Below are 230585 nucleotides of genomic sequence, written 5' to 3'. Positions count from 1 at the left end.
TATTATCTATCCAATTTAAGAATACTGGGTGTTTTTAAATCTTATCTTTGATAATTGAACCTTTTGGGCTTTTTTAAAAAAAAATAATTTAAGTTTGGCAGCTTTGTGTACAGAATTACACATGATGGCTGTAATGAGGGTGGAGTTGAGGAGAAATTAGCTGGGCGAGAAGGAATGGAGACGGGACAAGCATGGTGAATTAGGATGATGGCCTTTTACTGTTTAGACATGAGCTCAAATGTGTTTTGAACTGATGGGATGAAATTTTCCCCTCTATTGCTGAGAGCCACGTGATGTAAGTTTGGGACAGGTAGAACCAGCTCCTTATTGGGTATACATTCACTGTACCAAATGACTCCCCATTCTGCACTGATAGCTAGCCTTACGTAAAGACCGTGCAGAGAGAAGTATAGGGGAAAACAATCCGGTGCGGGGGATGCAGGGACAGGTAATGATCTTTTAGGTTTGGGATAAAGCGCAATTATTTTGGAGTACTGTAGAGAAAGCTGTAGTTTGCATGTTTAAAAACTCGCGCTATATGTGAACTAATGATACTTGAAGCTGACACTGGATGGAAAGTGTTAATTGCTCAGGACCAAGACGCTGGATAAACCAATATACAATTTTGAACCATAACGAAAAAGTAGAACACACGTACACCACCACTGTTTCCATTAAAACTCTAATGTACACCACCACTGTCCACGCCACATTGCTTCAAAGCCAAGTGTTTGCTTACCAAGCAGTAGTTAACATCCTCTGACCTAGTATGACTTGCCATAAGGCCTAAGTAGTAAAATTGCAAGTGAAGTGCAAGATATTCTTTATCACTTTGCAACCCCTCAACCCACCACTTTTCATAGGTGACAAATCATGCTGACGTACAACTCTTTGAACAAAACCCAGGTTGTTGTGTTCTGATGATTTGGGGAGGGGATGAATCCAGTTTATTTACCAAGTTTTCATTGAGAACAGTGGCCCATAGCTGAGAACTCTGGATGGTACCTGAAGCAACCGCAGCGTTTTGTGGAGGAGATGATTTTAAAACCTGAAAATGGAGTGGTCTGCCGTGTGGTACAAATTGTTGTCTCTTATTGACTACAGTACTAACACCCACTCCTATCAACAGAAGCCAAGCCACGGGGAGGGGGGAGTCGCTGTTGGAGAGCATTGTAACTATTAGGGAATTATCTATCTGTTTACAAAATAAATGCAGTAGGTTTGTGCCCCGCTCTGCAACCTCTGCCCGTGCCACTGTTGCACCAACCTCTAGGACTCCTTCCCTACTGACTCAGCTGGAGCTATGGAACTCTCTCACTATCGTCCTGTATGTCATCCAACATCTTCCATTTTAAACTCCTTTTTGAAAATTGCAATATTCATTATCCTCCCTTCTCTTTCTCCAACTCTTTTTCCCCCGCCCCCTCCCCTCAACCACGCACTCTCAATAACTCTCAATTATAGGAGGGAAGAAGTAGTTATTACAAAATATCCTCAAAATAGGAGATGAAATGTTAAAAGGTTCTCACAGCTTGTTGACCTGATACTGGGGGAGGGGCTGGGGAAGATGAGCTGCTGCTTTGATCTAAGATGAATGAAGCAGCCATGGCTATTGAAACAATCGTGAATCAAGCTGCTTGGGTTAAGAATGCAGGCTTTTTAATTTATGTTTTAAACTGGAGTTCTTTTAGCGTTTACACAGTGTGCTGCTGTGTCAACAGCCTGTTTGGGCGCCAATCCTAGCACGTTCCTGTGCTTCAGCTATCCAGTTAGGTTTTCCTGTTCCATGTCTATGAATCATTGTTGAACTGTTGTAGCACATTTATCATGTACTTGTGGAACTGGCCAACATATATATAAATATATATTAAAAGATGCTTATTCAGTCTGAATTGTAATGGAGAAATTTTACATTTTTTTTTCTTTTCCTCCTGCCTAAAATCCTGTTTAGTATGTGCTTTAACTGATGGGCTAGTATTCACAGACTGATGTGTACCAGGTTTCTTTCTTTTTTTTTACAGATTATTTCTGTAAATTTAACATACTGCAATGAACTGTGCTCATTTGTATTTTTAAATAAACACATTGTACACTATGAACGCGGCAGAGCCTAGTGTTAACACACGTCTGTTGGCATGGAAATGTTTTAGATTTTTGAGATGATCCTAATGTTTTACTGCCTTGTATTTCTCATTTTTCCTTTTTGGTTTCCCACCCCACCGCCATCCCATATACTTAATGTACCATTTTGGCACCTTTTGTCAATGCTCATGTGAAGAGAGGTGACTTGAATTGGTTACATGCTGCCACTTTTGGTCTCGTTGCCAATTGAGGTGAATTCAGTGGCATTGGATGACCTGAAATGAATGAGGTCCATCTCTCACCTGTTTGAGAGCCCAGTCTAAATCTGGCCATATTGAAGTTCAGTTATTAATGAAATGTCAGAGGAGAGGATATAGTTCATTGTGCTGAAGGCATCAAATACTGAGGAAACAACCTAAAAAAAAAATTTGAGAATAGGAGTAGAAGTTGAATGGATCTTTCCCCCCCCCCCCCCCCCCCCAACACTAAGAGCAACAGATGTGATGACTGCTAAATTGCCAAGAAGGCCTTTGAAACAGCCAGAATATTAGGTTCAAGAGATAACTAGGTATGTTTCTGAGCAGAATTAAGAACTGAGAAAACAAGGAGGGTGGGCTTGTGATCAATCAAAAAGGCACTTGCGTGTTGGACCAAATGGCCTTTCCATACAAAAAAATGTGCAGTATATTGAACTTGATTTTCTTCACGTAAAGAAGCTCGAAACGTTTCTTTTTAGTGCAGGTGCAGAACTGAGGCTTGGATACTGTTCTGCGGGTAATCTTCCCAAGATCAGCAGAACCTAGCTTATCTGAACCACACGGAAGTCCGAAAATTGTGTTAATCCTTTTGTGCACTGATGCAGCATATGGCTTATGCAGGGTTGGGTTTTTAGAGTACCAGTCGAACATCTAAATTTTGCATAATGAGAAGGAAAGGAAAGCTGACTGGCACATCAAAGAAAGGATTCAGTAAGATAGGAGCCAGTTTTTGTAATTTAAACTTTACTTTCTGGGACCACTCTATGATTAATAATTCAAATGCCATGTTCTCTCTATGTTGAGCTTGAAAGCCACATGAGGCAGATGACTGCTGCCTATATATTTTCCCTGTTCTACTGTTGTTCCACTTAGGCCAATTTATTGGTAATATTGACTTGGACTAGGCTCTTTTGTGAAAACTTGTGTTGTTACCACCTAGAGTAGAGAGTTCACTTGCCAGAGGTACACAGCTTATACCAAATGCTTAACCAGAGTTTGTGGTTTTAAGGTGATTTGACATCACTTAATACTTCATACAAGATAGGATCAAGGGGAAGAAAACGGATCAACTAGCCAGTTCCCATTCATAATAACAATATTGTGTCCTATCCTTTCTCTTTTTTTCTTTCCCAATTGCTGTACTATTCAAAGCTTCATCAGTGAGACTTAGAAACCCAATTCCTCCACATAACTGATGATGCGGCCAAAAAGAATGAGGTATCAGTGACCATGATTTGCGAGCGATCATCATCAAATCTTTGGCCAAGTTATATACTGTGCTGACTTGTCAAAAGATGGGAGGGTGAATGCCCTAACTTGACCTGCAATAACTTAAATAGCCCTTGCACCTGATCTGTGCCAGGTCTCATTGGGGTGAGCTTCAGATGTTGCTGATTGGAGCCAATTGTATTGTTTGATGTTCAGATAAAACTGTCCTAGGCCATGTGTGTCTACAAAAACAGTAGTTACTACACTTTTTTTTAAAAAATAAAGTCAATCAGTGTATGCGAATGAATAACCCTGAGGTTATGAAAAGTGCTAAATAAATGCTTGTCTGTATGTGTCTGCGAAATTTTTGCCCAAAATTTTATCCGAACTTAATTTCTCAAAGGAATTCTGTGCTAAAATACATGTGGTATTGATTGAGAAATGATGTTCCCCCCACCCCTCATCCAGTTGAAGCGGTGTGGGCACACTCCCCAAGCTTCCATGTTAATTTTCTCAGTTAATGAGCCATTGTACTCTTGCACATTCTTTTTCAGTAAACATTTCTTTGTCCTAGTCCCTGGGCAAAGGATGTATTTCCCAATTAGGCCATTGCGGGGAGCTCTTCCTCAAGCTTTATGGATGAATTACCACATTTAAAAAGCTTCAATCCTCCCTGTCTTTTACTTTGACAGTTGGAATGATTTACTTGTTGGCTTGATGCTTCTGATGCTGTCTTCTTTAGAAGTATGTAACTGGGATTCCAGATGAGCCATGTTTCCAGCAGAGACTGGTGGGGCTTGCATGCTCATTGGCCCCTGAAAATCTAGTCATTCTATTGTTCTTGATGTCAATGTATCCATTCGAGCACAGGAATAAACTATATTGAAGGTAGGTGAACTTCTTTATCTATTCTCTTTGAAGGTCTGTTTTGCCCCAAATTTCTTTTGAGTAACAGTCTCTTGAGGGGGTGGAAGGGATTTACCAGAATGTCACCAGAGGTTGAAGGGCTTTGATTGTGGGATAAGATTAGAGAAACTGGAGTTGTTTTGGAGTGGAGAAGTTTAAAGGAAGGTTAATAGAGATGTTCAAAATTGTGAATGGTCTCTGTAGAGTAAGTAGGGAGAAACTGCTCCCACTGCTAGGAGGATCAGTAAACTACTTTGGAAGCAGACTTAAGATAATTAGCAAAAGAACCAGAGGAGAGGTGTGGATTTTAAAAAATAATGTACACTTTATGGTCTGGAATTTACTGCTTAAAAAGGTGGTGAAAGTAGATTCAGTTATTTTCAATCAATTTATATTTTGACTTTATTTCAGCATCCTAGTATCTACCTTAAGTGCCTTTTACGGGGAAGATGGGCAAAAGAATGTCAAACAACCTAGATCATTTGGTTTGCAACTTCCTTATCGCTTAACCATGCCCATAACCTGCAAACTTAATATCATAAGAAATACAAGCAGGAGTGAGCCATTTGGTTCATGAAGCCTACCCCAGCCATTCAATAATGTAATGGCTGATCTGATCATTACCTCAACTTGCTGTCTGTTTTCCCCCTAACTCTTGATTCCTTTTGTAGATCAAAATCTGTCTTTAACTCTACCCTGAATATGTTCAATGATCATTCCTCCTCAGTTCCAACCTAAATGGGAGACCCCTTACTTTTAAACTGTGCCTCCCAGTTCTAGATTGCTCCACAAGAGGAAGCATACTCTCAGCATCTACCCTGTTCTTTCATTAAGGTCACCTCTCAACCCCAATGAGTATAGGCCTAACCTGCTCAACCTTTCCTGGGATGAAAGGGTTGTCTTATGAAGAATCTGTCTAGTGAACCTTTTCTGAACTGCATCCAATGCAGTAAGGAGGCCAAAACTACACACTATTCCAGTTGCAGGCTCATCAATGGCCTGTACTGTTATAGTAAGATTTCCCTACACTCCATCCTCGTAGACACTTACAGCACAGAAGGAGGCCATTTGGCCCATCGTGTCTGCACCAGTCAACAAAGATCTGACTACACTAATCCCATTTTCCAGCGCTTGGCCCACAGCCATGGAGTCTATGGCAATGCAAATGAATATCTAAATGCTTCTTAAATGTTACGTGAGTTTCTAACTCAACCACCCTTTCAGGCAGTGTTCCAGACTCCCACCACCCTCTGGGTGAAAAAAATTCTCCTCAACTCCCCTCTTAGCCTTCTATCTCTTATTTAAATCTATGGCCCCTAGTTATTGACCCCTCTACTAATAGAAAAAATATCCTTCTATCCACCCTACCTATGTCCCTCATAATCTTATACACCTCTATCAGGTCCCCTCTCAACCTTTGCTGCTCCAAGGAAAGCAACCCCAGCCTATCCAATCTTTCCTCATAGACCCTCTAGCCCAGACAGCATACTGGTAAATCTCTGCACCCGCTCTAGTGCAACCACATCCTTATCATAATATGGTGACCAGAACTGCACACAGTACTCCAGTTGTGGCCTAACCAGCATTTTATACAGTTCTAGCATAACCTCCCTGCTCTTGTATTCTATACCTCGGCTAATAAAGGCAAGTATCTCATATGCCTTAACCACCTTACCTACCTGCCCTGCTACCTTTAGGGATCTGTGGATATGCACACCAATGTCCCTCTGATCTTCAGTACTTTCCAGGGTCCTTCCATTCATAGTGTAATCGCTTGCCTTGTTAGCCCTCCCCAAGTGCATTGCCCCTCTTTTCCAGGTTGAATTCCATTTGCCACTGCTCTGCCCACCTCACCAGTCCATTGATATCATCCTGTAGTTTATGGCTATCCTCACTATTTACCACCTTACCAATTTTTCTGTCATCTGCAAACTTCTTGATCATACCTCCTGCATTTAAGTCCAAATCATTTATGTACACCACAAACAGCAAGGGCCCCAGCACAGAGCCCTGTGGAACCCCATTGGAAACAGACTTGCAGTCACACAAACATCCCTCTACCATCATCCTCTGCTTCCTGCCTCTCAGCCAATCTTGGATCCCATGGGCTCTTACTTTCTTGACCAGTCTGCCATGAGGCACCTTATCAAAAAGCTTTGCTAAAGTCCATTTAGACCTATCAAATGCATTGCCCTCATTAACACTCCTGGTTACCTCCTCAAAAATTCGATCAAATTTGTCAAACGTAACCCCTTAAATCCATGCTGACTATCCTCGATTAATCCATGTCTCTACAAGTGCGGATATATTCTGTCCCTCAGAATTCCTTCTAGTAGCTTCATAACCACCGAGGTTAGACTGACTGGCCTGTAATTCCCTGGTCTATCCCCTCCTTTTTTAATAATGGGACGTTAGCAGTCCTCTGGCATCTCACCTGTAGCCAGAGAGGATTTGAAAATTACTGCCAGGCCCCTGATATTTCTTCCCTTGCCTCCCTCAACAGCCTGGGATACATTTCATCTGGGCCTGTGGATTTATCCACTTTTAAGGCCGCTAAACCCGCTAGCACCACATCCCTCTCCCTGTTAATTTCCTCTAATAATTCACTGTCCTCCACCCTGATGTCTATATCTGCGTCATCCTTTTCCATTGTGAAGACCAACGCAAAGTACTCATTGAGGACCTTACCCACATCTTCTGGGTTCACATACAGATTACCGCTATGGCCCCTAACTTGCCCTAGTTATTCTCTTGCTCTTTATATATTTTTGACAACCCTTCAGGTTTTCCTTTATTCTACCAACCAATGCTTTCTCATGCGCACTCTTAGCTTTCCTGATTTATTTTTAAGTTCCCCACCCCTGCACTTTTTATACTCATCTAGGGACTCTGCCATATAGAGCCCTCGGTATCTGCCATAAGCTTTTCTTTTTTTTTCTTAATCCTAACCTTTTCCCCATGACATCCAGGGTTCTCCGGACTTGGCACCTCCCTTTGTCTTTACAGGAACATATTTGACCTGTACTCTCGCTGTTTCCTCCTTGAATGCGGCCCAATGCTCTGACACAGTTTTTTATCTGCAAGTGGCTGCTCCCAGTCCATTTGGAGCAAATCGTATCTCATCTTAGTAAAATTAGCCTTTCCCCAGTTTAGAACTTTTATTCCCGGCCCAACCTTATCCTTTTCCATAAATATCCTAAATCTAGCTGAGTTATGGGTCACTATCTCCAAAATGCTCTCCGACTGATCAGCCTTCCACCTGCCTGAGCTCATTTCTGAATATTAGGTCCAGAACTGCCCCCTCCCTTGGGCTTTCTATGTCCCGGCTAAAAAGGTTCTCCTGGATGCAACTTAAGAATTTTGCTCCCTCCCTCCCTTGCACACTAAAACTATCCTAGTTAATATTTGGGTAGTTAAAATCCCCTATTATTATAATAATAATAATAATCGTCTTCTCTGAAATTTGATTACATATTTGATCCTTTATCTCTCCCTGACTGGGGGCCGAAAGTACACACCCAACAGGGTGTTTTCCCCTTTTGTGTTTTTTACTTCTACCCATGAGGCCTCCATTTGATCATCTTTCCAAGATACCGTCCCTCCTCACTGCTATAATTGACTCCTTGATCAATATTGCGACCACCCCCCTCCTCCCACTCTTCTTCTATCCCCCTCTCTATTTGTCTGAATACCCTATAACCAGGAATGTTGAACTGCCAATCCTGCCCTTCTCTTAGCCAAGCCTTGGTCATAACTATGATATCATACTCCCACATGCCTGTCTGTGCCCTCAGCTCGTCTGTCTTATTCCTCAGGCGTCTTGCATTAAAATATATTCCATTTAGCCTCGATAAACTCACTTCTTTCTTATCTAGCCTGTTTTTTTTCTGCCTTCAGACTCACTAGCATTTTAATTTCTAATTCCATCTCAGCTTCTCTCCCCTCTGAACTACTTTTCAGGATCCTACTCCCCCTGCCAATTTAGTTTAAATCCACCCCAACAGCATTGGTAAACCTCCCCGCAAGGATGTTGGTCCCATTTCTGTTCAGATGTAACCCGTCCAACTTGTACTGGTCCCAATACCCCAGGAATCTAAAGCCCTCCCTCCTGCACCATCTCTCCAGCTACATATTCATCAGCTCTATCTGTCTGTTCCTATACTCACGACTGTGGCACCGGGAGTAATCTGGAGATTATACCTTTTGAAGTCCTGCTTTTCAATTTCCTACCTAACTCCCTAAAGTCTGCTTGCAGGACCTCATTTCTCCTTTTTGCTATGTCATTGGTCCCAACATGGACCATGATCTCTGATTGTTCACCCTCCCCCTTCAGAATGCCCTGCAGCCGTTCCTTGAACCTGGCACCTGGGAAGCAACATATCATCCTGGAGTCACCTCTACGGCGACAGAAGCGCCTGTCTACTTCCCTCACTAACGATTGCCCTTCTACACTTTCACACACACCCACCCTGAACAGCTGGACCACCCACAGTGCCATGGCCTTGGCTCTGGTTGGCCTCCACAGAGGAACTGTCACTCACTGCTTTCCAAGGCCAAAAAATGGTTTGCGAGCGAGATGCACTCTGGATTCCCTCACTCCCTGACTAGTCCCCCTCCTTCTGTCTGGCGGTCACCCATTCCCTCTCTGCTTGCACTTCCTTAAGCTGCCGGGTGACCACGCCCTGAAACGTGCTATCCATGAACCTCAGCTTCATGAATGCACCATAGTGCCCCCAGCTGCTGCTCAAGCTCCAAAACCTGGAGCTTGAGTTGCTCCAATCGGAGGTACTTCCTGCACACGTGGTCATCCAGACCGCCAGGGGCATCTAGGGTTTCCCACATAGTGCAGGATGTGCAAATCACAGGATTGAGCTCCCCAGACATAACTAAATAGCATATGGACCCTTGCTTTTATTTTACCTTTACTCCTACTTGAGTATAGACTAGATGCTAGATCCTCTAGGTGCTGCTGACTGCCTGTCCCAGGGTCCTCCTCTCACACTCTCCTCTGCAGTAAGGCCAACATTCCAGTTGCTTTCCTAATTACTTGCTGTACCTGCATGCTAACCTTTCATGATTCATGTACAAGGATACCCAGATCCTTCTGCACTGCAGTCTCTCCATTTAAAGGTTCTGATTTTCTGTTTCTCCTGCCAAAGTGGATAACCTCACATTTTTCCAATTATACTCCATCTGCCAAATTTTTGCCTACTCACTTTATTTATATCCCTTTGCAGACTCTTTGCTTTGACAACTTGCTTCCTTACCTATCTCTGTAGCTTCAGAAAATTTGGCTACAATACAGTTAGTCCCTTCACCCAATTCATTAATATAGATTGTAAATAGTTAAGGCCCCAGCACTGATCCCTGTGGCACTTCAATAGTTACGGCTTGCCAACCTGAAAATGACCCATTTATCCCGACACTGTTTCTGTTAGGCAGTCCTCTCTCTTAGTCTATCAGCACTCCCCCCACCTCCCAAACACTGATCTCTTGTGCAGTAACCTATTTGAGACCTTATCGAATGCCTTTTGGAAATCCAAGGACACCACAACCCTTGGTTTCCCCTTTTATCCACACTGCTTGTGATATCTTCAAAGAACTCTAATAAATTTGTCGAACACCGTTTCCCTTTCACAAAGCCATGATCGTGGCTTTCACAGCCATGATTGTGCCTGATAGTATTTTTTTAAATGTCCTGCTACTATCTATTTAATGGATGCTAGCATTTTCCTGTTGACCGATTTAAGATTAGCTGGCCTATAGTTTCCTGCTTCCTGTCTCCTTTCTTGAATGGTGATAGTAATTTAGTCACCTTTCTTTGCCAGTTGCTCCAAATTATTTATATCTGCATTTTGCCACATTGCTGAGTTAGTAGTGCACTCATCTGAGTCAAAAGGTTATGGAATCAAGCGCAAAATCTAGGATGGCACTTCAGTGAAGTACAGAGGGAATTCTGCGCTGTCAAGCGGTGTCTTCTAGGTGAGATGTTAAATTGAGGCCTTGTCTGCTCCCTCAGATGTATGTACAAGACCATATGTCCCTATTTCGAACAAGAGCAGGGGACTATCCCCGGTGTTCTGGGCAATGTTTATCCCTCAATCAACATCATGCAAACCATATATGGTCATTATCACATTGCTGTTTGGGAGTTTGCTGTGTGTAAATTGGCCGCTGTTTTTTGTACATTATAACGATTCAAAACCAAGTATTCATTGGCTGTAAGTGTTTTGGGACATCTGGAAAGGCACAATATAAATGCAAATCTCTCTTTTTCTCTCAAGTCCCGGCCAGAATGGGGAATATTAGTTACTTCCCGTGACAATCCCGTTTGGAGACCGCATTGCTGTAAGTGACTAGGATTAATTGTATGCATATAATTTGCATTATGGAACTATCATCCACACGTTGCATTTTTCTGGAAAAAATAATCTTGCTATAATTTCTGTCATGAGTTTGAAAACTTTGCTCTGCCTTACTCCCAGCTGATTTTGGCTGGCATAACAATGTCAATATTCACCCATTTAATTTATATGGTAAATGGAAAATGATCTTAAGATTGATCCCTGTGGCAACCTGCCAGTGACTCCTTGTCATGTCAATACAGCTTCATGTGCAACCTTGCTTTTCCTTGTCAGGTTTAGTTGATTTTTTTTTTGTTAAATCCATCTCCGAAACTTGCTTCTTATTTCATTGCTGCCTAATCCCACTCACAGCAAAAGAACCAGGAGATGTTAGAGCAGACAGTGGGCTGCAATATAGCAGAGCTCAATGTTGTGGAAAGAGAAGTATAGAATCTTACACCAAAGGAGATCATTTGGCCTATTGTGCCAGTGCCGATTCTTTGAATGGCATGTTATGATCTGGAATGCATTACCTGAATGGGTGGTAGAAGCTAATTCAATTGTAACTTTCAAAAGGGAATAGGATATCAAAGGAATACGTTGTAGGGTTATGGTGAAGGAGTGGGACTAATTGGAGAGTTCTTTCTAAGAATCGGCACAGGCACAATTGGCCAAATGATCTCCTTTGGTGTAACATTCTATGCTTCTCTTTCTGTCAGAAGTCTAATATTGAGCTCTGCCATATGGCAGCCCACTGTCTGCTCTATCATCTCCAGGTTGGGCAATGAACCAATGTTAGGTGACAATTGTTGCATATAGCAATGCCATATTTTGTCCAAGATCATGTTAAGTCCAGTTGCATGCTTTATAGACTTTCCAACTCCAAGGTATATTGAGGTATCAACAAGACATTTCGTTTAATTCCATGTAATAACTGCACCTATTCCTGTAGATGCTAACCTTATTTGATGACAAAATTCTTGATTCATCACAGTTCCTGGCTTGAGGGCTCACTTTTGTCTGTCTTCCTTTCTTCAAATGAAAACTTAATCTTCAACCATATTGTCCATCCCTTTCTATTTAAAAAAAAAAAAATCCTTTTGTGAACTCCTCTATTATAAAGCTCACTTGACGTGTCCATCTACATGAAGGTGGTATAGCCCATAGAATGAGTTCACAATCTTCAATGGACAAACAAGGCACTTCTCAGAGGTCAGGAGAGAGGTTAGGGGTAATTCTCCTTTTAATAATTCAATTCCTCACTTCCACACCATCTCACACACTCCGATTTCCACCTCCAGTATGCCACCTGACTCCACTCTGCGTCAGTGGAGCTGCTGCTGAAACCTTCCTCCATTTATTTGTTACCTCCTAGACTATTCCAATTCACTCCTTGCCAGCCCCCCTCTGTAAACTTGAGGTTATCTAAAACTCTGCAGGCTGCGTCCAAACTCATGCCAAGTTCTGTTCACCCATCACCCCCTATGTCCTGCACTAGATCTTGGTTAAGCAATATTTTCATTTTAAAATTCTCATCCTTGTTTTCAAAGCTATTCATAACCTTGCCCTCCCTATCTCTGATCTCCTCCAGTCCTATAACCCTCCAAGATACCTGTGTTCCTCCAATTCTGGACTCTTGTGCATCTCTGATTTTAGCCACCCCACTATGCCATCTGCTGCCTGGGCATTAAGCTTCTGGAATTACCTCTACACCTTTCCACCTTTTTTTTAAGATGCTCCTTAAAACCCACATTTTTAACTAAGCTTTCCATCATATCATCAATAATGAAGGGGCAGACAAATGAGAGTGACATATATTTTCACCCATAATGTATTTGCAACTTTAAGGTAGTGTGTTTTCCGACATTCAAACATTTGTGACAGGTAAGTGGCATTGTTTTTTTTTTGGTTTTACAAACCAAAAATGTTATAATGTATTGGATCACTTAAAAGAAATTAAAACTTTTTCATGTTACTAAGCTTGCTGTTTAACGGTTGGAGAACTGTATTTGGAGCTTTAAATAATACTTCTTAAAGGTTTTGTTCCAATCGAGATCTCACCTGGTCTCTGTACTGCAATGGTCAGTTCTTAGTTGTGCACTTGGCTGGATGCTTAGGGGAAGATGGTGGTGTAGTGGTAATGTTATTGGATTAGTAGTCTAGAGGCCCAGGTTAATGCTCTGAGGACAGGGTTCAAATCCCAACCCCCCCACCCCCACAACAGCTGGTGGAATTTAAATTCAATTAATAAATCTGGAATCATAAAGCTAGTATTGGTGCTATGAAACTGAGCTATTATAGATTGATGTAGAGACCCATCTGGTTTACTAATGTACTTTAGGGAAAGAAATGTGCTGTCCTTACCCGGTCTAACCTATTTGTGACTCCAGACCCACAGCGATGTGGCTGACTCTTAACTGCCTAGAAAGCTGCCTCAGTTGCACCAAACTGCCACAGATGGACTGCAACTATTCGAGAAGGGGGCTCACCGTCACCTTCTCAAGGGCAGTTCAGGATGGGCAACAAATGCTGGCCCTGCTAGTGATGCCCACATCCCATGAAAGAATTTTTTAAAAAAGCCCAGTTTAAAATATTTCTAACACTAAAGTAGCTCTTTCGCCACCAGCGCTTGGGCAACTACAGATAACGTGCATCTGTAGCAACCTTGTATCTTACAGGGTAACCGCTGTGTGTAAACAAGCGATTTTAAGGGAAATCTCAGTTGGAATTTACATTGTTGAAAACACCATCACCACCTACTGGGGGCGCTGTTGTCATTTGATCCAAAGCACATCTACAGCTCGTGGAACTTTGGCTGAGTTGATGAGCTGGAGTCCAAGGTTTGGATACTGCGGTGCATCAGAGGGGGAGAAAGTTATCTGGACACTTGTTCCGAGGAGGCAGTCACACCCCTTAGGTTAAGAGCTTCAGATTTGGTCTGTAGTCACTGATGGGACAGTATGACTAAGTGAGGCAGGCCACATACCTTGTACTTATCCAACAGGTATGAGGATCTTTCAGCTTGTGTGGATGAGAGCAGGGACTGCAGGGAGGACAAGCAAACTGACTACAGCACCGTGGTGCGGAGAGCCATTCAAGCTGGGGGAGTAAAAAGGAATTTGTTTGTAGTAGGGGACAGTATAGTTAGGGGGATAGACACTCTTCTCTGCAGCCAAGCGAGTACTGAAGTCTCGCCCGGTGCCAGGGTTAAGGACACCTCCCCAGGGTGAGAGTGCGAGTGGGAGGATCCAGTTGTTCTGGTCCACGTGAGTATCAAAGATATAGGTAGAATTGAGAAAGAGTTTCTGCTAAGGGAATATGAGCAGCCAGGGGCCAAATTAAAAAGCAGAACCACAAATCTCTAGATTACCATGAGCAAATTGACCTAGGGTAAATAAGATCACAGAGTTGAATGCATGGGTCAAAGACTGGTGTGGGAGAAATCATTTCAATTCATGGTGAATTGGCACAAGTACTGGGGAATGAAGGAGCTGTTCTGTTGGGACGGGCTTCACATGAACTGCACTGGATCGAGTAACTAGGGCTGTAGTTACTCGAGGGCTTTAAATAGGTGAGGAGGTGGGAGGGAAGGATTCGGGTGAGGTGGAATTTAGAAATTTAGAGAAGGGCAAAAGTGCAGTAGAAGATCAGTGACTATCCCATTGAATGGCAGAGTGGGCTCGAAGGACTGAATGGCCTCATATTTCTTACGTTCTTCTGCATGATAGTGTTATGGACAAGGCAAGAGTACAGGAATCTCGAACAAGTATTTTGTATCTATCTTCATGGCAGGGGACACTAAAAGCATCTGAAAAATAGTAGAAAATCAAGGGGCAAAAGGGAGGGATGAACTTATCTCTATAAGAAAAAGCACTAGGAAAACTCATGGGACTAAAGGCTGACAAGTCACCTGGGAATAATGGCCTGCATCCTAGGGTCTTAAAAGAAGTGGCTGTGGAGATAATGGATGCATTAGCTGTAATCTTCCAAAATTCCCTAGGTTCTGGAAAGGTCTTGGCAGATTGGAAAACCACAAATGTAACACCTCCATCAAGAAAGCAGGAAACTACAGGCCAGTTAGCCTAACATCTGTCATTGGGAAAATGCTGGAATCCATTATAAAGGAAGTATTAGCAGGACATTTAGAAAATTATAATACAACCAAGCAAAGTCAACACTTTCATGAAAGGAAATTGTGTTTGACAGATGTATTAGAGTTTTTTTGAGGATGTAACAAGCAGGGTGGATAAAGTAGAATAAAGTAGATCTCCATTTAGAACTCCAAAAGGCATTCATTTAAGGTGCTACATAAAAGTTAAGTGCACAAGCTAAGAGATCATGGTTCTGGGGTAATATTAGCAGAGATATAGGATTAGTTAACTAACAGGAAACTGATAGTCAAGATAAATGGTTAATTTTCAGGTTGACAAATTTATATTAATGACTTGGATGAAGGGACAGAGAGTATATTGTAGCCAAATTTGCTGATGATTCAAAGATATGTAGGAAAGCAAGTTGTGAGGAGGATACAGAGTCTGCAAAGGGATATAGAAGGGTTACGTGAGTGGGCAAAACATTGGGCAGAAGGCGTATAATTGGGGAAAATGTGAGGTTATCCATTTTGGTAGGAAGGATGAAAAAAGAGAATATTATTTAAATAGAGAGAAATTACAGAATTCTGTGGTACAAAGGGATCTGAGTGTCCTCGTACATGAATGACAAGAAGTTAGCCTACAGCAACAGCAATTGATTAAAGCAAGTAGAATGTTGTCCTTTATTGCCAAGGGGGATGGAGTATAAAAGGGAGGTTTGTTACAGCTGTACAGGCGTCGGTTAGACCACACCTAGAGTACTGCTTACAATTTAGTCTCCGGTATACTTGCACTGGTAGCAGTTCAAAGAAGGTTCACTAGAAAGGGTTGCCTTATGAGGAGAGGTTGAGCAGGTGGGCCTTTCCTCATTGGAGTTTAGAAGAATGAGAGGTGATCTTATTGAAACACAAGATTCTGAGGGGGGTGTTGACAGGGTAAATACTGAGAAGTTTTCCCTTCATGGGGTAATCCAGAGCTAGGGGGCACAGTTTCAAAATAAGAGGTCCCATGTAAGACTGAAACGAGAAAGAACTTATTCTCTGGGGGTTGTTAATCTTGGGAATTCTCTTCCCCAGAGAGCAGTGGAGGCTGGTTTGTTGAATGTATTCAAGGCAGAGTTCGACACATTTTTGAATTACAAAGGAGTGAAGGGTTATGGGGAATGTGGAGTTGAAGCCCAATCAGATCAGCTGTGATCTTATTGAACGGGGAACAGGCTTGAGGAGTTGAATGGTCTACTCCTCCTATTTCTTATGCTCTTATTCAGCACCAACCAATGTTTGCCTATCTGTACCGATGCTGCTTTGCCAAACAGTTCTTTTTTTTTAAAAACTGCTCAACCCCTCTCTAATATCCCATGTTGGGACAAAAACGGAAAATACTGGAAATACTCCGCACCTGTGGAGAGAGAAACTTCTGATGAAAGGTCAACAGCCTGAAACGTTAACTCTGTTTCTCCCTTTACAGATGCTGTCTGACCTGAGTGTTTTCCAGCATTTACTGTTTTTATTTCAGATTTCTGGCATCTGCATGTTGGGAATTTGGATAAAAGTGACCAAATGGAAAGGAGAATGAAATATTGACTTTTCCAATTTAATGGCATGGACACTGCATCCAGTTGATTGCTTGATTCAAGGTAATTTAAGTTGAGTTTCTCTTGTCTCAAGTTCTCCTGTAACTTATCCTTCTCCCCCGGTAGGGGAAGTGGATAGGCACCTACTGTCAGCTATCTGTCAACAATACTCTAACCGTAGAGTGGGAACATACCAAGGCTCATACATTTGCAGACACTCTAAATTGTTGAGTCCCACCTTTTGAGGAGGGAGGATAAAAAATGAACATGCTTCAAAAAAGCCTTTCCCTGCCTACCATACAGTAGTGGTCGCTGGGTCAAAATCCTGGAACCCCCTCCCGAACGGCACTGTAAGTCTATCTACACCACATGGACTGCAGCGGTTCAAGAAGGCAGCTCACCACTGCCTTCTCGAGGGCAATTAGGGATGGGCAATAAATGCTAGCCTAGCCAGCGACGCCCACATCTTGTAAATGAATTTAAAAAGAAAACAAACTACGCCCTTGTTCTTCTGTCCTTCTATGAAGTTATATAGTACCATGACCATGTAAAGGTACGGCATTTTGAAATGCTGCTGAAGTCATCTCTTCTTCCAATAAACATTCACCTGGAGCTATCGTTGAGGACAGAATTGGACTCTGCTGTAATACCAGTAATGGGTGAATAGCCTGTTGACACTCGTGGCCTTGGCCCATGCATGACGAATGATCAATTCATCGTGGATCGGAAGGGCTGTGGGTGCTCAACTATATCTGAGCAAAGGTGGTTTATGTTGAGAAGAAAACAAAGGAAAATTGGAGGTGAAAAATATCAATCCATAAATTTGTTGATAAATTCAACTATTTTGAAACAGTGCTGTGCTTTCTCCAATTATCTAACACCCCAAAGCTGATATTTGTGGGGCCCTGTACCATGTGCAGAAACTGAAAGCACAAAGGAAGATGGTTGTGGTTGTTGGAGGTCAATCATCTCCGTTCCGGGACATCACTGCAGGAGTTCCTCAGGGTAATGTCCTCGGCCCAGCCATCTTCAGCTGCTTCATCAATGACCTTCCCTCCATCATAAGGTTAGAAGTGGGGATATTCGCTGATGATTGCACAATGTTCACCATTCACGACTCCTCAGATACTGAAGTAGTCCATGTCCAAATGCAGCAAGACCTGGTCAATATCCAGGCTTGGGCTGACAAGTGGCAAGTAACATTCATGCCACACAAGTGCCAGGCAATGGCCATCTCCAACAAGAGAGAATCTAGCCATCGCCCCTTGACATTCAATGGCATTACCATCACTGTATCCCCCACCATCAACACCCTGGGAGTTACCATTGACTAGAAATTGAACTGGACTAATGTTATAAATACTGTGGCTACAAGAGAGAGTCAGAGGCTAGGAATCCTGCAGTGAGTAGCTCACTACCTGACTCCCCAAAGCCTGTCCACCATCTACAAGGCACAAGTTAGGAGAGTGATGGAATACTGTCCACTTGCCTGGATGAGTGCAGCTCCAACAACATCCAAGAAGCTTGACAATGTCCAGGACAAAGCAACCCGCTTGATTGGTACTCCCTGCACCACTGACAAATAGTGGCAGCAGTGTGTACCATCTACAAGATGTGCTACAGAAGCTCATCAAGGTTCTTTAGGCAGCACCTTCCAAACCCATGACCATCTAGAAGGACAAGGACAGCAGACACATGGGAACATCACCACCTGGATGTTCCACTCCAAGCCACTCACCATCCTGACTTGGAAATATATCGCCGTTCCTTTACTGTCACTGGGTCAAAATCCTGGAACTCCCTTCCTAACAGGGAAGGGAGTGTACCTGCACCACAGGGACTGCAGCAATTCAAGAAGGCAGCTCACCCCCACCTTCTCGAGGGCAATTAGTGATCAGCAATAAATGCTGGCCCAGCCATTAACGCCCACATCCTGTGAATGAAACTTTTTTAAAGTTGCTTTATGAAAACGACTCAAATTCAGAATGTTTCACCACAAAATATATATATTTTTCACCACTGTTGCTTATGGAAATTAACTTTAAATTGGTGAATAACAGAAGTGGTGCAAGTATCTGCTTGGGTTTGTATCTGCTAGGTTTCTACCGAGAGAGTAGAAATTATGAACACAAATGTTGTGAAGTTACTTTATTGTCCACAATTCCGTAATGACAATTAAAAGCTGTAATGGAAAGCTTGAATTTTTAAACAGTGTTTCATATACAATGAATTCCTTTGAAGTTCCTACGTAGGTGAACGTGGCTTTTTGTCCACAGCAAGGAGCCACTATGAGCAATGCTATGAATTACCAGTTAATCTGTATCTGCTGGTGTTAGTGGGAAATGTTGGTTGGAAATTAAATGAAAGTCACCATAGTCCCAGAGGGCGGCTGTTCTCATGAGAAAGAGAGACGACTGGTGGTGAGCTTAACCTGAGGGTCACCACGCCTCAGGCGAGGGGCAAGGTTGAGAAGGCAGGGCCCTTCATGAATGACCTTGGCCAGTACGGGAATTGAACCCGCACTATTGGCATCACTCGTGTCACAAACCAGCCGTCCACCCAACTGAGCTAACCAACCCCACCACTGATGGCTCAGAGAACCAACTTGAGGTGGTTTCCCATTGGCTGCATGTGGCATATGATCTGAGTTTAAGGTAAACTTGCTCCTGTGTATTGTATTACACGTGTCTGCAGAGTTTTGAGAGAATAAGTAGGGGGAAACTATTTCTGATAATTAGAGGACATTGCGACAAGCGGTTATTAATTTGAGAAAGGGAGAGAGATTAATAGAACTTCCTTTACAGAGAAGATTGTTGGAGCATGCAATGCTTTGTCACAAAGAAAAGTTAAGACTGCCAATTTTCCATTAAAAATAAACTAAGTATTTGAAGCAGAGGAAATAGAGGGCCATGGGGAGAGTATGAGACAATGGTATTAGTTTTGGATTGCTCTTGAAGAGTTGTAGAGACTTGACAGTAAACCGCTGTGATGTATTATTGACGTAAATTGTTTTGTTTTTTTTTTTGTTTCTATATCCTGATGTCTTATTTCCCATGTTTAAACCCCCAGAAAATGATTCTGAAGCAGACACAGAAATGATCATACATATGACCTTGTTATGATTGAGAGTCTCACTCATTTTCAATCATTTAACAGCAATGGTATCTTGGTGACAAATCCGATAGGTGTTTCCACAATGCTGTTAGGTAGGTGGTTCCAGGATTTTGATCCAACATACGTGAAGTGTTAGGCGCTATGTAATTGTGGAGTGGGGGCAAAATATTCTTTCTTCGCCTATGTCCACATGCATGCAGGATCTTAGAATAGCAGACAGGAGAGTGAAGCCTGGCTGATTTTGTTTGCTTTTTCCCCCTTCCATGCTTCCCCAAATTGTACTAATACCAATTTAGTGTCCTGTTTGAAACTGGGAATTGAACTTGGCACCTTTTTGGCTGTATTACTCTATAACACTTTTTGTGAGAAGACTGAGGGGTGACCATATAGAGATCTTTAAAGTTATGAAAGGGTCTGAAAAAGTAGGTGTAAAGGTGCTTTTGCCAATGGTTCTACTATCTACTACCCCCTGCCACCCCCACCCCTGGCAAGGTGAACCTATTCCCTTGAATTTATTACTAGCTTAGAATTTGAAGTGAAAGAAATTTCCAATCATGAAAGAAATACAAAGGAACTGAGACTGGGTCCTAAAATATAAGGTCCGCTTACCCCAGGAGTTTCTAACCTAACAAATTTATCTTAGGATAGTACATACGTCGAGCTACATTATAGCAGAATGAGCTATTTTGGAGTTTGCTAATGTCAGCATACTAGGTTATTGTTATTTGATGTGTGGGCTTTCAGGAGACATAGATTTGAGACTACACATGTATACTTATTTAACACTTTTTATTCATTCATGGGATGTGGGCTTGGCTGGTTGGGCCAGCATTTATTGCCCATCCCTAGTTGCCCTTGAGAAGGTGGTGGTGAGCTGCCTTCTTGAACTGCTGCAGACCATGTGATGTAAGTGCACCCACAGTGATGTTAGGGAGTTCCAGGACCTTGACCCAGTGACAATGAGGAACGATGATATATTTCCAAGTCAGGATGGCGAGTGACATGGAGGGGCGCTTCCAGGTGGCGGTGTTCCCATCTATTTGCTGCCTTGTCCTTCAAGATGGCAGAGGTCGTGGGTGTGGAAGGTGCTGTCTAAGGAGCCTTGGTGAATTCCTGCAGTACATCTTGTAGATAGTACACACTGCTGCTACTGTGCATCGGTGGTGGAGGGAGTGAATGTTTGTGGATGTGGTGCCAATAAAGCAGGTTGCTTTGTCCTGGACAGTAACAAGCTTCTTGAGTGTTGTGGCAGCTGCACTCATCCAGGCAAGTGGAGGGTATTCCATCTCCTGACTTATTGGTTGTAGATGGTGGGCAGGCTTTGGGGAGTCAGGAGGTGAGTTACTTATTGCACAATTCCTAGCCTCCGACCTGCTCTTGTAGCCATAGTATTTATATGGCTAGTCCAGTTCAGTTTCTGGTCAATGGTAACCCCCCCAGGATGTTGATAGTGGGGGATTCAGTAGTGATAATGCCATTGAACATCAAGGAGCGATGGTTGGATTCTTTCTTGTTGGAGATGGTCATTGCCTGACACTTGTGTGGTGCAAATGTTACTTGCCACTTGTAAGCCCAAGCCTGGATATTGTCCAGGTCTTACTGCATTTGGACATGGACAGCTTCAGTATCTATGGCGTTACGAATGCTGCTGAACATTGTGCAATCATCAGCGAACATCCCCACTTCTGACCTTATGATGGAAAGTCATTGAAGCAGCTGAAGATGGTTGGGCCTAGAACACTACCTTGAGGAACTCCTTCAGTGATGTCCTGGAGCTGACGTGATTGACCTCCAACAACCACACCCATATTCCTTTGTGCTAGGTATGACCCCAACCAGTGGAGAGTTTTCCCCGGATTCCCATTGGTTCCAGTTTTGCTAGGGCTCCTTGATGCCACACTTGGTCAAATGCTGCCTTGATGTCAAGGGCAGTCACTCTCACCTTGCTTCGGGAGTTCAGATCTTTTGTCCATGTTTGAACCAAGGCTGCATTGAGGTCAGAAGCTGTGTGGCCCTGGCAGAACCCAAACTGGGCATTAGTGAGCAGGTTATTGCTAAGCAAGTGCTGTTTGATAGCACTGTTGATGACCCCTTCCATTACTTTACCGATGATCAAGAGTAGACTGATGGGGCAGCAATTACCAGGTTGGATTTGTCCTGCTTTTTATGTACAGGACATACCTGGGCAATTTTCCACATAGTCAGGTAGATGCCAGTGTTGTAGCTGTGCAGGAACAGCTTGGCCAGGGGCGCAGCAAGTTCTGGAACACAAGTCTTCAGTGCTATTGCTGGAATATTGTCAGGGTCCATTGCCTTTGCAGTATCCAGTGCCTTCAGCCGTTTCTTGATATCATGTGGAGTGAATCGAATTGACTGAAGACTGGCATCTGTGATGCTGGGGACCTCTGGAGGAGGCCGGGATGGATCATCCACTTCGCACTTCTGGCTGAAGATTGTAGCAAATGCTTCAGCCTTGCCTTTCGCACTGATGTGCTGGGCTCCTCCAACATTGAGGATGGGGATATTTGTGGAGCCTCCTCCTCCGGTGAGTTGTTTAATTGCCCACCACCATTCACGACTGGATGTGGCAGGACTGCAGAGCTTAGATTTGATCCGTTGGTTGTGGGATCGCTTAGCTCTGTCTATCACTTGTTGCTTATGCTGTTTGGCACGCAAATAGCCCTGTGTTGTAGCTTCACCAGGTTGACACCTCATTTTTAGGTATGCCTGGTGCTGCTCCTGGCATGTCCTCCTAAACTCTTCATTGAACCAGGATTGATCCCCTGGCTTGATGGTAATGGTAGAGTGGAGGGTATGCTGGACCATGAGGTTACAGATTATGTTCGAGTACAATTCTGCTGCTGCTGATGGCTCACAGCGCCTCGAATTGCCAGATGTGTTTGAAACCTATCCTATTTAGCGCGGTGGTAGTGCCACAACACGATGGAGGGTAACCTCAATGTGAAGGCGGGACTTTGTCTCCACAAGGTGGTCACTCCTACTGATACTGTCGTGGACAGATGCATCTGTGGCAGGCAGGTTGGTGATGATGAGGTCAAGTATGTTTTTCCCTCTTGTTGGTTCTCTCACCATTTGCCACAGTACCAGTCTAGCAGCTATGTAATTTAGGACTCGGCCAGCTCGGTCAATAGTGGTGCTACCAAGCCATTGTTTGTGATAGACATTGAAGCTCCCCACCCAGAGTACATTCTGTGCCCTTGCCACCCTCAATGCTTCCTCCAAGTGATGTTCAACGTGGAGGAGCATTGATTCATCAGCTGATGGAGGGCAGTAATTGGTAATCAGCAGGAGGTTTCCTTACCATGTTTGACCTGATGCCATGAGACTTCATGGGGTCCAGAGTCAATTGTTGAGGACTCCCAGGGCAACTCCCTCCTGACTGTATACCACTGTGCCACCACTTCTGCTGGGTCTGTCCTGCCGTTGGGACAGGACATACCCAGGAATGGTGACGGTGGTGTCTGGGATATTATCTGTAAGGTATGATTCCATGAGGATGACTATGTCAGGCTGTTGCTTGACTAGTCTGTGAGACAGCTCCCCCAATTTTGGCACTAGCCCCCAGATGTTAGTAAGGAGGACTTTGCAGGGTTGACAGGGCTGAGATTGCCATTGTCTTTTCTGGCACCTAGGTCAATGCCAGGTGGTCCATCCGATTTCATTCCTTTTTTTTGTGACTTTTTGGAGTGGTTTGTTACAACTGAGTGGCTGGCTAGGCCATTTCAGAGGGCATTTAAGAGTCAACCACATTGCTGTGAGTCTGGAGTCACATGTAGGCCAGACCAGGTAAGGATGACCGATTTCCTTCCCTAAAGGACATGTAAAAACCCATCTGGTTCACTCAACAATCGATAATGGCTTCATGGTCATCATAGAGTCCAAGCACAAAGAAGTTGTGATGAATTCATAAAATCATTGCAAAAGCAAAAATACCTAGTAAAACTCAGCAGGTCTGACAGCATCTGCAGAGAGGAACACAGTTAACGTTTCGAGTCTGAATGACTAAGGAAAAATAGAAAAGAGGTGAAATATAAGCTGGTTTAAGGGGAGGAGGGGGTGGGACAGGTAGAGCTGGATAGAGGGCCAGTGATAGGTGGAGATTACCAAAAGATGTCATAGACAAAAGGACAAAGAGGTGTTGACGGTGGTGATATTAGCTAAGAAATGTGCTAATGGTGACATTAAGGGTGGAAAGCAGGTCGAGCAAGGTACAGATAAGCCCTAGTGGGGGTGGGGTGGGGGAAAGGGATTGAAATAGGCTAAAAGGTAAAGGTAAAACAATGGATGGAAATACATTTAAAAATAATGGAAATAGGTGGGAAAAGAAAAATATATATAAATTATTGGAAAAAGGGGGATCGGAAAGGTGGTGGGGATGGAGGAGAGAACCAGCTTATATTTCACCTCTTTTCTATTTTTCCTTAGTTCTGATGAAGAGTCATTCGGACTTGAAACGTCAACTGTATTCCTCTCCGCGGATGCTGTCAGACCTGCTGGGTTTTTTCCAGGTATTTTTGTTTTTGTTTTGGATTTCCAGCATATGCAGTTTTTTGCTTTTATCATAAAATCATTGGTTGGGCCACAGAATACCGTTAGCAGTTTTGGGAACCCAATTGTGGAATTAAATAGAATGTACAGAACACAAACCAACCATTCAGCACAAGTGATTCATACCAATGTTTATGCTCCACAGAAGCTTCCTCCGACCTGGGAGCTTGGGAGGAACTTCTTTACCCAGAGTGGTGAGAAACTGTGGAACCTGCTACCACCGAATAGCTGAGGTGAGTAATATCAATCCATTTAAAAGCAAAGCGATAAACACAAAGGGAAAAAGGAGTAGAAGGAAATGTTAATGAGGTTAGTTGAAGAGGGGTGGGAGGAGGCTTCTATGGAGCATAAAGACCAGCATGAGCTGAATGGCCTGTTCCTGTGCTATAAAAGCTGTGTAATACTTTATATTCATGTATTCATCCACTGGTACATTAGGGAGAACTAAAGTAACAGCTCTTTAAAAATAAAATGCAGTCACATCCTAACTATCAGTGTATCCTTCTATTTATTTCTCCCTTACGTTCATCTAGTTTTCCCCTTAAATGCATCTTTTATTATTTGTCAGCACTATTCCTTGTGGTAGTGGATTCCAACTACTCTGTTTGGGTAAAAGGATTTTCCTGAATTCCCTACTGGATTTAATAGTGACTATTTATATTCATAGCCCCTAATTTTGGTCTTCGCCCCAACCCCCAACCCCACAAGTGGGGAAATACCTTCCCTAAGTCTACCCTATTGAACCATTTCCCACTCTTAAAGAGCTCTAACAGCTCACCCCTCAGTCTTTCTCTGAGAGAAAAAAATCCCATCTATTCAATCGTTCCTCCTAGATATAACCCCTCAGATCTGGTATGGAAACATAGAAGCAGGAGTAGGTCGTTCGGCCCTTTGAGCCTGCTCCGCCATTCAATATGATCATGGCTGATCCTCTATCTCAACACCGTACTCCCGCTCTCTCCCCACACCCCTTGATGCCTTTAGTGTCCAGAAATGTGGCTATTTCCTTAAATATATTTAAAGTGACTTGGCCTCCATAGCCTTCTGTGGTAGAGAATTCCACAGGTTCACCCATCTGAACGAAGAAATTTCTCCTCACCTCAGTCCCGAATGGCCTATCCCCTATTCTGAGACCGTGACCCCTTATTCCAGACACCCCGGCCAGGACAAACATCCAGTTTGTCCAGCCCTGTCAGAATGTTATATGTTTCAACGAAATCCCCCCTCATTCTTCTAAACGCTAGTGAATACAGGCCTAGCCGGCCCAACCTCTCCTCATACGACAATCCTGCCATCTCAGGAATCAGTCTGGCGAACTTTTGCTGCACTCCCTCTATGGCAAGTACGTCTTTTCTGAAGTAAGGAGACCAAAATTGTATGAATACTCCAGATGTGGTTTAACCACGGATATCACCCGTGTAAATCATTTTTGCACCTTCATCAATGCTTCGTCTTTTTTGCATAAATATGGAGACCGGAACCGTGTGGTCTAACCATGGTTCAATACAAGTTTTTAATGTAACCTATTTGCTTTTTAGTTGTATTACTCTGGGGAAGTAACCCCAGTGCTTTGTTTGCATCTTTATGGTCCTATTAACTGCGACTTTTGTATCAGTATCTCTAGATGCCTTTGTAGTTCTGCCCCATTTCGACTTGATTTTCCTGGAGTATTGGGCCTCCATTGTTCCAACCTAAATGCACCACCTGATCCTTACACATATGGAAATTAATTTGTCAAATACACACTCATTCTGTAAATAAAGTCATCTTATATTTTGTCACAGTTTTCCTCAGTATTGAATGTTCGTTTGTCTCCTTTTGAAAGTGTACTTCTGACTCCTGCATACAGATTGTTTATATAAATTGCAAACAATGATCATTGGAGTCATGGAATCATTACAGCACAGTATAAGGCCATTCGACCCATTGAGGCCATGCCAGCTGTCTATAAGAGAAATCCAATCAGTCCAATTTCCTTTTGAAATCATTCATTGTCCTCACGTCCACCACCCTTGTAGGCAACAAGTTCCAGGTCATTACCACTTGTGTTTTTTTAAAATCCTCCTCACATCCCCCTGCACCTCTTGCCCAAAACCTGAAATCTTTTGTCTCTTAGTCCCCGTGCCAACAGTTTACAGGAATAATGTTTCCTTGTCTGCATTACCAAAACGTGTCATAATCTTGTACACCTCTAGCAAATCTCCCCTTAATGGCCTTTGCTCCAAGGAGAACAGCCCCAACTTCTCCAACCTAACCTTGCGCCTAAAATCTCTCATCCCTGGAACCATTCTGGCAAATCTCCTCTGCATCCTCCGAAGGACCCTCGCATCCATTCTAAAGTGTTGTGGCCTGAACTGGACATACCACTCCTGGTGATAGCCTAGCCAGAGTTTCAATCAAGTAAGTTCAGCATAATTTTCCTACTTTAGTACTCATATCTCTATTAATGAAGCCCAAGATCCCATATGCTTTGTTAATCTCACACTCTGTCCTTCCACCTTCAAAAATCTATGCACATGAATGCCATCTGTCCCTGAACTCTCTTCAGAACTGTGCCATGAAGTCTGTATTACCTCTCCCTATAACTTCTGACAAATTTCATCTTCTCACACTTCTCTGCAATGAAATTTCATCTGCCACTTCTCTGCACATTCTGCTGGCCTAGTCCTGTGGAAGTTGCAGGCATCATCCTCATTGTCTGTCCTCCCTCCAATTTTGGTATCATCATCAAATTTTGAAATCTTAGTCTGTATTCCAACAAAAATCAACCATTTACCACGACTTATTATTTTCTGTCTTAAGTCAATTTTTTAATCCAAGCCTCAGTCGATGTAATATATTTGGATTGCCAAAAGGCGTTCGATAAGGTACCACACATAAGGCTACTTAAGATAAGAGCCCATGGTGTTGGGGGTAGTATATTAACATGGATAGAGGATTGGTTAACTAATAGAAGACAAAGAGTTGGGATAAGGGGGGCATTTTTGGGATGGCAACCTGTAACTAGTGGAGTGCCACAGGGATCAGTGCTGGGGCCTCAATTATTTATAATATATAACAATGACTTAGATGACGGAAGTGAATGTACTATCACCAAGTTTGCGGATGACACAAATAGGTGGGATGGCAAGTGGTGAGGATGACACAAGGAACCTACAGAGGGATATAGACAGGTTAAGTGAGTGGGCAAAAACTTGGCAGATGGATTATAATGTGGGAAAATGTGAGGCAGGAAGAATAGAGATGCTGAATATTATTTAAATGGAGAAAGACTGCAACACAGAGATTTGGAAGCCCTTGTGCATGAATCCCAAAAAGCTAACAGAAGTTCAACAGGTAATAGGGAAGGCAAATGGAATGTTGGCCTTTATTTCAAAAGGAATGGAGTACAGAAATAGAGAAGTCCTGCTAAAACTATACAAGGCACTAGCTAGACAACACCTAGAATACTGTGAACAATTTTGGTCCCCTTATCTAAGGAAAGATATACTGGTATTGGAGGCAGTCCAGAGAAGGTTCACTAGGTTGATCCCAGGTATGGAGGGATTTTCTTATGAGGAGAGGTTGAGTAGGTTGGGCCTGTACTCATTGGAATTTAGAAGAATGAGAGGTGACCTTATTGAAACATATAAGATTCTTAGGGGGCTTAACAGGGTAGATGCTGAGAGGTTGTTTCCCCTTGTGGGAGAGTCTAGGACCAGAGGGCATAATCTCAGAGTAAGGGGGTACCCATTTAAAACATGAGGAGGAATTTCTTCTCTCAGAGGGTAGTCAATCTGTGGAATTCTTTACCACAGAGCTGCACAAGCTGGGTCGTTAAGTATATTCAAGGCTCAGATAGACAGATTTTTAATCAGTAAGGGAATCAAGGGTTATGGGGAAAAAGCAGGAAAGTGGAGTTGAGGGTTATCAGATCAGCCATGATCTCATTGAATGGTGGAGCAGACTTGATGGGTCGAATGGCCTACTTCTGCTCCCACGCCTTTTGGTCTTATGGTCAATTTTGTTAACCAGTCTTCTTTATATGGTGCTATGTCATACACTTTTTAGAAAATCCATGTAGACAACGTACATTGGTATCCCATCATTAACCTCTTATTTCATCAAAAAGTCCAATTGAATTAGTCAAGCAAGATCTGCCTTTTACAATCCATGTTTTAATTAACTTGAACCTCCCCAAGGCACTTTCTTCCCCTGTTTATTGTTTTGAAAGCCTTACCCACCACTGATATTAAACTGACCAGCCTGTAGTTACAAGGAATGTTCTTGCACTCTTTCTTAAATAAGGGTATCACATTTGCCACTCTACAATCCTGTGGCACCTCCTCCCCACCCCCACCCCCCTCCCCATCTAGAAGAGATTGGAAGATAATGGCAACTCCTTCTGCTGTTTCAGCTCCCACTTCCTTTAGTAACCTGGGATGCAAACATCCAGACCAGGCGACTTATCTGCTCATAGCCAGCCATTCCAGCTCATCCTTCCTATCACTTTTCACCCCGCCCATTACTGCTACCATCTCTACTTCTACCAATATTTTGTCAGCATCTTTTTCCATCGTAAGCACGAATACAAGGTACTCACTAAATATTCTAGCCTTGCCCTGTGCCTCTAAGCATATATCACCCTTTTTGTCCCTAATAGAACTGACCTACTTGTAGCCAGCTTACTATCCATTCAGCTACTTGTCCTCCAACCCCACGCTCTGAATTTTGTCATTAATCCAAAAGAAGGTACTTTGGACCATGCAGCACTTTCCTCAGTTCTGCCTTAGAGTGTCTGCTGAGACCTTGTGCTGAAGTCTCTGGGGTGGGACTCGAACCCTTAGCCGCCTGACTCGCAATGGCAAGAGTGCTACCCACGGAGCCCTGGTTCATGTTATCACTGCTGAATTTCCCACCGTCAGCTCGGCAGCAGTGAATGAATTCACTTCCTTGTTGCTGGTTCTGAGCTGGGTGGATCGCTTCAGTCACCGATCTCTCTCTCTCTGTGCCAAGTTCAACCTTGACTTTGTCTACCCAGTGTTTCTTTGGTCTCCAGCCACCTTGTTTCCTGTGTCCCTGTGTGCGTGGGCATGAAACGTCTTATAACTGGTTCCATTCTTGAAATTTGCCTAAAGCCATTGCAGAATCTTCTGTGTCAGGGTATTTTTGTTGTCGAAACCAAGCTCTTAATATATCATAAATTAAAAGCAGAAAGTGCTGGAAAAACTCAGCAGGCCTGGCAGCATCGGTGGAGAGAGAGAAACAGAGTTAACGTTTCGAGTCTGCACGACTCCTTGCTTTTATCTTAACATATCATTCTTGACTCTTCGCATCCTTTGTAGTCCTCTCGGCCAACTCACCTCTGCAGTTAGCATCTTTTGCTCTTCCACTTTTTTTTTAAAAAATGTGCATTTCCCAACCCTCGGATGTGTTGATGTTGGATTTGTTTGAGGGAGGCTTTTGCACTTTTCCCCTAGGGACAGGGCGCCTTTGTGTAAAGGTTTTTTTTTGAAAAATATATTTTATTCATAAAATATCTGGAAGAACATTCCCAACCATTTCAAAATCACCATCACAAAAGTACAATCAGGTTCAACTTTTACAACATGTATCACAAGGTGCATCAATACAATCAATGAATATTACAATCATTTGCAGACATTCATTTTGAGCTGTACAGTCCAAGAGGCTCTAAACAGTTCCTAGACCCTCGGTGCACTGTGGCAGAAAGGTCTTAGACAGCGACCCTTCCCCATTGCGCCTTTGCGGCGGCTGCCCCAAGCTTTAGTGCGTCCCTCAGCACGTAGTCCTGGACTTTGGAATGTGCCAGTCCGCAACACTCGGTCGGGGACAACTCTTTGCACTGGAAGACCAGCAAGTTTCGGGCAGACCAAAGAGCGTCTTTCACCGAGTTGATGATCCTCCAGCTGCAGTTGATGTTTGTCTTGGTGTGTCCCCCTGGGAACAGCCCGTAGAGCACAGAGTCCTGTGTCACAGAACTGCTCGGGATGAACCTCGACAGAAACCACTGCATCTCTCTCCAGACCTCCTTTGCAAAGGCACAATCTACAAGGAGGTGAACAACGGTCTCGTCCCTACCACAGCCACCTCGAGGGCAACGTGCAGAGGGGGAGGGTGAGGCTCCTGGTGTGTTGGAAGGATCTGACGGGGAGGGGGCCTTTCTCACCACCAGCCAAGCTACATCTTGGTGCTTGTTGAAAAGTTCTGGCGATGAGCCTTTGTGTAAAGGTGTATCACGAACTTCACTACATGCAGCCTGAAAAAGTTCTCCAGTGCAGCATGTGTCCTCTTGCATTTCATCTCCCTGCTGCTCTGCATGTACCATTTGAGGAGCAGGAGGAGGGGTCGGGCTGCTTTGGTGAGGGAGGGGGGGTGGGTGGGGGGTGTGCGTGTAGTGAGAAAGGGGAGGTGTTTTGTGATCGCTTTTGTCGAGCTGTATTTGCACTGAAATCCTGGTGATGCGGCGCTTACAGAAAGCAAGATCTTGAAAGTGCGGCATTCATTGTTTGGAGGTGGGGTTACAGGGGGGGGCGGGGAAAGGGTGAAAAGTATTGCATTTGACCAGATGGATTGTAAATGCAGTCTCTCTGACAGGATGCAAGGAGCAGCGGCGGCAGCAGCAGCAATCGGAGAGCAGTGAGAAGATCAAAACCTCGGGGGGGGGGGAAGGGGTTAGGGGGGGGAGGGAGGGAGGTGGGTTGGAGAAAAAAAAGGGGGCGGGGGGGAGCCGATTTCTTTTTCCACATGGAAGATATTGAGTCTGGTTGGTTATTGGAGGGCATGTGAAATTACCAAGAAGCTGCCATCAGCCATACTTCCGGAGCGTCGCCTGTTTAAAATATATATCCACACAAACATACAGAGTGTTGCACAGACACACAGAGAGAGAGAGAGACACACAGAGATCGTTTTTTCATAATCAATAACTACAGCGGAAGAAGCGAAACACTGATCGAGGAAGGGGGTAAAAAGCAGAGAGAGGGAGGGGGGTTTAAAGGGCACTCACACTCCATGCAGGGAGGGAGGGAAGTTTTCAGAGCCGCTTGTGTGCTTTGTGAAGCTTTCTCTGCCAGTCCCTCAATCGCGTGGACCTGGACAATAGGGGGGGGAGCTGCTGCTGGTGGTGGTGGGGGGGAGAGAAGAGAAGCAAGAAACGCTCCTTGATCAGAAACTGACCCTGAAATCGCACAGAGTCCAGTCGCTGCTGCTTTTTCGGCCTTTCGTTTCTCTCTCTCTCTCTCTCTCCCCACTTTTTTAAATCTCAGATTCTCTTGGCATTATTATTATTTCTCTCTCACTCTCTCTCACACACACACACACACACACAAAGCGGGAACATGGCTGTTGCAGGAGCGGGGAGTCTCTTCCACAACGGGTTGCTGCAGCCGAACCACGGGGCGAGCGAGCCCCAGATCGCCGAGCTGTGCAGGAGTTTGGAGGTGGGCACCGTCATGACTCTCTACTACCCCAAGAAGTCGCAGCGGCCCGAGAGGAGGACGCTGCAGGTAAAGCTGGAGACCCGCCAGATCATCTGGAGCCGGGGAGCGGAGAAGCTGGAAGGAGAGAGTAAGTTGACCGCTTGTTTGTTGATTTCAGCTGGGGGTAGGGGGAGATTGGGGTTGGAGGTTTGTGGGGTGTTGGGATTGGGGTTGGTGGGGGGGGGGGGGAGAAGGTGCTACATCATGTTTTGGGGGTAAATCATGGTCAAACTCTTTCTCCACCCCCCCCCTCTCTCCTCCTCCTCCCCCCCTCTGAAGTGTTGTTTTACTTGAAACCTCTCCCATTTTAAAAAGGGCAATGCCCGTGAGATGGGCAACGGCAGGAATTCGTCGCTTTTAAGTTTGTTGAAATAATTTATTTCACCCTCCCACGGCTCAGAGGCTGATGCCCCCTGTGTTGTTGTTGTTGTTGTTCAGGGTTCAGTCACTTGGTGGGACCCACCTGCAGCTCTTGGACGTTGGCCCCTTGCAACCTTTTCACCGCCTCCCCCGTGCAGTATTTTAATTGGAGCTGCAGTTAGTTCGAGTGTGCAGCTTCTTAGCACGTTTTTACTCCCATTTTGTGGGACCCCCCCCACCGTGGGACAGCCGCTCCATGGAGTTCTTAAGACTTCCCAGCCCTAGCACAGCCACCGATTTACCAATGTGTTCCCGCAGCTAAAAGGTTATGAGTATAGCTTTCATAAACTCGGGTTGTATCCCCCTTGAGTTTAGAAGGTTGGAAGGTGATCCATTTGCGGTGCTTTAAAATGCTACCTCAATACAGTAGGTACTGTAAACCTTTCCTCTGCTGGAGGAACCCAGAACAAAAGAGGCAATCTCCAAATTAGAGCTCAGCTATTTAGGAGTGAAATCGAGAAATTCTTTTTCTCTCTCTCCTCCCCCAAAGAATAGTGGGATTAGGGATTACTTCCCCCAAATGGCTGCACAAGTAGTCAATTAAAATTTTTGCAACTGAGGTTGATCGATTCTTCGTACGAATCAAAGGCGGGTAAATGGGGTTGAATTACAGATCTAACTGAATGGTGGAACAAGCTAGAGGGGCTGAATGGCTTGTGCCTGTTGCTATGTACAACACATTTTTCTCTCCACCCTCATTGTGTAGAATTCAATGGGTGAAACCATCACCTCTCATTTACAGCTTTTGTACAGAATTCTAAAGCTGTAGATCAAATTAATTCCAGGTTAGCTGATTATACTTGGACAGCAATCCTTTATGATATTAAATGTCAGTCCTGATGAAGAGTTACTCACTCGCAATGTTAAGCTAGCTTTCCTTTTTCCATGTACTCCCGGACTTGCTTTGTGTTTTGAGCACTTCTTGTTAATTATTTCAGTTCCGTAGTATTTGAGTATTTTATTTGAAACTTCCACATTACTCTGTATGTGCGTCTAAAATACTGAACTCACAAATGTAATTACTCGGTTGCCAATGCAGCACCTTATAAAAATCTGGGCATTTTTTTTTTGCTAGATGCAGTTTCCTACAGGGCTGTTCTGTTAAGAGTGAATTTCTTGAGCTCTGCTCATTGCTCAGTGAGTAAATTCATAGTTTGGTTTGTTACTAAGCCAGATAGATCCAGAGATCAGCTGTTATTGAGGGCGGACGGTAGTGATGAAACAGAGAAAGAAGGACAGAGGGGGAGAATCTGGCCAGTTACTTGCACCTCATCACTATCCAGGATGCCCTGCTAGAAAATGTGCACGTGGGGATGTTAGTTGGCATTATGACGAGACTCCGCTGTGAAGACAACTCCTCCTCTCTAGGGTCTGATGGTCTGTTGGCTTCTCTGTGCAGGTTCAAACCAGGAGATTTGCCGCTTGATGAGGGCTGCATGTGGAATCATAATGTAGTAAATGGCTAGGAACAGGGGAGGAAAGGAGGAACTTTGAAACAGAGGGAGGAGAGAAACCGAATTGTTGTGTCGACCCCTAATGCCATCATTTCTGCAAAGGAAAACAAGTTTTTAAATTCAGATATTATGTGGCCTATCTTGATGAACTCAGCATGTTCAGGCCCTGTGTGCTGTGGGCCCCAATGAGCTTCCGACCCACATCTCACCATGACTAAGACCGCCTATTTCCATCTTTGTAACATAGCCTGATTCTATTGCTGCTGATGCCCTCCCCCATGCCTCTAGACTCGACTATTCCCACTCTCACCTGGCCGGCCTCCCCACATTCTACCTTCTGTAAACTTAAGGCCATCCAAACTTCTGGCCGCTTTCTTAACACTCCCCGAGACCTGTTCACTCATCAGCCCTGTGCTCACTGATCTACGCTGACACTCAGTTAAGCACTACCTTGATTTTAAAATTCTCGTAGTTGTTTTCAAATCCTTCCGTGGCCAACCCATCCCTATCCCTGTAATGGACAACCCTCCAAGATATCTGCGTTCATCCAATTCTGGCCTCTTGAGCATCCCTGATTTCAATCATTCCACTTTTTGGCTGCCATGCCTTCAGCTACCAAGGCTCTAAGCTCTGGAATTCCCTTCCTAAACCTCTCTGGCTCTGTTTCTCCCTCGACCAAGCCTTTGCTCGTCTGGCCTGATATCTCCTTAGATGGCTCATTACCAGATTCCATTTAATTCTCCTGTGAAGTGCCTTGGGCTGTTTTACTATCTTAAACTCTCAAGTTTTTGTACTTTTAAATTGACCATGGGCAACATTTTCCTCAGTGCCGGGGGTGGGGTGGGGGGTGGATGTGTGGGAGCAGGCGCGGGTGGGCGGGTTCCTGATTTGCACCCCTCAGTCGGAGGCGCACCACCATCCGCCAGGAAGTGCTATGCACTCCCTGTGCGGGCAGGGGGGTGGACTCCCTGAGCCAGGAGAGCGGTCCTTCATGCATGTATGCAAAAGAGTACACAGATCTACCTGAGGCAAAGTGCTGCCTCAGGGAGACCAGCTCAGGTTTGAAACATTGAATAAGGATTAGAAAAAAAAATTACTGACATGTCCCCTCATGCGCCACTGTCACACGAGGTGGGACATGTCAATTTCTTTTATTTAGAGATTTTATAAATATTTTAATAACCTTATGAAACCTCATCCCGCCCATGGATGAGGTTTCACGTTTTTACAGAAGCCCGCTAGGGCTCCTGGCCTGTCCGCCAACCTTAAGGTTGGACGGGCAGGTCCATTAATCATGTTACGTTTTTAATGGCCTTAATAGGCCTTTGACAGTTTGGCGGGCACGCAGCCAAATCGAAAATCTAAATGATGCGGTGTGACATCATTTGCCAACCAGAAGATACAGCCCCATGTCTCATTACCTGTTGGACCTGTCACTCCAGACAATCTAAGAAATCAGAGGGCTTTTAAAAATTCACCTATGATATGTGGGCGTCACTGGCTAGGAGCTGCCTTCTTGAACAGCTGCAGTCCCATGTGGTGTAGGTACACCCGCAGTGCTGTTAGGGAGGGAGTTCCAGGATATTGACCCAGCGACAGTGAAGGAACAGCGATATATTTCCAAGTCAGGATGGTGAGTGGCTTGGAGGGGAACTTCCAAGTGGTGGTGCTCCCATGTATCTGCTGCCCTTATCCTTCTAGGTGGTAGTGATCATGGATTTTGGAGCTGCTGTCTAAGGAGTCTTGGTGAGTTTCTGCAATGCATCTTGTCAATGGTATGCACTGCTGCTACTTTGGGTTGCTGGTGAAGGGAGTGAATGTTTGTGGATGGGGTCCTAATCAAGTGGGCTGCTTTGTCCTTGATGGTATTTAGCTTCTTGAGTGTTGTTGGAGCTGCAGTCATCCAGGCCAGGGGAGAGTATTCCATCACGCTCCTGACTTGTGCCTTGTAGATGGTGGACAGGCTTTGGAGAGTCAGGAGGTGAGTTACTCGCCACAGGATTCCTAGCCTCTGACCCCTTGTAGTCACAGTGGGCAAGTGGTCCAAATGCTTATCATACCTGCTCTGTTTGCTTTGTCCTGTTTTTAGTCTTGTGTGAGAGTGACGACGAGGGAAAAGAAATTGATGGCTTGAGGGTGACAAGGTTGTACTTCATGCCTAAGAATCTGAAAGATGGATTTAATCAGTTTTCTCCCAGCCCCGTGAAAGCATAGAACACTGACACAGTGCAAGCTGTTGTAGGAAAATGGGAAAATCTCAGGCACCGAGTCTAAGCTTTGCATTTGTTAATATATTTTTAGCTTTCCCATGTAATCTGATTTTCAACTCCATTTGGTTTTGGCCTTAATTTCTTTTATTGAACAATCAATATGGATAAGCTTTGCCCTCTTTTTTTTGCTGAAGTACTTTACACTGGTCACATTTGGGATGACATTGCTTTGCAACTAGTTCTGTCAGAGAAAAGCGATGAGGAATCAGCATCACAAACACTTGGAACTGATTTCTGGTTCTAGATTATGACCCTTACACAGGATATATTTCAGCTATAGGTTGGAAAGCGAGGATGATTTATCTTGGAAAATTTCTTTGGAGAAGCACAAAAAAAAGGCAAAATTTTGTGCGTAGAATTCGAGTCGAAAACAATTTGCTGTTATGTAACTTTCATCTTTGCTGTACGTGAAGATGAACCAAAACTGCTTTCGGGTTGGCTGCCACATCTGGCATGGTGAATATCAATGACCTCACCGCCTTTATTTTTAAGTGTAGGAGTATTATAACAGCCTTGCCAGAATCCTCCTTTATACACATCCCATGCCACTCGTATAATGGTGCAATGCAAATCTTCGACTCTACAAGCCCTGTGTTTTTAAAGAAAGTCTCAATATTGGAATCCTTTGTAGACGCTGTTAAAATCAATGTTGATGTCCTTTTGGTTCTATTTTGTTGTTTTCTTTTTGAAAGCTCATTTTGGGCAACTCCTCTGATGATCTGAACAGATTTGAAGCAGTGAGGAGCTAAAGGCAAACCCCAGATTTGATCCCTGGCCCTTGCTGAGCTGGATAAGCTCAGTCGAGGTGGTGGTGGAGGTGTAATTGCCTCAGCTTCCCTGGGTAGGTTGCGGGTGGAAGAATTCCTCCTCCTCCGCCTGATACATAGAGACCCCTTGCTGCATGTGGATGTCTGGATATATGGTGAGAACAGGATCAGTCTCTGCGGCTGTATCCTCTTGGCTATCGAATATCCAGGTTCAGATGGGAATGAGAGAGTCCTGGGGAATTAGCAGGGGACATATGCTACCTGTGAGAATGGAAGCCAAAAGGAAGTTTATAATTTGTTAGTCAAAAAAGTAAAAGTCCTTGGCACCCAAGCAAGTGTGGCAAATTGGATCCAAAGTTAGTTCAATGGCCGGGAGCACAGGGTAATAGTTAACGGGTGATTCTGTGACTGGAAGGGTTCCCCAGGGCTCAGTACTCTGCCCCTTGCTTTTTGCAGTTTATATTCATGATTTAGCCTCAAATGTTAAGGGGGCATGATAAAGAAGATTGACAGTGAGGAGGAAAGCTGTAGAGTGCGGGTAGATAGAGATGGTGTGGTTAAGGGCAGAAAAGTGGAAAATGGAATTTAATCCAGAGAAGTGTGAGGTAATGCATTTTGGAGGTGCACTAAGGCAAGGGAATACACAATAAATGGGAGGATACTGAGTAGTGTGGAGAAATAGAAGAGTGACCTTGGACATCCTTACAGGTAGCAGGACAGGTCAATAAGGTGGCTAAGAAGGATATAGCATGCTTTCCTTTATTAACCGAGGCATTGAACATAAGAACAGAAGGTTTATGCTAGAACTGTATACAATACTAGTTAGAATGTTATGCGTGGTTCTGGTCGCCACATTTACAGGAAAGATGTGATTGCACTAGAGAGGATGCAGAGGAGACTTAAAAATGTTAGTAGGACTGGAAACTTTTAGCTATGAGGAAAGATTGGATAGGCTGGGGTTGCTTTCCTTGGAACACAGAGGGCTGAAAGAGGACATAATTGAGGAGTACAACATTATGAAAGGCCTAGATGGAGTAAATAGAGATGACCTATTTAACTTAGCACAGCCAAAAACCAGGGGTCATAGATTTAAAGTGATTGGTTGAAGGATTAGAGGGAGGAGGTTGCAAGGAAACATTTTTTTCATCCAGAGTGTGCTACGGACCTGAAACACTCTCTACCTGAAAGGCTGGTAGAGGCAGAGACACCATGTTTTAATAAGTACTTGGATGTGTCTACTTGAAGAGCCACGACCTGCAGGGCTACAGACCTAGTGCAGGAAGTTGAAATTAGACTGGGTAGTTCTTCATCGACCAGCATGGACACAATGGGCTGAATGGCCTCCTGTGTCATAAATTTTCTTTGATTTCTCTGATTTTTGTGGTAGAGAGAAAGGAATAAGAACGTGCATTTGTATAATGCCTTCACATAGAAAAACATTCCAAGCTGTTTCACAGAGGTGTAGTCGGACAAAAATTGACACAAACCACAGAAGGAGATGTTAGGATGGCTGGCTAAAATCTTTGTCAAAGAGAGAGTTCTTCAGAAGGGTCACAAGTGAAGAAAGGAAGAGTATAGGGAGAGAATTCCAGAGCTTAGGGCCGAGGTGGCTAAAGGCAGCCTACGGTGGGACAAAGGCAATGAGAGAGGCACAAGAGGCTAGTGTTGGAGGAAAGCAGAGATTTTTTTTTTTAATTCTTTCACGGGACGTGGGCCTTGAGCTTTGAGAAGGGCAATTGGAAGGTTGTAGAGCTAAAGGATGTTAGAGATGGGGAGGGGTAGAGGCCATGAAGAGATTTTTAAATTGGTGATGTTGGGAGGCGTTTGAGCACCTGGAGTCAAAATAGCTCAGCAGGCACTGGGGTGGTGGGCGAACAGACATAGTACAAGGTGCAGGCAACAGGCATTTGGATGTGTTGAAGTTTATGGAGTGTGAACAATGGGAGAGGCCAGCCAGGAGAGTATTGGAATAGCTGAGTATGGAGGTGACAAAAACATGGATGAAAATTTCACTAAAGCAAGGGGAGGGGTGCGGAAATGTATGTATTTTGTTTGAACAGTTGCATGCTAATGATATCACTGGCCTTGAAGGAGCTCTGAGTCAGGCTGTCAGAGAACAGAATTATAATCAGTGGAGCTACCATCACATATCTAAGAGGAATGATTCAGCATCTGCTCAGTATATGAATTCATTTTGTTTCTGAGAGGCTCAGTAACCTCTCCAAGCCTCTACCTCCAATTATGCCATCTATTTAAAGAAGAATATTAAATGGGAACGAGGACAAAAGCAAAGGATTTTCAATGTTTATTGTGAATTTGTTTCAACTGACTAGTAAGGACGCCTTGATGCTGAGCCTCCTCCTGGTAGGTTGACCAAGGGGGTGACATTGACTGTACCAGTCTGTGCATTGCTCGACAGTCTCGTTATTTAGAGTGTGGAAGGTATTGACGGAAAGAAGGCATTGTGATCATTTTCAGCATCATTCCCTGTTTAATGTTCTGATCTCTTCCAGTGTGCATGTATTCTTGTCATTTTCCTGTTCTCTTTTTTTTTCAAGATTTAATATTTATCTGTCTTGTTCATTCTCGGAGTGTGTGTATCCCTGGCAAGACCATTCCTGTCCCTAGTTGCACTGAGAAGGTGATTGTGGGCCTTTGTTTCAAATTCATTCATCATTTGTAAGACCACTGCTTATTGCCTGTCCCTAGTTGCCCTGAGAAGGTGGTGATACAACTGAGTGGCTTGGTATGCCACTTCAGAGGGCAGTTAAGGATCAACCATGTAATCATAGGCTAAACCGGGTAAGGATGGCAGTTCTCCTCCCCAAAGGATATTGGCTTTTTACAACAACCCAACTGCTCCAAAGCAACATTTAGAACTGGTGGTCGCTGCATTTGTTAAATTCACCACTGACCACCTAAGTTCACTGAGCTGATTTTCCTTTTTCTTATTGCTATTTTCCTTTTTTCTCTCTCGTTTTTTTCCTCTTAATGCTTTTCCCACTTGATCAGCTCTTTTTGGGCTGTGGTGGCCACTCGTCGTGTGGTGCTCTAGGGCGAGTGGTGGGCTATTTGCAATTTGCTTTTGGATTCAGCTTTGACGTCGCCTAATGTCCACACATTTCCAGTGGGAAGTTACTTGATAGCAATTGTGAGCAGTAACCTTTGCACTTTGGTAGTTCTGCAGCCTTTATATGTTAGCTGGATTATTGCTAAGTGGGTTAGTGCTTGGTTGGTAGAAGCCCTGGCTTTGCCATACACCCAAGGGATAAGAAAATTAAGCACTTCTAGGTCTTGTGCAGCAAAGCTAGTTGCAAAAGTAAAGCAACTTCAGCCCAGTCCTATTCCTGTGGCTTGGCGCTAACCTCAAAAGTCCCTTCACCTATGCCATGGAGAGTCCAGTTCCTGCATGAGATATCCTTATGGCCCCTGTGCAGAATTGTGCATTTTCTATATATCAATACGACTCCAGTTCATTATATGTAGGATCGTTGGAACCAGTTGAGAGCAGCTGTATTCATCCCATTGGAATATGGTGGAAGCCACCTCAGGCATCACACCTAGGCCACGCTGGCTCCATTTCATCATTTGGAATCGTTTGATCTTAACAAACAGCGAAACCTCAATTATTAATATTTTCCAGTTACCTGGGTGACCTCATGCCAGTGGCGCTCAGCCCACAAGTTACTTATTTCTTTAACTCCCTGAATGTGATCCTTTGCTGGCACTGCAATGGCCGATCAATCAGCTGACATGGCTCAGAGCTTCCTTGCTTATTGGTGCACCAGAGCCACTGGCCCAAGGGTGCAGTCGCAAGGTTCCGAGCTGCAGATAGGTGAATGCTAAAGTTGCCATGCGCTCTCACCCAGCAATGTAAATGGTGACCTTCACTTCACTGCTCTCAGGAGAATTGCTAACTCCTAAATCTGCTGCTCAACTACTTTATGTTGAGAAGTTCTGCCCTTGAGTTTGCAGAGGAGGAGTAGCAAAACAGTATCTAAAGCCACTGACTAGCTGTGTGAGATTGTTGCTGTCGGCGATATTTATTTACAAGGGACAGATGTATTGGAGGTGGGGAAGGAAATGCATCTTCAGTGCTTTCCTGTATGTTATAAAATAAAGCATTAGATTATTAGCTATGCTCTGGCAAATTTAACCTGGAGTCCCATTTTCTGAGTCAAGTGTACACAGCTTAAAATAGCAAGATCTGGCCTGTCCTCAGTTGGTGCAGTAGTTAGGAGTGTTCATTGGTCATTGGCTCCTGTGGATGCAGGGAGAGAGAAACACTAGTCTCATTCTGTCCAGTGTTCTGTGCTGGGTATACTGGGTTGTGTAGCCATTCACAGTGCAATAATCTGCCAACATTCACTGAATAGATTCACACATGAAGAAAGGCCAGTAAGACAAGGTATCATAGAGATCCTGGAGACTGCGAACCTGTCTGCCAACCATCTGTTGTGCATCCACAGCAAGAAGATTGCAAATTAAAGCACCCCCCCCATCAACCCCCCCACTTCCAAAAAAAACAGATAATTGTTGCATTCAGCAATTAAACTGAAGGGACTGTTTAGATTTGTCCAGGAGTAAGAAACTTTCATTGCCAAGACCACACGATAAGGGACATTTGAGCACCTGCAGGCTGAAGAAAGAGCTTGTCCTTGGCCAAGAGTCCAAACAGACTTAGTGCTATTTTGTTTTTCATATAAATGGAAAAGGGTGCACCTTCATCCTGGTGGAAGTGGGTTCTGTATTTTCTGCACTCCGCGCAAAGCTGTTCCTGTTCAAGAAGCTTGAAACTGAGCCGAATGTGGCCACAGACCCATGAAAATAAGCTCACTAGCTGCTTAAGGACAGCTTAGTTGCTACTGAATAAAGGAGTTGATTGAGTGGCTGAATGTACTGAAGCACACAGTGAGGTGGTGTTGGTGCCACTCTTCAATACATCCCACCACTGGGCAACAAGTGTTGGCCTTGCCAACAACGCCCACATCCCATGAAAGAATTATTTAAAAATCCTCTGCATATCCTCGCTTTGGACAAATGAGGTTCTTTGTTCAAATTGTTTTTTTCACTAGCGGGCGAATACAACCTTATCTCTAATGGTTGTGTCCTTTATGAAATATTGTAATATAATTTATTGCCAAAACCATAGTGTCCAGAATAGTCATATCCCTTGCAAAGTGAAGGTTATATTCAGAGGAAGATGCGGGTGTCCCACAAGACTGCCTGGTGCCATTTACTCTACAGTTTACTGCTGCATTTGCAAGTGGTGGTGCAGTGACATGAGATGGCAGAATTTGTCTACATATATAAACTTGGGACTTAATCTGTAAAGTATCATTGAATATTGAAAATGAAGAAGTTACCCACGTAACCGACTTAGAAAAATGAACACACACAGGATTTTAACAGGAATGGAGCCGAATGGATAAGCGTGTTGGGTGAGGGGGAGGATGGGAAGCAGCAACTAACGCTAAATTGATGTTTTTCAGATTGGCAGGATGTGGATAGTTTGAAATCTCCTTCACTTTCGTTATATAGATGACTTAAAGATAAACACACATGGGAATAATAATGATGTTTATCAGTGAAACAAAACTGTGAACTGAGGAAGTAGACAGATAAGTGGACTGGGTAGGTAGATTGCAGGTCAATACAGAGAAATGTAAGGCAAATATTTGAAGAAAAAAAACAGTAAAAGGCAGAATGTCCTAATTGTTAAGATTTGGAGAGGAGGAACAGAGGGTGTAGGTTGCTGGACCTTTTAAAGCTGGTTCAACCTATAAAGGCCATAGCAGGCAAATGATGCATTGGGACATTGAATATAAAGGCAAGGGAGTGATTTGACTTTGGAAATGAGATTGATTAGGTCATAGTTGGAGCACCACATAATAGGAAGGATTCTGATGATATGGAAAGAGTGAAGATCCACCAAAATGAATGCCATTCTTTACGACTGAGACTGAGAAGTGTTTTCTTCCTTCCTATTCCTCTTTAATGAATCTTGCAGTTCTGTAGAACTGCTCTTGCATGGTTCTGCTCCCATCTGTCCCAACGTAGCTAGACCATCCACGACATTGCCTTTTTCCAGTAGAGTCCCTGTCAGAATTCTACGCTTTTCACCTTAGCCCTCCTTTTCTTTGTGCTGCTCCTTGGTGAGATAGTGGCAGGCACTTGGTCAGTTTCCAGATTTGTGCTGACGATATCCAGATCTCGCACTCCTCTAGACCTCTCACCTTCAGGCATAAAGCAGAGGTGGGGGACTGGGCACAACTGCTCTGTCGAAAAACCTGCACAAGGCGCAGTGGGCTGAATGACTTCCTTCTGTTGTAAGTTTTTATGTCTCAAATCTCCAACTAAAATATGTGAAGGCCAAACCCAGGGCTTTTGGCCACTATTTTTTTTTAAAAAGTTCGCAACCACTTCCCCGGGTTTTGTGAAACCTTGGAATCCTGTTGAAACCAGAACTGAGCTTCAAACCTCATGTCAGAAAGGCTCCTTACTCCCACTTCCACAACAGCACCCACCTCTTTCCCTATTTCACTTCTCCATCCATTGAAACTCTTATCCACTCTCAGTTGCCATTGGGTCTGATTTCTGCCAAAAACCCTGCCCACCCCCCCACAACCTGCCCCCTGTCCTTCACCTACCATAATTTCACCCTTTGCCATACGCACCTCCTAGTATCCGATACCGTTTTAAGTCCTGCTCGATATTCATTCCTGCCCTGTTGATCTACAATGATTTATCTCCCAGTAAATTGAACTTCAAACCATTTGTTCTTATTAAATTGCCCATAGCTTCAGTCTCCTTTAGCTCACTGCTCCCCAACTTTGACCGTGTGATTCTGGAATTCAGCTGCCTCTGCTCTCTGCCTTGTACCTCTTCCCCCCCCCTTTCGGAATGCCCACCACTGCTCTACTTCTCTCTTCACCTTCCGAAAACCCATCTTTTCACCGATTTTAGGTCATTTTTCCCTAACTCTTCCACTGTGACTTAGGGTCTACACTTTCTATTTGCTTCTTTGTAAATTGCTTTGTGGCACCTTTTCTACATTAACGCTGCTTTCTAATTTGGTCCTTCTCCCTCTGCTGTGGTACCCCTGAGCCACTACCACCAGGAACTCACGTGTTTTAGCAATCAAAGCAATATTCTGTTGAAAATCCATCTTGCAATATGGATAATCTGATGGAGTGTTCCTGATTAACTATGTGCACTGCAGCACAAATCAATCCGTGGTTTTGTCTATATTGCAGAAGAGTGAAACCTGATCTGGAAGTGTGTTGCAGTATTAAACGGTGTAGTGTTGCCCGAAAGTTTTTACATTGTTGACGATCAATATGTGCCAAAACCCGCATACCTCCCAGTAAGTCTACAAGAAGAGTTCAGCTTACTGGGCATTGTGCAGTCACACTCAGCTGCAGAGCTGAGTAACTTTCCCTCATTCTGTTAGATGAGGGAACTTGCATAGAAACTTCACCAGAACAGAATCGCATACAAATTGATGTCTGCAGCTGGCAAGGGGTTGCAGCATGGCTGGTTTGTTGGCATTCTAACTGAGTGTAGGACATGGCGCCCGCCAGAATGTCTGCAAAGTTGGCACCTGCTCGCAGGTTCCAGACACGCGCAGTTTAGCTGTGGGTGCTGTACAAACCTCCTGTTGCCCTGCAAGAATCAGGGACATTGGATGTAGTTGAAGATTTGAGGAGTTTGTGAATATGGAATGGAATGGAACAGCAGAGTGAGGCTTTCTTTAACTCGGGAGGCTGAGCTTGGGTGCACCCTTGTTATGTGCTTATAGCCACTCCTCTCGCTAGTTCTTTCTTCGTTTTTTTCCCCCTTCTGAAGGTGCTGTTCCTGCTGTGTACATATTGCTCCCCGAATTTTCTTGCTGTTCTTGACCTTTCAGGAGACACGGAATTGCTGTAGCCTGATTTTTAAGGCCTGAAAATTGAATGGGGGAGTCATTGTGGTTGGCATTTCCCTGCCCCTCCACCCCTCAAACCAATGTGCCTGTATTGCCAGTCCTGGCCTGGGGTCTCCCTGTGATCAACCAGTGCTGAGATCCCATGAGGGCCAATGTGTTTTGGCACAAGGATACTCTGGAAGATGCATTGTCAATGCACCAAGAATGAGATCCATATGGTGCACTGAGACCATAAGCGAGGAATATTTAGGCCTGAAAAATGATAACTTAACAGTGGCTCAGCACAGTTCAGAACATTATCCCCTGCAACTTAGACCATGCTAGACTTGTCTCTGACTGTGGGATTGAGATCTGTTATGCCTTTTGGTTCCCATAAGTTAGAAATAATTGTGTTTTACACTCGATAAAGCATTTTGAGTTTATTTCTTGCTGCTTTCCATGTGGCTGATAAACTGATGTATTGTTTTTGGCATATGACTGCAGTACAACAGTGAATGTGGCACCTCAGGATATATATTCACATAACCATTAGTTCCTAGCTCTTTACGAATAATATAACAACATAACATGACCACTGATATTTTGCCACCACCAATAAATGAGTTGCTCCAAGGAGCAGGAATGGGATTGTTGATGGACAGTGATACCTTTGTTTGTCTTGCAAGGGGTGCACCACAGATTCACCAGAATGATGCCAGGGCATAGATGAGGGTTAAATTATGAAGATGGGTTGCACAAACGTGCCTTGCATTGCCTTGTTAACAAAGTTGTGAGGTGATCTAATTGAGGTGTTTAGAATGATAAATGGGTTCAATGGAGTGCAAAGAAGTAATTCCCTCCTGGGGGCGAATCCAGAACATGGGGGCATAATTTTACAATTCGAGCCAAGGCATTCAGGTGTGAAATCAGGAAGCACTTTTACACATACACAAAAGTAGCGAAATGAGGAATTATTTCCCCCCAAAGGGTTGTGGATGCTGAGCCAATTGCAATTCTCAAGATTGAGGTCAACATATTTTTGTTAGGTCAGGTTATAAAGGGATATGGATGAAAGGTGGGCGAGTGAAGTTGAGGGATAGGTCAGCTGTAATATATTGGAATCGTGGGACAAGTTCGATGGGCAGAATGGCCTATTCCTGTTCCTATGTACCTCCTTGTTTCTCTGAGAAAAGAAGTTACTTTCTTGAATCCACATCTGGCATGGAAATCAAATTAATGTCAGAAGCCACTTTTCCCATTTCATCTTGTCGTGAGATGAGCCATTCTGAATTACTGTAATTACTGCACTGTTCTGATGCTCTTTTTGCAAACTTGCCCCGTAATTCTTTCACTTTTCAAAGTGTGGAGAGGCTGAACCAACAAGAGATCAGCCATGTGTACACCATGAAAATAAGTCCCAGGTGTTGGATGCCAACATGCTCCCTTCATATTAAAGGATCCAGCCAGTCACCAGCTTTCAATTCTGTTTACAGGGAAATAGAGTAATACAACCTAAGATTCTCTCCCAGTATATATATAGCAATGGCCCATAGTCTCTGGCTGATTGGGGTTAAAAGTTTTGCATAAAATTACCCACTTAAAATTTTTCTATACTCTTTCCTCCCCCCACCCTTGCATTCTATGCCCCTATAATTTCTCAGGAATGGAGGTGGGTTCATCTTGCTTTTCAGCAGATTCAAGCGCATTGGGTCAGCTATGCTTGACTACCTTTTTTCTCCTGCAACCATCCCGCCCCTCTCTGTAAGGAGCAGATCTTTACAGTTGTATTCCAATTGCAAATGAGTCATGTCAGTTGTGTCCCAAATTGTCAAGTTGGCTAATTTGAGTTTAAACCACTTATTTCCTTCAGTGGATGGGGGGAATCTCTCTGAATTCTGTTCTTCTTAGGAATGTAGGAAGGGGAGTCGGCTAATCAGCCCCTCACCTGCCATTCAACGTGATTACGGATAATCGGTGACCTAACTCCATGTACCTGTCTTTGCCCCATATTCCTGTATACCTTTGGGCCAATAAAAATCTAACAATCTCAGTTTTAAATTTAACAATTGATCTAGAATCAGTTGCAATTTGCAGCGAGTAACTCACCTCCTGACTCCCCAAAGCCTGTCCACCATCTACAAGGCGTAAGTCAGGAGCGTGATAGAATATTTTCCACTTGGCTGGATGTGTGCAGCTCCAACAACACTCAAGAAGCTCAACAGCATCCAAGCAGCCCATTTGATTAGCACCCTATTCACGACCTTAAACTTTCTCTTCCACCACCAATGATGCACAGTGGCAGCAGTGTGTTCCGTCCACAAGATGCAGTGCAGCAACTCGCCAAGACTCCTTAGGCAACACCTTCCAAACTCGCGACTTCTGCTACCTAGAAGGACAAGGGCAGTAGATGCATGGGAACACTGCCACCTGCAAGTTCCCCTCCAAGCCACACATTATCCTGATTTAGAACTATATCGCAGCCCCTTCACTGTTGCTGGGTAAAGATCCCAGAACTCCTTTCCTAACAGCACTGGGTGTACCTGCACCACATGGACTGCAGGGGTTCAAAAAGGCAGCTCACCACCACCACCTCCAGGGCATTTAGGGATGGGCAATAAAGGCTGGCCCAGCCAGCAATGCCCACATCCCGTGAAAGAATTTTTTAAAAATCTATCATTCTTGCATAAAGAAATGTTTCCTAATTTCACCCTGAAAAGTCTGGCTTTAATCTTTTGACATTGTCCTCTAGTCCATGTGGAAAATGTGCTCAGGGTAGGGAATTGGGATGGTTCCTGCTTGCACCAGGTTTTCGCCCCTTACTGGCTGCCATGAGAACAAGGGAGGGCAGGCCTTTTACCTACTTCCAACACCCCCTCCCCATCTTGTTGCCACTTATGTTCAAAAAGCATGGTTGGCAGGATCCCAGTCTCTTTTGGAACTCCTGCCAGCTGGATTTCCTGTATGATACACGTGAGCGCTGTTGCCAAATAGGCCTACATGTGGGCTCCATATCAACATTGTGATTGATCCAAGAGAGATCAACTGCTGTTTGAATTTGGGGCCTACCAATAAGGAAGCAGTGGGGATAAAGCAGCCTCGGGCCTTGAGATCTTCGGCCAGACTGATCCATGCTCCCTCGTTCTTTCTCACGGACATGCCAGTGCTGGTGCTGGCCCCGAACATTTAAATGACCTCGTTCCCAGGGTTTGCAACATGGTCATGGTGAGGCCAGGAGGTTGCCTGAAAGCCCTTCCCAACTACAGCACCATAGCATGTCTAAAATTCTTAGGCTTACGGCTTTTTGAAAACTGTTTGTGTTAGAAAGGTTCAGCAGAGTACCTCAGGTAATTTGCTGAGTAAAGGCACTGTTCATTTTGTTACTGAGCCATACAATACAGCCTCTGGATTGAACCCTGATCTTTACTCCGTTGAATGATCTCAGCCATGGCTTATAGTCGGAGATGCTAAAATTGACATCCGCCAACTTGAGCACAGGAAATGGGAAAAGTCAGCTTTGGGTGTCCTCTTGAATGCTCCCCTATGACACAGGGAAGTGAGATGGGTTGTAACCGTAAAAGCTTGAAGCACTGAAGTAAGTCCATCATTTCAGAGCTTCGCTTGAATCGTTTATTGGGTCTCCTTTGAAAAGGTGAGATGTTGTCCATCTTACTCCCCGTCCATGCTCCCGCTGTGAAAGAATAAAGTAATTTCTGTTCAGTAATTGACTAGCCTGTGGGCTCTTTCTGCCCTGGCCCACAGCATTATAGAGTTGTACCCTGGCACTTCCAGGAGAGAAACGAGCTTTAGGGTCGGAAAGGCTACATGTGGCAAAGATCAGGTGGCCAAGCTTACAGGGCCTCATTCAGCACTAAATAGTCCCTCAGCGTTTACAGTTCACAGTGATGGTGTTAGTTGGCACCAGATAGTAACTTGCAATCACCTATGGGAAGCCCTTGTATTTACTTTTAATTAAAACTTATCTGAACCGATTGTTGTGGTTCAGCGTCTCTGGCTGAAGAATAGTCATTGCCATGACAACCTGTGCAGCAAGATGCTCTGTTACTGTGTTTGCGCCTGGAGGTGCACATAGTGGCATAGGATGTGCTATTATTTGGGTGTTGTTTTATGTACCAGTTTAAACTGAAAAAGGATGAGGGCTGCTGCACAACAACGCAAATCAGAAGGTCCCAAAGTCAGCCTCCTAATCATTCTGAGTTAAGCAAGTGGGGTTGCACTTGGGCTATGAAAAGGGGGAAAAGAGGAATCAGCTAAGGTTTCCAATCGTTGTGGTCTAGTCTAGTGGCTCCTTGCATGTATAAGGCAGACTCGAGCTCAGCTGTGATGCCTGCTGACACTTGCTGAAGACTGATAGCTGGGCCACGGCCTGTCCCTTTTAAGGCTCTTAGTAACTATTCTCAGTGGTATATGGCATTTTACTAAGCTGTTTTTCACTTGTGTTTTACCGTAATTAATCCTTGATAAATATTGCTGAGAAAAGAGACATGCTGTAAAGCTTATCATCTTGCGCTCTTCAGGACAGATGCAAGAATGGAGCAGCAATTTCAATTGCTTGAGGAAAGGGTGCTGAATGATTGGCAAACAGGTCTGGTCGAGGTGCTGCCATGGAGAATGCCCCAGGGAACTACTGTCCCTCATATATTTTGCTTAATTCAAAGAGGCACAATGTTTGGACATGTTCCTTTTCGCCTGCAGAGGACAGGTCCCTACGTATGAATATATGTAGCTTCTGGCAAGCATAAGTGAGCCACATTGTGAGCCTGACTGATTATTTTAAATTGGTGCTGAATAGTCCTGTGTGCACTAAGAATCACACTAACAACCAATTGCAAGATTATTAGTCAGGCTCGCAATGTGGCTCACTTTTATATTTAACCAATGTTAGCTTGTCAACCAAACCAGCACCCTTTTCTCATGCAGTCGCTCTCTTTGAAATTTGGCATTCTTGTGTCTGTCCTGGTGAGTGCAACACAGCTTTGACAGCATCTTTCTTTTTCAGCAATACTCAAGTTCCTTACTACCTAGATAAATAGTTCAGTTCATTCTCATGCACAAACAGGGCTGGACTCTTGACGGTCAGTTTCCATGCAGGAATTCGCATTACACATAAATCCCAGTCATCTGGGAGCAAGTCATCGACTGAAATTTATTGCGGGGATTTTGCTGCTTTCTGTACGGTGGTTGCAAGACTGGATCTATGTAAATGAGGAAGATCCATTCATTGAGAGCCTCTTAAGGCTTTCCCTCACCACTTAAATGAATAAACAATAATGCCACTGTTGCCAGTGAAGTGCTGGTGTCTTTTGTGTGCGCAGGTGGGTATATGATATTTTCATATCGTGCCAACTTGTACTGCGGAGGCACCCTCGCAACATAATTATAGGTTTTCTCTCCAAATCTTTTGGGTTGTAACATTGTGGGGAATCACAGGATCACAGATTGGCCACCAACCGGACAGCATTACAGGCAAACTTTTAACACAATATGAAGTGTGTATTAAATGTGAATCGCTTCCTGCTGTGGGTTGGTACCGACACTAACCCAAATGCTGCAAATTCTGCTCCCGCCCTCCCGCCTTTTGCGGGCTGGAATGTGTAGCCTGAAAGAGAAACTGTGGCTTCACTTTCCCACTCTCTCTTCCCCTGCGATCGCGCTCTCACACCGCCTCCAGCATGCACTCTGTCACCCACTCCTCCCCCATTGCATGCCCTCCTTTCCTCGCCACCCCCTGTCACCTGCTCTCCCTCCCTCTCATCTGTCACCCACTCCCTGTTCCTCTGTATCATACACTTTCTCCCTCCCTCTGTTGCCCACCCTCCCTTTCTCACTTTTAATCTAAAGCTACCATTTCTATAACATTCAGTTCTGCAAATGGAAGATAAGCTTTTTTTTTAAAAAAAAAGGCCCTTTTTTTACAAGCATCTAAAGCTACTTTGTGATTGAGGAGTTGGAGCTGACCTGAATCTGCCTGTTTTTTTCTCATTCATCCTGCTCAAATCTGTGGGTTGATGTTTGATATTTCTAATTTTTATGGTCATTGACAGGAAGTAGCTACTTAGCACTGTAGTTGAAGTTTTTAGATAAAATTGTTTTGTCCCTCAGAGAAGAACTGTGAGGGTGGCCAGGAGTTGCTGTGATTAGGCGGGCAATTATATGCCCATGTGCTCCAAACTGCATGCAAGATGGGCCTTGCACACATGGGGTTACTTTCTTTATTGGTAGCTGCATTAGCTAGCTTGTCAACTCTTGCTGCTCAAGCTAAGAATTGCATATCTTTTGGAATATGATTAACGGTTCAGCGATTTGCCCGGCTGGATCAGTTGGTAGCCCTCGTGCCCCTGTGCCAGGAGGTTATGGCTTTGATCCCTACTCCAGGATTCCAGCAGATTAAATGTGTGGGGGTGGGGTGGTGGGTGCCCTGTCTTCGTACCTGGGGTGGGAATGGCACACACCAAGAGCACGGAGTTTTCCGGATTCCTGGCTGAGATTTACTTTTCTTTGCTGCCAGCCAACTGCCTCATCGCTGTTTGTGGAATCATGCTGTGCACAATAAAGCCGCCACAGTTTACCTCCGTAACAGTTAATGCACTTCAAAGTAATATTTGTGTGACGTTTCCGACAAAAGTCTTGAATTTGTGTGTAAATCGGGACTTTCTTTCCTTTCTCGAGAAAGGAAACACTAGGATGACGGCGGGGGCTTCGTGGGGTGGGGAGGGGGAGGGGGAGGAGAGAGACAGATGTTTGCACAGCAGTTTGTGAATATGAACCTCATTATGATGCACAGGGATCTTTAAGCCTCTGAGAGCTCTTTCACTGGGGTTCTCTCAAAACCACTTTCTCCTCTCCTTTAACAGCTCAAACTTGCTGTGTTCTGGAAAAAAATCTCTCCAAATCTCTTAACGAGGCCTTATCAAGCTTTAAACTTTCCCTTCTGTGAGGTTCAAACTGTACGATACTGACTCCTTCATTCATATTCTCCATGATTGCCTCATTTCTGCCTTGGGCCTCGTCCCTATTAGATTTTGCCCAGTCTCTCTCAGCTGGTCTCGATCTTTGAATTTCAACTACCTTTAATTCTTTACAGGATTTGAGCATTGCTGGCAAGGCCAGCATTTGTTACCCATCCCTAATTGCCCCGAGACAACTTGTCCAATTTTGAGCCGTAGGTAAATCATAATTTCCTATACTTTAATGTAGCCATCCTTTTCGGCTCCCTGTGCTTCTAGCCCTTAACTCCATTTGCCTCTGGCTAGGTTGAATGATGTGGAGCCTCCCTGTGTTATTTGATCCTGAGCTGAGTTTCTTCCCCCACTTCTGCTCTTGTCAATGAGAATGTTGCCTTTGCAGATGCAGCATTGCCTGACTCCATCCCTAATTCTTCCTCTACAGCTAAGACTAATCCGTGCCATTGATATCAAGATGTCAATTCGGCCACTTCCCCATCTCTGATTTTTATTGCTTCATTGTTGGAGTCCATGTCTTCAGCTGCCTAGGCCTTAAACTCTGGAATTCCCTCCCTGAGCCTCTCCATCTCTCTAGCTCTCTCTTTCCTTAAGGGACTCCTTAAAAATCACCACCTATTTCCTGGTGTTAAAATATTGTGTGGTAATGTTCCTATGAAGCACCTTGGGGATGTTTAAAAGGCACTGTATTGTGTTTTGATTGCTTGACAATTATCAGTCACTTTTGTTCTTGAGCTAAAAGTTGGGAACATAGGAGCCAATATATGTAATTTTTGTTGTTTCAGTTAGATAATGGCTGATCTGTATCTCAGTTCTCTTTACTTGCTTTAGATCCATATCCTTTAAAAGCCTTACCTAACAAAAATCTATCAATCTCTCTCAGTTTTGAAATTTTCAGCTGACCTCACCTCAGCCACCTCTTTGGAGCAGCTAGGCGGGGGAAGAGAGTTCCAGACTCCCACTCCCCTTTTGCGTGAAGAAATGCTTCCCTGACATCGCCTCTGAATGCCCTGGCTCTCATTTTAAGCTCATACCCCATTGTTCGAGACTTTTCCCCAATTTCCCCAAAGTTACAGGTTTCAAAGGAAAATCAATTTGAGAAAGAAAGGTGATGCATTGGGGTGATCAATTCTCTCTCCCTCCCCAATCCCCTCTTCTCCTGGATAGGTTGAGCAGACATCCAAATAAATGGAAAGAGGAAGGGGCAATATTGCACTCGGCTGCCCCTTCATGCATTGTTTGCAAGACAGATGGAGGGGAAGAGGGTGTGCAGCCTCACAAGAGGGTACATAACTCTCAAATTAGAAAAGCTGATGCTGCCTGATTTGCCTCATTGGCCTTTCTCTCCCCACTATCCACCTTTTGGGCTGCACGGATGCCTCTTCCTCTGAACACAATTGTAAGCTGACAGGAAGCAAACCAGCCCACAGCCAGGTGCTGACAGCTAGCCCCCACAAGCCTCACTGGCACATTTCTCGTTCTGTGCTCGCTGTTGTTGACACCTTTTGCGTTGTTAAAGACCACACGGCAGCCTTGTTGCTGCTAGCTTCCTGTCAGTGCTGTTTGAACTGTGACTTGCAGAGTTTCATAACAGCACAATCTGCTGCCGTATGAGAAATCATCTTAAAACTGTTCTTAGAAACCCGTCAAAAATCCCATTTCCTGAGGAGAGAATGGATCATTGTGAATCTGCTAGGAACTGAAAAGAAGAGCACAAGTATTTGGAGGTGAGACGAGGCCGCTCAGCCCATCCTGCTTTGTTCTATTTTGATGCAGCAATTTCTCATTGTTTTTCCCCTACTGCACCCCCATAATCCCTCACATCCCAATTGATTTGAAAATTTTACAATCCCTTTTGAAAGCTTCCCTGATAAATTGGTCAAACACCTGGTATAAAGCTGATCAACAAACTCCTCAATTGGATCTCGAATTGATGCTGAGTTAGCTAATCTCAGATGGGACAGCAGCTGGTTGCAACCTTTGACCTCCGTGCTCCCAGCAAAGGAAGGAAGGGATAAAGTGATTCTCATTCCTGATCACTATTAAAAGGCCTCTTCCAGAGAAGCTGTCTGGCAAGGGTAGGAGGCAGGCTCAGCTGTGAAGCCCTTGAGTGAAAAGGCTTGTTGCTACTCACTTTCTGGAGAGCAGGCACTCAATGGCACCAGCTAAACAGTGTTTCTAGGGGAGAAATTCAGCTTTCTCTTGTGAAGCATATGGGCTTTTCCCAAACAGTGAACACTTACAAGCCATTTGCCCACATTGGGTTATTGCAGCCAAGCTTTGGCCTGTCCTCAAACATGGACATCTTGCCAGCAGTCCCTACCCTCCCAACTCCCTCCTCCTCCCCTTACCTCTTCTAAAGTCACTCCAAAACTTCCCCAAACCCCTCCCTACCCTTCCCCTTTCCATCCATCCAGTTGCAAAGACTCAGGTCAGATTAGGGAGACGTGTGCGTTTTTAACATCTGGCTACCTACAGTCCAGCTTGAAACATAGAAAAATCAATGCAGGAGTAGGTCATTCAGCCCTTCGAGCCTGCTCCACCATTCAGTATGATCATGACTGATCCTCTATCTCAATGCCACACTCCTGCACTCTCCCCATACCCCTTGGTGCCTTTGGAGTCTAGAAATCTATCTATTTCCTTTTTGAATTAACATCTGTTTCTCAGAATGTGACCAATTGGAAAGCGTTTATATAGAATTAAATAGAATATACAGCACAGAAACAGCCCATTTTGGCCAAATCAGCCCCTACCAGCGTTTGTGCTCCACTTGAGCTCATCTTTCCTTATCTAACTAACTCGATCAGCTTAACCCTCTATTTCCTTCTCCCTCATACATTTATCTTGCCTCTTAAATGCACCTATGCTATTAACCTCAACCACTAGCTGTGATAGCGAGTTCCATATTCTCACCATTCTCGGGTTAAAAAATTTTTGTCTGAATTTCCTGTTTGATTTCTCGTTGACTAATATTGATGACCTTTAATTTTGGTCTTGCCCACAAGAGGCAACATGATCTCTAGGCCTTTCATTACTCTTTTTTCATTTTTTTAAAGACCTCTATTAGGTCAACCTAATACAGAGATGAGGAGAAACTTCTTTAGCCAGAGAGTGGTGAATCTATGGAATTCATTGCCACAGAAGGCTGTGGAGGCCAGGTCATTGAGTGTACTTAAGACCGAGATAGATAGGTTCTTGATTGGTAAGGGAATCAAAGGTTATGGGGAGAAGGCGGGAGAATGGGGTTGAGAAACTTATCAGCCGCGATTGAATGGCAGAGCAGACTCGATGGGCCGAATGGCCTAATTTCTGCTCCTATGTCTTATGGTCTTATAACCTTTGGCCTACCCCTTTTCAAGGGAAAAGGGACCTAGCCTATTCATCCTTTCCCAATAGGTACAGTACATCATATCCCGCTACCTGAAAAACGGACTTTTTCAACAGCCCATGCAAGAATTTCAAGTCCTAAATGAGTGAAAAGACATACTGGTTTGTTCGGAGGGGTGTTGCGTTGGCGTGGTGGTGTGCTGAGTAGTTAGCCTTTTAGCACGCCTGTCGTTTCCTGAGCTCAGAGTGGTCAGAGCAACCCTTGACCCCACCCAACCCAGCTCGGCCTGATCTGCCTGGATGACACGGCTTTTTGGAAATCTTTCATGATGCGTGTGAGTCACATGAATTGCCAGCCCTCCCCCCTCCACCTCGACGGAGTCCAGATCTCCAGTCAAAAAAATAAGACATGAGTACATTATCCTGACTCAATGGGAACTCCGACCTACTACACCTGATCCTTTTGAGATCACACCTCCCACCCTGTGACCTAGGCTGCTGCTGATGAGGCATTGCTGCCCGTACCAAATTGGCTGTTTTCGCATTTATATATTAAGACTCATGAAATACAGGGCAAATGGAATTTAAAAGTTAGCCCATTGCTTCTGTAATCAAGGCGATGCACACAGCTGGCTGCACGCACACACACACACAAGACTGAGGGATAATTACAGACGAGGAAGGCTTTCCAGCTCATATAACTTCTTCCATGTAGCGGAACTTATTCTCTTGATTTCATGTGTCGCCTATTCATTGAGTTAAGGCTCTGATTGTTTTTCGGTCTGAAAACCGGCAAGAGCCAAAATCTGGCACGGACTCAGTCCTGAGGTTTGCCGGTTTTGAGACACTCTACATGTATGACTTCACAGTCTGGGCATCCTTGTAAATCTTATTAGTTTGTGGTGCTGTACTCGAGGTGCTTGAATCTGTAAAGATTAGAGTTGCGTTTTTTTCTTCCCCTCGCAGACCAGAGAAATGGCTGGAATTTGTTGGTTTTGAGTTTATAAACATGCTGAAGATCACTAATTATTGTATTTAAGTGGAAAGCATAAATATTATTTAATGCCCCCCCTCCCCACTCGAGTTGGGCCCATTGCATCTGTTTGGCCACTAAAGTTGGTAACGGGGCATGAGTGGGCCTCATGGAGGAGAGAAAATTTTTTAAAAACATGATGAATCTCATTTAGAATTGAGCTTTCAATTCTAGAGGAGAACTTCCGCTGCCCTACTTTGAATAGTGTACGGGGGAAGGGCAGACAAGGCCTTGGTTTAATGTCACATCAGAAAGAGCACCTTTGACAGCCTAGGGTGCCATTCCTAGACCAGGGGTCAGCAAGCTGTGACTCTTTAGGGCTCTTTAACATCTCTTTTCCAGTTCCCAGCTTTTTTTCAGGTGGATCGCATTATCATGATAAAAGCCTAAAAAATGAAGTCAAGGAACATACCCATGTTTTTATTGTGGGGATAAAAGACTAATCATTATGCTGCGCTATTTGGTTTCAAATAATAACCGTAACAAAATACATCAGTGTACTCGAAATAAATCTGTTCGAGTGGTATAACTACAACATGAATATAGACTAAAGCCTTTGGTTTAAGGAACAGGCTTTAAATGCTGCAGCCATTTTTGTTTCCATTATAGCTAAGATGGTAATTTATTCTGAATATGCCATTGGAAGCTTTTTTTAAAATCACAAGAATTCAAAAAAATTGACATGTAGAACGAAGTTAAAGTTGGTTTTAAAGGCAACTTTACTGAGTAAATTACGGTTTAAAAAAAATCCATTATTACAAGAGCTGTTTTAAAGACAAAAAGCATTCTTTGAGTTTTAATATGTAAATTTTGCATTATTTCTTTATTCAAAGTGGAAACATGCTGTTTCTCCATCAAATAGTCTGGTTCACCATTTTTACATTTTCTTTTCCAATATGCTTACCTATAATTCATGACCATTCACACACAAAATCTGAGCTGGAGGTATAAGGAACAAATCAAAAAAAGATGCAAAAAAAGTTGTTAGGTCTAATTTATATTTTTCTCTCTTGATGCATACATTCACTACATGTTTTATTATACATGCAAATTATGCATTCTACGAGAGATACTTGGCAATTTGCCATGTATTTGGTTGAAAATGCCAAATTTTTGTCTTGCGGTTCTGAGTAGGCTTGCTTTAGGCCATTTTTTTTTTAAAAGCCCATCAGATTTTTTTTTAAAAGTGTTGCCAACCTCTGTCTATCAAGTGCATTTGATGGCACTTGATCCTCGATCCTCCGGCAAGGGGGTTACCAACTGGGCCAGGGCCTATGCCATCGTTTACTTTGGGATGCAGAGCTTCTTCCCACAGCCATTTCCATTGGGTAATGGTATGCCTTTGGGATTAGAGAGACTAAATTGAGAGAACTCTATCACAACTGAGACCAATCTGAAGCAGTCCTGACCCCAAGTCGAGCATAAATTTTGGGCCAGTCTTTCGTCAAATGTGAATTCTAATCTAATCCTGACATTCATGTGAGGGGGGCGTTTGGTGATGCAGTGGTTAGTACGCAGGTCTTTCAGTTCTGGGACAGGCTTTGATTCCAGTCCAGGCCAATGAGATGAAAGATTTCTCTGCCTGTGGACTATTATAATGATCCTACGTGAAATGAGTTTGGCGAAACTAAACAGAGTCCACAGCATTTAAGGACCCTTAATTTAATAATACACTGGCAATCTCGTTCAGAAGTGACAGGGTGGCTGGTGTGGGGGAAATGGAAAATGTCACATCTAGGCAATAGGAAGTTTCTTTCTGAGATAAGAGCTCAGGCAGATTGTTCGGGTTGAGTAGATGGAATTTTATTGTTTGTACTTAACTTTATCATGACGTTGGCACTGAACACTAAAGGTGGTGGAGTGTACTATTCCCCTGTGCAAATATGTAGCTTATCTTGATGAGCACAGGGGAAAAATGCAAGTGTTGGTTTTCCTTTGTAAGGGCTGATTCTTTCCTCCTCATACCTTTTAGGCTGAATCTGTGCTTTGGGTTTCCGTGGTGGGTGAGACTGCCTTCATAGAACGTTTTTTTTAAAAACTCCTGTGTTTCAAATGATAGACATTCTTATAAGAACATTAAAAATATGAGCCAGAGTAGACCATTTGGCCCCTCGAGCCTGCTTTGTCATTCAACAAGACTGTGGCTGATCCACCCCTGCTTCACCTTTTCTGCACCACCATGGTATTTCTTAAGTACCTCCGTAACCAAAAATTTATCGACCTCTGTCTTGAATGTACTCAATGGCTGAGCATCTACAGCTTTCTGGGATAGACAATTCCAAAGATTCACAACTCTATGAGGGAAGATATTTCTCCTCACCTCAGCTCAAAATGGCCCACTCCTTATCCTGAGACTGTTGTTAGCTGCATCCACGCCAATTGAAGTTAAAACTAAGACGCAGCAGCTTTATTTGCTGGAGAGAGTTTATTGACTTAGTTCACAGGCAACACTACTCCAACACACCAGTGTCCCAGCTATCCCCATTTATAGGTGTATTAAGATCTATCACCTGTTTAACAATATAACTTCCATTAAACCGTAACGATGTAATTAATGAGACATTGACAACTGTGACCCCATGTTCTAGACTCCCCAAAGATGTTATATAAAAAAAAATATGCATTTGCTTACACCATCGATAACACATTTTACTCAGGCAGAAAATAGGAGTTAGTATTTTGCAGGCATTTGACGCACTCCATGAATGATTCTTTACAGCATATAGAAGCATATGGGATTCTGTCCCACATTACAATTTGTCCCTGGTGAAGCCTCCTATGTGTTGTCAATGTTAACAGCAACACTAATTTATATTTATATAGCGCAGTTAACATCATGAGGCGTCCTGAAGTGCCTCACAGGAGCATTATAAATCAAAGTGTGACACCTAGCCACAAAAGGAGATCTTAGAGCAAGTGGCTAAAAGCTTGGTCAGAGGTAGCTTTTAAGGAGTTTCTTAAATGAGGAAAGCGTGGTGGAGAGGTGTAGGGGGGGAATTCCAGAGCTTGCCTAGGCAACTGAAGGTATGGCCACCAATGGTTGAGCAATTCAAAATTGCTGAAGCTCAAGACCCCAGAAATATCTTGGAGAGTTGTAGGGAAGGAGGAGATTACAGACACCGGGAGAGACAAGGCTGTGGAGGGATTTGAAAGCAAATATGAGAATTTAAAAATCAAGATGTAATGTACAAAAGGGAGGGAGGGTTAGGGTACTGGATCCAGTAAAGTACTAATAACCTGTCAGATTAAAATAACAGAGAAAGCGTTGGGGACAAAAAGACAAAGGAGGTATAAGAAACTATGGATGACAGACAAGGGGAAGTCGTAGTTGAGAGAAAAGAGATGAAATTGAAGGATAAGAGCCAATGAGCTGGGAGTGGAATTGGAGACTGCATCTTTAAGAATACACTTTCATGCAGTGAACCTGACCTTTCACCTTGCACGCAAGTCATCATGAGGAGGCAAGCCCTCCTCTCTGACCCAAGTTGATCCCGTTTCCTTGGTAACGGGTTGTGAGGGCCAGGTGTTATACAAGTATGATGCTATCATATCGAGTCCTGGGTAAACATGGAGATTGTTTGCTTAAGGGCTCACCTTTCTAAGTTTTAATTTACCCTCTCTTCCAAATTAAGACGACTTGTAGGTAACATTAAGAAAAAGGCCAACTTGGGGAATGGCTCCTTTCAAAGCCTTTGGTAAGTAAACGTGCTCTGAACCTAACTTGTGGTATTAGTTTCCAATTTAGATTGTGGTTTTATCAGTTTTGGTCACTTGTAGAAACCACAGTCCTAATTATGTGTCTGTGGTGTTGTATTTTTGCATGTTGTAATGATTAAATGTATTAACCATTGATGTGACTGCTTCATGAGCAGTATGAACCTGTAAGTATGTGGAAACTGGAGAATTGCTGAACATCAAAAATCTGTGTGGATGTTTAGTGTATGGGGGTCCCACATTTCCTGGCAATAATCAGTGCAAAAAGGTGCCTTCACCCCTCCCTGCCTTCCCCTGGCCCCACTCCCACTCACTTCCCCACCCTCTTGTTGCATCTGACTCCCTTGGCTTATTCACTAGATATTCCCCTTCTCAACACATTCCCAGCACTAATGGCACCAATGGCTAATCATAGCCAGGAACCCTTGCGGGAACAAGTGTTCCTGTGTGTCGTATGCATGAGACATAATCTCGGGGCGGGTGGGGTGGGGGGGTGGTGGGTGGGTGGTTAGTGCCAAGAGGAGTGGGGGCTACCAGATTCGGGTAGCCGTAGATGGGGAGGGGCAAGTGGGAAGGGAGGGTTGGCAACAATGCAAGGCAACAAGTAGGAAAAAGAGCAGAATCCATGGCAAGAGGGGAAATAAAATGGAGGAAATACATGGCAGTGGGAAGAGGAAAAGATTAGCAAGGGAGTGGGGAAGATGTCAATGAAAATTGGGAGAGGTGTATAATGGACTGCTGATCTAATATTGCCAACGGCAAAATTTACCCCTAAATGAGTTTTGATGTCTCAGGCTGGTGTGAGAAGTTAAAATGCAGATGTAAAATAATTATGGAACACTTTTTTTTGATATACATAAAAATCTGGGCTATTGGAATACAGAGTAAAAGTTCAAATTTTGAGACCAAAGTTAAGGGGTGTGGTAAACAGAGATGGTGATACCAGGTGACTGCAACAGGACACGGGTAGTCTTGCAGAATGGGAAGTGGCAGCTAAAATTTAATGGAGAAGTGTGAGATAATGCATTTTGGCAGAAGGGATGGGAAAGGTAACAAAAACTTAATGGCACATTCCTGAAGAGGGTGTAGGAACAGAGGGTCTCGGAATTTTATGTTCACAGATCTTTGAAGGTTACAGGCCATCCTGAGAAAATAGTTAAATAGAAAATATGGGACCTTGGGCTTCATAACTAGAGGTATTGAGTACAAAAGCAGCGAGGTTATGCCTTAATTTTAGAAGACTGGTTAGGCCACAACTAGAATATTGTGTTCATTTCTGGTCATCACACTTTGGGAAGGATGTGAGGGTCCTTGAGAGTGTGTGGAGGAGATTTACCAGCTTGATTCCAGGTACGATGGATTTTAGCTATAGGGTTAGATTGGAGAAGCTGGGGTTGCTGTCCATGGATCAAAGGAATTTCAGGGGACATTTGTTAGAGATTATGTACCAGATTATGACAGGTTTAGATAGGAGAGACTAAGAAAACTGTCCCATTAGCTGATGGGACAAGGACTAAGGGACACAGATTTAGTTTTGGGCAAGGGATGCAGGGGTGTGTGAGGAAGAACTTTTTTGCGCAGTGGGTGGTAATAACCTGGAACTTGCTGCCCACGAGAGTGGTACAAGCAGAGACAACCAATAACTTCGAAAGGAAGTTGAATGGGCACTTGAGGGAAATAAACTTGCAGGACTACAGGTATAATCTGGGGGAATGGGACTGACAGAATTGCTCAACAGAGTGCTGGCATGGACTCGATGGGTCAAATGGCCTTCTTCGTGATGTAATGACTCTGGATGGATTTTATTTTTCGAGCCTTTTTCACATCTCCAATATTTTTGTAAGTAATAAGAGTTCAAAGAAAATGAACTAGCACCCTTATGATTTTTCTCCCTATTGTTACTTGCGGCAGTGCCCTGGAGATGCATTGGCAATCCTAGCTGTTTTATGCCTGCGACTTGTGCTGAGCTGAAACCCAGGTACTTTGTGCTGTTTCCTGAGGTCAAGTGAGATTTATTGAAAACGTCAAGTGACACAAAGCCCAAGCAAGTTAATACATCAACAAGGGGAGGGGGAAATGTCCGCTTAACCATTCTGCAAACTCCCAGACTCGGTATAAAGCACGTGGGAGAGGGAGGACAGTTCAGTCACACTACGATGTTCTCATCTTCCATTCGGTCATTGCCCACATATTAAATTCTGATCTTTTAAAATTTGTAGTTTATAACTTCCTTCCTTTTCTGCTTTTCTTCAATACAGTATTCAAGTATGAGTATTTTTACCACAGCCAGTGGTTAGAATCTGGAAATATCTGAAAGCGTGGTGCTGGTGGATTTGAAGGGAATTAAGTATATACTTGAAATGAAGGAGTTTGCAGAGCCATGTGGGATTTAGCAAAAAATCTTGTTCTTCATATGTATATTTATATTTGCTTGCTAGTCCTTTTTCCGTCAATGATATTCCTTCCATCACAAAGTCAGAAGTGGGAATGTTCGTTGATGATTGCACACAGTGTTCAGTACAATTCACGACTCCTCAGATACTGAAGCAGCCCCTGTCCATATGCAGCAACACTTGGACAACATTCAGGCCTCACCTGATTTAGAGCCAAGTAACATTTGCCCCACACAAGTACCAGGCAAGGGCCATCTCCAAACAGAATCTAACCATGTACCCTTGACATTCACTGGTCACTATCATTTAATCCTTCCCCATCAACATCCTGGGAGTTACCATTGAGCAGAAACTTAACTGGACCTGTCAAATAAGTACTGTGGCTACAAGAGCAGGACAGAGCCTGGGAATTCTGCAGCAAGTAACTCACCTGACTCCGGAAAGCCTGTCCAACATCTACAAGGCACGTTTAGACATTTGAAGGAATACTCTCCACTTGCCTGGTTGAGTCTTTTTAGGCAGTCCCTTGAGATTGAGGACAACTTGCTTCCACTCCGGTTCGATAAGTTCTGAGATGGCGGATAAATCCGATGCTTGATCTGTAGACTCTGCCACATGCGTGGCAGGTGGTGCTTTAAGGGGCGGGCAGATGAGGTGTTTGGAGGTTTGTGCACTCTCCGACGATTAACTTTGTCTCTATGTGCTCTGGACAGTCTCTTGACGTTGTCAGTGCCTTCCCGAACACACCTTTTCTAGTTTGATCAGTCACCAGCCAGGGCTCCCGTGAGTCAGCAGGGATATTTGACCTCTTCAGAGATTTGAGGACATCCCTAAAGTGTTTCTGCTATCCTCCTGGGAGTCTCTCCTCCCAACTCTGAGTTCCGAGTAGAATAGTTGCTTCGGGAGTCTAGTGACAGGCATTGGAATGACATCCTGCCCAGTGGAGCCTGGATGAGTGCAGCTCCAACAACATTCAAGAAGCTCGACCCTACCCTGGGCAAAGATTGACACCCTATCCACCACATTCATTCCCTCCACCGCTAGCGCATAGTGGCAGCAGTGCGTATTGTCTACAAGGTGCACTTAAGCAACTCAGCAAGGCTCCTTCAACAACACCTTCCAAATGCACAAGCTAGAAGGTCATGGGCAGCATGGGAACACTATCACCTGCAATTTTCTCCTCCAAGTCACACACCATCCTGACTCAGAACTGTATCGCCGCTCCTGTACTGTCACTAGGTCAAAGACCTGGAACTCCCTTCCTGACAGCACTGTGGACGTACCTACAGCACATGGACTGTGGCAGTTCAAGAAGGCAGCTCGCCAACTTCTCAAGGACAATTAGGAATGGGCAACAACTGTTAGCCTTGCCGGCGACATTCACATCCCATGAACAAATTTTAAGAAAAATGTCTTTATGGCAGAACCTCACAAAACTACAAATAATATATTTCCAGATATTAACTCAACCATGATAATGTGATTTGAGTCATAGACTGTGAAGGTGAATTTTATTACTATCTCGATAATTGAAAACAGCTGGAGGCAGATCTTCGTGGTAGGATTTTTTTGACTGACTTTAGAATAAAGTAACCCTTCTGGGGTCCAGTCACTTTGGATGTTGAAAGACTGTACTTGTAGTTACTTGTAACTGGTATAGTGTTTCTCAATCCCATTAATCACACTGTACCAGCAATTCTAAAGCATCCACAACAGAGTGCTGGTTCTAGGCTTTATTCTAGCTCAAATAAAGGCAAAATACTGTGGACACTGGAAATCTGAAATAAAACAGAAAATGCGGGAAAAACTCTGGGTCTGGCAGCACCTGTGGAGAGCGAAACAGCGTTAACTTTTCGAGTCCATATGCCTCTTCTTCAGAGCTAAAGAGAAGTAGAAATGTGATGGATGGGGTGGAGCTAAATAGAAGGTCAGGGATAGGTGGGAGTCGAGGAGAAATTTGACAAAGATGTCATGGACAAAGGGACTTTTAATGGCAGTGTTAAAGACTAAATAAGATGCTGACAGTGGCATAAAGGTAAGATAGCAGAATGTGTTACTAGCAGAACAAGGATTAGCACTCATAGCAAAACATGAAAACATGAAACAGATGGTCCTGTGGGAGGGAGGGGTGTGGGGTTAGAGAAAAGGATAAAAAAAAAATTGGATTAAAAAAGGGGTAAAGATGGAGGAGAGTTCATGGTCTGAAGTTGTTGAATTCGATGTTAAGTCCAGAAGGTTGTAAAGTGCCTAATTGAAAGATGAGGTGCTATTCCTCTAGTTTTGCTTTGGGCTTCACTGGAACATTGTGGCAGGCCAAGGACGGTCATGTGGGCATGAGAGCAAGATGGTATGTTGAAATGGCAAACGACAGGAAGATCTGGGTCATGCTTGTAGACTGAGCGAAGGTGTTCAGCAAAGCAGTCACCAAGTCTACATTTAGTCTCCCCAATGCAGAGGAGACCACATTGGGAGCAGTGAATACAGTAGACCAAATTGAAGGAGGTGCAAGTGAAGCACTGCTTCACCTCATATTTGGGGCCTTGTGTGGTCAGGAGGGAGGAGGTAAAGGGGCCTTCCAAAACAATGCTTCTGACATGTTCTCCTTTTTCCTTAATTGAGGGTTCCCTCCCACTGTGGTTGCCCTCACCCTTCCCCTCCTTCCCAGAACCATGATAGGGCCTCCCTTGTCCTCACTTTTCACCCCATCAGCCTCCACATTCAAACGATCATCCTCTGTCATTTCCATCAACTCCAGCATTACGCCACCACCAATCACATCTTCCCCTCGCCATTTTCTATCAGCATTCCATAGGGACTGTTCCCTCTCTGACACCCTGGCCCACTCCTCCATCACTCCCAACTCCTCCTCCCCTTTCCACAGCACCTTCCCATGCAGTCGCAGAAGGTGCAACACCTGCCCCTTCACTCATGTGACTTAGTGTCAAATGTTGTTTGCTAGTGCCTTGGGACGATTTACTATAATTAATGGCGCTATATTAATACAAGTTATTACTTCCTCCTCCCGGTCTGTCCCCCATTATCTAATAAAGTTGCTACTTCCTGCTGATGTGTGATCTCAGATGCAGCATTTTCCCTTCAGTACTTCACCCAACTAGCCATTTTTTACCACGTGACCCTTAACTGTGGTAAAAATTAGGCCATGGCCCAGTCCTTGTTTGATGTGCGCCCAAGTCTCGTTGCCTCGTGGGTTCCCTGGAAAATCTTTTGGAGGCCGACCTACCGTGGTTGTGTCCTTTTCTATTCCAGAAACTGGGATCAGCCGACTCGCCACTTGGGTTTTTAAATCCATTTTATCTGTAGCTTTCCAGAATCATGTTTAAACAGAGACTAAAACAAACATGGCAAAATCTGGGATACAAACATAAACAGCGTATCCAATAGTGTCAGTGGAACGTCAACCCACTGTTTCTTCTTTCCAGATGTTGACAGGCCAGCTGTTTATTTCCAGCAATTTCTCTTTCTCATGATAACAGGGGTTGGAGTAGCTTCAGGTCAGAAATCCAAACTAGCAGCAGCAGCAGCATCTTAAAATCTGCGAACCATTGAGGATCCAGGAGAAGATTCTAGAAAAACAAGCCTCTGTCTATTTAAAACAGGCCTCTGTCTATTTGCAGGCCCACTGCATTGAGCCTTTCCGATCAGAGTCAGAGAATCCTCTCAGAGCCCTTTTTATACAAATCAAACAATTATCATTACAATAATGTGTTATGTTTTTTTTGGTGATCGACAATGGAGTCGAGAGTTACGGGGGACAGGCAGGAAAGTAGCGTTGAAGCCGCATTAGGGTTGCCAACTCTTTTTAAATGTATTCCTGGAGGTTTCATCACATGACTTGCCTCCAGCTATTTGTTGGCCAACACAGCCATCCCTGTGATGCACTGCCGCCTTACACCAATTAAAAATCAAAAGGACTCGTTACCCATTTGGGTGATGCCTGACTGTCGGTCAAACAGCCTTTTTTCCCCCATTTTCAATATTTTTATATCTGGTAAAAGTGAAATGTCCGAAGAAATTATTTTTAAAGTCTATCTTTTTTTTAAGGTCCCTGTGATCTTTCTCCAAAATTGCACACAGCAGTGTCCTGAAGATTGATCTTCAATGCCTGGAGACTCCAGGCCAATCCTGGAGGTTGGCAATCCTAGGCCACATCAGATCAGCCATGATCTTATTGACTGGCGGAGCAGGCTTGAGGGGCTGAATGGCCTACTCCTCCTTCTATTTCTTATGTACTGAAGTGCTGACAACAATCTCACTCATCTCTGTACTCAGGTCTGGGCCTGAGAGGATGGGGGGGGGTTCTCTGCAACAGGAGACGACATGCTTGTACACTAAGCCTCACATATCAGCCAGGACTCTTATCCAAAGAGAAGAGCTTCCTGGTTGACACCCCATCTGTATCTAGAGTGCAGGAGTTTTTGGAAATGCTCTATTTTAATGAGCCTCTGTCTAATTTATTGGAACTATAAGCTGAATGAGACTTTTTTTTAATATATATATATACTGGCGGCCTACACCCATGCTGACAAACCTTGCAAAGCGACACTGGCTGGGTTTTAATAATTTGGACCCAATGGGAGCATGGGGCTAGAGAGATCCAAACAACTGTCTGGCAGCCTTTAAATAAAAGCTCATATTGTAACTTTGCTTGGCAAGTGTCCAAATTCAGTATACCTTGCGGTTACTCAGGGTAGGGGGAATGAGATTGTTTACTTCATTAAAATATTATACTGCACTTCCCCTCCTATCAGTTACCCTCTGGTTTGCTGCTGTATCCCTTTTGTGTACCACCCATACACCCCGAGTGTTCTGCACATGGTGGATTCCCCAGCCTTGCTGATATTCCTAGTATTATCTCTCAGGAAAGGTTTTGATGGCCTTGAATGTTCCATCCTTCTCATTGACACAGTTCAACTTGAGTCTGAGAGGGTGTCGCAGACCCTGCTTATCATGCCTCTTGTTTTAGTGGCGCATTGAAAAAACTTATACAGTCCCCACTGCATACACCACACTGGCTTATCACAGTCAGCCGTCTAAAACCAAGCAAACGGCACCATTTGTCGTCACAGATCTGTTTTTGTGATGCTTATGAGGGATAGATATTGGCCAGGAAGTTGGGGATAACTCCTCTTATTTGAAAGAGTACCCTGGGATCTTTTTTGCAACCACCTGAGAGGGCAGACGAGGCCTCAGTTTAACATCTCATCCAAAAACCAGCAGTTGCAGCAATCCCTTAGTACTGCACTGGAGTGTAAAATTTGATGTTAGTGCTCAAGATATAGAGTAGACCTTGAACCAACAACCTTCTGACTCAGAGGCAAGAGGGCGCTTAACAAAATCACAGCTGATGCCTCTAGCTATTGACAGTGTGGAGAGCTGGGGCAGCTTCAACCTCAGCTACATTTTATGTGAAATCAGGTCCACCTCTGCTGCAGTGTCTTGGTTCATTCAGATAGATTTACCACCCCAAACGGCAGTCAAATTGTATTAGCACAATAAACCCACCCACTATATATGTGGTGTGGACGGTAAAAAGTTTGTCAGATGATCTTAGGCCTTGCCGCCTTCCATCAGCCTTGCTGCTGTTGGACAACTGTAGACATTTGTTTTGTTAGCTAAGACTGTCTCCTCTCTCCTGAAAGTGGGACCGTCAGTTGTGATATTTTTTAATGCCCTCACCACATCCACAGGCTCAGAGACTAACTGGAGTATTCCCACTGCTGTCTTGACTGAGATTAGATAACTTGTGACTTGAATTGGGGACCATCATGGACTTGTATGGCTTGGCTTCTTGCTGTCTAAATCCTCTGTGCGGGGGAGGAAAACTTTTGGTTAATATAGTGATGAAAGCAAACTGGAAGAGGAAGGGAGGAATCAACCAACCTTCCCACTCCTGGTACATTCTAACAGAGTAATTAGTTAGATGTGTTTTTGTGTGCGCATGTAGACACTTTAGATAAAGACAGAGTCAGACTGATGTGATACCTCTCATGACAGAAGAGCCTGTGATGCTTAGCATCTGCCATCATGTAGAATTGCCTCTTGGACGAGGTATTAAATGATTGAATCTCAGATGAGGCCAGGCTTGTACTCAACTGTGATGTTCCCATGTGGTTAAACCCCCTGTTATATCCTTGTGTTGGTCAATGCCCTTAGGTGGTGGAGGAGAGATGCAAGTTACAGACCTTCAAGAATATAAAATGGTTTCAAGTTTTACTCATTTATCAATGAATTGAATTGTGTGGCAAATGTAAAATATACCTCCTCCTGGTACCATGCCCTGAGAGGACACTGGTAACCACAGACTTCCATTGGATTGGTCCATGATTATGCTTGGCAAAGTACTGCAGTGGCTTGCCATTGCTTTCTGCAGTATGGTGGACCAGGGAACTTTTCTGTTCTTACCACCCGCCATCATACGTATTGGAAGGATTTACAGGCTTATAATCAACCTGTTTGGCCACATTATAAATGCACCTTCCAAGGCCATCAAGCCCTGAAGTGGAACTTGAACCTGGAGCTTCTGGCCTAGAGGTAGGGACGCTACCCACTGTGCCACAACACCTCCTTGTTAAATATTCGCAATAGTGAATTCTTGTCAATGAAATAGAATCATGGATTCACTGGGACACATGGCCTCCTTCTGTGCATTAACAACTCTATGAAACTAATGAGTTAACAAACTATTAAAATGTATCGTGTTCATACACCACACAATCTAAATAGAGTTCCAGAACAGAACCAGACTATTAGGTTAAGCAAATCTGTGCCAGTATTTTTTCTGTCTATCCGCCTCCTGGTCTAGTCCCATTCTTCTGCTCAGTGCACCATAACCTTTTAATATCCCTCTTTTTTGAGCAACCCTCTATATTCTTTGGTATGTTTGAACCCTGTTTCATCAGTGGTTTTGTGGCAGAGAATTCCGCTTTCTAACGATGCTCTACGCGAAGATTATTTTTGCTCCTTTGCTTCCCTTTAATTCATTTTTTGTGGTCACCTTAGATTATTGCCCTCTTGTTGGCCGCTGTCATGTCAAAGAATGCGCAGCTTCCATTCCTTCTCAAACCTTTTTAAATGTGTTTGGACACATCCAAAAGAGGCGAGAGGTGGGGAGTGGGGAGGGGGGGTTGTCTTACAGGAGCAGGTTATGTTTCTGGGGAGAAATCTGGCGAGTTTTCAAAGCTGCTGGGCTGTCAGCTGATCCTACAGCAGTGGAACAAAGCTGCCTCTGTTGAAAGCGCAGACATCTGCTGAGGCCAGGGGCCTGCCAGCCAGAGCTGTTGATGCGAAGCCTGCAGTGAAAGCTAATACATTCCTGTTGTGAATCAGGCATCCCTTACAACTAGGGTCCACTGGCCAATGCACAGTCCAGCTTGAATGTCCAGGACATCCCCCCGCACCCCCCACCCCCCTCCCTACACAGTGGTCAAGCTAAGAGGGAAACGTCAGATTCAGCTTATACTTTTCTTTGCACCTCTCCTGTTAAGCGCCCTCCAGTGAAGAAAGATTGCACTGTGGAACCTGAACAACACCAGGCCTTGTCTTTTAATCATTTTGATCCAAGCATTATATCGCACTCCCTGCTCCTGCTAAACCTTTTTGGTTGTATCGCAGTGATTAATACTCTTGCCTCTGAGTCAGAAGGTTGTGGGTTTCATTCTCACTCCCAGAACCTGAGCACATAACCTTGGCTGACACTCCAGTGAAGTGCTGAGAGAGCGCTGTGCCGTCAGAGGTGATATTGAACCAAACCCCTATCTGCCCCCTCAGCTACGTGTAAAAGATCCCATGGCATTATTTTGAAGACAAACGGGAAGTTCTCCCTGGTGTCCTGGCTAATATTTATCCCTCAACCAACACCATTAAAAATAGATGATCTTATAATTATATCATTGTTTTTTTTGTGGGAGCTTGCTGTGCATAAATTGGCTGCTGCTTTTCCTGCATTACAACAGTGGCTACGCATCAAAAATACTTCATTGGCTGCTAAATGCTTTGGGATATTCTAAGGTCATGAAAGCCGCTATATAAGTGCAAGTCTTTCTTCCTTGTTATGCTGGTGTGTAGGAACATGCAACAGAAGTAGGTCATTCAGCCCTTTGAGCCTGTTCCATATTCAGTTAGATCTTGACTGGTCTATAAATTAACTCCTTCAACTTATCTTGGTTCCATAACCCTTAGTACCCTGGCCTCACAAAACATGCCTAACCCATGTTTCTGGATAAATGATTTGTTGGGATTCGGCTATGTTTAGATGTTACTCCACACCTAGACAATGCTCTATGAACGACACAAACTACCCTCGAGTTCTTGGAGAAACTATAGATTTCAGAGAGTCTATAAGGCACAAGTCAGGAGTGTGATGGAATACTCTCCACTTGTCTGGATGAGTGCAGCTCAAGTAATGTTCAAGAAGCTCAACTCCATCCAGGACAAAAGAAAAACATTGCAGATGCTGGATATCTGAAATAAAAATGGAAAATGCTGGAAAAACTCAGCAGGTCTGGCAACATCTAGTAGAGAGAGAGAAACAGAGTTAACCTTTCGAAGTCTGTATGACTCCTCTTCAGAGCTAAAGAGAAGTAGGAATGTGAAGAAGAGTCATAACGGACTCGAAACATTAACTTACTTTCTCTCTCCACAGATGCTAAAGTTTCGAGTCCGTTATGACTCTTCTTCACATTCCTACTTCTCTTTAGCTCTGAAGAGGAGTCACACAGACTTGAAACGTTAACTCTGTTTCTCTCTCTCTCTCTACTAGATGCTGCCAGACCTGCTGAGTTTTTCCAGGTATTTCTGTTTCTGTTTTGGATTTCCAGCATCCGCAGTTCTTTGTTTTGATCAGTTGTCCTGTTTGCTGGCTCTCCAAACAGACAACCTTTGCCAATAAAGAAAGAATGAGGTTGTAAAAAATAAATAAATAAAATAAGGCGTGGGAGAACTTAAAAAAAAAAATCTTTGCAAGTCAGCCAAACAAGAGTTGGTGTGTAAGAACAGTGCATTGGGAGGTAAATAAGCCTTGAGAGCTGAATAACACGTTTAAACTTGGCTCTAACTATGTCTCACAGTAGCTCTACATTGGTTGTCATGTTTCTGAAATTTCCTGGAAATGATTAAAACAGTGCGGAGTGCATCTTAAAAACAAGTTTTCCATCTGAGAAGAGTAATATTCTGGTCTAGGCAAAGTTTTTTTTTCTCTTTATTCTTTCATGGGATGCAGATGTTGCTAGCAAGCCTGTTGGCTATCTCTCATTGCCCTTGAACTGAGTGGCTTGTCAGCCATTTCAGAGGACACTGAAGAGTCAAACACATTGATGTGGATCTGGAGTCACATGTAGGCCAGACCAGGTAAAGACGGCACATTTCCTTCCCTAAAGGGGATCAGTGAACCAGATGGGTTTTTATCAGTAATGGTGGCCATGAAATCATTATTGAGACACGCTTTCAATTCCAAATTTTACTAATTAAATTTAAGTCCCACCAGCTGCCATGGCGGGATTTGAACCCATGGCTCCAGAGCATTAGCTTGGAGCCTCTGGATTACTAGCCCCGTGACATTACCACTACACCACGGTCTCCTCCCCAACCCCTCTCTTAAGCTTGAAGGTTGAAGCTTAAGCTTAAGGTTGACCAAGGTTGGGACCTAAATGTTGAAGGGTATTTGACATATTAGAATGACAGGAAGCTAGGAAAGGCTGGCAGGGTAGCTCTCTTAATTAAGGCTGGCATTAGTTCAGTACTGAGAGATGATCTTAGCTTGAAAGATCAGGATGTAGAAAGAAATAGTGAAGGTAAGAGGTCACTTGTAGGAGTAGTTTATAGGCCTCCTAAAAGTAGGTAAGGTAGGACAGAGTATACAGGAAGAAATAAATGGGGCATGAAAGAGAGGTACTGCAACAATCATGGGTGACTTTAATCTATATGTAGATTGGGAGAATCAGGTTGGCAAAGGTAGCTTGGAAAATTAGTTCATATTGTTTTTTGGGACAATTTCTTAGGAGTAGTCCATTCTAGAGCCAACCAGCGGGCAGGCTACCCTAGACCTGGTAATGAGCAATGAGACAGGATTGATCAATAGCCTCATGGTAAAGGAGCCTCTAGGTGACAGCGATCACAACGTGATAGAGCTTCATGTTCAGTTTGAAAGTTAGAAGTGTTGGTCCAGGGCTAGAGTTTTAAACCTAAATAAAAATAACTGAGGGTATGAAGGCAGAGCTGGCTAAGGTGAACTGAGAAACTAGGTTAAAGGTAGGACAGGAGAGTTGCAGTGGCAGACTTTTTAAGGAGATATTTAATAACTCTCAGCAAAGATTTATCCCAGTAAAAACCAAAGGCTCGTTGAGGAGGATACATCATCCATGGCTAAATAAGGAAGCCCAGCATAGTATTGAATTGAAAGAAACACTCTACAAATCTTCCAAGGTTAGTGGTGGTTAGAGGATTGGACAGGTTTTAAGGACCAGCAAAGAATGACTAAAAAGATAGCGGGCAGAATTTTGCCCTCGGCAGGCGGGATCGCTGGCACCGCACCGCGATTTCCCACTAGTGAGCCAATTAAGGCCCACGAGGCGTGAAACGCAAGCAGGAGCGCTGGGTGGGTGGGGGGTAAGTGCGAGCGCGAACTTGGTGCATACGCACAACTGAGCGCTGCATAAACCCCCCCTGAGGCACGCAGTTGTGTTGGTCCTCTTGAGAGAGAGAGAGAGAGAGAGAGAGCCTGTGGAATTGATCATGGAAAACAGAGAAATGGCACAGGCATTGAAGAGGTATTTTGTGTCTGTCTTCACGGTAGAGAACTTAGAAAACTTCCCAAAGATAATTGGAAATCAGGAGGTAATAAGAAGGGATGTGCTTAATACCATCACCATCACCAGGGAAAAGGTGCTAGGAAAACTATTAGACCTAAATGCTAAGAAGTGGCAGCAAAGGCAGTAGATGCATTGGTTATAATCTTCCAAAATTCCTTAGATTCCAGAAGGGTCCCAGTGGATTGGAAAATAGCTAATGTAACACCTTTATTCAAGAAAGGAGGGAGGCTGAAAGTAGGAAACTACAGGCCAGTTAGCCTAACATCTGTCACTGGAGAAGTGCTAGAATCTTTTATTAAGAAGGATATAGCAGAAAATCTTGATGTGATCAGGCAGAGCCAACGTGCCTTTGGGAAAGGAAAACCATGTTTAACTAATCTATTAGAGTTTTTTGACAAAGTAATATTCAAGGTGGATAAAGGGGAACCGGTAGATGTGGTGTACTTGGATTTCTAAAAGGTATTTGAAAAGGTGCCACATCAAAGGTTACTATTGATAAGAGCACATGGTGTAGGGTGTAACATATTAGCATGGATAAAGGATTACTTAGCTAACAGGAAGCAAAGAGTAGGGATAAATGGGTCTTTTCAGATTGGCAAGCTGTAACTAGTGGAGTGCCACAGGGATCAGTGCTGGGGCCTTAACTATTTACAATTTACATCATTGACTTGGATGAAGCGACCAAATGTATGGTAGTTAAATTTGCCAGTGATACCAAGACAGGTAGGAAAGTAAGTTGTCGAGGAGGTAGAGAATCTGCAAAGGGACATGGACAGGTTAAGAGTGGGCAAACGCTTGGCAGATTGGGTATAGCGTGGGTAAATGTGAACATGTCCATTTTGGTAGGAAGAATAGAAAGAAGTATAAGAACCTCAAACCTGTTAGACAATTGCAGAGGCTGACACTACTGCACTCTGGATCCCCTTACCTGCCTCAGCTATAGTCACACCCTCCTGTCCCTGACCACCGACCAAATCAGAAGACCCTATCCTAAGGATTGTGACCGCCTCCTGGAATAAAGCATCCAGATAACTTTTCCCTTCCCTGATGTGTCACAGTGTCTGTAGCTCAGCCTCCAGCTCAATGACTCTGAGCTGAAGCTCGTCAAGCCGCAGACGTGTTTGCCCTGGATCACACTCGTATCCAGCAACTCACACATGCTGCAGCCATGACACATCACATGTCCTTTCACCCTTACGTGTTTAAATTAGCTACTTAATTATTTTATTAAATTATTTATTTTCTTTTATGGTTCTATTCATCTTATCTCAAATTCCTGTAGTATTTTAAACATTAGGAAGACAATAGATCTTAACCACTCACCAGATAGTTGTCAAACAGCTCTAGCTTTTCCCCTGCAGTAGAGTAAGAACTAATTCCTACAGGGTGAAGAAATCAGAAAAAGCAAAGGAGCACCTTCTTCCCCTCCTCAACTAACTCCCTTAACTCACCAAACTCCAACACTCCGTTCAAGATCGCACTGCAGTGCAAGGTCACACTGAGATGTCTGAATTTATATGTTCTGAAACTAAAGGGACTAGCTGAGCCCAAGGACAGAGATACTAGTTCAAGCTTGTTTCCTTAATTAACTATCTACAGCTGCTCCCCATTGGACCAGCTTCCATCTCCCTGTTTGGGCCCCTGGATGAGATACAAACATAGGAATTAGGAGCAGGAATAGTGCTCAGCCCCTTGAGCCTGCTCTGCCATTCAATAAGATCATGACTGATCTAAATGTAAACTGGACCCCACATTCCTGGTACCGTCGATAACCTTTCACCCCCTTGTTAATCAGGAATCTACCTAGCTCTGCATTAAAAATATTCAGACTCTGCTTCCACCACCTTTAAGGAAGAGAGTTCCAAAGACACTCAACCCTCTGAGAGAAAAAAAATTCTTCTAATCTCTGTCATAAATGAGCGCCCCCTTATTTTTAAACAGTGATCCCTAGTTCTGGATTCTCCCACAAGAGGAAACGTCCTCTCCACGTCCACCCTGTCAAGACCCCTCAGGATCTTAAAAGTTTTTATTAAGTCGCCTCTTACTCTTCTAAATTCCAGTGGATACAACCCTAACCTGTCCAGCCTTTTCTCATAAGACAACCCACCCATTTCTCTGAACAACTTTTAACGCATTTACATCTTTCTTTAAAAAAGGAGACCAGTACTGTACACAGTTCTCCAGATATGGTCTCACCAATGCCCTGTACGACTGAAGCAGAACCTCCCTACTTTTATAATCAATTCACCTCACAATAAACGATAACATTCTATTAGCTTTCCTAATTACCAGCTGTACTAACCTTTTGTGATTCATGCACTAAGACGCCCAGATCCCTCTAAATCTCAGAACTCTGCAATCTCTCACCATTTAGATAATAAGCTTTTTTATTCTACCTGTTAAAATGAATGATTTCACATTTGCCCACATTATACGCCATTTGCCAGATCTTTGCCCACTCACTTAACCTACTCACTTAACCTACCTATGTCATTTTTCAACCTCCTTACATCCTCTTCACAATTTGCTATCCTACCCATCTTTGTGTTGTCAGCAAATTTAGCAACCATTCCTTCAGTCCCTTCATCCAAGTCATTTAAATAAATTATAAAGAGTTGAGGCCCCAGTACTGATCCCTGTGGCACACCACTCGTTACATTCAGTTGATAGCCTTCTCCCCTCTGAGTTGTAGATTTAACTCCCACCACAGAAACTTGAGTACACAAACCTAGGCTGACACTCCAGTACAGAGGGAGTGCTGCACTGTCAGAGATGCGGCGGTGATGCATCTGATGCATCGGTAATTCTGTCTGCCCTTTTTGATGAGCGTTATTTTAAAGAAGAGCGGAGGAGTTCTCCACACTGTACTAGCCAATGTATTTTACCTCAACCAACATCACTTTTAAAAAAACAAATCTGGTAATGATTGCATTGCTGTGAGTGGGAGCTTGCTGTGCTACATTTCCTACATTAAAACAGTGACATGCATGAAAAGAGTTTCATTGCCTGTGAAGCACTTTGGGACATCCTGTGGTTGTGAAAGGCACTATAGGTATGCAAGTCTTTCCATCCTCTTTTTCTCTTCTTTCTGTCTTCCTTTCTGAGATACAACAACAGCAACTTATATTTACACAGTGCCTTTAACGCAATGAAACATTCAAAGACGCTTCACAGGAGCATTGCAAAACAAAGTATGGCACGAGCCACATAAGGAGTAGTTAGGTTAGATGAGAGGGATGTTTTAAGGAGTATCTTAAAGGGGGAAAGCGAGGTGCAGAGGTGTCGGGAGAGAATTCCAAACCTCAGGGCCTAGACAATTGAAGGCATGCCACCAATCGTAGAGTAGTGCACAAGAGGTCAGAGTTAGAGATGAGATGAGAGACCTGAGGTCATACAGAACTTGAATCTTGCTGAAGAGAGGGGCATGTTGTCGGAGCTTTTCACCTTGCACTCATCAGGACAAATACAAGAATGCCAAATCTTAAACAATCACAATTTATACTACGGGATAAAACAGTGCTGATGTTGGCAAGTCAACTTTGATTGGCCATGGTGTTGCCATGGAGAGAGCAACGGGGAGCAATGAGCTCCCCAAGCTCCTGGGTAATTCAAAAAAGGCACAAGACTTGAACATAATCATTTTATTTGTAGAGAACGGGCCCCTGTGTCTGAATGTATGGCAGCACTTCTGGGAAATGTAATTGAGCCCCGTTACAAGCTCAACTGATTATTTTTAATTGGTTGTTAGTGTAGCTATTAGCGCACACAAGGCCTCAGTACTTTCCTGATTTTGTCCCGGGGCACTATTCCGAATGGCAACCTGAACTGTAAAATGAAAGGTTGGGATGCATTACGTTTAAGTTTAGATTGAAATAAAACCTGTTAACTTTCACCAGCAAAGCTGAAAACTAATGCATCCTCCTCGTGCCTTGCAAAACTTGACCTGTATGGACAGCTGTATCAGCTCCTGAACCAGCAAGATCATACACCAGCAGCCATATTGTGATTTAAACCTTTGGTGTATAAACCAGAAATGTATGGAGACAGATTTGCATCAAAAAGCACAACCAACACTCTTGATTTGGTAAATCTTTTTCTTCTCTTTCAGTTGATATTCGAGAAATAAAAGAGATTCGTTCAGGAAGAAATTCCCGGGATTTTGAGCGATACCAGGATGATCCAGCCAAGCCTGATTTATCCCGGCCTGATTTAGCTCACTGTTTTGTCATTCTCTATGGAATGGAATTCCGACTAAAAACTCTCAGCCTAGCAGGTAATTTTATGAGTCCTGCAAAGTTCCTTTCTACACTTTTTGTAGTTGATTCAGAATCAGTCGGTTTTTTCAGTTCATACTAGTGCCTCACAATAGTTTTAGCTCAGTGTCATATTTGCAGCCTTCGTTTTATGATTATTTTCCCATAATCTTTAGCTCATCTTAGACAGAGCAATCAGCACATGACCTGGCTTCTATCTTTGTCTGGCATTCTCTGTGATTGCCTGGCAATGGTCAAGGTTAGCTGAGGGGGAGGGAGGGTCAAGAGAGAATGGAGAGAGGGAAGACACTTGTGAACAAATGTGTTCTCTCTTCTAATTGCCTCAGCACAGAAGAACTTGGGAACTGGCCATCAGTGCGCACCAGCTTCCCAAGCACAATTTAGTAGTAAGTTAATGGCACTTTTGGAAGACTGATGCAATATTCTCACACTGCCAGTAACTGGCTCCAGTGTGTTTGATACAAGAGTCAACAACATGTTACAGTTTATTAGTGGAGGTCTAAACTGCTGGAGAAGGACAATTCTGTTCCAGTCAGCTAGCCAGCCAATCTGGCAATCGTATATAGATATGAAAGAATGATTCACTGTTGAATGTTAAGTCAAATTGCTTGATTGCGTGCAGATGTTGCACTGATTGGACACCAGTGCCAGCATAAGCCAGCAGGCTACTATATTCAGTCAGTTTTTGAGAATGGCTTTGTACTTCTCTTCATGCTTTCTTTTTGTCACGCTCTTCATAGCTACTTCAGAGGAAGAGATGAACATGTGGATAACTGGGCTGAACTGGCTTTTGGCAGACACCATGAAATCACCAACTCCACTTCAGATAGAAAGGTAAGAAAACTAAGGCAGCCCCTTTGGAATGGCATCAGTGGGACAGGGTGTTTGTTTGGACTGGCTAAGTCTTGGACGCCTGGAGTGAACCATTGACTGTGTATCTAGCCAACGCAGATATTTGATACAACTGAATATTCACAGGAAGAGGATTGTTCCTTCTCAGTAACTTGAGTGCAGAATCATACAGCACAGAAGGAGGCCATTCAGCCCATTGTGGCTCGCCAGCTCTTTTAACTAGCCTTCGCCTGTAAACATGCAGATTTACCCTTTTCAACTATATATCCAATTTCCTTTTGAAAATTACTGTTGAATCTGTTTGCTCTGCCTTTTCAAGAAAATCACCTTCAGCAATGATTAGAAACTGCGCACCCTGTCCCCCAACCCTTCGCAGAGCCATTTGTCAACCAGCCACACGTGCCTGATTCCAGGACCCTTTCAAGCCATTCTGCAGCGTGGTGAGATGGTTTACACTCTGAAGCTACTCTGACATTGCAGCAACTTTCATGCCTTACAGTTTGAGCCTAAAAGCACTTGAAAATAAGTATAGTCTCCTTTTGAATTCAAAATCAATTCAAATTATCTGATAACTCAATTTATTTTACATTTCCATTCTCCGTATTTATGTTGCTCACCACAAAATATTGGAAAATTCAAAATTTGTAGCATAAAATGTCTTCAGGTTATTAGGAGTGGATTGAAATCTGACTACCGGTCACACATTAACAGGATTGCCATTTTACAGTGATTAAAGTAATTAACGTTCCATTTTTGTTACATGGAAATCTGGGCTTGTTACTTGTGTTTTTCAGCATCACTTTGCAGTATATCCCATTAAAAGAATGGAAGATCATAAGAAATGGGAGTGGAAGTAGATCATTTGACCATATGCCTTTGTCATTGAATAAGATCATGGCTGATCTTTGACCTCAACTCCACCTTCCAGCCCAACCCCCATATCTCTTGATTCCCCTAGAGTCTAAAAACCTATCTCGGCCCTGAATATACTCAAGGACCAAACATCCACCGCCCCCTGGGGTAGAGAATGGAGTACATTTTGAATTTGATCCACAAGCTTTTTAGTGACAAGTTAATCAAAACTCTGCTTCAGTTATGAGAGATTATGGGATTGTTTTGGGTTTTTGACACCATATGCTCAGAGGAACTTGATACCAATGCTGGCTAACTCAGCTGCTAATTGAGGCTTATGTCCTAGCAACGATCTGTGTTGTAAATTTCCATGCCCATATTGAGAATGGAAGCTGCAGCTTGGCAGTAGGGTGTAATTATAGCAGGACAAGGTTATGTGGGCAAAGGGTGGAAATATAAAAGATGGGGGTAGAACATGTGTCTCTGAAATGGGACTGAATTAGTTATGAGTCTGATCAGTCCATGTCAACTAATTCCACTTCACCTGAAGACTACACTTGGTTCAGACTCCCTCTGTGTAACACCTTGGCAGACCCAGCAATGAGTGTTTAAAAGTTGAAAAATTACTTCTTACTTTCACTTTCTCTCTTTTGTCTCATGCCCTCTCTCTCTCTCTCTCCTAATTTTTATTGATTTCCATCTCTTTTCTGTTTCTTTCTGTCTCACTTTCTCTTTATTTCTCTCTTGCTTTCTTTTTGTCTCTCTCATTCTCTCTCTCTCTGTCTCTCTCTCTATCCTTTCTCTCTCTGTCCCTCCTTTCTCCCATGCTCTCTTTTTCTGTATCTTATTCTTTCTCATGTGTTCTCATATTCTCTCTGTATTTCCACATAATGCGTCTATTGGCTTCTGAGTGCAAACTTGCTGCAGGGCTTGACTGAAAAACACAAGGACTAGGGACAGTGGGATTAGGGTTGCCAACTGTGATTAAATGTATTCTTGGAGCTTTTATCACTTGACTTTCCCCAACTCTCCAGCCAGTAGTCGGCCAACACATCCACCCTTGTGACAGACTGCCTTTCTACGCCAATTGGAAAGCAAAAAGACTCATTACCCAATTGGATGATGCATGACTGCCAGCCAAACACTTTTTTTCTCCCATTTCAAAATTTTTATATTTGGTAAAGAGAAGTGTTCAAAGAAAATGACAAAAAACTGTCTTCAATGTCCCTATGATTTTTCTCCAGCGTTGCACACACAGCAGTGTCCTGGAGATTGATCTTCAATTCCTGGAGACACCTGGCCAATCCTGGAAGGTTGGCAACCTTAAGTGGGATATATGTAGTAGGAGTGTGCGGAGTTTCCAGTTCCTGAATCTGTGACTTGAGAGAGGAGTAACCTCACGTTCAGATCCAGAAACAGCTTTGTGTTTATCTCTGGGTTTTGAGTTTCCTGCCAATTTTCTGAAGAAGGAGCCTTTTTTTATTCTTTCATGGGATGTGGGTGTCGCTGGCTAGGCCAGCATTTGTTCCCCATCCCTAATTGCCCTGGAGAAGGTGGTGGTGAGCTGCCTTCTTGAACCGTTGCAGTCCATGTGGTGTATGTACACCCACATGGACTGATGTAAGGAAGGGAGTTCCAGGATTTTGACCCAGCAACAGTGAAGGAACGGCGATATATTTACAAGTCAGTTGTGAGTGGCTTGGAGGGCAATTTGCAGGTGGTGGTGTTCCCATGTATCTGCTGCCTTTGTCCTTCTAGATGATAGAGGCCGTGGATTTGGAAGGCACCGTCGAAGGAGGCTTGGAGAGTTACTGCAGTTCATCTTGTAAATGGCACACACTGCTGCCACTGTACGTTGCTGGTGGAGGGAGTGAATGTTTAAGTTGGTGGATGTGGTGCCAATCAAGTGGATTGCTTTGTCCTGGATGGTGTCAAGCTTCATGAGCATTGTAGGAGCCACACTCATTCAGGCATGTGGAGAGCATTCCATCACAGTCCTGATGTCTTGTAGATGGTGGACAGGCTTTGGGGATTCAGTAGGTGAGTTACTTGCATCAAAATTCCTAGCCTCAGACTTGCTCTTGTAGTCACAGTATTTAAATGGCTGGTCCAGTTCAGTTTCTGGTCAGTGGTAGCACCCAGGATGTTAGTGGGGGATTCAGCAATGGTAATGACATTGAATGTTATGGGGTGATGGTTAGATTCTCCTTTGTTGGAGATGGTCATTCCCTGGCACTTGTGTGGCACGAATGTTATTTGCTGCTTATCACCCCAAGCCTGAATGTTGTCCAGGCCTTGCTGCACTTGGACATGAACTGCTTCAGTATCTGAAGAGTTGCGAATGGTGCTGAACATTGTGCAATCATCAGTGAACATCCCCACTTCTGATCTTATGATAAAGGGGAGGTCATTGATGAAGCAGCTGAAGATGGTTGGGCCTGGAGCACTACCCTGAGGAACTCCTGCAGTGATGTCCTGGGACTGAGATGCTTGACTTCCAACAACCACAACCATCTTCTTTTGTGCTAGGTATGACTCCAACCAGTGGAGAGCTTTACCCCTGATTCCCATTGACTTCAATTTTGCTAGGGCTCCTTGATGCCACTTCAGTCAAATGCTGCCTTGATGTCAAGGGCAGTCACACTCACCTCACCTCTGGAGTTTAGTTATTTTGTCCATGTTTGGACCAAGGCTGTAATGAGGTCAGGAGCTGAGTGGCCCTGGCAGAACCCAAACCGAGCATCAGTGAGCAGGTTATTACTGTGTAAGTGCCACTTGATAGCACTGTCGACAATGCCTTCTGTCACTTTGCTGCACTTTTAAAATTAAACACAATTATTTTGGCAGCTTCTGTACATTGTGCGTTCCAGTAATCACTGTGTAACCTCTGTTAATTTTATTTTACACGATTGTGCAAATTGCAACTTGCTCATGTAGTGTAACATTTTTGTTTTCCATTATTCAAGAGTCACCTTCCAACGCTGAACTAAAATTAGCTGCAAGTAATAAACAGGTGGACGAAAAATTTATCTGGTTGCCTGAGATGGGTCAGCATTCCCACATGATTTACTTGGGTACTCAGATGTTCGTAACATTGTAGAAAAATTGCACCTTTACCTTTTACCCATTTTTCTCTCCTCTCCAGAGGATACCGGCTCAAACTGAGGTGCAGTTTCATGCTGGGGGGGGGTGGGTGACAGCTGTCAACCAGCTCTTACGTACGTTGGTACCTTACCTTGGCTACTGTTCATATAGGAGCCGAGATACTGAGTGTTGGCAGCCCACCCAACAGTGGGGAAGGACCTATCACAGCATCATTGCACCGATCATCTCCAGGCAGCCACTTAGGAACACGAGTAAGCCATTCAGCCCCTCAAGCCTGTTCTGCCCGTCAATTGGATCATGGCTGATCTCTATCTCAATTCCACCTGAGACTGAATCCACACGCAAAACAGCCCCGAGTCCCCAGCAAGGAGCCCTGACTCCTGACTCCTGCCAAGCCAGTGTAAGTTGTCACCGCTGCCATGGAACTATAATTCCTGGTAGGCTGCAGCCCCTGAGGTCATTTGCACGCGTGCTGACCGGGAACTGGCCGGCACGTGCGCAGTTGATCTTCCGGCGTTCTTTCTAGCTGGAGAACGGCCCTGCTCATGTGCGCAGAGGAAAATGCCTTAAAGGGACCAAACCCCCGCCAAGCCACATGAAACTATAGGTCGGGTGACCGGAGCAGGAGCGCCATTACAGAGGAGGTGGCCCACACTGCAATGGGGGCAGGAGGTAAGGCCCCAGAACTTCAAGTAAACTTCAAGTTGAAGAAACCTCAAAGTGAACGAAAGAGCTGCAAAGGGAGCAGACTTGAAGCAACGTGGGCTTGAAAGAAGCCGCGAAGATCTGAGGAGGCAGCCGAAGGTTGGTGATGCCTTACAGTGGGCCTTTGGAGCAGCAGTGTTCTGCCTAACAGCTGAAGGTCTGAAAGTGTACTTGGAAGGTGAAGCTTGAGTGTGCATGCGGGTACAGAATAATCGCAGATGATGAGACTGAACAATGTGTCAAAACTACTTTCCGTTTCCAGCGCGACCTCATTGCATGCTGTCGTCGCCTACTTAGTGTCTACGTATTTTGTTTTTTTTTCCCTGACGCCCGGCTCTCAAGACCTCAAAGTGGCGGGTTAACAACTCATAAAATAAAACAACCTAAAATTCATTGGCCTACTCAGTACTCACTGCCAGCCTGAAGATAAAAAGGCCTCAGTCAGAATTGCTAACAGCTGCCCACAGGAAACAGGACAGTTTCTAAAATCTCCCAGCCCAAGAGCCTACAACATGTGTAATTGGGGGAAACACCAAACAAACTTTCGAAACCGCCTGATAGCAACACGATGATCTCGAAACAAAAAAGCATTACCTCCTACTTTCGTAGAGAAAGTGAAGAGAGTAAAGAGCTTTCAAGTACAGTCATACTGAGTGACAATGGAGGGGAGAGCTCCAATGCTGCAGCTGCCTCAGAGTCAAAACTGACCCCACAGTGTACACCTGAAACTGAGCTCGATAGAGTGGCAGGCCTGAGTGGATGTGTGGGCAGAGGAAATGTGCAAGAGGTAAAAAGAGACATATCCTTGGTTGGACTATAAGGATATAAAAAAACTTGGGTGTAAAGTGTGTGCAAATATTAGTAGCTTATCACTTTTCACTTCCAAGGGACTGAGACTTCCGAATGAATGGCGTTCGTACCCCGAGATATCCAATGGATCCAGCTGGGGTGCATGTTTAAAATCTCTCAGAAAAGAAAATTGTAGAACATCAGCTATCAAAAGCTCACATCACTGCATCACATGTCGCTGGAGAAGCAGAGGATGACACTCTTGGAAAAATTTGTGACCACCTCAAAGCATCGCATCTAAAGGTGACTTGTGCAGTTTTCCGCTCTGCATGCTACCCGGCTCAAAACAACAAACTTGTACTCTTGACTGCTTTGGCTTGCTGGAACTTCAAAGTGCGAACGGCGTTGACACGGGAATCGGGTTGCATTCCCGCTACAGTGCTGCAGAAATTATTGACCGCATAGCTACCCAGGTGAGGAAGAAAATTTGCCAGCGTATCAAAGTAAGTGAGGGTAAAATTTGGATTCTTATTGATGAATCTACAAGCCTAAGTAACAAAACTGCTCCAGTCGTTTGCTTGAAACGTGAGAGTGATAAGAAGGATGATCCACACTTATAGATCTGATTGAACTTGAGATCAAAAAGCTGATACAATATTTGAGTATCTTCTTGAATGCCTCGCGAAGCATGGCTTTGATGACTCCTAACTGAAGCTGCATCTGGTAGCGTTTGCTAGTGATGGAGCGAGTGTGATGCCAGACATCAAATCAGGTGTAGCTCACAGACTTATGGAGCAATATCCAGATATTATTACTTGGTATTGCCTGAACCATAGGTTAGAACTTGCAGTGGGCGACTCAATGACAGAAGTTAGTGGAGTGAACCATTTATACTCTGTATAACAGATCACCCCTCAATCAGAGGCAACTGGCAGAATGCACCGCTGAATTAGAACTACAAATTTCCAAAATAGGCTGCAATTTAAGTACCAGATGGGTATCAAGTTCATTTCGAACAGTGTCAACTGTGTGGTGCAACTATAAAGCATTACGCGCTCATTTTGAACTGGCAATGAAAGATGAAACAAGGTCAGCCTCTGACAGGAAAACCTATGAGAGTCTGTTAAAGAGAATTTCCTTGAAACAGTTTCTCTTAGACATTACAAGAACTCGGCATACTCCTGAGCGTTTGCAGAAACGCACTACAACGATTGTGTATACAGACAATCTGATCCTTTTGCAGCATAAGCGTTTCATGTGGATTGAAAGAGCAACCTGGCACAAAAACTCTTGAGGCCAAAGCTGCAGTCACACAGGGAAAGTTTTTTAAGAATGGTCTCGTCAAGGAGCAACAGTAAGATTATCAGCATCAACCATCAGCAGTTTCTCAGCAGCCCCCTTAGTAATTTAGAAAATCGAAAGTTCACAACCGTGTCATTGAAAGGCTCTCATTCAGCCTCTGCAGCCCAATCGAGTTATGCATCTCTGATCGACCGATTTGTGCGTTCTTGACAAAGACTATTGGCCAGCTGAAATACCACCAGGTTATGGAGAATTGGCAATAGCTGCTCTCTGCAAGCAGCCATCTACCTCTGTAATCAATGCATTCGGAGATTATGGGGAGAAAGCTAGACAACGCACTTCCCAGGATTTACGACCATTACTAAATTGCATACTAGTAATTCCAAGCAGCGCTGCAGATTGTGAGCGTGGATTCAATCGAATGAACTTAATTATAACACCAACACACTCAAGAATTCTCATAAGCTGTGTATCATTACTCATGCTTGTCAGACTACATGGACCCCCTCCCTACCCGCCACTCCTGATGCATTGGGATCCAATAGCGTAAATCATAACCCGGCTGCAATGTCACTGATCGGCAGAGGACTCGAGGACAAGACCAGCCTCCCCCCCTATCACGAGTGTGGAACCAAACTCCTTGTGGAAATTATTGTGAAGTGTTGGTTGCAAAAAAATTCAAGAAGTATAATGGTATCAAGTTTTTGGAAGTTTGTGGTGATAAAGCCTCCAGAGGGTCTATTGATGAGCTTGCTGTGCTAGTGTCAGAAGAAAACCCTTTGCCTGAGAAAATTTACAATGCTGACGAAAGGAGTCTGTTCTGGCGACACACCCCTAGGAAAACACTAGCAACTGCTAAGGAGAGTGCACCAACGATGTAAAGGATGCTAAGGATAGGTTTGACTGTCCTTGGTTGTGCCAATGTGGCTGCCACACACACATGTAAATTGGCTGTAATTGGGAAGAGCAAATGCACCAGGGGCTTCAAGGGTATTCGGGCATTACCTGTTCACTATTATGCCATTGAGAGTGCCTGGTGACCAGGGACATGTTTTCTGGTTGGTTTCACAACCACTTTGTACCAGAGGCACGTGTAGCTGGACTTGAAGGAAACTGTAAAATCATGTTGCTCCTGGACAATTGTTAAGCACGTTCCCCCTGCTGAACTCTTGCAGAATCGCAGATGGTGCCACGGGTGGGAACTTATTACAGGTACCCTGTGATACATCTTACTTTTATAGCCATTTTATTGACTTTAGACTATAGCTAGCCTAGGCTTAGGCTATTGTAATGTAAGTAGGCCTAGTCCTATATGCTGAAACTGAAATGATCTGAAATCCGTGTGTGGGGGCACATGTTGTTCTGTGCAAGTGGCCTCAAAATAATTAGGGGTGAGGAGGCAGTCTCCAGAAGAGATGAGGCTAGATGGAGATGGGAGGGTGTGTGTGAGAGAGTGAGTGGTGATGTCCCTTGAGCTGGCAGTGAGTGAGATGCCAGTGAATGTGTGATGGACTTGAGTGTGTGAGTTTAGAGTAATGAAATGCTTGCCTTACCCTGGTGGTACAGATGAGATCATTCATCCTCTTTCTGCACAGGATGGCCAACCTCTTCTGTGCAGCATTGGCACTGACCTCCACTGCCACCAGCTCCCAAGCCAGAATGGTGAGATTGCTGGACCTCCTGCAGCCAGAGCAGAGGTGGAGGACATCAGGGTGGGCCTCCAAAAGGCATTCCAGTGACAGGTCACTGAACTCTTCTTGGCTTTCAGAGCCATGTCTTCACTGGAGCAGCCCTGGGCTGCGAGTATTGAGAACTGTGTGTGCGGCTACAGTTTAGATATGGCACCCAGAGTGAGGAAACAGTTTGGTAACAGCGTGGTGGACGAATCAGAGGCCGCCCGCCAGTGAGACGCGTGTTTCCTGTGGCTGTATAATTAACAAGGCGGGAAGTGGTCAATATGGCACGAAAAGCTGCCATTGCGAATGGTGGGTAAAACCTTTTTCCCGCCCGCTACCGCACTTAGTGCAAATCTGGGATGATTCCACCCTTAACCTAGGCCTGGATTTTGAGTCCAGTAGAATAATTACTATGCTACCGCACCCTTTACCTCCATAGTCCTTAATACTCTTCCCTAACAAAAACCTAACAATCTCAGTTTTGACAATGTTGAACTTCCCAGCAGGAGTCAGTGGAAAGTGATTTGATGCAGAAACCCTGGCTGATTTTTAACCTTTCCAAGTCCAGAAGTTTTTGAGGCCAACTTTAGCACTTCCTGCAGTAGCCCTGTCAGGTCAGCACGGTTGAGGAGACCTGATGTAAATAAGATGGCTCCATGTTTTTCACTCCAGGGAGTAGTTTCCTGTTTCTACTCTGTTGAATTATTTTAACATTTTAAATACCTCTATCTTCAGTACTCAAAGGAGTACAGGCCAAGTTTACACAATCTGTCTTCATAATTTAACCTACTAAGCCAAGTTCAAGCCATTTAGCAATTTTCTGATAATGGCTTCCATTATCAGAAAATTATTTCAGCAGTCACGTTTTTGTAATATAAATACTGCCTGTCCCCCCTCCCCCATCCCCAAAGTATTTGAACCATCAGCAGAGAATCCATAATGGGTGAAATCTATATACCCATGACGATTTGTACAAGTCTGAGCACACTTCCCAGGGTTTGAAGTTATGACTCACTAATCTGCACAGACTTGTGTTCACTTCCTGGGAGACCTGCAGCAGCCAGTGAAAACCTATCGCTTGTACAGATTTCCTGTCACACCAACAATACTAACTTGAACCACTCACCCAATTGAACAGGGGAAGCAGGCAGTTAACGGAGATATCTAGTCATATCTTATGAGCAACATTTGCCGTGACTTTGCTGGCATCTTGAAAGGAGTGCAGGGAGAGAATATTTTGCTAGCCAGGATGACATCTTAATTAAAAGCAAAAAAAACTGCAGATGCTGGAAATCCAAAACAAAAATAAAAACACCTGGAAAAACTCAGCAGGTCCGGCAGCATCTGCGGAGAGGAGCACAGTCAACGTTTCGAGTCCGTCTGACTCTCCAACTGAAGACATCTTAATTTGTTGGCAACATGGTTGCTGGAAATCATACATTGTGATCAATAGGGCTCCACCCCACTCTCATTTGATAAAACTGTATGAGGTGAATTGACTTGGGGTGTCTCAACCCAATTCCTGATCGATGTAAATCTGCAGTGAATATTCTCTTTGTGAAAGCCAGGTGGTAAAGGATAGACATGGAGCCTATCTTTATATACTTTTATGAGCATTTATTTATTTATTACAAACATGTAGCTCCTCACACAACAACTCTCAGTCCCTATTTATGGGCAGTGGCGTAGTGGAATTGTCACTGGACTATTAATCTGGAGACCCAGGTTCAAATCCCACCACAGCAGATGGTGACATTTGAATTCAATAAAAGGATTAAAAAGCCTGGTGATGATCATGAAACCATTGTCCATTATTGTAAGAACCCATCTGGTTCACTAATTTCCTGCAGGGAAGTAAATCTGCTGTCCTTACTTGGTCTGGCCAACATGTGACTCCAGACCCAACCAGCAATGTGGTTGATTCTTAAGTGCCCTCTGAAATGGCCTAGCAAGTCACTCAGTTTTCAAGGGCAATTAGGGATGGCAATAAATGCTGGCCTAGACAGCGACGTCCACACTCCATGAACGAATCAAAAAAAAACCTGCGTTTAATTAAATACAATTAATGTACCATTAACAGTGAATGTCACTAAGCTGTCCTGTCACCTACAGGTGTTTGGTGTGGAAAATGGAAATTAATTACTACTTCAGTAGCATTTCTAGCACCTGTAATTCTCAAAATGAGTTGTAATGCAGCACCAGAGATAGTCTTGAGGTGAAGCGGAAGTGGTACTCAGACTCCGAAGCAGAACTGCTGTTGTTCTCTTTTGCCATTATTGCAAGACAGCTGCTTTGATATAAACATACGAACAAAGAGCAGGAAAAGGCCATTCAGCCCCTCGATCCTACTCTGCTATTTAATAAGATCATGGCTGATCTGATAGTAACCTGAAATCTGCATCCCACCTACCCCTGATAACCTATCACAACCCCCTTGCTTACCAAGAATCTATCCACCTCTGCCTTAAAAATATTCAAAGACTCTGCTTCCACTGCCTTTTCAGGACCCTCTGAGTAAAAAAAATTCACCTCATCTCTGTTTTAAATGGGCGACCCCTTTTTTTAAACAATGACCCTAGTTTTAGATTCTCCCATTCTCTCTACTTCTACCCTGTCAAGACCCTTCAGGATCTTGTATGTTTCAATCAAGTCTCCTCTTACTCTTCTAAACTCCAGCTGATACAAGCTTAGTCTATCCAACCTTTCCTCATAAGACAACCCACACATTCCAGGTATTAGTCTGGTAAACCTTCTCTGAACTGCTTCCAACGCATTTATGTCGTTCCTTAAATAAGGTGACCAATACTGTACACAGTACTCCAAATGTGGTCTCACTAGTGCCCTGTACAACTGAAGCATAACCTCCCTACTTTTGTATTCAATTCCCATCGCAATAAATGATAATATTCTATTAACTTTCCTAATTACCTGCTGTACTTGCATACTAGCCTTTTGTGATTCATGCACTAGGACACCCAGATCTCTCTGCACCTCAGAGCTCTGCAATCTCTCACCATTTAGATAATATGCTTTTCTTTTATTCTTCCTGCCAAAATGGACAATTTCACATTTTCCCATATTATACTTAATTTGCCAGATCTTTGCCCACTCACTTAACCTATCTCTATCTTTTTGTAGCCTCCTCATGTCCTCTTCACAACTTAATTTCCTACCTATCTTCGTGTCATCAGCAAATTTGACAACCATCCCTTAATCCTAGTCATTTATATAAATTGCAAACAGTTGAGATCCTAGCACTGATCCCTGTGGCACACCACTCGTTACATCTTGCCAACCTGAAAAAGACCTATTTATGCCTACTCTCTGCTTCCTGTTAGCCAGCCAATCTTCTATCTATGCCAATATGTTACCACCTATGCCATGAACTTTTATTTTCTGCAATAATCTTTGATGTGACACTTTATCAAATGCCTTCTGGAAATCTAAGTGCAGTACATCCACCAGTTCCCCTTTATCCACAGCACATGTGACTTCCTCAAAGAACTCCAATAAGTTGGTTAACCATGATTTCCCCTCTACGAAACCATGTTGACTCTACTCGATTACCTTGAGCTTATCCAAGTGTCCTGATATAGCTTCTTTAATAATAGCTTCTGTCTCCTTCCCTTTTTTAATAATAGAGTTACATTTGCTTTCTTCCAATCTAATGGGACCTTCCCTGAATCTAGGGAGTTTTGGAAAATTAAAACCAATGCATCAACTATCTCACTAGACACTTCTTTTAAGACGTTAGTGTGAAGCCCATCAGGACCCAGGCTGCTCCAACAATTTACTCAGTACCACTTCTCTGGTGGCTGTAATTTTCCTGACTTCCTTCCCCACTTCCATTTCCTGGTTTATAGCTGCTTCTGTGATGTTACTTATATCCTCCCAAAGTGAAAACTGATGCAAAATACCTGTTCAATTCATCTGCCATCTCCTTGTTTTCCATTATCAATTCTCCAGACTCACTTTGTATAGGACCAACACTCACTTTGTTAACTCTTTTCTTTTTTAAATACTTATAAAAACTCATACTGTTTTTAGATTTTTGGCTAGCTTTCTCTCTTACTCTAATTTTCCCCTCCTTATTAGTCTTTTAGCCATTCTTTGCTGTTCGCTATATTCTGTCCAATCTTCTGACCTGCCTCCTGTCTTTGCACAATTATATGCTTTTTCTTTAAGTTTGATACTGTCTTTAACCTTTCTAGTTACACAGATGGTCTGTCCATCCCTTGGACTTTTTCTTACTCTTTGGAATGTACCTATTCTGTGCATTCTGAAATATTCCCTTAAATATTAGCCACTGCATATCTATTGACCTATCCCTTAGCCTAATTTGCCAATTCACTTTAGCTAGCTCAGCTTTTATACCCTCATAATTGCACTTATTTAAGTTTAAAAACTTAGTCTCAGACCCTCCCTCAAACTGAATGTAAAATTCAGCCATACCATGTTCACTGCTACCTAGGGGCGCCTTTGCTACGGGATCATTAGTTACTCCCATCTCATTGCACATGGCACAATACCAGGTCTAGTATAGCCTGCTCTCTGATTGGCTCCAGAACATGCTGTTCTAAGAAACTATCCTGAAAACATTCAAATGTACTCCTCATCTAGGCTATCTTTGCCCATCTGACTTTTCCAGTCTATATATAAGTTAACATCTCCCTTGATTATCGCTCTGCCTTTCTGACAAGCTCCAGTTATTTCTTCCTTTACATTCCATCCTACCATGTGGTTACTGTTAGGGAGCCTGTACACCATTCTCACAAGTGACTTCTTCCCTTTACTATTTCTCATCTCTACCCAAATTGTTTCCAAATCCTGGTTCCCTGAACTTAGGTCATCCCTCTCTATTGTGCTAATACCATCATTAACTAACAGAGCCACCCTTCCACCTTTTTCCATGCTTCCTGTCCTTCCTAATATCCTGTACCCTTCAATATTCAGGTCCCAGTTCATGTCCTCCTGCAGCCATGTCTCTGTAATGGCTATCAAATCATAATTATTTATTTCTACGTGTGCTCTCAGTTCATCTGGTTTGTTTCGAATGCTACGTGCATTCAGGTACAGAGCTTTTAGCTTTGTCCTTTTATTCTTTTTATAGCTTCTAGCTTCATCTGTTGATTTACTGCTGTACTCTCTATCCCTTCCTGTCAAGATCTATTTTTCATTTCCTGTAATAATACCTGTTTCTTTTGTCTTGTCTCTGCTCTTTGATTTACCACATGTTCCCAAATTTGATCCCTTGGCCCAACTATTCACTTTAAAACCCTCTCTACTTCCCTAGTTATGCAGCTCGCAAGAACACTGGTCCCGACACAGTTCAGGTGTAGACCCTCCTGACGGTACAGATCGCACTTTCCCCAGTACTGGTGCCAGTGCCCCATGAACTGGAACCCACTTCTCCCACACCAGTCTTTGAGCCACACATTCATCTCCCTAATTTGACTTGTCCTATGCCAATTTGCACGTGGCTCAGGTAATAATCCAGACATTATGACCTTTGAGGTCTTGCTTCTTAATTGGGTGTCTAGGTCCTCATACTGACTATGCAGAACCTCCTCTTTCATCCTGTCTATCTTGTTGGTACCGACATGGACCACGATGACTGGGTCCTCCCCTCTCCCACTGCAAGTTCCTTTCCAGCCCCGAGCAGATGTCTCGCACCTTGGCAATGGTCAGGCAAGACAGCCATCTGGACTCACGCTCTTTGCTGCAGCGACCGGTGTCAATTCCCTACTACCACTACGTTCCTTTTTGCTTCCCCCACTTGGATGGTTTCCTGCAGCGTGGTGCCATGGCCAATTAGCTCATCCACCCTGCAGCCCCCACTCTCAACCAAACAATCTGAAAAAACCTCATACCTGTTGGGACAATTTGTAAAGGCTGAGGCTCCTGTGCTCCTGCCGTCTGAGTCCCCTTACCTGCCTCACTCGCAGTCACACGCTCCTGTCCCTGACCAAATCAGAAGGCCCTGTCCTAAGAGGTGTGACTGCCTCCTGGTACAAAGAATCCAGGTAACTTTCCCCCTCCCTGATGCATCGCAGTGTCTGTAGTTCAGCCCCCAGCTTATAAACTCTAAGCTGAAGCTGCTCAAACCTCAAACACTTACTGCAGACACGTTTGCCCTGGATCAAACTGGCATCCAGGAGCTCCCACATGCTGCAGCCTCACCTGCCCTGACATCCTTAGTGTGTACTAATTAACTATTTCATTATTTTATTCAATTATATATTTTACTTTTTTTATATATTTTATTAACCTTACCACCAGTTGCTAGACTATTCTGAACCTTAGCAATAGAGTAAACTTTAGTCACTTACCAGATACTCACCAGATAACTAGCTTCCTCTCCTGTAGCGGAGCACAACTACTTCCTGAAGGCTGAGAAAGTTAGAAAGCAGAAAGCAAAAGAGCACAGCTTTCCCTTCCTTCTCTGACTCCCTTAATTACCCAACCCCCAGCACTCTATCCTAAGTCACACTTCTTGCAGTAAACCTTACCTAAAGTCCCTCTTTCCCCCAGTGCACTGAATTCCCACTTTGAACCAAATTCCCAAATATAGTCACTCAGTCTCTGTCTCACTCGGGCCGAAGTCTCCCCCCCATTGATCGTGTGCCTCTTACTGATACGGCCAATGAGAGTCAAGGATCCTCTTTGTCAAGCGCAGGTGTTGGCAGCGCTGGGTTAGTAGTGGTTCCCCTTCCGAGATATGGGCAAGTACAGAGGTGAAAGGAGAAAAAGAAAGACTTGCATTTATATAGTGCCTTTCATGTCCCAAAGTGATGCCTGTTTCTGTGCTGCAAATTTTACATAATTTTGGAGTAGAGCCACTGTTAGAAGAAACATAAGCTGCTTTCCTTCATAACAGGTGAAAGTCTAGAAGAGATTGCAGTCTCTTCATTCCAACAGTATAAGTTGCCCCTGGGTAACACTACAAAATAAGTATGTTGCACTTTACCAAGCAAATAAGTTGTTGGGCTTGACTTAAACAAAATAATTCCGAACTGCACTGATGCATTTTCCTTCTTGGCCCTTGCATCTTTCTGATTAAAACACCAGACTGTCTTTGCAGCCCTGGCTGGATCTGACTGTTTATCTCTGTGTGTTTTATCTCTTGCTGAGCAAAACCAGAAAGGGAAGGCCTACCAGGCCTCCTCTGCCTGGAACCTGGGACCGGTGACTCCCCATCACAGGGAGTGCAAGCCATTCCTTAATTACCACTACAGACTCTGAAACTGATCATTACCCACACTCCTTGAGGAAACAACGCCTACGCATTAATACCCTACTTACCTATGTCTCCAGAAAATTAAAGCTTAGGACTGACAGAAACGCCAACCAACTACAAGCAAATTTAGTTTGTCGTGTGCCATCTCTTTGCCCCCACTCCCCAAAGGTGTGGGTGGACAATATTATTAACCTTCAAGAAGAGAACTGGGCGATGTGATTGCAGAGCCTTTGCTTGGAGTCAACTGGAGTTGCTGTTGGTACAAAGCTTTAATTTTCCAGAGATGATTGGTAATTAAGACATTAATGAGCTGGCCTTGATGATGTTACCCCAAGTACTGTGGATAACGAACAGTTTATGAGGAAGATAGTAATAGCTGACAAGAAGATGCGGACAGGCTGATGGAATGGACGGACACGTGGCAGATAAAGTTCAACACAGAAAAGTAGGAGGTGCTACATTTCGGTAAGAAGAATGAGGAGACACAATACAAGCAAAACGATGCATTTTTAAAGGGGGGCAAAAATAGAAAGATCTGGGGGTGCTTGCCAGAAATCTTTGAAGGTGGTAAAGTAAGGGTAACAAAGCGGTTAAAAAAATCGTATAGGACCCTGGGCTTTATAAACCAAAACATAGGGAAGAATTTTCCTGTGGCTTCAGGACCTCAAGGTCGGGACCAAATGGAGGTCTTGCCAGAAGGGAGACTGGCCGAGTAATAAGGTGGCCCCCCCACCTAATGGCCGCCTCTACGCTCATTGTACTGTTAAGGATGGCAGGCAGGCTTTCAATGCTGCCAGCGCAATCGGAGGGCCAGCAGTTCTGGGGCCTCAACAGCCCCACCTTGGGCAGGTTGGTGAATGCAGGTGGGGGGCCTCAACATGGACACACCCTTGGAGACCTTATTACTCAGCCAGTCTCCCTTCTGGCAATCGGGTCTCTATTTGGTCCCAAAGTTGAGGTCCTGAAGCCACGGGAAAATTCTTCCCTATTTTTTGGTTTATAAAGCCCAGGATTCTATACGATTTTTTTAACGGCTTTGTTAACCTTACTTTACCACCTTCAAAGATTTCTGGCAAGCACCCCCAGATCTCTCTATTTTTGCCCCCCTTTAAAAATGCACTGTTTTGCTTGTATTGTGTCTCCTCATTCTTCTTACCAAAATGTAGCACCTCCTACTTTGGACCAACAGCAACTCCGGTTGACTCCAATCAAAGCCCCTGCAATCACATCCCCCGGTTCTCTTCCTGAAGATTAATAATATTGTCCAGATGCAAATTTCAGAGGGACCCAAGCGGTGGGCCGCTCAGAGCGGAGGGGAAGCCTCTCCAGCAGACGCGATTGAGCCGCAGATATGGCCTTTCCTAACAATGGCCCCCAGCCTGTCTCGAGGGGGATGTCTCCATGCAGCAGGCAGCCTCCAAAAGTGAGGGGTGGGGGGGTGCACTCTGCTACTGGCAAAATGCCAGCGGTGCTGTTAAACCGCCCCCAACTGGACCTTCAAGTATGTAAATTGCTTGCCTGCCTCCATACAGCAGGCAGGCGATCTGCTTTCCAGGCCACCCCAGGAAGGGTCCCCCATGCTGGGAATGCATCAGGGAGCCTTTCCAACACAGTTTCCCCCCTATTTCCCCAGTCTACCACCCCCCCCACCCCGCCCCCAACCACCCCCACCACCGCCCACACACCACCACCACCACCCACCCGCCATCACAGGGCCAGAAATGAACCGCCCATAGATTGCAAAAACCAGGAGTTTACGCTAAACCTGTACAAGAAACACTAGTCAGGCCCCAGCTGGAGTATTGAGTCTAGTTCTGGGGCAGCACACTTTAGGAAGGATGTGAAGGCATTGGAGAGGGTGCAGAAGTAATTTATTAGAATTGTTCCAAGGATGAGGGATTACAGCCATGTGAATAGACTGGAGAAGCTGGGGTTGTTCTCCTTCAATCAGAGAAGGTGAAAAGAAGATTTCATAGAGATGTTTGAAACCATGAAGGGCTTTAGATCAGAGTGAATAAAGGCTGAAGGCCCAGATTTAAAGTGATTGGTAGCAAAGGCCAGAGGCGACGTGAGGAAGAACCTTTTTACACATCGAGTGGGTAGGATTTTGAATGCGCTTCCTAATAGGATAGAGATTTTCAAATAACCTTCAAAAAAGAATTGGATAAGTATATGAAAGCAAAAAAGGTTGCAGGGATATTCAGAAAGAGCAGAGAATTGGAACTAACTGGATTGCTCTTTGATAGAGCTAACACACACTCAATGGGCCACATGGCCTCCTTTTGTGCTGTGCTGTCCCTTGATTCTATCTGGGTCACCCTGTTGACCTATTTTCCGGTGTTGCTATTATTGTCAGATATGCCTGCGCTTTTGGGCTTAGTAGGGTTACTCAACTCCTCGGGTTCTTAAGCTGCTGAGAAGCGAGGTTTGTGAGATGTTTTCCACCCCATGTTTGTCAAAGCTTTACAGGATTTTGGGAGCACGCCAGTCCGTGGGTGTGAATTCCGATTTGCAGAATTTGGCAAATACCATTTGTTGAACAGAGTGACCGAAACACAGGAGTAGCCTGGGCCCCCCTAAAGCAAAAAGTCAGCACCTACAGACTTCCTTGGCATTGCATTGTGTCCACACAGCATAACTCAGGCTTTTGTCGGTGCGCTTGGTTCACTGTAAAGAGCAGTTTGCAACCTATTGGAGGAATTTATTCCGATTTGGTAAACGGTTTGTTGCTTGGAGCTTGAACCAGAAGAATGAGGAAGAATGTGGCTGATTGAATTCTATCTCTCTCTTTTTTTTGTTGTAGGTGGCTGAGGAAGCAATTCTACAACGTGGACCGGAATCGAGAAGATCGGTAATAGCAGCAGATAGTTTTGGAATGGGATATTCCTTTGCGATGGGGCTGGGATGTCAGGGGCAGGGCTGGAGGATTCTTTTTGCTGCTTTTCTGACCCCTCCCTTCCTCCTCCTCCTCCAGCCCTGGAATCTCACAGTACAGGCCAAATGCTTCTAGATAAATGTTTTAATGGTGCTGCTGGGTTTATAGACTCCCAATCTGAAGAATCATCCATCAGCTCATTCATTACTGTGCATTTTCTTGAACAACTTGAGGTGTTAAGGTATTTGAACAGCATAGCTTAGGAAATAGATCCATGTTATCTTTGTGTGTCTGTGGCTGGGATTTTCCAGCCCCAGCGTGGTGGGACCTACCACGGGAGTTGCGGCGGCCCAGCCAAAAGTCCATTGACTCTCAGCAGGACCGGACGATCCGGCCGTGTGTGTGTGTGTCTGTGTGTGTTCAAGTGCCTTTGTTTGTGTGTGTCTGCATGCATGCGTGTGTGTCTGCATGCATGCGTGTGTGTTCATGCATGTATGCATGTGTTCATGCACCTTTGTTTGTGTCTGTCTATCTGTGTGTGTGTCTGCATGTATGTCTATATGTATGTGTGTGTGTGTTCAAGTGCCTTTGTCTGGCTACCTTTGTGTATGTGTCTGTCTGTCTGTGTGTGTGTGTGTGTATGCGCGCACGTGTGTGTGTTCAAGTGCCTTTGTTTGTGTCTGTGTCTGTTTATCTGTGTGTGTGTGTGTGTCTGTACTTGTGTGTGTGTGTGTCTGTTTGTTTGTGTTTCTCTTTGTGTGTGAGTTTGTGTCTGTGTGTGCGTCCGTCCTTCCTTCCTTCCAGGTACTTTCTTGTCATTGCAAATCTCCCTCTGTAGTTTGCTGCTCTCCATCATATTGTAGTATACAATGTCTGATGATTACTGCAATTAGTGGCCCCATAGCCTATGAAATGGCTGGGCTAGGAATGTGCCATGAGTTTTATGAGCCCATTTCAGTGAAGTGTGTGTAGTTTACAGATCTGTGCCTTCCTATTGCACATGTACTTCCTGCCACTAATCCCAAGATAGTGATGCTGAATAATGGGTAAGTCATTTATCAGGATCTGGCAATTTCCCAGATTACATTTATCTGTTGATGCTGCTCTTGAGGGATTGTCTACCAGTTAGGGGTTTGGAGTTGTACCTATCCAAATCTAGATTAATGGAACAGCCAGTGATAAATTATGCAGTATAAACAGTAAGTGCTGGAATTACTCAGGAGGCCAGGCAGCATCTATGGGAAGTAAAGCAAGCATTAACATTTCAGGCCTGTGACCTTTCATCAGACAAATTATGCAGTGTCTACTGTATGTGGATAGTTTAAGGGATTGTAGAGTACAATGTACTCAGTGGAGGTAATTTCACTTTGTTCTATTTTCTTTTTTTAAAAAACTTTTTGCAAGCTGCATGAGGGTTCAGGGAATTAAAGTTTGGTACTGAGAGACACAAATCAATAAGGAGCAGGGTCAAAGTGTGCTTAGCTAGCTTGACTGTGGTGGTGATGTGTTACAGTTCGCTTAGGGAGTTCCAAGTTGCTGTTACAACATGCGCTTTTACATGTCGTAGTCTGGATCTATGGCTGGTGATGGTAGAGGCTGTAGTATAATGGGTTAATAGAATAATTATGGTAATGATTTAGTGATGCAGGTCATGATGTGATATGAACATCAGCAGTCACGTGCTAGCGATTCTGTAAGGCAGATGGAATAGCCTGTAATCGAGAGGCGTCCCTACTGAGCAGCTCATCATATATATAGTGTAAATAAACCAGTTTGAAGTAACCACCTAAGTCAGGCCACAGTTACTCCAGATAAGATAGGCCACGCAACCAGTATACAGAACATGGTGGCCATGGTGGTGACACCAATCTAACAAACAGTTGGCGCCATCGACTGAACACACACTGCCCGAAACTGGAAGAAAACCTGATTGAAGCGAGAATCAGCAAACATTCCTAAGAAGGAGGCAACTGGAAAGCAGGAACGATGTCAGTACCTGGTGAGCAGTCACTGCCCCTACCCTGCCTGTTCGAAAGTCTCGAGCCCGCAGAGAGGCCAAAAGTAGGAGTTATGGAAGAAACATTTCCTCAGATATTAAGCAGCATCAGGTCTTCAAGCTAGAGAGTGGCAGCATTCAGTTAGTTCTTTCCTTTATGCTGTAGGACCGGTCGCTGGCGATGCCCTTTTGAGACAGGGAGTAGAAGAGGCCTCCGCACAGTTCAAGACCCTCCTAAAAACTTTTGACAAGTATTTTGGGCCAAAACAAAACCTCGTGATTGAGTGGGCATGCTTTAATCAAAGATCCCAAAGACCAGGGGAATCAGTCGAATTATTTCATACCGACCTATATCGCCTCGCCAGTTCTTGCGGAAATGGTGCATTGAAGGATGAACTTATTTGTGACTGCAATGTTGTCAAAGTCCGTGATATAAAGCTCTTGGATTTTTTACAGACCTCACCCTTGATCAAGCAGTTCAGTACGCGAGGCAGGCCGACCTCAGAGTGATAAATCGGGCTATAATCCCTCTCAACACCGAGGCTGTAGATAACTCTGTTAGCTGGGTAGGCCCAAAAGCGGCCCCACCCACTCAAAAGCCCGCCAAAGCGGGCAAAAGGGCAGGAAACCCGACAGCAGCCATCTTCATGTGCTTACGCTGCGGCACAAAGAAACAACACAGGTGCCAAGATTGCCCTGCAGGGACGCAGAATGTTTCCAGTGTGGGAAACATAGAAACATAGAAAATAGGAGCAGGAGTAGGCCTGTCGGCCCTTTGAGCCTGCTCCACCATTCAATATGATCATGGCTGATCCTCTATCTCAACCCCATACCCCTTGATGCCTTTAGAGTCCACAGCTTTCTGGTGCCTCCACAACCTTCTGTGGTCGAGAATTCCACAGGTTCACCACCCTCTGAACGAAGAAGTTTCTCCTCATCTCAGTCCTAAATGGTCTACCCTGTTTCCTGAGACTGTGACCCCTTGTTCTAGACCCCCCCACCCCTCCCCCCAGCCAAAGGAAGCATCCTCCCTGCATCCAGCCTGTCCAGCCCTGTCAGAATTTTATATGTTTCAATGAGATCCCCTCTCTTTCTTCTGAACTCCAGTGTATACAGGCCTAGTCGGCCCAATCTCTCATACGAGAATCCTGCCATCCCAGGAATCAGTCTGGTGAACCTTTGCTGCACTCCCTCTATGGCAGGTATATCCTTTCTTAGGTAATGAGACCAAAACTGCACACAATACTCCAGGTGTGGTCTCACCAAGGCCCTGTATAGCTGCAGTAAGACATCCTTGCTCCTGTGCTCAAGTCCTCTCGCAATGAAGGCCAACATACCATTTGCCTTCCTAACTGCTTGCTGCACCTGCATGCTTGCTTTCAGTGATTGGTGTACAAGGGCACCCAGGTCCCTTTGTACATCAACATTTCCCAATCTATCACCATTTAAATAATACTCAGCCATTCTGTTTTTGCTACTGGACATTTCAAGTGCTTCTGTAAGTCCAACAATTTTAATAGAGGAAGAAGGCAACTGAGTATTTATGAAATGCAAACTATCCAAGAAATTGGAAATAACGACAGAGATGAAATTAGAGAGTCCCTAGGGGAACTAAATAGTCTTGATCAAGACTATTGGTCAGTTAAAGTGAAAGTTAAAGGCTTTGCCATTGACTTTAAAATTGACACTGGAGCTGCTGTTACAATATTAGCTGATCATCGGGACTGGCTCCAATCAATACCCCTTTATCCATCAGATATTAAATTGCAAGGTCCAGGTGGCACAAATCTTCCAATAAAATGTGGCCTAATTACCACGCTTCACCACAAGGGGCGACAGATTGTTGACTCCCTCTATGTTGTCTACAATCAGCAGCTATCCTTAATGGGTGGAGATCCGGTATACTACTGGGCATTCTGGAAAAAGTGGATGGCAACCTGACAACTGGATGCCTTTCATGGAGGAATTTCCAAAGTCAAGAGTTGAACCAGCGGATTTTCATCGTACAGGGGTTTATCCATTGAGCAGTGGTTCACTCTCCATCACAGAGACACCATCCACTAGATCCCGGGCGGAGATGGAGATTGTGGATCTCGTGGTTTTTTCTGAAGCTAGGCCGGAGGATGCAGATACAGAAGGCACTGTGGCAGACGCTGGCCATCCGCAAGAAGACCTCTCGGACCTGAGTTGGGCTCATTCCTGAAGAAGGTAATGAGAAAGAAGCTGTTATAGCACCGAGTGATCTGTTGGAAGATGAGGTCCTGTAGGTTGGTACGCCATTGGAATCTACAGCCAAAGCATCTGAAGTCACTGTTGTCGTTTTGGAGGAGTCAGCTGTGTTTGCTGTGGCACAGCAGCATTCAGACCTTTGTCCTACTGAACCCACCAATGCAATGCCTTGTACATCACTGGTTAACCATGAAGAGGTCATCCAGGGAGAACCAAATGCTTGATTCCATGGAAGAACACACTGCCAGAATGTGGGTACAGCCTATTAGCCTAGGTGAAAGTAAATTGATGCCCACACTTCAATCTCATTAGAAAATCTTCTCCCCACCAAAGCTGTCATTCAGCGCAGAAGCTGAGACCAACTCTTCGGAGATTCTATAGCTTCAGAATCTTGTCCAGGACTTTTGTCTTTATATCATCTTGGAGATTCATCCCATTCGTGAAAATGGTGTTGTCTTATCTTCTCGCCCTCACACAGTCTTTCCATTGCCCACACTGGAACAACCTCGCACAGAGGAAAGTGTGGCAATGTTACCACTACCTACAGACAGTGAACATAATTTCCAAAATAGGAAATCATCTCCTCTTCATTTCCCGCAATGCCTACAAGAATGTTGTCATTCTTCTCATCGTCCAAATTCGTTCAACTCTCAGATCTTCCATAACTTTTTCATCCTCTGCAGTGTGAACGATATGGCTGTCAAAATCTTTGTTTGAGTTGAAGACCCTTTGTCTTCTCACGTCTTTTCCCAGAGTGTGACAAGGTAGCAGAAGAGTCCTGAGCAAGTCCATGTTCTCCAGGGAACAGAGGAGCGCCCACATGTTTCCAAGCCATCTTCCCGGAGAGCTGAGAACACTGCAGGAGATTGAGTTCCTTATAGCAGTGATTTGGGGTGGGGGAAAAGTAGGAGTAGGAGCTGGATAGAATCTGTAACAGTTAAAGGAAGTTACAGAAGTGCAATGTTTAGTAATTTAAAAAATAGTTTAACATCATTAAAGAAGTTGAAGGTATACTTGGGAGGAGGTATAGTATAATGGGTTAATAGAATAGTTATAGTAATGAGTTAGTGATGTAGATCATGATTTGACAGTGACATCAGCAGTCATGCGCTAGAGAACCTGTCTGTACAGTCTGTACTCAGGAGAGATGTGCCTGCTGAGAAGCTTATCATGTATACACTGTACATAGTATAAATAAACCAGTTTGAAGTAACTACCTTAGTCAGACTACAGTTACTCAAGCTAAGATAGGCCACACAGCCAGTATAACAAAACAGAGGCTCCAACATCCTTTCCTTCACATGGCTGACCAGGAATCTCTCCCACTCTTACCGCCTGCTACTGGTACATTTTGGAAGGATTTGCAGATTGATACTCAACCTGCTTGGCCGCATGATGAACGCACCTTCCTTGGCCATCATGTCCTGGGATAAGACTTGAACCCAGAGCTTCTGGCTTAGCAGTAGGAACACTACCCACTACACCATGCAACCTCCATTTGACTGAAAGTGGTATTGTAATAGGCTCCCAGGTCACTTAGATAGGGATGGGGGATGAAATGGGTCTAGGCTATTGGTCCTGATCACTGCCCAACTGGAAAAGTGAGCGTGCACATGCAAATACTGTTAGAGAAAAGGATTTGCCCAAATTTGGTAGCCCCTTGATATCCCTAAACTCTTGCATGAAGTATTAACCAGTTGGTTGAGAAGCCACCCTGATCCCATCAATTATACGAACATACAAACAAGGAGCAGGAGTAGGCCATTTGGCCCCTCGAGCCTGCTCCGCCATTTAATAAGATCACTGCTGATCTGACAGTAATCTGAAATCTGCATACTGCCTACCCCGATAACCTTTCACCCCCTTGCTTATCAAGAATCTATCCACCTCTGCCTTAAAAATATTCAAAGTCTCTGCTTCCACCACCTTTTCAGGAAGAGAGTTCCAAAGATTCTCAACCCTCTGAGAGAAGAAAATTTCTCCTCCTCTGTCTTAAATGGACGACCCCTTATTTTTAAACAGTGACCCCCAGTTCTAGATTCTCCCACAAGAGGAAACATCCTCTCCACATCCACCCTGTCAAGACCCCTCAGGATCTTATATGTTTCAATCAAGTCGCCTCTTACTCTTCCAAACTCCAGCAGATACAAGCTTAGTCTGTCCAACCTTTCCTCATAAGACTACCTGCCCATTCCAGATATTAGTCTAGTAGACCTTCTCTGAACTGCTTCCAATGCATTTACATCCTTCTTTAAATAAGGTGACCAATACTGTACACAGTACTCCAGATGTGATCTCACTAGTGTTCTGTATGACTGAAGCATAACCCTCCTGTTTTTGTATTCAATTTCCCTCACAATAAATGATAACATTCTATTCGCTTTCCTAATTACTTGCTGTACCTGCATACTAACCTTTTGTGATTCATGCATAAGACACCCAGATCCCTCTACATCTCAGAGCCCTGCAATCTCTCACCATTTAGTTACTATTAACTAGGCTTCAGGAAATGAGCATGAATGAAACACTGTAGCCTCCTCAGACAAGTGTGAATGGGACTTTGGCATACACCATGTATAGTGTGTGAGTGTAGATGTATCTTCATTACGTGTATATTTGTAAGTTTTTGCATTCATCACCATGGTGGATGAGGGAGTCAAGTTTTCCCTGAGTAACTAAATTAAATAAAAATGTGGAAAACCTGAAGAGAACAGGACTCTGACTGCACCACCTGTTAGGCACTGAGCCAGCATGGGACATAATTATTTAATACAGAGTGTGCTTAAAATAAAGATGAGACTAAAAGTTACCAAGGAGCTTGATGTCAGGAATGAAGAATAAAAGATTCAAAAAAAAAAAGCTTCTAACCACTCTGCTCGGTTCTCTAACTGAGACCTCGGCACTCCTGTTTGCAGAATCTCAGCCAGGGTCACCAGCTGAGAACTCCAACTGGGCTAACTTTGCTTTCACTGTTTTTTTTTCCCTCTCTCTAAGGAAGTGCTTCACTCATCCAGACAACATGGCTGAGATTTAGCTCTCGATGGGTTAGGCTGTGTGATGCTGCATAGATATCACTTTAAGCGCAGTACGCCTGGTTCCCTGTCCTGGGTCATTTCATCAGGGGTTGGAGAAGTGATAACTCCACAGTAACGAACCACATTGCACATTACAAATCAAAATGCCTCAAGGACTTGGGTAACTGAGTATTTTTTCCTCTCCTAGGATCACCGTGAAGGACCTGAAGAGCATGCTGTCCCAAGTCAACTACCGGGTGCCCAACATGAAATTTCTGCGGGAAAAAATTACAGTAATTGAATTCTTTCTGAATTTAATTAATTTGTCAAGGCAAATATTACCTCACCGATTTATCCTGTTTCAAATTTTTTCCTATACTATAATGTTGCCATTCGGTGCACAGTAAGTGTGTGGACCAACCAGACCCCAATGTAGTCCATCCAAACTCTGTGCCACCCCAGACCAATCCAGTCCTACCAAAACATGCAAGGCAGCTTTAAAAGGAAATTTGCCTCTTATTTTTCATTATTTTCATCCTTTTACCCTATTGTATTTTTTTTCTCCAGTACTGCCACCTGCTCAGCTTCTGTGCCTGAGCTGCATCTCTTCCCACTGAGTTCGATTGAGATTCTGCTCAGACTCTGGGTCTAACCCAGCCTCTCTTCTGCTCACCTTTTGTTTGACTGACCCTCTTGTCAATGAACAAATCATCCATGTTACTAATCTGAACATTGCCAGCAAGGGCTGCCAGAAAATCTGTTTGCCATTCAGTGTCCCCATATAATGCTCTGCCATCCAGTGTGTCAATAGAATTTCTATACCCTCCAGTATCTCCTCCATTTGTTGTTGTGCTATCCAGTGTCTCCATTTCATACTGTACCAGTGTGTCTATATGATGTAGTACTACCCACTTTCCCTATACCATGCTGTACTATCCAGTATCTCCATTCCATAACATATCACCCAATGTGTCTATATGATGCTGTGCCAACACTGTCTCCGCATGATGCTGTACCAGCCAGTGTGTCCATATGATGCCATGCCATCCAGCGCCTGTGTACAATGCTGCATCCTCCAGTGTGTCCATATGATGCTAAGCCACCCACTATCCCCATGGCATGCCGTACCAGTCACTGTATTTCTATAATGTTATACCATCCTATACCCTCAGTGCCTCCATACAGTGTTGTACTATCCAGTGTCTCCAACCTGTACTGTACCACCCAGTGTGTCCATATGATGCTGCACCACCCACTATCCCTATACCGTGCTATACCACTCAGTGTCTCTATATGATGCTGTATGGCTCAGTGTCTTGGACCTGATGCTGGATATCTCAGTTCCTGATGTGACCCTGTGCTGGTTGATTCTGCCTCTGAAGTCCAGTATCTAATATATGATCCTGCATCATTTGGAGTCTCCATGGAGATCCTGCATTGGCCTGCACCTTGGGTATGATCCTGTATCAACCACTGTCTTCAATGTGACATTGAAGCAGCTAGTGTATCTCAGTGCGTTACTTGTGACATAGGACCAGCTGCCCATTAGTTGTGACATTATACTGGCCACTCACTTCTAGGAACACCTACTTTAGTTCTATAACGTGATTGGAAGAAGACAGGTCCCAGACAGAGAGGCTTCCCCTCTCCCATTCTCCAGAATGAGTGGTGTTACCAGTAAGATCAAATCATATTTCGTGCCGGGAATAAGATGGCTACTGACCTAACTTGGGTCCCCTGGTTGCTTCCTTTAATGCCCTCAGGACTTGGAGTTGCGGAGTGGAGATGTCACTTACTGCCAGTTTGCTCAGCTCTACCGAAGCCTGATGTACGACGCTCAGAAACACGTAAGTGCCAAATGTGATGATGGGATTTTTAAGATATAAAGAACTTTCATGTGTGCAGTGCGTCTCCAAAGTGCTTTTGAAGAACAGTCAGTGTTGTTTCATAGACTGCTACAGCAGTCAGTTCACGCACAGCAAATTTCTCCATTAAGCTGAATGATTGGTTAATTGCTTTCATTGGTGGTGGTTGAAGGATAAGTGTTAAGCAGGAGATGGGGAGAATTTCCCTACTCTTTGAATAATGCCGTAGGATCTTTTACACCCATTTGAACAGGTTTAACTTCTGAAAGATGGCACCTCTATTGATGTAGCAATGTCATCTGACTTCTGCACTGAATTATCAGCCAATAGCATGTGCTCACGTCCTTTGATGAGGCATGAACCCGTGACCTTCGAACTTAGAGCTGGAACCACCTTGAGATTATGTTCTTCCTTCAGTAACTCAATGGTGAAAGCACCAGCTGGTGTGGTACTCAGGAGAAAGGTCCCAGAATTGATCATTGATCTGCATTGAGTTAGCTGATTTCAGTGCAAGATTGGTGTGGTCTAAGCTGAGGGAGAGCTGCACTGTCTGAGGTGCTGCTTTTCAGTTGACACATGAAACCAAGGTTCCAACTCTTCCTTTAAGTAGACTTGAAAGATTGCACAGAAAGATTCCGAATGAGTACGGGAGAGTTCTTCCTGCTGTCCCAAAAAAGACTTTTCCGCCAACCGACATCGCTAAAACTGTTTATAGGATAGGGTCGGGACCCCCGATGTTGGGATAATTTCCAGGTCCTGACCCCACACTGCACCAACGTCATGTGCAAAACCGTGATTTTTGAATGAATGGCCAGAGGGCGCACTCGCCGTATAATTAACAACAGCAGGTGAGGAGGGGAGGGGCTCAGGGAGCTGGGGGACCAATAGGATGGAAGCGTCTTCTCTGCACCTTTTACAAAGGTTTAAAATGGCCACAGGTGCCGAAACCACCATTGGTGCAGCAGGAACCCCTTCAGAGGGCAGCCTGTTATTGCAGCTATGGCCACCTAGGCATGGCGGCTGCGGGGAGAAGGCCTCAAATTGATCCTGGAGAGCTAGTTAAACCACCCCCCCCAAATCCTGGGCCTGCCACCAGAAGGCAGCCTGCAGGCGTTTGTCAGAGCCCAGAACTCTGCAGTGGGGCCCCCTCTGATCGTTGGCCTTAGTAGGCCTTTCAGTTATGCTAAGGAGCTACTGCTGCTTGGGGATGGGTAGCTTTCACCTTGCCTTTGACCTGCCTCCTTAAGAATGGCCCAGAAGCGGGAAGGAGCCAGCAAACTGGCACACGGGCCGGCGCCAGGAAATTCCAGGCCTTCCCACCTCCAAGCGGGCTTACAAAACCCGACCCATCCGGTCACTTACCTCATTGCTGGCGATGGGAGCTTGCTGTGCATAAATTGGCCGTCGCATTTTCTACATCATAACAAGGGCGACACTTCAAAGAAATTTCTTTACAGCCCATCCTGAGATCATGAAGGATGCAAAGTAAATCCAGGACAGGGAGAGAGAAAAAATTGTAATAAAATTCCTGCTAAATTGGCTACGTTGCTGTGCTGGGATTAAGCTCCTGTTGTGGTTTCCACTAATGGGTCAGGGATGGAACAGAAGAGGAATTCCTCACAAGAGGGCCATTAATAATCAGTGCCCTTGATGCAGTATGCAGACTACTGTTTCACATTATGTGGGGAAGAGAGATTTTTTTTTTTTTATATTTATGTAAGAAGCATCTGTTTCTCATTCTGTTTTATTTCTCCCTCTCCAGATGGAGGTGCGCTTTCTTCAGAGGTAAGTGGATAAAATCACTTGAAAAGGGTTTGGAGAATGTGATGTGGGAGACACTTAGTGTCTTCCGGGTCATCAGATACTTGACTTATTAGCAGCTGATCCTGTGTACAGTCCCCTTCACTTATAGCGAGGGTGTTGGTCCCAGTGATTTGCACTCTGTAGGCAGTAAAATAAAAACCCTTAGTCTGTCTAAAATTTTAAGAGGTATTTCCTTACTGTACCTGCATCTGATCTAGGTACCTTGTTTTGCCGGCCCACAAATTTAAAGGGTGTAGCTCTAAAGGAAGGAAGCAGCTTACAGCAATAAGACCATAAGACCAGACTGCGAACTGTTAGACTGAAACAGGCTGACCATCGAGCGCTGTCTAGCCTCCTACAGTTCCTATAGGAGATCTCACTTCATGAATCAAGACATCCACTGCTGATGATTGGCGCTGTGCCATTCTCACAGGCCTTCGACAGAATGGCAAATAAAGCCAGGTACAAACAGTGGCCCTGCAGTGATGAGGCACTCAGCTCCTCGGGTGAATAGCTAACCGCACTTAACTGCACCCTAATGAGAGGCAAGAAGCTTAATGATGGCTCTGAAATAGCCAGGGTTCCTTACGTGGTTAAAAACAACGTCCTTGTAATTGGCTTCAGCGGAAATGGCAAATGGCTAGTGCTATTATCCTGATACGACACAGTGGGGATTGTGTAAACTAACGTATTGTACAATGGTCGCCCTTGTTGCTCTATGGATTGATGGTGCCACCTTCAGAAGTTCAGACATGGAGTCTCCAGGAGTTACCCAATGGTGTGTTAATATTTCATGATATGTGGTGAAATATTGGCCTTGGAGAAAAGCTGGGAAATTCTTACTGATACAAGAAAGTATCTCCTACATGGAAAATCTTTGCTATTGTTTCCAAAGACAGTAAGTTCCCCCTGAGCTGTGCCAGGGCAAAGAGCTATTTCTCGGACATTGGGGTCTCAAATTTGGCAATCGTATCTTGATGCTGCTCTTGACGATTTTTCCCTGTTGTAAATGGATTGTCAATTTGTCCCACCTCCTGTATTTACTTTCAGCATGCCCATCTTAGCGTGTGAATTCCCAGGTCCTTCCGTTCCTGCACTGGCCCCCTTTAAAATTGTTCTTTTTAATTGGTATTGCCTCTTCCTTCCAAACTGCACCGCCTCAACAACAACAACTTACATTTATATAGTGCCTTTAACATAATATTGTGTCACAAGACGCTTCACAGGAGCATTAAAAACAAAATACGACACCGAGCCACATAAAGAAATATTAGGTCAGGTGACCAAAGTTTGGTCAAAGAGGCAGGTTTTAAGGAGGGAAATGAGGTGGAAAGGTGTAGGGAGGGAATTCCAGAGCTTGGGGCCTAGGCAACTGAAGACATGACTACCAGTGGTGGAGCAATTATAATTGGGAATGCTGAAGAGGCCAAAATTAGATGAGTGCAGATTTCTGAGAGGCTGGAGGAAATTACAGAGGCGATGCAAGGGTTTGGAAACGAGGATGAGAATTTCAAAATCAAGGTGTTGCTTGACTAGGAGCCAATGTATTCAGCGTGCACAGGGGTGATAGGGGAATGGGATGTGGTACGAATTAAGACATGGGCAGCAGAGTCTTAGATGACCTCATGTTTACAGAGGGTGTCATGTTTACCAGCCAGGAGTGTGTTAGAATAGTCAAGACTAGGGGTTACAAAGGAATTAATGCCAAGCTGCATCACCTTCATGCATTAGTTTGCCCAGTGCATCTCCCTCAGTGCCAAACTTCACTTCAGCACCATGCTGTTCTGTTCAAACGTCTGTAAATAATTGCAAAGTAGCACTGCTCTGACCCACTCTTATGCTTTGCAATCTTTCTTACTTAAATGAGACAAACAGGAATGTTCCTATAAACCCTCTCTCAGAGTGATTTGTCAGCTGCTTCTCGCTTAACCCAGGTGACCTATCCTGGGCTATGACTTGTGATCTTTTTATTCCACAGGAGCTGTGAGAGGCCTGAACTCAGCCAAGTCTCACTGCAAGATTTTCAGCAATTTCTTTTGGAGCATCAGAAGGTAAGTTCTCTCAAATAAACCAGCCGTGCATTATCTAGTCAGTGCCTGTCATCACCAGAGTTAAAGATTCAACCGGAGGGTATTTCCAGGTAGCATTAAACCACTTTGTCACCTTTAAGCAAGTTGTTCTCCTGAGCAGGAGGGGTAACTGGCAGTGTACATTTTACGACAAGGATATGATTAAGTGACCAAGGTGGTGGGGGGAAGAGTGGGGAGGGCAGCTGATTGGTAAGTATTTGCCGCTAACATATCGGAATAGCATTTCCGCTGTTTGAACTCTGTGCACAGAATTAGTAATGCCAACCGAGTGAACTAGTATATAGGAGTGAAGTGTCTCCCATAAGTTTGTAGGAAAATCAGTCACAGCGCTCGCTACCCACTGTCATATTTCAGAATGGTTTACAAAGCCTTTGATTCTGCCTTAATGATCACAGTGGGCTTTTTGACTGAATATTGAGTAACGTGCGATTTACAAGAAGGTACATCATTCATGAACAGTGCTGACATTCTATAATTGATGTCTAGGAGTTGTCCTTTGGTGGTACAGAACTCTCTTTTTTTCTGTCTAGGAATTGTGGGCGACAGATATCCATCAGGTCCGAGAGTTTATGTTCAATTACCTCCGAGACCCACTCCGGGAGATCGAGGATCCATTTTTCTACCTTGATGAGGTAAGATTGCCTCCAACTGTGAAGCGCATCCTATTATTTGTGGGCTTCAGTTACTCAGCTGCGGCACTATGTAGCAATGAGGCACAGGGCTGCTGTAAGTAGGAAGAAAATTAAAAAGTGAAAGACTTGCATTTGTACAGCACCTTTCATGACTTAGAACATCCCAAAGCATTTTGCAGCTAACAAAGTACTATTTGAAGTGTGGTCACCATTGTAATGTGGGAAACGCAGCAGGACAGCTTAGCGCTCAGCAACTCCCACCAACAACAACGTGATGACGACCAGATAACCCAATTTTATGATGGTCAGTGAGGGATTAATTTTGGCTAGAACATCGGGGATAACTCTCCTGCTTTTCTTTGAAAGAGTGCCATATGGGATCTTTTCGTACACCTGAGGTAGACGGGGCCTCAGTTTACCATTGCAACCAAAGGACAGTTTCTCTGGCAGTGCATCACAAGACTGTCATCTGTTTTGATTTTTGTGCTCAAGTCCTGGAGTGGGGTTTGGACCTACAGCCTTCACACTCAAAGGCAAGAGCACTACCAACTGAACCACCACACTAAAAGTAATGATGAAGGAGTAGCGGACCGATAGTTGAGAGTTTGTGGAGGGAAAGCTTGAGCAGTTTGTGTCATCAATGGAGGATTTACTAAAAACGAGCAAGGCTTAATAATGTGCCCTTCTGACAGGTCAAAATGCCATGCAGATCAAGAGTGGCTTCACGTTGATTTCCAGTCTCTGCTGAGCTGGCCAAACTTAGCATCAATGGTATTTGAGGAGCTATACCTGGCCTTACTGCCAGTGGGTTAGGTGCCCCAGAAAGAGCTGCTACCTTTACAAGAAGAGGCTTTACAAAAAATTGATAAGCACTGGTCTGTACATTGGCAAAAGGTAGTGCCATTTTATGGAAGCAGTGGGCTTATATTTTCAATCATAGTGGAGTAGAAACCATGTAATTTCCTAAAGAAAACAGGAGCCCAGTTCAACTAGCCTCAGCTGAGTTCTCTGTATTCCAGGCACTAGTGTCCCTGCTATCTCAAGAACAGTGATTCTTAAACTGTCTAAGGAACAACATCATCCAAACCCATTACCACTACCATCTAGAAGGACAAGGGCAGCAGATAGATGGGAACGCCACCACCTGGAGGTTCCCCTCCAAGTCACTCACCATCCTGACTTGGAAATATATCGCCGTTCCTTCACTCTCACTGGGCCAAAATCCTGGAACTCCCCTCCTAACAGCACTGTGGATGTACCTACACCACATGGATTGCAGCGGTTCAAGAAGGCAGCTCACCACGACCTTCTCAAGGTCAATTAAGGATGGACAACAAATGCTGGCCTAACCAGCGATGCCCACATCCCATAAATGAATAAAAAAAACCTCCTTTGGCAGAAGGATCCTTTTTCAATTGACTTCGTATTCACAGATCCCCATCTATAATAATATGAAAGTGCAACATGTAAAGAGTGTTGAAATAATGCTTTTAAGAAAACAGGCATTTGCTTACAGATATAGCGATCTTTGTGCCACTTCATGCACAATTCCCCTCCTAGGTGAGACACCCTGTACTCCACATGTGGCGACAGCATTCTGCTCCTGCCTCCCAGCTTGCACCAAGCCAGTTTCTGCTTGCGCATGTCGCCTACTTGTAAAGCTGGTTATGCTCGATAAACCCCCTGGTGAGTCTCCACGGGGCCCCAGTTTGCAAACCACTAACCTAAAGCACATTGCTCAGTCGCCACACCCGAGTTATACTGCTGGTTGCAGTTTGTACTGAGTGACAGCAGAGCTCCATATCCCTGTGCTTGGGGGACAAGTGCAAAGCTAAACACTCCATGAGATTAATTTATGTCCTGGAAGTGGACAAAGAGTCCCATGTAAAGTTCTAATGTCCCCCACCATCCATTCCTCCCCCCCCCCCCACCCCACCACCACCAACTGCCAAAGAACTACTTCTAAAATGTGACTTTGGAATATAGGAATAGGAACGGACCATTCGGCCCCTTAAGCCTGTTCCCCTCATTTAAATAGATTGTGGCTGATCTGTACCTGAACTCCATTTACCTACCTGGGCTCCATAACCCCGATACCTTTACCCCATTCCAATTTTGCAATTTCCAGTTGATCCAGTATCCGCAACACCTGGGGGAGAGAGTTCCAGATCACCACCACATTCTGCATTGGATTGCAAAAATATTTCACAAAGTACAAAGTTCAATTATTGTACATTAACATAGTGGTTATGTTACTGGGCTATTAATCCAGGTGCCTGGACTGATGATCTAGAGACACAAGTTCAAATCCCACCTTGGCAACTAGGAAATTCAAATTCAATTAGATAAATCTGGAATAAAAGCTAGTATCAGTAATAGTGACCACGATTGTTGTAGAAACCCAGCAGGGGTTTACTAATATCCTTCAGAGAAGGAAGTCTGCTGTCTTTACCTGGTCTGACCTCATTATGTACACTTGGTTGAGAGTCCAGACATCTATTAGAATAGCAGAACACTGACACCCAGAGGAAACCTTGTTTGATTGACAGCTCATGCTCTCCGATCTCTGCCATCAATTTCACAATGTTGACATAAATCAAGTGGTTTGAAGCGTTTGCGGTTTGTGGGTTTTGAAACTGCAGAGGGCATGGATCATTGCACTATTATTAGCTTGCCATTCAGACCTTGTTTCATAGGAGAAAGTGATCAATGGATTACATATTTTCAAAGTTTTTTTTTTATACATCCCACTTTACACTGTGGTGTTCATTGGTTCTAGAAAGTGTACAGTGGGTCAATGGGCATGGAAGTTCCAGAGCCTGGCAAAGGGGGCAATGACTCTGAGCTGAAGCTCCTCAAGGCGCAGACCCTTACTACAGATGTGTTTGCCCTGAGAAAGAAAACTTCCAAGGGGAGAACCCACCGTCTGTGGTTAACTGAAAAAGTTAAAGACAGTATCAAACTTAAAGAAAAAGCATGTAATTGCGCAAAGATGAGTGGCAGGCCAGATGATTGGGCAGAATATAAAGAACAACTAAGAATGATAAAAAGATTGATAAGCACCATCCAATGTAAAGAGGATGGTTCCTCTTGTGGGAGAATCTAGAACTAGGGGGTCATGGTTTAAAAATAAGGGGTGGCTCATTTAAGACAGAGATGAGGAGAAATTTTTTTCTCTTGAGGGCTGAGAGTCTTTGGAACTCTCTTCCTCAAATGGCAGTGGAAGCAGAGTCTTGGAATATTTTTAAGGCAGAGCTAGATAGATCAAGGGTGTGAAAGGTTATCGGGGGTTGGAGGGAGGTTACGATCAAATCAGCCACGATCTTATTGAATGGCAGAGCAGGCTTGAAGGGCCAAGTGGCCGACTCCTGCTCCTAGTTCTTTCGTTCGTATGAGGGGACATAGGGATTGGGTGGAAGGGCAGAGCCTGGCATAAGGGGCACGAGAGGCCTGAGGGTACGAGCGGAAGGGCAGAGCTTGGGTTAGGGAGTATGAGAGGGCATAGAGCAGGTGACCTGACATAGGGGGTATGAGGGGGATCCTTTTAACTTGCCTTTCATGCAGACTAGGTTTCACGACTCCTCTGAGGTGCCGTGAAACACCTTTAAAATCCTGGCCGACTCTATGAAAATTGTGGAGCAGTAGGAGATTCCTATCTCTGCAATGGAGCCGGCCAGGTCAGGAGGATTGACAGGAAGCAGCCTGCACCCTTGAAAGGCACTCCCGAGAATCGCATAGCCCAGAAATAGGGGTTTTTAAAATTTCATTCACTGGCCAACATTTCATGCCCATCCCCAGTTGCTCTTAAGGTGATGCTGAGCTGCCTTCTTGAACCACTACAGTCCATGTGGTGTAGATACACCCACTGTGCTGTTAGGAAGGGAGTTCCAGGATCTTGACCCAGCGTTAGTGAAGGAATGGCGATATATTTCCAAGTCAGGATGGTGAGTGACTTGGAGGGGAACTTCCAGGTGGTGGTATTCCCATCTGTCTGCTGCCCTTGTCCTTCTAGATGGTAGTGGTTGTGGGTTTGGAAAGTGGTGTCTAAGGAGCCTTGGTGAATTCCTGCAGTGTATCTTGTAGATGGTACACACTGCGGCTACTGTGCATCGGTGGTGGAGGGAGTGAATGTTTGTGGATGTGGTGCCAATCAAGCGGGCTGCTTTGTCCTGGATGGTGTCAAGCTTCTTGAGTGTTGTGGGAGCTGCACTCATCCAGGCAAGTGGAGAGTATTCCATCACACTCCTGACTTATACCTTGTAGATGGTGGACAGGCTTCGGGGAGTCAGGAGGTGAATTACTTGTCGCAGGATTCCTAGCCTCTGACCTGCTCTGGTAACCACAGTATTTATATGGCTAGTCCAGTTCAGTTTCTGGTCAATGGTAACCCCCAGGATATTGATAGTGGAGGATTCAGTGATGGTAATGCCATTGAACACCAAGGGGCGATAGTTAGATTCACTCTTGTTGGAGATGGGCATTTGTGGCACTTGTGTGGCGCAAATGTTACTTACCACTTGTCAGCCCAAGCCTGACTAATATCCAGGTCTTGCTGCATTTGAACATGGACTGCTTGAGTATCTCAGGAGTCATGAATGGTGCTGAACATTGTGCAATGATCAGCAAACATCCCCACTTCTGACCTTATGATGGAAGGAAGGTCATTGATGAAGCAGCTGAAGATGTTTGGGCCACGGACACTACCCTGAGGACCTCTTGCAGTGATGTCCTGGAGCTGAGATGGCTGACCTTCAACAACCACAACCATCTTCCTTTGTGTTAGGCATGATTCCAACCAGTCGGGAGTTTTCCCCCTGATTCCCATTGACTCCAGTTTTGCTGGAGCTCCTTGATGTCACACTTGGTCAAATGGGGCCTTGATGTCAAGGGCAGTCACTCTCACCTCACCTCGGGAGTTCAGCTCTTTTGTCCAAGTTTGAACCAAGGCTGTAATGAGGCCAGGAGCTGAGTGGCCCTGGCGGAACCCAAACTGGGCATCAGTGAGCAGGTTATTGCTAAGCAAGTGCCTCTTGTTAGCCTTGTTGATGACCCCTTCCATTACTTTACTGATAGATTGAGAGTAGACTGATGGGGTGGTAATTGGCTGGGTTGGAATTGTCCTGCTTTTCGTGTACAGGACATACCTGTGCAATTTTCCACATAGCCGGGTAGATGCCAGTGCTGTAGCTGTACTGGAACAGCTTGGCTAGAGGCGTGGCAAGTTCTGGAGCACAAGTCTTCAGTACTGCTGCTGGAATATTGTCAGGGCCATAGCCTTTGCAGTATCTAGTGCCTTCAGCCATTTTTTAATATCACGTGGAGTGAATTGAATTGGCTAAAGACTGGCATCTGTGATGTTGGGGACCTCCAGAGGAGGCAGAGATGGATCATCCACTCAGCACACCTGGCTGAAGATTTTGGCAAATGCTTCAGCCTTATCTTTTGCACTGATGTGCTGGGCTCCCCCATCATTGAGGATGGGGATATTTGTGGAGCCTCCTCCTCCAATGGGTTATTTAACTGTCCACCACCATTCACGACTGGATGTGGCAGGACTGCAGAGCTTAGATCTGATCCTTTGGTTGTAGGATCACTTAGCTCTGTCTATCATTTGCTGCTTATGCTGTCTGGCACGCAAGTAGTCCTGTGCTATAGCTTCACCAGGTTGACGCCTCATTTTTAGGTATTCCTGGTGCTGCTCCTGGCATTCCCTCCTGCACTCTTCATTAAACCAGGGTTGATCCCCTGGCTTGATGGTAATGGTAGATTGGGGGATATGCTGGACCATGAGGTTACAGGTTGTGTTTGAGTACATTTCTGCTGCTGCTGATGGCCCACAGCGCCTCATGGATGCCCAATCTTGAGTTGCTAGATCTGTTTGAAACCTAACCTGTTTAGCACGGTGGTAGTGCCACACAACATGATGGAGGGTATCCTGAATGTGAATGGGGGACTTTGTCTCCACAATGACTGTGCGGTGGTCACTCCTGCCGACAGTGTCATGGACAGATGCATCTGCGGCAAGCAGGTTGGTGAGGATGAGGTCAAGTATGTTTTTCCCTCTTGTTGGTTCCCTCACCAGCTGCTGCAGACCCAGTCTAGCAGTTATGTCATTTAGGACTCGGCCAGCTTGGTCAGTAGTGGTGCTACTGAGCCACTCTTGGTGATGGACATTGAGGCCCCCACCCAGAGTACATTCTGCACCCTTGTCACCCTCAGTGCTTCCTCCAAGTGATGTTGAACATGGAGGAGCACTGATTCATCAGCTGAGGGAGAGGGGAACGTGGTAATCAGCAGGAGGTTTCCTTGCTTATGTTTGACCTGATGCCATGAGACTTCATGGGGTCCAGAGTCGATGTTGGGGACTCCCAAGATAGCTCCCTCCTGACTGTATACCACTGTGCTGCCACCTCTGCTGGGTCTGTCCTGCCGGTGGCACAGGACATACCCAGGGATGGTGATGGTGGTGTCTGGGACATTATCTGTAAGGTATGATTCTGTGAGGATGACTGTGTCAGGCTGTTGCTTGACTAGTCTGTGAAACAGCTTTCCCAATTTTGGTTCTAGCCACCAGGTATTCGAAAGGTGGGCTTTGCAGGGTCGACAGGGCTGAGTTTGCTGTTGTCATTTCCGGTGCCTAGGTGTTAAATGCCAGGTGGTTTGTCTGGTTGCATTCCTTATTTGAGACTTTGTAGCGGTTTGATACAACCGAGCGGCTTGCTAGGCCATTTCAGAGGGCATTTAAGGGTGAACCGCATTGCTGTGCATCTGGAGTCACATGTAGGCCAGACCAGGTAAAAATGGCAGATTTCCTTCCCTATAGTGAACCAGGTGGGTTTTTACAACAATCGACAATGGTTTCAGGGCCATCATTAGACTTTTAATTCCAGTTTTATTGAATTCAAATTCCACCATCTGCTGTGGCGGGATCGAACCCGGGTCCCCAGAGCATTGCCCTGGGTCTCTGGAGTCCTAGCCCAGCGACAATACCACTACGCCATCGCCTCCCCCTGGGAATCCAGGAATCGGGACTCGCCCGCGATTTTGAAAGGGCTCCCAAATCAACCCAACTCGGTGAAAATCCCGGCTTCCATTTCTCCCTCCACAGTTGCTGCCTGACCTGCTATGTATTTCCAGCGCTTTCTGTTTTTATTTCTGAAATGACCACTCAGTTGTATTCAAGCAGGTGGCTCCCCGCCATCTTCTCAAGGGCAATTAGGGTTGGGTAATAAATGCTGGGCTAGCCAGCGATGCCCACATCCTGTGAATGAATACAGAAAATAATGTGCTATACGAGTGATTTCACAATTGTCTGTGTGGAAATCAGGCCAACTACACGTTGTAACAACTGCTCAGCTGCAGCGCGATGTTCCAGAGGGCTTTAAGCTGAAGAACAAAAGGGGGAATACGCATGGGGCTAGGTGGAGCTAAATGGAGGGTGGGCAAGACTGGTAATGGAAGGCACAGTCCAAGATCATTCCGAGGAGGCTTTTAAAATGGGAAGGGAGGTGGCAAGGCAAAGAGAACTGGATACGGCCAGTGTGAGGGGGAGCAGTGAATGTGACTATAATTGTGGCTCAAGTTTACAGAGCAGATACCATACATCTATTTTATTCTATGGGGCTTGAGTTAAGTTGTGGGAGTGGTGCTCAGGTCCCTTGCTAAGACCAGTTGTAGCCCTTCCGGAGGAGGTAAAGTGAGGAGGGGAGGAGCGGGGCTGTGGTTTTTTGCTGAACTTCATTGTTGCTGCTAACCTTTGACTGTATATTTCATTATTCTTTCAGTTCCTGACTTTCCTGTTTTCCAAGGAAAACTCCATTTGGGATTTGAGACTTGATCAGGTCTGCCTGGAAGAGATGAGTAACCCTCTATCTCATTACTGGATTTCATCATCTCACAATACGTGAGTAACCACCATAAAATGGCATAGCTGTGTTCAGTCCCCTCTTCCAGCGCAGTTTGCCAGATTTCTGGTGAATTCTTAAGTAACCATGCCACCAGTGCGCATTTTAGTCAGTGCCTCTCCTTTGGAGTAGATTTCCTGAGCCCTGAACTTTATTCTAGAGGTCTTGTGGCGCAGGGAGTAGTGTCCTTGCCCCTAAGCCAGAAGCTCTGGTTCGATTCCCACTCCACAGCTTGATGACCACAGAAGGTGTGTTAATTATCAACCTGTAAATCCTTCCAATACATCAATGGCAGGCGGTGAGAGCAGGAGAATCTCCCAGTTAGCCATACTTGATGTGGAGTGGCGCCCCTCAATTTATAGTCCCTTGTGACAGGCTCCTGGCCTGTTCCATAAAAACTAACTACAGATACAGACAAATTCATGTGTCATTAGACATGGGGGAGAATTTCCCCCCCCACCGTTGGGAGCGGGCGGGTGCTGAGCCGATCGCTGCACGCCGCCATTTTACGTGGGCTGGCCAATTTAAGGCCTGCCCAGCGTGATGTGCGCCTGGTAGCACTCAGTGCTACCTGTGCAGGCGGAGGGGAGGGGGGAGAGTCGGGGCCTGCGCTCTTTCGTGCATGCATGCGAAGGAGCGCGGAAACCTCCGAGGCACGGAGCTGCCTCAGGGAGATTCATTTGATTTGGAAAACTTGAAAAAAAGAATTTTTAAAATTATTCAGACATGTCCCCCCCCACAATGTGACAGTGTCACATGCGCTGGGGCATGTTTATGAATTTTCATTAAAACTTCTAAATTAATAAAACCTTTCATGAACACTCAACCCGCCCGTGGATGAGGCTTCATGAAAAATGCGAAGGCCGCCTGGGCTCTTCGCCTGCCCACCGCCAACCTTAAGGTTGGACGGGCAGCCCTGACAATTGCTTTAATCAGTTTATTAATGGCCTTAACAGACCTTTGACAGTTCAGCGGGCGCGCAACCGACTCTGATGCGCGCCTGCCGAACGAAAGATCGGAATGACGCGCTGTGACATCGGGTAGCACGCCTGACGTCACCACGCGTCACTTTACACATCGACGTGCGGGGCCCGTCCCCACACACCGAACAGAAAATGCTGGCCATGGGAAAGCTTCTAAGTCTAAACTTCATTCTAATCCCCCCTGCCTCCCTCTCTCTCTCTCTCTCTCCCTCTTCTAAAGCAGATAGCTCCACAGGCACAAACCCCATTGCCTGTATGTGGCCTTTCATAGAATAGGGAACAAATTGACAATGGCTATTTTGGCTGAAGGGGTTCTGTACAGAAAGCCCCTGAAAGCAGAACCATGCTGATGCTGAGTGAAGTGGGGAGTGCAGGTTGCTGGAATAGGTGTTTCCTGATCCTTTGTTCTGCCCGGTTACATTGTGTTTTATCCTTGTGCAAGATGCCCTTCACCTGGCTCTGATTGTGAAGTGCAGACTGTGCCTTTATTAAATGCTGCAGCTGCTACTATCAGTTTTAGTATTGCGGACAGAGATAGCACTGTAAACAGGAAGCGACACAATATTGCTGTGGGTGCAAAGGTGATACAGAGGAGCTGTTTGAGTTGTATATCTGGGGCGGTGAGAAGGAAAGACTTCATTCTATCAAGCAGCCTTAACTGTGTCACCTTGCAAGGCATAAGAAATAACAGCAGGTTGAGGCCATTCAGCCCCCTTGAGCCTGTTCTGCCATAAAATAAGGTCATGGCTGATCTTCCACCTCAATTCCACTTTTCTGCCCTAACCCCATATCCCTTAGCACCCAACAATCGGATCGAATTCTTGAATATACGCAACAAGTGAACATCCACAGTCCGCCGGGGCAGAGAATTTCAAAATTTCACTATCCTGACTGAAAAAAACTCTCCTCGTCTCAGTTCTAAATGGCCGACCCCGTATCCTGAAACTAGAACCCCTGGGGTAGAATTTTCGGGTCGGCGGGGGTGGGGGTGGGGGGGGGTGGGGGCCGCTCACCAATGCGTAAAATGACGCGCGGTGACGTTGGGCGGGCGTCCTGACGTCACCGCACATCACTTAGATTGTCAGTTCGGCAGGCGCACAGCCGTGTCAGCTGCACACCCGCCGAACTGTCAAGGGCCTATTATGGCCATTAACAAAGTAATTAAAGCTGTTAAGAAAGCTGCCCGTCCGACGTTAAGGTTGGCAGGGGGCAGGCGAAGAGCCCAGGCGGCCTTCGCATTTTTCATGAAACCTCATCCACGGGGGGGACGAGGTTTCACGAAGGGTTCATTAATTAAATTAAATTTTTTGAAAAAATTAAAGGGGCGTGGCCCGGCTCCTGTGACAGTTTCACATGAGGGGACATGTCCTTAAAAATTTTTTTTTAACCTTTATTACATTTTTCACAACTTAAATTATTCTCCCTGAGGCGCCTCCTTGCCTCAGGGAGATTTCTGCACTCTTTTGTGCGCCTGCATCAAAGAGCACAGGCCCCAACTCAGGGAATCCCACCTCCCCCCCACCCACCGGCACAGGGAGTCCACAGCGCTTCTGGGTGTGCGTCACGCTGGGTGGTCCTTAATTGGCCCGCACATGTAAAATGGCGGCGCGCACCCGATCGGGGGCGCCGATCAGGTTCACACTCGCCCACACCCACACAACCTCCCCCCACCACCTAGTTCTAGACTGTTCAGCCAAGGAAACAGCCTCTCAGCACCTAACCTGCCAAACCCCTTCAGAATCTTAGATGTTTCAGTGAGACAATTATCTAAGCCAGCATCAATTCAGATTGTCGCAAGATCAAAGATAGCAGAGAAGCAGGATGGTGCTCTTCTCAATTTCACTTGCAAATAACTAATCGCAGTAGACTGTCACTTTCCATTGGCCTCTCTACCCAATGTTATCATGACAGTGCCATCACCACACAGATAGCTGTGGTTCAAGAGGGTAGCTTATCATCAACTGTGCAACTAGGGATGGGCAATAGTTGCTGGCCTTACTAGCGTCACACATATTCTTGTGAACAAATGGAAATATTTTAGCCCGCTGATCTGAGCAGCAATATCATCAATACCATATCACAGTGAAGTGATTAACTGTGCAACATTTAGATACAGAGGCATTTGTGTGTGGCACACATGATGTCTTCTAATCCAGCGCTCTTCATGATACAATGTTGTTAACAGGACAGGGTAGAAATTGGTCTCGCACTGTGGCACAGAACGGACAGTGTCTGATCAGCCGCCAGTTATAAGCAGCGCCTGAATATTTAATTCCATTGGCTGCGATGGAACTGGATATCAGATGCTGCAGATAGATAGCAGGCAGCTGACCCAGTGCCGCCCTTTCTGCGCCGCTGCCCGAGACGATTTTCTACCTCAACATGCAAATAGGGCACTCACGAGCATTGCAAGTGGCCGGAATCTGGCGGCCAAGGTCGTGCTCGGTTTCAGCCGCTGTGATGAATTAATGAATCTGTTGCCCATTCGTTGATTTAAAAAAAAACACAGCTGAGCAAACAACGTGCCTTTCGAGATTCGCTGCATTGCTGAATCCACTGCATGTGGAACGGTTGCTTTTTTTTATGTCTACAACAACTGTGAATGTTTCCACTTGACTGTCTTTGGGATGTCTCTGACTCCTGCTATCTCTGTTGCAGCTACCTAACAGGGGATCAGTTCTCTAGCGAGTCCTCGTTGGAAGCCTATGCTCGCTGCCTAAGAATGGGATGCCGGTGTATTGAATGTAAGCCAACCAGCATGTCTTCTTGTGACGTGTATGAATTACTTTATTCAACAACGTAAAGCGCCATCATTGGCAGGACAGATACAGATGAGAACTTTGTAATGGTTTAGCACATTTTCTGTCCACCTTGGCGATCTGAACCCGAATATTATCTCGCTGCTGGCGTTAAGGATCTTGAGTAATTTTTTTTTTTACATTGAAAATCATTTTCCAGAGAGTCTGAGTAGTTACTATAACCTAAATTCAAAATTAGCTCAAAGAATGTTTAAAGAAAAAAAGGATGCTTCAGCTGGTATGCAAATGCACGCGTTGGATTAAGGATGACAGTCAAAGGGCGGAATTGTCCCAGATTTGCACCAAGTGCGGTAGCGGGTGGGGAAAAGGATGTTTTACCCGCCGGTCGCAATGGTGGGTTTTCGTGCTGTCTCATCCCGATCCTGCCTCGTTAATCCCGCATTCCTGGGAAATACGCCGTTTTGATGGCGAGTGGGCTCCGATTCCCTGGCCAGACTCGTCTCACCTCTCCTTCATGCTGGGGCGCCGTGTTTAAAGTGCAGCCGCGCTCACACCTCTCGGCGCTTCCAGTCCAGGACCTGCTGCACAGAAAACATGGCCCCGAAAGGCAAGAAGACTGCAGCGCCCCGCCCCACCCCGATTTAATGACGCATCCCTCGAGCGCCTTTTAACACGCAGTGGAGGTCTGCCGTGATGTCCCCAACCCCCACTCTGGGTGCAGGAGGACCAGCAACATCACTAATCCAGCATGAGAGGCAGTGGTCAGTGCCAATGCCATGCAAAAGAGGACAGCCAGCCAGTGCAGATGGAGGATAAATGGTCTCATCCGTTCCGCCAGGGTAAGTCCCTCTTCTCATCACTCTCAACTCACACACTCTCAAACCCCTCGCACAACCTCAGAGATTTCACACCTCAGGGGACAACACCACAAACTCTCACACGCACCCTCACATCTCCATCAGACTTGTATCACACATCACATATCACACGTCCTTGTCCTGTCCATGGCTCCGCTCACCACACAAACATTCCATGCAGTGCCTTCTGTCCTGCTCACACTCTCTCTCCATCTGGTTTCATGCAGAAGCTGGCTCACAGCAACAGGAAGGGGCCCCAGACTGGGATGGAGTGGCCCACATTAGGCCCCTCACTCACTTTGAGGAGTGCACCATCGCACTGACTGGTGAGGGCATAGTTCATGCCTGCGGTGATGATGAGGTCAGCGGCAAACACCCTCGTGAGGATCCTGCACCACATCATCCCTCTCTCAATGCAACTGTGAGTGCTCTCTCTCCTGCTTTTGACTCTGCTGCCAAGCACTAATTACCTCTACTTTGGTTCACTGGGAGCTCTGCCAAGCGACCAACACCCTCAGCCAGCCAATCCCTCAGCTCCATCCATGTCCTAACCCCAGCCAAGAGGACACCACCTCCATTGAAGAGCTGGAAACAAACAGCCTGGAAGACTCTTCACAGCTCTTACCCACATCCTACACCAGTGCAGGGACACACACATGGCTGGGACCTAGATCTAGAGCAGGCTCCGCTTTACAATCTGGTGGTCACCACATGGACATGCGTCTGCAGCAGGAGGAGGACTGTGAGGGAAGAGGCAGCTGTGAGGTCCGAGTCTGATGACATGCCTCTGGATTTGGCCTTCCAGCTCATCCTGGGGAGTCAGGAGAAGTCATGGGAACATCACACACAGCTGTTGGAAGCCCTCAACAGAGTGGCACGTGAGTCGGAGGAGTGCGTTTGCCTGCTCTCTGATGAGGCGGTGCCCACATGTGCGTGTATGGAGGTGTCCATGGGGAGGGTGGCGGATGCCATGGAGACCCTGGTCCAGCAGAACGCAGAGATGAGCACAGACCTGGATGCCATCCTGGTAGCCATGGGTGAATTCCTGCAGTGGTGATGCGAGAGGGAAGCCAGGCACCTCGATGTTCCCCTCAAGGATTCCGGATGCTGCAGGATGGTTCAGGATGCTGCCTGCTGGGGTTCGCTTTCAGTTGTCCATCTGAGCCGACCCGCATCTCCGCCCACCCACTGATCACACTCCCATACAGCACCTGATCTCGCCCACCATGAATCTCATTTTACTTTCGGTTTAGACAGCATGGTGGTGATGCAGTTCTTCATTTGCTCCCCAGTCACCCATTTCCTTTCCTCCATCACTGTTGATTCCCCCGGCATCACCTTCCACCTCCCCTCCCCAGCCGCAACCCTTTTCCTTCGGGAATGTCCAGGTGAACGCACACGTTCCCTTCCTTCCTGAAAACCGCACCCCCACCCAGATTAACCTCCTCGACCACCCCCAGGGTCCGTGTCTGCCTCTCAGTCCCCACCAACCACTCTCGCCATCCCTTCTCCCATACCTCACCCTCCCACCCTACTCCCGCCTCACTCTGCCCCTGGTCATTCTCGCCATTCCCTCGTTCCATGCACACCCTCAGTTTGCTCCCCAGGAGGCAGTCATGGACTCATCAGAGCCCTTCCTTGCATGTTCACTTGGGCGGTCCCCCGCTCCAGGCTCCTTCCCCCCCACCCCCGGAACTTCTTCCCCCACAGAGCTCCTTCCCTCACTGAACTCCCTACCCCCATGCCCTGCCAGACTCTTTCCCCCCCCTTATTCCTTCCACCTTTCTAACTCCTTCAGACGCCCGTACTTCTGCCACCCTTACTCCTTCCCCCTTCCTGACCTTCCTCCCCCCTGGACTCCTTCCCGTCTCTGTACTTCTTCCCCACTCCTTCCCTTACACCTTCCTCCCCCTTTACACCTTACTTCCCCCTTACACCTCCCCAGTTGCCGTCGCCTTCTCTATTACCCCCTCCTCCCCTGTAGACCCTACCCCCACCCAACCTCACCCTCCTGACACCTTTGTTCCCCCCCCCAACTCAACCTCACCTCCCCCGACAACCCTTCCTCTCCCAGTCAATCGTAGACCTTCTCCCACCCCCGGTACATCTTCCTCTCCTAAACACAGCTGGACCTTCCTCTCCAGCCCCTCGACCATCATCCGTTGTGAGCAGACCCTCAACGGTGACTTTCCATCTTCTGTGAGCTGCTTGGCAGCAGAGCCATGTCCATGAGGATCCACCCAGCGTGCCATGGACCTTCCTCCAGCCTGCTGTTGGTGTCGGGCTCCGGCAACTTCTGCTCCTCGAACGTCCGCGGTATGAGCAAGGCTCTGGCAAGAAAGTCCCGACTTCTGCCCAAAGACCTCGGGGCAGGACCATCCGGGGGGCGGGGCCCGTTCGCCGACGTGTAAAATGACGCGGGGTGACGTCGGGAGGCAGCACTTAGCCTCAGGGAGATCTGGGTGCTCTTTTTGTGCACATGAGTGAAAGAGCACACTCCCAGCTGGGGGAATCTCCCCCTCCCCCGCCCGCACAGGGAGTGCATAGCGCATCCTGGTGGACATCACGCTGGGTGGGCCTTAATTGATGGCGCCCCCCCCCCCCCCCTCGCTCCCGCACTTCCCTCCCGACGGTGGGGGGGCAATTTTTCCATTGAATCTATTGGTCTGACCTCCCATCAAAGAGACATGTCAATGCTGAACATTGGCCACCTGAATGTTTTAGAGTGTTGCATCCAAAAGGAAGAATTAAAGAATTTTATCAGGTAAGTCACAATTAAAAGTTAGAAAAACAGAGATGCTGGAAATAATCAGCATGTTGGGCAGCGTCAATGGAGACAGAGTTAATGTTTCAGGTTCATTACCTTTCATCAGAGCGTTTTATTGTCTCTGATCTGTCTCTTGAAGACACAGGATTGTGTTTGGATGCTGAGCACCTTCCGGTACTTCACCAGAGTGGCTGTTCTTTAGGTACCAGCCTTGACAGTCAGTGGGGCCATTTTTGACCCAAGAGGACAATGCAGCTGAGCCTGATCTGACACTTAACTGATGGTCAAAGTGCCCAGTACGGGCTGCTCGATGGGGATTGGGAGCAATCATCTCCCAACCTGCATTCCTGGTTTGTGTTTGGTGTCCACAGGCCCCATCTGGAAAGAGCGTGTATGTGAACAACTGATGACAAGAAAGTTCAGCTGTGATTGGTGTGCGCAGTGGAATAGGCTGACATGAACTGAGTATATTTGAAGATTGAGCATTTGGATGTAGTATTGGACAGTAGCTGGCACTCTTTCTAGAGTCAGCACCTTCAGGAGAGGTGGAAGAGGAGATAAAGATATTGTCTTACTCAGAATAAAATGAAGATTGCGTTTTATACCATTCAGAAATTAGTAGTTTCGATGAGGTGTAGGTGCACAGGATGATTGATGTGATTAACAGCGTCTGAGCGAGTGAGAGGAGCACAATTTCGTGTTTGGATCAGGTTATACAAACATTGAACCAATTATGACTTCTCTTACAGTGGATTGCTGGGATGGACCGGAGGGAATGCCAGTTATCTACCATGGCCACACCCTGACGTCAAAAATCAAATTTAACGATGTTCTGACCACAATCAAGGATCATGCCTTTGTGACTTCAGAGTAAGATCATCTTTTTGTTCTCATGATAAGCTCCTTGTGTTGTCTATTTTAAACATGAGCAGAAACACTCGACCAGCAACATTATTACATCAGCCATTCTGACCATTTGGAGTTAGTGGTGTGCTTGTCAGCATTGTCTTTATTGCTTTAAGGTGGCGAAAATATGACAGAACTTAAACCTTTCCATTTCCTTTCTCTCCATTCATTGTGATTTACTTTCATAGAATCGTAGACTAGTTACAGCATAGAAGGAGACCATTCAGCCCATTATGCCAGTGCTGGCTCTCTGTCAGAGCAACTTATGAAGTTGTTTGTAGTACAGAACTTGGGTATTGTTGAAAAAAAGAGACATGTCGAAGTTTTTCATCTTGCACTCATCAGGACACCACAAGAATACCAATGTAAGGGGAAAACAACAATTTATACTGTATGTGAAGAGAGCGCTGATAGGTTGGCAAGTGGCATTGCCATGGAAGATGCACCAGTGATGGTGATTGACAGTTAACTGCCAAACATTGTTTGAAATTTAAACTAGGGAGCTTGACCCTGATTGGTCAAGGCATTGCCCTGAGGAATGAGTCAGCGAATGGCTGTCACTTATTTTGTTTAGCTGACACAGGCACAGTGTGTGTACAATGTTACACACTGTTACAGTGTGTGTGCATACAAATGAGTAATGTGGTATATGAATTTCAGTGCCTGTGTGATGCTAGGTATGTAGGCCGTACGTCCCAAGGACTGGTGGATTGTATCAAATGGCTTGTCCCAACCGTTGTTCGCAATGGGCAAGGTACAGACCATACACAACCACCCTATGCCTACAAAACACAAAACTTTTTCTTTCTGTCTGCAAAGAACAAGGCCCTGTGTATTAATATATGTAGCTTGCGGTACACGCAAATGCATCACACTGCAAGCCTGACTGACAATCTTAAATTGGTTGTCAGCATAATTCTTAGCGCACTCAGGATTATTTAGCAAGTGTTGCCCAATCATGAAATCACAACTAATGTTGGACAGTGTGTTTTGCATTTTGCAGGCACGGGATAGTTGGAAATGGCCTGAACCCTGCCCATTGCGAACAGCGGTTGGAACATGCTGTTTGATACGATCCACCACTCTTTGGGACGTACGGCCTACATACCTAGCATCACACTGGCTCTGAAATTCATAACCACATTACTCATTTGTGTGATAGGCAGAATGTCTTTTTGGCTTGACAGCAGCATCTTGTTAGTGGCGAATACCACTCGTGTTGCTACTGCACAATAACAGCATGAAACAGCTAGCTTCACCCATCAGTCACCATCATTGGTCCATTTTCCATGGCAACGCCACTTGCCAGCCAATCAATCAGCACTCTCCTCACATGCAGTATAAATTGTTGTTTTCCCCTTATATTGGAATCCTTGTGAAGTGACCTGATGAGTGCAAGAGGAAAAGCTCTTTTTACAGCAATTACTTATGCAGTCCCACACTCCTCCACCTTTCTCCCATAGCCCTGCAAACTTTTCCTCTTCAGGTAATGATCCGCTTCTCTCTCGAAAGCCATGATTGCATCTGCTTCCACCACACTTTCAGGCAGTACATTCCACATCCTAACCACTCGCCGCGTAAAAAGGCTTTTCCTTGTGTTGCCATTGCTACTTCTGCCACTCGCCTTAAATTGTTGCCCTCTGATTCTCGATCCTTCTTCGTATTCCAACCTTTAGCATTTAAATTTTTTCATTCTGTGTCAGATTGCCCTTAACCTTTAGCAGCCATGGCAGGTAACGCTTTACCCATTGCTGCTCTGTGGTCATATCCACCAAGCCTATTAAGAAGTCAGCCCCAATTTTGCCCTCCTCCTGACTTCCATTTGTGCCGCTGTGACGCTGAGATCCTAACCCGAGAGATCGAGATCGAGCCCTCGCACCTCCACTCCGTTCTGCGTAGGTTGACCTTCCGGTGCATTCCATCATCGTGTCACCTGGCCAAATGACTGTCAGCGTCTGTGACGGAGAGTTCTGTCCAAAAGCCATCATTTACTTGCCTCTTCTGAAGGTGAACGAGTCCATTAGTAACAACAACAAAAAAAAAGGCCTCCTTCAATCCAACATATCTATCTGTGGATATTTCGAGTTTGCTGGCTGACTTCCCTTGCTGCTGCTATGACAACATCCTCCCCACAGTTTCAGCACAGCCTTTAAGTACACCATTAGGCCCAAGTCCAGATTTCAGGCACTTGATGTTGATGGCTCATTAAATACAACGACTGTTGTACGAGAAAGTCCACAGGCCTTCAAAGCCAGCTCTTTTGTCTCCAGTGCTTTACAGAATTAGGCCGATACAATTTTAGAATGTTTCTTGAGGGAGTTCTCCGCTTGCTCACGTTTTCTGCTGCTCGAGATTGGGCTCTGAGATCCTCTCGCACCTGTCCAGTGCCTAGCTAATGGTCAAGTGAAATTGGCCGTCTGTACATCAAACCAAAGAGAATCTTTTAGTTTCCCAAACTCTTCCAAACATCAGTGGGTAGGACTTCTGATGGCTGAAGTTCAGCTATGAATGTTTGACGCACAGCTTTCCCCAGTATGCAATGTTTACACATTGTAATCCATTTTATCACCTGTGTGACAGGAGCACGCGCAGGAATAGAGTAGAAATGGGTTAAGATTTTAAAAGTGAGCTTTACTGGCCTGCAACTCTACCCTCGAGTGCATAAGGTGGGTAATGATCCAGCCAATAAAACAGTCAAAGTATCTAACTCATGCAGAGCAGCAGTCAGTAAAACCAATAAAATGGTGAACTTACAAAGATAACACAGTAGAATGGAAATCAGAGCTAGTTATGATCAAACTGTGCAGTGCTCAGCATCTTGAGGATGTCCGCTCCTGGTCAATGAGACACAAGGGAGACGTAGAAGGCCTGGATAAGGATGCAAGGGTGCTCTTGTCTTTAGAGAAGAGAAGTCCGACTGGTGACCTGATAGAGGCCTTTAACATGATGGAAGGGTTTGATTGAGCAGATTTAGGGATGTCCCTGTTTGTGGGGAATTTTGAAAACTAGAGGCCACAAGATAAAAGAGTCACTAATAGACCTAGCAGAGAATTCAGGGGAAACTTCATTATCCTTAGCAGTTTGAATGTGGAACTCGCTGGCACAAGGAATAGTTGAAATTCGTGAATAGCATTAGTGTGTTTAAAGGGGAAGCTTAATAAACACGAGGAAGAAAGATGCTGATGGAGTTGGATAAAGAAGGGCTGAAGGACGCCCGTGTGAAGCATTAACGCTGGCATGGACCAGCTGGGCCGAATGGCCTGTTCCTGTGTCGCATCTTCTGTAAATCTGTGTAAGGCAGATGCCCGCTCTCGGAGGGAGGCATTAGGCAGAAAACATGGAGAATCCTGGGCACTTTGACCTGGAAAGTCTGAGCAGAGTTTGGATGGTGTTTCTTAAGATTGTAAACGGTGCTGAAAGGTTAAATGTGGAAAATTACTTCAAATTATGAGAGCAGAGCAAGGGTCACAGGTTTAAAAGGCAAAACTTAGGGCTCATACCGGGCTTTTATCGTCACAGTATAAAGTGACTTACATTATATGGCCCTCCAACCTCCGGGGGTGAGGTGGCAGGCGGTGGGGGTTGGGGCAATGTCATTGTCCCCGCTGTCTACCCGCCCTGCTGCAATTTTACCAGCATGATGAGAGGCAGCAGGTGGCCTGCTCATCCAGGGGCCAGTTGAGGCCCATGTGGCCAATTAATGGCCACATAAGAGTCTCTTCCGACTGCAACTGGGATTTTACCCAGGGTCGGGGGGCGGCTGGTGCCAAATGCCCAGCACTCCAGGTGGAAACCGCGCCCCCCTTGACATGTCATCTGCTGCCCCCTCAGCCCCCACACTGCCAACCTCATCCTGCCAAGATCCCGGACTCAGGTCACAGCCCGCGCTCCATCATCAAATACCTTCCTCGGGGACTGTTTCCATCCCAGCCGTGGCCACTGCTCCCTGTGGGAGGCTGCCAGCCATTTGATGGGGGTAGAAGGGCAGCCTCAAGCGGGCTTTCCCACCCCCCCCCCACCCCAGCTTCTATGCCAAGGGTTCAGTAAAAGAAATTAACACGGGAGCTGGTGTGTGAAATTTAGTGCAAGATGAGGCCATCATTCAGTGTGACCTGAGGTGGCGAGGGAAGAGGTCACAATCTGTCTGAACTCCTGGAGCCCGCGTGTACCAACTCTTAGTATCTTACCCTTGCTCCCTGGATTATTTGGCAGGTACCCTGTGATCCTATCCATCGAGGACCATTGCAGTATCGTTCAACAGCGAAACATGGCTAACGTTTTCAAGAAGGTGTTTGGCGACATGCTGCTGACCAAACCGGTCGACATCACTGCAGACGGGCTTCCCTCGCCCAATCAGCTGAGGAGAAAATTCCTGATTAAGGTCAGCCATCATCATTAATGCCAGCTCTTTGCTTTGATTCATTTAATGAAGGGGTGGGGAGAGGTGACAGTTTTTCAAACCATACTCCTTCCTCCCTTTAAGCTACGTTAAGCCGACAGGCACATTGCATCCTTGGAGTGTACCTTTTTAAGTATTGTCAGGGCGTGCAAGGGTATTGTTGTAATTACATTTATTTAGTGCTTTGGTAACAATAAGTTTCAGAGGGAACCCCGCCCTCACACCACACCCCCTTGCCCCACCCCCCACAAAACCCACTGTTATTGTGAGTGTTATGATAACTCATTCAACGCTTAAAATTGTGACAAATCTATTGCTATTAGCACCTCACTGCCAATGTGTTATGCAGCTCAAGCTGTTCTCTATAGACGCAAACAAAGTTTGGATCTAGTTGGAGATTGCAGTAGGAAATGGTTCTTGAGCGAGGAGTTTAGAGGTCAGGGATTGGTTGAAGATGTAATGTGCATGTCTGATTATTATAAACATTGCAATTCAAGGAAGATGTACAAATTTGGAGGAGGTTGCCTACTGCTTTGGAGCCCAGGAGTAGAGGACGCTGGTAGTACTCTAAGACAGTGCGATGAAGATTGGGAACTGTAGTGCATTGGTCATGTTGCTAGATCAATAATTAAGAGGCCTCGACTAATGATCTGAAGATATGAGTTCAGATCCCACCATGGCAAAGTTTAAATAAGTAAATCTGGAATTAAAAAAAACAGTCTTAGCAATGGTGAGCGTGAAACCACCAGATTGTTGTAAACACCATCTGGTTCAGTAATATCCTTTTAAGGGTGGAAATCTGCTGTGTTTAACCTGGTTTGACTTATATGTGACTCCAGAACCACAGCAACACGATTGGCTCTTAACTGCCCTCAGGAGTGACTGAGCAAGACACTCAGTGGGCAGGAAGGTAGCTCAGCAGCGCCACCTTAAGGGCAGCTAGGGATGGGTAATAAATGCTGGCTTTGCCAGTGAGGCGCACATCCTGTGAATGATTTTAAAAAAAGATTGGCTGAACTTTGATGGGGTTTCTGAGCTTTGACTGGGGAAGAAATCTTGGGGTTTGGAACTAGTTGTGGGGAGACTCAGGCTTTACATATCATGGGTTTTAAAATCGAGGTGTTATAATGAGGAACAAAAACAAAAATAGCTGGAAAAACCCAGCAGGTCTGACAGCATCTGCGGAGATGGATACAGTTAATAAAGTTAACTGTGTTCCTCTCCGCAGATGCTGTCAGACGTGTCGAGTTTTTCCAGCTATTTTTGTTTTTGTTTCAGATTTCCAGCATCCGCGGTATTTTGCTTTTATGTTATAATGAGGAATTTAGCCAGCTTGGTGGCTGGGATTTGGGGTGGTTGGGGTCCTGGGAGGGGATGTTCTTTTGAGTTTGGACCAGGGAACGTTTTAGAGGGCAGAGTGAAAGGATCATTATTCTGCGTATGCTGTGCTGTGCCGGAACTGTGAGTGCTTAATCTGAAATGTGTAGAGTTTCATTTCCCAGCCGTGATGTCCCTCACCTTGATGATCACAAAAATGATTAATTCTTTGTAAATGCTCACTCTCCTCAGTGTAGTAGGATACGTGTCCTCTCTATGTTTAGAGGTGCTTTCTTTGCTGTACATTAGACACTTCACTGTCCCATATAACATGTCAGAGTGATCATTGCCCAAGCTGTTGCATTATTCATCCCCCACATCTCCCCCTTTCTCATAGCACAAGAAACTGGCTGAGGGCAGTGCCTATGAAGAAGTCTCGACCTCTACGTACTCCGAGAACGACATCAGCAACTCGATCAAGAATGGAATCTTGTACCTTGAGGATCCAATCAACCGTGTAGGTGCCAGATTTGGGATTTTATTCCACACTTTACATTCATTTGTCGATTGTTTAGAGTTGGAGATTCTAATCTAGCGTGAGCATTCCTGGCACCTCTGCTGCAAAACTCATATTCATATTTTAGTTTGCTAATGTTCGTTCCTTACCCTCTTTTTGCCTCTAATTTCCACACCTGCTTTTCTGAAGTTGGTGACTCAGTCCCATAGACAGCAGCTTCCTGGTAGCTCAGTCTTGTAGTGAGTGGTGTTGGAGACTCTTCGACCATGACCTCAATCGCGCTTAATCTTAATCCTGGATGCCCACTCCTGCACTTCCATTAGAAGTCACTGGCTAGCAACCCAGAGTAGGAATTCTCAGATCATTGATGAAAAGAGAGAAATGTTGCTGAAGTTTTTTGTCTTGTACTCTATGGGACAAATGCAAGAATGCCAAATTAACGACCAATTTAAGATGATCAGTCGACCATGTAACATGGCTCATTTTCACCTGCTAGAAGCAATTTAAATTCATAGACAGGGACAGGTTCTCTGCAAAAAGGAATATGGTCAAGTCTTGCATCTTTTTTGAATTACCCAGGAGCTTGGGGAGCCTGTGATGCCCCGTTGCTTTCTCCATGGCAATGCCTCGGCTAATCAGGGTAGACTTGCCAACCATTTTCTCATGCAGTACAAATTGTTGTGATCATTTAAAATTTGTCATTCTTGCATTTGTCCTGATGAGTGCAAGATGGGAAGCTTCGGCAACATGTCTCTCTTTTCAGCAAGATTCAAGCTCTGTACCACCAGTTCTCTCAGATCATTGAACTGAAGGATTCAGAGGGTCCCTTTCCTGATCCATATGACTCAATACCATAGCATCCATTATATTCACTCACTGGAGCTTTGGATGCAGTGAGCAACGCACCAGCTACTCCTGCATGTTACTCCAGTCTGTCTGAATGCTGCACTGGGACCCCACTAAAATACTGTCCACGGGGTCCATATCTTCAAAACAGGTTATAGGTGAGACCGCTCAGTGATGAACCCCTTTCAAAGGCACTGTGTAAAGGTTTGTTTTGGGTCAATTATGGAGAAATTAATTAATACAAATAAATAGATCTGCTATGTCCTGTACTAGTCCCCTATGTTCCAATCTTTGGAAATTGGCTTATTTAATTTCTATGTTCATAGCTATAATAGTGGTGAAAAATAGTTTCATTGCAAAGCATTTGAATCAAAGCTGGTGATTAACTTGACTATTTAAGTCAGCCAAAGTATATGGCACAGAGATGCGTTCCACTTGATTACAATTAAAAATAAAAAAACTGTAAGCGCTTCAATCAACATTTTGGTGTGTTAATTCTTCCTGTATGGGAGGATCAGATAACAATTTGAACATTGATCCAAATGGATATGTAACATTTGGCCTGTGTACGTTGTACAAGAAAATATTTCACTGAGTTTGCATTCTTTCTGACTAAATATTCTTTTCAAAATAAACGTTCGCTCATTGAACCTCATCGAGAAAAGTGTCAAAAATTTCCTTGTAAACTTCTGTTTTGGCAATTACATTGTAGAGGACTGAATATGTGTACACTGCTGTTCTAATCTATTTGTGCAATTTAAATTGGGGTTAAATAAAGTTACAAAAAGGAAAAGTTAGACTTTTAAAATATGCAAGATAATCTCATCAGAAAATATTGAATTTTGCCACAGAAGAATACATTTTGCAGTAGATAAAATGTCAAACATGCAGTGCATAGGACTGACTATGCAGAAGGAGACTGATACTTCTTGATATCCCACCTTGGAGCACCATGGTGGTTCTATTTTTGGCTTTGCACATGAAAATTTTTGGGGCCCAAAACAGGCCCCGCCTTATCCCGAGTTCCGTGCTATAGCGGGACCACGTCATACATAGCGGGGTTCCGGTGTAAAGGGTTCACCGCACTAGGAAGTGTATCGTCCATTAAACCAAAGAGTTTATAACTGCCGCAGTGTTCTGTCCTTCCGATCCGCCTGGCATTCCAAAACTTCATATCAAAATCATCCTCTGACTATTATGTTTTTTGTTTAAAGAACGTGGCATTGCAGAAGGGTACGTACAGAAGAGTTGGTGTAACTGAGTCTTACACTTCAGGATTTGGTTGACCATGAGGGTCATGGCCCCGATTTTGCTCTGCGGACCTGTGGGCGTGAAATAGGGGCCACCTTTCCTGAAAATGTGCCATGGAGACAGGGCTGTAGTTTGTACTGGTTGAGGATTAGGTGCATGTTGCATGCTCACTCCATCCCTGTCTGCACTGGCTGAGAATTAAACTCGTAAAATGTTGTTTACATGAAGAATATATATTATATTAAAATTTCTTATCAGCCTGTGTATAGCCTGGGTGTGTTCTTTAAGTAAGTGTCGCTAGCACAGTAATGAGTCTCGTGTGATGCACCGACTATTTGGTAACCTGCTTGTATTCCTGGGGTTTGTCTAGGAATGGAATCCACATTACTTTGTCCTTACGAGCAGCAAAATTTATTATACAGAGGAGACATCAGCAAATCAAGCCAATGAAGATGAGGAAGAACAGAGAGAGGTGAGTGCCAAACAGCTTACTGTTAGACACAGAGCACATCGAGAATGCACACGACAGCAAATTACTGCATAACTCGATGGCACGTAGGGCCTGAGAGTTTGAACATGATCTGTGTAGCCAAAAAGGAGCGCAAAATAAGGTGGAGAGGGTATGTGGAAAAACAGACCTTAGATTGACCCACAAGGCTGAAGGTTTTAAATTTTTCTTCGCTATCATTTCAGTTTCACAGCTCAGCCTCGAAGTATGTTTCTGATCCAGGCACAAGTAAACTCTGATTGAACTTTGCAGTCATACTTTAAAACGAAAAGACAAAAGGAAGCCCGATCCGACTTTTTATCCAATTCTCTCCACCTTTGTGGACACAGGCACGATGGGCCGAATGGTCTCCCTCTGTTCTGTATTATTCCATGGTGAGAGTGTTGACACCTAACTGTAGGCAAATCTGTGGGCCCCACGGGCCCAGATTCACCAATCAACAATGGGTTCCAATTGAGCGGGTACCAAATGTACCAATCAGCGAGCATCAAGGGCAGAACATTGAGCTCTGCGGGTAGGCGCGCTCCCGACCCAGGTGAGCGTAGAGTGACACGCGATGCCGTCGAGCGAGCGTCCCAACGTCATCACATAGCCCCCACGTTAGTTAGGCCGGCGGGGGCACATGGGAGCCAGCAGCGCGCCCGCCGACAATTGAAAGGCCTGTTAAGGCCGTTAAGCTAACAATTGTCCTGGATTTTTCACTGCCCATTCAACCTAACGGTTGGCGGGCAGGCGAAAAGGCCAAGCGGCCTTTGCATTTTTTTTATTTAGGAAACCTCACCCGCGGGCAGGATAAGATTTCCTAAAGCAAATAAAATTAAAATTTAACACTTGATTTAAAGACAGAGTCACATGAGGGGACATGTCGTATGACACTTTTATTTTGTGCTTTAGTTTTTGTGCATTAGCAGCTCCGTGCCTCAAGGAGATTGAAGCACTCTTTTGCGCAAATGCACCAAGTTCCCACACTAGGCCTGCTTGTTGCCCTCCCCCCCTCCCGCACAGGCAGCGTTGAGCGTTGCCGCTCGCGTTCCACGCTGGGCAGGGCCTTAATTGGACCACCCGCATAAAATCGCGGGCACAGTGCCGATCGTGGGCGGCGGCCGGCTTCCCGACTGCCCCACCGAGCACCCCCGCCAAGGGCAAAATTCTGCCGCAAGAGTTAATGGAAAATTCAGGAAGTCCAGAAAAGCTGCAATCAAAAATGGGTGGACAGCGATAGGTACCCAAAAAAAAAAACAATGAGACAGCCTCACAAATTATTTTTTGGGCATTCTTACATCTGCCACCTGATCCTTGAACAAGCTGAGGATTTAATCGCTGGAAGTAAGATTTGCAACACAATAAAGATGTCAACATTTCAAAATTTGTCAGAAAAATGATTAAAATTACCTGCACCATCTTTAAAGAAATTTCTCTCAATATTCTTTTCAAATTCTGAGAATGGAGATTTGTAGCCCTCCCCCAACTTTCACACCAGCCTTGGCTCCCTCCCCCATTTGCAAATGACTATGAACAAGGCAATGGGAGCCTGACCTGCATAGAATATATCACTGCCTGAAAGGGTGGTAGAGGCAGAAACCCTCATAACAATTAAGAAGTGTTTGGATGTGCACTTGCGATGCCATGGCATACAGGGGCTATGGGCCTAGTGCTGGAAAATGGGATTAGAATAGTTAGGTTCTTGTTTGACCGGCGCAGACTCGATGGGCCGAAGGGCCTTTTTCTGTGCTGTGGACCTCTACGACTCTATCAAATATTGTGCGGCTCTGAATAGGTGAGTGTTACACAATAGCCACGTTCAACATGTCACTTGGAGGGAGGAGAATGAGCGAGAAAGCCATATGAGCCCCTCAGTTCCCTCCCTCCCTCCCTCCACTAACACAATATGAAAGAGTAAAAGGATGATGGGTGAGCAGTTGTTAACCCCATGGTGTTAATGCTGCTCAATGTTCCAGCCTTGTAGCGGCACCGACCTTCATGTGACAGAGAAGTGGTTCCACGGGAAACTTGGTGCAGGTCGTGATGGGCGGCAGATCGCGGAAAGGCTACTCACGGAGTACTGCATTGAAACAGGAGCCCCCAATGGCTCGTTTCTGGTGCGTGAGAGCGAAACATTTGTGGGTGACTACACACTCTCATTCTGGTAAGTCCTGACAAGAGGCATATGGCTTAGATAGGGTATGGTGCACCAAAGATGAGTTAATGGGGTGAGATATGGTGAAAAGTATAGTCTACCTAAGATGGTTAAGTGTGGGGTGTTACGGAGAGCAGTTTGGTATAACAGAGATAGTTTAGTGAGGTGTGAAAGTGGGAGAGGAATGGTATACTCCTGATGGGGTTATGGGGGTTTGGTATATGGGTGGTACACCTGAGATGTTTCGTGGAGCAAGAGGTCATGTACCAGAGATGGGTTCTTGGGGTGTGTCATATTAGAAAGAATAAGGGAGATGTGTGGTATGACAAACTCTTTAGAAGGAAGAACATGGTACAATGGAGCTGGTTCATAGGAAGAAATATCATGTGCCCAAGACATTTTATAGGAATAGGTATGGTAATTCAGATGGTTTATACGAGAGGTTGGGTATATTTGAAGGTTTCGAATTGAAGTGTGATATTTGAGAAGTGTTAAAGGGGACTGTTTGCCAGAGATGGTTTGTACGAAGAGGTGTGAAACCAATTAAGTATCAGTGGTTCAGAAGAGGATCTGATTAATTGGTTTCTATTTTTTCATTTCTTTCGGACCGCGAAGCTTTATTCCATGGTGAACTTTACCTATGACACATTGAAAAGTAAAAAAAAAATAAATAAATGTCTTGTGTATTTTCCCGGTCCCTTCAGGCGCTCTGGAAAGGTGCAGCATTGTCGTATCCATTCCCGTCAGGAAGCGGGCAACCCCAAGTTCTACCTGACGGACAACCTTGTGTTTGACAGTCTGTACGCCCTGATTACGCACTATCAGCAGTTACCACTTCGCTGCAACGAATTTGAGATGCGGCTGACGGAGCCGGTACCTCAGACTAACGCACATGAAAGCAAAGAGTAAGTACAGCGTTGGTCCCTCGAGTAAAGCAAGAACAGTTAGGGGACTTCGGTGTTCCAAGCATTTGCTTGTTAGGGGGGAGGTTGCACACAGTGAACATTTCAGCAGAGGTTCTCAGTTGGGGGATGGTTGGCGGGGGTGGGTGGTGGCATTGCAGGGGGACCACAGGTAAGGGGTCAGCTATTCGGTTTGTTCCATCAGTCGACTCCCCTGCATATTGGCATGTGCGCAACTGACTGACGGTGGGCTGTAGAAGGACTGGGCATGAGCAGGTTTCGTTTACCCTGGGCCATCATTGGACAAGTGCCTTTGTGTTTCACCAACTCCTATAGATTTACCTTGGTAGGATTTTTTTTAATAGTTTCCCCGGTCCTAGCATTTAGCTACTAAATAAGATAGGAAGAATTAGAACATCATTGGGTCTGAGTTTGGTGGGGTGGTGGGTGGCATAATCCACAAATTAACCCAACATTGTGTGGTTCAGCTAGCCGTGCATTTGAAGAACATCGCTTTGCCCTGGTGTGAACTGCCTTGAAGGAGTTGCTGGCATCTGTAATGGGGAGGGAGCTAATGCTTGAGAGGGGAAGGGACACCAATAGAGAGAGATTCCTCACTCTTGGACTTTGCAGAAGGTGTGGAAAGAAAGAGATTCTCCAGCCTCCGAGTCTGTGGCAAGTCCATAATCCATGTTGGGTTTTTCTATTGAGAGAAGAAGAAACAGGGGCACTAAGGGGCATTGTAGTATCGACACTGCCAGCAGAGCTCAGATAACTCAGCATAGGTCAGGGATCAAACCCCCTGTGCTTTGTGTGGTTCAGAATCACATTGGAAGGTACATCTACCAATGGAATCATTGGAGAGAGTGCGTGCATCACGTGGTGTGAGATTGGGGAAGGGAGGTGGAAAGAAAGAGTTTGTCAGTTCCTGGCCTGCAGTAGTAATAAGGATCTGGTGTGATTCCCTCCTTCAATGCCTTCGACCCAAATTAATAAAATAGCTGAAAGCACAATCACGGCTTCCCACCGTACCTCAAACTTGGAGCTTCTATTCGTTGCCTTTTGCATCCCTGAAGGTCAGACAGGCCCATTCTGAGCGATCATGTCCTTTGAGTCAATATTGCCAGATATTTGTGAAAGGGTGGGGAAGAGGAGAGAAGGGAGGCTGCCTCTCTCACTAGAAGATTTATGGCGTTGACGTCAACTGGGCAAAGTCACTCAGGGCCCTAAATATTTCTCCATTTCTCTCATGTGCCAGCCGCCATTACCGCTGTGGTTAATTCAACTCACTGGCTTTCACCGTCCTGTTAGGGTTTGATCTTACAATACTTATTGTGTTACAGGGTGACTCCCGGATTGTTTCATAACATGGGAAGGGGGCCTTGGAAGCAAAACATTTGAGAATCGTTACATTACAGTGTTCGAACATGTATTATGATCCCCTGTAGCTTTACACTGGTAGTTTTACAAGGCTCTCAGTGGGACAGCCCTGCCCAAGGGAGGGGGGCAGGTTCCTGACAGGATTTCCAGCATTATCACACCAACTTTCTGACCCAGGTCAAGTGCGCACGCAGCTCCCAGGTGAAATTACCCATCACATCTCCCAGGGTTCCTTTGACCTGTGCTCTACCTATAACCTATGGTCTCTGTAAATTTTAATAGGTGCAGAATTTTCTGCCTGTTGTGGGGGGGTGCTTGTGCGGGCGGGCGGGTTACCGATCGACGCCCCCAGTTGGGGGGGTGGGGGGGGGGGTGCCACCATTTTATGTGGGTGGGCTAATTAAGGCCCGCCCAGCGTGACATCCACCCTGAAGCGCTGTGCGCTCCCTGTGTAGGCGGGGGTGGGGGGAGTTCCCTGAGCAGGTCCTTGCGCTCATTCGCTGCCTCAGGGAGATCGCTTCGACTTTAAAAACTGTGCTGAACGGAGAAAACAAAAACTATTGACATGTCCCCTCATGTGACACTCTGGCATGAGCTGGGACATGTCAATTACTTGAATGTTAAAACTTAATAAACATTTTTAAAACCCTCATAAAACCTCATCCCGCCCGCGGATGAGGTTTCATGTTTTTTCGGAAGCCCGCCTGGGCTCCCGGCCTGCCTGCCCACCCACCTTAAGGTTGGACGGGCAGCCCTGACAACGACCTCAATTAGGTCATTAACAGGCCTTCGACAATTCAGCAGGCGCACCCGGTGAACTGAAAATCTAAATGACGCGTGGTGACATCGGGACGCACGCCCGACGTCACCCCCCACCCCCAACCCCCCCCCCCTGCCACCGTGTCATTTTACGCGTCAGCGGGCGGGTCACGCCCCCGCACGCCAACCGGGAAATTCTGCCCATGGAATCTATCTCTCAGGCAGCCTCTGCCCTCTGCTGTTGTGAAATCAGACCAACAGTCAGAACAGGTTCTATTTGTACGCACCCCCCTTGCAGAGCCAACAAACTGCTGCTGTCGGCCTACAGCCGTTTCCCCGCAAGGACTGAATTCCTTCAGTAGCATCGAAGTGCGAGAGCAGGTATCCAGGATGACCGTGAACACAATCCCCCATAGGAGCCTCGTCAACTGGCACGGCCTCTGCATTTACTGGAATGACGATTTAGATCAGGCAAAATTGTTTTGAGATAAAATGCTTCCTCATCTTCAGAGCAGCTGTGAACAGTTGCAGAGTGAGTGTTGCTTGGTCTTGTGCGAGCGGATCAAGTTACCAGATTATGCCAGTTCATACACATCAGAAATCTGCCAATGTCAACATTTCCAGAACCTGTTTTCCACTGGCAAGAGGTCCAATAACTAGAGGACATGGATTTAAGATAATTGGCAAAGGAACCAAGGCAAAATGAGTTTTTTGTTTCACACAGCAAGTTGTGATGTCCTGGAATGCACTGCCTGAAAGGGTAGCAAAAGCAGATTCAGTAATAACTCCCAAAAGGGAATTTGATATTTATTGAAAAGGAAACATTTGCAGTGTTCTGGGGAAAGTGGGGAGTGGAAATGAATGGATAGTTCTTTCAAAGAGCTGGTGCAGACACTGTGACCGTCCATACTCCTCCTGTCCTGTATGATAGAGATAGGTTATTCTTTTCATTACTAGACTTAAGAACAAGTTTTTATTGATCAGTTAAATAGCAGAGGAGGTTTCTGCCCATTAATGACTCACATTTCACTCTGGGAAAACACGAGAAAAAGGATAATACAGACAGAACAGCAGAGACGATGGAACTGGACAGACTAGCAGAATGACATCATCACCTGGTGACAAAAGGATGTAAAGGACCCAACCATGGCAACCAATGTTCGGTCTGGGTTAAACCATCAGTGGCTGACTGGGGATGATTATAAAATACAATATAAACACAGTGTTATGATCCCATCTGATGTTAATACTGGACATCACGGCAGGAGTTCCTCAGGTAATGTCGTTGGCCCAATCATCTTCAGTTGCTTCACCAATGACCATCCCTCTATTAAAAGGTCAGAAGTAGGAATGTTCGCTGATGATTGCGCAATGTTCAGCACTATTCGCAACTCCTGAGATACTGAAGCAGTCCATGTCCAAATGCAGCAAAACCTGGACAATATTCAGGCTTGGGCTGACAAGTGGCAAGTAACATTCGCACCACACAAATGCCAGGCAATGACCATTTCCAACAAGAGAGAATCTAACCATTCAATGGCATTACCATCACTGAATCCCCCACTATCAACATCCTGAGGGTTACCATTGACCAGAAACTGAACTGGACTAGCCATATAAATACTGTGGCTCCAAGAGGCTAGGAATCAGGCGATGGGTAACTCACCTCCTGACTCCCCAAAGCCTGTCCAACATCTACAAAGCACAAGTCTGGAATATGATGGAATATTCCCCACTTGCCTGGATGAGTGCAGCTCCCACAACACTCAAGAAGCTTGACACCATCCAGGACAAAGCAGCCCGCTGTTGGCACCACATCTACAAACATTCACTCCCTCTGCCACCGACGCACAGTAGCAGCAGTGTGTACCATCTACAAGATGCACTGCAGGAATTTACCAAGGCTCCTTAGACAGCACCTTCCAAACCCATGACCACTGCCACCTAGAAGGACAAAGACAGCAGACACATGGGAACACCACCACCTGGAAGATCCCCCCCCAAGTCACTCACCATCCTGACTTGGAGATATATCGCCATTCCTTCACTGTTGCTGGGTCAAAATCCTGGAACTCCCTTCCTAACAGCACTGTGGGTGTACCTACACCTCATGGACTGCAGCGGTTCAAGAAGGCAGCTCACCACCTCCTTCTCAAGGGCAACTAGGGATGGGCAATAAATGCTGGCCTAGCCAGCGAAGCCCACATCCTGTGAATGATGAAAAAAAAAGAGGACAAGTCATTTCCCAGAGTGAAACCTGGCTTGATAAACCTAACTTTGTTTTTGTTAGAAACCGTGGAGGAAAGTTACTGAATAAATTCACAGGAGTCTGCTGATGAACTTTTAACATGTTTAATAAATGTTTTATTCTTTAAGAAAAAATGCACTATATTACACCAGACAAAAAAGTTGGAAAGATCTCAATACAAATGGCAGAAAATGATTCAAACTCACACCATTCCTTTTATCCTAGCAATACCCTTACAGACAGAAAACCCAGTGAAGATCCCCCCCCCCCCAAACTGGTACTTCTCCCTGAGACACGCAAAACTGCAATTAAATTCACTATTACTTCAACTGCAGAGCAAACACAAGAGTTCCCTTAACTCAGTCCCCAGCAGCCTTGCAGCATTTCTTATCAGAGAGCTTAGAATTTCTGTCTTCACTGTCTGACATACACACTCTGAACTTCTTTTCTGTCTTTCTCTGTGTCTCACTGGACCCCTGTCATTAGGCAACAGCACAGTTTTTTTTCTACTGCGTGTTTTTTTCCACTATATTTCTAACCCTTTTTAACCCATCCCTTCACGTCAAGGGTTGTAAAACCTTAGTAAAAATGCATGTTTACAAACCAATTCAGAAAACCACACCTTTTTGCCAGGAGGCTCTCCAGACTTCCTAGCACCAAGCTCACAAAAAAAGCTAAATGAAACTAAAACTACGTTCCACCTTCCTTAAAACACAAATATAAATATAAATTAAACTTAAAAGTTATACGTTGTTCCTAACAACGGCGATGTTCAAATTTCTCTTCATATTTGAGATGAAATGCTGGAAACGCTCAGATGCTGTTGCTGTCTGACCTGCTGTGGAGAGAGACACAAAGTTGACATTTCCAATGGATGTTCTTTCATTCGAGTTCTGATGACAGATTATCAATCCAAAATGTTAACCCCTACATTCCTGCTGAGAGTTTCCAGCATTTTCTGTTCTTGTTTCAGATTTCCGGCATATGCAATATTTTTCTTTTGCTTAGTATTAGTGTTTGCATCACTGTGCATGCTCTGATACCTACAGGCTGGGAAAATGGGCCTGGCCTTTAATGGTTAACGGATGTTGCTTTGGCTTTACGCTATCTTACCAATTTCACTCTTTGTTCCTCAGGTGGTACCATGCCAACCTCTCACGTGCACAGGCGGAGCACATGCTAATGAGGGTGCCACGAGACGGAGCCTTCCTTGTCCGTAAAAGGAATGAGCCCAATTCGTTTGCGATCTCATTCCGGTAAGTGTTTTCTAAAAAAATGTACTCTTGGGGTGCGGGCAACGCTGGCGAATCCCCCATATATTGCCTGTCGGTCACTGCCCTGGGGACATTAAGCGTGGACTGGAGCCACATGTCAACCAGACTGGGTGGGGCCTGACCGATTCCCTCCCCTGAAGGACATGGATGAACCACTTGGGTTTCAATGACAAAATGGCTCTTTTCATGGTCATTTTCTCTGGTGCCAGCTCACAAATTTTCCAATTTAGTGAATCCAATTTGCCAGCTAGTTTACGTGGGATACATATAGCACAGAAACAGGTCATTGGGCCTAACCAGTCCATGCTGGTGTTCGTGTTCCACTCAAGCCTCCTCCTATCTTTTCTCATCTAAATCTACCATTATAACCACCTATTCCCTTCTCCCTCACATACTTGCCTAGCTTCCCCTTAAATCCATCCATACTATTCACTTCAACCACTCCCTGTGGTAGCGAGTTGAGTGAAGAAGTTTCTTCAGTGGGACTTGAACTCACGGACCTCTGGAGGGGATCTCTCCTGCTCGTAAAGCATCATGACACCTTTTAAGGATAGGCGGGGCCTCGGTTTAATGTCACATCCGAAAGGCGCCATCAGCCTTGATGTTGTGCCCCAAGTATAGAATGTAAACCCCGCACCCTCGACCTCAGCGGCAAAGATGCTACCACTGAGCCTAGTAATACCTTTGCTACCTTTTCTGTACAGAGCTGAAGGAAAGATTAAGCATTGCCGTGTCCAGCAGGAAGGGCAGTTCGTCATCTTGGGGAGTTCGGAGTTTGACAGCCTAGTTGACTTAGTCAGCTACTATGAAAAGAATCCGCTGTACAGGAAGATGAAACTCCGCTACCCGATAAATGAGGAAACCTTGGAAAAGATCGGCACAGCGGTAAGTATGTACAGACCACCTGTCACTACTCTGAAGGGGCGATCCCTTCATTGCTTTCATGCTACAGCCATGGTGACCTGTCTGACAGGAATCCCCCAACTCTGACCTTGAATGTTTCTTAAACTTCAAACATTTAAAGGACGCCTTTTTAAAACCAGTGGGCCCAGTTAAGACCATGTGTGCGTTTCTTGTTGACTTAAATGATATTGCTATCTTTTTGAGTCAGGTTGATTGTAATGAAATAGGCTGAGATTTGACCCAGATATCAATAGGGAAAGGCTCATTGAGGGAAGGGAGGAGCAGCCTAAATTTATAAATGAAATTGAAGCTACACATCTGGACCTTAAATCTTCAAACATTACATCATCTTAAAGTGGTTCTTGTACATGTTCCTAATTTTATTTGGGGATAGGTTTGGAAGAGCTCCTCGCTTTGTCAGCTGGCAATCTCCAGATCCCATGGCCCCCAAGGAGTTTTAGCTTTTAGGTGGAACTGCCCTGGTGTGGTAGGATGAAATTTTATTCTAATCTGTCCCTGGGGGATGTGGGTATTGCTGCCCAGTCTGCATTTATTTCCTACCCCTAGTTGCCCTGAAAGGGTGAAGGTGGAGCTTTACCACTGCAGTCCTTGTGATGGAGCTCCCACAGTGACGTTTGGTGGTGAATTCCTGGCTACCAACCAAGTGACAATAAAGAGGGGAACTTGAAGGAGATGCTGTTCCTCTAGTTCTTACTCATTTTGCCCATAAAGTGAATAACTGACCTCAACTGTGTGTTCAGTAGGAGGCACCGCAAGGCTTTACACTTCCCCACAGAAAGAAGAAAGACTTGCCATTATATAGCACCTTTCACAACCTCAGGACGTCCCAAAGTGCTTTTGAAATGTAGCTAGTGTTGTAATGTAGGAAGCATATCAGCCAAAACTATGGACAACGAGATCCCGCAAACAGCAATGAGATAAAGGCCAGATAATCTGTTTGAATTAGTTGGCTGAGGGATAAATATCGACCAGAATTTCCCCTTCTCTTCCTTGAAATAATGGGACCTTTTCAGTCTACCTAAGAGGGAAGTCAAGGCCTCAGTTTAAAGTTTCATCCCAAAACAGCACTTCCAGCAGTGCAGTGCTCCATCAGTACTGCACTGGAGCATCGGCCTAGATTTTGTGCTCAAGTCTCTGGAGTGGAACTTCTGACTAAAGAGGCAGAAGTGCTACCCACTGAATAGAACAGATTAAAATGAGATGGGTTTGTCAGTGTGTGGCTTCGGACAGTGTTGACCCGCTCACCCTCTGCATTGCCACAGTGTTTACTTCAAAGGAGAAGAGGGGACGACCATTGGGGGAGGGGGAGAGGGGAGGGAAAAAAAGCAAGATAGTGGAGCAACCAACCTGCTGGGCTGTCAAAGGACTGAGCTGAGCCAAGCCAGGCCAGGCTGGGAGGAGCAAGGCTTATCTCCAGCGGTTTGTAATCCTAACCACAGCCTCCTGATTCATTGACAAACTCTTATTGGGAATAAAACTCTATCTCGCTGACGACAAAATACAGTTATTTATGAAAACTGCAAAAAAGTTCCTTTTTAAAGATGAGAACATGTTGTGAATGGGGTGTTGGGTTTGGTCGGCAAACCATTGTTTTGTTTTCCTCTTGGCTGTATTGGCCTACAAGAAAATGATGAGTGGAGCTGGAACATTTTGACTGGATTTCTCCTTCCCTCCACCAGGAGCCAGATTATGGGGCCCTTTATGAAGGACGGCAGCCGGGATTCTACGTTGAGGCCAACCAGATGCCTACATTTAAGGTAGAGATTTACAAATGCATCCTCCTCTTTACTCTACCCTCATCCTGTTGTGAAAGTTATTCTGCCCCTTGCTTCCCAAAGCCATTGTATTATATTTCATCAGACATTGACTAGTGTCTGGTTTGTTCAAACATTAACAAACTGCATGGCTTCTGAGGGTTGTGTTCGAAGTAGGGCAAGTGATTGGTTTTAATGTCCATGTGCTCCTGCACTGACGTTTTTGTGGCATTCAAGGTTTTTTCATTCAAACTCCGGATGATTTGTGATTTGCAGCTGAACCGGAAGGTGATAGCATTCCCACGACATTGCTGTTCTTGTGTTTCTTGACGGTAAAGGTTGGAGAGGGGTGGAGGTGCTGTCTTGTAGATCAGAAACAGTGTAGCCATGATGGTGGAAGGGGCACATGTTGAGGCCACTGGCAGAAGCACCGATCAAGTGAACTGCTCTGTCCTGGGCATTGAGCTTCTTAGGTGTGGTTGTAGCTGCAGCCACCTTGATAAGTAGTGAGTATTACATTACGCACTTGACTTAAGCTTTGTGGATCTTGGAGAGGCTTTGCACGGTGAGGAAGTGAGCTACTTGTTACAGGCTACCCTTCCTCTGAACTGTTCTTGTAGCCATGGTGTTGTTAAGATTCTGGTCATTGGTGACCCCCAGGAGGTTGATAGTGGTGGAATTGGCTAAGGTGATGCCATTGAAGGTCATGGGGAGATAGCTGGGCTTTCTCTTGGAAAAAACTGGAATTTCGACTGGAATTGGTTTCCCCTCCAAATCCCATTGATCTGTTTTGCTCGGGCTCCTTGATGCTATAGTTGGCCATAATGCTGACTTGATATCAAGGGGAGCTGCTCTGCCTCTGGAATTCAGGTCTTGTGTCCAGGTTTTGATAAAGACCTGGAAGAGGTCAGGAATGCTGTCGGTGAACAGGTGATTGGTGAGTGGAAATATTGACGACTTCTTCCATCGCTTTATTTATCATTGAGGGGGGAGACTGGGTTAGGTCACACGACAGGTCAGGTGACATTTATCCTATGTTTTGTGGTAGGACGTACCTGGGCAATCATCCAGACTGTTGGGTAAGTGCCAATGTGAAAGCAGCTTGATCAGAAACATGACTTTCTTCATGTTGCTGTCGTTCTGACCACCAGGTGGCAGTGCAACTATTGGAACAGCTTATATGTAGTAGCTGGCTGCAGCCTTGGTGGGAGTTTGCTGTGAGTTTGTGTGCTATATATGACAGCAATAAGGTTTGCAAGGTAGGCTTATAATTCATTGAAAGGGTGAGTTGACAACAGATCCACAAGAGGAAAGCTTCAATAGCTCAGTACTCCCTAGCCTCAGGATGTCTTCCAGCTTCAAAACCAGTTACTCTGTATAATGTAAAGATTTAGAAGAGATTCATTACAGCTTCATTCTACAGTCTAATTCTCCAAATTTGAATTATCTGAATGGAAATAGTGCAGTTTCATTCAAATCTCTTTAAACAAACTACTGGATAATTTGTTGTTTTATCACCCCATCCCCCACAGCCCCAACTCCCCACAAACCTTAACAGGAGTAAATTATTCTTTCCAATTTAATTTTATTTTGGGCTGAGGGGCCAATGATTGATTTCCGAATTCTACATCTATATCACTTGTTTTGGCCGTGTGCACTTAGGTTACGTGAGTTGTGAGAGTTCAAATTACTGCTTCAATACAGGTGAGTGCAGAGACTTGTTTATATACAGGATATATTTCTTCTCCCTCTATCTCTATCTATAACTTAAGTTCCTTGTTTTTGGCCGTTTTTTTTTTCCCCTTCATCTGAATGGACAGAAAGACAAATGAGTGGGTTAGATCAAAAGTTCAGGAACTGAAAGGTTTGCTAAGTAAAGTTGGAGAGAGAAAGGCAGCCGCGTTCAGACATTGGAAACAAAGACCCCGTCAGCCTTTTCCTGACAACAATTGAAGGAGAAATTGAGGGTAAAAATTGAAGTAAAGTCTGATGGGTGGATAAGATTGAGAGGTGGACTGAGGGAGCCTTGGAGAAAGCCAGGGAAGAAACAGGACGATGCCAATAGTCCCACTAAGGCTATGATGACAAGGATGTATGATATCTGTATTCCATGCACCCATCTCCCCCCTGCCCTGGTCTGTCAGTCCCATCTTTTTGTCACTGTCAACCTCACCCATTTCTCTTATTTCATTCTCTCTTTGCATCTCTCTGATATTTTCCTTTCTCAGCAATAGCCCCTGTCTGACCCATGTGTTTCTCCACATCTCTTTCCATAGTCTTCTGTCTGTCTGTCTTTCCCATATATTTTACATTCATCTCTCCTTCCCCTCTCCCCATATCTCTGCCCGCATGTTTCCTCCTCTCTCTCTCTCTCTCTCTCTCCCTCCCTCCCTCCCTCCCCTCTCTCTCCCTCCCTCCCTCTCCTCTCTCTCTCTCCCTCCCTCCCCTCTCTCTTTCTCTCTCTCTCTCTCTCTCACACAATGTGTTCCATTCTCCTGTTTCACCACTCCCCATCGTTTTATCCCTCCACATTCCCCCTTGTCTCTTTACTCCACCTCATCTCACTGCCTCGTCTGCATCAACCTCTGACTATCTTGCTAACCTGACCTCTCGCAGACCCCTCCCCGCGCAATCTCTTCATTGCCCTGGGGTGGTCATGCCGAAACTGCCCTAAACTAAGTGACAGGTGGGATGCTGGGGCCGAGTATGTCAGGGCAGGTGAGAAGATGATGCAATGACAAACTTTAAATGAACGAGACTGAAGGCACAAAGTCATGGAGCCAAGCAGAGCTTGGCCTGACGGGAGGGCGCAGGCTGATTGAGTGGAGGAACATTCCAGACTCCAGGCAGGACACCTTGCAGCCCCAAACCTGAAGAGGCCCAAATCTTAAAGGCAGAAATTTGCCATCACAGATTTTAAATCCATGCAGGAATCTCCAGTTTCTGTGGGGGGTGGGGGTTGATCTTATTGAAACGTATAAGATTCAAAGGGAGCTTGACAGGGCAGATCTGAGGGGAATTCTCCCCTCATGAGGGAGTCTAGACCTGGGGGCCCATAAAGATAAGGGACCTGTCATTTAAGACGGAGATGGGGAGGAATTTCTTCTCTGAGCGTCGTTAGCCTTTGGAATTTTCTTCTCCAGAGACCATTGGAGGCTGGGTCATTGAATATATTCAAGGCTGAGTTAGTGGTTGACAAGGGAGTCAGGCGTTATGTGGAGGGAACAGGCAAGAAATTTCTGGTAAAGCCACAATCGAATCAACCATTATCTTATTGTCTGGCGAAGCAAGCTGGATGGGCTGAATGGCCTACTCCTGCTCCTATTTCTTATGACCTAATGATCTTGGCTTCATAGCAACAGAGGAATGGGACCAAAAGCTGGGTGAGGTGGTACAGCACCATCTACTGACCAGCCTGACAGACGACTGTTCATACAAGATCACAGATTATAGCACATTTTTCAGTGAATTATAAAATGATGCAGCACAGAAGGGGGCCATTCGGCCCATCCTGCTTGTGCCAGAAACGTAGCAAGTTTATGTTGTAAGCATTGGCAAAAGAGCATCACTCAGCAACTGCGACCACAGGAAGTAAAGCTTGTAGATAGAAAGGGCCGTGTGCAAGACAACAGGCTGGGGCTCTTTTCTCTCAAAAACAGAAGGCTGAAGATGGGATAGAGCTAGAGAAAAGGATTTTAGATAAGCAGAAGACCAAAACTTGGGGCCTATAAATAAAATCACTAATAACGAATTAAGAAGATATTTCTTTACCCAGAGAGTGGATAGAATGTAGTTCTCGTGACCTCACGAAGGGGTTGAGGCAATAGGAATAAAGGAACTGGAATAGGGCATTTAGCCCCTCAAGCTTGTTCTTCCATTCATTTTTGTTTGTTCTTGGGATTTGAGCATGTCAGGCAAAGCTGGTATTTATCGCCCATTCCTAATTGCCTTTAAACTAACTGACTGACTGTCTTGCTCAGCCATTTCAGAGAACAGTTAAGAGTCAACCACATTGTTGTGGGCCTGGAGTCACATGTAGGCCAGACCAGGTAAGAACGGTGGATTCCCTGCCCTAAGAGGATGTACAGTGAAGCAGATGGGTTTTCAAAACAACCCAGCAACTTCCGGATTATTATTAACGAGGCTAAACTTTTTTTCCAGATTTATTAATTAATTGAATTTAAATTCCATGGTGGGATTTAAACTTATGCCTCTGGAGCATTAGTCTAGGCCTCTGAATTACTGGTCTAGCAACGTTGCCACTATGCCATCATCACAACTTGCAACCTACCTCCATATACCTGCCTTTGCCCCGAGTTCTTTAATACATTTGGTTACCAAGAATCTATGAACTGCAGTTTTAAAATTAACAATTGTTCTAGCAATTTAATTTGCAGAAGAGTTTCAAACTTCTACCACCAGTTTCCTAGTTTCACAGGAGAGACGGTGGCATAGTGGTATTATCACTGGACTGGTAATCCAGAGGCCAAGGCCAAAGCTCTGGGGACATGGGTTCATAGCCCATCATGGCAGCTGGTGGAATTTAACTTCAATTAATAATCTGGAATTGAAAAGCTAATGATGACCATGAAACCATTGTCGATTGTTGTAAAAGCCCAATTAAGGAAGGAAATCTGCTGTCCTTACCTGGTCTGGCCTACATGCAACCCCAGATCCACAGCAATGTGGTTGACTCTTAAACAGCTTCTGAAATGGTGTAGCATGCCACTTGGTTCAATGGCGATTAGGAATGGGCAACAAATGCTGGCATTGCCAGTGATGCCCACATCCCATGGAAGAATGAATTAATTAAATTACTCCTGTAAGATCTGTCTCTAATTATTAGACTGTTCCCCCTAGTCCCAGAATACCTAAACATTGGAAACAGCTTCTCTCTTCACCCTACCTGTTACCCTTACATACCTTTGTCACCCCTTAACCTTCTAAATTTTAGGATAAGTGCATTTAATGGGAAACTTGATAAATACAAGAGGGAAAAAGGAATAGAAGGTTATTCTGATAGGGGCTAGATGAATAGGGGTTGGAGGATGTGCCTGTGGAGCATCGGCCAGTTGGACCCAATGGCCTGTTTTCAAGCTGTATATTCTGTGCGATGTATGTAATAATTATTTCAACGCAGAAGTGATTGCAGCACCTCATGTTGGGAACAATCTGGCATTACACCACCTCCATAACAAGTAACTTACATATTGAAGAACATAGGACATAGGAGCAGGAGGAGGCCATTCAGCCCTTCAAGCCTGCTCCGCCATTCGATAAGATCACGGCCGATCTGTGGTTTCAACTCCACTTTCCTATCTGCCCCCCCCGCATAATCCTGGATTCGCTTGACTGTCAAAAATCTGTCTAACTCTGCCTTGGATATATTCCAATAACTCAGCCTCCACTGCTCTCTGAGGAAGAGAATTCCACAGACTAACGACCCTCAGAGAGAAAATATTTCTCCTCACCTCCGTCTTAAATGGGAGACCTCTTATTTTTAAACTGCGTTCCCTAGTTCTAGTCTCTCCCACAAGTGGAAACATCCTCCCGGTATCTACCCTATCAAGACCCCTCAGAATCTTTTATGTTTCAATAAGATCAGCTCTTCTAAACTGATTATTGTATCACCATCTCATCACCTCAACCTCCCAGACTTTATTTCAAGAAAAATGAGCCAATATTTCCCTTCTAGACAATGGTTAGCAAGTGCGTCAAATTAACTCTCAAAAGCTCCTTTGCTTTGGTTCAAGTTACTCCCTCCATGGGCAGTGTTGATGTAGGTATGGTGTGTAATAAGATTGGGTCAAAGCTCGATTAGATCAATGTAGCCAGTATCTGTTTAATGTCAGCATGAAGGAAGAGGCTATCACTAAAAACTTGCTGCAGCTTTTTTTTTAAAATATATTATATATATATGTACCAGATCCTTTTTTTTTTTACAGCAGTGGTCAGTCAGCATTCATAATGTGATTTTGTGTTACAGTGTACAGTCAAAGCAATGTATGATTACAAGGCACAGCAGGACGACGAACTCTCCTTCTGCAAAAACTCCATCATTCAGAATGTGGTCAAACAGGATGGGGGATGGTAAGCTCATGGCATGGAAAGTTTTATCTTAACTGCATGAAATCTGTCCTTCGTCGAGTTGAACCATTGACTTGTATTTTCGAGAGTACAGAGGGATAAGGTGTGATCTGATTTAGACATTTATGTTGGTTAGAGGAGTTGATGAGGTAGATGGAGAGAAGCTATTTCCTGTGGTGAGGGAGTCCCGAACAAGGGGGTATAATCTTAACGTTAGAGCTAGGCCTTTCTTCACACGTAAGGTAGTGGAAATCTTCCCCCAAAATGCCATTGAGGCTAGGGGTCAATTGAACATTTCAAGACTGAGATTGATAGGTTTGCTTCATATCTTCATGCACATTTTTTCCCCCCTTTTGGGGAATGGTTCGCAGGCCAATTATCAGCCTGTTGAACCTCTTCATGAGCACTCCTTCACTGGCCAACAAATCCTAGAGTGGGACTTGAACCTAGAACTTCTGGCTCAGAGGCAGGCTACCAACTGAGCCACAAGACCTCCCTCTTCTTTGGGTAAGAGAGATGGTATCAAGGTGGGCAAATGAGATCAAGATACAGATCTGCTGTGATTTAACCAAACAGTGAAACAGGCTGGAGGAGCAGAACGGCCTGCTCCTGTTCCTGTTGGCACCAGGGGCTCCTTTAAAAGGAAAATCCTGGAAATGCTCAGCCAGTCAGACAGCATCTGTCGAAAGAGAAAAAAGAGTTATGTTTCAGGTGGATAACCTTTCATCAGAACTGAGAGATTTGTGATGAAAGGTCATCGTCCTGAAATGTTCACTCTGTTCTCTCTTGCAAAGCTGCTTCCAGATCGGAACATTTCCAGCGATTTTCTGTTTTTTGTTTCAGATTTCCATCACCTGCAGTATTTTGAGTTTGTATTGTTCTATCCAGCTTTATTACTGAATTCTGACAGTGCTATCAAGCGGCACTTGCTTAGCAATAACCTGCTCACTGACGCCCGGTTTGGGTTCCGCCAGGGCCACTCAGCTCCTGACCTCATTACAGCCTCAAACATGGACAAAGGGGCTGAACTCCCGAGGTGAGGTGAGAGTGACTGCCCTTCACATCAAGGCCACATTTGACCGAGTGTGGCACCAAGGAGCCCTAGCAAAACTGGAGTCAATGGGAATCAGGGGGAAAATTCCCCACTGGTTGGAGCCATACCTAGCACAAAGGAAGATGGTTGTGGTTGTTGGAGGTCGGTCATCTCAGCTCCAGGACATCACTGCAGGAGTTCCTCAGGGTAGTGTCCTCAGCCCAACCAACCTGCTTCTATGTTCAGCACCATTTGCGACTCCTCAGATACTGAAGCAGTCCATGTCCAAATGCAGCAAGACCTGGACAATATCCGAGCTTGGGCTAACAAGTGGCAAGTAACATTTGTGCCACACCAGTGCAAGGCCATGACCATCTCCAGCAACAGTGAATCTAACCATCGCCCTTTGGCATTCAATGGCATTACCATCACTGAATCCCCCACTATCAACATCCTGGGGGTTACCATTGACCAAAAACTGAACTGGACTAGCCATATAAATACTGTGGCTACAAGAGCAGGTCAGAGGCCCGGAATCATGCAACGAGTAACTCACTTCCTGACTCCCCAAAGCCTGTCCACCATCTACAAGGTACAAGTCAGGAGTGTGATGAAATACTCCCCACTTGCCTGGATGAGTGCAGCTCCCACAACACTCAAGAAGCTTGACACTGTCCAGGAGAAAGCAGCCCGCTTGATTGGCACTACATCCACAAACATTCACTCCCTCTACCACCGACACACAGTAGCATCAGTGTGTACCATCTACAAGATGCACTGCAGGAATTCACCAAGGCTCCTTAGACAGCACCTTCCAAACCCACAACCACTATCGTCTAGAAGGACAAGGGCAGCAGATAGATGGGAACACCACCACCTGGAAGTTCCCCTCCAAGCCGCTCACTGTCCTGACTTGGAAATATATCGCCTTTTCTTCACTGTCACCGGGTCAAAATCCTGGAACTCCCTCCCTAACAGCACTGTGGGTGTACCTATACCACATAGACTACAGTGGTTCAAGAAGGCAGCTCACCACCACCTTCCCAAGGGCAATAAATGCTGGCCCAGCCAGTGACGCTCAATCCTGTGACTGATTTTTTTAAAAATGCACTGCGTTCCTATGCAAATGGGAAGCAAAAAAACTCATTACCAAATTAGATGATGTTTAACTGTCAGCCAAACAGCCTTTTTTCCCCCATTTACAATATTTTTATACCTGGTAAAGAGAAATGTTCAAAGAAAATGCCCAAAAAAAGCACAATATTTCTTCAGGGTCACGCAGTGAGCTGGAAACACAAGTGTGAAGAACATGCGAGATTTTGTGCTGTATAAATGGAAACTTTTTTGCTTTATGATGTATTTATCCTGAGGCGTACCGTTATCTTGAGAGGAACGATCATTGGTCCAAGCATTCCTCCCGTTACCCAATGTGAAACATTGTTGGGGGAAGTTACGATGAAGGCTGGGCCTGGATTACTTTACCATAGCTGACCAGCAAAAAGAGGCAAAGTGAATGTATGTGAGAGTTGGGGGATAATTAGAGAAAGAAGACAGAAAGAGCTTGCATTTGTCACATCTTTCCAAACTGTATCAAAATTCCTCACCTGGAATGAATTATTTTGACGTGGAGCCACTATGCGAGTCAGTGCAGCAGCCATTTTGAACACGTGAATGTACCAACAACAGCGATGCTAGTTAAATGACTGTTCTCCAGTTTCTATAATCTTCCTGAACATCACACCCCACCACCTGCCCAATTTGATATAGGTATCGTTGTCGCTCTGCTCTGCATATTGACCTCTTTCCAATTTATTTTCCAGGTGGAAGGGTGACTATGGAGGTAAACGACAGTTTTGGTTCCCTGCCAACTATGTGGAGGAGCTAATGAGCCCAACTACTTCAGAACCAGAGAGATTGGTGAGACCCTTTGATCTAGCTTGGCACAAGACCATGTCCCTCTTAAGCACCAGTAATATGATACTTGCCAGTCCAAGCAAAATACACCTAATATGTAGTCCCATGAGGTTAGCACCTCTAGGTCCTTTATGTGATGGACTTAAACCCTGTTATTGCATACAGGGTGGAAATTCCGCTCCATATAAAGAAAGACTTGGATTTATATAGCACATTGCAAAACCTCAAGATGTTCCAAAGCACTTTACAGCCAGTGAAGCATTTTTGAAGTGTACTCATTATTGTAACCTAGGAGACGGGGCAAGCAAGTTCCCACAAACAGAAATGTGACAATGGCCAGATAATTTTTTTTCAGTGATGTTGATTCTGAGGTATAAATATTGGCCAGGACACCAGCCACTTACCCTCTCATTTTTATTTTATGTGTCTGTGTGTGTCTCTGTGTGTTTGTGTGTGTGTGTGTGTGTTTTGATTAAATTTATTTTGCACAGCCACACACAAAGTAACTTAAAGGGGCCAACTGTGCGGGAGCTTTCAGGTTGTTACAGAGTTTAGAGAGAACATTGAACTCCAGGGATTAACTCTCAGGATCTTTTCCATTTATCTGAGAGGGCAGACAGGGCCTCAGCTTAACATATCATCTGGAAGACAGCACCTCTAACAGTGCAGCGCTCCCTCAGCACTACACTGGAGTGTTAGTCTAGAACTTTGTGTTCAAATCTCTGGACCCACAACCTTCTGATGCAGAGGTAAGAGTGTTACCAACTAAGCCACAGCTGACACTCATGCAGGAGTCAGAAGCCAGGAGTACGGAAAAGGGAGGTACGGAAATGGAAGAAAAGGAGATATCAACATAAATATGTGGCATGTCGTCAATGGTAATTGCTGGTGTTTTGCTGGCTCAAGCAGCTTTAAGACATACAAGGGGCCAGTCTTATCATTTATGCAGGAGGAAGCTGTCACTCCTTTTTGAGGGGCATGTACCCCTCTGCCACGTAATAGCAGATGCTAAAAATCTCTCAGACAAGTGCAGCCACTATTCTGGGCTGCGTGTATCTGCACAACTCTGGATAAGCTGCTGGGTATGTGCATGTGTTTCTCTGTAACAATATACATTTGATTCCTAAAAACAAAATTGGTGCTATCACACAGCCAGGAAAGCATGGACCTAAACCATTCCCGTTTGTATCGTCAGCCTGATCTAACTCAACGTAGAGCAAGGTCTGCTACCACTCCCTATGGGGAGATGGCGGTGTAGCGGTAATGTCACAGGACTAGGAATCCTGAGGCCCAGGCTAATGTCCTGAGGGCATGGGTTCAGATCCAATGTTGGGCATTGGTGGAATTTGAATTCAGTTAAGAAATCTGAAATATAAAGCTAGCCTCAGAAATGGTGATTGTGAAACTATCATTGATTGTTGTAAAAGCCCATCTGGTTCACTAATGCCATTTAGGGAAGAAAATCTGTTAGCTTTACCTGGTCTGGCCTTCGTGTGACTCCAGGGCCACAGCAATGTAGTTGACTCTAAAATGGCCTAACTAGCCACTCAGTTCAAGGACAACCAAGAACGAATGTTGGCCTTGCCAGTGATGCGCACCTCCCATGAAAGAGTAAAGACTGCCTGAGGAAACTATTTCTCTATAACAGGTATTGGATAAATAAAACTCTCCTGTTTAAATATAGCAAGGGTACATTTTAATCCTTCATGACAAATGATTTTTTATTTTCCTCTTTTAAAATTATTTTCTGTTCCTGCTTCGAGGAAATTTGTCTCCTTCTCTCCCCTTCACTTTGTAGAATCCGGTTGAGAGACCAGTCAGACTGTCTGCCCTCAGGTCCTAGCCAATATAATTCGATTTGACCACTTGATGCAGATGAGCTCTGCAAAAATATTCCTGATATAAGTGGGAGAGATTTTTTTTTAATATTCGCCAAGGTGAAGCATTTTCATTTTTGAAAAATGGAACACTTATTTAATTTTTGGTGCCCGATCTTAGAATAAGAATGTTAGGAATAGGAGCAGGAGTAGGCTATAAAGCCTGTTCTACCATTCAATAAGATCATTGCTGATCATCTACATAAACTGCACTTTCCTGCTCTCCCCCTAAACATCCCTTGATTCCCTTACTGCCCAAAAATTATATCGACCTCAGTCTCGAATATACTCATCGACTGAGCATCCAGAGCCCTTTCGGATACAAGAATTCCCTTGGGTGAAGAAATTTCTCCTCGTCTCGGTCCTAGACTCCCCAGCCAGGGGAAACAGCCTCTTGGTACCAACCTTGTGAAGCCCTCCATGAATTTGATTTGTTCCAATGAGGTAAATTCTTATTTCTCTAATTACTAAGAGAATATATAGGCCTAGTCCATTCAATAGTGTATCCAGCACTCCCTAGACCAGGAGTTCCCAAAAAACGTGGTCACGGGAGCGAGCGATTGGGGTCCCGAGCTCCGAGGCAGCGATGGTGCCTGTGGTGCGGAGACTCAGATTTGACAGTTCTGGGATCAGCTGCGAGGCCCTTTTAAATGCGCGCGAACTCTTTGTTTTTGTTGGTGGGCGTGGCCTAATGAAAGGAGGAGCTCTGAAGCCCAATCAATGCCACCAACAGAGCCTGCAAAATGGTAGGCGGCCAAGCTTTGTTTCGTGCCTGTACCCCTGCCGTTCGAACTCTTCCTCTCCATGTCAGCATAAACCCCCTGCCGAAAACACACTCTACCCCCACCGACCCTTCCCCTGTTTTCATTCTTGGGGTCGCACCAAGTGTGAAGCATTAAAATGGGGTCACAGGGGAAAAGGTTTGGGAAGAGCTGCTCTAGTCCAATGGAGAGGGAAGCTCTTTCTACTCAACCACCCATCTCAGTCCTGACATCAGAGGGGCACCTGTGTGGCAATATTGTTCCATCAGCCCTTTTTGTGACTTTTGCAAGTGAATTAGTGCCGAATTAGGGGCAATGTTAGAAAGTTGTTCTGTCAGAAAGACCACAAGGAATTGAAACAAGTCCGGAGACGTGCATTTCACATAGGAGTGGTCTCATGGAGAATTTCTTTCTTTCTAAGCTCTGATTTGCTGCTGCGCATTGGAAGAAAAGACATATTTGACATCTTGAGCTTGTTCAGATGAGTTGACTCATGTGGTACTTATTCTCCCTCTTCTTGCAGCCCCTTAGTGAAAACAGCCCACTGGGAAATTTACTGCGAGGATTTCTGGATGTACCTTCCTGTCAGATCGGTGAGTAGTCCAATCATTTTGGTGAAACTTCACTCACCTCCTTCAGCCAGTAACCCTAACTGGGATCTGTCTGAGGGGTCACTTTGCTGGCACAATGAGAAGTGGGTATGTTGCCTTAGTAGATGTCGTCAGTTCCATTGAAATAAAGGAACCCAGCCTCTGAACTTGAGTGGAAGTCGAGCACTTTCTTAGAGAGAGGGAAGACCATGTTAATCCATAAGGGAAAAAAAAAGACTTGCATTTATATAGCCCCTTTCGTGACCCCGGGCATCCAAAAGCACTTTGCAGTCGACTAAGTACTTTTGAAGTGTGGTCATTTGTAATTTAGGGGGCATGACAGCCAATTTGCGCACAGCAAGCTCCCGCAAGCCATAATGTAACCTAGGTTAACAGATGAAGAGTAGTTTAGACAGAGTGCTAGAAAAGAATCAGGAAACTACTAACTTAACCCCAAAGGACGGACACTTAAAGGTGGCACAGACCGGCAGGGCACTGGTACAATTCATGAGAAGGCCCTGAGCCATATACTTCTGTGAAGGGCAGTGGAGACGGTTGCATCCATTTGACAGACCTATTCTGTACATATGGCAGCTGAGTATGAGCAGCATTGGGAAGGAGCCACATTTTCAGCCTCTCAGCCAGAGGTAAAAGAACAGGCCATGAGGATGTCAAGCAGATTTGTGTTCCCTTCAGAACCAGTCGTCAATATATGTTCAGCATAGTGCTCTTTCAGCCCAGGATACTTTCAGCAGTCAGTTGTAAAAGCTTTAAAGTCTTTGGAACAAGAGGGAGAGAACATTTAGTCAACGTGTCTGCATTACATGCATGGGAACACCACCACCTGGGAGTTCCCCTCCAAGCCATACACCATCCTGACTTGGAAATATATCACCATTCCTTCACTGTCACTGGGTCAAAATCCTGGAACTCCCTGCCTAACAGCACTGTGGGTGTACCTACACCACATGGACTGCAGCGGTTCAAGAAGGCAGCTCACCCCCACCTTCTCAAGGGCAATTAGGGACGGGCAATAAATGCTGGCCTAGCCAGTGACGCCCACATCCCGTGAATGAATTTTTTTAAAATTAAGATTTGATTTTGATCAAAGTGGCAAATGACATCCCATGTAATGAAATATCCCTCCTGTTCCTTCGCAACCAGTCTGCAGCTTTTGACACAATTGATCACACCATCCTCCTCCAACACCTCTCCATCACCCAGCTGGGCGGCACTGCTCTCACCTGGTTGTATCCTTACCTATCTAATTGTGGTAGGGCTGCCAACTGTGATTAAAGATAATCCCGGAGGTTTCATCACATGACTTGCCCCCACGCTCCAGCCATTAATCGGCCAACACATCCATCCTTGTTTCCTGCACCAATTGGAAAGCAAAAAGACTCATTACCCAATTGGATGATGCTTAACTGTCAGACAAACAGCCTTTCACCGCCCCCCACATTTTCAATATTTTTATACCTGGTAAAGAGAAAAGCTCAAAGGAAATTTTTTAAAGCTCTCTTTTTTAATGTCCCGATGATTTTTCTCCAGGATTGCACACAGCAGTGTCCTACATATGAACACACAATCTAGGAGCAGGAGTAGGCCACTTGGCCCCTCAAGCCTGCTCCGCCATTCAATAAGGACGTGGCTGCTTTGATTGTTACATCAGATCCACATTCCCATTACCCCCAATAACCTTTCGTCCCCTTGCTTATCAAGAATCTACCTTTGCCTTAAAAAATATTCAAAGGAAAGAATTTTTCAGTCACCTGAAAAATACCCATTGACCATTACTCTCTGCTTCCTATTTTTCAGCCAATTTTGTATCCATGTTGCTTCTGTCCCTTTTATTCCATGAGCAATAACTTTTCTCACAAGTCTGTTGTGTGGCACTGTGTCAAATGCCTTTTAAAAGCCCATGTACACCACATCAACAGCATTACCCTCATCGACCTTTTCTGTTACCTCTTCAAAAAAACTCCAGCAAGTTCATTAAACACAATTTCCCCTTTAGAAATCAATGCTGTTCTGAATGTCAATACAAGCTCCTGTGCCAATGGAAACTGGATGCCTTAAATTACGGCGTATAAATGAACTCGGCATTTAAAACAATCTCATTTTAGTCATCTTCCCAAAAGTTATGCTTTTGCATATCCCCAGCACCAAAGTCCACCAAACCCCCCCCACTCCCCTTTTTCAGCCATGACATGCAATATTCACATTAGGAGTCAGCCCCCACTTTCCACCTCACAAATGGCTGTTCTACTTACCAGTATCTTATAGCTGGGCGTAAGGGATCAAGCAGGCGATACAGGTTGTGTTGCGAAGGTGCGTGGGAATTTAAGAACACGCCCACATACAGCAGACCCCGCCTGGCGAACGACAAAGATGGCGACCTCCCACATCCACACTTAAACTCGGGTAGAAGCCGACCCCTGGTTTTTGGAAGGATTTTGCAAGGTTTCAAAGGTCGACATCTACGCTGACGTGTACGGTAGTTTTTTTTTCATTGACAAATTGCTGTCGGGCAGAGGGTTTGTTCCTGTAGTGGATTCCCTTTGGCCTATTTTATTTTGGAGCATCACCACTCCGTCAGATGAGCGGCTCCAACTCTTTATTCACTCCTTTTATCTTGTTGCAGCCGTTCATCCAGAAGGGAAAGGCAGTCGTCCGTATGTGTTTAAAATAAACGTAGGCTCGTTCAACCGCTCGGGTGAGACAATGGACCTGGCAGCCGAAACACTGGAAGATCTGAATGATTGGGTGACCAAGATCCGCGAAGCAGCACAGACTGCGGATGCCAGGGTAAATTCCATTTGCGTAAACAGCCTGCCTTTTAGTACTTTTTACTACTTCTGTTGTTCCTTTCGTTCATGTTGTTCTTTTCAGAGTGCTTACCCCTTGTCCTGCTGTTATCACATTGTGTTTTCTTACCTTAATGCCACTATCAGCAGCACCTCCTTTAGCCTTCACCACTACCATTGACACCCCCTTTATCCTTTTGCTCGTGACATCTATGTCAACATCTCCTCTGCCCCCCCACCTATCGCTGGCCTTCTATCCAGCTTCACCTGCTCCACCCCTCTTAAACAGTCTAAATTTCATCACATCTTCAGCTCTGAAGAAGAGTCATACGGACTCGAAACGTTGACTCTGTCTTTCTCTCCGCAGACGCTGTCAGACCTGCTGCGTTTTTCCAGCGTTTTCTGTTTTTGTTTCAGATTTCCAGCACCCGCGGTATTTTGCTTTTAGCCTACCGTTTGGTTTCTCTTGCCTTACATTAGAGACTCGTTATGGAAGTTCTATCTTTTTTTTTGAAAAGCCTTGCATTTGAGAACTGAGATTTCACGTTCAGACGTGGTTTTTCCCATTCTAAGTTGCGGTGGATGTAAAGGCACTGGGTTTCATGTTTTCTGATGCGTTCTGGCTGCTGCCAAGGGAGATGCCGCAACATCTGGCCAGGTCAAATAATATAGGCTCTACTTTCTCTGCCTCTTCCAATGCAAATTATGCAAAAAAGGTTGCAACAACTCGCCCCTGCTGCTTGCCCCAATAAGGATAGATATTCCTGTATTCTATCAACAGGCAGCCCCAAAACTGTACCCCAGCGAGAACAGACACTACAGAAACTGTACCCCAGCAAGAACAGGTGTCACAGAAACTATAGCCCAGCAAGAACAGGTATCACAGAAACTATAGCCCAGCAAGAACAGGTGTCACAGAAACTGTACCCCAGCAAGAACAGGTGTCACAGAAACTATAGCCCAGCAAGAACAGGTATCACAGAAACTGTACCCCAGCAAGAACAGGTGTCACAGAAACTGTACCCCAGCAAGGACAGGTGTCACAGAAACTGTAGCCCAGCAAGAACTGTTGTCACAGAAACTGTAGCCCAGCAGGAACAGTTGTCACAGAAACTGTAGCCCAGCAAGAACAGGTGTCACAGAAACTGTAGCCCAGCAAGAACAGGTATCACAGATACTATAGCCCAGCAGGAACAGTTGTCACAGAAACTGTAGCCCAGCAAGAACAGGTGTACTGAAACTGTACCCCAGCAAGAACAAGTGTCACAGAAACTGTACCCCAGCAAGAACAGGTGTCATAGAAACTGTACCCCAGCAAGAACAGGTGTCACAGTAACTGTAGCCCAGCAAGAACAGGTGTCACAGAAACTGTACCCCAGCAAGAACAGGTGTCATAGAAACTGTAGCCCAGCAAGAACAGGTGTCACAGAAACTGTAGCCCAGCAAGAACAGGTATCACAGAAACCGTACCCCAGCAAGAACAGGTGTCATAGAAACTGTACCCCAGCAAGAACAGGTATCACAGATACTATAGCCCAGCAGGAACAGTTGTCACAGAAACTGTAGCCCAGCAAGAACTGGTGTACTGAAACTGTACCCCAGCAAGAACAAGTGTCACAGAAACTGTACCCCAGCAAGAACAGGTGTCATAGAAACTGTACCCCAGCAAGAACAGGTGTCACAGTAACTGTAGCCCAGCAAGAACAGGTGTCACAGAAACCGTACCCCAGCAAGAACAGGTGTCATAGAAACTGTACCCCAGCAAGAACAGATGTACTGAAACTGTACCCCAGCAAGAACAGATGTACTGAAACTGTACCCCAGCAAGAACAGGTATACTGAAATTATACCCCAGCAAGTACAGGTATTACAAAAACTATAACCTAGCAAGAACCGATGTCCCTGAAACTGTAGCCCAGCAAGAACAGGTGCCACAGAAACTGTAGCCCAGCAAGAACAGGTACCACAGAAACTGTACCCCAGCAAGAACAGGTACCACAGAAACTGTACCCCAGCAAGAACAGGTACCACAGAAACTGTACCCCAGCAAGAACAGGTACCACAGAAACTGTACCCCGGCAAGAACAGATGTCACAGAAACTATAGCCCAGCAAGAACAGGTGCCACAGAAACTGTACCCCGGCAAGAACAGATGTCACAGAAACTATAGCCCAGCAAGAACAGGTACCACAGAAACTGTACCCCGGCAAGAACAGATGTCACAGAAACTATAGCCCAGCAAGAACAGGTGCCACAGAAACTGTACCCCGGCAAGAACAGATGTCACAGAAACTATAGCCCAGCAAGAACAGGTGCCACAGAAACTGTACCCCGGCAAGAACAGATGTCACAGAAACTATAGCCCAGCAAGAACAGATGTCACAGAAACTATAGCCCAGCAAGAACAGATGTCACAGAAACTATAGCCCAGCAAGAACAGGTGCCACAGAAACTGTAGCCCGGCAAGAATTCAAAAGTCTTTTGGAGGTGCAAATAAATTGAAGAAAAAGATTAATAAACAAAAATCAACCCCCACCCCCCCAGTCCCCTCCATTCAATGAGGTCATGGCTTATCAGTGTATTGAATAAATGTGTTAGGAAATGTTATTTGAAAGCTATTCACTTGTGGTTTGATCATTCCTTAGAAAGAAGAAGGGAAGATGATGGAGCGTAGAAAGAAGATTGCTTTGGAACTCTCTGACCTGGTTGTGTACTGCAGACCTGTCCCCTTTGATGAAGAAAGTAAGTGATTTAAGAAAAAGCTGTAGGTCACTGGGACAGTTGATCGGCGTCCCCAGTTAAAATCTTGCCAATCCTGACAACCTCCTCCAGAGGTCACAACATCACAAGTGCCAGTCTTCAGCCAATTTGATTCACTCCACGTGATATCAAGAAACGCCTGAAGGCACTGGATACTGCGAAGGCTGTAGGCCCTGACAATATTCCGGCAATAGTACTGAAGACTTGTGCTCCAGAACTTGCCGCGCCCCTAGCCAAGCTGTTCCAGTACAACTATAACCGGCTATGTGGAAAATTGCCCAGAAATGTCCTGTACACAAAAAGCAGGACAAATCCAACCCGGCCAATTACCGCCCCTTCAGTCTACACTCGATCTTCAGTAAAGTAATGGAAGGGATCATCAACAGTGCTGTCTAACAGCACTTGCTTGGCAATAATCTGCTCATTGACACCCAGTTTGGGCTCCGCCAGGGCCAGTCAGCTCCTGACCTCACTACAGCCTTGGTTCAAACATGGATAAAAGAGCTGAACTCCTGAAGTGAGGTGAGAGTGACTGCCCTTGACATGAAGGCCGCATTTGACCGAGTGTGGCACCAAGGAGCCTTAACAAAACTGGAGTCAATGGGAATCAGGGGGGAAACTCTCTGCTGGTTGGAGTCATACCTAGCACAAAGGAATGTTGTTGGAGATCAGTCATCTCAGCTCCAGGACATCAGAGCAAGAGTTCCTCAGGGTAGTGTCCGCGGCCCAACCATCTGCAGCTGCTTCATCAATGACCTTCCTTCCATCATAAGGTCAGAAGTGGAGATGTTCGCTGATGATTGAACAATGTTCAGCACCATTCGCGACTCCTCAGATACTGAAGCAGTCCATGTCCAAATGCAGAAAGACCTGGACAATATCCAGGCTTGGGCTGACAAGTGGCAAGTAACATTCACTCCACACAAGTGTCAGTCAATGACCATCTCCAACAAGATAGGATCCAACTATCGCCCCCAGAAACTGAACTGGACCAGCCATATAAATATTGTGGCCACAATAGCAGGTCAGAGGCTAGGAATCATGTGACGAATAACTCACCTCCTGACTCCTCAAAGTCTGTCCACCATCTACAAGGCACAAATCAGGAATGTGATGGAATACTCCCCACTTGCCTGGATGAGTGCAGCTTCCACAATACAAGAAGCTGGACACCGTCCAGGACAAAGCAGCCCGCTTGATTGTCACCACATCCACAAACATTTACTCCCTCCACCACTGACGCACAGTAGCAGCAGTGTGTACCATCTACAAGATGCACTGCAGGAATTCACCTGGGCTCCTTCAACAGCACCTTCCAAACCCATGACCACTACCATCTAGAAGGACAAGAGCAGCAAATAGCTGGGAACACTACCATCTGGAAGTTTCCCTCCAAGTCACTCACCATCCTGACTTGGAAATATATCGCCGTTCTTTCACTGTTGCTGCATCAAAATCCTGGAACTCCCTCCCTAACAGCACTGTGGGTGTACCTACATCACATGGACTGCAGCAGTTCAAGAAGGTCACTCACCACCACCTTCTCAAGGGCAACTAGGGATGGGCAATAAATGCTGGCCTAGTCAGCGAAGCCCACATCCCGTGAATGAATTTTTAAAAAATATTTTATTGTTTCCCCTTTCCCACTGGATGAGTCCCTCCCTTCATGGCCAAGCAAATTGGCGTCCAGACATGAGACCTTGTTTTGTGAGTGAGCAGAGTGGGAGGGGAGAGCTGGTGGACTGCACTTCATGTTGACATAGATTGAAGGAAGTGAATCACTTTACTTAAAAATCAGGACATACTGAGTAGCCAAGGGTGAACAGAATTACTGGAATTTGTGCTATTTTGGATTAGTCTGTTCAGTGTAAGAATTTCTTGACCACAAACATTTCTGGTCTGGGTAATGTGACCAAACCGTTCTTAGTCATTAAAACTTTGCAATAAAAAATGTCTACCCTGTATTCGATCGTTGCTCAGTGTGTTAACTGGGCCACAAACGTCAGGATGTTCCTGGATCACATCCTTGGTCATAGCTGTCCTATTCACTGTTAGCTTAAGTGTCCCAGGCTAGCGAGAAAGAAACCAAAATGAGGTTCCTGCTCTTGTTTGCTGTCTAGTAAAACCTTTACCCTGTCCCCTGAAACCTCTAGCCAGAATGTGGTCATTAACTAAAAACTGACTTGTGTTTGATAGTGATCTGACCCACACTATCCTAACAATAGCAATTACTGCCCAGGACCACATGTTGAATAGAAGTTTTTATTGTAAAATTATGACAGAGCTGAAGAATGGAGGTAACATTGTAACAAGGTAACATTGCTCACAGAACCATCTAGTGGCCATAGTCTACAACTACATTGTGACAGTTAGCATAGGGAAATTGAATGGAAAGCGTTGACACAACAATTTACAATGATTAAAGTTGACAGGAAAGTATCAGCAGAAGCTGTGACAACAGGAAGGCTTGTTTGCATTCCATTGGCAAGATTTTGAAAATATCTGTCAATATTTCTTTTTGGTTTATGATCTGATAGATCTCCCAGTTTGACCAAAAGTGTCGGTCTAACGGGAGTCAGCGTAGCGGTTTAGTTTTTGAGTGTGAGACAGTAAAGCTGCTTAAATGTAATGGTAAATCTGTGAGCGGGCCAGAGAGTGTAGAAAAAAAAATTGGATCCCTGTAGCCGTTACAGAGCTACAACGAGTGTTGGAAGGCGAATCACACTGTAGCGGGACTGGGAGCCTGGAACTGGCCTTGGCACCTACAAGCTAGGAGAATGAGCAGAGGAGGCATGCAGGCCTCAGGCTAAAGAGCAGCCTGGTTGTGATGTGCGTTTTCCCAGAATTGTTTCTCCAGGGGTTGTCAGTTCATGCTAACCGTGTGGCATTGGTCACATAGTCAACATGGACCGATCAGCACCATTGCCAGCATCATACAACCTTCCGACCGCAAAGCATTTGGGCAGCGATAAATGGACAATGTGCATGGATTCTGAAAAATGGGAGTGACTGCCCCTCTCCCTAAGTACAATGAGTGAGTAAATGATGCAGGTAAAATGATGCATAAAATATTAAGGCAATAACCTTTCCCCTTGTCTCTTTGCGGTGCAGAGATTGGGAGTGATCGGGCCTGCTACAGAGATATGTCATCGTTTCCAGAAACCAAGGCAGAGAAATACGTGAACAGAGTCAAGGGGAAGAAATTCCTGCAGTACAACCGTCTGCAGCTAAGTCGCATCTACCCCAAAGGCCAGCGCCTCGACTCGTCCAACTATGACCCTCTGCCCATGTGGATTTGTGGCAGCCAGTTGGTGGCATTGAACTTCCAGACCCCAGGTACCTGTTATCCTTTATTCTACTTTTATAGAAAATCTGATTATACTACTAATAATATGCTACTCATTATTATACTACTGCACAACACCTGCCTGCCCCCCTGCCACTCCCCCACACACACTCTTCTCAGTATCTCATAAGTCTCTGATTCCCTACCAATATCCCCTCTGAATTTCTTTTTGCTGTGCACAGCATTTGAATGGGTGACTGTGCATGTGAATCTTAAAGGGAACAACTTAGGAGTGGCCTGGATGATTCCTTCCAGGTTGCTGTGCAGTTGTGCGCACACACAGCTCTCGGAGATCATTGTCCACTACCCCGATAAGATGACCCTCATTTCACCAGTAAGTCCCTCAAACACTCTCTGTGATACGACCACACGCACCTGAGGCAACCCCATGTCACAACCAAACAACCATGCAGAAGGGAACAAGGTAGGGTCATGGGGGGAAAGGGTGAAGAGGCTAGTGGGAGAGAACATAGAGATTGGCCCTATAACCCTGTCTGCAAACTTGCATCACGGATTCTGCACAGCTATCAACAACTTAAAAGGGGAACTCCACTCCCAGAACCACTACCATTTAGTACACCGATCCTGATCAACCCTCCGATATCTTCTATCCCGCTTCCAGTACTAAATTTAATTTTTGAACTTGATTCACATTAGTTTCACGCAGGATGTTGTTGGTGGGAGCCGGTTTTGATTGTGGGCATTGTATCAGTTTCTCTATTCTATCTTTCTCAGCAGATCCCAAGTTCATAGTGTTAACACTGGGGCAGAATCTCATCCTTCACTCGAGTCTTACACCGGACTGAAAAGAATCAGTTGTAAACCTGGATCCGATATGGGCTGTAGGCCTGTTGCTGCTGATTTGGGTATAAAACTGGCTGTTTGTCTTTGGCATCTTGTCCTAATTTTTATTCCTTGTGTTTTATCTCCATCCCCCCAGATAAACCCATGCAAATGAATCAGTCCTTGTTCACGTTGAATGGAAAGTGTGGATATGTCCTACAGCCAACCATCATGAGGGACGAGCAGTTCGATCCTTTTGACAAGCACTCAGTGAGGCCGACGGACTCACTCGTGATTCAGCTGCAGGTCTGTTACATTGTCAACATCAATATCCTGCTTCCTTGCCCGTGAGTCATGAGAGTGGGAGCGATCAGCTCCTCAGGTGCTTGGGCAGATTTGAAGGCCAGTTTTGCAAATGTGTTTCTGTGCAGAGGAGAGCGTGATGCAATAATCAGAGAGGCAGTGCCAGCATGAAACACCAAAATGAAAATGTTAAAAGAAAGGAACTCCTACTCTAGTATTTATTGTCTACAGTAGCTAACATTTAGGAGGGACTGTTTGAGAAAGAATTATTTCCATTTATGCCATCTCAGGATGTACCAAAGCATTTGACAACCAATTAAGTACTTTTGTAGTCACTGTTGTAATGTACACTTGGCAACCAATTTGCACACAAGCCCCCACAATCAGCAATGGAATAAATGACTGATAACCTGTTTTTCTTTTATATTCATTTCATGCGACGTGGGCATCACTGGCTGGGCCAGCATTTATTGCCCATCCCTAATTGCCCTTGAGAAGGTGGTGGTGAGCTGCCTTCTTGAGCCGCTGCAGTCCATGTGGTGTAGGTACACCCACAGTGCTGTTAGAGAGGGAGTTCCAGGATTTTGACCCACCGTCAGTGAAGGAACAGTGATATATTTCCAAGTTAGGATGGCAAGTGGCTTGGAGGGGAACTTCCAGGTGGTGGTGTTTCCATTTATCTGCTGCCCTTGTCCTTCTAGATGATAGTGGCCGTGGGTTTGGAAGGTGCTGTCTAAGGAGCCTTGTTGAGTTCCTTCAGTGCATGTTGCAGCTGGTACACACTGCTACCACTGTGTGTCGGTGGTGGAGGGAGTGATTGTTTGTGGATGGCATACCAATCAAGCAGGGCTGCTTTGCCCTGGATGGTGTCAAGCTTGTTGAGCATTGTGGGAGCTGCACTCATCCAGGCAAGTGAAGAGTATTCCATCACACTCCTCATTTGCACCTTGTAGAATGTGGACAGGCTTTAGGGAATCGGTGGGGTGAGTTACTTGCCACAGGATTCCTAGCCTCTGACCTGCTCTTGTAGCTATAATATTTATATGGCTAATCCAGTTCAGTTTTTGGTCGATGGTTACCCCCAGGATGACGTTAGTGGGGGATTCAGTGATGGTAATGCCATTGAACGTCAAGGGGCAATGGTTGGATTCTCTCTTGTTGGAGGTGGTCATTACCTGGCACTTGTGTGGCACAAATGCTACTTGCCACCTAACAGCCCAAGCCTGGATATTGGCCAGGTCTTGCTGCATTTGGACATGGACTGCTTCAGTATCTGAGGAATCACAAATGGTGCTGAACATTGTGCAATCACCAGCGAACATCCCCACTGGAAGGAAGGTCATTGATGAAGCAGCTGAAGATGGTTGGGCCAAGGACATTGTATTCTTGTGCTGATGATTGAGGAATAAATGTTGACCAGGTCATCAGAGATAACTCCCCTATTCTTCTCAATCTTTTATCTCAACATGAGTGGGCTTTCTTTTTAACACCTCATTTGAAAGACAGCACCTCCAACAATGCAGCACTCCTTCAGTACTGCACTGGAGTGTCAGCCCAGATTTTGAGAGATTAATGTTGGCCAGAACAGTGGGTATAACTCCACTCCACTGCTCTTTTTTTTCTCTTGCGTATGAAACCTAGGCTGATATTCCAGTGCAGCACTGAGGGAGCACCACGATGTTGGAGGTGCTGTCTTTCAGATGGGATGTTGAACCGTGGCCCTGTCTGCCCTCTCAAGATGTAAACGTATCCACAGCACTATTTGGAAAAAGAACTGGAGAGTCCCCTGTGCCCTGGCAAATATTCATCTCTCAACCAAAATCCCTGAAACAGATTATATGGTTATTATCATATTGATGTCTCTCTGAACTCTCTGCAACAATCTATTCCTGTGGATTTGCCAAGCCCTTTCAATCCATCTAGGATTTCTGTCTCATTCTTATCAAAGTTATCCCTATTTAGGGAGGGTGTGTTGCTGATTCCTCTGCAGTGAATAGTATAACTAGGGCAGTGGAGAGGGGTTTAAACTAAAGAGAGGCGGCACATCCGACAGTGCTGCAATCCCTCAGTGCTACACTGGAATATCAGCCTAGATTTTGTGCTCAAGAGAAAAAGAAGTGCAAGGGAGTTATCCCCAGTGTTCTGGCCAACATTAATCTCTCAAAATCTAGGCCTCGCTTTCTGAAAAAAGGTTGCACCAGTTTTCATTTCCAAACGTATCGATAATGTGAAAGTGAGACACAGTCCCATGATCAAGCAAGCATTTATGCGAGATCAGATTGAACAGATTGGTAATAGGGTTACTAATTTACACCATGACCCACACTGCGCTTGATCTGAGGTGCGCAAATTTCTTTTATTTTTTGATTTGATCCGTTTGTGCCGCTATATTGCTTCAGTAGATGACTTGCACCATAAACAGTACCCATTTGAAACACATCCACACCATAAACTCACTTAAGCAGAAGCAGTTTGACAGCGCAATTAACGAAGCCACTAAACACGTTACAAATCTCTCTGACCATGTAGTCTCAGAAAGCGAGGAGTTTGTTCTTGCGCATGGTTTCAATTTCGGTGTACTTTCATCCCAAATCAAACGGGAAGAGGTATTTGCTGACTTCAAATCCTCTGCTCCCAACTATCCCGCCACAAGCCAGCATCCACTGAAGACACTGAATCCTCAAAAGCGCACCTAGCTGATCTAGCGCGCATATTACCAGATTCCAAACGACCTGTCTGAATTTCAATATGCAACGTGAATGCCTTACAGTGTTGCAAGGCCTTAAGACCAACTCGGACATACACGTCCGCAAACCTGACAAAGGGACGGGAAGAATCATCCTTAACAGGCGTGACCATATCAACAAAATGCATGCCATTCTTAACGATGGGTCCAAATTCGTATCCATTGGATCTGCTGCTCAACATGACCGGATAGCCTTGCTCGAAAGTAAGCTTAAAAAAAATTCTTGCTGGACTTGTGTAACAGCGATGAGCTGCTGTGTCATAATAATGACAGTGTTTTCCCTCACGGCTCGCTATATCTGCGTATGTATGGGCTGCCCAAGACACACAAAAGTGATGTCCCTTTACACCCTATCCTATCTATGACCAGCTCTACTCAACATGAATTGGCCAAATGGTTGGGCGAATTGTTACAACCAGTTTTGAGCAAGTTCTCCACATAAACAGTGAAGGATTCTTTCACATTTGCAAAGACCATAGAAGACTTGCTTATTGATAGCAATGCTGTGTTCATGTGATATTACTAGCTTATTCACCAATGTTCCACTTAAGGAAGCCGTAGACATTTGCACCATAGCACTATATCTTGGTGATCTAGACCCACCACCATAGTGTGAATCATTATTCAACCTATGAACTCAGCAACTCGCACAGTTGAGTTCAGTTTTAATGACGCCATGTATGCCCAAATAGATGGTGTTGCCATGGGATCCCCTCTAGGCCCAGCTCCTGCAAGCATCTTTGTTGGGTTCCATGCGAAACGTGTCTTCAGTGAAATGATACCTAACCTCCACATGTGGATGATAAGTTTGCTATATTTAAAGTCACAGCTAAATGTAATAATTTCCTTACATGTCTTAATGGGCCCTATCCTGCGCTCAAATTCACCTTTGAAATTGAACAGTCAATTTAACCCCCCACCCCCTCCTTGACGTACTAGTTGAGAAATCTGCCAGGGTCTTCCATAAACCTACCTTCACTGGTCAATATAGGCGTTGGGATTCTTACAGTTCCACTTGCTGTAAGATTGATCTTATGGGCAAGCTTGATGTTGAAATAGGACCCATCAAAGGCATCCTGCGGGACATTGGCTACCCGGATCAGACCATTTCACGCTGTATATCATGTAAATTCGTAAGACAGTCCCTTTCGGCCCTAAAAGTGCCCAGTCTACCTCAGATTACCCTGGAAGGGCAAGGTATCTCAAAATTTGAGCAACAGGTGAAGTTAGCTGTTTCACGCTGCTACTATGCAGTAGCAACACAAGTGGTATTCACGACTAGTAGGATGCTGCCGTCAAGCCAATAATGAGTAATGCGGTATATGAAATTCAGTGCCAGTGTGATGCTAGGTATGTAGGCCGTACATCCCAAAGTCTGGCGGATCATATCAAACAGCATGTCCCAACTGCTGTTCACAATGGGCAAGGTACAGACTGTACCCAAGCAGCCCATACTTGCAAAACTCAAAACGCAGCGTCCAACATTAGATGTGATTTCTCGATTGGACAAATGTTTGCTAAATAATCCTCAGCATGCTAAGAATTATACTGATAACCAATTTAAGATTGTCAGTCGGGCTTGCAGGGTGGCACGTTTGTGTGTACTGGAAGCTACGTAAATTAATACACAGGGCCTTGTTATTTGCGGACAGACAGAACGTGTTCACACATTGCGCCTTTTGTCAGATAAACAAAATAAGTGACAGCCATTCACTGACTCATTCCTCAGGGCAATGCCTTGACCAATCAGGGTCAAGCCGCCTGGTTTAAGTATCAAACAGTGCTTGGCAGTTAACTGTCAGTCGCCATCAATTGGTGCATTCTCCATAGCAACACCTCTACCAATCAAGAGTCCACTTGCCAACCAATCAGCGCGCTCTTCACATACAGTATAAATTCTTGTTTTCCCCTTGTATTGGTATTCTTGCAACGTGTCCTGATGTGTGCAAGGTGAAAAGCTTCGACAAGTCTCTTTTTTCAGCAACACTCAAGTTCTGGACTACCAAACAACTATTTATAAGGAATGACTAAATGATTAATAAGGAAGGAGAAATTCGAGTACAAGAGAAAGCTAGCTAGAAATATAAAAACAGAGAATAAAGGTATTTAAAAAGGAAAAACAATAACTAAAGTGGCTATTGATCCTTTAGAGAGAGAGCCTAGGGAATTAATAATGGAAAATAAGGAAACCGCGGTTCAATTGAACAGATATTTTGCATCTGTCTTCACTGTAGAGGATACAAATAACATCCCAGAAATAATTGTGAATCAAAAGGTGAAAGGGAGGGAGGAACTTAAAACAATTACAATCATCAGGAAAGGGTACTGAGAAAATTATTAGAACAAAAGTTGACAAGTCCCCAGGTCTTGATGGACTTCATCCTAGGGCCTTAAAAGAAGTAGCTGCTGAGATAGTAGATGCATAGGTTTTCCAAAACTCCCTAGATTCTGGAAAGGTCCCATCGGATTGGAAAATAGCGAATGTGACTCCTCTATTCAAGAAAAGAGGGAGACAGAAAGCAGGAAACTACAGGCTAGTTAGCTTGATGTCTGTCATAGGGAAAATGCTGGAAAGAAAATCCCAATGCAATCAAGCTAAGTCAATGTGGTTTTGTGAAAGGAAAATCATGTTTGACTAGTTTATTGGAGTTCTTTGAGGAAGTACAAACAACATGGATTAAGGGGAACATGTGGATGTGCTGTACTTAGATTTCCAGAAGACATTTGACAAGGTGCCATATTAAAGGTTACTATACAAATTAAGAGCTTACGGCATAGAGGGTAACTTATTAGCACAGAGAGATAGTGTATTGGTTAGCTAACACGAAACAGAGAGTAGGCATAAATGGGTCATTTTCGGATTACCAAGATGTGATGAGTGGAGTGCCACAGGAATCAGTGCTAAGCCTCAACTATTTACAATTTATATCAATGACTTGGACGAAGGGACTGAATGTATGGTTGCTAAATTTGCTGATGATACAAAGATAAGAAGGAAGGTAAGTTATCAAGAGGACATAGCAGCCTTCGAAGGGATATAGATAGGTTAAGTGAGTGGGCAAAAATTTGGCAGATGGAGTATAATGTAGGAAAATGTGAACTTGTTCACTTCAGCAAGAAGAATTGATAAGCAGAATATTATTTAAATAGAGAGAGATTGCAGGACTCTGAGGTACTGAGGGATCTGGGTGCCCTGGTACATGAATTACAAAAAGTTAGTATGCAGGTACAGCAAGTGATCAGGAAGACAAATGGAATGTAATTTTTTGCAAGATGAATGGAATATAAAAGTAGGGATGTTTGGCTATAGTTGTGCAAGGCTTTAATGAGACCACGTCTAGAGAACTGTGTATAATTTTGGCCTCCTTATTTAAGAAAGGATATAAATGCATTAGAAGCAGTTCATAGAAGGTTCACCCGACTGATAGCTGAGATAGGGTGCGTTATCTTATGAGGGAAGGCTGGACAGGCTGAGCCTGTGTGCAATGGAGTTTAGAAAAATGTGAGGTGGTCATATTGAAACATATGCGATCCTGAGGGGACTTGACAGGGTTAATGCTGAAAGGATGTTTCCCCTTGTGGGAGAGGCTAGAACTAGAGGAGACAGTTTAAAAATAAGGGTCCCCCATTTAAGACGGAGATGAAGAGAAATATTATCACTCGGCGGGTCACGAGCCTGTGGAACACTCTTCCCTAGAGAGCAGTGGAGGCAGGGTCATTGAATATTCTTAAGGCAGTGGTAGATGACTTCTTTGTTGGTCAAGATTTTAAAGTTATTGGGGATAGGCGGGAATGTGGAGTTGAAGCCACGATCAGATCAGCCATGATGCTATTGAACGGCAGAGCAGGCTCAAGGGACTGAATGGCCTTCTCCTAATATGTATGTTCGTATGAACACTTGGAAGTAAATATAAAGTTATTTTAATTTGTTAAAAAAGAGATTTAATAATACAGCATTTGGTTTTGAAGCTTTACCTTAAAGTAGCTGATTGGCTGTCAGGTCCCTACTTAGTTTAAGTGCAGCCAACAAGAATTCAAACTTTACCATCAAATTCTGCTTTTGGTTGTTTTCATTTTACTTCTTGTCATTTTTGCTGGCGTGACCATGTGTGAATGAAAGGGAAATAATCACCCCAACAGTTTACGCTGTGTGCAGGTCATTTCTTCTTAATGATTCATTTTTCATGAAATCAAACCGCGTTAACGTGAACGTTAGAAACTTGAACAGTCAGAAGGTGCAAATTAGAATATTGGGCTGGAGGAGATTACAGAGAGCGGCTGGGAAGGCACTGTTGATCTGAAGTAATCTCATTGGTGGACAGGGCTGTACAGGGGTGAAAGGTGAGTGGGGCCTAGTATCAAATTAGGATGCAAGCGATGGTGAGTTTGGACTGCTTGAAGTTCATGTAGGATGAATGGCAGAAGGCTAGTGAGGAGATGGCCGGAGAAGCTGTGGATAGCAATGGGCACTCATGGAATTGTGGATAGCATGGGTCTTTCAGCAGTAGGAGAGATGAGATGAGGCTGGAGGAGGGCAACATCACTGAAGTGGAAATGGCAAGTTTCAATAATGAACTTGAAGCATTGTCAAGGCCAGAAGGAGCCAGGAAGAGGATTGAATCAGAGGGCAAGGCGGAGTGTTTCCAACAGAGAAAGGATCAAACTGATTCAGTATTGCCAGCATTAAGTTACAGGCAGCTCTGGTTCATCCACAATCTGATGTCGGGAGTGCGATGATGGCGAAGAATTTGAGGGTGGTGGGTTGAATGCTGGCTGTCAGCAACATGAAGATTGAAGCTGACCCCATGCTTGTGGATACGCCACCCAGTTGCAGCAGTTATGATGAGATGCAGGTTGGCAGGGCAATGATGGAACCTTAAGGCAATCCTCAAGGTAACCATGCTGCTTTGAAAGATCATCAATGCATGTGGTGCGTGTTGAAACTCGTGGGGTATCTTACAATGCACCACATCACTTACCTTGCGACGATACACCTTGCCCCTCTCTGGTTTGGACTTGATGAAAGATGGAAACCCTTAAGTGTGTGCCCATCACTTGGTGCCACAGTGCCAGTCCTCCCATGACCATTAATGAATACCCTCAAGGCTTGAAATGTATCAGAGTCAGGAGCTCAGTTGGCAAAGCTTATAAGTAATTTGGAGAAACAGATCACTGTGTGGCAAAGTTGCAAACGGTGGATAATGGTTTGCCCCCCTCTTAAATTTGTTTACACCAGATCTTGGGAGCTCGTCACTTGCCGAAGAATGGCAGAGGCATAACCTCTCCGTTTGTAGAGGTCGAGGTCTGTGGAGCTGACTACGATAACTGCAAATACAAGACTGAGATCGTAGGTAAGAATATCTTCCTTAATTCCAATCCTGAGGCAGCTGAGGCCCTATGCACTTACTGTGGTAACTTTCCCAGTGATATTGCTGTCACACATTCACCATTTCAATTTGTTCTCCACTCTGTGGCGTAGCTGCTAATGTGGACTTCCTATAAAGCAGTCTCACCAACCACACTTTTGGATTTTAACTAACAGCGCAGATGGTACCACAGACGAGGCTGCAGTTCCTTCAGGTTTCATTTTACAATTTAGTCCTAGAGCATGGTCAGGCAGGGTACTACTGTAAAAACTGACCCTGCTTAAATAGTCTCCCTGCAGTTGCCTGTTAGGCAACCTTCCAATCACCCTCCATATTTCCAGTGTTACAGGAAGTACTTAATGTCATTTGATGAGCTCAGGGAGGCAGTGTTGTAGTGGTAATGTCACTGGACTAGTAATCCAGAGGCCCAGGCTAACGCTTTGGGGGATGCAGGTTCACACCCCACCGTAGCAGCTGGTGGAATTTAATTTCAATTAATTAATAATTCTGGAATTGAAAGCTAGTCCCAGTAATGGTGTACAAGAAGCTATTGTTATAAAAGCCCATCTGGTTCACTTAAACCTGCCATCCTTACCTGGTCTGGCCTATATGTGAGTCCAGACCCACAGCCCGGTGTTGACTCATAACTGTCCTTTAAAATGGCATAACAAGCCCCCAAATTGTACCAAATCACTACAGAAAAGTAAAAAAAATGGAATGAAACTGGCTGGAGCACCTGGCATTGACCTAGGCCTTCACTGTCGCTGGGTCAAAAATCCTGGAACTCCCTAACAGCACTGTGGGTGTACCTACACCACATGGTTCAAGGCAGTTCACCACCACCTTCTCAAGGACAATTGGGGATTGGCAACAAATACTGGCCTAGTTAGCGATACCCACATCCCGTGAGAGAATAAATAAGAATGGTTTTCATGTGACAGATCAAATAGCAGTGCCCGGCATTGCTTTTAACCTGAGCGTTGGTATTTGACGTCTTTTGAGATAAAAGAAAGAACTTGAATTTCTGTATTATTATTCTCATCCTCAATATTTCCCCAAAGCACTCCATCACTGATGAAGTATTTTGAAATGTGGTCCCCGTTACATAGGAAAATAAGTAGCCAGTTTGTGCAGAATTTCCATACAGCAATGAGATGAATGAGGTGATGGGTACCTAGGATACCAGACCTACTCCTCTGCTACTACTTCAAATCGTGCCATGAGAATTTTCATACCTGCCTCAGCAGGCAGATGGGGCCAGGCTTTAACATCTCATACAAAAGGTAGCACCTCTGACAGTTCAGCTCCTGCTCAGCACTGCTCAGAGATGTCAGCCTAGATGCGGTAATCCTAGACTGAGTCTTGAACCCACAACCATTCGACTTAAGGCACAAGTTAGCTTCCACTGAGCCACAAAGTGATGCTTTGAAACATAAATCTGAACCTACAAAGGATGTGTCATTTTATGGGATGGCCTGAGGGACCACACAGACCACGAAGGTCATGGGTTCCATCCCCGTTTGAGGCTGAGTTACTTGAATTCAGCCAGGATTGTGATCAAGATATTACCATTATCCTCGGTGCTCATTGGTCAGGGTCGTGCTTCTGATTGGAGTCCGTCGTCCCCTGCTGGAATATTTTTGCATGTATCCAGACAAGGACATAATTGGGCTCAGCTGTGACATCCTTCCCCAGATTATATAGGCTGCATCAGCCTTCTCCAGTGACTGTCATGCCAATGGCTTACCCAAGAAAACCAACCACTTGAGCAAGTAGCAAAGAACAGTTGAACTCATTAGAGGTGCATCCCAAAAAGGAGGCAATAACAAGAGGGAAGAGGAAAACAATTACCAAGAAAGCAGGAGAAATTTTTTTAAAAGGCTGAATTCAGAGTGTAGCTTATTATTGTTGAATATGGTGGCACAGTATTAGTAATGAATAACAACAACTTTCATTTTTATAGCATCTTTAATGTAGTAAAACTTCTACAGGTATTTCCTGAGGCATTTCAACAAAATTTGACAGGAAAAATGAGGAAGATGCCCAAACATTTGGTCGAAGAGGTAGATTTAAGGAGCATCAAAGGAGGAGAAGGAATTGGGGAGGGAATTCCAGAGCTTTGAATCTCTGCAGCTGAAGACACAGCGACTTCCGATGGAAGTCGTGAGTGCTTTAGTGAATTGAAAATGAAAATGAGATGAAAATTGTAATTGAAAACGCAAATCCCAGTGAGCTGAGCCTCTTGCAGTTCCTAACCATCTTATTTCTCGTGGTGTGAAAAATAACTGGCTCTGTTATTCCATTTTAGCGGTGAATGGGTTGAACCCCACATGGACGGCAAAGCCATTTTCCATAACCATCACTAACCCAGAATTCAGCTTCTTGCGATTTGTTGTCTACGAGGAGGATGTGTTCAGCGATCAGAACTTCCTGGCAGAAGCAACCTTCCCTGTCAAAGCCATAAGGACAGGTAAAGCAAAGCAAAGCTTTCTCCTGTCCCCATTCCTCACTTCGTGCAACGTCTGTCCCTTGTCCTGTTTCGCCCCCTTTCCTCTTTTTAACCATCTGCCCCCCCACCCCATGTTATTTTGGTCCCCATCCCTGGGACGGGGAATTTTACGGCCCTGTCACAGCAGGGTGTGTGCGAGGGGTGGTGGCGAGCCATTCAGAAGTCCGTTGACTTCAAGCGGATCCGTAAAATCCCGCCGGAATAAAATTCCACCCCTTGTGTGGTTTGGCCGCCCATGTTGCCTCACTTCCCACTCTGTGGTGTTTCATTCCTCGTTCCTCCATCTTTAACCATCCGTCCCTTATGTTCTTTTGCTGTCCATTCCTTGTGTTGCTTCACCAGCCATTCCCAAGTGGTTTTACACGCCCCCCCCCCCCACCCCCAGTTGCTCGGTTCCATTGTCCATTGTCGGTCCTCGTGTTTCCTGACCCCACCCCCACCCCCAATCCCTTATGCTGTTTCTCTTGAAGTGCTTGCTGTTTCACCATCATCTGTCACATCATCTCAGGTTACCGCTCCGTGCCTTTGAAGAACAGCTACAGTGAGGACCTCGAATTGGCGGCATTGATGATCCGTCTGGAGGCCTTGGAATCGGTGATCAAGGTAGGGAGGGTCTGACAATTCAACTCGGTGTGCCCAACGTATCATTTAGGGGACTGTGGTTCACCCAGTACACAGATAGCATCTTTGATCAGTGACTTGAACCCTCTCTGGCCATATCCTGAATCAGATGACACTGTGTTGTGGAAAATCCAACCGGCGCTAAGCTGGAAGCAGTGACTTTCCTTCCACATCTTTCAGCGCTCAGGGAAAAATTCCGACTCCAAGCACGCCCGGATCCTCCAGGGGGAACGTGTTAATCAGACTGCAGATAATTGAGGGCAGGTGTTCCTATGTAACCCAGCACTCTGAGTAAAATGTAAAAACACCCAGTATTGGAGGGGAGAGCGAAAACAGGTTGTTGTAATCTGGAAGGCACTGCCTGGAAGTGGAATGGAAGCAGATTCAACTGTAACATTCAAAGCGGAGCTGGATCTCTGCTTAAAAAGAAAATTATTTGGGGGGGGTGCTTTGGGGAAAGAGCAAGTTATTAAGACTAATTATATAGGTTTTTCAGAGAGCAGAAAAAGCATGATGGACTGAATGGCCTTATTCTGTGCTGTACGATTGTACGATTATATTTGCTCCTTCTGTGTCCCCTCTGTCTTCCCCTCTGGCCGCTGGCCCCCTCCTCCTTATTAATTTGAACTACTATTCTCTTCACCCAGGAAAATGGTGACACTGTTCTGTGCCCCTCAAACCCGTCTCTCCGGGAGCGCAGTGCTGACCATTCCAGCCAGCTGCTGGCCTACCGAGGCAGGGAGGGATCATTCGATAACCGATATCAGCAGGAGGATCCACGGCTTTTTCAAGAACAGCACCTGGAGCACACCGAGACCAGAGAGAGGAGGTAAAGCGGTTTTATTTCAAAATGTAACCATAACCCGTGAAGGGAAATCAGCTCAGCTCAGCTCAGCTGATTTATGGTCCTGTCAGGATGGTGGTGCAGCGGTAATGTCGCTGGGCAAGTAATCCAGAGGCCCAGGCTTTAATACCCTGAGGGCATGGGTTCAGATCCCACCATGGCAGCTGGTAGAATTTAAGTTCAGTCAATAAACCTGGTATTATAAAGCTAGTCTCAGTGGCGACCATGACAACTATCCTATCATTGATTGTTGTAAAAACCCAGCCGGTTCACTAATGTTCTTTAGAGGAGGAAATCTGCCATCCTTGCCTGGTCCGGCCTACATATGGCTCCAGATCCACTGGCAATGTATTTGACTCTTAACTGCCCTCTGAAATGGCCCAGTAAGCCACTCAGTTCAAGGGCATTTAGGGATGGGCAACAAATGCTCACATCCCATAAAAGAATTTAACTTTTTTTTAAAAATACAAATATCATTGAATCATTCAGCACAGAAGGAGGTTATTCAACACATCCTGCCTGTGCTGACACTTTGATAAAACTATCTAATTAGCCCCACTCACCTGCTCTTTTCCCACAGCCTTGTGATTTTTTTCCAGTTCCCTCATGATCAGCTAACTCAGCACAGGCTGAGAATCGAACCTGGTGCTTTTGTTGGCCCAAATGTAACACAATGTGATCGGTCTCATATTATTTGGGAGAAGACAGTTTTGTATTTTTAAGCGAAATGTGATTTTTAACAAACGGTTGGGTGAGTTGTGATAAAACGCCTCGACATTGCGATTGCATCACCTGGGTCACCATGACACCGTCCCCTGTGTTCAGGGAGCCTTGTTGCCATGGCGATACGGTCCTTACAGTATTAATGGGGAACATTTGAGTCAGAGGCTAGCACTCCATATGGAGGCCTGCAAGTTCAGCAGAAAAGCAGAACATTAATTTAGTACAACTGTTATGAATGTGCTCACTGTGTGTGGGCTCATCTAGGAGAAACCTTTGATTTGAGTTGGAAAGAGAAGGGTTACCAACCGTGGTTCAACGTATCATCACATGACCTCCCGCCTCTGCCCAGTCTAATACCCTTTCCCTTCATCTCTAATATTTTTAAAACCAATAAATGAAAGCATTGAAAGATTTTTTTTTTAAAGAATGAAAAGCACTTCTTTTTTTAAAGTGCCCGTAATTTTTACCTGCAAATTTCCCACAGCAGTGTCCTGGGGATTAACTTCCTTTCATGGAGACACCAGGGCAATCCTGGAGGATTGGCAACCCTAGTGTCCAGAGGCCTCGGGCTGGTGTTGGAGCTGAGAACGGTGAAGGGGCAAAGAAAGTCAAACCTGGTAACCATAGTTACACAAAGCCGCTCACCCAAGCCTCTTTAACAAACGACTTTTGAAGTCAGAAGAGAAACAAAACAATTGTCATTATTGTTGATCAGTAATAAGCAGTTCTAAAAAATGCCTTGGTACTTTGTGCACCTACTTATTTTATGCATGTCGTGCTTTGTATTGCATAATGCCTCTGCCTGCTCCATACCTTGTAGAATGTGTTATATTATGGGCTACATTTATTTATGCACTGTTTGTTCCTACTCTATACTTTGTGTTATGTATAGCCTGTGTGCGTTCCATGCAATCTGTTGCCATAAGACATAGGAGCAGAAATTAGGCCATTCGGCCCATCGAGTCTGCCCCGCCATTCAATCATGGCTGATAAGTTTCTCAACCTCATTCTCCCGCCTTCTCCCCGTAACCCTTGATCCCCTTCCCAATCAAGAACCTATCTATCTCGGTCTTAAATACACTCAATGACCTGGCCTCCACAGCCTTCTGTGGCAATGAATTCCATAGATTCACCACTCTCTGGCTAAAGAAGTTTCTCCTCATCTCTGTTGCATTTTATATACTGTTTGCTTTCTCTCTATTATGCTGTTTTTGATATGGTGATGTATTCAATCTAAGCACTATGCTAAGAACGTAAGAAATAGGAGCAGGAGTAGGCCATGAGGCCTCTTGAGCCTGCTCTACTAATTCAATTAGATCATGGCTGACATTTGACCTCAGTTCCACTTTTCTGCCCTTTCCCCATATCCCTTGATTTCCCTAGAGTCCAAAAATTTATCATTCTCTGCCTTGAATATACCCAATGACTGAGAACCCACAACCTTCTATGGCTGAGAATTCCAAATATTTACAGCCCTCTGAGTGAAGATATTTCTCCTCATTTCAGTTTAACATGGCCATACCTTTATCCTGAGATTATTCCCCCTGCTCTAGCCAGGGAAACAGCCTCTCAGCTTGTACCCTGTCAAGCCCCATTAGAATCTTTTATGTACGTGGGTATGTATAATCTGTGCGCTGCTTTTATGTATATATGTATGTTTGTGTGTGTGTGCTTGTTCAGTTTTGCCAGTGTTATTATTCTAGCATGAAACCTTAGAATTTGCACAACTCCCTTGGTGAGGATATAAGAAAATTCCAGGATGATGAAAGGCTATTCAGTCCACCAGAGACTGCCCCTATATTATTCTAGCTTTCTCAGTCTAACATGTATGTTTTAAACAGTCTAGCATCTGTGCCCACACCACCCTGTCTAGAGGATTATTCCAGCCAATTATTATCCTTTGTGTGAGGCTGCGCCTTTTGGTAGCTGTTCTAAATTTATTTTAAATTTTAATTAAATTATTCTTATAACCTGTTCCGTGCCCCCCGCCCCCATCACCACCTGTAAACGGCATCATTTTGTTTCTTTTGCTCAGATTATTGAGAAGAACTAGGATAAGCGGAGACAACAGATGAAGGCTGGTGGAGACGGACTGTGCAGATGCCCTGTCAGTTCCAGGGACGCGGACTGCTGTAATTTGGTTCCTATGGAAACTCTTGCTGCTCTGGCCTATTTCGGGCAGCTTCTCCAGTACGACTCATAACCCTTGTATTCACAGGAAAGTACATTTTAACTTCAGAATAAGTGACATTTTTTTTTAACGTGCTGTCAAATAAAAGTAGTTTTAAAGAAGAGAAAGTTAAGAAAATTCACATTGCGCAAGAGATGGGAACTGGCCAGTGTTTCATCTTTGTAATTACTTTTCAGTTCAAGCGTGTGGCCTGGTCAGTCGTTCATGATCTACTGTTTATTAAACTGTGAGGATTGTTCTTACTTAAAGAACACATCAAATATACAATGTGTCTGTGTTAGTAAAATGTAATATAATGGTAAACATGCCTTTCACCCTGGGCACAACAAGCCATAAAGTAGAGCCTGTTTATTAAATACTTGACCATGATGTAAGATCTTTGTCTGGTGCAATTTATTTGGACTCCCAACATACTAGTGTCGGTAGAAGATAGTGCTGTTAGGGCACTGGCTTACAGGCCACCGGGGGCTTCTGTTCCACAAAGTAAGAACGTTCACTGCAGGCGGCCACTGGACAGCTCTCTATATCCTGGGAAAAAAACCCGTTCAGAGCTCTGTGCTTGTAATGGCCTGGCACCAGATAATGGCAATTAACTGTTCCATTCTGCATTCCCCTTGGCAATGCCTCCCCCAATTAGAGTCCACTTGCCAATCAATCAGCACTCTCTTCTCATGTGGCATAAACTGAAGTTCCCCTGTTGCAGTTGGTAATTTCTTGCGAGCTATCTTGATGAGTGCAAGACGAAAAGCTTTGATAGCTTGTCTCCTTTCTCGTCAATAAAAAGAATTCTCCTCTTCTCCCCTCCCCCCTCTTGGAATTTTTGCAATTAACTGAAATCAGTGCCCTCTGATTCCTGTAAATTTGTTTTCCACATGCCACAGGCACAAAAGTGCTTGCTTGATAAATTAGCATAATAGCTCTGCTGGCTGCACGCTGGTACTTTACTCAATCGGAGGACTTGGGTTTATATACTGTGTGATGCCAGTTATCCATTGTGGGAGAGTTGGGTGGGCCTTGGGGATATGGTACAGGGGTTGACTTTCCTATCTCTCAAGGTACAGGTCCTCTCACTGAAATTGAGCACCATCAATGCTCAAGTTGTGACTCAGTGGGTACTGCTTAGTCTGAGTCAGAAGGTTACATGTTCAAATTCCACTCTAGAGCATTGAGCACAAAATCTAAGCCGACGACATGGTAGCGCTACTCTTTGCATGAGATTTCTTTCACAGTTGGATGCAAAAAAGATCACACGGAACTATTTCAAAGGGCCGCGTAATTCTTTCTGGCGTTCCAGCCAATATTTGCCTTCAACCAAAATTACCAAAACAGTGGCCATTATCTCATCACCGCTTGTGGGAACTTCCTGTGCGCAAATCGGCTGCCAAGTTTCCTATGTGACGACTGTGAATTCAAAAGCATTTCAAAGACTGTAAAGCACTTTGGGGTCGTGAAATACCCTACATAAAGGCAAGTAGGGGGGATGGTGGCATAGTGGTAATGTCACTGGACTAGTACTCCACCAGAGGCCGTGGTGAATACTCTGGGGACATGGGTTCAAATCCCATCATGGTGGAATTTAAATTCAATTTAATTCAATCTGGAATTGAACGAACTTCATGATCAATTGCCCTAAAAACATCTAGGGAAGGAAATCTGCTATCCTTACCTGAGCTGGCCTTCATGTGACTCCAGGTCCACAGCCTTCAGCTGCCCTCTGAAATGACCTAGCTTGCCACTCCATTCAAAAGCAGTTAGGGATGGGCAACAAATGCTGGCCTTACCAGTGACACCCACATTTCATGAAAAGAATAAAGAGGAAAAAAATGGTTTCTATGGTTTACAGATCACCCCTAATGTACAAGAATACCTTGGAACAACTTACAAGGGGAATGAGAGCAGAAGATAGGAAATTGCTGGATCATCAAAAAGAGAGGATTTTAAGAGGCTCATAAAGAATATGGGAGAGCCAGCAAGGCATGCAGTCCGTGAGGAGTGTTGACATCTTCGGTTTCCCTTCATGATCAAAAATGGCCACTTCTTGCTTGCGTAGAGTCATCTGTTGATGTGGCTGTGCTAATGTGGCTGTGAAGCCCAATTTCAGACCTGCGTGGCTTTCCACAGTGTGGGCATGGATAAATTGGCTGATCGGCCCCCAGCCATGGAATAAAGGGTGGCCAACTGTGCAGAATCACAGCAGGGGAGCAGTTGTGCTGTGACATGTGGCTGGAGACTACACTAGGGCCAGAATCTTACGGCCCCATCAAGGCAGGGGATGAGGCTGTAAAATGCACTGAACCGTTCTAAACTCCATTGACTTCAGAGGGACCGTAAAGTCCCGCTGGCCTAAGTTTCCACCCTAGGAGTGGTATGTACAGTTCTGGCCTCCATATTTTGAAAAGGATATAGAGGCAGTGGCGAAGGGGGAAATGGTGGCATAGTGGTAATGTCACTGGACTAATAACCCAAAGGCCCAGGTTAATGCTCTGGGGATATGGGTTCAAATCCCACCATGGCAGCTGGTGGAATTTAAATTCAGTTAATCAAATCTGGAAATGAAAGCTGGTCTCAGTAATGACCATGATAACTATTATCGCTTTTCCTAAAAACCCATCTGGTTCACTAATGACCTTCATGGAAGGGAATGAAATCTGCCATCCTTACCTGGTCTGGCCCATATGTGACTTTAGACCCACAGCGATGCGGTTTGAACCTTAACTACCCTCTGAAATGACCGAGCAAGCCACTCAATTCAAGGGGCAATTAGAGATGGGCAACAAATGCTGGCCTTTCCAGCAAAGCCCACGTCCCGTGAAAGAATAAATTTTTAAAAAGCTACAAAAGTGAATGCCAGAATCAAGAGAATATAACCATGAGGAAAGACCAGAACATGCTGGGGCTCTTTTCTTTAGGGAAGAGAAGGCTGAGGGGTGTCCTAATAGAAACCTTTAAAATGATGACGGGTAGAGAAAGAGAAGATGGGAGAGATTTTCCAGCCCTGGCGCAGCAAGTCCCACTGGACGCAGCAAGCTATTCAAAAGCCCATTGATGTCAGCACTGAAGATCCTGTTGCTGGGAGGGGCCAGAAAATTTCAGCCCTTGTTTCCATGGCAGCGCTAGTTGAACACTAGGGGTCGTAAATATATATGATAGTCACAAGTGAATCCAATAAGGAACTCAGGCGAAATTTCACCACCCAGGTTAGAATGTGGAACTCGCTACCACAAGGAGTAGTGGAGATGAATAACATTGAAGTACAGAAGGGAAAGCTAAATAAATACGTGGGGGAGAAAAAATAGAGGGATATGCTGATAGGATGAGATGAAGAGAGAAGGGAGGAGGCTTGTGTGGAGCATAGATCAGTTTGTGCTGAATGGCCTGTTTGTGCTGTAAGTTATATCTAAAATGAAGAGGAATGAAGAGCTTGAAAATGAGAACCTTGTCGATTCATTAAACTGATGATTAATTTCACCATCCTGGAATTACATAGAAATGACAACAGGGAAACAAACTGCTCAAAACCACCCTTGTTAGTGTTTCCCCTCCAAATAAGCAGTAACCTTAATCCTTTGTGCCCGCCCTGTTCCTTTAACTCGCTACAACCACTTTCCTTCAATCATTTAATATCAACATGGTCGCTGCTTCCATCATTAGCTGTGGCTGTACATTCCACAGCCTCGTAGCTGTCCATGTAAAAAAGAATTCCTCCTGCCGCCTGCCCTTGCATTTAATCTGTGGCTCCTCATTCTAGACCCCCTCGACCCCTGTTTATCCACTCTCTCCTCTGATGTGAACACCACAGATGCTGAAAGGAGCCACTGAGCGTTTCTAGCATTTTCTTTTGTTAATATTCAGATTCCCAGAATCCACAGTTTTACTTTTCTTATGTCTTTATCTTCTTAGTTCCATCAGAAGGCAGCAAGCAGTTTGGTAATTTTATTAAGTAGGACATTTGATTTGCAGTATCTTCATTCTGGTATTTTCAATGCCTGCAGCTGTTTTTGTGGTACTGGGTAGAAATTTGTTGTATGTGTAGAAATTGCTGTAAAAGGTCACATCACGCCACAGAACTTACTGTAAAAACTACAAAATGAAAGACTAGGAATTGGAATGCAATTGGATCTTCAAGGCAACCTCCTGATATTCCAGTCTGTATGTTGTTGGTTTATCCATGAAATCCACATTTCAAATTGTCATTAATGTGCCCTCACTACATTAAGACCCATAGAAGTAAGAGTAGGCTATTTGGCCCCTTGAGCCATTCTGCCATTCACCTAGATCATGGCTGATCTTCTACCTCAATGTGATCTTCCCAAACTATCCCCGTATCCCTCGATGTCATTGGTATCTAGAAAGCTATCGGCCTCTGTCTTGAACATGCTCAATGACTGAGCTTCCACAGCCCAGGGTAAGAGAATTTCAAAGATTCACCACCCTCTGGCTGAAGAAATTTCTCCTCATCCCAGTACTAAATGGCCTACCTCTTATTCTTAGACTGTTCCCCTATTTCTAGACCCCCCCACCCCCACCACCACTACAAAGAGGGGAAGCAGAATTTTGTACACTTCAATGAGATCACCTCTCTTTCTTCTAAAACTCTAGTGAACAGAGGCCCAGTCTCCTCATAGGACAATCCTGGGAATAGTCACTGGGAATAGTGAACCTTCACTGCACACCCTCTATGGCTGGTATATCTTTCCTTGGGTAAGGAGAGTAAAACTGCACACAATACTCCAGATGTGGTCTCACCAAGGCTCTATACAATTACAGCAAGGCTTGTTTACTCCTGTACTCAAATCCTCTTGCAATAAAGGCTAACGTGCCATTTGCTTTCCTAATTGCTTGTTGCACCTGCATGTTAGTGACTCATGAACAAGGACACCCAGGTTCCTTTGGACATCAACACTTCTCAACCTCTCCCCATTTAAGAACCACTCTGCCTTTCTGCTTTTCCTCCCAAAGTGCATAACTTCACATTTTTCCACATTACATTCGATCTGCCATATTCTTGCCCACTCCTCCTCCCAGTTCACATTCCCACCAAGTTGCATTCCTGGCATTGTGGTACATAACAATACCACTTAACCATTTTAGAAAATCCTACGTTGGATCTTTAGCTGTTGCGTATTCTGTGAAACACAGCTGGAATTTTCTCTGCTGTTTCTGCTAAGCCAGGTGACTAGGGTTTATCTCGATATCCCTGCGAGAGGGGGGGGAAGAAGGGTAATAAAAGACATTCACCCAGTGTTCAAATGGCAATGTACTGGTGCCAGCTGGAATGAGGACATGAATGGGTCACCTGTGATGCCGCTGCTGTGCGATATTATGCAACCGCTCGCCGTCCGGTTGAAGAATAGTCACTTGGGTGAGGTACAGGGGGGATCCCAGGTGCCTGTGGAACCAAAACAAAGGCTGGATGTCTCCGAAAAAAAGAAAGGGAAGGAAGATGAAGAAAATCAGGCTGCAGTTTAATCTGCCAGGGAAAAGGAAGGGGCTGGGAATACTTGGCAGGTCAGGCAGCATCTATGGAGAGAGAAGCAAAGTTAACGTTTCGAGTCCATATGGCCCTCCTCCAGAGTTCTGAAGAAGAGCCAAACGGACTCGAAACATTGTCCCTGTTTCTCTCACCACAGGTGCTGCCTGACCTGCTGAGTTTTCCCGGCATTTTCTGTTTCTGTTGCTTTTGAAGAGAAACCGAGTTAATGGGCGGAATTTGGCAGCCGAGTATGGAGGCAGAAGCGAAAGCTGGAGCGACTTCCGTTAGAGAGCAGGCTTGCGTGTTCAGCTCATGAACCATGCAGCCACTAAGCGCACGTGGAATCTCGGGACAGGCAGGAAATAGCCCGCCTGCCCGCCATCGCCTCGTGTTTGAATGGCACCCGGGCAGCCAGTCACTCTTCCACTCTGCTCCTTGACTCGCACCCCACCACCCCCCCCAGTCCGGAAGACGTCGACCTCGCCAGGCGCACGCCAATCTTATGTACAGTCGTGAAACAGAATGTTCCAAATTCCCGCTGGCTAAATAGAGAGTGGGGAGGGACGTGAATCCAGTGCGTTGGGTTTGAATGAGCATCCACGAGATGCAAATGTGGTTCCCGATGTAGATCAAGGACACTCGGCCTGTCTTTAACCCGCCCTGACAAGTCAGGAGAATAAGATTCCAAGCTAATCTTGTGATGTGGGGAAACTGATTTTTGGCCTCCCACCTAATCTTGCTTCCCCCGCCCACCACAATTCCCGCTGCTGGTGGGAGCGGAAGATCCCGCCCAATGTTTCAGGTCGATGACCTTTCATCCAAACTGGGAAAAGTTAGTGGTGCAGTAGGTTTCAAACAAGTGAAAGAGGGAAAGATGGGAAAAGAACAAAAAGGAAGGTTTGGAATAGGATGGAAAACAGGAGATTAAATGATAAAAAGGGTTGATGGTGCACGGCCACAGGGAGTGGTAATGGGACAATTAAAGACACAAAAGATGTGTCTAGAGGAGGTGTGAATGGCAGAATGATAAACAACTGCTGTCCGTTAATGATCATAAATTGCGCTGCGCAAGTGTGATTTAAATGCTCTTCATTAAACAACAGGGGTGTAACATATGTCCCTTCCCAGTCATTGTGATCATCTGATGCCTTTCATTTTGTACTGTGTCTTTCTATTTTGCACATGGAATGTACGGCCTGTACACATTATCAGCGCTCTGTGTAAATGCACTGTGATGGAAACGTGGGAGGAAAAGTGAGACACTACAATTACAAAGCAAGCAGCAATATTCCACCACGTAAGCATTGCCAGACAGCTGCTATTCCCCAGTGCGGTCTCTCTGTCCTTTCATCCCAGCCATGTAGATGTGTGCTGGCATTTCTTTCCAGCTTTTCCTCTCCAGTGTCCTCTCTCATTTTCCATGTAAGTGCTTTCAGATGTTGGCACAGAGCTGTACATTGTAATAGAAGGCCCCAGCCAGTCTGTGTGCCTAAAGCCCTCCTCGGCTTTGAGAAGGAACGCGATGCGAAATGGGAGAGGATGGGAACCGGGGTTTTGTACATTTTTATGGGGTGGGAGGGGAGAGGGGGGATCAAGCATTTAAGAAGGAGAAAGAGAGAGGGGGGGAAAAAACCTCAGGACAGCAGAATTTCAAATAAGAGCAGAAAGGAAATAACACAACCCCTCAGAGTGCTGCTTCTGGTATTTGTTAAGCCAAAGAGAGGAGGCCTGCTTCAGCATCCCTCTAAGCCTGTTGGCATGATTCTTAAAAAATGAACTAATCAGCCTCACACATCACTTTCAGGGGGATAATGTAAAATTGCTTTTCTATTTTCTGTTTCCCTCAACTCGAAACTACTTCCAAAAAAATTAGAGTGATTCAAAATTGCAGTTGATGTTCAGTAAATGTCTAGAAAAAGAAAAAACAATATGTGCATTTATATAGCGCCTTTCACCACTTCAGCACATCCCATAGCTGTTTATAGCCACTGAAGCTCTTTTTAAAGTGTTGTCACTATTGCAGTGTAGGAAACGCAAGGCAAATATGCACACACAGCATAGTGGTATTGATTGAGGGATCGATGTTGACCAGGACACCATGAAGAACCGCCCTGCTTTTCTTCAAAATAGTGCCAAAGGATGTTTTATATCCACACCCAGAGGGTTTAAAAGGCTCCCTCAGTACTGCACTGGAGTGGCAGCCTAGATTTTGTGTTCAAGTCTCTGAAATGTTTAAATCTCCAAACTGGTTCTCTGGGAGGAAGAGCGAGGAAATTCCTTTTGATGACAGGTTTGCTGTTTGTATAATTGGTCACTAATGCAATAATTGCATGTTCGTTTTCTTTCACTCCTCACGGGCCTCCTGCAGCATGTTCCGAGTTGCGTTTGACAGCCTTCAGAGCATGGCCGTGCTTCTAGGTTTGGCAACTTATCAGGCCAGGTGATGCACACAGCTCAGCAGTTGCAGCAAGCAGAGTGCCACGCAGCCTGAAGCAGTCATACTGACTCGAAACGTTTACCCTGTTTCTCCCCCCCACAAACGCTGCCACACCTGCTGAGTTTTTCCAGCATTTCCTGTTTTTATGACACACAGTCTCGTCAGCCATCCAGCTATGAATCAGCGCTTTGATCACTGGGTCTGTGAAGCATACAGGGTGATGCACAGCACAAAAAAAAATCGGTTGCGTGTCATCAGAAAGGTTGCTTGAAACAGAATAGTCACTGGATCCAAAAGGGTGGGATTTTCCAGCCCTGCCTGCTGCTGGGATCATCCGATCCAGCCGAAAGTCAATGGACCTTTGGCTGGACCACCAAATCTCCCACGGCAGGTCCCGCCGCAACAGGGCCGGAGAATCCCAGCCAAAGTATTTGGCACAGAATGATGCATGGCAACCAACAAAATGGTTTAGTCCATTGGGGGTTGATTCCTTTAGATGTAGTCCATTCATTAGTTGAAGCCTAGAGTCTACATCCCTACCCGATGTGCAAATAGGATGAACACCTGTCCCTTTAAGACACAATCCCTGCCCAATGTGCAAATAGGATGAACACCTGTCCTTTTAAGACACAATCCCTGCCCAATGTGCAAATAGGATGAACACCTGTCCCTTTAAGACACAATCCCTGCCCGATGTGCAAATGAGATGAATACCTGTCCCTTTAAGAGATCTTGCAGCCCAACAGTAGATTTGGAGACAACGTCATCAAAACCAACCTCTGATGTTACAGGGAGAAGAGGAGAGCTCATGCATACAAGTACCTATGCACAATTGTTAGTGGATGAAAGACAGATACAGCAAGAATTTTATGTGCCTCTACTTTTGGATCTATTTTTGAAGACACTGCTCAAGTGGAATTGGGTGAGAATCATTTCCCTCATGCAGTCAGGCTGCTGTGTGAAGCTTCCATGCAATTCTCAAGTTGAGCCTGACCCCTGCAGCCCTCTGAGATCTCTTTGCTCCTCCAATTCTGACCTCTTGCGCATTCCTGATTTCTAATCATTCCTGATCAGAGGCTGCGGTTTCAGTTGACCTGAAGTCTCAAATTTCCTCACAAAACCTCGCCAGTAAAAAACAATTCACTCTCCTCCTTTAACGCACTCTTTGAAACCTACCACCTTGACCAAGCATGATTGTCACCTGTCCTAGTATCTCCTTATGTTTTTTTTATTCTTTTGATGGGATGTGAGTGTCGCTGGGTAGGCAACTATTTATTGCCCATCCCTTGAACTGAGTAGCTTGCCTGGCCATTTCAGAGGGCAGTTAAGAATCAACCACATTACTGTGGGTCTGGAGTCACGTGCAGGATGGACCAGGTAAGGGTTCAAATCCAACCATGGCAGCTGGTGGAATTTAAATTAAATTAATAAATATGGAATTAAAACCTAGTCTCAGTGATGGTGATCATGAAACCATTGCCGATTGTCGTAAAAACCCATCTGGTTCACTAATGTCATACAGGGAAGGAAAGATGAATGCAGCTCCAACAACAGTAAAGAAGCTCAACACAATCCAGGATAAAGCAGCCCTCTTGATTGGCACCCCATCCACCACCGACGCACTGACAGCAGTGTGTACCATCTACAAGATATACTGCAGCAACTCAACAAGGCTCCTTCAACAGCACCTTCCAAATCTCTATCAACTAGAAGGACTAAGACAGCAGACACGTGGGAACACAATCACCTGCAAGTTCCCCTCCAAGACACACACCACCCTGACTTGGAAATATATCACTGTTCCTTCACTGTCACTGGGTCAAAATCCTGGAACTCCCTTCCTAACAGCACTGTGGGTGTACCTACACCACAAGGACTGCAGCGGTTCAAGAAGGTAGCTCACCACCACCTTCTCAAGGGCAATCAGGGATGGGCAATAAATGCTGGCAAAGCCAGCGATGCCCACATCCCATGAATTAATATTTTTAAAAGTCTGCTGTCCTTACCTGGTCTGGCCTACATTTGACTGCAGACCCACAGCAATGTGGTTGACTCTTAAATGCCCTCTGAAATGGCCTAGCAAGCCACTCAGTTGTATCAAACTGCTACAAAGTCTAAAAGGAATGAAATCGGACAGACCACCTGGCTTTGACCTAGGCACTGGAAACGACAATGGGAAACCCAGCACTGGCAATCCTGCAAAGTCCTTCTTACTGGGGATTTGTGCCAAAATTGGGGGAGCTGTCATATGCACTAGTCAAGCAACAGCCTGACATAGTCATACTCACCGAATCATACCTTACAATGTCCCAGAAACTACCATCACCATCCCTGGGCATGTACTGTCCCACTGGCAAGACAGACCCATCAGAGGTGGCAGCACAGTGGTACACATTTGGAAAGGAGTTGCCCTGGGAGTCCTCAACATCAACTCCGGACCCCATGAAGTCTCATGGCATCAGGTCAAACATGGGCAAGGAAACCTCCTGCTGATTACCACCTACCACCCACCCCACCCTCCCACGACCCGCTCAGCTAATGAATCAGTGCTCGTCCATGTTGAACACCAATTGGAAGAAGCACTGCGGGTGGCAAGGGCACAGAATGTACTCTGGGTGGGGGACTTCAATGTGAATCACCAAAAGTGGCTCCGTGGCATCACTACTGACCAAGCTGGCCAAGCCCTAAAGGACGTAGCTGCTAGACTGGGTCTGCGACAGGTGGTGACTCCCTTTCTAACAAGAGGGAAAAACTCACGTGACCTTGCACTCGCCAATCTACCTGCCGCAGCTCCATCTGTCCATTACAGTATCAGTAGGACTGACCACTGCACAGTCCTTGTGGAGACAAAGTCCCGCCTTCACATTGAGGATACCCTCCGTTGTGTTGTAGGGCATTACCACTGTGCTTGATGGAATAAATTTCAAACAGATCTAGCAGCTCAAAAGTGGGCATCCATAAGATGCCGTGGGCCATCAGCGGCAGTAGAATTGGATTCTGTGACCATAATATGTTAGAATTTTACATTACATTTGAAAGTGATATCGTTCATTCTGAAACTAGGGCCTTAAATGTGAACAAAGAAAAATATGAAGGTATGAGGGGCAAGAGGCTATGGTGGATTGGGAAAATACATTAAAAGATTTGACATTAGACAGGCAATGGCTAGTATTTAAAGGAGTATTACATGATCTACAACAAATATACGCTCCTCTAAGACACAAAATTCCAACAGGAAAGATGAATCAATTGTGGCTAATAAAAGAAGGTAAAGGTTGCATAAGTTCAAAGGATGCAGCTTATAAGGTTGCAAAAAAATAGTGGTAAACCCGTAGATTGGGGACAACTTAAAATTCAGCAAGGGAGCACCAAGAAACTGATAAAGGGAAAAGAGAATATGAATGCAAACTAGCAAGAAATATAAAGGTGGACTGCAAAAGCATCTTCAGGTATGTGACAAAGAAAAAATTAGCAGAGACAAATGTGGGTCCATTACAGGCAGAGACAGGAGAATTCATAATGGAGAATAAGGAAAAGACAGAGAAACTAAACAATTGCTTTGTGTCTGGCGTCACAGGAACATACAGAAAATCTCCCAGAAATACCACGGAACCAAGCGACTTATGAAAATGAGGAACTGCAAGAAATTAGCATTTACACGGAGGTGGTCCTCAGAAAAGTAATTGGATTGAAGGTTGATAAATGCCCTAGACCAGATGAGTTACATCCCAGAGTGCTGATGGTGGTGGCTCTCAAAATGGTGGATACATTGGTGATTATCTTTCAAAACTATCGATTCTGGAAAGGTTCCTGCAGACTGGAAAGCAGCAAATGTAACCCCACTGTTTAAGGAGGGAGGAAGGGAGCAAACAGATATCCAAAGGCCTTTAGTTTGATGTCAGTAGTAGGGAAAAATGTTAGAATCTATTATAAAGGATGTGATAACTGGACATTTAGAAAATAATGTGATTCACTAAAGCAAACATGGATTTATGAAAGGGAAATCATGTTTGACAAACCTGCAGGAGTTTTTTTGAGGATGTTACCTGAAGCATAGATAAAGGAGAACCTTTAGGTGTGGTGTATTTGGATTTTCAGAAGGCTTTAGATAAGGTGCCACACAGGAGGTAACCAAAATTAGAGCACATGGGATTGGGGGTAAGTTACTGGTATGGATTGAGAATTGGTTAACAGACAGAAAACAGAGTGGGAATAAACGGGTCATTCTCAGGATGGCGGGCTGTTACTTGGGGTGAACCGTAAGGATCAGTGCTGAGGCCACAGATGTTCAAAATCTACATAAACAATTTGGATGTGGGGACCAAATGTAATATTTCCAAATTTGCTAATGACACAAAAACTAGGCGGGAATGTAAGTTGTGAGAAAGATGCAAGAAGGCTTCAAGGGGTAAAAGCAAAATACTGCAGATGCTGGAAATCGGAAATAAAAACAGAAAATGCTGGAGATCTCAACAGGTCTGACAGCATCTGTGGAGAGAGAAACAGAGCCAACGTTTCAAGTCCATATGACTCTTCATCAGACTCTGAAGTAAAGTCATACAGACTCGAAACATTGGCTGTTTTTCTCTCTCCACAGATGCTGTCAGACCTCCTGAGTTTTTCCAGCATTTTCTGTTTTATTTGAGGCTTCAAGGGGATTTGGACAGGCTAAGTGAGTGGGCTAGAACATGGCAGATGGAATATAATGTGAATAAGTGTGAAGTTATCCATTTTGTGAGAAAAAACGGAAAGGGAGAGTATTTCTTAAATAGTGAGAGGATGGGAAGTGTTGATGTCCAAAGGGACCTGGGTGTCCTTGTTCCTGAGTCACTATAAGCTAGCATGCGAGTGCAGTGAGCAATTAGGAAAGCAAATGGTATGTTAGCCTTCATCACAAGAGGATTTGAGTAAAGATGTCTTGCTGCAATTGTATGGAGACTTGGCGAGACCACGCCTGGAGTATTGTGTACAGTTTTGGTCTCCTTATCTAAGGAAGGATATACTTGCCATTGATGAAGTACAACGGAGGTTAATGCCTGGGATGGCAGGATTGTCTTATGAGGAGGGATTGAGGAAACTGGGCCTGAATTCTCTCACTTTCGAAGAATGAGAGGTGATCTCATTGAAACTTACAAAATTCTTACAGAACTCGACAGGGTAGATGTAGGTAGGATGTTTCCCTGGCTGGTGAGACTAGAACCAGAGGAACAGCCTCTGAATAAGGGGCAGGCCATTTAAGACTGAGATGAGGAGGAATTTCTTCATTCAGAGGCTGGTGAATCTTTGCAATTCTCTACCCCAGAGGGCTGTGGAAGCTCAATCATTGAGCATGTTCAAAACAGAAATCAATAGATTTCTGGATACTAATGACATCAAGGGGTATGGGGATAGTGTGAAAACTGGGGTAAGAGGTAGATGATTAGCCATGATCTAATTGAATGGCAGAGCATGCACAACAGGCTGAAATGCCTACTCTTGCTCCTATGTTCCTATTCTACTCTTGCTCCTATGTTCCTATTCTACTCTTGCTCCTATGTTCCTATTCGAACACAATCTGTAACCTTATGGCCTGTCAGATCCCCCCACTCTACCATTACCATCAAGCCAGGGGATCAACCCTGGTCCAATGAAGAGTGCAGGCATACCTAAAAATGAGGTATCAACATAGTGAAGCTACAACACAGGACTACTTGCATGCCAAACAGTGGAAGCAGCATGCAATAAATAGAGCTAAGCGATCCCACCACCAATGGATCAGATCTAAGCTCTGCAGTCCTGCCACATCCAGTCGGGAATAGTGGTAGACAATTAATCAACTAACAGGCGGAGGAGGGTCCACAAATATCCCCATCCTGAATGATAGGGGAGCCCAGCACATCAGTGCACAAGACAAGGCTGAAGCATTTGTAACCATCTTCAGCCAGAAGTGCCGAGTGGATGATCCATCTTGGCTTCCTCAAGAGGTCCCTAGTATCACAGATGCCAGTTTTCAACCAATTCAATTCAGTCCACATGATACCAAGAAACAGCTGAAGGCACTAGATAGTGCAAAGGCTATGGACCCTGACAATATCCCGGCGATAGTACTGAAGACTTGTGCTCCAGAACCAGCCACACACCTAGCCAAGCTGTTCCAGTACAGCTACAACACGGGCATCTACCTGGCTTTATGTGGAAAATTTCCCAGGTATGTCCTGTACACAAAAAGCAAGACAAATCCAACCCGGCCAATTACAGCCCCATCAGTCTACTCTCGATCCTCAGTAAAGTGATGGAAGGTGTCGTCGACAGTGCTATCAAGCAGCACTTGCTTAGCAATAACCTGTTCACTGACGCCTGAGTTCGGGTTCCACCAGGGCCACTCAGCTTCTGACCTCATTACAGCCTTGGTTCAAACATGGACAAAAGAGCTGAACTCCAGTGAGGTTAGAGTGACTGCCCTTGACATCAAGACAGCATTTGACTGAGTGTGGCATCAAGGAGCCCTAGCAAAATTGGATTCAATGGAAATCGGGGAAAACTCTCCGCTGGTTGGAGCCATACCTAGCACAAAGGAAGATGGTTGTGGTTGCTGGAGATCAATCATCACAACCCGGGATATCGCTGCAGGAGTTCTTCAGGGTAATGTCCTAGGCCCAATCATCTTCAACTGCATCATCAATGACCTTCCTTCCATCATAAGGTCAGAAATTGGAATGTTCACTGATGATTGTACAATGTTCAGCACCATTCATGACTCCACAGATAGTGAAGCAGTCCGTGGCTACACGCAGCCAAACCTGGACAATATTCAGGCTTGGGTTGACAAGTGGCAAGTAACATTTTCCCCACACAAGCGCCAGGCAATGACCATCTCTAACAAGAGAGAACCTAACCATCTCCCTCGACATTCAATGGCATTACCATTGCTGAATCCCCCCCACTATCAACATCCTGAGGGTTACTATTGACCAGAAACTGAACTGGACCAGCCATATAAATACTATGGCTACAACAGCTGGTCAGATGCAGGGAATTCTGTGGCAAGTAACTCACCTCCTGACTCCCCAAAGCCTGTCCACCATCTACAAGGCACAAGTCAGGAGTGTGATGGAATACTCTACACTTGCCTGGATGAGTGCAGCTTCAACAAGAAGCTCGATACAAATCATGGCAAAGTAGCTCCCCTGATTGGCACCTCATCCAACACCTTCAAGAAGGGTCATACGGACTTGAAACATTAACTCTATTTCTCTCTCCACAGACGCTGTCAGACCTGCTGAATTTTTCCAGTATTTTCTGTTTTTGTTACCTTCAACATTTACTTCTTCCACCACTGACGCACAGTGGCAGCAGTGTGTACCATCTACAGGATGCAGTGCAACAACTCACCAAGGATCCTTCCAATGCACCTTCTAAACCTGCAACCTCTACCATCCAGAAGAACAAAGGCAACCGATGCATGACACCACCACCTTCAAGTTCCCTTCCAAGCTATAAATGCTAGTCTAGCCAGCAACGCCTGCATCTCATGAATGAATTTTTAAAAATTCCCTCCATAAAGAACATTAGTGAACCAGGTGTTTTTTTTACAGCAATGAATGACAGTTGTCATGGTTACCATCATTGACACTAGCTTTAATTCCGGAAATTTTATTTTATTAATTGAATTTAAATTTCACTATATGTCCCCAGAGCATTAGCGTTGGCTTCTGGAATACCAGTCCAGTGACTATAAATGTGTCACCACGTCAAGCTTTGTTTGGTAATCACTCCTGCGAAGTACCTTGGGACATTTTACAATGGTAAAGGTACTGTATAAATGTAAGTTGTTGTTGACTTGGGGTAGCCTTTTTCTGCTTGCCTCAGGAAATACAGTGGTTACTGGTTGGAAATGTAGCATCAGGTGCTTCTCCACTTGTCGTCCTATTTTTCTTGTATGTCAAATGGTTGGCGGGTAGAATTTCCATAAATATATTTGTTCTCAGGATGTGGGTGACACCAGAAAGATTGCGCTTATTGCCCATTGACCTGAGAAGGTGTGATGGGGGCTGCCCTCTTGAAGCAAGTATAAAGCAAACGGAGGGGCTCACTTAGCCACTTCAACAGGAATGTGTCACTGCAGCCATGTAGGCCAAAGCAGGCGGGAGTGGTTACCGAGGTGACCAGTGCCATATAAATTCAGGTCTTACTTTTCACAAGAACAAGGAGCAGTAGGCCATTTGGCCCCTCGAGCCTGCTCCGCCATTCAATAATATCATGGCTGGTATGACTGTGGCCTCAACTCCATTTTCCTGTCTGACCCCAGCGCCCCCCCCCCCACCCCCCCACCCCCCCCCACCCCCGCCCCATAACCCTTGACTCCCTCTCGATCAAAAATCTGTCCAACTCAACCTTGAATAAATTCAATGACCCAGCCTCCACTGCTCTCCAGGAAGGAGAACTTCCACAGCCTCTGAGAGAAAAAAATTCTCCTCATCTCCATCTTAAATGGGAGACCCCCTAATTTCTAAACTGTGTCCCCTAGTTCTAGGCTCCCCCGACAAGGGGAAGCATCTTCTCAGCTTTCCAAATGATTAACAAACTTCTGCTGAGCATCAATATATGCAAAATGTACACTGGATGTCACACAACTCCTTGCGGCATCTTGCAGCGGACCCTGGTCACGTGTGTGGCTCAACAATTCACTCGAATACGCTGACAGGAAAAAAAACAAAAAGCTAATGTAGTAATTAAAAAAAATACTAAATGCAGCCCAGGTTTATTTGAAAATTTTAATCAAATAATTTAGCATTCATTTTTTTTTCAATTTAGTAAATCAAAGTATACTAGTAATAAAAAACACACTAACACAGCTGTTGGAGGATGCATTTTACAATTCAACGTTGATCGAGTCCATTTGAGGGAAAGAGTCACTACTGACTGCTTTTGCTGGTTCCTACGGTTACGAGATTCAGCCTCAGCCCATCATCAAGGAGCAGTTCCAAGGCCTTGGCTATGCAATTTGCTTTAGCAGCTTCCTGGGGTTTGGCAGAGCCGGGTGAGGTGAAAGTGTCAGCTTCATCCCAGGATTATTTTATTTAATAATTTACGATGAAGAATCTGAGTTGCATCCCCAAAGGCTTGATTCTTTTTTTTTTTTAAAAAAAAGAGGGTATAATATGCTCCAGAAACATTTGGTGAAGTAACTGTGTGCGAAGGCCTTGAACATTAAGAAGTGCCACCTTTTTTTTTTCATGTTTGATTGTTTTTTTTCTTCCTTACTCTTCCTGGGATAACAGGGTTCTTGCCTTTGGGAACAAGGAGCTCAACATGTAGACAATTAAAACTCAGCATTAGTGAAAAGTAAATGAAGCACAAAAAGATCAAGACTTATTCCTTCTGGGTGTAACTTTTCTACCAAGTGCAAAAGGAAAATACCCAGCGAAGTGTGCCTCATAATCACCCTATAGGATTTGCCCGTCTCTGCCACTTCGCAGTTGATAATACCACCTCCTGGTGCCTACACTGTGTGATATAACACGTTGTACAGTTGGAGGCTGACCGTCCATAAAATGGTCATCACATGAGGTGAGAGACACAGCATTCAAGCTAATGAGCTCAAAGAAACGGTTAACTGGGAGAAAAGCACCGGCGGATTTCAAAGAAAATAATGGAAAAATATCAAAGCTAACAGTAAAAGTTTTTATTAATGTATTAAAAGAAGAGTGGTAAGGAAGAATATGGGCCCATTAAAGGCAGATGCAGGTAAGACTATAATGGGCAGTTGTATAAAATGAATATTATGTATCCATTAGAAGAGGAAGAGGACAAAATACCAAAGATTCAAAGGGAACCTAAAAGTAAGGCCAAGGAGAGGAACTTATTGGATTTAATATAAATCAAAATTGTGTAATGGGGAAAATAACAGGACTTAAGGTAGACAAATTACAAGACCTGATGGATTCCACCATTATGGTTTTAAAGGAAATAGGTACAGAAACTGCAGGTGCATTAGCCATAATTTCTCAATGTGATCTAAATGTGAATATTGTGGCTTTGATTTGCAAAATTGCAATTGTCACTCTATTATGTATTAAGGGAGGGAGGAAGAAACCAGGAAATCATGGACCTGTCAATTGTGGAAAAGTTACTGGAATCTATCATCGGGGACACAGTGACTAAACATTTGAACAATCATTGGTTGATCAAAGAGTCAGTGTGGACTTGTAAACTATAATTGACTAATTTATGTGACATTTTTGAGGCGCCCACTATTATGGTAGACAGGGCAGTGCCCACAGACGTTGTTCATATGGACTTCCAGGCAGCATTTGATAAGATTATGCACATCAGATTAGCAGAAATAAAAGGTTTCAAAATTCAAAGTAACCTTGTGACATGGGCTGATGATTGGATAACAAGTAGGTAACTTTTTAATGTTGTTCTGCATAATGTGAAGGAGATATTGGCCTTGGAGTGGATACAGTGCCGGTTCACCAGAAAGATGCTAGGGTTTAAAGGGTTAAATAACAAGGATTGGTTGCCTAGACATGGCATAAATTCTCTTGAGTTTAGATGGTTGAGGAGCGATCTAATGGAAGTGTTCAAAATAATGGATTTGAAAGGGTAGATACAGAATAACTATTTCCTTTGGTGAGAAACAAGATCATGGGGACACAATCTTAAAATGAGAGCTAAGCGTGAAATTAGGAAGCACTTTTTCCACACAAAGAGTAGCAGAAATGTGCAATTCTCACCCTCAAAAGGCCATGAATGCTGGCACAATGATATTTTCAACACAGCGGTCAATGGATATTTACTCGGTAAGTGCAGTCTGGGATAAAGGCAGGTAAAAGGAATTGAGGCACAGATCACCCATGATCTAATAAGAGATGAAAGAAGCTCGAAATGCTGAACAGACTATCCCCTATTCTGATACTCCTATACAAAGGGCTTGTATTAGTGTGGTGCATATCTATTCCCTGGAGCTGCAAAGTCATGGTTAGCCATTAAACAAAATAGGCAGAAAGGCAAGCACATTACGTTGTATTCAACCATTACATAACCATCGCCATTCTTGCAAGCAAACCTAAAAGACGTTTAGCACAGACAATACAAAACCCTTCCATTTTATTCCTCTCACCCCCACCTAGACAAACAATTTGGACCCTAGGCCAATCAAGACTTCACAAGCCTAAATGTCACAGTATTTACCATTTGGATTTTACATGATACTCAAGCAAAACCTTTCAGGCTTTTGTGGGGACAGGGAGGGAGGTGTTAAAAGGCAAGGAAGAAAGGTTCATCTTCTGACGGCTATCAACTTTCACTGTCCCACCCCAAGTTGAAGAGCAAGCAAAAGCAAAATAAAAAGCTGTACCCACAGGAAAATACTTCCAGATCTGAACTTCTCATAGTTCAAAAATAAAAAAAAAAGCACATGGATGATAAAAGGCATTGGGGTTCACTCACAAGAGCAATGCAATGTTACAGCCATTTTGTATCAGAGAATGACTCAGCTATTGGCCCAAAGCTGACTGTTAAGCAAGACTGAGCGCACCCTCACAGTGCAGAGACAGCAGTTAGAAGCTGGCAGGAGTCTCTCTCTGAAAACACAGGACGACTGCTCGGTTATTACAAGGACAAAACCAGATCGTTAGCAACAGATGCCATCCTAGAGCAGAGCAGGATTAACTAAGAGCTGAAAACCAAAAGGGAAATACTGCATGTTCCACAGCTCTAACACTTTTCCCACTCCCCAATCTATCCTTCCTCCTTCCCCTCGCTAGCTATCCCAGTACAGTATACAGGGGGCTGATCTGCTGCTGAAATATATTGTGTTGATCTGCAAATGAGTCACATTCCTGACAAGCCAAAATGTCCAAATGAAGCAGCCACTTTTCAGTTGCCTCGGTCCACAGCTTAAGAATTCCCTGAACCCCCTCCATCTCCTTTAAGACCCTCCTTAAAATCTATCTCTCTGACCAATCTTTTTGGTCACCTATCCTAATATATCTTCATGTGGCTTGGTGTCACATTTTGATTGGTTATGATCCTGTGAAGTGCCGAAGGACATTTTCTACCTTAAAGGCCCTGTTTAAATGGAAGCTGTTGTTCAGACCAGGGAGGGCATAAATGTGGAATCCAATCCTTGCTTTATTCAACATCTGCGTGTCCATATGTTACAGCATGGATTAACTAGGATGGTAATCAGGTGGCGGAAGCCTGCAATGTCTTTTCCCTTCATAGTCCAGGGACATAAAGACCAATTGCAATATCCAAGCACTTTTCTCACAGAGATTACTTAACACAGTATTAGATCAAAGAGCAAACCTGGGGGTACATTTCGGTACATGTAATTTTGTACCACACCGGACAGTATCTGTACTCACTAGGCTATTGGGGGAAAGACCAGCCAGAATTCTATGGTTTCTAGTTCAACTTAGTGCAATAGTTCTTACTTTGATTTTGCACAAATGCTGTATAACCCAGCAAGGAAAGGGAGGTGAAGGGGTGATATTTATACCACTGTCCTTATTAAAAGATGCAATGTATTTGCTCTTTAGCAGTGCAGAGCAGTGCAGTTCAGCTCCTCATTGCTAACTTTTCTAGATATCAAATGCCTTAGAGTTAAAAAGAAAAACCTGCATCAGCTCATGTTCTAATTTATATTCCATCGGGTTCCCCTCAATTCCATACCACCAGAGCTGGAGCAACAAGCAAAAAGACCACGGGCCACTTACATGATCATACAGAGAGAGTGTGTAGTTTCATGCATCATTGTGTACCCTGTAGTGTGAATGGAATCTGGCGGAAATACATGGCCAATTATTTTCCATTTAGAGAAAGGGTGGCAATATCATGTCACACGAATGTCGTTGACACCTTTCCTGCCGTCTGAAACAGCCGAGCAAGCCCCTCAGTTGTATTCGAGGAGACGACTCGCCACGGCCCTCTAAAGGGCAATTAAGGATAGGCAATAAATTCTGGTCTTGCCTGCGAGGCCTGCATCCCATAAATAAATAAATATATATTTTAATATGTGGTGGTCAGACTGGAAAATAACACAAAATTCTGGGGGAATAAATGAAAATTATTCCTTTCCAGTTCCATTTGGTTTCTTGATCAACAAACAAATTAAATGCTGGAACTTGATCTCGGGGTCCAATGGAGGTTAATAAATTTACACAACCCAATCAGCTTAATCAGCCTCCATTTACTCCTAGGCGTTCAGTTGCCCTAATTACAGGAGGTATTATTTTCTCCTTTAAACTTGACTGCTACGTCATAATGCAATTTCTCTGCTAGTTATAATGTTTCCCCTTCAGTGTTGAGCTATTGGGCTGGAGGCACACTACAATCCTTCATCAATAACACACCACCACAGGCCAACCCAATCCATTTCTCTCGCGTCTAACTGCTGGTAGATGGGCAGTGTCACTTTAAAGTCACTTTCTTGTTGACTGGTACGAGTTGGATTTTTAAAGTAGGCAATTCACTCATAATCTGTTGGAGACCAAAGACTGAAAGGGGCACTATTGCCTGCTTGTTATTTTACTTTACTTTAGTTTATTTGCCGCTTATAATGAGGCCTTGCCATGGTTATTTTTGAAGCGTCTGCCTAGGTCATAAGCAGTTTGGTCTTTTTCTTCCCAATCTCTCCCCCTCCTGAAGTGATTGACTCTTCGACGAGGAGCATTTCCATGGTCGACTCATGAACCTTGCCCAGGTGTCCATTTGCATTTTTATTCACGCTTGGGAAGCGGGCATCGCTGACATGGTCAGTATTTATTGTCCATCCCTAGATGACCCAAGAAGTGATGGTGGCGTGTTCTGAAGCAAAGCCGTTTGAGACAACATGGGCTTGCGGGGCTGCTACAGAGGGTAGGTAAGAGGCAGCCAAACTGGGGTCACACATAGGTCAGAATGGGTAAGGATGTCAAGTTTCTTTCCCTAAAGGACATTTTTTACCATAATCTGACACCTTCATGGTGCCTTTTATTGATATCAGGGGTTTGCTGATGTGGGGGGGGGTTGACGGATGGGGTCAAGAGGGGAAGGAACATGTCAGCTGAAACCCATCCTCACCCAAAACCTACATTTATGTGCTTCTGATAGGGGATCACTGAGTAGCAATCAGGAGGTGAGACACTGGGTATCTTTCCCCACTTGAACCCTGGGCTTTAAGGCTAATCACAGCCCGCTACCACAATCACAGCTCTGTGAGGGGAATCATCTCAGCTAGAATCATCTCGAGCTGTATGGCTGAGTTACCCAGTAAACAATCTCACCGGACTTTCTTCCTTTGAAGGGATTTTTACTGTGTCAGGTAAAATTAATCCTAAATTCAAAATTGCACGAAATTCAAATTTGGATTTTAATAAAAGGAGCTTAAGTCCCAATTGGCGACCTTGATGACAGAATCACAATCACTGTGATTCTAGTAATAATATTGCCATCTTGATAACATTCTCAATATGGGTTGGGTGGACTGCTACCTCTCTAAAAAGATGTGGGATGACATAAGTGCTGCCACTCCAGATGGGGACTGACACCCAACTGGTGTACACTCTGCCATCAACTAAAAGAAGTATTAAAATAATGACTAAAGCTTCAAATCAAACATTGTCACTGAATTTCACCGAGGTAGGAGAGAGTTGTCTTTATCCAACATGATCACATAGCAACAGGCAAAGGCATCTCAGCAGGAAATTCTTCCAGCCTTACAATAAAACACGTAAAGAAGGGTGACAGTTCCACGATTACTAATGCCACCCCATTGTCTAGAAAGAAGAAAGGATCCGAAAGTGTCAAGTTAAAAAGTTTATGAGAAGGTCAAATAATGTCAACCAAAGAGAGCACCTGCAACCACCATCTCTTAAACTGTTTGGAAATCCAGGCCGGGAAATTAAAGGTTCACAGTGCAAAACGCTGTTCCCCTTCAGGTACCTGCCTCCCCCACCCCCACCACCCACATATGCCCCCCCACCCCCCCGCCCCACCCACAGGTCTTCTCCATTCATAGAAACATGCTTGTAGTGTATCAAGGTGGGGTTATCCCTCAGTCAAGTGTGTACCCAAGTAATACATTCAGCAATCAGAAGAAAAGGCTAGCTGGGTGCAGCTGCCTCAGTAAACTGGGTAAGATCATTCTAGATGTTAAGCTCCTCAGTAATGACGGTCCTATAACCAAACAGGACAAGTTGCAGTTCTGCTTGAATACCTGCACACTTTTTCATTTGTATTTCCATAATCCAATACCCCTTCACAGATCCTTCCTTTTTTTCAAGTCTTCTGTTAAAAACCACCTCAGGCAAAAAAATTATACTTTTTTTGGTTTCTCATAGCGACAATGACTGTTAATATATATATATATATTTTATATATATATATACACATACATACACACACACACACACGCACTCACACATACACACACACACACACATATATATATATTTTTAAATTAGTACAGTTCTCCCTGCATATCACTTGCTTGACAATTCCTATTCTGGCGAGCACAGATCTAATCCCTCATTCATGCCACTGAATAAACTGAACCTACCCTTGCTGATTAAATACCAAATTCATAACTGGACCCCAGTTACGTAGTTCCCTCAGTAAAAATTTTTTTTTTTAAATGTTTTGCGTAAATGCCATTTTGGTTTAAACTGCCCCACGTAAAAGTGAGTGGCACAAAGCTCTAAGAAAATCAAACCTTTCACAATTTTTATAGCCTGATTATACTCGAGGCCTCAACAGAAGGCATTCAGATCACAGTGGATCTAACCCCCTTGCTCCGTTCTCTCCGTGACAACATACCCCGGAAGACCATTCTTTACCTTGTGGCGCAAACGTTGCTCACTGGGTGCATGCTCCAGTTCGCCACACAGCAACTAATTGCCATCGCTATCCATTGACGGGAATGGGTTCAATCCTCCAATTTTCCCCATGTAAACAATGTGCCACCTGAAGTACAGATGCCAAGTCGGGGGGTGGGGTGGGGGGTTGGGTTGGGGTGGGGTGCGTGGGGAAAGGGCAGGACAGAAAAAAAACCACCAGGAAAATCTTGAAAAAAAAAATAAAAGTTAAATAGATCCAGGTTGCGACCCCTGTGCAAGCAGGGGGTTTATAAAATTATTTCACCGACACGTTCCTCGCTGATGAGGAACGATGACCGAACAAGAATGCCTTGTGGTGGGTTGGCTCTGTTCTGAACATCGAACTACCGCCATTATCTCAATTCGGATTCACCTGATAAGAGGCTTCATTTTACAAACACATCAAAACCTAACTCTTTTTCTGTCCTGCTATTTACAAAAAAAAGCGTTGTGCACCTGACGTTAATTCCTCGACTGTGGCAAGTGCAGGGCGCTCAAAACACGGGCAGGCACCCCGTCCCTGCTGTGTCCGCTATATCACTGTCTATTTACAGTAATGGTGCCATAACACACACATACACACGCACACACACAAAACAAAAGAGAGTTTGAACCACAGCTGCAGCCTCCCAATGCAGCGTCTGATCAGTCTGAGCAGCAGCTAAAGGCAGCATTAGGCCCAGAATAGTCGAAGACTTTCTTCAGCCAGAAATAAACCACAGCTTCATTTCTTTTTCTTTAAAGGTGCTCATCTCCCGTCACTCTGCTTCTGCAACAGCAAAGGGTAGGGGGAAAAAAAACAAAGCATTGTAAGAGACGTTCCACAACGCGTTGCATGAATGCTGACTGCTACCTGATTTTTGATCAGCAATGGAAAATGGGTATTTGTTATCAGAGCACTCAATGTCTACTAAAGACGGTCAAAGTCCACTAGACAACCAGGGCAAATGCACGACGGGATATCAATCAGTCACTTCTTCATTGGGTCAATGTCAGATCGTCGACTCTTCAGGATTGGCCCTTCCGGAGTCTCCCGGAACGAAAGATTATTCTCCAGGTCGCTATTATGAGCAACCTCCGGGAGAAAAATCTTAGTGACATTAAAAAAATGTGTTTTCAAGCTTTTTGATAATTTATTAGTTATATAAATATTGGGAGATGGAATGAAAAGTCAGTTTGACTGACTGACAAACGTCGTCCTGTTGAGTAATTAAGGCCTTGGAAAAACTCAGCAGGTCTGGCAGCATCGACGGAGAAGAAAAGAGTTGACGTTTCGAGTCCTCATGACCCCTTCAACAGTTGAAGGGTCATGAGGACTCGAAACGTCAACTCTTTTCTTCTCCGCCGATGCTGCCAGACCTGCTGAGTTTTTCCAGGTAATTCTGTTTTTGATTTGGATTTCCAGCATCCGCAGTAGTTTTTTGTTTTTATTAACTAAGACCTTGTTTGCTTTCCAATTGGCATGGGATGGGGGAGTGTGCAAGGATGGAGATGTCGCACGGGCAATGGCAGGAGCGTGGTGGTGGGGTTGGCGGGAGGTGGGGCGGGCGGTTAGAGGAAGGTGGTCGCATTATGGAACCTCGGGGAAGATGGCGAACCAGGGTTGGCAACTTGGTGTCAGTGACAAGGTGACTTGTTCAACCCCGACACGTTTTCAATACGTTTCCAAACATAGAAAGAATATAACTGAATATCAGCAACAAACCACTGGAGAGGTGTAGATCTGCTCCTCAGGCCCAATGCTCATTTACAGTTTCTGTGTGCAAAACCAGCAAATGCTCATTACTTATTTAGCCATGGGCTTTGCCTGACTTCCAGTGGGAATGGGAAAGTCTAGTGAAAGCACTGGGATCTGTCACTCATAGTTCAAGGAACAAGTTCTATAAGACCATAAGACGTAGGAGCAGAAGTAGGCCATTCAGCCCATCGAGTCTGCTCTGCCATTTAATGAGATCGTGGCTGATCTGATAATCCTCAACTCCACTTTCCTGCCTTTTCCCCATAATCCTTGATTCCCTTACTGATTAAAAATCTGTCTATCACTGCCTTGAATATGCCTAACGACCCAGCCTCTACAGCCCTCTGCAGTAATGAATTCCATAGATTAACTACCCTCTGAGAGAAGAAATTCCTCTTCATCTCTCTTTGGAATGGGTGATCTCTTACTCTGAGATTACGCCCTCTGGTCCTAGACTCTCCCACAAGGGGAAACAACCTCTCAGCATCTACCCTGTCAAGCCTCCTAAGAATCTTATATGTTTCAATAAGGTCGCCTCTCATTCTTCTAAGCTCCAATGAGTACAGGCCCAACCTACTCAACATCTCCTCATAAGAAAATCCCTCCATACCCGGGATCAACCTAGTGAACCTTCTCTGGACTGTCTCCAATGCCAGTACATCTTTCCTTAGATAAGGGGACCACCACCATTTAGGGGGAGGCAGTGGCGTAGTGGTATTGTCACTGGACTAGTAATCCAGAGATCCAGGGTAATACTCTGGGGACCGAATCCTGCCATGGCAGATGGTGGAAATTGAATTCAATAAAAATCTGGAATTAAAAGTCTAATGATGACCATGAATCCATTGTCGATGGTCGTGAAAACCCATCTGGTTCACTAACGTCCTTTAGGGAAGGAAATCTGCCATCCTCTGGCCTACATGACTCCAGACCCATAGCAATGTGGTTGACTCTTAAAAATACCTTCTGAACAAGGGCAATTAGGGATGGGCAAATGCCAGCCATCGACACCCGCATCCCAGGAGCGAATTTTAAAAAACTGTTCACACTATTAAATTGCACCATTAAGGGTAAAGGCAACATTAACCCACTTCCCCAAACTGTGACCAAGATAAAGGAAAGCAGTGAAAGATTGTTTCTTGCAGTAAGCTTTCAATGCACCTATAGTAGAGGCCTTTGGAGCTGGTTTCTATTCTGGTTGTGGCCTGTAGCAAGGAGTATTTTCGCATTGGGTGCATCAGTCTTCTATCACCTCATAGACACTGGATGTTCTTCATGTCTTGGGGTCTCATCAGAGGTGGCAGTACTGGGGCCAATGCATATAACCTACCCATAGGCCAACCCAGAGCTCACACATGTGCAATTCCCAACATGGGTCACTGGATGGCAATCAAGAGCAGGAACCAGGCATTATTTACTCCAGATACACAGTCTACAGATACTGAGGCCAACTGCAAGGTATTTCACATTTCCCATCATCTCATATGGGACAAGTTGGCTTAGTAGAAATTAAGGACTGAATCAGAGTCTTTATGGTTTAGTGCTGACATAATCATAATTCAGGGTGTTTTTTTCTCTTGACACAGCCATAACATTTATAGGGTTAAGATAAAATTCTATCAGTTTTTGAAAAATATTTCCACAGACACAGTTTGTTGCACAGACAATCAGGGATGCCAATGCTCCAGGAGTACCCTGCAGTCTCCAAGAATGAAGGACTAGTTTCCAGGACATTGTTGTGAGAAGCCCAGGGGGAAAAATAACAGGGACAATAAAGAAATTGTTTTAACTCTTTGAACATGTTCATCATTTGCTGAAAAAAAATGGAGGAAAGAGGCTATTGGATTGATAATCAACAACAAACATCCTGTCAGGTAATGATGTCCACTTTTGTGATTGGCTTGGAAAGGCTGTGTGATGTGGTATGACCTATTGGGAGGAGCGTGAGGGGTTGGGGGGGTGGGGGCGTGGGTGATGTGGTTGGGGCAGGGGGAGAAGGTCATGTGGTCGCACCCCCAGAAATATGTCCAACCAAAGATGGCAACTATATGGACAATCCTCATCACGTTCATGCTCAGAACTGAACCTACAGGACAAGTCCCCTTGTAAATGTTGGCAAAAACGTTAAAAAGATAATTTTAGCAAGATGCATATTATTTGTTGCAGCTCTGCATGAAGAGGGCATCGTTCTGAGTGACCACAATGATTCACAAGCCTCAAACCGGGGGAAGTTTTTCATGGTTCTGCTACACAATTGAGTGTGTCCATGCACTTACAGCACTAAATACAGATGGCAGGAGATACAGAGTTTCCTGTAACTAAAACGTATCTTTCTACATACCTTTACATTATATATTTACATACTGTGTACATAAAATATGATTAATTCAATGACAGCAATCTAGGGGCCACACTTGATGTGCAGAGTCACAATCTCCTCGAATTTTTTTTCAGCACAGCTGGTAAGGATGCACTTATTATCACCCCTTAGCTGACCTGAGAAGCTGGTGGGGTCTTCTTAAACAGAAATGGTTTTTACAACTGAGTAGCTTACTACTTCACAGTCAACCAGCTGGTGGAGACCGATGGGGTCTGAAGTCATGTCTAATTCCTACATTACAACAATGGCTACTCTTCAAAAGTACTTCATTGGATATAAAATGCTTTTGAGATGGCTGGTGACTATATAAATGCAAGCCTTTTTTTTAAATTCATTCTCAGGATCCGGGTGTCACTGGCAAGGCTGGCATTTATTGCCCGTTCCCCTAGTAGCCCTAGAGAAGGTAATGATGAGCCTTCTCCTTGAGCCACTGGAGCTCGTGTGGTGAGGGTGCTCCCACAATGTCGTTTGGCAGGAAATTCCAGAACTTTGACCCAGCGTCAATGAAGGAAAGGCGACATATGTCCAAGTCATGGTGGTGTGCGACTTGGAGGAGAAATTGGAGGCGTTGGCACTCCCACATACTTGCTTACCCTTGTCCTTATAATGGCTGGGAGCTGTCAGGATCCCTTCCCTGAAGAATATCAATGGAACCCAGATGGGTTTTACAACAGTACAGTAACTTTAATAGCCCTTCTTCTGCTATCAGCCCAAAAACAGCAAGATTACCGAGTTCAATGTGCCACAGTAAAGTGTGAACTTGCAATCCCTGGGTCGTTGGTCCACTACTATAATCACTACACCACTATACCCAGTGCTGCCTAATCGAACAGTGATTCAAAGTCAGAGAAAACAAAGAACTAACATTGACCTGAGATTTGGAGATACAGAAACGCTGTGCAAGAAAGAGAATGGACTGCTTGGTACCAGCTGGGAACGGAATATCAGACACGGCACTCTGCTAAGTCATATGTTTTTACTGACGCTCGTGATTATCAGCTTATTAAAAGGGACCTCAGAATGGAAAAGGAGAATCACTATGAATTTGTTGATGGTTATCTTGGCCCTCTAAACTGGCTGATAACTTGGGTAGGAAAGTTTGAACAAGTTGCTCATAACAACTTGTTATGATCTGGAACGCACTGTCAGAAGAGATGGTGGAAGCAGATTAAGTAGTAACTTTCACAAAGGGATGTGGATACACACTAAAAAAAGTAGAAATTTTCAGGACTGCAGGGCAAGAGCTAACTGAGACTAATTGGATAGCTCTCTCAAAGAGCCAGCAAAGACATGGGGGCAAATGGCCTCCAAATACTGTAAGATTCTACGTGTAGTGTGGGTGGCCCAGCTGAACTAAGGGGATGGACATTGCATGCGCGAGGTTTGATGTATTGGCCCATTAATTATTCTGGCTTCACCTTTCTCCTCTGCAGCACTAAACTATGTGATAGTTTGAGAATTTGAATGCAGTTTAAAGTGTCTCGGATTGCAAATATAAAGTTGGTCTCTGTAAATCCTAAAGCTGTCAGGATATCGTATAAAGTCCAAATTCATTCACTCATGCCCTCCAAGGAAGAGCACCTCCTATTGTTACCCAGTGTGGTATATAGACTCCAGTCACATTAAGTCAGCTGGGGCTCAGTGGGTAACACTATCACCTGTGAATGAGAAGATTGTGGGTTCAAGATCCCCTCCAGGGACTTGAGGACAAAAATCTAAAATAATGCTGTAGTGCCAAGAGAGTGCTACATTTTTCGAAGGTCCTATCTTTCGGGTGAGACGTGAAACTGAGGCACCATCTGCTATCTCAGGTGGATGTAAATGGTGCTATTCTGAAGAAGAGCAGGGGAGTTATCCCCAGTGTCCTGGTCAATATTTACCCTTCAATCAACATTACAAGAAACAGAACTGAGAACAGAAAATGCTGGAAAATCTCAGTATGTCTGGCAGCATCTGTGATTTCTGAGTCCAATATGACTCTTCTTTGGAAACTCCCAGGTCTGCCAAACCTGCTGAGTTTTTCCGGTGTTTTTAGTTTTTATTTCAGATTTCCAGCATCCACAGTATTTTGCTTTTATTGCTGAAAACAGATTATCTGGTCAGCAAGGTAGTCCTGTTCAGGGGAGCTTGCTGTGTCCAAAGTGACTTGTTTCCTACATTACAACAGTTAAATATACTTCAAAAGTATTTCATTGGCTATTCGGTGTTTAGGAAGGTCTGAGGCATTATATAAATGCCAGTCTTTCTTTTCTCAGTTGATTCCTACCTGCCTAGCAAGCCACTCAGTTGCATTATCACCTTTTCAGGGCAACTAGGGACAGGCAATAAGTGCCAGTCTTGCCAGCAACACCCATATCCCAAGAAGTAAAATTATTGATCTCTTGCTGGATTCCGTGCTGGTACCCAAGGTGGAAGGATAATGTACTAACTAGTCTCAAAGGAGACCTTCTGAAGATAAAAGTGTTAAATGTGCCTGTTTAGTTTCTCAAAGTGTTTCTCTTTCAAACCACCCCATCAACTTCATGACTGATAGCGGACACCATGGTGAGACTGTTCTTTAATACCTCTTTAAGTCAGTTTAGCTTTGCTATACTCATTGCACTTCAAGCCTCACCAGAGATGTTCTCAGCGTCAAAATCATTCAGTTCTGCGTGGCCCTCCCGTGATGGGATATCCCAGTTATCGCTGTTGTCTGTCACATCAGAGTAGACTTCCTCTGTTCCAAAGCGTTGACTGCTTTTGGCCTTATCTACTTTGTCACTCTCTCCATTGGTCGACTGCTGATCTTCGTTGCTGAAGTCGGACATGTACATGGCGTCCTCCGTTTGTTTCTCTGCAAACCAGTCTCTCACCTGCTCGTAGCTCATGCAAGACTTCTCGCAGAGCCGGTCCAGATCCTCCTCATGAAGCATCCGGTGCTGGGTGTAATATTCGAACAAGACCATTTTCCCGCTTTTTTTGGATGGCGTTCGTTTGAGTCTGTAATTCTCCACCGGCACGTCAGTAATTAAGCTGTTGCTGCCAGAGCGGATGGCGTAGATGCCTTTTTTGTAATCATCGTACCATTTCAGCTGTCCATTTTTCAACGCGTACCGCGCATCACCAAACCAACGAACTACCTCAGTCCTGGGCAGCCGCGATTTGATAGCCAACTCGTCATACTCTTCGACCGTCGGCCACTGTGTCCGCATAAACTGCAACTTCATCAAGTGAAGCTGGTGAACCGTTTTCTTATTTTGACCCTTGTACTTGACAGCATTTGGGGACGCGCTTGAGGAGACAGTGCTAAGGTTCAGCGGCTTGCCGGCCTGCATAATCTTGGGCTGGATGCACAAGTTTGAGCCGTCTTTCAGGCAGATTTTTAAGGGGCTGACCTTGAGCCGCTCCTGAGGAGGTATAAGCCGCTTCATGTCCACCGAGCTGCTGTCGCTTGGTGTCCCTTCGCCGTCCGAGTCCTCCTCCTCCTCCCCGGAATCAGCATCGTCCTTGACGTCCGAGTCGTCCTGCCGGGCCTTTAGGGCCCGCTCGTCCAGCTTGACCTTCCTCCGCTCAGAAAACCAAAGGTCAATCTCCCGCCTGGTCATCTTAGTCTCGACCCGTAACCTGTCCACCTCTTCCTCAGGCGGGAAGGGGTTCTGACTGTAGCTTTGCTCCAGGACGCTGAGCTGCTCGGCCGACTTCCCCTTGAACTTGGGCGGGGTGAAGTCACAGCGGGTTTGCCACTGCCGGCGGTGCTGCTGGGAGGCCAACAAGTGGGGAGTGGACAAAGGCGGAGTGGGCGTTTCCTCAGGGGCCAGCTCGGCCGAGACTGCATTGGCACTGCTTGCGTCGAAGGACTGGTTGCACTTTAGGTTCTTGTAGTTGTACCGCCGGTCGCTGAACCACTTCCGAATCTCTTTGCCCTGCAAACCCGTCACCCTCACAAGCCGGTCAACCTCTTCGTGCTCTGGGAACTGAGCTCGCAGGAAGCTCTGCTTCAGTGCGGCCAACTGCTCTTTCGTTTTCTTGTACTTGTAGGTGCCAAACTCTGAAATTAGATTTGAGGTTGACAGGTGGCTGGACGTGACCACAGCCCCTGGCTGACCGACCGAGGGGGCGGCTAAGATCTTGACGTTTGAACTGACCGCAGAGCCCCCGAGCTTCTGCACCTGAAACTTTGAGGCGGTCTGTTGTTTGGGGATGGTGGCGAGGCTGACAGCAACAGGGGAGCCCGTCATCGTAGCTCCTTTCACCACCCCCCCTGGCTGGGTGACAACAATATTGCCCCCCGGAGTCAACAGCTGGCAAGGGAAGTTGGCCTGCAGGACGTGCTGCCCGCCATTGGTGGTGGTCAGCTGGGTGGGCAGTACGGTGATGGTCTGCTGCGGCACACTCTGAATAATGGTATTGAACATATTCTTGCGGGCGTCCTCTATCTCCTCCGGTGTCCAGCTGATGCCGTGCTTCAGCCGCTGCGCAGTGAACCAGATTTTGAGCTGCTCCTCTGGGTACTTGGTCACCACAGTCAGCCAGCAGAGCTCAGCCTTCGACGGGTAGGGGAACTTATTGAAGGAGTTGTTGAGGAAGCTGTTGGAGTCCATGGCAGCGTTGTACGAGGGGATGCTACTCAACGGGATCATGACTTTGGGGAGGGGGCTGGAGCTGTTGCTTGAGGCCGGCCGTTGAATCACAGGGACTATTTGCGTCATGCCCGCCTGCAGGACGGGCACAGACATGACGGCTGTTCCGTTTACGGTTTGGGAAGGAGTCGTCAGCCCATTGGCCGACAGAACCTCTGGCACGTCCGCGCCCTCGGTTTTTTTAACAGCCTCGTCAGCCACCCCTGCTTCATCGTTGGGCTCTTCCCTTCCGGCGTGAGAGACAGTGATCCTCTTGCCTTCCGGCTTGCCCTTCAGCATCTTCATGATGGGCGTTTTGCTGATGGAGATTTCCGACTGGGTTTCCGCCTCCTCGCCATTCTCTCTGCCGTCGTTGCTCTTTGTCTCAGAGACGCTCTGCTCGACAACCGTCTGGCTGTTCTTTTTGATTACACTCACTTTCAGGTTGGTCTCGTTGGGATGGCTCAGGGTGTTGTGCACTGTCAGGGACTCCTGACTCTTGGCGCTGAAGTTACACTCGACACAAACGTACAGTTGGTCCACGCTTGCCTCAGAGTGCTCTGATTCTATATGTACAGTAAACGCATGGTAGTCCTGACTTGTGTAACTGCAGTACTTGCATTCAAATCCACCACGCTCTGCAATATCGTTATTACTAATCACTGTGAACGCCTCCTCGCCAGCAGACAGGTCCTCAATGGGAAATGCTTGCGGAGAAGCTTCATCATCATCATTGTATTCGGGGGTAATATCCATATCTGCATCGTGCATGGCCAGGGTTTTGGCTGGTATCATACAAGGAGTGGTAGACTTTCTCTTGCTGGCCATGATGAATGGCAACGCTATCTGAAGAGGGAAGCGGGGCAGAACTCCTTAACCTCTACAAAGCGTAAACCCCCGTTCAGAGCCCTCCTCTCGCCATTAAACTTGTTTCCTTTTGAGTGTCTCTCAACTGGGACAGTTCACCAAATGGCAGAGGCTTGGTACCGCTCAAGGATGGCCCCAGCTGCAAGACATAAACAAGAAAGAAAAGTTAGATGTACATTAAAGTAAACAGTTTACTAATTTTAAAGTCTACATTTTACCAAGGGTAACTTTACTAAGCTTTTCACATTGTTCCCTTTTGCTGGAAAGGAGAGTTGGTGTGGAGGGAGTTGTGAACACAATGTAAAATATTCAGTGTTGTCATTAAGCGCATTGACACCAATGTAATATTGGAAAAATCAGTTAAATTAATACATGTTAATGTATCATACACAATTTATTAAACTTTATTCATTCATCATCTCAATTTGCTCCCCGAGTTGTAGATCTGTAAACATTCACCCTCGTCATCCTTGGCTCAATAGTGGAACATATGCAATGAGCAGACTGGCTGACTCATTTTCCTACATTACAACAGTAATTGTGATAGGGAGATGGTGGTGTAGTGCGAATGTTGCTGGATTAGTAATCCAGAGGCCCAGGCTCTGGGTCCATGGGTTCAAACCCCATGATAGCAGGTGGAATTTGAATTCGATTTCTAAATATAAAGTTAGTCTCAGTAATGGTGACCATGACAATTATCATTGATTGTTTATAAGAACCCATCTGGTTCACTAATGCCCTTTAGGTAAGAAAATCTACCATCCTTACCTGGTCTCCAGGCCTACAGCAATGTGGCTGACTCTTACCTACCCCCTGAAATGGCCTAGCAAGCCATTAGGGGTGGGCAACAAATGTTGGCCTTGCCATTGATACCTACATCCCATGAAAGAATAAAGAAAAACATTCAAAAGTACCAAATTGGCAGCAAAGTACTTTGGAACATCCTTGGTGGGGGTGGGGGTGGGGGTGGGGGTGGGGTGGGGGGGGGGGAGGTGGTTTCAGAATTTTTTTAGTATGACACAACTTGAAATATTCTTTTCAGAGTCCAGACACAATCCAAATTCGGGAACACAAAATTAGAAATTGGAGTGTTGGCTGTTTTGCACAATACATGCAGAGTGACAATTTCCCATGGCCATTGTTACTCTTCACTGAAACCTTAATGGGTGAAGAAAAATGTCCTCAATTTTGGCTGTGTGAAAATGATAACTGTACAAGAGCATACGGGCAATACTCTTGAAAGCAAAACATGCCCTTTCTCCAGAGGAAGACACCCCTAGTACAAAGAAGGATCTATGAAGGTATCTAGCAGATACAGGCCTTCTATAGACTTTGCTGCCAGCCAATGGTGCTACTCCATGAACTAGGTAAGCATTTAGTGATGTAATACATACACGATGTGGCGTGAAGCATGGATGGCATGAGGAGCGCTTAGTTGCGCGTCACGTGGCTGATGTGGGGGTTACTTAGTAACATGACGTGGATGACAGAGGAAGTGACAGATGAAAGAAAATATAAACAAATTCACAAAAGAAAAGGAAGCAAAATAGTGGTGACTTTGGACCTATAGTGGCCAAAATACTCAACCACTAGACGTTCTCCTTATGTCAAGTCCGAGTCTGTAGATTTATTGATAGATATTACTTGCTATGATTTGTCAACAACTCTGTAATTTTTTTTTATTCATTCATGGCATTGCTCACTAGGCCAGCATTTATTGCCCATCTCTAATTGCCTTGAGAAGGTGGCGGTGAGCTGCCTTCTTGAACCGCTGCAGTCCATGTGGTGTAGCCACAGTGCTGTTACGAAGGGAGTTCCAAGATTTTGACCCAGTGACAGTGAAGGAACAGCGATATATTTCCAAGTCAGGATGGTGAGTGGTTTGTAGGGGAACTTCCAGGTGGTGGTGTTCCCTCATGTCTGCTGCCCTTGTCCTTCTAGATGGCATTGGTCATGGATTTGGAAGGTCGTGTCTATGGAGCCTTGGTGAGTTCCTGCAGTGCATCTCATTGATGGTACACACTGCTGCTACTGTGCATCAGTGGTGCAGTGAGTGAATGTTTGTGAATGGGGTGCCAATCCATTATCAGGATGGTAGATGGTAAACCAGATAGCCCTCAGTCTTCTTTCACCTACTCCCTATGAAATGTCAGATGCCCAAAAGCCAAACAGATGCGTTGATTCTCAACATGTGTGGAGGATACCAGTGGCATAAAGTTGAGGGGTCAATGGAGACACTGCAAGTGGTTGACCGTCTCAGGGTCCTCAGGGACTGGATGGCATACTGCAAAACAGTCTCAATGGTGCACCTGAACCTCCCCATGCATCCCTCTTCCCCTGTGCAGTGGTGGCTGAGTACCTTGTAGCGCAGTGGCTGAGAGCTGTGCACATCTTATCGTCGCTGTGCACCAAGACCAGCTTCACCTCTTCTGTAATGCGCCCACTGATGTCAGCTACACAAGGCATAGCTGCATTGTCTTATTCATTCGTTAATTGCTGAGGTGATGATTCATAATCCCTTTTGCTAAACTCCCTAACTTCAGGTTTGACCCGAAGCAAATTATTCAATCATTTACAATGTGGCTGCAGAATACTGCACACATTCATTAGTGTTCTAAATAACCAAACAGAAAATGACTTTCATTCACTTTTCATTCATGCTCATTATCCAGTTTTTAACTACATTAAGATTAAGGTCTTGGAACCTTTTCATTGTGTTATATAAATGTAAGTTGCCATTTTTTTATTTGGAGAGTAACATCAAGCACAGAAAAATGATGTGTCATTTTTCCTCCTGGTGTTATATTTCCTTTCCATCTCAGTTTTGCTAAAATGGTCAAAGTCGGTTTTACTGAGGGCTGGGTTAGGATAAACAAACAAATATCTAGTCGAATAATTGGCACCTTTTAAAAGAGGAAATTAAGAATAGTCACATTACAAAATTTAGTTATTTGGCCTGAAAGGGGCTTTTTTTATTATGCTGTTACTATGAAGTTGAATTTGGCCCAAAATGGGTTAATTGCCTGAACAACATAAGTTATCTGGGGATGTTGTTCAGTGCAAATGGGCTGGAATGCCAGTTGCTCGCATAGCAGATTTGTTTTCAGACAATGGAGAAAATGCAATATCTCAGAGGTATAGGCGCCTGCAATGTTGAAATGATGCCCGAGTTACCAGCCGGTGTCTTAGCTGAAGCACCATCATGGCTCCCATGCCAGAGGTTTTCTTATTCAAAGCGGTTTGATTGACAGCTTGGCAGGCCAATCCCCAGCACACAGAGGGCAAGGGCAACGCCAGGCTCTCCCCAAAATGTCCGACTAGACGAAGCAATGAGCAATGTTATTTCCCTTGTTGTGGTAAGCTGATGACCGACCCCACTGAAAACCACGTTCTGCTCATTCGTATTCTACATAAAGAAATTTCTTTCCTTCATGTACTACATGTAAAATGAATCAGTTCATTGGTTCACAATTGGCCTGATCTCACTAGAATGCTCATCGGTTCAAGCTTTTAATGAAGTGAGAAACACACGTGGCATTGCATGAGGGACCACAGGAGCCAATGCACACAATGAGGGCATCTTTACTGTTAATAACCCCTGGATCAGGCTGTTTATCTAGATATTGAGCAGCAACAGTATATTCCTGAGTCTTGGAGTTCACTGGCGGGCATGATCGGTGATGCTGAACTAGAGACCATCCAGTGAAGATCAAAAGTTTGCATATATTACATTTGGAAAAAGTCAGTGCTGGCAAGGAGAGAATAGCAGATGCCCAGACAGAACAAGGCTTTCTGATTGTTTAAAAATTCTTTCACAGGGTGTGGGCATCGCTGGCTGGGCCAGCATTTATTGCCCATCCCTAATTGCACTTGAGAAGGTGGTGGCGAGCCACTTTCTTGAACTGCTGCAGCCCAGGTTTTGTCGGTACGCCCACAGTGCTGTTAAGGAGAGCTTTCCAGGATTTAGACCCCGCGACAGTGAAGGAACGGCGACATATTTCCAAGTCAGGATGGTGCATAGGTTTGGAGGGGAACCTCCAGGTGGTGGTGTTCCCATGTGTCTGCTGCCCTTGTCCTTCACGGCGCCAGAGGTCGTGGGTGTGGAAAGTGCTGTCGAAGGAACCTTGGTGAGTTCCTGCAGTGCATCTTGTAGATGGTGCACACTGCTGCTACTGTGCGTCGGTGGGGGAGGGAGTGAATGTTTGTGGATGGGGTGCCAATCAAGCGGGCTGCTTTATCCTGGATGGTGCCAAGCTTCTTGAGTGATGTCGGAGCTGCACTCATCCAGGTAAGTAGAGAGTATTCCATCACGCCCCTGACTTGTGCCTTGTGGATTGTAGTCATTGCCTGACACTTGTGTGGCATGAATGTTACCTGCCACTTGTCAGCCCAAGCCTGGATATTGTTCAGCTCTTGCTGGACATGGACTACTTCAGTATCTGAGGAGTTGTGAATGGTGCTGAACATTGTGCAATCATCAGCAAACATTGCCACTTCGTACCTTGTGATGAAAGGTCATTGATAAAGCAGCTGAAGATGGTTGGGCCTAGGATGCTACCCTGAGGAACTCCTGCAGTGATGCCCTGGAGCAGAGATAACTGACCTCCAACAACCAGAACCATCTGTCTTTGCACTAGGTATGACTCCAACCAGTGGAGACTTTTCCCCCCATGTTCCCATTGACTCCAGTTTTTCTAGGGCTCCTTGATGCCACACTTGGTCAAATGATCCCAAGGGCAGTCCTCTCACCTCACCTCAGGAGTTCAGCTCTTTTGTCCATGTTTGAACTCAAGGTTGTAATGAGGTGAGGAGAACTCAAACTGAGTGTCAGTGAACAGGTTATTGCTAAGCAAGTGTTGATTTGATAGCACTTTTTTTGACCCATTCCACCACTTTCATTGCCCATGCCCTTGAGAAATGGTGGTGAAGGTTCTGGCTGAAGATTTTATTTTTAATTTATTCATTCATGGGATATAGGCATCACTAGGCATTTATTGCTCATCCCTAATTGCCCTTGAGAACTGAGTGGCTTGCTAGGCCATTTCAGAGGGCATTTAAGTCAATCACACTGCTGTGGGTCTGAAGTCACATGTGGGCCAGGCCAGGTAAAGACGGCAGACTTCCTTCCCTAAAGGGCATTAGTGAACCGGATGGGTCTCTACATCAATCAACAACAGTTTCATGGTCATCATGAGACTTTTAATTCAAGATTTTTTTACTGGAATTCAAATTTCACCATCTGCCATGGCAGGATTCAAACCCAGGTCCCCAGAGCATTACCCTGGGTCTCTGGAGTACTAGTCCAGCAACAATACCACTAAGCCATCAGCCCCCCTGAAGATTGTAGCAAATGCTTCAGCCTTATCTTTTGCACTGATGTGCTGCGCTCCCCCATCATTGAGGATGGGGATATTTGTGGAGCCTCCTCCTCCAGTGAGTTGTTTAATTGTCCACCACCATTCACGACTGGATGTGGCAGGACTGCAGAGCTTGGGTCTGATCTATTGGTTGTGGGATTGCTTAGCTCTGTCTATCACTTGCTGCTTATGCTGTTCGGCATGTAAGTAGTCCTGTGTTATAGCTTCACCAGGTTGACACCTCATTTTTAGGTATGCCTGGTGCTGCTCCTGGCATGCCCTCCTGCACTTTTCATTGAACCAGGGTTTATCCCCTGGCTTGATGGTAATGGTAGAGTGGGGGATATGCCGGGCCATGAGGTTATAGATTATGTTCGAGTACATTTCTGCTGCTGCTGATGGCCCACAGCGCCTCATGCATGCCCAGTCTTGAGTTGTTAGATCTGTTCAAAATCTATCCCATTTAGCATGGTGGTAGTGCCACACAGCACGATGGAGGGTATTCTCCACAATGACTGTGCGGTGGTCACTCCTACCGATACTGTCATGGACAGATGCATCTGCAGCAGGCAGGTTGGTGATGATGAGGTCAAGTATGTTTTTCCCTCTTGTTGGTTCCCTCACCAACTGCTGCAGACCCAGTTATGTCCTTTAAGGCTCGGCCAGCTCGGTCAGTAGTGGTGCTATGAGCCACTCTTGGTGATGGACATTGAAGTCCCCCACCCAGAGTACATTCTGCATCCTTGCCACCCTCAGTGCTTCCTCCAAGTGGTGTTCAACATGGACGAGCACTGATTCATCGGCTGAGGGAGGGTGGTACATGGTAATCAGCAGGAGGTCTCCTTGCCCATGTTTGACCTTATGCCACGAGACTTCATGGGGTCCAGAGTCGATGTTGAGGACTCCCAGGGCAACTCCCTCTCGATTGTAAACCACTGTGCCAGTGGGACAGGATATATACAGGGATGGTGATGGTGGTGGCTGGGACATTGTCTGTAAGGTATGGTTCTGTGAGTATGACTATGTCAGGCTATTACTTGCTGCAGAATTCACAGTCTCTGACCTGCCTTTGTAGCCACAGTATTCATATGGCTGGTCCAGTCAGTTTCTGGTCAATGGTTACTCCCAGGATGTTGATAGTGGGGGGATTCAGCAATGGTAATGCCATTGAATGTCATGGGGAGATGGTTGGATTTTCTCTTGTTGGAGATGGTCATTGCCTGGCACTTGAGTGGTGTGAATGTTATCTGATTATCTGTTGTCTGATTGCTCTGTGGGAAACGATGAGAATCATGTTTCAGGCCAAGTCAATATCAGATTCTTATTGTCACAAATTAAGGCATATGCTGTGTTCCAAATGCTAATGTGCTATTCGCAATATCTGAAGGAGCCTTCAGTGTCCAAAGCCAAGCTTTGATCCACACTATCTGCATTCATGAGTTTGACTGACAGCAGAAGCTGATGGTGTAAAAGGTCAGGATGACCACATAAACCAGCCCTGTTGGCAAAATCAAAAAAAAAAACACCTTGGACTGGCTGCCACTGATACTATAAGCTACGGTTCTGGGCCCCCAGACCAGAGGGCACCAATCCAGCAATATTTGGCCAACAATTTTAAATTTATTTCTGATCTTTTCAAGCAGCAAATCTCTGTCAGCTCCCTCTCTTAAAAGAGTGACATTCATGGTCAGGACCCATTTCAAAAATCAAAAACATATGGGGTCCTGGATTTTTTTTTAAATACAGAGCCACCGAGAGCCAAAAGGTGATCCTGAATCTGTACAAATCTCCTGTCAGGTTACAGTTAGCATGCCTAGTCCTGAGAATTGGGAAGGGTGTTACGGCCCTAGGCGGGGTACAGAGGAGATCTACGAAGATAATACCAGCCATAAGAGGCTTCATATTATGAGGGCAACACTTGAAAACAGAGCTTCATTTGTTAAAAAGTGAAAAAGTTTAAGAGATCGGACAGGCGCAGAGATTTCTAAAGGCGATTGATGCAATCAATTGGGAGAAATAATTTCCAATCAGTGAATCGGGAAGAGGCAGAATTTAAGACCATTTCCCTGGAAATAAACATAGAGGTTAAGATTTTACTCTTAAACCCAGGGAATTGTTCGGACATGGAATGTCCTAGCGGGAAGCAGAATCCATAATGGTTTCTTTAAAACGGGAGTGGATAAATATTTGAAAGAGATGGAACTAAAACCTTGCATTTACACGACACTTTTCACAACCACTGGACATCTCAAAGTGTTCTGCAGCCACTGAAATACTTTTGAAGAGTCATCCATAATTGGTCACATAAACGAATTTAAAAAGACAGGTGAATGGGACTAGCTCCTTCATAGAGCTGGCATTGCCACAATGGGCTGATAGACCTCCATAACGGGCTGCAAAGATTCCACAATTACTACGAGACCCATCGTCTAGTTTTACACAGGAGGATCGGCCATTTTTATTGATATCACTTGATCCATGGGATCTCCTAGATTGGTTTTAATTGCCTGAGTGGGGTGGGGGATTGGGGTAGGGGGGATTGGGGTAGGGGTGTGGTGGTCAGAGGGGAAGTTTTCCTAAGTATTTTTTCCCTTATTAGCCCGGGGTACTTTTTAACGTCTCTCTTAAGAGGTGGCATGGTTGTGGGAGGGGGAGCATTGGGTGGGTGTGAGAAAGTGTCCAGTCATCATGTGGTGTGAGGCAGGTCGATGGAACTGTTTGCCCTTTTGCGCCCATCAATTTTCTAGGTTCATAATAGGCCCAAGGCTGCTGGTGCTCATAAAACCAGCAAGTCCCTTCAGCAGAAAGAGAGAAGAGCAGAAATTTAGAAGGAAAATATAGCGCTGAAGAACTGGATCCTTTTTTTTTTCCCTTCTCCTTTGTCTGTGCCTTAATATTTTTTTGTTCAGTCAGTGCCGATGACATCACCAGGTTACTGAACCTGATGGAATGAGAGAGCATCGTACAGTACTGACATCCAGCTCCCTCCCAGTTCAGTTAACTCCTTGAGGCCCAGTCATTTGTTAACAGAATCAGCAGTCCCATTTTAAGAAGAAACTTTCAACAAAACAAGTTAGTACTTATTTTGCCTCTATCTTGTTTCGATTAAAAGCTCTCATTCTTAAAAAGTCCCTCCTCAGAAAAGTACAATCTGCCTCCCTCCGCCATCCCACACCCGAGGGCAAGTCAGCGTCACGGCAGGAAAGAGTTGTCGTGCGAGGGAGGATTCCTCCATGGAATCAGCCTGCTTGCTGAACCTTTCGTTGGAGCTGTTTTGCGGGGCGGGGGGAGGGGTGGGGGGTGGGGTGGGGGTGGGGGGAATCGAATCAAGCCAAGACCTGACAATTAGACAGACTATAATCCATCTCACACTGCACTTCTGGCTTCAGTCGGTGCTGCATTCAACACAAGGGCCCCGCCACCCTCTATCCTCTTGCTCTGTCAGCCCCCCTCAGACTTCTCACAACCAAGAGGCAACATTACACACACAGAAACTAGACAGGGTTACAGCTGAGGTTGCCAATTCTGGTTGAAATTATCCCTGGAGGTTTCATCACTGACCTCCCACAATACCGACCTGTCAAACAGCCTTTCCTCCCCCCCGCCAAGCCCCAGCATCTCCTAACATTTTAATATCTAAGTGCTCTAAACTAAAAGAAGGAATAAATCAAGCACACAATATTTTTTTCTTTATTGACCCTGATTTTTCTTTCAGAGTTGCTGGTCATGATGTTTGGGAGGTGAATCTTAATTCTAGGAGACTCCAGGGCAATCCTGGAGGGTTGGTAACCCTGAGTTACAGCCTCGGCCCGCCTCCGATAACAATGGTCCATGGCAACATTCTGTTCTGTGCCAGCAATTTGGGCAGCCAAGCCGGCGGTTTTCAAAGTCAGAGTTCAAAGCCCTCCTCGATATCGTGGAGGGGGTAAAGGTGGGAGCAACGTGGAGGATAACTAGGAGAAGGCTCTGCGCTGCCAGTCAGTCTGACACAAAATATAAGCGCACAGGTCTTGATCTCGGGTCAGCACAATCCGAGATGTTACACTGGCGTCTTCTGTTGTACGACATGGAATTGGTCAACCTCCAGCCAGGGACTGACTACGTCTTCTACCAATGCACCAACTTTGTTGCCATAAGGACATGGGTTTAGGGCAGGAATGTGCAGTTGAGGTAGAAAGTCAGCCTTGATCTTTTTGAACAGTGCAACAGGCTCGAGGCTGTCTGGCTTATTCCTGCCCCTGTTCCTTGTGTCCTTACTAATCAGATGATTCGCATTTAGAAGTAATTTTTGTTGTTGGGAGCATGGAGCGTCTTTTGCTGCAATCTCATCGCCTGATGAAGGCGTTGATGCCTTCATGGGCGCGGGTCACAGGTCTGCCCAAGTGACTCTCTTCAGGCAGGAGGCTAGATAAACGTTGGGCTATTCATCCACAGGGGGCATCAAAAACCAAGCACTCAACACTGTTCATTGGGCGGAGTGAGAGGCCGCGATTAATCCAATTCTGCTCTCTCTACTCCAGAGCGTCGGGGCCTTCCAAACTACTAGCACAGAATAGCTAACTCGGTGCTGATTGGTCATCAAACCCAATGTCAAAACTGGCCTACATAAAACTGGATGGAAATACAAGTCTCCCTTTGTTACATGTCAGTTTAGTGTGGAAGCCTTGGGCAGGATTCATTTTTAAACGAATATAGCTGCTGTAGCTATCCAAGTAGATGCTGCTTCAGCATGTGAACTCTGCCAAATGCACTGTTTGGTTGCTGTGTTCAGGATAGTGTCTCCAACAATGAATGCAAAAGAGTCGTACGTGGATAAAATAAAAAATGCAGTTACATTTTTTTTTAAACCTTCCTGCAGACAAGAGGGGTGTGGCAGTCTCATCTGTGCTCTCCTCATCAAGTGAAGGTGAGTGAGTTTAAGCCACAGACTGCCTTGGGACATCAGATTAAAAGCACTGCACTGCTTGGAGATGCAACAACAGACTATTTTTTCTTTTCTCTCTCTATTCGAATGAACTGCGGCACTCATTAAAAAAAAAACGCGGGTGACAGCTGCCCCTGGGAAATGGAGCAATTTTCCGCTTTTGCATCCAGTCTCCGCATCAGGCAGCCTGACTGGCTCCATGTAAACATACCCCAGATCCAAGCAAAACTCTGAATGGGCCAACCCCCCACCCCCATCCCTCAATAACAACACCTTGCTTTGATTGAGATTACGGCTGTAATGCGGGAAAACCTCCCGAGGCGCTTCACAGGAGTGTTAGCAAACAAAATATGACACCGGGCCTAACGTAAGGAGCTATTTGGGCAGGTGACCAGAAGCTTGATCAGAGGGTTTGAGGAGAGAGGGCTTCAGAGAGCAACTGGGGCATAGACTACTGAATGTCTGGATGCTGATGGCAGAGCAATGAAAATCATGGATGTGCAACAGTCCAGAATTGAGGAAGCACAGAGATCTTGGGAGTGGTCCCTTTTCACTCCTGCTGTATTGAGACCACTAAAATACTCCTGGCATTCGATCATTGCCTGGATTTCCAATATTTCACCACATTTCCCTATGTATACTGCAAGCTGGATATGCTAGGACTAGAGTTGCCAACTCTGGTTAGATGAATTCCTGGAGGCTTCATCACATGACCCTCCTGCAGTAACTGCTCCACCTCCATAATCTCACCATTGGTTGTCTAACACACTCATCTCCACCAATCGGAAAGCAAACAAATTCTTCATGACCTGATTGGATGACTGTGTCTGCCAGTTACTCAAGCTCCCTCTCTCCGCCATCGCCAATATTTTTAGGACTAATAAACGGAAAAAAGACAATTTTTAAAAAAATGACCCTATAATTTTTTTTTACCCCTCCTGGGCTGCTCACAGCCATATTCTGGAGATTAGTCTTTAAAGAATCACAGAAATGTTACTGCACAGAAGGAGACCATTCAGCCCATTGTGCCTGCACTGGCTCTCAAAATGAGCAATTCACCTAGTGCCATTCTCGTGCTTCTGCCTGTAACCCACAGGATCACAGAGTCTCCGGACAATCCTGAAGGGTTGACAACTCTAACTGGAACAGTCACCCAACTGGACTTGCATAGGTGCAGTAGGTTGAAAAAGGACATCCACATTTCTCACGAAGGCACACCAGATTTTCCTAGGGGCCTTCCCTGAGGCTGGGACACGAGTGCTGTAGTACTGGAACTGCATTGCTGGCCTGCACAAAATGGCAGTCAGAGTAAAATGGCCACTCTGCTTCAGCAGCTGCAGAGTTTGAAGACACAGAGGAAAGCTGCTGCCTTGGAGAGCAATGCGGTGTTATAAATGGGGAACAAAATTCCGAATCCAAGTGCGCAACGTCACCCGCATTTTCACGGACCAAAGGTTGTATGATTATTGTTCCAGCTCACTGCTGTGATGCTGTGTATGTACCAGCATGGACTGGTTGGGCCGAATGGCCTATTTCTTTGCCGTATATTCTATGCAAACATTACAATGCGGTGTAAAACAGGCAGATTATAGTCCTTTCACCAGTGGGAACTGGGTTTAATCCAATTTATTCCAAAGGGTCCAACAGTCTCTGCAAGCAGCAAGAATTCTGTGTGAAGTGATCTAGGGCAGCCTTATGAACAAGTGGTGACATAGTGGTATTGACACTGGACTGGTGTTCCAGGGACCCAGGGTAATGCTCTGGGGACCCAGGTTTGAATCCCACCATGGCAAATGGTAAAGTTTGAATTCAATGAAAATCTGGAATTAAAAGCCTGATGATGACCATGAAACCATTGCTGATTGTTATGAAATCCCATCTGGTTCACTAATGTCCTCCCTTTGAGGAAGGAAATCTGCTGTCCTTACCTGGTCTGGCCTACATGTGACTTGAGACCCACCAGTAATGTGGTCGGCTCTTAAATGCCCTCTGAACAAGGGCAATTATGGATGAGCAATAAATGCTGGCCTAGCCATTGACACCCACATCCCAAGTAAAATAAAGCCTTTAACGAGAATTCACAAGCCTGATTGGTTGAGGTGGGAGTAGGAAACAGGGTGGGGCAGGAGGTGTATGAGGTAGGGAGAAATAGAAACAACTTAATGCATTGAGGAGTGCTCATGAGGTTGGTAGGCACAAAGTAGAGGGAGAGATTTATCCTACATCTGACATGTTCTACACTTGACCCTGGAGTGACTGATGACAACACTGGGTACAAAAATAATGGAAAATGTTCTGTTCCAAGCTACCAACATCTCTCACTCTGCCAAGTGCAAGTTAAGGTTTAAGGGTCATATTGTCCTTAGTCTGACATTTATATTGAAAATGTGGACAAGTACATGAATAAACAAGGGAACAAGACCAAAAGAAAGCAATATTGCGACTGAGTCTTGCTCACAGACAAAAATGCTTCTCAGTTGGTAGCAGTCTTGCCTCTGAGTCACAAGGCTCTGAGTTCAAGTCCCAGTCCAGGGCTTCAGCACAACATTCAAATTGACACTCTCAGTGCAGTACTGATGGAGCACCGCACTGTTGGAGGTGTCGAATTTTGAATGAGATGTTAAATTGAGGCCCCTTCTGCCTGCTTGCGTGGATGTAAAAGGTAACATTGTACTATTTTGAAGATGATCCGGGGAGTATCCCTGGTGTGTTCAATATTTATCCCTCAATCAACATCGCAAAAACAGCTCATCTGGTCATTATTGCATTGACGTTTGTGGGACCTTGCTGTGCGCATATTGGCTGCTATGTTTCCTATATTATAACAGTGACTACACTTCAAAAAGTACTTCATTTGCTGTAAAGGGCTTTGAGATGTCTGGTGGTAAGCACTAACTCCTGGAAAGAGGAACGGCTGTGTACGCTCACTTAGATCACACTGTGCCCACCGGCGCAACAGTCAATCCTAACATGATTCTGTTCCAATTACTCTCTAATACCAGATTGCACTTTACATCGCACAACCTAATGTAGGGGGTGTGTGTGTGTGTGTGTACGCGTGTGTGTACGTGTGTGTGTGTATGTGTGCGTGTACTTAAGTGCATGTACATGCGTATAACTAATGTGTGTGTACGTAAGTGCGTGTACATGCATGTATATGTACATGCATATAACTAATGTGCGTGTACATATATACATATATATATATTGTGTGTGTGTAAATATGTGTGTGTGAGAGATGTCTGGGATGACTGTCTAGTAGTTGCAAATGATAAAGTCACAGGCTGATTCTCCGCATCTG

General features: G+C 44.9%; 2 protein-coding genes across 8 annotated transcripts in view; one reads left to right on the top strand and one right to left on the bottom strand.

Annotated features, from left to right (window-relative positions):
• The first annotated feature begins 30769 nt into the window (after positions 1 to 30769).
• On the top strand, positions 30770 to 184042 carry plcg1 (phospholipase C, gamma 1). Of its 4 annotated transcripts, XM_078554975.1 has the most exons (33): positions 30770 to 30784; positions 31479 to 31714; positions 76828 to 76992; positions 77734 to 77827; positions 96315 to 96362; positions 103834 to 103918; positions 105389 to 105472; positions 107253 to 107275; positions 109272 to 109344; positions 109914 to 110015; positions 117800 to 117918; positions 121561 to 121646; positions 126035 to 126155; positions 130404 to 130572; positions 132305 to 132424; positions 134892 to 134993; positions 136988 to 137175; positions 137871 to 138071; positions 143592 to 143711; positions 144434 to 144614; positions 146333 to 146410; positions 152394 to 152497; positions 155348 to 155444; positions 158603 to 158672; positions 161314 to 161477; positions 164122 to 164218; positions 167348 to 167572; positions 168523 to 168671; positions 176651 to 176765; positions 179089 to 179250; positions 179798 to 179892; positions 180558 to 180739; positions 183513 to 184042. In XM_078554975.1, the coding sequence occupies exons 2-33, from the start codon at positions 31486 to 31488 to the stop codon at positions 183550 to 183552; spliced, it is 3888 nt and encodes a 1295-aa protein (XP_078411101.1). In that variant the 5' UTR covers positions 30770 to 30784; positions 31479 to 31485; the 3' UTR covers positions 183553 to 184042. The 4 variants fall into 4 exon arrangements, with proteins under 4 accessions (XP_078411101.1, XP_078411100.1, XP_078411103.1 ...); XM_078554974.1 differs by lacking the exon at positions 30770 to 30784 and having other exon boundaries at positions 31438 to 31714; XM_078554977.1 differs by lacking the exons at positions 30770 to 30784; positions 31479 to 31714 and adding an exon at positions 33128 to 33183.
• Positions 184043 to 200317: 16275 nt separating this feature from the next.
• The window catches only part of zhx3b (zinc fingers and homeoboxes 3b), a 74466-nt gene continuing 44198 nt past the window's right edge, over positions 200318 to 230585 (bottom strand). For all 4 annotated transcript variants that reach the window (XM_078554973.1, XM_078554971.1, XM_078554970.1 and 1 more), the window contains 2 exons: positions 214153 to 217142; positions 200318 to 208189 (listed from right to left, as the gene is read on the bottom strand). In XM_078554973.1, coding sequence (XP_078411099.1) covers positions 208179 to 208189; positions 214153 to 216964 — 2823 coding nt within the window. In that variant the 5' untranslated portion in view covers positions 216965 to 217142 and the 3' untranslated portion in view covers positions 200318 to 208178. The remainder of the gene's footprint in view (positions 208190 to 214152; positions 217143 to 230585) is intronic.

The sequence above is a fragment of the Cetorhinus maximus genome, chromosome 13 (genome assembly GCF_964194155.1).
Source record: "Cetorhinus maximus chromosome 13, sCetMax3.hap1.1, whole genome shotgun sequence".
Taxonomy (NCBI): Eukaryota; Metazoa; Chordata; class Chondrichthyes; order Lamniformes; family Cetorhinidae; genus Cetorhinus; species Cetorhinus maximus.
This window is presented reverse-complemented; position numbering and strand designations above follow the sequence as displayed.

Coding starts and splice junctions, on each gene's coding strand:
- plcg1 (XM_078554975.1), top strand. CDS start 31,486: ATGGCTGTTGCAGGAGCGGGGAGTCTCTTCCACAACGGGTTGCTGCAG. Junction 105,473..107,252: donor TGTACGACGCTCAGAAACAC/GTAAGTGCCAAA, acceptor CTCCCTCTCCAG/ATGGAGGTGCGCTTTCTTCA. Junction 144,615..146,332: donor TGGAAAAGATCGGCACAGCG/GTAAGTATGTAC, acceptor TCCCTCCACCAG/GAGCCAGATTATGGGGCCCT.